Below are 288358 nucleotides of genomic sequence, written 5' to 3'. Positions count from 1 at the left end.
TTCCCTCCAAAGGAATGGAATATTGTCTGACCCTAGCCACCGTATTTGGGTTCTTCAATCTAATTCTTATGGGGGTTATATTTACTTGGCCTCTATAAGCCCAAACCTCAGGATTAATTCTATTTTCTTCCTCCTTTCTCAATAACAACATTCTTCTGATTGGTATAATCAGAGTTCCCTTTGGTATCAATTGGATAGACAATTTAATAATTAAATTTCTTCCTAACATTTACACCCCACCCTGGGACTAGCAGGAATTTCCCCAAGATTAGTTCCCCAGCATATTATAGTTCCAAAACTTCAGTAAGAGGTACAATAAAATTCTTTCCTTTTATACCCCAAATTAAGAGTTTCTTTGGACAATCTGGACCTCTGTTGCAATTGAGTTACAGAAGATCTAACGGCCCCAGTATCTATCAAGAAAACCAATTCCTCTTTGTCTGGTCCCATCCTTAAATTTATCAAGAGCTTTGGGTCTTTTTTTTTTTTTTTTTTCAATGAAGCCCTGACACCCCTTCTCCTTTTCTCTGAGAGAGTAAATCTTTTTTTTTTTTTTTTTCCCCCTCTTTCCTGTGGACAATCCTTCTTCATATGTCCTTCTAGTCCACAATTGATTTTTTTTTTTTTTTTTTTTTTTGGCTGAGGTAATTGGGGTTAAGTGACATGCCCAAGGTTATACAGCTAGGAAGTGTTAAGTGTCTGAGGCCAAATTTGAACTCAGGTCGTCCTGACTTCAGAGCTGGTGCTCTATCCACTGCGTTACTGAGCTGCCCCTAGTCCACAACTGAAATAAGTAAACAGCTAGTCTTTGTGGGCAGTGGAAAGTTTCTTGATCCTTTAATATTTGCTTAAGTTCCCTCCGAAGAGGGCCAGGAGGAGAGAAAATAGTTAATGGTTTTAAATCAATAGAGCTCCCCTCTTCAGCTCCTCCTTGGGAAGGATTCAAGGAGGGGAGTTCTGAAGCCAAAACCTTAGGAGCAGTGGCTAGCTGGGGAGTAGAGGGAGGAGGCAGTGCTGAGAAGGGGTCCCAAGGATAGGATTTCTCAGGCTCCTCTCTTTCCTCCCTCAAAACAGATTGTCCCAGTGGGCAACCACAAAGGCTTCTTAGCAGGCTTCTTTGAATTTACATGCTGATTCAATTTTTGGCACATCTAGAACTTGGAAGATCTGTACTTTGGCCAGAAGACATTTCCTCCGAGTGGGGAGTAGGCCCAAACAAAATAATTAAATCTTTTTTTTTTTTTTTGTCCCTTCCTGCACATTTTGGTACTTTATCTCAAATCTTAAGCCTATTATCTAAAGGACTATCTCATACAAAATAGATTCTCAAAGCCAGCTACTTTAATTGTTCCTTTCCCACATTCACAGTTTTCTTGTCTTTTCTATTGGAGGACTCACCTGATCTAATTAGAAAATCCTTATAGACTGAACCATCTAGGATTTTCCTGTTATCAAAGAGAAATGGGAGCCTTCAAACCACCTAAATTCCCCCAATTCCAATCCTAGTCATGAAGATGGCTCAACAGTTTTTGGCAGTCTCTCCTCCCCTCACCAGTTCTTGCCATTACCTGGGTTGCTTGACTGATTGCAAACTTTTCTTAACTGGCTTATTTCCTGGGTGAATTAATCCTCTAACTTTGCTAGCCCATCTCTGTTTTTGCTTTCTTCTAGTGTCTTTCTTCAGGAGTTTACCTGATCGGAGGGGAAGGAGTTCCTAAACTGAGTCCAAGGAACTTTCTAGAGGGTGACTTTCCAAGGATTCGGTACAGGAGAGACTCTTCATGAACAGGAAATATCCTGAAACAAGACCTCAAACTATGTGGGACAATATCATCCACAAAAACATTCAGAGATTCTCAGAATATGAAAAAGCAAAAAGGGGTTTATTACATTTTCAAGAGAAAGAGCATCTTCCCATATGACAAGGTGTTTGTCATCAAAGAAATCCAAAGCATAAATTGTAAAACACAAGATTAAATAGGTCCCTGAACATAAAAGCTTTTACCCCCCAACCTGGCCTTTTTTCCCTTTGTTTGAGGGAGTCCAGGCTTACATTCTAATTGGGGGAATCTAACTATGGAAACAAAAGAATAAAAGTCAATAATAATAAACTTTTAATTTAAATTTCCCTAGAGAACTGCTATATAAGCAGATATCCTCAAATAAGAGAATTCAAATCCATCATCACCTTTAAAAAAAAAAGGTACTTAAATTTAATTAAGAGGTTGTGGGAAACTAGAGGGGACAAACACCTGCAACATCTAATGCTCCATTTTGTTGGTTATATGATCTAGAGATTCCCTACTTGATTCTTTATCCCACTCCCCAGAGTGGTCTTTTAAAACTTTTTTTCATAAGTTTCCAAAACTATCCTTCTTACATTCTCACAGTTCAAGATTTAATCTTATACTTCATTAAGAAAAAAAAAAAAGAGACCATTGAGGTTAGTTTCCTCAAATCCTCCTTACGTTTTAAACCCACGGACATCATTTTCCATTCTCTCCTCCTTTTTTCCTAACTTCTGATGAAGAGGTGGCTCTTCTTTTTTTTGAGGGGGAGGGGGGCAATTGGTGTTAAATGACTTGTCCAGGGTCACACAGTCAAGTTTAAGTGTCAGAGGCCAGATTTGAATTCAGGTTATCCTGACTCCACAGCCAGTGCTCTTTCTATTATACTGTTTAACTGGCCCCAAATTGAGTGCTTTAAAAATTTTCTTTTTCTTCTTGATGCAGTCAGTGGCAGTGAGGTGTGAGAATCCATCCCCTTCTGGTTGGTGCAGGTTCAATGTGTAAGAATTCATGAACCCGAAAAGTTTTAATGGCAAAAGGGATTTTATTGGCACTGCAGAAGTCAGCTTTTGCTAGGAAAACTGAATACCAAGTGACAAAGTCCTGGCAGAGAGATGAAGGTCCTAACAGAGAAATCCTGGCAGAGAGATAAATAGAGGTGTTAACACTAAGAAGAAGGTGTCTCTTCCCAGCAGACAGGGGTCCTGGTAGGCAGCGGAGCCATTTCAGACCTCTGCAAATTATGAGTTTAAAATTGCCTTTTTAAAAAATGAGATCAATTGAATGAGATTACTGCCCCCAGGCCTAGATTTCTAGTAGAATGAGACCACTTAAATTCCAGCTAAGTAGGAGTGGTCCTGGACTAATTTTCAACTCAATGGAGGGTGCAGTTAGTCCCACCAAGATAACAGAATTAAACCACTTTATCTTGATTCCCTGAGGCAGGCCTCTCTCAGAGAGGAGAGTTTCTCAAGAGTTCCCTCATGGCTTCCCCCTGGCCAAAATCAGAGGACACTTTCAGAGTTCTCCCCACCATTCTTGTGGAAACTAACCTCTCTATATGTGTCCTTGATCCCATCCATCCCTTCTTATATTCTCTGGAATATTTTCTCCTCCCTAAACATTCCTTCTTTCTTTAACCTTTAATTTGTCTTTATCCCTCTCTTTTGCCTCTTTCTGTATTGCATAAACATATCAAAATTTCCCCATCCTTAAGAAAAACAACAAAACAAACCAAAAGACTCTTATTATATCCTACCATCCCTTTAAACTATTGCCTTATGTTTTTTCACCTCGTTCTCAAACTCCTAGAAAAAGTTTGCTGTATTCATTTTCTTAATTTTTCCGCTTATTTTTCAATGCTGGCTTGTGATTTCATCATTATAATGAAACTTCTCTCTCTAGAGTCACCAGTGATCTCATAATTGCCAAATATTACAGTGTTTTTTTTTTGTTTTTTTGTTTTTTTTTATCAATCCTCATCCTTCCTGACCTCCTTTCAGTGTCTGACACTGTTGCCTACTTTCCCTTTTTAGAAATTCTCTCTTCTCTTCCAGGCTCTCTTCCTTCTTATCTCTACATTCTTTTGCTCGGCAACTTCATTAACTCTCATTGATTTAATTATCATTTCTAGGTAATGAGTCCCAAATCTATGTGTCCTGACCTAGATTCTGTCTTGAGTTCCAGTCCCATATTACAAAATGCCTATCCAGATCTTTTTAAAGGGGATATTCTGTAGACAGCTTAAATTTAGTATGTGTGAAACAGAACTCATTTTCCCCTTCACTGAATGTGGCACACTTGAACTTTTATTTTTATTGAGAATTTCACCACTCCAACAGTTGTCCAGCTTCGAAGCTTTATTGTTATCCTCAGCTCTTGACTTATGCACCATGTATATGAAATCAATCATCACTTTTGTAATGTCTTTGTTATATACCCCCTTTTCTCCATTCATAAGACATTATCCTATTTTAGGTCCTCATCCCCTTGTGTTTAGACCACTGCAACAGCCTTCTCTTTAGTCTCCTGAGCTCACTTTTCTCCTCATACCAGTCCATTTTCCACGCAGCTACTGAAGTGATCTTTCTAAAGTGCAATCTAATCATTTACTCCATTACCTAATAAATACCAGTGCTTCTCTGCTGCTCTAAAATTAAATATAAATATTTGTTTGGCATTGAAACCCTTCACAAAGAGGCCCCAACCTTACTTAATAGTCTTATTATATATTAATCATCTCCATGAACACTATGGTCTTTCTGGTTCCTCTTATAAAGTATTGCACCTCTCATCTCTACACCTTTCTAGAATGTATTACCTCTCTGCCTCTTCTTAGAAATTCTGCTTTCAATTGCTTCCTTCTGCATGAAGCCTTTCCTGATTCCTCCAATTGCTAGTATTTTCCTTCCTTCCTTCCTTCCTTCCTTCCTTCCTTCCTTCCTTCCTTCCTTCCTTCCTTCCTTCCTTCCTTCCTTCCTTCCTTCCTTCCTTCCTTCCTTCCTTCCTTCCTTCCTTCCTTCCTTCCTTCCTTCCTTCCTTCCTTCCTTCCTTCCTTCCTTCCTTCCTTCCTTCCTTCCTTTAATTTATCTTCTCCATATAGATTATAAATTCCTTGAGATCATAACCTTTGTTTTTGTAACCCTATGCTTGCAAAGTGCCCTGCTCAATGAAGGCATAGTGATTGATGATTCTTCTGTTGTTTTCCTCCCCATTTGTTTATATATTCCTATTTCCTCAACTTCTTAAAGCTTATTTTTTTACCTTCAATTATCTGCATAACTTAGTGCACCATCTTTACAGCTTCATTTATCTTCTTTCTTTTCCCTCCTCTTGACTTCAGCTTCTAATTTAGTATGTATAACGTGTAATTCCCCAGCACTCCTATATATTGACTGTACTTCATCATTGTCATGCCTCCCCCATTATTACCACCTCTGAGTCACCTTTAACTCTTTTTACCTTCTGTTTTTTACTCAATACCTAAATTTTAATTCTCTTCTAACTTTTTATTTATATGGGCTTCCAATCCCACATCATTCTACCTTCTGAGGAGTAACTCTTTGTGTAAAGCAGGCTCAACAGTGTATTAGAGGAACAGAGAAGCCCTGAGTCAGAATTCCTATTTTGTTCTGGCTTACCCTATTTCTTCATGGATTTACATTAAAACAAAACAAAACAAAACAAAAAACTGGGTTATATGGAACATAATGTGGAGGAAGAGGGACTTTGTGTAGAATCCTTCTACCCCTGAGGGGTAAGAAATGAGAATGAAGCTGCAATTTTGATAAACCATTTCATTATATTATTCATTACTTAAAGACAATTCTTTCATTTCAAAAATCTGTGTGAATGCTTTGGGCTCACATCATGCTAAAGGCAAAGTGACAATTTATTTTTAATGGGGCCTATAATTTCATTTGTGTAAAGAGTTCTTTTTTTTCTTTTTTTTTAAAGTAATATTTTATTTTTAAATCATACATAAATACAGTTTTCAATGTTCACTTTTGTTAGATTTTGAGTTCTAAATTTTTTTCTTCCTCCCTTCCCTCCCTGTTCCCCAAGACAAAAAACAATCTAAGTTATATATATACAATCATTTAAAACATATTTTCATATTTGTCATGTTGTAAAAGAGAAATCAGAACAAAAGGGAAAAACCATTCTCCCCATCTCACACCTCCAGTTATTTCTTACTTTGAGAACAGTAATCAACTGAGTCCAAATGATGCGTCTCAAAGCATCATGTTTTACTTGCCCTTTGGCTTCACTCATCATAGGGAATCTTCAAGGGTTTATGACTGGTGAGGTTAGAATGAACACGGGAATAAAGCACATAATGAAAAACTAAGATGGAAAGAGATTCCTGCTCTAGTTTGACATACCTGGACCTGAGAATTGGGGAAAGAAAGGAATCTTGAATTTATTAGATTTAAAGGACCTGGATTTGAACCCCAGTTTTGTCACTCACTGTGTGATCTTAGACAAGTTATATTTGTCTCCTGATCCAAGGAGGGACTTGGACTACATTAGCCTAAAGGACCATCCTGGTTCTAAATTTAAGATGGTAGTGAAAGCAGATTCTGGAAGGCTGAGTATTTTTGTCAAACCGAATCACCAACTGAAAAGGACAGGAACTGAAGAAGGGAAATCTCTGAAGTCTCCAGAGAGGAAAGCTGTAAATCAGGGAGCTGACACACGTCCGTAGCTGCCCCCAAATTTCTCTTTACCCATTTCTCCTGTAGAATCTGAACAATATTACACTCCAAAAGCTCTCACAGCAAACCTATCCCTATACAGTTATGCAGTGTTTCCTTAAGTTCTGTTTCCTTTTATCAAATTAGCCAACCCCATGCAGTGACCTAGGCTAATATGAGTGATGTTTGTTATGAATAGTGTATCCCAATTTTACAGATGAGAAAACTGAGAATCAGGGAGTATATATGATTTACATAAAGACCTGAAGTTAGCAAGAGACAGAACCAAGATTTAAAAGTGGACCTTCTGACTTCCCAGTGTTATTTCTACTATAATTTGTTACTGAAATGGAACCAGTTTATAAGTTGAGCATCTTCATCAATAAGTTATCCTTAATTACATTAAACTGACATTTCCTAGTATTATCAATAATACACCAAATAATATGAAACTTTTGAATTGTTTCATTCATTATTTTTATTATTGTTCTTCCTTGCCACAAACATAGTCAGAAAAACCATAATTGGTAAAGACCAACATAGCTTCTACTATTAAAAAACTCTATTTTGGTGTTCTTTTGGCTTATTCTTAAATTAGGACATAAATTCCTCTGGAAGCCTCATGAAAGCCATGAACCCCTAAAAAGTATGACATATTTAAATGCATAAAATAATAGGATTATAAAGGAAACCAATTATATTGAAATACAGACATATACATATGTATACATATGCTCACTCTAAATCAGGACATAAAACTCCTCTGGAATCCTGATGAAACTCTTATAAGCATATTTTATTTTATTTTATTTATTTTATTATATTGAAATACAAATAGATACATATGTATACATACAGGCACACATACATATATGCATATACACCTATACAAATTCATGGACTTCAGATTAATAACTCTTGTGTAAAGTAGTATATGTATTTTATCTTATTATACATAAGAGTATATAAAAATAATTTTACAGATTAAGAAAAATGTCATGGATATTTCTGACTTTGACAAATGACCCTAACAGGTCTTACTAATTTTTGCATATAATAAAGATAACATTGGAGACAAACACTAATTATGGATCTAGGCCCTATTTTTTCTCCTGACCTCCAATCTGACACTATTAGATAGATGCCCATTGGACATCTGAATCAGGCATCCTGTAGTCATCTTAATTTCAATTTGTCCAAAAAGGAACTCATTATTTTATTATTATAATCTAACAGGAATACACAAAAGAAAGCTAAAAAGCCAGGATAGAGGAAGGGATGACAGAAGTCACAGGAGAACTCCAAACAAGCAGAGCTGCTGATGGAAGGTGGAGAATTATGGGTTAAGTTCAGATCTGGCTCTCTATAAGAGAAAACTTCAGCACCTTAGTGCTTCCCAGCCTTTCAGTCATAGGGCAGAAGAAGCTGAGTGAGTTGAGATGTTGAATATTCCAAATTGAGTTAATCAGCATATTTTAGGTAATCAGCTTATTCTGGGTGGGACATAGTTCCAAAGATTCCAAACCAAACAAAACTGATAAAAATTAGAGAGTTACTGGACAGTTCAGATCCTGGTATTTTATAAAAGGAAGAGTTTAGATTCCTATATCTGCCAATTAAAGCTCTTTACAACATGGCCCCTTCTTACGTTTCCACTTTTATTAAACATTATTCCCCTGCATATGTATTATGGTCCAGCAGCATCTCCTTCTCTCCCCACTCCCCAGTGCCCTTTCTCTTATCTGGGCAGGGACTTTCATTTTCATATCTGTAGAATTTAACACAGCAACTGGTTCATAAGTAGGTGCTTAATAAATGTTTTTTGATTGATTGCTAGTGTTATTCAATGACTAATGTTGGATCGAGTGAGATAAATAAATATGACTTTAGTTCTCAAATACTAAAATCTTACACTGATACCTTGTGAGATGACTATAATTAAGGGGTTGTTGAAGGCTATAAACCAGCAGAAGGTAGATTTCTGGCAGGTTCATCCCTAAACGATGAAATGAAAGGTGAGAATTATTTGAACATGGCAACTTAGAAAACTGTCTACTAAGGTAGGTCAATAGAGAGGGAATCCATACTGATGAAGTTAAAGATTTTTTCAAGTAATGAAATAAGATGTGGAATAAAATAATAGGTACAATTAGACTAATATGAAAATGCTAGAATATAAATCAGATTAGTAAGAAATTGAGGCTATGGAATTTTCTTGGGGACTCCTGGAAAATCAATTGCAAATCAATATCCTTGCTTTGGAATAAGCTTCTTAGCTTGTTCCTAACTTACGTTCAAAACCTGAAATTAATGTGAAGTGCACAAACTCGTGAATTAACAAACATTTATTAAGTTCCTGCTTTTATGCTAGGCACTGTGCTAGGTTTTGATGATACTAAGACAATGAAATAATCACTGTTCATGAGGAGTTTACATTTTAACAGGGAAAATGCTTTGTACAGAAATATATACAAAATACAAAATATATACATATATATATATGTATATATTTTATAATATATATTATATATTATTATTACATTATATATATTTAATATACATTATATTATACATATAATATATATTATAATATAAATGTATATATTTTATAATATATATATTTTATATACAAAAAAAGTTTTTTTTTTTTTTTTTTTTTTTTTTTTTTGAGGGAGAAGGAAGAAGACAGCAATTGGGGGAGGAGAGATGAGGAAATGCTTTGTCTGGAAAGCATTGTTTTAGCAGTTTCAAACAAAACCAAGGATTTTAACATTAGAAGAACTCTATTTTAAAAATTTCTCAAAGAACCAAACTGCTTCAACAGATGGAGAGCATTTTTTTTTTTTTTTTATCAATAAAGAAAATAGTGATGGGATGAAAATTTTTATTTCAAAATAAAAATTTGTTATCAATTGATTCTCCTAGAATGATGAAAATTTTTATTTCAAAGTAAAACAACTGTTCCCCTTCCCCCATCAATTGATATCTCTTGTTTGGTAAAATGGTGAGATGGGAGTGTATTCTTAGCATGGGGATGCAAACAGTGAGATAGGAGATGGATTGTTATATGTGGGAAATAGTAAGAAAGCCAGTTTGGCTGGATTATAGAATAGAGACAGAAATAACAAATAAAAATATTGGAAAGGTAACAAGACCAGAAGGTGGACAAGCCAGATGAAAGTCTTTACAAGCTAAACAGAGAAGATTATATCTTAGAATAAAGTTCCAGTGTTGTCAGTGTCTTATTGTAAAGATTTCTTGGGCAACTTTCTGATGGCTTGTAGCTTATACCTCACACCACTAGATGCTACTCTTTCTCTATCACATAGGAATCTGCAAGATAAACAATGCTGGTGTAAATGCAACTTAATTCTTCACACCCTGGCTACTATTTAGATGCAAAACATGACCCTATTTTGTGTATCTGATTATAGTCATTATTAGAACTGGACAATATTTAGAAAATATTTTGTTGGCTTGAGGCAATGAAGGGACCTCCAAGCAATCAATACTTGGTCATTTTTTGTTTGTCTTTTACATAACATCACAGGGCAACAAATTTTAAACAGTTCAAGGCTATCCAGATAATCAATTGCTGACATTTCTTTATGATATAACTAATCTGCAGTTACTAGTTACCCAATGGTATTTTTTTTTAATTGCCACAGTGATGACAACCATGTTTTCATTTTTTCCCCCCACCATTACAGTACAAGTTTAATACCTACCCAATATTACTTCTAGGGTTATTATTTAATAATTATTCTGATGGAAGAAAAATTATAGTCATGTTTTTATCATCTACATGTCAAATTTCTAAAAAATTGGGGCCGTTTAATTTGCTTGTCATCATATTGGCTGCATGTTACTGTTTAGAGAATGCTTTTTGACAAAGAGAAAATTAAATATTAAAGAAACATAAAATAAAAACAATAAACAAATACATCTAAAGAAAGTGATTGCATGTTATAGTGAAGAAAAAGAAAGATTCTGAATCGGGAGATCTTGGAGATCTGCCTTTGGCAGATACCGGCTGGGTGACTCTGGGCAACCTCTCAGAGGCTTAGACAATCCCCAAATGCCCAACAGCAGGGAGCTGCCAATATGCATGTAGAAAGAAAGTTTGCTCTGTTTCAATAAAATCAAAGATGAGTTCCAACAAAACTCTAGATAAACTAGATACTTAAAATTTTTTCTTTGCCTCAGTCTCAATTTTTTTTTCTTCTAGATATGGAAGCTAAGATAAAGAAGTAAAGGGTCCCTCTAAACATACCTTTAATAAAGTAGTAAAATAAAACAACCCAACACTTCTTCCTATACAGTGCATGTTTCAGTACATGTCTAAACCTTTTCAAGGCTACAAAGTTCTAAAAAACAATCTGGAAGTCTCAGTCTAGAAGGGAAGTACAATAGGGAATAGTAGTTTCGGTGGTGACTAATACCATGATTTTTTTAAACCACAAATATATCTTAAATCCAACCAAGTGATCTATTCTGAAGAACTACATTTAAGGAACTAAAAGAATTGGCTTATTCAGTTTTTGAGTTACAGTTGGTAATCTTCAAAGAACTGAAGAAGATAGAGAGGGGGCACCACAGATTTGAGCATGGATTAATTATTCTTTTGATTCTCAAAAAGTTCAAGATTCATTCTTCAAACTATAGATCAATTGGCTTGACATCAATTCCTGGCAAAATTCTGGAATAAATTTCTACAGAATTGGTATGTGATCACTTAAAAAGGCAGGGTCAAGCACTATGAATCAACATGGGATCAATGAAAATAAATTGACAGACTAATTCATTCAGACTAATGCCTTCATTTCTTCCTTTTTTTTTTTTTTTGTGCACAAGATTATTCAACAGATAGATTAGGGAATCTGGATTTTAATAATATGTTTAACAAAGTTAACAAATAAATTTGACAAATTAACACATGTGGATAAAATCGCGACACATAGATCAGAGGTATCAAACGTGTTTTCTGGGAGATAGTCGCACTCTGCTGTTGGAACTGCAATGAGCAACATTTAACAAAATAAAATAAATATTAATAAATACATGTTAATTTGTGTTTCTGAGTCATGATATAGGACCAGTTTGATATCTTTGATGTAAATAATAATATAATTATTGTTCAGTACAACTCTTATTTTTCAATTATGTCTGACTCTGTGACACCATTTGCGTTAAGATATAACAGTGGTTTGCCATTTATTTCTCTAGCTCCTTTTACAAATGAGGAAACTTAGGCAAACAGGTTAAGTGATTTGTCCAGGGTCACATAGCTAGTTAGTGTGGTTTGAAAGTGGGTTCTTTCTGACTCTATCCATTTCACCAATAAAGTAGGTGGATTAAAAATCTGCTTAAAAATCAAGATTCAAAGAGTGGAGATTGAGGTAGATTTGGAGGGATGTCTCTAGTGGAGTTCTGCAGAGACTTGTTCTATTACACTTTTTTTTTTTTTTTGGTTAAACAGTGAGTTGAATAAAGAAACAGATGAAATGCTTAGCAAATGCAAAGCAATGCTTAGTCAAGTCAACAAGCATTTATTATGGCATACTATTTGTCACTTTATTAAGTTCTAGGGTTGCAACAAAAAAGCCATAAATACTCCTTGATTTCAAGGAACTCCTATTCAAATGGGGGAAACAATATGTAAGCAACCATGCATATGTGCTTTGCAAGACACTAGAAGGGATGCTGGATAAAAAATAAATGGGATCTAATGTGATCTTAATAGATTGCAAAGGGAAACAAACATCTATTTAAAATCAATAGAAAAGAATAAATACATAAATGTAAGATAAAGAGATTGGGGAGAAAGGGACTAGAAAGCAATTCTCAGGGGAAAATATCTGGGAGTTTTAGCTGAATGTAGACTCAATATGAACCAACAGTGTGATGCAGCAGTTGACAAAAGTAAATGGCATCATAAGCTGCATAAATGGAAATAGAATAACTGGAATGAAGGAGGTGATATTCCCTCTGTTCTAGGCAGCCTTTTTCTGGCATATTGCTTTTAGTTCTGGGTCACCCATTTTAGTAAGATGCTAACAAATAAGAACATCACCAGAGGAGAGTGACCAAGTCAGGAAAAGATTTCAGAATAATGTCATGGTAGAAAGAAATCAGACAAAGTTAGCCTAATAGTAATAAGGCTCCCGAAGAACTGATGACTAGACTTATAGTTTTTGAAAGTTTGTCATGTCAAGAAGGGGTTAAACTTGTTTTTCTTGGTGTGAGGGATAGAAAATCCTATCCAAAAATGACTTCTCAGACACCTCTGGAAGTAAAAAGCAGAAAAGTTGTTTATTTAACAAATTCTCATGAGAATGAGCAATTCCACCGTGAGGAGGGAAAGAAAGAAAGATCACGGTAGAAGGGCTAAAGAATTAAGGGAAGATATACAGTTTTTATAGGTTTAATTGCAAAAGGATTACATCATGAGTTTGGGGAACATTAAGAGATAGGTGCCCCCCCTTCCCCACCAGTTAATTGAATGTCATCATATATCTCAAAAACTAAACAATTAGTAGCCTAAACATCGATAGCCTGGACAGACATAAATGTCATCAAAAAATCTAAGCAATTAGTAGCCTAAACATTGAACATACTTATGCAGGTCACAGAGACCTAGAGAAGATAGAATACAGAAAAGGAATTTAACATTGCTGTAAGTTCTTCACCATCTCCTTACTTCATACTTGCTCCCCACAGCTCCCCACTCCTAATATGTAAGTGATTTTTATCACATGCTCTATGAAGAACTTACACATTGCTCAAAGTCCGTTAACAAGCTCACACATTGTTTATCAAGTCCACTATCAGATTTATCCCCTTCCAACACTCTCCAGCCTCTTTTATGGAGAATCATCATTTTGACATCATCCTCTGGATGCAATAATTTTGAAAGGGATCAGTGGACTATTTTGGTTATTAGTGTAAACATAATGGTAACAATATAATACAACTGATAGCAATTAGTCCATACCATAAAAGTTGTTTTCACTAGCTACTATCAAACCAAGACCACCAGCTATTAGAACAAGGGGATTTACACACCTGTACAGGCACATGAACTATTCTGCGAATGCTTTAGTAATTTCTTTTACCACTTGTCCATTGTCATTGATTTGCATGCAACAAGTGGACAAGTTTAATTTTCCACAGACCCCTCCTTCCTCTGCTAACAGATAATCTAAAATTAATCTATGTTATAAAACAGCTTCCCTTGTTTAGGTGGCCTGATCGACTAATATAGATCAAGGGCCTGAGCAGTTTAGTTAATTATTACCTCAAGGACTGCCTGTAGCCTAATCAACCGATTTAACACATATTTCAGTGTTTGATACCTCCCCGATTACCATCCTGGGCCCATGTTGCCAGTCTGTATTCTTTTATAATTCTCTCTGGAGGCCAGGCATTTCCCCACCCATTGGCATCATTTGTTTGGGTCAAAGAAGAATCAATGCAGGTGAGGGAGCAGTCCAAACTTCGTGTTTCCCTCTCCAAATCTTTGTATAACCGTATCCCCAATTACCTGCCAATGCTTGATGAGAGAAAGAAAAATTTAGGTCTAATTATACCTATATAACAAACCCCAGTCCCATTTTTGGGTAAATGAGTATAAGCTGTTTGACCACAGATCCAATAATGCCCCTTCAGGGCAGGATTATTTTCATACTAAAATTCAAAGGGTCCACTTGAAGGTGGAAAATACCTCACATCTCAGAAACTTAAAGGTCTCCTTCCCCGGTATTAGAATTACATCTCCAAAGATGACTTTCAACTACCCACTGGCAGATGCAACCATTTTCCCCAGTTAGATCCTGCCAGCTCCAGAAACTATTAAACATTTTTCTAACAGTGCCTTCTCTATTCTCCCACTTCCATTCCATTGAAGTGCAAGTTGAACCTGTTGCTATGCTATTCAAGGTTATACATGTCCATATCTGGGGTCCCTCTCAATCAGGGATTAAACAGGCAGGTGGCATTTCCTCACACACCCCTCACTACTATTAGAACGTTGGATACAGAGAATTACTGATCGATCTTAACAAGTTATACTGGTTTGATTCCATCTATTCACATACCTACTGTAGTCTATGATAGCTCCCTTCTCTGACCTGCAAATAAATGTCCATGTACACTTACTCTCTCCCATCCATGCCCCTGTACCAGTCTGATGTAGGCAATATCTCCCTAAAACTGTACTGGTCAGGGTCCAGTGATGCTTTTACTCCACGGCTCTGGAGGTACCAGTACAAAGGGTGTACCCACATAAAATCACATATGCATATAAAAGGCACAGTCTCCAACCTTTTGGGTTTGGTTCACACCCAGTTCTCCTTACTAGTATATAATACCCCTAATTCCTAACAATACAGTTCAACAAATTGTAATATCTAGTACAAACAAGAAAAGTTCCAAGACAGTTCCCCAAATGAGACAAGTCAAAAAGATTTTACATGCACAATTCATCAGTCTTTGCTCAGCCACACTTTCAATGTTCCTTGATCAGTCTCTACTGCTCACTTCTTTGGCGCATCCATGGGACCTTTGACTCGAGTGTGATGTGTCCAACCTTTCTTTTTGGTGTGTATTGCTGTATTTGAAGTCAACAGGATCTGGAGCGGTCCTTTCCAGCTCAGGGTCAGCTTGTCCTCCTTCCATGTCCGAACCAGGACCCTGTCTCCAAGCTGGAACTTATGCACTGTGAATCCTAAGGGAAGAGTCTGAACAATAAGCCCTTTTAGGTGTAAAGTTTTTAGATGTTGCAATAAAGACATGACATATTTTCCTAAAAACAAATCCTTGGTCTCAAACATTGGATCCAAGGAGGAATTTTGAATCCCTTTTAGATAAGGGTGACCATACAATAACTCATAAGGTGATAATCCCACATCCCTTCAGGGTTTTGTTCTAATTCTTAATAAGGCAAGGGGAAGGCACTTGGTCCAGGGCAATTGTGTCTCTAACTCCAATTTAGTCAGTTACTGTTTAATTTCCTTATCCATCCTTTCCACTTTACCTGATGAGGGCAGATGCCATGGGGTAGATAAGTCCCATGATTGGGCCACAGATTGGAGGATCTTAGATGAAACGGGTGCCTTGGTCTGAATCTACCTGCTCCACCATCCTATACCCCAGAATGATATGCTCAAGGAGTACTTTCACAACTGCTGAAGCAGTTGCCCAAGCAAGGGGAAAGGCCTCCACCCATAAGGTCAGATGGTCCACTATGACCAGCAGATATCTGAGACACCCCACTGATGGCAGATCGGTAAAGTCCACCTGTATGCTTTTGGAAAGGCCTGATCCCAGGAGGTCTTCCTCCTTTTTGGACTTGTCATTGGGCCGCCCTATTCATCCTCTGACAAACAGGATACCCACTGACCAATTGCCTGCTATTATGTACAAGCCAGTGCCACAAACTTAGCACTATGTCACACAGGCATTGGACACCCCAGTGACTGCCCTGATGTAAATGTTGGTGTACATGTCTCACACCTGCTGTGGTCAGTACTTCTCTGCCTTCAGGGAGGAGCCAGTGCCCTCTTTATCCTCCTGAGCGCCAAGGCTTTGGGTTTCCTGCTTCCCTTCTGGGATAAAGGAAGGTGGAAGCATTGGAGGCAGAAATGCCAGAATTAGCACCATCATCTCCTCCGTACTTACAGATTCCTCTTCTCCAGGCCCTTTCGCCTCCTCATAAGCAGTTTCTCCTTATCTCAAATGAATCTCCTCTTTAGTGCCCCTGCACATGAATCACTGCAATATTCTTAGGCAACATAAGATTAGTTAAAAATTCAGTGACCAATGCCCTGTGTGCCAATCCCTTTCCTTTGCTATTTACCATCCCTTTCTTCCCATATTTCCCAAATATATGAACAATTCCCCAAGCATATTTTGAATCAGTCCTTCAAGCAATTTTAGGGCTTGATTTATTGCATATAATTCACAAATTTTGAGCTGACCACTCTTTTGGCAAGAATCCAGCTTGAACCAGAGTCAAATCTTCCCCATTAACAATAGCATATCCATTTTTCCTTTTCCCATTAACTATTTGTGAGGAAACATTTATGAACTATTCAGTGCCTTTCAACAAAGGGACCTCCTACAAATCTTCTCTAATCTTAGTGTGGTAATCAATCACATTTGGACAATCATGCTCCCCAGGGGAAGCAGATAATAACATGGCTGGATTAAAGTTATGGTCTCGTGAGAGTACCAAATCATCTCTTTCCAATAATATTGCTTCATATTTTAAAATCCTTGAATCAGTTAGCCACCTCCCAGCCTCTTTGATTCAGAATTGATTGAACCTGGTGCAGGACACTCACTATTAAACTACCCCCAAAGGTTAATTTCTGACTTTTCTTCTACCAGAAGTGCTGTGGCTGCCCTCACCTTAATTGTGCTAATACTCCTAAAGCCACATTGTTTACTGTACATATAAATGAAAAGCCTTTTCCAGTGATGGCAAAAGTAAAACAGGGGCTGACATTTCAAAACTTTGTTCCCCTTTTGAATCCCATTGAACTATATCAGGCTTCTCTTCCAACAAATGAGTTAATAAAGGCTTAGTTAATAATGCATATTCATCAATCCAGGTTCTACAATATCCCACCAATCCTAGAGATCTCTGGAGACTCTTTTTCGTTCTAGGCTTAGTATTTTGAAGAATCCCCTCCACCCATACAGAGTCTAGTTTCTTTTTCCCTAAGCTTATAAAATGGCCTAAATATTTTTCTTCACATTTCACAAATTGCCATTTGTCTTGGGAAACTCTTAATCCCTGTGCCCATAGATTATTTAACAGACTGATAGTAACTTGGGCAAAGTCACTCTTTTTTCCTCCCTGCCACAAGAGGATCATCTACATATTGTAAGACTTTTAATAGTAAGAAATCTATCCCAGAATGTTCACACAATTCTTACATACCCAAGTAGACGTTTCATAAGTTGAACATTATACCAATCATTTTGCCTTTAAAATACCCAATACACAGAAAAATCCCAAACTACATATTGCCATAACAAAAACATTTTCAAAAGGACAAAGGCAAAAACTATTATATTTGGAGTCCCTTTAAATAATTGGCATCAATACAATTAATTAAAACTTCTATTTTCACATAAAAGAGCCTGAAAAGTTCTTAAAAACATCACATTTCTGATCATATTCTTTAAACAAACAAACAAAAAAAACCCATTATGTTTCAAAGAAACAAATATTCAGTTCAATTAACATCTTGTGAGAGTAGCCTGTCCCCCCCCCCCAACTTCCTACAAAGAAATTCTTCTCAAGATTTAGGCAATCAGTTAATTTCCTTTCTTTTTCCAACTGATTTCTTCTTGATATCATTCAAGTTTCCAATTTACTCCTATAAATCAATCCTTCATAAATATCCTGTATTCTCCTCTCCAGTTCCCTTCAGAACTTTTAAGATTCACAATACCTAGATAACTCCATAAAACATAACAATGTTAACAAATTACCCCACATGTTTCAGAAGGTAACATACTGAATCAAACTAATACAGCTGCTTTTAAAAGTTTTCTTTCTTTTTCTTTTGTCTGAGTGTTCTTCTGACAGTATTAGCAGCTCTCTCTCAGGCAGCTTTATGACCTCTTCTGCCAGTTTTCCATCAGATAAGGCTTTATTGCTCTTTCCTCTAGCAGGCTCTGAAAACTGCTTTAAGGGAAAAACTCTCCCACCAGTTTAAAATAGCCAAGTTCCATTTACTTACAAATTAGTACATCAGGTTAAAAAGATTTAAAATCACAAGCAAATTTTCAAATAACCAATTTCCAAACTTCTTAACATTATTCTTACAAGTTAACAGGGCTTTTAAATCAGCAAAACAGACTAGGGGCTTTTCCCAGGACCCCTCCCCCTGGAGAGAATGTTTCACCTTGAACATTCTTCCCTCCCAGAATCCAAACGGAGTTTCCCTAAACTTCCAAGCCCATTTAGTGCATCTCTCTGCCTCCCCAGAGAATGCCTAGATATTGCATGATTTAAGACCAATGTATTCTGAGCCACTCTGAAAGAATTACTACTCTGACTGAATCCCAACTCCCAGCAATTCAGCCTGCTATTTCTCTAAGCCTGCAACACAGAGGCTGAACTCTTTTCTCTTACCAACTTGCTAACTTTTAACATGGGACAAAAACAATACAAAGCACAAACATACATACACAGACACAAGTAGAGCTCTTATTTTCATCTTTTACATTTCTTTTTATACCTAACTACCGTCCTGACAATTTCTTTTGACTGCTTCTATCCCATTTTTCCAACTTGGTCTCAAACCAAATTGTCAGCAAAGACCAATTGTCTTGCTGCGTGGTCACTCCAGAGAGAATCATCTTAGGAAATCCTTCCCTTGGGGTCAGAGAAGCAGTCCTAACAAAGCAATTTTTAGAAGGGCTAATCCCTTGGGTCTCCCTTGACCCAGTCAATAGACCCCCAGATTTCTAAGCTCACCTGGAGAAACACGTGTTTGCTTAGACCACCACTGGCTCGTCAGGACTCTATTTCTCCTTTTTATCTTCAATTCTGCTTTTCACTGAGTATCTCCGCCTCCGGTCTTTTGTCATAGAGGGAGGGAGGCTACACACTCAGAGCCAGAGAACACGGAAAAAAACTATCTGTGGGCGCGCCTATCCCCGTTTGGGATGTGCAGCCATCTCCCCCAAAGACTCATCCCGGACGAGCCCCCAAACTGTGAGGGATAGAAAATCCTAACCAAAAATGACTTCTCAGAGACCTCTGGAAGTAAAAAGCAGAAAAGTTGTTTATTTAACAAATTCTCATGAGAATGAGCAATTCCACCGTGAGGAGGGAAAGAAAGAAAGATCACGGTAGAAGGGCTAAAGAATTAAGGGAAGATATACAATTTTTATAGGTTTAATTGCAAAAGGATTACATCATGAGTTTGGGGAACATTAAGAGATAGGTGCCCCCCCTTCCCCACCAGTTAATTGAATGTCATCATATATCTCAAAAACTAAACAATTAGTAACCTAAACATCGATAGCCTGGACAGACATAAATGTCATCAAAAAATCTAAGCAATTAGTAGCCTAAACATTGAACATACTTATGCAGGTCACAGAGACCTAGAGAAGATAGAATACAGAAAAGGAATTTAACATTGCTGTAAGTTCTTCACCATATCCTTACTTCATACTTGCTCCACACATTGGCAAAAGAAGGTGGAATTAGAATAGGAAGATAGTATAAGGGAAAACTTCATCTATAATGAATGTTGTCTATAATTAGAAAGGTTTTTGTATGGATGAAAAGTATTTCTAGTCACTGGAGTCTTAAAGTAGAGACTACATGGACACTTATCAGACACAAACAGAATTTATGCTAGCATTGAACTAAATGATGTCTTAAGACTTTTCAGTTCTGAAGTTCTATGATTCTATGAAAGCATATACATTTTTCTTTTTTTTATGAACTTAAATCTTTTGATTTGATATGAACTTAAATTTTTTTATGAACTTAAATGGAGAAGGTGGAGAACAGGACATAGTATGACATGTCTATACTCAATGCTCAGAAAAATGCATTGGTAACCATTCTGGAGAGTAATTTGGCATTACATACAAAAGGTCATCAAACTATGCATATCCTTTGATCCAGAAGTGTGTCTACTGGAACTGTATTCCAAAGAGATCATAAAAATGGGAAAAGGACCCACATGTGCAAAAAGTTCGTAGCAGCCCTTTTTGTAGTGGTAAGGAACTGGAAACTGAGTGTATGTCCATCAGTTGGAGAATGGATGAAGAAGTTATGGTATTTTAATTTTATGGAATATTATTGTTCTATAAAAAGTGATCAGCAGGATAATTTCAGAAAGGTCTGAAGAAATGTATGTGAACTGATGCTATATGAAGTGAGTGTAATGAAGAGAACATTGTACATAGCAACAATAAGATTATGTGATAATCAATTCTGATAGACTTGGCTCTTTACAAAAAGGAAGTAATTCAGGCCAATTTTTATAGATTTGTGATGGAGAGAGCCATCTACATCCAGAAAGAGGTCTGTCAGGACTGAATGTGAAACACAACATAATATTTGTACTTTTTATTGTTGTTTGCTTGTTTTTTTCTTTTTTTTTCTCATTTTTTCCTTTTTGATTTGATTTTTCTTGTGCAGCATGATAAATGTGAAATGTATAGAATGTATACATTTATAGAAGAATCACACATGTTTAATATATATTGGATTACTTGCTGTCTAGGGGAGGTAGGTAGAAGGAAGGGAGGGAGACAAATTTGGAACACAAGGTTTTGTAAGGGTGTATGTTGAAAACTATCTGCATGAATTTTGAAAATAAAAAGCTATTATTTAAAAAAGGGAAAAAAGAAAATGTTTTGGTAGTGTATTTTGGTAAAATACAACTGGACTGTTAGCTCTTCTCCTTACATGATCTTCCACTTGTGCTATCACTATACCTAGAACATTTTTTCTATCTAAAAAGGATGGAACACCCCCTACCCTTTATTCAAAATTCAAAATGCTAACTTCTATACAAAGCCTTTCTTGATACTCTCTCCTGCCTCCCCTTCTCCAATTTCTTAGCAATCTCTCCCTTGTGAAATTAGTTTGTATTTATCTTTGCAGATGTTGTATATCCATGGTGGAATGTAAGCTCATGGAGGCATGATTCTTTCATTTTTCTTGTCTATATGCTCAGGCTTAGCACAGTGCTTTATACTAAAAGCTGACTATTGAATTGAGTTATTTTTTTTTCACAATCAGGAAATATAATCTAACAACAAGGCTTTCTACTTTATAACTATGTACTTTTATTAGAACTTCATTAAAATTATTTGTAATTTTTATTTCTCCTCAACATGTACCTATTAATTTAACAAATTTTCAATGGGAAGAAAGAAACTGGCATAGCATTCTGCAACCTTGGGTTATTTTTCAAGAGAAAAGCACAAAAATTAAATATAGAGAGGAAGGAAAATGCATTTACACTTTGTCACATAAGCAAAGGTGAAATGAATACTTTGCAAAGTCAAAATAGGAATCAAAGGAGGATGGAATGATTGATGAATTTTGTGAGCAAGAGTTCTGGAATACAAATGTATATACTACTGTAAATTTAAAATCAATGGCATTAAGTACTGCATTTAGCACAGTGCAGTAAGTACTTTACAAATGTTAGTCATCATTATTATTACTATCACTATTATTGGGATATATGGGATGTTCAGTGGAGTTATATCTTTGGTGTGAGTCCTTTTCCTGGTTGCTCATCCATCAGTCTTCCTGTCTCCCAACTCATTTGTGGTTCCAAGAAGCTGTAGCAGTCATAGTGGCTATGCCCTAGTAAACCTTAGTAGATGGACTGAACTAGATTGAGGATAAATGACAGGTCTCAAACCTGTTGGTGAATTAGGTGGATATCTACCCCACGACTAAAGACTCCCTGGTGGAATGGGTGAATGAAAACAATTTATTCCAATGGCCTGGAAGGTGGCAGAAGCAGGTGCTGTGGAATGTTTAGAGTTTGGTCAGACATTGAAGATACCAAGGTTATCCACTGCATTCTGGCCCATTGTCAGACACTCTGACTCATTCAGCCACTGAACTCTGATGTCACAGAAAGAGAAAGTGAGACTGATGACTTTGTGCAATTCTGCCTCACTTAAATCCCTTCATGCACAAGTTAAGACATCACCAGTGATGGTCCTTTTTAAAAACAGAAAGACAAACAATAATTACTATTTTATTATATGCAGGAGGAAAGTAAAATCTGAGCAGCAGTCTACTGTCATTAGTGCTCAAATTTTATTTTTGTGTCCTTTACAACTAGTAAAAATGTAGAGAATTTGAAGGTAGTCCAGATGTGATCCCTCTCCAAAAGAAGATGCAGAAATACAATTGAATAGTATCTTCAAGCACAGTTTTGGTAGAATGCAGGGATGTGCTAGAGACAGCTCAGGAGCCAATTGTTAAATTTTCAGTGGGAGGATTTACACCTCAAAAATAGACAAATGCTACAAAACAGAGATTAATCTATTTTGTTGATGGAAAATAATGTTAATAATGAAGATTGAATTTTAAAGTGTGTTTTATGTACTATATTTTTGAAGAACTATTTTAAAATATTTAACACTTCTGGGAGAAAGCCAGGTTGAATTAAGTAAAATTTGAAATTGTAAACATTTAAAATAGTTTTAGGAATTTCTAGATAAATAAGCACACACACACACATATATAACATTTGTATATGTACATATATGTATAAAATAACTATAATCAAATGACAAGCATTAATATGCCTCTATTGTGTACCATGTAAATGTAACTCTTAAATGTTTCTAAATATTTACCTTGCTTTAAAAAATTAATATTTATTTTCCCTCAGTTACATGTAAAATCAGCTTTTAACATTTATTTTTAAAACTTTGAGTTCCAGATTCTCTCTCTTCCTCTTATCTCAATCCTCTATCTCTTTAGAATACAAACAATTCAATATAGGTTACTTATGTATAGTTATGCAAAACATTTCCTTAACAGTATTGTTATGAAAGAAAACATAGGCCAAAAAAAGAAACCTTCAAGAAACATAAAGGAAGTAAATAAAAGTCTGCTTCAATTCTTTTTTTCTGGGTATGGATAGCATTTTTCGTCATGTCTTTCAGTGTTGACTTGGATTGTATTGCTAAGAATATTTGTATTATTGTCAGATGATCATCTAACAATATATATTTGTATATAGTATATTTCTCTTGGCATTAGCTCACAGAAATCTTTCCAAGTTTTTTGAAGACCATCCTGCTCATCATTTCTTATAGCACAATAGTTAGTATTCCATCATAATCACATAACACAATTATTCAGTCATGCCCCAATTGATGGGCATCTCCTTAATTTTCAATTCTTTCTCCCAGAAAAGAGTTGCTATAAATATTTTTCCTCTTCCTTTTAAAAAATGTCTTTGGAATAAAGACTTAGCAGTGATATTACTATGATATACAAAGGATATGCATAGTTTTATAGCCATTAGGGTATAGTTGCAAATTGCTCTACTGAATGGTTGAATCAATTCACAACTCCATCAACAATGCATTAATATCTCATTTTCCCCATAGTCCTTCCAACATTTTTAATTTTTCTCCTCTATCCCATTAGCCAGTCTAATAGGTATATGGTAGCACTTCATACTTTTAATTTGCATTCCTCCAATCAATAGTGATTTAGAGCCTTTTTTTTTTCATATGGTTACAGATAGCTCTGATTACTTCACCTGAACACTGTTCCTATCTTTGGATCATTTATCAATTGAAGAATTCTATCTTTCTTTAATAATAAAATATGTCCAGCTACACCCAGCAAAAGAACTCTAGGAGATGACTATGAACCACTACATAGAATTCCCAATCCCTCTATTTTTGTCCACCAGCATTTTTGATTTCCTTCACAGGCTAATTGTACACTATCTCAAAGACCTATTCTTTTTGTACAGCAAAACAACTGTTTGGACATGTATACATATATTGTATTTAATTTATACTTTAACATATTTAACATGTGTTAGTCAACCTGCCATCTGGGGAGGAGGAGGGGAAAAATTAGAACAAAAGGTTTGGCAATTGTCAATGTTGTAAAATTACCCATGCATATATCTGGTAAATAAAAACTATTAAAATAATAAAAAAGTCACAAACAACCAGCAAAAAAATAATATAATATGTCTACATATCTTTACTCTCCTTTTAAGCCAAGTTTCTTCTTATGGGGCAAATTGCCATTGTTCCTACTGTCTCAAGGAATGCTTATTTCCTCTAATGGAGTAACTCTGAAGTCTAGGTGAGAGAGTTAAATGTTTTTGACAGCTTTTTAAAAGTGCTTACTTTCAGCTGGAAAGATTCCATCTTCTATTGTTCAGACCAAGATGTATTATTAAATCTGGGGGGGAAATTGCATCTGTCCTCTTCATATTGAGTGTGTGAAACAGGAATATTAAAGTATATGCTGTAAGACTCATCTGTAATAAATACAATCATTTAACTACACATATCTGTGTTCCTAAATTAATAAAGGCAACATATTTATATAAACAGAATAAACATGCCCCAATACACTTGTTAATGGTGTTCTTTCAATTTAATGAAGACAAAGGTAAACGAGCCCTGTTCATATGGCATTATCACAAATTCTTAATCGGTAGACTCTAAATTCAAGAAAAGGGCATTAGATGGGGATTATGACCAATTTTTTTGTAGATCAAGGAAGAAAGCTTTTAAATTAACGAAGGAAAGATTTTGTTTTGACATACGAAGTAACTTCCTGACTATAAGAGTATGAGATACTGGGGCAGACATGCTTTGTAGGAGAACCACATAATTTTCTTTCCAGGAATCTTTAATAACGGGGTAGGCACTTACCTGTATGGATGGGAAAGATGAAATAGAACTCAGATTCAGGGTGACAGACTAGATGCCCTCATGGAATCTCTTTCCATTAGTTTCAGTGGCAGGGACAATTAATTCGATAGCTCATGAAATGGTTGATCAGTTCCAATTATCATCCAGCAGACACTAACAAATGAACCTGGAAAGTAATAAGATTTTTGTAGGGTGAGTGGATGTGATGCACATATAATTTTAAAATCATTTTCTATAATAAAGAGGCCCCAGCATTTGGAGCAGTACAACTCTATTACATTAATAAATTTTTATATTTATGGTAAAAGCTCATAAAAGTAGTAAATGTTTAGCCCCTAAGTTAACAGATGTTCCATTTCCAAATTAGTATTGTTAGATTTGTTTAAATGAAAAAATTAAAGTGATTGAAAAGCACTTTTGAAATGTGTAGTAATCATAGTGATAATATGACATTGATGCCAAATGTAGCTAAGGTTTTAAAAAATGAGCAAGAACCATGCACCTTGTTCAAGCATAGCAAGTACTGTTTAATAAGTAAGGTTTTTGCCATCAGAATACAGTCAGCCTAATTTTTCTTTCCTTTATAAAACAGAAAGGGCTAATAAAAAGGCAATATAAATTCTCACAGCAAGATTTGTTTAGCAAGTTATTATTCATCATCAAAGCATCTTGGAGTTCCAAGGGAATTTATACATAATTCAATTCAACCTCCCTCCCCAAGAGGGAATGTCAACAACAACAACAAAACAACAACAACAACATCTCATCACTTTCTGAATCTTTCACTAATTTTTGAGGGAGACCATTGCTCTAAGGGTTATAAAGCTCTTCTATATCCTAAGCTAAAATTTGCCAATTTTAAAGTTTTAACCTTTAGTTTCTTCTTATCGTTGAAGAAAATAGGCTAATCCTTTTCCAAATTTTTCAAGTATTTGAAGGCAGTTTTACACTTTTCCATTTAATTTCTTCTCTTGGCTAAAAATTTTCATTTTTTTTTGACAATTCTTCATATATCATTTCAGGAGATTTTAAAATGCTAGGAGGCAACAACTGTTTTACTTGTCTTTTTATTCCCAATATCTAGGAAAAATGACATAGACTGTAAAAAAAAACTTAATAAATATTTAGTAATATGACTTCCAAATCCTTTACTATCTCAGACACTCTTCCTAGTTCATCAGTGTCCTTATTTTAAAATGTAGGCGTCTACAACCAAACACAGTACACTAGATATGATTTGATTAATGATAAGTCCATTGAGATTACTGTTCCCTTTTGATCTAGACATCATACTTCTACCAACAGACCAAAGTTGATTTTAGTTTTATTTGTGGTCATATCACAGGATTGCCTAATATTGAACTTATTGTTAATTCTAGCACCAAGTTTTTAATCAATCTAGCAATAAAAGGCAGCTAGGTGGCACAGTGGATAGAGTATTGAACTTGGATTCAGGAAGACCTCAATTCAAATCTCTCTGCATATACTAGCAGTGGAACCCTGGGCAAGTCACTTAACCCTGTTTGCCTCCATTTCCTCATCTGTAAAATGAGCTGAAAAAGGAAATAGTAAACTACTGCAATATCTTTGCCAAGAAAACTTTAGATTGGGTCATGAAAAGTCAGACATGACTGAAACAACCAGACAACAAAAAAGCCAACTTTTCTGTTTTAAACATATGCAATTCATTCTTTGAACCTAAATGCAGGCTTTTTTCCCTTCCTTTTTTTGGGGGGGAGGTATGTGTGAGTGAATTGGTGTTAAGTGACTTGCTCAGGATCACACAATGTTAAGTACTTCAAGCCACATTTGAACTCAGATCCTCTTGACTCCAGGGTCCCAGGCTCTATCCATTATACCACCTAGCTGCCCCTAAATGCAGGATTTTTAATCTTTGTTAAATCTTTTCTTGTTGGTTTCTGCCTATTGTTCCAGCTTGTTGAAATCTTTTTGAACATTAATTATTTCATTCATCATATTAATTCTCCCTTCTAGGTTTTGCCATCTGTAAACTTGGTAATCAAATTTTTTATTTTACTAAAAGTTACTGATTTAAAAAAAATACTGACTAGGACAAGACATTTCACTATAGAACTTCTTTTAGTTGACATTCCATTAATCAATATTCTTTGAATAAAGTCATTTGACTAGCTTCAAAGTCTAACAATACTTCCATCCCTCCCACATTTCTCTATCTTGTCCACAAGGATCCAGTTGACACAGGATCAGTTATGAATGAAGAGGTGTATCTGAGAAATGTAAGCTAAAAAAAAAGATTGGCAATTCCGTAGTGAAAATGAGGGATAGCAGATGGATAGTTTTTATATTCTACTGATATCCAAGAAATGTTAGAAAAATGCAAGGAAGACTCTGAGTGCACTGAGTGAATTCCTTTTGATGAGTTTGTGGGAGGAAATGGTTGAGAGCCACAAAGGAGGAATAAGCATGGATTAGATTGACCTACATCTTTGGGAAGGGAGTGGGAGAGAGAATGCCTGACTTTTTTCAAATATCTTGTTCACATCTGCATTTGATATGTCTATGACAGTCTTCTAAATTATCAGCCTAGCAATCTTTTCAAAAAAAGAAAATGAAGCTATTTGGAATGACTAGCTCTTAGTGAACCCTTTGCTACTTCCATGTCATTATTATTGCCTTCTTTAAAGGGTGACAAACCCCCAATGTATAGCCCTTTTTAGAGTTCTGCTTGAAATTAATAGGAAATTTACTAATCAATAATTCCCAAGATATACATTTTTATTCTTTTTTTTTTAAACATGAATTTTGTTAGACAGGTCTCAGGCAGTTCTATGTATAACTATTCTGCCTACTTGTTTCCAATGAACTAAAAATGCTAGCCCAAAGCTCAGGGTGAGAAAGATTTATGGAATAGGTTGAGTATACAGTTATTAACAAACCCAATCAAAGTATTCCTGGTCTCTCTAATTCCTTCATTAGTCAGTCTATTGATAAATATCTATTATGTACAGATGCAAATCTCTTATTGGAAGCTGAACTAGAGTACCCCTGAACTCTCTTCCAAATCTAAAACTCAAATCCCATGATTGCAGCATTTTTGTGTACATGGAAAATGTGTATATCTTTAAAAATGCACATATACACAAACATATACATCTCCATGTTTGCTATAACACATTGCTTTTTTGCCAGCAGATATGCAACTACTGTGGCAGTTGGACTGGGAAGGGGCATTTCTAGTTTGCTTATGGATCTGAAGGGGAACAATAAGACCAAATATTAAGCATCAGTTCTTATTCCTTTTACAGCTCTTGTTGGGCATGAGTTTTGTATATGTTGTGTTTTCATCTCTAGCATCATCTGCCACAGCTTGACAAGATCCATGTTTACCTTGAGGCAAGCATAAGTTTTCTTTTCCTTATGAAACCTCTATGGAAAGCAAATTTCAAAGAAACAGAATTGCTACAGTGATTTCTTCTATGCAGGTCAGTTCCAGGCTATCTGTCAGCCTCCAACCTAATCTAAAAATCACTGGCCCCTAGCCAGGAACAGCCTGAAATATTCTTATGCATGGGACAGAAAGAGGTGTTTGGCTTCTGAGACCTTTCTAGTAGAAAGTAAGCTCCTTGAGGTCAAGAACCATTTGGTTTTTTATTTTTTTTAATCTCTAATACACAATGTCATATATAATAGATGCTTACTTAGTGTTGAATTGTTTTTTTTTAAGTCAGACATTTTAATCACAATTCAAAGTTTGAAACATTTTTCGCACACTATGTCACCTGAATTCCATAACTATTATGTGATTAGGTACTATAGATGTAAATACCATTTTACTGATTAACTGAAATGCAGTCAAGTGAGGGAGCCAGTAAGTGTGAAATTTGTCCAAGTCTTCCTGGATCAGCACCCTAACCCTTAAACCAGGCTGACCCTCACTTCTTAATTGACAAAGGGGAATAGCCCAGTTCCCCAAAAACAAAATAGTCTAAGATGAAACCAAATGACTAAATAAACTGTTTGGTGAATAGAGTAGATTGTTAACCTGCATTTTAAAATATCAATATTTGACTAAGATGCTCAGTGATCAGATGAAACAATTACTTTTTGATATGGCACATTTATTTTAATGAGCAATTGAATCTTCAAGACAAACTGAATGCTATAGCAATTGGTCTTTTAAGTTTAGGTGATGTTCCTTCAGGATATCATTCCTGAGCTGCCAGTAGAGAATCTTTAGGTACCCTATTTGACCAGTACTAATGTTTACATTTTTTAGCCTTAGAACTCCGATTATGCTTCCTCTTGTGTTTAGGAAGGTATCTACATTTGCTGTATGTTGGTTTCTGAAGATGAAAACAACTTCACAAACTATTGTTTTACTCTGTTGCTTAGAATTCCCCTTTGCCATCTTCCATTGCAGCCAGGACTAAAATTAGCTTGAATTGTTGAAGTAACACTACCCAAAACATCCTTATATAGTCTTATAAAACTCCATCTATTCTATCCTTCCTTATTCATAGAAATTGAACAGGAGTAAAATGATCAAGTTTTTGCACAAATAAATACAGTAGAGCAAGGTCAAAAGGGAAACAACTGGGAAAAAGATCTTTGAAGCAAGTTTATTTGATGAAAGTGAAATTTGCAAGTACTAATTCAAATTTATGAAAATAAGATCTACTCCCCAATTGACAAATTGTCTAAGAATGCACCCAACTTCCGTGGAGTGTTTTGAACTTCTATTGGTATGATCAGCTACCATCAGACATATGATCAGCCACTGCCTGTACGTGACCCTAATATCATTTTGGTCCTATTCAGGCACAAAGAACAAACAAGAAGAATGTGAACAAGTAGTTTTCAAGGGAAAAAACCCAGCCTATGTATAATTATATGAAAAAAATGCTTAAAATAACTGCAATTCAAGCTGCAAATTAAAACAGTTCTGAGAGTCTGCCTCACACACATCAGGGTGACAAAGATGGTAAATGGGAAAAACAGATACATTCATCCACTGTTGGGGAATCTGTGAATGGGTATAACAATTCAGAAAAGTAATTTTTTACTAAACAGGCCATACCCTTTGACTCAGCAATACTCTAAACCTATATACTTCAAAAAAAGATTTTTTTTTAAAAAAAAGGTCCATATGTACACAAATATTTATAGAAACTTTTATGTGTGTGTGTGTGTGTGTGTGTGTGTGTGTGTGTGTGTGTGATGGCAAAAAAGGACTAGATATTCACTAACTAGTTTAACAATTTGCTTTTTTAATTACAAATTCTACTTTGAAAAATAATTGAAGTTCCAATATTTCGGCCAAACTTTGCAAATTTTCTTGGGCAAATATATAATGCTAGTTAAATTTTCAATGGGGTTGAAGATCAGCCTTTTCAGAAACAACATGGTATGATGATTGGATTTCAGGATTTGGAGTCGGGAGATATGACTATTCTAGGCACATCATTTAAGCTTTTGGAGTCACAATTTCTTTGTCTATAAAATGGAGATAATAGTGTTTGCATTACTTAGCTTACAAAATCATTGTAAGGAAATTGGTTTGCAAATTATGAATTATAAATGGGAGAAGTATATGATATGAAGTATACCAAGTCTTAGTAATTTTAAACTATTAAAGCTTAAAATGTAGATGTCCCATATTTTAGGACACTGTGTCTTATTTCCTGTCCATTTCTATTCCTTTACTTTGCTTTATGGATTCAGTCACCATTCATTTATTGAACTCTTGAGAGGAATATTTGAGAATGTAATCAGTGGGAACAACCCTTCAAAGCATGCTGCTTGGATATTGGAAATGCAGGAAAGCAAGGAATCTCATTGAACAGTTGATAATTTTGAGTTTCAGCATATTTTGAGCTTTTGCTTCAAAACAGCTCATTTCTCTGTAACTAGTTAGGAAACAAAATGAGCAGATTTTCCTTTCCCCCACCCCCTATTACACTAAACAATCTTGTAATTATATGGGAAGCCGACCAGGGCAGTCTAGTCAGAGACTTGGCTTAATGTCCTAAACCTCACAGTGAAATATGCAGACATACTGGAACCACATGTTAAAATCTCATTAGTTGATTCAGCCTTTCTTCCTTCTGACTAACCTAAACTCAGGATCATTCAGCCCATTAGAGAACTCTATCATGGGAAGCTTTAAAAAAACCTATTATCTAGCCCTGAATAAAATGTCAAAAAATACTCCAAGCAGAAACTACCTTTGCCTAGAGGCTGGCCTCATTCTGAACTAATTTCACTCTTGTGGGTTTGAATTCAGGAGAGGGAGGGGAACTTTGGAATCAGTCTCAAGGTCAATCTTAGTTGAGATGATCCCAAGAAAATCAGAGCATTTTTAGTTGTAATATGGGATTTCAGACCCTTTCTAGAATGTCTAAGACTAGGACTAGTGGCCTGTCCTAAACCATATTTTTTAGATCCACTTCAGATGGGTAAATTTGGATTGGGAGGTGCTACATTACTGGATTTTTCTTTTATAGGCTCACCCAAATAATTACAACTTGTGACTATAAAGTAACAAATTCTAGTTTCCTAATATGGTTTGTAACTTCAATTTAAAGGCAATTTCCAAAGAGGGGTTTCAAAAATGCTCTGAGTGACAGTATCATTGAAAAAAATCATTTCAATTTGATAAAAATGTATTAAATGCCTTCTATGTGCCAGGTTAAGTGTTGTGGTTATAAATAAGAAAAAGAAAATTATACTTTTCCTTCTAAGAGGGCAATGCAAAGGGGAAAAAACACACAAAAGAAAGCTGGAAAGTAAGGGAAGTGTCACTGTGGAGTACACTGCAGGGGATGGGGATGAGGGTGTGGAAGATGTTCTATGGAGTCAAAACCAAGCAGAAATGTTACCTGGGAACTCTAAGTCCTCTATATAAATAAAAGGAAGGTTTTCAGAGGAGTTTATTGCTTTACCCTGCAGCACTAGAATAAGAAGGGAGAAGTAACTGAGGGAGTTGAAAAGGTATTAGGTATCAAAAACTAACATTCTGCATAGTGATGAGATTTCAGGTGATCAGCTTTTCCAGGGAATTGCTATTTTTTAACAACACTGTTTTTGATACTTTGGTTTAAAAAACCAATCCTGTTGCTATATTGGAAAGGGATGGTAGCATACAGGGAAGAACCATAGAATTTGTTGTTATTTTTTAGCTGTGCCTGATTCCTTGTGACCCTATTTGGGGTTTTCTTGGTAAAGATGCTGAAATGTTTGACATTTTCTTCTCCAACTCATTTTACCAATGAGGAAACGGAAGCAAACAAGGTGAAATGACTTGCCCAGGATCCCATACTTAGAAAAGTGTCTGAGGCTGGATTTGAACTCATGAAGTTGAATCTGCCAGACTCCAGATACAGCACAATATCCACTGCACCATCTAGAGTCAGAAGAGTTAGCTTTAAATCCCAGCTCTACTGGTTAGTAGCTATGAAACAATGGGCAAATCCATTCATCTTTCTGACATTTTTAATCTATAAAACGGGAATCAGACTATTTGTAATGTATTATTTGTAATGCTTCCTCATTTATAACATAAAGAAAATTATACCTATCTCTAGGGGTTTAATGATTAAATGAGATGGTGCATGTTCAGTGCTTTTCAAAGATAAAACCCCACATAAGTGGCAGCTATTAATATTCACAGTCAAACATTACAAGATTTTCATCAGATAATTTTAAGGCCACACCTTCAAATTCTCACATTCAGACATTTTACCATCCCTATCTGAATCCATCAAGTTTAGATATAGGTGACCTGACTGTTTATATGCTTTGCATAACAAGTAATGGCATAGTTGGAGTGACTTCTTCCAGTTAATGAAGCTCAGAAAACAAATTGTGTATTGTTCTTTTGGAATATTGGAACCTGGATCTCAGCATTTTGAAAAGGGATCATCTTGCTTTTATCTAAAGATTAGAATAAAAATGAAGAAATAAACTAAGAATGTGGCTGCTTCATAGATAGCATTGAATTTTTTTTTAAAATAACCTCCTAAAAAACAAACATGGTTGATTGTTGAACTTCATTCTCCAAGAGCATCAAAATGACTTAATTATATTGGAATCAAGATATAGTGAAGCGGAGCTCAGAAGGCTCTACCACAGGTAAGTAATAAACAGTCCAGATGAACTAATCCAGATAAATCCATTTGGAGTAGAAATGTCTCTAAATTTGTGCATCTCTCATTTCTTTTGAGCTATTGCAATTCTGCTTTGCATAAAAAGCACAGTATCTTTTTTTTTTTTTTTTTTTTTGATATCCCTTCTGTGCTAGTATCTCACTATCTCACTATCAATTCCAGAGTTCTCCAGAGAGACCTTGAAAGACATACATACTTATTGTGAGAATACAACTGAGCAGGAAATTGGCTAAGACCAGTTACTTGGTTGACAGCCTCAAGGTTTTTGGTCCTAAGGAATTCACTACAATGGTGTCAACAATGACAGAAGAAAGGAATTAGGGCCCAGGATTCATCAACATTTTGGACCTTGTTCATCCTTAGACCCACTTTGGAATTTATGTTAACTCCGTGGCTAATGTTTTTATGCTCTGTTTATAAGGACAAAAAAATAGAACATTCCAAACATGCTCCCGAAATATTTATAAAGAACTTTTGTTCCTTTGATTAGTTTCAACAGTATAGACATGTAAAAGAACAAACATGTCACTGCACATTAAGGTTTTATTTCCTAGTCACAACACTTTGGCATCACTCTGGACAGAAAGCTTTCTCCTTTTCTTTTAGATGTTGGAACATCTTTTTCTAAAAGTCTTTCAGTATCCGACTTCTTTCAGATTTATTTAATCTTCATTTTATTTAATCCCCGTGTGTCCAATTCTTATCTTCTTCCATATCCAGAGAGCCCTTTGAAGTCAATGACTTTCACAAGTGTCTGCATATAAAAGAGATTCACAGATGTAGAAAGGATGATAAATAGCTTAAATATTTGCATGGGATATTTTTTGATCCTGCCTCTTCCCACAGCCATTTATTTTATTGTCTCTCTTTCCTTCACTATATTGTTGCACTCACCTTTCCTCAGTTTCCCATTTTTGCCCTCCACTTAAGTTTTTGCTTCTTTCAAATTTTTTCTTCTCTTTCTTGTGATCCTTTATATAACATTCCACTAACATAATATTCTTATTTGTACATCACCACCTAGCTATTCCTTCCCTGGTTCTCCTCTCTGAGATGAAAACAGTTCATCTACTTGGGATCCATAGGACCAAATATCTTTGGTTCACTTTACCAATATTCTTGGAACATTTTTTTACTTCTGAATTTCACAAACCAATAGATTTGAAGTAAAATATAGAAGAATTCATAAATAAGTCATTCTCACAGCATATAGCTATATTTTAAATATATTATTGGATGTTTCCTATTCTTCTGAATGTTTACCTTCTGAAAATAGACTTTCCTGCCAATAAATTGCCATACGTATATATGTTTGTAGGAAATGGGTTGTTCCCAATGTACTCTCTATTCATTTTCTTTCCTTGGAAACAGCATTAGATTGTAGAGATAATGGTGACATGTATGTGTATCTATATCCACTCACATGTATGCACACACATATATGTATGCATGTTTGTATATATATATATATATATATATATATATATATATATATATATATATATATATATATATATTCTAGCTCTATAATTCGTTGGCCATACAAACTTGGGTAAGACACATTATCCAATTTGGCTTCAATATCCTCATCTGTCAAATGAAGGGTTTGGACTAGATAATTTATGTGATTTCTTTCATCAATAACATTCTGTGATGAGGGATTCATATAATTCTTAAGCTATGGAAAGCCCTTGTACTCTACTGGAATCTAAATGATATTAAGAAAAAGCAAGGGGGACCTTCAGTATATTAAATGGACCACATGTGGTGAGTTTATGGAAGGATATGTTTAAGGATTATCACAAATCTATTTCTGTATTTGAATGTTTGAGCATAATCTTTAATAGAGGAATTACTACTTAGAAACTATGGGTTACATAGCTTCTTCCCTCTTTATTTCCCGTTTTTTAATCTTTCTTCCCTCAGCTTGCTATTGTTTGAAACTAACTCTATCCCTTACCATCATTCAATTATTTTCTCTGCGCTCCATTTCTTACCTAGAAACTTGTTCAATTGCAGATTATAGTCATATGATTGGTAGAACCATCATCATTAACTTGGAGCTGGGGGAAATTCTGCTTCCACTGCTTAGCTGAGCAAAAAGAAAAATAAATAAAGCAGGTAAACCAAAGCCTTGTGGACTGCCATATTGGAGGAAGAGAATTCAGTTCTGCCTGCTGAAGTATTAGAGTTGTGTTCCTGGTATTCCTCCATGAAACTCTGAATGTACTGAAGATCTAATTATTATTTTCTGTATTATTTATATGGGAAAATATATTCAAACCTCCAAATCAAAAGGAAGAAGGTAAGAAAAACAATATTTATTAAGTATTTACTATGTGCCAGATACTGTGCCAGGTACTGTGCCACATACCTTACAAATACTATTTCACTGACTCTTGCAAAGATCCTGGAGGTAGGAATTATCATTATTCCTCCATTTTAAAGGTGAGAAATAAAGGCAAACATTAAGTGAATTGCCCAGGATGACATAGCTAGTAATTATCTAAGGCTAGATTTGAATTCAAGTCTTCCTGACTCCAGATCCAGCATTCTGTCCCCTTTACCATCTAGCTATCTCTAAAAGAAAACAACTTATTAGTAAATAGATACAATTCATAGAAGGGAATATCAGATAAGAAAATTCTACAGAGTTAATACCTATGACTCCCAAATCAGAGTAGTATGAACAGTAAAGAACAATTTTATTGGTTTTATGGAGCCAAAGACTGCTGCTTTTGTAGCATCTTTTCACAAGCATAGCTGCTCAACAATAAAGCTTCTCCAACTCCCAAATTTGGTACTGGTTTATTTGGAACTCAGTGTTATCTATTAGTCATAAAAACAAATAAAAAAGTGTGGGAAAAGATATTTGATCTCATCATAGAGGATTTCCTCTATCATTGCAGACAGTAATCTAGCCATGCCTTTTCATCCCACTCAATTATTGTGTCCCTGTCTGCCCTTCCAGAGATTTTCCATAAAATATCCTACCTAAAATGTAGAAATCTTCTCTGGAGCTTTTATGTGTATTCTCACAGAAGGCAACATCTGAAACTAAGGATGACATTTATTGGGAAAATTAGTTGGTAAGCTCAGCATTGAAAGATTGTTTGGGGGAATCTTCTTTAGTTTAACTATTCATTTATACTGATCAAGTTGACTACTAAAGATGTTAGAACTGGATAGAACCCTAAATAGGGAAAAATGAGAACCAGCCTGAGATCACCTGGCTAAGAAGTGATTGAGCCAGGACTTCAATTTAAGTCACAAGCAATGTGGCAAAGAGAAACATACAGATGATTTATAGATAGAGATTCAGGATTTGAGTTCTGGCTCTCTCTCTTTTTTTTTTTTTCCTGAGGCAATTGGGGTTAAGTGACCTACCCAGGGTCACACAATTAGAAAGTGTTAAGAAGCTGAGATCAGATTTGAACTCAGGTCCTTCTGACTTCAGGGCTGGTGCTCTATCCACTGTATCACCTAGCTGCCCATGGTTCTGTCTCTTAACTAGCTGTGTGATCTTGGGACCTCAGGTTCCTCATCTATAAAATGAGTTGATTGGCTGGAGTAGATAAGCACTAAGACCTCTCTAAATGTATATCTTTAAAGAATGCACTTTGACTCTAAAACTAGTGCTCATTTTCCTATACTTAATTTAATTATTCTGTCATCTTGTTGCTTTGTTACATATAACCTTTTATTCTGCACTGATTCTTTCCTTATTTATTCCTTGCAGCATCTATAGCAGTGACTTTCTTATCAACAACCTAGAGATAACGTTATTGACCTTATCTCATAGAAAAATTATCTGTAAAAGAAAACTTTCTCATTGAAGTGTGGGAGAGGCCCTGACATGGCCTACACACACAGAGCTGCCTGCTGTCACCACTGGGGGTCAGAAGAACAGCAGAGCTTTAAAACCAGCTACCAGAGATCTGAGTCCTTTCTTAACTCCCAAAGCATCGGAGGGGCCAAGGAAAGTTAATCGACCAAGCTAATGAGTAATGGAGCAGGGACTAGCTAGAACCCAGGTAGAAAGCACTCAGTTTTCTGGGCTCCAGAGTCAATGCTCTTGCCATTCTTCTCTCACGAGCTACTGCCTGCTCTTAAAAAAAAAAAAAAAAAATTCTGAAGACATAAAATAAGCTGGCAGGGCAAGCTCGTACGTAATAGAGGAATAAGGGCTAAACAATAGTATCTCTAAATGAATTCAGTTATACTAATCGCTTGGCGTTTGATCGCTTAGAAATAAAAAAATCTCTTTGGATTTAGGAGGAATTTGACAGATCTTGTGGTCTCCCAGCCAAGATTTCACTGAAATAATCAGAGCTGGATCTTAATGCTATTTCACGAAGATATCTCAATCTCTACGTAGTCTATCTCAGCGTGATACAACTTGGAATTCCTTCCTATGGGGAACCTAAATTGTTCGTTATAACCCCAGACTTGTTTCCTCTATTTTGGAGACTAAAGGAATCTTCTTAACCTTAACAACACGTTAAGGGACTCCCCCTGCGGTGTATACTAAATGGAGATGAGCTCGCTTATGAAATACTCACATTAATGTCCACCAATCACCCCACCTCTGAGTGGAGAGTGTTTTAGTCGATCTTGATTCCCTCTGGAGAACTTCCAGTAACGTAAGGATGCTGCCTAATTAGAACTGCGAGAGCTTCAACTTTCCTAGGCACAGCCCAGCAAGTTTACCTTTTTTTCCCTTAAGGTTTTCATGCGTTCTTAAAAGATGCCGAGCTCTCAGTCCAAGCCCAGGACCACGCCTCTTTCCTGCTTAAACCCTCCAGTTTCTCTCTCCCACCTCTCTCTCAATACAGAAGAGAGAGAAAGTTGAGGGATAGAGCGCGGCTCTAACTGGGCTTTGCGTGCGGAACTGGGGAGGAGAGTGGGGTGGAGAAGGGCAAAGCGAAGGGTCACCGCCGCAGCTCTGCAAGCTGCGAGCCCGGTGGGGTTGGAGAAAGGCACAACGTCAGCGTTTAACATGCAAATATATTCCCCATCTTCCCCCTCCTCCTCCTCCGCGACTGCCTCCTCCTCTTCTCGTCCCCCCTCCCCCTGCCCTGGGAGTGAGGAGGGAGCCCCAGTCTCAGCTGCCTCCAGCTCGCTCGGCAGCTCTGCATCCACCCACGCCTCCTGGGAGTCGCGGCGGCAGCGGGCAGCTCTACATAAACACGGAGCGGGCTGCCGCTACCCGGGACTCTCCCGCAGCCGCAGGAAGAGCTGGAGGCGCCCGGCGCAGCCCACGCCCGGGCGCACTAGCCGCGCGCTCCCCTCTGCCTCCGCGGCTCGCTCTCTCCTTTGCGGGGCCGGGGCAGCAGGTGCTGTCTCTGGAAGGTGACTGCCCGAGACTCTCTCCTCCTCTGCTCCTGTCTGCTGTTTCTTCTCTCTCTTCCTCCTCCTCCATCCCCATCCCACCCGCGTCTTCTCGATGGCTCTGGCGGACAGCACACGTGGATTACCCAACGGAGGCGGCGGCGGCGGGGGCGGCAGCGGCTCTTCGTCGTCTTCCTCGGAGCCGCCTCTGTTTCCCGAGATCGTGGAGCTGAACGTGGGGGGCCAGGTCTATGTGACCCGGCGCTGCACCGTGGTGTCCGTGCCGGACTCGCTGCTTTGGCGTATGTTCTCGCAGCAGCAGCCGCAGGAGCTGGCCCGGGACAGCAAAGGACGCTTCTTTCTGGACCGGGACGGCTTTCTTTTCCGCTACATCTTGGATTACTTGCGGGACTTGCAGCTTGTGCTGCCCGATTACTTCCCCGAGCGCAGCCGGTTGCAGCGGGAGGCGGAGTACTTCCAGCTGCCCGAGCTCGTGCGCCGCCTCGGGGCTCCCCAGCAGCCCGGGCCGGGTCCGCCGCCGCCCCATTCTCGGCGAGGGGTGTACAAGGAGGGCTCCATGGGGGGAGGAGGGGACGAGCTGCTGCCCCTGGGCTACTTGGATCCCGAGCAGCAAGAAGGCGCTTCGGCCGGGGCTCCCTCACCCACTCTGGACCTAGCTAGTCGCAGCCCATCCGGGGGCGCCGGGGGCCCGCTGCTCACCCCGTCCCAGTCCCTGGACGGCAGCCGGCGCTCGGGCTACATCACCATCGGCTACCGGGGCTCCTATACCATCGGGAGGGACGCGCAGGCGGATGCCAAGTTCCGGCGGGTGGCGAGGATCACGGTGTGTGGCAAGACATCTCTGGCCAAGGAGGTGTTCGGGGAGACCCTCAATGAGAGCCGAGACCCCGACCGGCCCCCAGAGCGCTACACGTCTCGCTACTACCTCAAGTTCAACTTTCTGGAGCAGGCCTTCGACAAGCTTTCCGAGTCCGGCTTCCACATGGTGGCCTGCAGCTCCACGGGCACCTGCGCCTTTGCCAGCAGCACAGACCAGAGTGAAGACAAGATCTGGACCAGCTACACCGAGTACGTCTTCTGTCGGGAATGAACCATTTGGACACCCTCTCTCCCTCCTCCCCCTTCCCTGCATCCCCGAGGGATATTATTTTATCACTTCGCCCTCCACCTCCACCACCTCCTTCGTTCCTCAGAGACACCTTCTGTTATGACTTCTGGTCTATAATAGCCCATCTTATTCTTTAACTTAGTCCCAGCCCTTGAACTTGAAGTTCAATCCTTTTCTTTGCTGATCTTTTAGTCCCGGTTCACAGCTCCTATCGAGAAGGGTTGAAAAGTCCATTTCTCTCCTTCCGCTTGGCTATCAGATTCCTCAGTCTCAGTACTACTCCGATCACCACTCCCTCCCCCATCTTCTTTCCAGCCTATCTTAAAGCCTGGATCAAGTGAGAAAGGGTTATCACAAAACGGAAAACAACAACAACAAAAACCCTTCCGAACCAAATACTTTGGACTTGACAACAACGCCTGGAACTGTTCAAACTCGTATGGGAAAGTATCCAGGTTGTTGGAGAAAGTAACATTCCTTGAAATTTTCTCAAGTGCTTGTGACTCATAGGTGGTCTAAAGGGTTCAGAATTGGCAATGTTAAAAGTCTGAGGAAAGTTGATGATTTTAAACCGTGATAGTACAGCCTCTTTTTGACTTCCTTTTAATGATAGATTTTCACTGGGTGCAAAGGCATAGACTGGGAGTAAGAGAGGCTGTACCGGAATTTGGGACACATTGGATACAATTGAATTACTCTAAATGAATAAAGTCTTTTAAAATGTTGAAGGTTAAAGTAAGAAAAGAACAAATGGCTACATTTTTAGTTCTCTCCATTTTCACGTAGAATAAATAGTCTTTGCCAGCTACTTACACTTGCAGAAAGGGAGCTAGATGACTGCTTTGCTTCCTGAAGCTGAATTCCCTGGCCCATCACCAAGAGCACTTTGCTCTACTTTAATTGACATGGCAATCATTATTGGCAACAGGGAGAAATATTGCTGCCACAGAAGACGATATGTAATCCTAAATCTGCAGCATTGCATGAAATAATTAAAAAACATTAGGATAGCCACTATTTTCAATGGAAGAGCCATGAATATGAAAAAAAGCACTAAGTGTGGATGGAGGGCTCTCTTTTTCTTCCAGCGGGAGGAGACTTGGTTCTTGCTTAGCTTTAACTAGCAAGAACATTGGAATTAGGGAGAAGAGGTACTTGGTTTGAAATCTGAACATTTTTACCATCTGTTTAAGTACATGTATGATTTTGATGCCAAACAGTGCAGGAAAGCACATGCTCAGCAACTTATAAAGATGTTAAATAACATACAGTAAAACAAGTTAGTGAAAAAGTAGCTTATTAAGTTCATTCTGATTTCTAGCTTAGAATTTACTAGTACCTGTATAACCTAACCAAAGAACTACCCAGTAGGGTTTTAGTCTTTAAAACTTTATTTCCTCATTCTGGAGAGGAATTCTAAATGAGAAATTTAAAAAATCCTCTTTTACTTGAGTAAAATATTTTAATTTTGGTTACACATAGATTTAAGGCCACTTATTATTTTCTGAAGCCAAATGCTTGTTTGCTGAGTAAATCTGAAAACAGTATTTTTGCATTCTTCTTTCATCGAATTTGTTAGAAGGTGGAATCTATCCAGGTAATTCATTTGTAGAGAAATCTAAGTACCAAATGCTGTCCAGTTGTAGAGACTTATAAAATGGAGTATTTTTAAAAGAAGGCAAATAAATGCTTAAAAGTTATTGGAGCAATAAAGTGGTATCTTGAGGCTAGTGCAACAGAATATAGAATGAGACCTGGTTGCCTTATGCCTTTACTCTAAAATGAAATAAATCCCTTTTTGCATAGCCTATCTATGTTATAAAAGAAAGGAAATTGATCCTAGCTCCTGAGTATGTAAGATGTCATTCTCTGGAGATTTCCTGGCCTCCAGGTCTTTCTAGTTTTTTGTTTGTTTCACTACTTTTCTTAGAAGTATCTTTTGAAAAGATTTTGTAAGAAGCAATTTTCAGGAAAAGTATTTAAATTTGTGCTTTTTTCTTTAATTCTTAAAAAAAATGAAGCTTGTACTGTATCTTATTATGCCCATTAATAGAATTAAGGATGGAAACAATTTTAATCTTAGATGATTTATGACCCAATGTACATATAGAGTATGTGAATATTTTACATTCATCTTTTAATTTTCAAATTCATTTACTAATGCTATGAATGTCATAAATTAGTCCAGTCCCTTATATCATGTGCTGTACATACTAAGGCATCATATTCTGGTCAGTTTCCTTATTCCCATTTCTGTGAAAAAATTGAGTATGAAACAAATATAATTGTATAACTGAGTTTGGTCCACTATTATTTGCTTGAATCTTAGTCATCTCTAAATTTCTATTGATTTGATGCCATCTTAAAATTAAATATTTGTATTTTTAATCTGCTACTATTTTTTTTTTCTTTTTGAAATGGGGATAGTGAGGGTTAGAGTTTTCTATTATAGTCTCTGCCTAGCAACAGGTTTTTTTTCTTTCACAAAGAACTGTTTTTATGATAGAATCATTGAATGACATAAAATGATAGGAATGAGTGATAATATAAGGAAAATAATTTCATTTCTTTTAGTATTTTAAATACTATCTCAGATTTGATAATTATTAAAATGTTAGTCTCATTGCAGTGTGAAGTAAGTTACTATTGTTTGTTCAATGTCTAGTGGGCCAGAGGTGAACACCACAAAAAATTAGTAAGGCCAATTATATTTATTTATTGGTTCATTAGACAAGCATATCCAGAACTTAAGTTCTAGAGATTTATATCTGAAACTGAATTCAGAGGTCACAGGGTTCAACTCCTTCACTTTGTAGATAAGAAAACAAGTCTAGAAAAGTGAAGTGATTGCATGGAGATCTTTTGACTCCAAATGTAGGGTGTTTCCATTATACTTATTCTTTCTTTTAAGGGGGACCTGAAGAGACATATTTAACAATTGAAAGAATTAGTGGTTCTTAATGATTGAAAGATTCAGTGATTCTTACTTATGTCCACATACCCATAAAATTCCATCCAAACCATCAAGCAAGCATTTTCCATAAGTACTAGGTTCTCATCTCTCAAACTCATATGCCTGTCTTTATAAATTTTGTGAATTTTTAATCTATTAAGTCTTTTGGTTGAATCTGATGTTTTGTATATCTTCTAGTTGGAGAACTAAGGATTCAATAGTTAAGAGAAATTGACTGTGCTTTTCTTAAAAAAATGAATCCCTTGCCCTTCAAGTTGGAACTAAACCAGAATATAGCCTTTAATAAAAAACTGATAATTTTCTGGTGAAATTAGACTGTGTTGATAATCTACATAATTTTGGTAAAGAAGTCTACTCTGAGATCTTAGTTATTTGCTTCCCAAACCCTCTATTCACCTTAAGACTGTTAGCTGCATCTCCCCAGATCAAAACAAATTGAGGGTTGGCAATTACCTGATAAATATTGACAATGTTGATAATTAATTTGGGTAATTCAGGCCTTGCAAGAATACTTATGCCTAAACACCTTGGGAAAAATTGGGGAACAGGAAAGAGGCAGGGACACTGATTGTCCAGGTAATTTTGGCCATTATAAGACTAGTTCAGATTAGATGAAGACTATTCATGTTGATCCATAAGTACTTTGATATTTGGAAGCTCAACTTCTTAATCATTAGTTTCATTTAAAAATGAAAAGGTGATGGTGAGGCATCTTGAGTTCACTAGTGGTTAAAAAACCAGGTACCATTATTATTAATAGTGTTTTATCTCTTTTGAAACCATATGTTTGACAGGATATCTATTTTTATACATGTAGATTATGAGCCATATTCATCCTAGTTTTTAGACTGAATGGTGTAGAAAACAGAAATCCCTTGAGGATGTTAGTGACCAAATTAAATTTTTTCAATACTTACTTTACTTTTGTGTTTTATATTGGGTTGTATTTTGATTAAAGTGTTAAAAATCTAGAACACATTGTATTTGACATTATTGTGTTTATATCTCTAGCAAGGAAAAAAAAACCTTCCCAATTCCACATTCTTGCACAACATATGTACATGGCAGCTTCTCTGAAGAAATTCATTATTAGTGAAAGAATATTCACAATTGGTTTATTTTCAGGTAAACTCACAATACAAACTGCTTATGATCCAGTTTTCTTTAATGCAGGGAATTTTTATGAAGCTTGGATAAAGTACTTTTTTTGTGTAGTAGCTATACATATCACTGAAATCATACTGAGTTCCCCTCTAAGAATAGATATTTTTCTAATCTTACAGAAAAATCAGTACATTATTAATGGAAGTTATGATAACTTTTAGGAGAATATTGTCACATAGAAAAGTCTTGATGGAGAAGTATAAACTCATGAAAAGTTTCTTTCACAGGGAAAATTATTTTATTCAGTTGATTGAAGGTTTACCTTAATAACAGGCTATAGACTATGAATCTATGTTGTGAACCAATTGAAGAATATTCTTTGTCCTGGATTTTGAATAACTAGTCATTTATGATTATTAAAAGGGCTATTTTTCTTCACTCTGAGGACATTTAGATAGTGGATGAAATTTCTTAGATGACTTGTTTAATCTTTATTTTTTCAAAATAAGTCTGTTATATACAAAGTTCTCTTTGGTTTCCAAAAGTAATACTGTTGGCAAAACAACTTCTAGTAATTATAGACTAAAAGGTAGAGATTTTAATTCTATTCTGGGGTGTCCTGAAAATTTTATTTTCAATATAGAAAAGAGTAGGTAGAATTTGGACAAGTGGATTTGTATCTTCACCTAGGTCATATTTTCTAATAAGTATAGAGGTATAAGAACAATCATAATGTAAAATAATCCTGTTGCCTTTTTGACTTTAAAAGTAGTTGAAAGTTCCTCTATTTCTGTTTCAATACAAATACCAAAAAGATGCAAGACTCCATCATAGATGGTTATTTGAAAGAAGTCAATGATCATACATTATTTACATTTTTTTCATGTAGACTAATACTTTGATAAATTGAAGAATGCTCTGCTACTAATTAGCTATGTGAATTTGAGCAAATGATTTCACTTTTCTGGACCTCAGTTTCTTTATATTTAATGAAAAGTTAGGCTGGATGGTCTCTAAAGTAGCTTCCCAGCTCCCTATCACTATGATTCTGTGAATAAAAGTTGCTGTTCTACTGTCAGCTGAACAATGTAAAATTCCCACACAGCAATTTTTTATAGCTTTCAGTAGGTTATTTCAGGTTTTGAGATCTTTTCCCTCCTCTTCTAAATTTTGTGGAAGTGGTATATGTCATTTAATATAAAATTTTAAATCATTATTGTGAGCTAATCAGGAAACCAAGGTGGGAAAATTACCACTTCATTTGATAATAAGCTGATTTAAAACCCTTCTCATTTGTATACAGTTATGGGGAAAAATTCTTAAGATGTCTTCTAAATGTTCTAGAGATTTTTATTTTCCATGTTCACAACTAGTTGTATAACATCCTCAATAGTGTTTCCCTTCTATTATTGTGGAGTAATAAATCCTTGATTATGTGACTTGTTATGTATTCTATTAAATGCTAAAAGCAAAATAATCATTCACTACTTTAATTATTCCTTCTGTTTATTGGGTATGAATTCATAGGAATCTTGTCTGATTTCAGTTAAAAAATTTCCTAAACAGTGGGAAAACTTCCCAAGTTGTTATGGGAATAATGATGTGTTTGGTATTATCAAATGAACTTCTCATTATATAATTGACCAGCTGTGCCAGGAAGTGAATAGATTCCTTCCCTTGATGAGCTTGTGCCCAAGAAGGCACAGACAACATGGTTCAGAATGGAAAGAACAATTCTGATTGGTGAATGTTTTTCTTTACCTCAATTCTCTGTAGCATATGTACCTTTTTAGGAACATGGGGAATGTAGGTGGTGATGACAGCAGAACTGTGGATTAAAGCTGGTAAAGAAAAGGAAAAATATAAAAAAATATGTCTTAATTAAAATTGATATTTACAAAGGTGAAGAGCAGAGATAGAGAAAGTGATTAACTCCATTTTTAATATTGGGGGATTTTACTGCATAAATATCATTCACTGAGGTCATTCAGTAAAATCCCCCAATATTATCTGAGAAGGAATTCTATATCATTGTTTTCCAGATTGAGGGAATCAAAGAAGCTATTGCTAGAGGACACCAAGTAGCTATTTGTGCCATAGAATTACAGCAGCAAACTTTGTTTTTTGAAGAGTATGAGTCAACTTTCCTCTACATCTCTTCCAATATTTAATGCCTCCCAGGGTGAAAAAAAGACTTTTGGGTGCTTTCTGGCATTTAAAGGGACAATGTGGTTTGTACAAGTTGTGTAAGATGGAAAAAAATCTTGAACCATTTTAGAGAAGAGGAAAGGTTATAAAGTTATGTGTAGATAATGCTTTAGGTTTTCATATTTTGAAAAGAGGGTTTTTAAAATTTCTGTAAGCTCTTTATTACTTATATAAAAATCAATTTTTAAAGACAGTTTTAAGTTCTATTCTGATGCTTTATTATGGTGTTCAATTGAGCCTGGGGTTATCCAAGACCATGCTAGCAAAGTGTAGCTGGAAAGTGATATAGAATCACTAATGTGTGATGTGTGTATGTATGTGTATGAATGCATATGAACACTTAGATGTATATGTATGTATGTGCAAGAACAGATTATTGCATTTCTTTTGTACATGTAGCACTTTTCATTCTAGTTTAATTGATTAGAAAAAATTCTCAGGGAGCTTCATGATTTATCTCTCTTTTATTCACATGAAATCTCCTATCTAAAAGTTCCTTAAATGTAGCCTTTAGTGAAAAAATAGCCATTCTCATCTTCCTCACCTTTAGTTCCTCTTGTATTCTCTTTCTGTCCAGCCTATACTTATGCATAGATAAAAGAGAGACCACATGCATGGATTCCACTATCATAGCTAATGGACAATAGTAATACTGCTCCGTTTTCTGTTTTAGGCTAGTCATGACTACTTTTTAGCTTGTTATGATGGAAACAGTCTTCATCTAGATGATATACAAATGTCTGTAGATGAGAAGGTATATAGATGAAATTCCATACGTTAAGTAGGTAAAAGGGCATTGTGTTGAATATTCTTCTGTTGCTATGACTAGGTCCTGAACATAATAGGCCTTTAATAAATTAAATACTTGTGAATGAGTAACAGATTGATCACTACTAGACTTCTACCTGAAACTCTTCTAATTTCATATGGATTTTCCAAACCTCATGCTCCACTGTCACAATCTTTGAAGACACAGGGTCATTTCCACATAATCAGGAAATATCATGGAGGACTTCAAAAATACATATAAATCATAATAAGATAATAATATCATACACTGCAGAAAATGGAATTTGTGGAAAACAATAGTTACTACATTAGGCCAGTTTTCTAAGTATTAAAATGACAGGCAAGAACTGCTATTGATTAAATGTAGTTATCCCAATATAGAGAGAGGCTTGTTGAAATAGTAGGAGGAAGGGAAGAAATAAGCATTTCTAGAGTACCTGCTATGTGCCAGGCACTGTACTAAGCACTTTCCAATTATAGTGTATAGAAAGCTAGCCAGGAAGACTTGGGTGAAACTCTAACATATGTTTTCTGTGTGAACCCTAGGCAAATCACTTAATTTCTTATGTTCTGGGCAATTTTCTAAGATATAAGTTGTAGATAAGGTACCAGCCTATACTGGTGGAGACTTTTTCCTCTTTTGAGAATTCCCTATCTCACCTCTCTGTTTATCTTGTAAAACTTACTATTTGTAGTTCTTTTAAAGTTCACTCCTCATTTAAAAAATCAATCATAAATCTTCTATTTTTCATTTCTTTATTTTTTGGAAACCAAGTCAAAGCTAATTTCTATTTTAGGATGTTCTCCTCTTAGGTCACTAGCTTTTTTCAGAATTCAAAGAACACAATGAATAGGTCATTTCAACTTGAGAAGAATGCCAAGGGCAAGAAGCTAGGAATTAGACTATACTTTACACTTTATTACTTTATTATTTATTATATATTTTTTTTGCTGAGGCAATTGGGGTTAAGTGACTTGCCTAGGGTCCCACAGCTAGGAAGTGTTAAATGTCTGAGGTCAAGTTTGAACTTAGGTCCTTTTGATTTCAGGGACTGCTCTATCCACTGTGCTACCTAATTGCACCATCTAGTTGCCCCCCTTAGATATAATTCTTTGTCAGATTTAGATAGTAATACTTTATACAGCATATAGAAACTTAATTGTTTTATGCAACAACTTATGTGTATCAACCTATTTTTTTCCTCATGCAGTGGGGAGCATTTGGTTTATTGTGTGTACTATATAAAATTTCAGAGAATTAGATATTGAATATTACCAACTTTGCTTTGTGCTAAGTAGATTTAATAAGTCAAAACTCATTCATAATTGCTTCCTCTAAATCCATATTTTGTGAAATTATAAGCATAGATTCATAAAATTATTACTCTTCCATCTGACTTGAAAATCACTTGCTTTGATAAAACAAAATGTTTGATATTTTTTTCTGAATTTTGATTAATTGATTGGCAGCTGCTACAAGGCCTCATGTGAATTTTTGTCCAAAAATATTTTCATTTTATAAAAAAATCTCAAATTCACTGACAACAATGTTATAGGCTTTCCACTGGGGTAACCATTTGATATATGGTTTTGATGATCTTAACTAAAAATTTTCAAGAAACATTGTTGAAAGCCATAGGAAAAGAATTTGACCTACCTAAAAAGTTGTAATACATAATTCCCATATCCACAGCTGAAACTTGTGGACTTGTTAAATGAAGGCTCCAAAGGCTGTTTTCTTTATTAAAAAAAAAAAAAAAAAAGTTCTTTTTGAGGAGGTTTTGACCTTATAATAGCTAATGTACTGTTTTTCTCTCTATTCAGAGGCTTACTCTTCATCACGTGATCTTTTTCCCATTTGGGTCAGTCTGTTCAAAGTGTAAGTTCTATACATGAGCCAGTATCTGAAACACAGCTGTTAGGTCAAAGTTTAGGCCCACCAGCTTTGAGAGTGTTCCTTTTAAAGCATGAATAGCAAAAATACAATGAAACTTTATTCACGCTAGTTTCCATCACAGAATGCTTAAAAATCTTCAATTCTCTAATAAAGTGCCACGAACAAGTAAGATATTATCAACATATTATCCAATTAAAAGTATTTTTTTTCTCAAGGTGCATTCATATGAAATTCGAAATTGTTGCATTGAGATTGTTATAAGGATTATCTGGGCAAAATGGGAGCTTAAAGATTTGGAAGTAGCAAGTGGAAGGGCTTTCTTTTTTTCTGGTTAATTTGAATTATTTAAACTTTTGTACCAATTGTCTACTTTACTTTGTATGCTCTAACACAGTTTATAATATAAATATACCCAAAAGAAATTTTCCCTGCTAAAAAGACAGTAGAATGTATGGATTGTTCATGAAGCTCTAGCACTTCTGGCATGAAGGCTGTTCATTTACTTTTGGTATCCATTTGTCATCTAACTTTCACCTGTGGTTTCAAGAAGTTGTGGCTTGCACAATAGCCGTGCCCCATTATAACTGTCTCAGCAGACTGTCTAAATAAGGTTGAGAATAACTGACAGGTCTCAAGCCAGTTGATGAGTTAGAGTGTTGTTTATCCCAAGCAAGTGAAGATTACCCAGCAGAATGGGTAGATGAGAACATTTTGTTCCAGTGGTCACGAAGGGGCTGAAGCAGGGGCTGTGGAGGATTTAGAGCTTGGTCAGACATTAAAGATGCCAAGCTCATCCACTGTATTCCTATTCATCTCCAGTCAGCTTGACTTTTGTCTTGCTATTGGACTTGATGACTCTAGAAGAGATATTGAGGCTGACAACTTTGTGCAAACTCTGCCTCACTTAAATCTAATTCACATACAAGTCAAGATATCACCTCTTTGAAAAATGAAGGATGGACAACAGGAATGCTCATTTTAATATCCCTGGTTAGCCTAAGGATATTTTTTCCTCCAAGACTAGTAGATGGAAATGGGAGTTAGAAAGAGGTAAAACACAGAATTAGTTTCAAAAGAAAATACCATGAAATTTATTTACTCTTTCTTCCCTCTCACTCAGACTCTGCTAGGAGTGTATCTGAAAAAAAAATCAAGGAAATAGGAACTTATTCATTCAATAAAAAAATTATTAAACTGCTTATTATATGCTTGTCACTAAGATCTAAAGATACAAAAATACGACAGTTTGTGAAAAATGGAACCTATTGACTGGTCCTTGCCAATGAATCTAGTTGTTTTGACTAAATAGACATAAAACACTTTATTTTGTTTGAAAAAAGGGGGAAAACCCTAATGTTTTTCTTATAATATTTCATTTTTTTTGTTCCTTAAAACTTAAAAAAAAATGAGTAGTTACCTTCTCTTATCTAGTAGAGCAGTGTTTATCAAACCAATTTTCAAAAACTTTAGTATGCCAGGAAGTATTTTTCCCCCCAAAGAGCATCTAAGTCATTGGAACTTTGGCTGAGTATATTTGTTAATATCAATCCCATAGCCCCCAGACCTTTTTCTAATACTGCAGAGAGGAATGAAAACAAAGAGTTTTCATTGTTTCATGAAGTTGAGCAACACTGATTTTAGGGAATTCTATGTGAGGAATTTAGAGCAGCAAGTGGTAATAGAAATTGAATGAACCACACTGGACTAAATTTTGGAGCTAGCTCAGTTCTATTTCTATTCAATTATGAGTTTAGTACAATTTCTGTCTTATGAGAGAATTATTCAAATATGAGAATTGGAAGAAAACTTTACTGCATTGTTTAAAGCTAGCCCTATATGACTAGGGAGCTGGATTTCCTCTACCTGCTGATCAGGGACCCTTAACTAAAAACCTAGCTTATGCTGCTCAGAAACTCAGACAGATCCAAAGATAGAATCAAGGAGTCTTTTCCCCCCTCACATTGCAAGCAACTTACTGAAAACTGACCCTACTGGTCAATCAGTTATTATTTATATTTTCTTTTGATTGAATATTGGCTCTCCAGTAGAACTAGATACTTTTTCCTCTCCCTGATTTTAGGTAATTATACTTACTGTCCCCCTCCCAACTTGGAAAGTCCCTAATCTTACCTATAATTAGAAATCAGATGATCTAATTTTATATACTGATTAATTGTTTTCTTTTAATTTTTATTTCATTTTCATTTATTTATTTTATGGCTATGCAATTGGATTATTAGACTTGTTTAAGGTCACAAAGCTAGGAAATGTTACGTATCTGAAGAAGTATTTGAACTCAAGTCCTCTTGACTCTAAGATCCATGCTTTATCCACTGCACCTTCTAGCTGTCCTTATTTTCTTTTAATTAATAGTTTTTATTTGATTTTTTTTTTAAAGCATGTAAAGTCTGTCTCCCTTTGTATTTGGGGTACAGTGTCAAAACTGAGGGCCCTAGGCCTGGTTTGTTGGGCAATTGGCTTGTGTTGCTTAATAAATTAATATTCCAGGAAGTTTGAACTTTGGTTTTCTTAGGAAATATGGAAATATATTTATATAATTACATATATATATATAGCCTATACCTTATTGCTTGCTGTCCTGGGATTGGGGGAGAGGAGAGAGGGAGAAAAAATTGAAACTCAAAATCTTATTTTAAATGAATGTTGAAAACTATCTTCACATGTAATTAGAAAAATAAAATACTATTTACCATTCCCAAATCAAATAAAGGCATTTATTAAGATTAACTGAGAATCGTGCCCTCAGAAGGGGCTATCCTTTTAGAAACCAACTAGGAGTTAGCAGGAGTCAGCCACACAAAAAAGCAAGATGAAGATATTTATGGAATCTAATTATATCATAAGATATTTAGATTTTGAGATTATAGGAGGAGTTTGCTAACATGGGGAGGTCCTAAAGCCTTGATGGAACTGTACATGTGGTTTACTCAGAATGCATACAGAAAAGTCACTTAGGGAGGTATTAATGTATTATAATCATATAATAATTATCCTGACTACATCATAACTTCATCCAATAGGACAGCAAAAAAGGATAAAATGCAAGCATCATGTTGGGGAAAAATTAATTAAAGTTTGTGGTTTAGTGTCCTAGTCTACAGATTATTAGTGCTATATTTTTCTTTGTTGCTTTCTATGGTATGTCTAGAATTGATGGATGATGGAGTTATAACCCATGTAGACCTGTACCTGTCCTAGCCAGCTAGTGACTGAGGTTTTTTTGTGGGGTTTGGGCTGGGGAAGCAACAAGCAGAATTCCATCCTCGCTGGCACTGGTACTCCTGTAAGTGTAGATTGTAATCCATCTATAGGTCCCCATCCTGTCCCATTCTTTTTTTTGTTTGTGCTTATCTATAAACCTTCCATAGAGGACCTATCCAATATGGTAGTAGCCTACTTCCTGGACTTTAAGAATTCTATTTTTTTTTTTGGGGGTGGTAAATAGTATTTTATTTTTCTAATTACATGTAAAGATAGTTTTCAACATTCATTTAAAATAAGATTTTGAGTTTTGATTTTTTCTCCCTCTCTCCTCCCCCCCATCCCCAAGACAGCAAGCAATAAGGTATAGGCTATACATATATGATTATATAAAGATATTTCCATATTCGTTATGTTGTGAAGGAAAGAAAACAAGGAAAAGGCACAAAAAAGTGAAAATAGCATGCCTCGATCCTCATTCAGACTCCACAGTTCCTTTTCTGAATGTGGCTAGCAATTTTCATCATGAGCTTTTTGAAATTGTCTTGGATTATTGTATTGCTTCACATAATGTTCCTGTTACTGTATATATTGTTCTCCTGGTTCTGTTTACTTCATTCAGGATCAATTCATATAAGTTTTTCCAGGTTTTTCTGGAGCACAATAGTATTCCATTACATTCATATACTATGACTTCTTCAGCCAAAGCCCAGTTGATGGCCATTCCCTCAATTTCCAATTCTTTGCCATCACAAAAAGAGCTGCTATAGTATTTTTGTACATGTGGGTCTTTTTTCCATTTTTTAATGATTTCTTTAGAATATCAACCTAGTAATGATATTATTGGAACAAAAGGTATGCATTATTGCCCTTTGGATATAGTTCCAAATTGTTCTAGAATGTTTGGATCAGTTCGCACCTTCATCATGCATTGGACTTTCAATTTTTCTACATCTCCAACATTTATCATTTTCCTGACATCTTAGCTAATATGAGAGCTATGAGGTGTTTCTTCAGAGTTGTTTTTGCATATCTCTAATCAATAGTGATTTAGAGCTTTTTTTTCATATGACTATAGATAGCTTTAATTTCTTCATCTGAAAACTGCCTGTTCATATCCTTTGACTATCAATTGGGGAATGTCTGTATTCTTATAACTTTTACTAAGTTCTCTCTATATTTTAGAAATGAGGCTTTTATCAGAAATATTTTCTCTAAAAGTTGCTTCCTAACTTTCTGCTTTCCTTCTAATCTTGGTTGCATTGGTTTTATTTAACTAATTTAGTGTAATCAAAATTATCCATTCTGCATTTCATAATGACTTCCACTTCTTGTTTGGTTGTAAATTCTTTCCTTCTACATAGATCTGACAAGTGAACTATTCCTTACTCTCTTAATTTGCTTATGGTATTATCCTTTATGTCAAAATCATGTACCCATTTTGACCTTGTATTGGTATGTGGTATAGGATATTGATTTATGCCTACTTTCTGCCATATTATTTTTCAGTTTTCCCAGTATATAATGAGTTATTATGTCAGCTATGAGGACAAATAATGAGTTACTATCTCCAAAGCTGGAGTCTTTGGATTTATTAAACAGTAGATTACTATAAGCATTAACTACTGTGTCTTGTGTATCTTAATATATTTCACTGATTCACCACTCTATTTCTTAGCTAGCAATAGTTTTGATGATTGCTGCTTTATAATATAATTTAAGATCTGGTCACCTTCCTTTGCATTTTTTCCCACTAATTCCTTTGATATTCTTGATCTCTTGTTTTTCCAGATGAATTTTGTTATTCTTTTTTTCTAGCTCTATGAAATAATTTTTGGTAGTTTAATTAGTGTGGCATTGAATAAGTAAATTAATTGAGGTAGAATTGTCATTTTTATTATAAGCCCAGCCTGCTCATGAGCAATTGATATTTTTCTGATTGTTTAGATCTGACTTTATTTGTGTGAAAAGTATTTTGTAATTATGCTTATATAGTTTTGGGGTTTGCTTTGGCAAGTAAACTGGCAAATATTTTATTTTGTTTACATTTATTTTCAATGGAATTTTATTTTTCCATTTCTTCTTGTTGAGCTTTGTTGGTAATATATAAAAATATTGATGATTTATGAGAGTTTATTTTATATCCTCCTACTTTGCTAAAGTTGTTAAATTATTTCAAGTAATTTTAAAGTTGATTCTCTAGGATTCTCTAAGTATACCATCAATCATCTGCAAAAAGTTAAAATTTTGTTTCCTCATTACCTAGTTTATTTCCTTCAATTTCTTGTTTTTGTCTTATTGTTAAAGTTAACATTTCTAGTATAATATTGAATAGTAATGGTGATAATGGGCAACCCCTGATCTTATTGGAAATGCTTTTAGCTTATCCCCATTACATATAAAGTTTGCTGATGATTTTATATAGTCACTTTTTATCATTTAAAGAAAAGCTTTCCTTATTCCTATATTTTCTAGTGTTTTTCAAAGGAATGGGTCTGTCACCCATTTTTTTAAAACTATTTTTTTAAACTATTGATATAATTATATAATTTCTGTTGGTTTTGTTACAAATATGCTTTTTTACAAATATGCTTTTTCTTCATAAAATCTCTATTGTAGTACCTCATTGTGATAGAAATGACCTTAGGTTCTCACAGGTTATGAAAGCAGAGAGAATACTCTGATAGTTTCTACCAAGCCAGATAGACTTGGGTATAGAGGCCTGAGAACAGACAATACTTACTATCCAAGCACCAGCCTCATTAATCATAGAATCCACCCCCATAGAAACCCCTAAATCAGCCAACAAAATATAAAATGGGCCTTCAGTTTCTGCATCACTGGTAGCAGAAGAATGGAAAGGAGATAGACAGAGGGGGACCAATAATTACATTTAAAAAAGATTATTTCTTGATGATCTCAATGTAAGGTCCTTGCCCAACAATAAACAAGTTCTGGTTACTTCTAGACAAAAGAAACCTCATCAATATTGACAATTATTTTCTATAAATGAGCCTAAATATGTTTATCTAGGTACAGACATATATATATATATATATATATATATATATATATATATATATATATATATATAGAGAGAGAGAGAGAGAGAGAGAGAGAGAGAGAGAGAGAGAGAGAGAGAGAGAGAGAAAGAAGTTGCAGGTAAACTTTAGGAGGATAACACAGATTTTTGTTTAAAAAATAGCATGACTAGTTTTATTTTTCAGAAAAGCAGTATTACAAAAGAATTTCTGTATTTGCATTAGATTTTTATCATCTATGATATTTGAGCCACTTCATTTGATGCAGATTAAATGTTTTCATATACGTGGTTGTTACTTCAAAGTTTTCAGGGTCAAATAATTCATCACCTAAGGGCTAATGATAACCAGATCTTCTATATGTAGCTATACTGGTGCTTAAAAGGTAGACAGTCTATTTCTAGAACCCAACTTGAAGGCTTTAGGACAGAAACTGCTGCAGCTTCGGGTTTTACATTACTTTGAGAACTCAGAGTGAACATCATACTATAATGAGGTACTTAGGCCACCATGGGATCCTGTACCTCAGTTCTACTCTGACACAAGGCCTTTCTCAAACCTTAAACACCCCTTTTTCCAGTGCTTAAAAAAAAATATATATATATATATACATATATATTGCATTTTGTAGTTTTGTTTTCTCCTATTAGGATATAAACTCCTGTAGGGCAACAATTGTTTTGATTATTATCTTAATATCAACAGTAACTAGTATAGTACTTGGCAGATAATGGATGCTTAATTAATATTTTTCAAATTGAATGAACTGGAATCAGAATTGAAAGAAAATGGTGTATTCTGAGAAACTTAATAAAGCCTCTATAGAAAAATTATTCAAAATGGTGGAGTCCTTTCTGTTGAACTTTACCATTGTGTTTCCCACTTCTGCCTCCCCAACTGTCTCTTCCCCAAAAAACCCTTCACTTATTCTGAAGCCTTGTCATAATGTAAACATGACCTTAAATTTGTCAATTGCTTACAAGCTCTGACAGGTTCATTTATCTGAACATTATTTACATAGGCCAAAATCCATTGACTTCTCATTTTCAAGAGCAGTGGATTCCAGAAATTTAATTTATAAGAATCTTGATATTGGTTTTTCCCTCTTATAAGACAGGGCTTTGGCTCTACTTAGAAAAGAAATTATTAAATAAAATAAAGGAGATCTGTTTTGTTTTTTGTTAGATTTATTTTTATACTGTGGGAGAACTGGTTTTTGTCTTTGAGTTCTTCAATTTATCCAGAAAAATACATGTTTAAATAAAATAAAACAATGTCTTCATTTTATATATACAAAGCTGATAGTTGTACAGTTAACAGTTGATTACTCATTTTGTGGCTATCTAAGGCAACTTATGATTTTTTTCTCCTGCCAATGCTATATCCCTTTGGTGTAAAGGTAGGAAAGGCTAGGCAGGTTTCAAGAATCTATATAGATGCACAAATCCGAAGTCTAGAAAGGTCAACAAAGCAGAGAGGATAAATCAACAAGAATAGTAAAAGATCTTGTTATTTATATTTCTGCCTCTGTTTACCTTTCTGTTGTGTATGAATGGTTAAGACTTCACAGGTGTGTGCTTATAGCTAATGAGAGAGTCATATACTCAAAGATATCTGTAGATTATGTTTATAATAGAAATAGGGGAGTATATCTTCGAATAGGAATGAAGCAACCAGGTAAAGACTTTAGTACAATGAAGAAGGGAGAGATGTAGATATTTTGTAGAAATGATCGTAATATAATATAGAACTGGAAGGGACCTCACAGTCCATCTAAGTTAATCCTTTAAATTCATAGCTGAGGAAATCAAGACCCAGGAATTTGAAATGATTTGCCTAAGACCACACAGGTGGCAAATGTCAGAAAGTACTTGAATGGAAAGTTTTATGGTTCTCTGGATGCTAAAAGGTAATATGAAATTGAATGTAAAAATATACATTTTGAAAAATTCCAGTATTGAAACAGTATCAATTAGATTAATATTAAAATTTTTTTAGCTTGAAAAAATTGCAAAATAAATTCAATATAAAATTTTTAAAAAGGCAGATTTAGTGAATCGAAAAGATAGATGCATTCAAATTTCTTCATGTACTTCTTGGCTTGGCCTTTTTTTTAGGTCTGATGCTTCTATTCACATTTTACAGTAGATAGAATACTATTAGACCCGGAGGAGAAAATGAATGCTATCTCCAAGGGAATAGCAAAAGCAGAATGTTAGACGTATCACAAAAATGGATATGATCAGATCAGTTCCTCAAAGGAAATTGCAGGAGATTGTGTGACTTGCTTCCATTGTAATAAGGGCATAAATTGTTGAAACACATTGTTCTTCCTAGGGTAGACTTAAATCATGGGACTATAGGATTTAGAGCTAGCAAGGATTGTAGAGATCACCAAGACCAATCCTCTTGTTTTGTAGGGGTGGAAATCGAGACCCAGAGATGTTAGTGAGCGACTTGGCTATAAGTAGCAGACAAAAGTTTCAATCTTTCCACTTTTGTGGTAAGGCTTAAACATTGAACATGGAAAATGTTCTTTTCCTCCTGTTTCTGATACATTTAAAATGGGAGTGGGTAAAGGCCAGTTATGGGAAACAGTTTCATTTTGCCTGTGCCTGCTGCAGCTGAGTCTGGTGTCAATTTAATATTCTTTATTATTATTTTACATGCAACCTCCTTCCTAGCTTATGATTCCTGTCAGGTCTGTGCATTATTACACATTAGTCATTTTTCATGGTTCGGCCTACAAGGCTTAAAAGGAAGACTGGTGTATTTCAGTAATTTTGCTTACAATTTGATTTGTGTTCACTAGAATCCCAATTTAGTTTCATCAGCACATTTCAACACACAACAGCTGGTCCCCTGGTTGTGATCATTTACATATATTAGCAAATGAAGGCTAGGCACTAGCAGCTCCAAAATGTCATCTGATACCCTCCTGGAGGTGCATCTGACTTCTCTTGTGGTGAGCTCTGCCTCCACATTTTAACAGCTTGTCTGCCTGAGCGACTGTAGTCTGTGAAACCATTTATTTTTAAGTTGTCAGGTACCCAGTGACTTTTGAGCTCTGACATTATGAGATTCCACAGTGAAGGTAATCTGATAGCTTGTTCTGTCTTTCTTCAAGGTTATGCAGAAATGATTTTTCTAAATATGTTTGTCATTAGATAAATGGAAAGCCTTCAAGCAATTGACTCTTTATTGGGTAATGGCAGTTTTCCTTAGGTGAGTAATCAATAAATCAATTAAGAACATATTCTTTGTATATGAATGGAACCGAGGTCCCATTCAACTGAAAAATTTGGTCATTCTACGAACATCACTGTTAGCTGGTAAATTAATTATTTTTTGTTTTTTTGGCATGGTGACAGTATTCATTATGACTAACGTAAGGAAACTGATTTTGGTTTGTGGTTTGGGAAACTACTTTTATTACTAAGTATCTCTCTGTGTTGTTTTTTTTTTTGACAGTTTCCTTTATATGCATATTTTATGCATTAAAAGCTAGATTAATGACTAATCCTATCTTTGGATAAAAGATGAGGAAATGTACTTCTCTCCTTTTGGTTTAAATGTGGGGGACTATAATTAAAGGATGTTGCATATATGTGGCTACTGTATTAGTTTTACTTAACTGTTTTTATGTATTACAAGGGATGGCTAGTCCACCAGGTAAGGAGTTGGACGAGGTATATAAAGAAATTAAGAACCACCAAAGGCATCAATAAAAATTAGTATTTAACAAATGAAAAGTAGTGTTTCTTGAAATATGGTCTAGAAACTATTGGTTACCATGGAGTTCTTGGGTTGCCCCTTTTTTTTTCTTTTTAATTGATATTTCTATCTATGTGATAAAGTAAGTAGAATGCTACTTGACCTAAAGACAGAAAGACCTGTTTGCATCCTACCTTTGAAACATACTAGCTATGTGAACATGAGTGAGCCCTTTCCATCATTGTGAGCTTCAGTTTCCTCCTTTATAAAAGTGAATGATTCTTGTACCTACCTCATAAAGTAGTTGTGAAAATCAAAGGAGTTGTTACACCCTAAACCCTTTGCAGGCTTCAGAGTGCTAGATCAGTTCATTAATTAATTAATTCATTCCTAACATGATGCACTTATTTATCATCCATCTATCTATCATATAACATCATTGGTGTTTTTGTTTCTGGTATGAATCAAGATATAACTTTTTATAATTCTTATTATATATTGATGTAATATGAAACCCTAAAACTTTTGGTTTTGGAGTCTGCCTCAGGAAACTCCTATACCCAATCTGTCTGATTCTGAATAGACTATTTCTCAATTCATTGCAGACTGATGATCTAGTCAGTGATTGTAGAGGGTCACAGACAGTGGGGGAACTCTCAGTGAGGTATATATAAGACCCTTCAGCCCAGAGGGAACCTGCTGACAATGTCTGATTTGGCTCTCATCTTCCCCTGGGGATGTCTCAGCCTTCCTGAGAAGTCAGGGGGAGGGACAACTTGAGTTCTACTTGAAGCAGAGACACTTGCAGTAAAAATGCATTTACATAATAATAGCAGGGTGCTTATAGTTAACACATACTCAGTGTGCAGTGGTAATGTAGTTGTACTAAGGTATTTAAGGCTGAGAGAACTTGAATTAAATGGACTCCATATTTGACCATCCATGTGGGTCCTGCTTCATCACTCCTCCTCTAAGACCAAGGACTTGGGCTGGTTCTGAGGTCCTTTAGAATCTAGTCTGGATGTTACATTTTGGTACCCCAACATGGAGTTCTAAAAATCATGGTACATTTTGGCACCCCAATGTGGGGCTCTAGAAAGCACACTACAAGGAATAATCAAACTTAAAAGACCACTCCTCAATCTGCTCCACCCTTGATCTGTAGAATTAACCTGTCCGTGATAGACTTTCTAGCCCTTGAACTATAGAATTAGCATATCTATGGTAGAAGCTGGATAATATCACTCTTCTTGGTTCTGTTTCTTTACTGGATTCCCTTAGGATCCAGTCCTCTTAGTAATGGCATATCATTACTTTCAATAAAACTTTGCCCCTTGGCTAGGAGATGGGTTCAAGCTTGCAAATTCTTTTGAGACATCTTGCAACACTGGTCTGGGACTTTTGGGGTCCCCCCTTCCCAACCTCAACAATATTTTTTCAGGGATAGCAATTCAGTAGAATATATTGGAGACACCATGGCATAGTAGAAAGAACCTTGGTTATGGAATAGAAGAGGCTTCAGATCCCACCTTTGACACTGCTTGTGAGACTTTGAGCAAATTACTAAATTCCACAGGTGTTAGTTATGTTATATGTAAAATGAAAGGTACTTGAGGTAGATTTCTTTTAATTCTGGAACAATGATTCTATGATCTGTAGAATGATTTCCTTTGCTGAAATGGTCTGTAGATGAGAATATTTTGTGAATCACTGAATTAAGAGATTCTGTATTCCAGAAGGAAAGATAAATCTCTTCTGCCCAACAGTAGGAATTTATCTTTTTTCATATTGGGTGAGACATATCATTCATAAAAACAATTAGAGACTCAGAGTAAGAAAAAGCAAAAGGGCATCTCCCATCTAACAAGGTGTTTGTCAGTGAAAAGAGTGCAAAACATATACTGCAAAACACCAAATTAAATAGCTTGACCTCAGAAGATCCTAAAGTCCCCCTGCTGGCCTTTTCTTCCATTATTTGGGGGAGTCCAGGCTTATATTCTACATCCCAGGCTTACATCCCATAAATCTAACCTAGAAACAAAAGAATCGAAGTCGATAATAATAAACTCTTAATTTAAGTTTCCTTAAAGAATTGATATACAGACAGATATTGAATTCAAAACCATCATCCCCTTTAAAAGAAGTACTTAAATGCTAATTAAGAAGTGGTGGGAAAAAAGGAGGGGACAATCACCTGCAACTTTTAGCTATAGTTCTATTTGTTATTATAAAGTTTCAAATCACAAAGTACAGTTTAAGGCTATATTCCCATGAGAGCTTCTTCACTCAGTTAATTCCTCACAATATTTTGTTTTCACTTCCCTTTTTCAGTGGTAAAGTATAGTCTAATATAAAAAAGCCATTGTGCTAAGTGCTTTCTTGCAGTGCAGATTGTTGGAGGAACATTGATATTGATGAGAGTATAGAACCATTTGAATATTGGAATCTAAGTATCTTAGACAATACTACTATTTTTACTGCACATAGGTAGGATTTTATAAACTTTTTATATAAAGTTTAAAAATATCTAAGAGTTCTTATTACAGATTTTTATCAAATATAATAATTATGTGATAATTTAACAAACATTTATTATATGGCTACTGTTTATAGAGGGGTGTGTTACAGAATGAGGGAAATACAAAGTTTAGGTAAAACTGTGCTCTTGGAACTTATAATCTAATGGGGGATATGACAGTGGTGCTGTTTCTTTTTAGCAAAGTTGAAGGTTGGAAGGGAGAAAGAACAGAAGCACAGAAATGTAAAGAGGAAAGTCTTCAGATGTAAAGGGAATATTCAGCTTTGTAGAATGGGTCTGAGAATCCAATATGTCAGTTACTTATGAAGAGGCAAGCAAAACAATAATATCGCCCAGGGCAAAGATTGCATCAATATCCTCAAAAAAACATTCATATACATTAGACCCAATGGGAGTATGGGAATGTAATTTGGCTGATTATCATAAAGAAAGATGAAGTCCCAAACTGGAGATCTGTATCAGGAAAGATTGTTAATCAAGAGAGTCTCTCCTAACTCCTTTCTGGAGATGATATACCTCAGAGTTAAAGTTTAGAGGAAGTAAAAGAAGAGAAGCTCTTGCAATTTTAGGTTAAGGGTGTAATGATGAAAGTACAGAAGATGTGCAGTACTATTTAGCAGAACCAGTAGTGGTGGAAAATTGAAGAACAAGCCTGGGAAATCCAGAAGAAGCAGCATACCCTGAGAAGAGCAAAGTTCTCTGACTAGCAGTTTGGCAGCAGTCCCTTAGTCTAGTAACTTGCCTACCTCAGCCCAATAGTAGCCATAGTGAGCAAAGAGCCAGAGTCAAAGTTAAGAGCACTTTGGTCCAATGCCTGCCTCTGACACAGCTGTGTGATGCTAGCTAAATCATCCTACTCTTCAGTTCTTTACATAATGCTGTAAAAGTTGCAGAGGAAAATGCCAGTCTACATTGAGTAAGTAAGAGGTTCCCTGGTTTCCCTATACTAGTGAGGTCTTGGAAAACATATTTGCATATTAGCCATGTTGCAAAAGAAAACACAAAATAAAACAATAAAGATAAAGAAAATTTAAAAGAGTATGTTTTAATTTGCTTTCAGAATTCATCAGTTCTCTGAAGATGGATAGCATTTTTCATCATGGATGCTTTGGAATTTCCTTGGATCATTGTCTTGATCATGCTGATTATCTTTACAATATTTCTATTATTGGATTCAATAGTCTTCTAGTTCTAGTCACTTCATCAGTTCATATGTCATTCCATGTTTTTCTGAAGTCAATCCTGCTTGGAATTTCTTAAAGCACAAAAATATTCCAACACAATTATATACCACAATTTATTCAGCCTTTCACCAATTGATAAGCATTCCCTATTGTTCCAATTCTTTGATAACACAAAAAAGAGTTGCTATAAATATTTTTGCACATATAGGTCCTTTTCCCTTTTATTTGATCTCTTTGGAATATAGAGCTAGTAATGGTATTGTTAGGTAAAAGGGTATGCACACTTTTATAGCCTTTTGGACATACTTTTAAATTGTTTTTCCAGAATGTTTGGACTGGCTCACAACTCTACTCACAATGCATGAGGGTCTTAGTTTTTCCATATTCCCTCCAGTATCTGCAATTTACTTTTTTCATCATGTTAGTCAAACTGATAGATGTGAAGTGATATCTCAGACTTGTTTTAATTTGCATTTTTCTAATCAGTAGTAATTTAGAACATTTTTTTTCCTTGTACTTATCACTAGCTTCTGAAAACTGTTTATTTGTATCCTTTGACCATTTGTCAACTGAGGAATAATTTATATGCTTGTAAATTTGACTCAGTTCTCAATGCAATTGAGAAAGGAAATCTTTATCAGAGAAACTTGCAGCAAAAATCTCTGTTCCTTTTAATTTTGGCTGTATTAGTTTTAGTGTAAAAGTTTTCAAATATCTAGTCAGAATTACTCATTTTATATAATATAGTATTCTCTATCTCTTATTTGGTCATCAAATTTTATTTAATACATAGATCTGACAGGTAAATTATTTACATCCTCCCCTAATTTGCTTATGATATCACCCTTTATGTCTAAATCATGTACATATTTGACCTTATCTACCACTCTTTTTCTTAGGCAGTGACAGATTATTTTGATGACTGCTAAGTTGTGTTATAATTTGAAATCTGGAATTGATAGGCCACCTGGAGTCACATTTTTGCCCCCATTGATTCCTTTGATTTTCTTGATTTTTTTTTCTTTCAGATGAATTTTATTATTTTTTTCTAGCTCTATAAAATAATTCTTTGGTATTTTGATTGAAATGACACAATAAACATATTAGCTCAAATGGAATGATCATTTTTATTATATTGCCTTGGCTTATACACATGCAATTGATATTTCTTCAATTGTTTAGGAATTTATGTGAATATATTTTATTATACTGAAGTTATTAATTATTTCAAGTAATTTTCTGGCTGATTCTCTATGTATACCATGATATCTGCAAAGAGTGATAGTTTTGTTTCCTTGTTGCCTATTCTAATTCTTTCCATTTCTTCTTTTTCTCTTATGCTATTGTGTAGGATGGGTGCTAGACTCCTTTACCCAGATTAACTAACCAGAAAAAGCATTTATTCAGTCCTTGTGAGGAGAGGCCCAAGCACACTTGAGCATAGAGCCTCTCAGCTTCCATCTCCCAGCATGTGCCAGGCCTAGTGCGCAGGGAATAATAAATCTGGTTAAACAGCAAAAGTCCATTTAGTCCATTTGATGGACTAAAAAGGAAGCAACTACTATTGACCAATGGTTAGCAGTGTCGTCTGCCTCCTGTATGTCACATCACTTTCTGTCACTTCCCAAACCTAGGACCTTTCTACCCTACAGAACTCTAGGCCTAGAGATCATATGACTTCCTGCAACATGGGCCCAAATTCTGATCTTCTTGCCCCAAATAACTCTGGGAATAGGGATCACATGAGAAGGCTGCAGGCTTAAGGTCTGACCCTTCATCTCAAAAATAAAAATTTTTGAGAAACCTTCATCTGGTCCCATTCACTATAAAGCTAGCATTTCTAGTACAACAGTATTAGAATACAACAGTACAACTGTAGTAGAATAGAGTAGTACAACAGTAGTAGAATAACAGTAATGATAATGGGGATTCTTCCTTCACACTGATCTTATTGGGAAGACTTCTAGTTTATCCCCATTACAGAAAATGCTTGCTGATGGTTTTAGATAGTATTATTGATCATCTTCAGGAAAGTTTCATTTTATTCCTATATTTTTTTAGATTCCCTGCCCCTCAACATACAAGCATTGTATCTTATCCAAAGCTTTTTCTGAATCTATTGAGATAACATGATTTTTCAAATGGACCTAGTCAATTATGTGGATAGTTTTCCCAATATTGAGTTGGGTCTCCATTTCTGGTATAGATTGCACCTGTCCATAGTGTCTTTGTGATGGATTTCTGTAATCTTTTTGCAAGTATTTTACTTGAAAAATTTAAAACCAGTATTCATTAAAGAAATTGCTTTATAATTGTCCTTAAATATTTGGTAGAATTCACTTGTGAATATAGTCTTGTGAATTTTTTTTTAGTGAGCTCATTAGTAGCTTGTTCAATTTCTTTTTCTAAAAGAGCATAAATTAGGTATTCTATTTCTTTTTCAGCTAATCTGGACAGTTATATTTTTGTGAATATTAATTAATTTCTCTTAGAATGTTAGATTTACTAGCATATAATTGGACAAAATAGCTTTACATTCTTCATTAGTGGTGAATTAACTCCTTTTTATTTTTGATAGTGATAATTTTTTTTTCTCAAATCAAATTAACCAAATGGTTTAGAAATTTTATTATCCTCCCCTCCATCATAAAACGAGCTCCTAGTTTTACTTATAAATTTGATAATTTTTCTTACTTCCAATCTTGTTATTGAGTTCCTTTGATTTTCAGGATTTTTAATTTGATATTTAATTGGAGATTTTTAATCTTAGTTTCATGCCCAATTCATTCATCTATTTTCTCTTTTACTGATGATTTAGAGATACAGAATTTCCCTTAAATACTGTGGGCTCTGTCATATAAATTTTGATATGTGGTGTTTTCTTGAATATAATTTCTATTGTATTATGGTCTCAATAGGAGGCATTTAACATTTCTGCTTTTCAGCATTTGGTTGTAAAACATGGAACATAGTAAAGTTTTGTGAAGGTGTAATTACATCTGAGAAAATGTGTACTCTGTTCTATTCTCATTGAATTTTCTTCAGAAGTCTATCATATCTAATTTTTCTAAAATTCTATTAACCTTCTTAACTTGTTTCTCTTTTATTTTTTTGGTTAGATTTCTCTCATTCTGAGAGGAGAAAATTAAGGTCATCCACTAGTATATATTTATGGTCTGTTTTCTCCTATAATTCATTTAACTTTTTCTTTTAGTTTGATGCTATGCTATTTGGTATTGATTTTACTTCTCATTCTCTCTCTCTCATTCTGTCCCTCATTCTGTCCCTCTTTCTCTCTTTCTTTCTCTCTCTCTTTCTTTCTTTCTTTCTTTCTTTCTTTCTTTCTTTCTTTCTTTCTTTCTTTCTTTCTTTCTTTCTTTCTTTCTTTCTTTCTTTCTTTCTTTCTTTCTTTCTTTCTTTCTTTCTTTCTTTCTTTCTTTCTTTCTTTCTTTCTTTCTTTCTTTCTTTCTTTCTTTCTTTCTTTCTTTCTTTCTTTCTTCCTTCCTTCCTTCCTTCCTTTCTTTCTTTCTTTCTCTTTCTTTCTTTCTTTCTTTCTTTCTTTCCTTTCTTTCCTTTCTTTCCTTTCTTTCCTTTCTTTCCTTTCTTTCCTTTCTTTCCTTTCTTTCCTTTCTTTCCTTTTTTCCCTTTCTTTCCTTTCTTTCTTTCCTTCTTTTCTTTTCTTTTTCATTCTGAATCAATTTATCAAGGGAAAATTGAAGGCAAGTAAGAGACTATGTGACATGGTAAAGAGAGCCACCTTGGGAACCAGAAAAACCAGGGTTTCACCTCACATTTTACCTCTGATAAATGTTGATTGTAATGAGGACTAGGGGACAAAATGGTTCACCTCTCAATGAACTTTCTTAGATTTTAGATGAAAGCAAGATGCCCATGTACATTTCTGAATGGAGTGGGCTAGGGAGTTACTTACCTTATTTTATAGGGTAAGTAACAAAATACAATATTGTGTCACAGACATATATGATATTAAATAAATAAAAATAAACAAACAAATAAATAATTAAATAATCAAATAAACATTGATATATAATTAAGTACATGTTATATTTCTTATAAAGAACATGTTGAATAGTTTCACTCATTTCTAACTCTTTTGGGGATTTTCTTGGCAAAGTTACTAGAGTGATTTGCCTTTCCCTTTTCCAGTTCATTTTGCAGATGAGGAAATTGAAGCAAACAGGTTTAAATGACTTGCCCAGGGTAATATAGCCAGTATATGAGGCTAGATTTAAATTTAGGTCTTCTTGACTGCAGGCCTATCCATGGTACTGTACACAGAGTTGGTACTAGAAAAAAATAAGTAAGCAAATATGCAAATGAATGAATAAATAAAACATGGTTTTAACCAAAAACATTCAGCAATTATTTTAGAAAAATGGAAGAATGTGTATAACTTTGGTATAGTTAGATAAACTGTCTTAATTTCATCATCTGTAAAAAGGGAATAAGGATTCTGCATCTAAATCATAGGGAACTCATGAGGAAAAATTTGATAAATATGAAATCGTCATTATTCTATTGGAAGAACAAATTTGTAAGAAGTACTCTGCCTTTCTTATCTTTGATTCCTCTCACATATGTTCATTTTACCAGAAAATATGCTGAAAATACATGGGAAAAGACCTTTCAATTCTATGTTAGCTTTACTCTTTTCTTCTAAAAGTAACTAAATTTTTTTAACAACTTTTTATATTTTTAAAAATAATTATATATATATATATAAAATTTTTTTCCTTAAATCACTCCTTTTTGATACATTGTATTCATCAGATTGTTCACCAGATTTTGGTACATATTCTTTAGTTTTTCATCATGAAACTATACTTTTATCACATTAGATATTACATGTACTTTTGGGGGGTAATCTATTTCCCCAACTTTAGCTTTAATTATAACCCAGTTTTTTTCCTTTTTAAAAAAGGGTTTATGTCTACATTTTGCTTGTTTACATCATGAAAAATTTCCCTGATATCTCTCCCTACTCCCTCTCAGAGAAGTTTTCCATTTAAACAAATAATATTTTTAAAGAAAAGGAAGAAATGCCCCCAGAAAAATATAAATATATTGAGAAAGTCTGAAAACATGTGGAAAGCATTCTACCCATGGAGGGGGTGGAGTGGGAGTGTCTATATCTCTTCTTTGAAGCCATGTTTGTTCTTTGTAATTTTGCAACATTCATTCTTTCATGGTTCTTCTTTTTATTTTCATTGTTCTAGCCATTGTAGATATTGTTTTTTTTTGGCTTTACTTACATCATTCTGACTCGCTTTATACAACTCTTTTCAAGTTTATGTGTATCCATCACATTCATTATTTCTTGTAGCACAATAATACTGTATTTATGTATCACAGTTTATTAATCATTCCCAATCAATGGACATCTCCTTTGTTTCTGGTAGATTAGTTTTTCAAAGAGCACTGGGCTTGGATTCAAGATTAGATTTGGACTCACATATTTACTAGCTATGTGACTATGGGGAATGTCCTTTAGCTTTTCTTTGCCTCAGTTTTCTCATCTGTAAAGTGCATGTTAATACCTATAAACCCTACTTCACACAGAGTTGTGAATATTAAATGAGATCATGTGAACTCAAAGATCATTGCAAACAGCAATTGCAGCCATGAAATCAAAAGATGCTTCCTCCTTCAAAGGAAAGCAGTGGGAAATCTGGCCAGTATGCTAAAAAGCAGAGATATCATTTTGCTGACAAATGTCAAAGATATGATTTTTCTAGTAGCAGTATGTGATTGTGAGAGTTGTACTTATAGTAAGCTGAGCACCACAGAATAATGCTTTCAAATTTTGGTGCAGGAAAAGACTTTCAAGAGTCCCTTGGACGACAAAGATCAAATCACTCAATACTTGAAATTAATTCAGGATATTTGAATACTGGAAGGTCAAATACTGTAGCTAAATTTAAAACTTTGGCCCCATAACGAGAAGATGGGACTCAGTGGAAAAGACCCTGATATTGGCAAAGATTGAAGGCAAAAGGGGACAGCAAACATACTATCATAAAAACAACGAACATGAATTTGGACAGATTTTGAGATATGGTGGAGTATATAGAAGGACTTGATATTCTATGATCCACGAGGTCACTATAGTCAGTCACAGCTGAATGACTGAACAAAATTAAGAGGTGTTACTATTTTCCACATATCTAGAATCACAGATTTAACTATTTGAATATCCATCCTCTCAATCTCCTTCTTCCATTCCTCAAATACTTTGAAAATAGATTACAGGGGATTTAGTAAAAACAAATGTATATTTTGGTTGAGAGTATGGATTTGCATGGTATATTGTAAAAACTTAAAAGCACAAATCATGGTTAAAGAATCCAGAGGTCTTTTTGAATTTAAATTGTAGGATTTTGTTGTTATTGTTTCCCCAGAAGGGAATAAAGAAAAAAGACCTGGACTCAAAGCCTACCTCTGACACTTACTATTTGAGGAACCATGGACTAGTCATTTAATCTAGCTCAGTTTTTTTACTTGTAAAATGGACATAGCAACACTTGTATTCTCTACCTTACTGGGATGATTATATAAGTAAAGTCATTTATTTTTTAGATTATAGGATCAGGGATTGATATAAGTATTTGAATAACCATTCCCTCAAACTCCTCTAGTTTCCTCTCTAATACTTAAAAAATTAGTATATATGGGACTAAATTAAAAAAAATTACATCTCTTTGTGGAGAGAAAGTATAGATTTGCATAGTAAACTGTGAATATTTAAAAGCACAAATCATAGTTTAAGAATTCAGACATCATTCTTTATTTAAATTGTAAATTCTTTTTTCCTCAGAAGGGAATAGCTATTGGGATCGAAGTGGGAAAATTAGAGTTAGGGACTGAGTAACAAGAACGCTCTATAATTTTGGATACAGTAGAGACATTTACTATTTAAAAGAAACATCTGGTGAATCATTTTGTAAAGAAAAGATCTCTTTTGTAAAGTGAAAAAATTATTCCCCAATTCATCAGATTTATAATTTGAGTTTTCTTAAATAGAGGAGCATATGTTGAGTGTTTACCAAGTGGACTAATGATATTAATATTAGTGCATTGGATTTACATAGGCAGAAAATGATGTTCCAGAGAGAACCTAAGGCTGTAAATTTCTTAAGCCTTTCCTGAGATTTCTGAAAATTAAGTAGGGATGGCATTTTTTATACCATTTTATAGATGAGGCAACTGAGAAGGAAAGCATTTCTACCAAGGCCATGGAAGTTCTTATATTTGCTCTGATCATTCCTGAAGGTTTTTGGCTACTGGAAGACTTTACAACTAGTGGTCAATGTGAAGTTTGTCCATGATCTTAAGGATTGAGAACCCTTCTAGCCATTTCAATATGATGTGTCATAAAATGGTAACCAGTCCTATATTCTTTTCCTAAAACATGATCCATGTGCTAAGGGAAAGAATTGTTTTCTTTTACTGACTTTTTTTTTTCTTTCTTTTTTTTTTTTTTCGGAGGCAATTGGGGTTAAGTGACTTGCCCAGGGTCACTCAGCTAGGAAGTGTTAAGTGTCTGAGGTCTGATTTGAACTCAGGTCCTCCTGATTTCAGGGCAGGTGCTCTATCCACTGAGCCACCTAGCTGCCCCCTTTCACTGACTTTTTCAGTCCTCTTTTTCTGGATTGAATTCCATGATCTCTAAGGTACCATCTAGCTTTAATGTTTGATGGTCCTATGAGTCTATGATGTCAACTAGGAAGGTTATATCTAGTCCAGCTTCTGTCAATAATCATTCATCATTATGAATTTATATAAACCCTTTTGAACTCACTTATATATTTTGCCTATTTTACTTCTTGGGAGATTATAAGCTCTATAAGTTTAATATTCACTATAAGAAGTGCTTCCTTTGTTGCACCTTAAATTTAACTTGCTAAAGTTTTAAAATGTACCCAGGAGTTGGTGAATAAGTTAATCTTTATCTTAACCATGCAGTTCATAATATTTAATGATATGGATCATGTAACACTTTTACCTTTGTTTTCCCAATATGCTATCTTAGTCTTGTCAATCTATCCTTGTATAGAAATTTCTACTTCCTCATATCTCATTATTAATAGTAATCATAGCGTTTATTTAGCACTTTGAGGTTTGCAAAGGGCTTTACAAATATCTCATTGGATCCTCATAATCCTGGAAAGTAGGGTTTTTACAGATGAGGAAACTGAGGCCAAAGGTCACACAATTAGTAAATTGTTAAGGAAGCCTTTGAACAGAGGTTTTCCTGATTCTAAGTACTGTGTTCTATCCACTGTGCCACATAGTCATTCATTTATCATTCTTTGAACCATCTTTATTTATAGTACAGATAACCTCTTTTTATTGTGCTTCACTTTATTTTGCTTCTCTGTTACTTTTTTTTTTAAACAAATAGAATATTTGTGGCAATCCTGTACTAGATAAGTCTATCAATGCCATTTTTTCCCCAACAGCATAAATTCACATTGTGTCTCTATCACATTTTGTTGCATGCAACCATAGTGCATGCATCATAGTGATTTTTCATTTCCCTGATTATTATTATTATATCATGGTGATCTGTAATCAGTGATCTTTGATATTACTATTGTAATTATTTTGGAGTACCATGAACCTGTGCTCATATAAGATGATAAATGTTGTGTGTATTCTGAGTGTTTCACAGGAGCCTATTTTATCCTCCATTCCTTCTTCCTGTCCTCCAATCTCCCTATTCCCTGAGATACAATAATATTGAAATTAAGCCAAATAAGAACCTTCAATAGCCTTTAAGTGTTTAAGTGAAAGCAAGAGTCATTAAACTTTATTGTTGTCTCATTTTAAGAAATTGTCACAGCTACCCCAACTTTCAGCAACCACTATTAGGATCAATCAGCAGATGTTGATCTTAAGGCAAGATTATTCACCATGAAAAAGATTATGACTTGCTGAAGGCTCAAATTATAAACCTGTTGAGTTGGGGAATGCTTTTTTTTATTTTTCCACATCACAAAAGAGCTCTTTTTTTCAACTAAGGTTTGTACATTTTTAAAAAAGATATAACACTTGCACACTTGATTGTCTATAGTATTGTGTAAATATAACTTTTAAACACAAAACCTTTGTGTGACTCATTTTAGTTCAATATTTACTTTATTGTGGTGGTCCAGAACCAAATCTACAATATTTCTGAGCTATTCCTACATATATTTTATTACATGCCATAACCACAATAACACACTATTCCAGGTATGGAGTCACAAGATTTTGGTTTTGTTTTTCATTTTTTTTTATGATTTTCAATAGTTTATTGACTCAGTTGAAGAAATATATTGAGAAAATGATCTTATATTATATGGAATCCTCAAATGTGAGGAAAATCCTAAAAGCCATCATGAGAAGTCTATGGCTGAAACTATTTAGATTATCAAGACAAGCAAGATTAAGATCACTTATCAGTCCTTCAGAGGCGGTTATATTGAATAAAATTGCAAGCAAACTCTATTGAATTGATCTCTAATTGCTAAGGTCCCATTTTCCTATTTGTACCTGGGAACCCCTGGCTCTTGTTTTGCTAACTCAGTTTCCCCTGTTTACCTCCTGGTTCTGGCTTCTTTGCTCTTTTGATTGACAATTGGATTCTTTTGCTCAGAATAATATCTACCACTTTTGGTATTTCCCTGTGACAAGACATTGCCACTGTGGCCTCTTCCAACCAGCCCAGTCCACCAGCAAGGTTTCAGCTTTTGGACAGTCCTGCCTTCCTCTTCCTTTCATATATTTTTGTTAAGATTGTTCCCTATCTCCTGTTATAACTAGGTGTCCTGTTCACTCCCCTATAACTCCAGCTTCTCTTTTCTGCTGTTTATAGTTTGTAAAGAAAAATAATATATTTTTATTCTTTCATTTTTCCAAAAGCCTGTGGTAGATGGCAGACAATTTTAGTGAAAAATATGTTTATATATATTCATATATTTATTATATGTTTATATAACCCAAATGTATTTGGATTAGGACAGCTAGATGGCACAGTAGATCGCATGACAGATCTAGAGTCTCGAAGGTTCATCTTAATAAGTTTAAATCTGCCCTCAGAAACTTAATAGCTGTGTGACACTAGAAAAGTCACTTAACCCTGTCTGCCTTAGTTTCACATCTATAAAATAATCTGGAGAAGAAAATGGCAAACTGGTTGAGTATCTTTGCCAAGAAAACCCCAAATGAGATTACAAAAAGTTGGACATGACTGAACAACAACAACAACAACAACACATGTTAATTGCTGATTTATCTAATTAATACCTGTAGCTTGTCTATTTCAGGAGACGATTTTCTGCTTAGCATTCATGGCCAAGGCAGAGAATTCAGCTTGTCAGCCATCTGTTTGTCATGCTAGTGCTAATTTGGAATCATGGTATAATGAAAAAAGTATTAGATTTGAAGTTAGGGAGTGACAAGTTAGACTCTTACCTCTGATAAGCATGGAGCTTCAGCTTTCTCATCTTTCAAATAAGGTAATAATGCTTGTTGTATATGAAATGAAATAATATGTGTACCATGCTAGCTTAGAGCTAGTCTAACTTTGAAAATGTGCTAAGACTTTTGCTATACCCTGTATAAATGCCAGCATTTGATTTTTTTCAAAGGAATTCAGAAAAAAACAGTCATGGGATATGGTTATTTTGCTCTTATATTTAGATGTATTGTTAATGACTTTTAAACAAAACTCTTTGGTATGAAGGACAAAAAGAATTATAGGAGTCATGTAAGTCCCCATCCTGTGTGCTGTAGAGAACACAATAGGTTCTGAAACTGGTGTTTAACTCATGTGTTTCTGAAAGGTTTTATTTCTGAGTTCATTTTTGGTTTCCATTATACTGAGATCCAACTAGACTACAAGCTCCGGATTAGAAAGACTCCTCAGATCTCTGAAATAATTGCTGATTCCAAATAGAACCTGTAGGCTTCATAGAATGGAAGAATCCTACTCTTTGTTTAGCAAAATCTAGATAATCTTACAAATTTTGTTGACTATCAAAGAACATTCAGTAACTAGAAAATTGATGCAAACAGCTGTTAGACCAAATTCTATTGTTTGTTTTGGAGCTAAGTCTGACATTTATATGAGATTTTTTGGAAGGAAGCTTTGGATATAGCTATCCACTTTGGGACTTATAGCTTTTTTTTGGGACACTAAAGGAAGATGTATAGAGTTGATTTATTATACTTTTATAAGCCTGAAAAGAGGAGTAGCCAGCTCTACTCAATTTTTATGTGCTCAGGAGAGTTTTGTATGCTATTATATTTATTTATTATTATTAAGCTATAACTTGATTTCCTTTTTATGATGAAACATAAAATTGGAATGATTAAAGATGATTTAAATATTATCCAGCTTGTTTCTAAGGGCATTGATTTCTGTACTTCTGTAAAGGTCCTTCAGATGGCTTTTTATGATCTTGACAATTCTAATTCAGCAGATTAAAGTTCAATATAATTTATTTAAAATAGTTTTAAAAGGTTAGGTATCAGGTGTTGCTTAATTTTCCAAGGGATGTTTGGGAAATGTTATCATTTTTTATCAAAGTCATTTTCACAATGAGAAACAAATTGAATCTAGGAAGAAAGAAAACAGGCACAGATGGAAGGCACATGCAATAAGTAATGTAGAGAAACAGAAGAGAAAGGTGAGAAAATGGAAAGAAAAAGATATGTCAATGTTGAGGAAAAACTGAATGCCATGAAGAAGGGCTTACTAAACAAAACTGGCACTAATGTGGAATTTGAGAATTATAGAGAACTGTTTATTTTTATAAGAAGCAAAAAAAAAAATCCAAACTGAAAGAAACTTACCTCTCAGGATTATTGTGAGGATCAAATGAGATAATGCAGATACAGAGCTTTGCAAATTTTAAAAAGTGATATATACATATGCATATATATACATATATATATACACACATATTTATGTAAAGATATATATCACATACACAGACACACACATATATCATATAGATTGTTGTTGTTCAGTCATTTTTGTTTTGTCTGACTCTTCATGAACAAATTTGGTGTTTTCTTGGCAAAGATACTGGAATGGTTTGCCATTTCTTTCTCTAGCTCATTTTACAGATGAGGAAGCTGAGGCAAAGAGGGATAAAAGACTTACCCAGGGTCACACAGATAGTGTTGAAGGTCAGATTTGAATATATGAGGATGATTCTTCCTGACTTCAGGTTAGGCACTCTATGTATTTGCCTTTATGTAGTTGCCTTTAAATATAGATATTTATTATTATTGTTGTTGCTGTTGTGATTTTATCCCTCTCACCATGAACAATCTTGTTTGGGAAATGATTGATAATAAATATCATCTTCCTAATATAAAGCAACATTCAGTGATATAGAAAGTAGTCTCATAACAATATCACATCTGTACAACTACAAAAATTTAGGGCATGGTCAGTTTGAAATCATTAGTAATATGCCCCAATACTTACATTCAATTTCTAATCTAGAAAAACATTACAGAGCAGCAGTATTTTATAATAAACTTTCTTATGGTAAATGAAAGTCATTTGCATTATTATTCTATGTTGGCCAAAAACTCCTACAAGAAGGAGTGAAAGCCATACTAAAAGTGAGAAATCTCCTTGACACCTGGGTAAAGAAGAAAGAGCCAGGTACTGGGGAACTAACGTGTAACATGCTAACTGGACCCGCAAGTAGAGAGTATGCTTGAGTTTCTAGCAGTTTACAACTAAACCTTTGCAGAGCAAGGTCCTTGCAGCTGGAAGTTGGTTGGAAGGAACACATGGTTTAGTGAAAAAAAAACACTCAATCAGTAGTCAGAGAAGCTGGATTCAATTCCACTTACTACCTAAAATGAACATAGAGAATAACATCATCCGATCATAGCAAAATAAAAATCAGAGTAAGCACAAATAGAAGAATATATACAAGATTGTATACAATAAAGGAGCTCTCTCATTGGAAGTCAGGTAACTCAGTTCAACCAAGAAGGAGGATCCTGGAAGTGATTCAAGGGAATAGTCCCTCAGGTTTCTAGAGTAGCAAGCTGAGTATAGCAATATGATGGAAACTGCCATTTTCTTATGTCTTCCCAGGGTATTTTTTTTTTTTTTTTAATCAAGCTGAAGTGGAGTTTCCCTTTTCTCTTGGCTAAATCTTGAGTTCTCTAGTTTCTTACTAATTTTGCAAGCCCCTCACACAGAGTTTTGGCCTTCATCTCCACCAATAAAGAGATTCCTATACCAATGGGTGTGTGGAGCCGGGGGAAACTCTGTGTGAGTGTGTGTGTGTGTGTGTGTGTGTGTGTGTGTGTGTGTGTAGATAATGGGATTAAATGACTTGCCCAAGTACTCTTTCTACTGTACCCCCTACTGCCCTGGAAACATTTAAGAAAATAAATAAAAATACAAAAGGCCATAATGTTGATAAGTCAATATGTGATCCAAAGGGATCTTTATGACTGAAAGACTCAAAGCTTTTCATAACTTATCCTCCCTTTTCCATTCCATCTTTGTGGTCTTCTTATACCTTATTTGCTGTCAGAAACCTTTTCAATTCAATGACAATGATTTCTTGGCTGTCCTAAAAATTAGATAGTCCCTCTCTTGCTCTGGCTATTCCTATGCCTAGAATGCTTTACCTTCTCAGGTCTGTTTATTGGCTTTTATGAAGTCCTAATGAAAATCCCATTTTATATAGGATACCTTTCCCATTTCTCTAAATTCTAATGCCTTCCTCTTTTAATCTCATATGTAGCTTTTTTCTACATAATTGTTTAGTGGTTACTCCCATTCAATTGTAAACATCTTATGGGCTGTACTGTCTTTTGCCTTTTTGTTTACCTAGTACTTAGCACAATGCTTGGCACATAATACTTACTTAATAAATGTTTATTATCTGATTTACTGAGCCAGGACAATGTAAGTTAAATTTTGCTAAAAAGAATGCCTATTGTGAATTCTTCACCTGATCAGACCCCAACATTTGGTACATATTATCATCTGGTGTCTATATCAGCCTCAGGCATACAAAGCACTTAATAAATGTCCCTTCTCTGCAAGGGGTTCCTCCAGGTTCTGAGTTCTGGTTCCAAAACAGATCATGTGTAATTTCTCTTCCATATAATATCCCTTGAGGGCAGCTGTTATGTTTTTCCCGAGTCTGCTCTAAATATGTCCAGCTCCTTCAATTGTCTTTCACAACCACAATAATACAAAGATGAAAGACTGCTTTCTTCAGATCATCTTCCAGGTTATCAATGTCCCATTTAGATTGTGGCACTCTCTGGAGAGAGGCTTTGAAAAACTATTCAAAGCCAATAACCTTTAGCCACTGGATCCTGGATCAGTTCAGTAAACAAAGCCAGGTCTGGACTCTCTTATCTCTCTTTATAATATCTTAAAACCAAGTTTTCAAAGGTTTCTTTGCATTGTTGTCCTTTTTGTGCTTATCACAAATACAGGAAATGCTAACCTTTGTATAACTTTGTAGCTCCAGGCTCATATACTGAAGCTCTCTCAAGTGTTGATATGACAATGATAATGATGCGTTTCTTTTTCAAAAATGTTGGCAATTCATCTGGCTTTGAAGAGTTTTTATTGTTTCACAGATTTGAGCAGGGTTGTTGGATGCTTAGGGGATAGGTCATAAGCAATGTGTTTTCTTTTATTTAAAATCAAATGAAACTATTTAGATGGAGGAAATATGTTCATCAAATGTTTGGATGAAAACTGACATGGAACCTAAAAGCTGATTTCCTAATAGCACTGTAATTAGAGAAGCCCTGTGGAGACTTGGGGACCAGGTGAAATATATTATCAGTAATTGTAAAACCATAGGAGGGAATGCAAAGGCAGCAGTAGCTGGAGTATTTAAGGACAAGGAAGGCTTTTACCTTGCTAGGGATAATTAAGTTGGCTATAACCTTCTTGCTCTTGATTACATCTGGTTATTTGTAAGGGCATGGTTGAAAATGAACCTTCAGAGATCAGAAAAGTACATGGTCATTCTACCCTCTGAGTTTTTGGAACAGTTTTCCCTTAAAGGCTGATGATAATCATTATTCAGATATTGCTCAGGCTGTATTTCTGGCTTGATTATTACTCTGAGACAGTACTAAATCATTCTAAGGAGAAGTTTGAGAATTCTATGAGAATCCACAGGACAAGAGTCAACCAGTTCTCTTTCCTTTGTCACTGTGGTGAGTTTGGTGCACTTGTGGTACAAGCTTGGAAGGCAAAGTATAGTAATTGTTGGACAGTTCCTTAGCGAGTACAGTGATTGTTCCTCCATCAGCTATACTTTCATCCTCAGTATTGTACTGGTAAGTTTCCTAGTATTTAATTTGGGCAATGGGGTGGGGATTTGTTATTGCAAATCTGACAAATATTTCTCTCTATAAAGAGCAGAAGTTTATTTACAAAAACATGAACATGTAAAACTCATACGTGTATGTATATATACACTTCATTTTTTTTACATCAAATTTGTGCAAACAAAAGAAAAGTAGCTAATAAATAGGGAAACTAGTTCAAAGCTGTCTTTGAACTCTTTGAACCACCTTTTATTCTGTTCTGTGTTTTTTCTTTAAATATTTAATTTCATTTTTTAAATGTTTTTTTCTTCTTTTCTTGGGGGAATAGCAGAAGACACATATAGCTAGATCTGCATCTCTACACCCTCATCCCTCTGTTAAGAGTTGGGCAGTATGCTTTAACTTCAATCTCCCCAACTCTGCACTAAGTGCATAAATTGTTCTTCTGGTTCTGCTCATTTTGTTCTGTACTGGTTCATTTAAATGTGAATCCTTTGTTTTCATCACTTAGGATTTCATTCTCAATATTCTATTAGATTCATATATCATAATTTATTCAGTTATTGGCAGTTGACTGGCACCCTTAGTTTCTAGTTGTTTGCTACAACAAATAGAACTACTATAAATATTTGTGCATATATGGGTCTTTTCCTACTTTTTTTTATTCCTTTAGGGTCTGTGCCTATGAATTTTGGGGTATAGTTTGAAATGCTACATTGGGCCTCTTCTTTTCCAACAATTGTCCAACAATTGTCTCTTTTCTTTCTTTCATCATTGAAAATCTGTTGTGCTATGTAGAAGCTAAAGTTTGCTTTAATTTTCATTTCTCCTATTAGTTATTTGGAGCTTTTCCCCCCACATAGTTGCTGTTTGCTTTTTTATTTCCTTTGGTCATTTTTTCTGTGGTAATGGCTTTTGTTCATATATACTTGCATCATTTCTATCTATATCTTGGGTATCAGACCTTGAGAAACTTTCTGCAAAGATTTTTTTCCCCCTATTTAATTTTAATTTGCTTTTGTTGGCACAAATTTGATGTAACTAAATTGCTTTATCTTGTTTGATCCTTTCTATCCCTCGAATCTGAATAACAATATATACATCTTCTATAACATTGTGGATAACTTTTCATCTACCCACATTTTGAAAGGTATTTCCTTTTCTGGTTCGTGAATTTGTACATAGTATGACCTTTTATATTTGGCTATATATTCATTTGGAGCTTATTATGGCATAAGTGCAAGATGTTTTAAATCTAATTTCTGCCATATTGCTTGCTTTTCAGTGTTTGTTGAATAATGAGTCTATACCCCTGTATTTGTGGTGTTAAATTGATCAAATACTTTGTTATTATGCTTATTTGCTATGTGTCTTTTATTCCTAATTTGTCCTATTAATAAACTTTTGATTTTTTTTTGCCAAAACCAGTTTTGATGATTACTTCTCCAAAATATAATTTGTGATGTGCACTTTAAAAAATTTTTTCTCAAAAATTCTTGTTGCTTTATTACTAAAGATGAATTTTATTTTTTTCTTCCTTACCCACCCAGTTCTCCAATGTTGCCTTTTTGTAGTTTGGATTGATCTTGAGTAAATAAATTAATTTAGGCAGTATTGTAATTTTTATTATATTGGAATGACCCAATCATGAATAATTCAGATTTCTACCATTTTTATAGGTATTTTAGTAGTGTTCTGTGATTGTATTCATATAATTTTTCTGTGTATCTTAGTTGGTGGATTACCAAATGCTTTATATGTTTGTTTTTTATTTTTATTTATTTATTTTTTACTGAGGCAATTGGGGTTAAGTGACTTGTCCAAGGTCACACATTTAGGAAGTGTGAAGTGTCTGAGACAAGACTTAAACTCTAATCTTCCTGACTTCAGGGCCAGCACTCTATCCACTTTGCCATCTAGCTGCCCCTATAGGTTTATTTTTTAATGGAATGTCTCTTTCTGTTCTTTTCTACTGTTTTATTTGTGTTGTAAGTCAAAACTCACTTTTTGATACAGGTAAAATTCAATAAACAGAAAAGTCTGAGATCAAAACCAACTTCAGACATTTGCTATCTATATGACCTTCAGCAAGTCACTTAACTTCAGTTTCCTTAATTGTAAAGTGGGGATAATAATAGGACTTACTTCCTATGGTTGCTTTTGAGGAAAAATAAGCTATTTGTCAAATGATTAGCATGGTTCTTGGCACATAATAGGCCATAAAATTACTGTTTCCTTCTTTTCTTCCAAAAGTGAAATGAATTACATCTCCTCATGGATCTAGGGGCAATCTTTAGGTATTAAGATGCTATCTATTCAAGTCCCTATTTTGGTATGTTCATCCCAATGTGACTAGGACTTAGTATCCCAGTTCTGTTTAATCAACTAACACCAGCTAGCCTTTTACAAAGGAATAATTTACTTTAAAGATATAACAAGAATGAGATGGACACACGTTTCCTCCTTCTTTAAAAACTGGAAGAGGCATTCTCTCCTTTATACTACCTTGCTCTCTGGGGGACTCAAAATTAAAGCAATTTTTACCTGGCCTTCCTCACACTGAATTCGTTTTTAGATGTAGTATAGTCAATGAATGGATTGTTTTACATTTATGGTACTGTTGGATTGGACTGGGTAAGTTGTTTAGCATTTTCTTCATCTAAGGATTGGATATCTTATTTAGCTCTTCCCTCTCCCTGCAGACTAAAATAGAAACAACACCTGGCACATAGTAAGTGCTTAATACATGTTTAATAATTGATTAATGATTTCCTTGGGGTTTGGGGTGACCAAATAAATGTCTATCCTGGGTGGCAGATGATGACACAGTCCCAGGTTGCTTTACATATAACACAAGTATGCACCCCCTCAATCTCTGAATTGCTTGAAACAAATTATATAGTATCCTAAGAGAATTTCTAGCTTAACTCTCTTAGAAAGTGATTTTTTTGGGGAACACAACTGATTCCATTTTGTTCTGTATTTGCTGTTTTGCAGTATATGACCACTGCATGAATAATAGAATCCAATTGTAACAGCTGTTTCTCTTGAGTATCTTTTTTTGCTCCCCTAATTGGTACAAAAGTACTTAATTGCTTAAAAAAAAAGAGTGTTTCAGTTTCTGGGATGTCTATTTCCCTTATCTAGTTTGTCAGTAGTTCCCTTTAATTGAATGAAACTAGCTATATCACTAAGGAAACATCCTTACAATGATACGTATTCTTCTTAACAAGTATACTTTATTTCTTTGTACAGTGAGTCACCATCTTTTTTCCCCTCTGTTTCATGAAATTATGGAAATACAAATGAATTGTGGAAATCAAATTTCCATTCAAATCCAGAGTCTGAGTATAATAAAGATGTTATCAGATTTTTTTTTCTGGCTTAATTGTCATTAGCTATTAGAACCTATGTCTACATTCATGCACAATATCTTTGTTTCATATAGTTGTTAAATCTTTGCAGATTTTCCTTTGAGAATTATTTATCCATATCCTTTGACTACTTCAGTGGGGAATGAATTTTGGTCACACAAAAGAAAAAGTATTTATTAAGATCCTATGCTAGGACTGGCTATTGATAGATAAAATTGAAAACAGTTCCTTTCCTGAAGAAGTATCCAATTTAGGGGATGCAAATTGTAAATAGTTAAGTGTCTAGATAGTAATTTGAAAGAGCTTGCTTTAACAAGCAATGTTTCCCAATCAATGTGCTGAGGCTGGGTATCTAGAATGATTTAGAATCTCCTTTAAAGCAGGGTCATGCTCTATTGCCTCTGATACCTATGATAGCTTTTGTGAGAAGGAAGATAATAAGGGTTTGGGATTGAGCAGTTTGTCTGATGAGGAGAATTATTAGGTTAAATTAGTGTTCCAGGCCATTTGGGGATATTCCCATTGTAGCTTGTACGAGGTTATGGTTAGTCTGTGACTCTGACCATGGCTATTCTCAAGGTCATCGTAGTAATAAGTTCTGTCATCAGCCAGCATGAGCTAGGAGTTGGTGAAATTCAGCAATAATTCAAAATACAGTAGTTTGAGTTTAATGAGTATTTAAAGCTGAGATGCTGAGAAACTGAAGTGAGCCAGACCTGAGTTAGGGTGATTCCTGTTTCAGATTCAGCCATGGTATAGTACTTAGATGTCTGGGCCACAGTGTTCAGCACATAGTAGGTGCTTAATAAATTTTTCTTTCTTTTCTTACTACCTCTGGTAGTTAAAAGGAGTTTAAATATAGAATGGAAAGGATATTCAGCCAGGGTATAATAGTGGCTAAACTGAGACTGGTTTACTTACCTGCCTCTGTGCTGGCCCTGCTGTTGAGAGTCAAAAGGACAGAGTTCATGTATATTCCTGCGCTGGCTTTTGTATTTGGGTCACCTGAAAGCTATTGTTTGTGGTTTGAGCCTGAATTCCTTTAGCTATATAATTTGTAGGATTTTTTCAAGTGTTTTTTTAAGGAAAAAAAAGTCACTTAGCTTATGTGGGAAAAACTATCCCATCTTATATGATACTACTACTAAAGTAGTTACTATTCCTCTCTTAGTGGCATTGATTAATAAAATAAAGAATGAGGAGCTCAAAGACTCTGTCCTATGAACAAATTAATTTCTAACAACGTTTAATTAGATAAGAGATCACACCTAGTAAACTCTTCCATTTTGCAGATTTTACTACATTAAGTTTGCAGAAGACTTCCAGTTCTTTTAGTTGCAGAATGAATGAATCTCAAGATATATTGTGAACCCCCACTCCCTTGGGTTGGCAAAGTGAAGAGAAGGCTGTAGATGACCCACTGATGGTCTGTGGAGATATTTGAACTGTATATGGGTGGGGATTACATGCAATTTCAATTAGTCAGACAAGTTGTCAAATATGGTACTCCCAGATTCTTGATTTTCTATTTCTGTTTTATAATTTCCTGTTGTGAATCTAGGCTCTTCACATTGATATCTTAGTGATTTGTATATCACTTCTTCTGGAGGCCTTCATACCAGACTGATTTGACCTTTACAGTTAAAATCAAATTCAAGAAGAATTGATTTATTTAAAATAGATTTTTTGAGAACTGTTTTTTTTAATATTGTCAAGATTTCCCTCCCCCCACTATATTCCTTCCCCTTCTCTTTCCAGAGAATCATCCCTTATTATACAGATTTTTTTTAAAAGGAAAAAGAAAGCAAAGAAAAGAAAAACCTAGCAAAATTAACTGACACATCAAAATAAAAACAAAAACTCAGTTATATGTAGCATTTCACACCCACGAACCCTGGATTTTTCAAAGGAATAAGAGGAAGAAGTTTTTCCTTATCTCTTTTTTGAGGCCAAGTTTTTCTTTCTTTTTTTTTTTTTTTGTTTATTAAATTTGGCAACATTAAATTTTTTGTGATCTTTCCCTTTACATTGTCCTCATTCTATATATTGTTTTCTTGGCTCTGCTTACTTTATTTGACATCACCTCCCTGATGTCGTGGTCCTCTTCAAAAAAGGAGGACAAATAACAACCATCTCCTTGGGATGTATTCCTAGAAGTAGGATCTCTGGGGCAAAGAGTATGGACAACTTACACAATTTAAAATTTCTTTCCCTAATATTTGCACCAGTTTACAACTCTACCAACAATGTATTGTGAACCTATCACTCCATAACTCCTCTAAAGTTACCCATTCTCATCTTTTGCTATCTTTCTAAATTTTCTAGGGGTGAAGTGAAATTTCAGTGATTTGCATTTCTCTTATTATTATTGATTTGGAGGATTATTTTGGATGTTAATAGTGTATAATTTATCTTTTGTTCACATCCTTTGACCACCTTTTTTTTTTTTTTTTTTTTTTTTTTTTTTAACATGGGGCTATAAATTTCTGTTCCTAACAAGCATACTGCGTTAAGATACTGTGTTAAGCACTGAGAATTTAAAGATAAAATGCAATACCCTCGAGAAATAGCCCAATTGGGGTGATAGAACATATAAATAACTAAGTGCTGACATGATAATATTAAAGAGTGAGTATAAACAACTCTTGGAATTGGGAAGGATTTCCAATAGGAGATTGACCTAAGCAGAACCTTGAAGGAATGGGGGAATAGGGAAGGAGTATATTCCCTGCAGCAGGAAGAACCTATACAAATTTACAGAGGCTGTAATTAAGTATCAAATTCAGGAAGAACATGTTCGTCAGTTTGGCTGCAACATATGAGTATGAGAAAAAGAATGATATGTAGTTAGCTTGCAAAGGTGGACTAGAGCCAGATTCTGAAGGACTTTAAATGTCAAGTTGAGGAGTTTGTTTTTCTTTCCAGATGTGTGCTTGTTGTCTTCCCAAATAGGACTCTGTCTCTTCCATCCCAAGTGGGAATTGCCCTTCTTTGTCAAGGGATTACACTAATCCTTGAAACACAGACCTAAGGAGGAGGGGGAGAGAGGGAACTTGACATAGGAAATTGTGATGCTATGTAAATTAGGAGAAAAATTATTTCTGTTGTTCAGTCATGTCTGACTCTTCATGACCCCATTTGGGGTTTTCTTGGGAAAGATATTGGAGTGGTTCGCCATTTCCATCTCTAACTCGTTTCACAGAAGAAGAACCAGTTAAATGGGGCTAAGTGACTTGCCCAAAATCACACAGTGAGTCTTTAAGGTTAGATTTGAATTCCAAAATATGAGTATTCCTATTCACAAGCCTAGTGCTCTATTTTCTGTACCACCCAAAAGACCTTTAATGTGGATTACTATAAACTAATACATTAGATAAGAAACAATAGATTCAATGATCTGCAATAATGAACTTTGACTCAGTAGCTAGGTGGGATGCAGGAAAAAAACATAGTTTACATTGAAAATAGTTCCTCAAAGATATGGGTGCTCTATATTTCTCAAACCAAAACTTCCCACAAAATACATCCACACCTGAAATACTGCAGGTTTTCTTGCTTAATTTATCTTTAAAGTGACAAACAATAACCACTGCCAATACTCAGGGGGTTTTGAGGAAAGCATCTTTTATAATCATGGGCATAGAAAGGATACATAGATTTAAAATTGTTATAATTTCAGTCTAGATCAATAGCAATAATAGCTGGCATTTATATAGCTCTTTAAGGTTTTCAAGACATTTCACATACTTTAATCTAATAAAACCTTCAGAATAACTTGTGAGATAGGGTGATCTCTATGCCACAAGTCTCCTAGATCAGTCCATTTTCTTCTCAGCTGTCAAAGTGATTCTCATCACCCACTGCACATTCAATAAACTCTAACATTTCTCTATCTCCCCCAGGATCAAATAAATTTTTCTAGGCATTAAAAGCTCTTAAACTTGCCTTCCAATCTTTCCAATCTTCTTAATCTTACATTCCTTACCCATATCTCCCCATGTCCTCTGCAACCCAAGAACACTGGTCACCTTGCTGTTCTTCAAACAAGACACTCTATCTTTAATTCTAGACTTTCCACTGGTCATCCCCATACCTGGAATAGGGGAAATTATCTCTGACTCCTCTTTCATTCAAGTCCCACCCCCAAATCCCATCTTCTACAGGAAGCCCTTTTGAATTCCCTGAATTCTAGATTCTAGTTCTTTTCCTCTGCTGATTATTGTGTCTGTCTCTGTCTCTTTCAAATCAGTTAGGTAGTGTCATAGTGGAGAGAGTGCTGGACCTGGAGTCAGGAAGATTCATCTTGAGTTCAAACCTGGCTTCAGACACTTAATAGCTGTGTGACCCTAGGCAAAACACTTAAACTTTGTTTCCCTCATTTCTTTATCTTAAAATGAACTTGAAAAGGAAATGGCAAACCACTCCAGTATTGTTGCCAAGAAAATCCCAATAGCATCACAAAGTTGTATACCACCGAAGAACAACATCAACATTCCAGATATAATTTGTTTATACATGTTGTTTATATATGGTCTTCCCTATTACACTATGATCTTTTTGACAGCAGGGTCTTTTGATTTCCCATGTGGTTAGCCCAGCATATAGAATGTGTTAAATATTTATTGACTGGGGCAGCTAGATGGCTCAGTGGAGGCCCTGGATTTAGGAGAACCTGAATTCAAATCCAGTCTCAGACACTTTTCTGAGTCTAGGTGTCAAGTTTGCTATATGTCAGTTATCCAACAATGGAGGCCAAAGAGTTGGGTAGGTAATGTTCAAATTAGATATTATAAAAGGAAGGAACAGCATGAGCAAGGACTTGATCTCCAAGTTTTAGGATGCTGGAATCAGGAGGCACCTTTTGAAACTTAGACGTATATTTAGGAGGCATAAATAGAAATACAATTTTATACAATGACAAGTAGATGTTATAATATCAGTACCATAATCTCTCTCTCCTTCCTCCTCAAAAAACTTCTGAATGACTACAGTTGGCAAGCTGAGGAATTTGTTTTTCCTCCTAGATAGCCCCTGTTCATAAAGAGCTTATAAGCTAATAAGGAGACATGAAAAACCAAGGAAAAAAACAGACTATATATTGAATAAATTGGAAATATCAGTGGCTTTAAGGGGATGATAGAGTAATATATAAGTTAAAATATTTAAGAAGGGTTTGAGTTAATTGACCGAAGATAGATCCACAATGGATTGTTAAAGGAAATCAGATTGAGGTGTTTTTAAATTTTATTTTAAATTTAATTTTGGGGGGTAGATATGGGATATTTATTAACCTCTTGGTATTGCTATCACTAAAGACCTTTCCCATTTCCATTTCCCTTCCCCCCAAAAAACACCATGTCTTTCATAATCCAAGTCAGAATCCTCTGACTTGCTTAAACCAAAAATTTTTTTCCTCTGAATTTCTTATTATAGCATTTATTATTTTCTCCTCAAAATGTAGTCCTTGATTGATCATATCTTGTACTTTGATATTCTTCAGTAAATTTGCTATACTTTTGTCTCCAAACACGATAAGCGTTCTGAGGGTAGAGAATATACCTTTTTTTTTTCCTCCCCAAATTGATTAACTGCCTGGAAATGAACCTAGGTGGGTGTGTGATAAACATTTAATACTTATTTACTTGTTGTCTTGACAACTGTTTCCCACAAAACTTCCTTTGTTGCTGCTGACAATGGCAAAGTAATGGCTTCAGAAAAAGTTATTCTTAGATTCTTAAAAAACGGATTTTGAAGATATTTTTCTGTTTTTAATCCCATCCAATCAATAACTGATTATAGTTGTGAACAAGGTAAATGGGAGGGGGGGGAATCTTAAGAATACATTTGTACTATACAGACTGAAGCTGTAAGCCAGTAAGTACTGTAACTATGTGGAGAGAAAAGAAATATTTAAGGATTTTCTAACAGTTAATAAAAGGAGGCTTACTTAGAGCATGAAAAAGGATAATAGTTTGGGTCAGCTAGGTGGTTTAGTGGATAGAGCACTGGTATTGGAAGCAGGAAGATTCACCTTCATGAGTTCAAATCTGGTCTCAGATACTTATTAAGTTGTGTGACCTTGGACAAATCATTTAATCCTGTTGCCTTAGCTCCTCCTCTGTGAAATGAACTGGAGAAGAAAATGGCAAACCATTCCATCACCTGGCCAAGAAAACACCAAAATGTGGTCAATAGAGAATCGGACATGACTAAAATTACTCAAAACAACAATAGTACTTTGATAGCATATGTACAACAGTTCCTGTTTCCATACAAATGGTTAGTAGAGCAAGATGTGGTGACTCATGTAGCTTTTGGACACTGATCTGAAGACAAGACTGATTCTATGGGCCATATGTGAACTAATTTCATAGGTAATAGAAATAACCCTACAACATTGGGCTAAAGAAGAAAAGTTCATTTTTGCCAAGGCCAAAACCAAAATCAGTCCCTTGAAAATCTTCCATCTTGTGTTAGATGTGGCTTATGATACCAATAATAAGTTCTGTCTGAAAAAAAAATCAAAACAACTTTTTCCATCAGACTTCATGGTTCTACAGTCATTAAAAAGCATAGTTTGTCTCCCACTGGTTTTTCTCCTGAATAGACAGGCAATTGAACATGTTGATTTGGAACATTGGAGAAAAAAGTTAAAAAAAAAAATATATCTTGTATTTTAAGGGAAAAGGAATCTAAGCCTGTTGACTTTAGATGATTAGGAAGCCAATTCAATGGGTATAGGCTTGAGCCTTAGGTCACTTGGTCTGTAAATTCTTAGCAACAACTTCTTTACCCTTTTAGGAAATGAACTATCACAATTACATAGTGATGGATCCTGCTGCTCTTGTAATGCTCCTAAGACAGATTGCTTATTTATAGGAATAATTAGAATAATATCAACATCGGGGCATCTTTTATTTTTTTGTCTGATTGTACAATTTTATTGACTTGAATGGGGAAAAATTAACTTTCTTAGATGGGATATCCAAAAAAGACATTTCTCCTTTTTATGTAGGTCATTTAGAGGTAGGTGTATCTCATAATGTCCCCAACCCTTCCTTTCCTACCTTTTTGCTTAAAAGACACTTATGTGTAAAGTCCATTCCCAGAAATATTAATTCATAAATAAAGAAGGGTTTGAAGTTAGTCTTCTGGCTCTGCTAGTTCTGCACACTAGACCACTCCATTCAGTTGGACCGCAAATTTAGTAAAAGAGATATATGTACTGGGACAATATGTGAGGTTCTTTCTCTTTTTTTATGAAGCTATTAACAAAAAAGTGACTTTCTTGGAATGATAAATTTGACCCTTAGATAAGATCAGAATTTCCAAGGAAGGCACTTTGTCTCCTCTGCTCATCCAAAATTGTGAACATATTTCTGTATATAACCAACTTCGGTATTTGTCTCTCTACCTTTTTGATTGACAAGCCTTTACTTGTGAACTATTCTTGATTCCAGAATTATTAAATCAGTTCTCTTCCCCTCCCCTACCCCCTTTCCCTGTCCTTCTATGTTCCTGGTTACTTTGGTGCTTAATCCACAATGCTTTCTATGCTCTTTGCAATGCTCAGACAAAGTGAACATTTAAAATTGTATTGAATTTTGAGTCATGTAGATGTTATAAATGTGCTGCAAAGATTAAAAGGACTCAGGATTGTATGAAATAAGTTGGTTTATTTATGGTTCTTGCAAGAAATGGGCCCAGAGACAGTCCCTGGGCAGATCCACTCCTATAGATTCATGGATGAGCCTTTTATTTCTTAACTTGAAGAAATTAACAGATTTCTTGATCTTCGCATTGCATGTTCCTCCTCCCTCATCATACAACCCATGTTCAAAAATGGTGGAAAACCTTCTAGGGGAGGAGAAGCTAATATTAATTAACTCATTAAGCATGCACACTCAGTGCTTGCAATTACCTTTAACCCACTTCTTATTTTGGGTCTATTTTTTAACAGTTTATCAGTTCAGTCATTCAATATGTTGTTTTGTAAGACTAACTTGGTTAGCTAATATGAGCTTTCTCTAATTCCTTGTCCCTATATGGAAACACAGCTCTGTAGGTTGCTCACAAATGACATACAAATTAGCTAATGTGTATTTTCATGATAAAGTTTCTTTTCTTTTTAAGTGAATTTGCCCTGTTCATTTCTGGCTTCTTAAGTAGGAATGATTTAATTTCCACTCATTTGTCCAAAATTAACTTTGTATGGATAATTAAGCACAGATTTGAAGTATATATTATTTTGGAGATGCCAATGGATTTTTCCTTTGAATTTTAGAGTATCATGCATGAGACTTGTTAGGTTTTTTTGAGGGGAGAGAGTTCCTGTATGTTTGCAATATTTTCCCACTCTTTTGACATTTCTATTTTATGGCTCTTGTAAGCCGTAGCATTTGTTCATTCTTTTGTGGCTTCTTTTTAGTTGTTTACTCACTTTCAAAAGTTTTTTTGTAAATGTTTCTCTTGTAATTAATGCTTTCCCATCTCTTATTTATTGTTTTTGTTTTCTAAAAATTTATTTGGTGAATTTCTTGTTATTTTGTGGGGATAGAAGGAAATGGGATTAGATATTCTTGCCAGAACATTCTGATGAAACTGTTTTATGGTTTTATAATGATATTTATGGTTTTATACTAGTTAAGTAAAGAGACAACATTCCAAAGTTCCATGTTGAAATTAGGACTTGGAAAATCTTTCATCTTTAAAGAAAGGACAAGGAGGACCTAGTCAAGTCTGGATCAAATTTTTTGATTTTTCTTTTGAGGTCCTAACAACATTTTTGGGATAGCAGTGTCTTGACATTATAATGGACGAGATGAGGGAAGGAAGATTTGGGCCTCTGTGAGAATGATAGCACAAAAGCTATATCAAGCCTAAGGCAAATGTCTTGAAGATTAAAAAAAAAAATCTTTCCAAGAGCTGTGAGTTTCTTTTGTTGAGTTTTCTTAAGGCTGAACCCACTTTGCCTTGGAAAACTTATGCACTTGTGGGAGAATATATCACAGATTTTGGGGGTTATTTTGTACCAAATATTCCACTGTAGTAAAAGCCTTTTCTAAAAGCTTATGAAGTCTGGCTGACTATTACTGATAATCAAGGGGAAAATACACCCACAGAGGTTTTTGAGTTACAGTTTTTGAAAGACATTCCCAAATTTCTTTGAACCCTGGGGGTGGTATTAACTATACTGTGGGTGCACAAGCTGTACTAGCATAAAGGGTTGGGGAAAGAAAATCTAGAGCATGTGTTACATAAATTAATAGAGAATAAATATAAAGAAAATAAATACAAAGAAGTTAAATCTAAGATAGGTTGACTAGGTATTAGCATAACCCCAACAATCTGATTAAATATTTGTCATCAAGAAATCATAAACAGCCACCAAGTCTTCTTAATAGGTATGTAGTCAGACTCATTAGCATAATGTGGATCAAGTACTTCCTGGATATGTAGTAAAGGCTAAAGTTAGAATTTGACAATTCTGAATGTGATACTTTAAAAAATAAATGCAAACTTTTATATTTCATTTCAATTTATGTATTTTCATTTCTATGACTCCTAAATTCTAGTTTTGGTTGAATGATTATGCTCTGAGCCTGAAGGAAAATGTTGTGAACATCCCAAAGGATATGTCAGAATGTTAATAGGAATCATTATTTAAATTATTTGAGAGGCAACTCTCTGGATTCTGACTTTTCTAAGAAGAGAAACCATCTTATTAATAAAATCAATTTCCATTTTATTGAATTGGATTCTGAGAAGGGGAATTGTCAGTGATTTTATTGATAGTTATTTAATGATCTATATTCTTTGGTCTCTAACATTAAAGCCAAGTAAATCTGTGTGCTTTCTTTCCTTCTGATTCAATCTCTAATCATCTTCTATGCTGGATTCACTTTTGAATTTCAAAACATTTTGTTGCAATAGGAGCCCTGCTATTTTGGAGTAAGCTCTAATGACTTATATTTTCCCTTTAATTTATTTTAGAAGCATTGAGAAAAGTAACTTGGATGTGTATTTAAACTTTCCAGGCATGTTTTGTACTATAACAAAGTTTCTCAGAGTATTTCTTGGAAGATTCTCTTGAAACAATAGTAAACCTCAAGGGACACAATAAAGCTATCTCAATTGTTTGGCTAGCAAGAAATGGGTTAGAGGAGGGAAGCTTATCATAAATTTCTGCTGCAGTAAAGAATAAAGGCAGATAAACATTGCCCATGTTATCACCTTGGGGAGAAATAGAACAAATGAAAACTTATTCTTTTTTTCCTCTCCTCAACATCACATCAGAAGAAAGTTTGCCCATCAAATCATGCTTTCTAAATTTATCTGCAAAAGGGTTTTCCTGTTCAGTGGAATCTTTATAAGATTTTCCCTGGTGCTTTCAATAAAAATTTAATTTTTTTTTGATCCATTCCAGGGATAAGTCAGAAAATATTTTGAACAGCAACTGTAGGAAGTTGCTTCAACAAATTTATTGAATAGTGCTATATTCAAATTATATTATAAACAGCTTGGGGAAGGAAAAGATTGTGGAGGTAATTAAAAGTTTAATGAAACAAGTTTCCTTTCCTTAGAGCAAAAGCAATTAGCAGAGGAAGTGAGAAGGATTTACTCCAGAAAACAGAAGATCTTGGGGAAAGAGAATCTAACAAATACATACAAAAAGTACAACCAGCACACTAGGAGAGCCTTGAAGAGGGAGAGATTTCTTTTGAAGGGAAGGATTAGGGAAAGTTTGCTAGGAAGGAGAATTTGAGTTGAACTTTGGAGGATAGGACTTCAATATATAGAGAGAGGGTAAAAAGGCAACCTGTCAAGGGGAAAGATAGATGGAAATGCAGGGCTAGTTCAGAAGGAAATATCACATTGTTTGATTTAAACCTATAGCTTAATAGACTGATTCAGAAAACCCTGGAAAGACTTACATGAACTGATGCTAAGTGAAGTGAGCAGAACCATGAGAACATTGTACATGGTAAAAACAGGATTATGGGATGATCAACTGTGATGGACTTGGCTCTTCTCAACAATTGTGGTGATTCAAGGTAATTCCAATAGACTTGGGATGGAAAGTGCTACCCCCATACAGAGAGAGAACTATGGAGACTGAATGTGAATCAAAGCATGGCATTTTCACTTTTTGTTTGCTTATTTTTTTTCTTTCTCATTTCCCCCCCTTGGATCTGATTTTTCTTGCACAGCATGAAGAATATGGAAATACATTTAGAAGAATTGCATATGTTTAATTTATATCTGATTATTTGCTATCTTGGGAAAGCAAGAGATGGGGAAAGAAGGAGAAAAATTTGGAGCCCAAGGTTTTACAAAAGTGAATGTTGAAAACTACCTTTGCATGCATTTGAAAAAAGATGCAATACTCTTAAAAAAATCTATAGCTCTAGCAGTCAAACATAAAGCTTCATAGCTTCTGGTCAGGGTGAAATTGAGACATACTGAATTCCTTGTCAAGGGACTGTGGAACATAGCAGAGGGAGAAAGGAAGGAAGCAAACATTTATTATGCTCCTAATGTGTCAGGCATTGTACTAAATGCTTTACAAATATCTCATTTGATCTTCACAATAACTCTGGGAGATAGGCCCTATCATACCCCCATCTTATTGATGAGGATATTGGGGGGAAGGGAGGTTAATTTCTTAAGTCATAAAGCTAGTAAATGTCAAAGATGATATTTGAACTCAAGCCCTGCTGATTTTCTCGTCCTTTGTCTGCTGTCACTTCATACCTCCAAATAGTGATGCATCTAAAGTTGGGATGAACTATATCTCAAACCTCTTTCTATACTTACTAGTGGAGTAGCTACTGACAAATTACCCAGTCTGAGTTTTGTGTTTCTTGCTAGTAAAGTGGGAGTGGTAATTTTTGTTGTTCAGTTGTTTAACCTTTGTTTGACTCTTGATGATCCTTTTTGGGGTTTTCTTGACAAAGATAATGATTTGTCATTTCCTTCTCCAGCTCATTTTACAGATGAGGAAACCGAGGCAAATTAAGAGAGTGAAGTGACTTGCCCAGGGTCACACAGCTCTAGCTTGGTCTTCCTGACTCCAGACCTAATACTCTGTCTACTGTGTCACCTAATTGTCCCATGGGGGAAGTTACATTCATAGTTTCTACCTCACAGAGTTGAGTCTAAAATGAAGTAATGTGGTTTTAAAATACTATAACAATGATGTCATTGGTAAAGATGATGATGCAAAAGAGTTTTGATTTTATTCATTAAGCAATAGGGAGCCACTGAAGATTTGAAATACAGTAAAATGGATTTATTAAGCTCGTACTGTGACTCAGACACTAAGCATTAGAACCACAAACTTTTTCTGGTCAGAAACATGTAAAATGGAATGAAAACAGGAAAGGCCAAAAGGAAATTTTTTTTTTTTAGTTCAGAGGGAATGTGGATTTGAATGTAGGGGCAATGGGAATGAAAAAGAGGGCATGACTGTGAAATTCCATGGAGGAAAATCAGTTAGATTTGATAACATAATATTATGGGATCACCCACAAGATCACAGATTTAGAACTTGCAGGGACTATTGAGATGATTAGTTTATAGTTTTAGAAATCTTAGAGTCATCAATTTACTCCATTTTGCAGATGAATAAACTGATTTCCAGAGAAAGTAAGTGTATATAAAATAAGTAAAAGAGGTGAAATATAAACTAGGGTTCTGATCCCAAATCTAGCATTTTCTCCATTGGGACACCACATTGTCTCCCTTAACAATTGACATTTGATTGGTTTTGCACTGAAAGAGTGGATGTTTGGACAAGTGACTAACAGTAGCCATTGTTTAATTAGAGCAACCCTTGCATGTTTCTGCCTATTGAAGGAACTCTGTGAAAAAGTGTATCAAAGCATATTTTCTCTAGGAGATTGCTGGAGTTAGTGAAATGCTTAAATTTTTCATTTTCACTCTGTTTTAATTCCCCTTGATAAAAGAAGGCAGTTTGCTACCAATTTTTTTTTAAATTATAATTTTAAATTTAATTTGTGACTTTGACAATACTTTCAAACTCATGTCCTGCTGGAATCATGGTGGGTATGGAATAAAAAAAAACACAAAACTTGCCATCTGTTTCAGAAACCCTGCTAAAAAGGCACAAGGCCTTTGAAGTACTAAAGGCCAAATATCTGAAGAAGGTGGCTGTAAAAAAAAGATTTTGGAAAATTACCTATGAAAAAACAAATGCCTACCATATAGAATACAGATAGATGCACAAAAGTGAGATTTAACTGACTGGAATCACATGGTAACTACTATGTATCTGCCAAACACAACTTTAACTTTTGTTATCTCCAAAATCTAAAGGTAAGAATAGCAGCTTTAATGATATCATCATATACTCATTGGTATATATGTTAAACTCACAAAGTCTTTAATTAGCAGGCTGAGGATCATAGAAACCTGTTGTCTGGGTACTTGAACCTGAAATCTTGATTTTTAAATATGAGATGATTTTTGTCTTATGATCCTTCAAATTATCTTCATGGGATGGAATGAAAGGCTATGAATAAGGCAAAGAGACTGGTAACAGGAAGACCAAATCAGTAGACTTATTTGAGGAATGAGCTTAAGGTGCTTACATGACTATTTTCATAATGATTTATTAATAAAAACATGATTAATGTGATTTCTGATTAGGATATGTCCCAACATGAATGTAAAGGTATATTTACTACATGCAAAATATTGCATTAAGTATTGGGGACACTTTAATAGGGAGAGAAAATTCTTATAGAAAAATTGAGCTGCAGGGGAGATGACTGGACCAGAAGTCCTAAGGATGGAAGGGTAGGTTAATGGCCAGACCCAGAGGTCCTAAGATCTGAAATTAAAGAATAAGGATTTAAAGTTGTAAATCTTGAGAATGGACTAGAGTAGTAGATGGATAGTTGGTGTTTAATGGATACCAGCCATTAGCCACTGCATCAGCATGTTGCTGCCAGACATTGTGTGTGTGAATTGTGCTCTACAAAAGGAGATAGTATTTTGGGTGGAGAGCACTGATCCACTACCAACAGCACAGAATACATGTATATGTTATTGAAAAGAAATATTGTCCATGTCTATTATGTACTCTGTTTGTATGGTTAATTTGTAGTAGGCAAAGGAAATTAAGAAAATTAATGAATTAATTAGAAATATTAAATAAGAATATTAGAAATTTTCCTAACTTGGAATTCTGAACTGTATTTTATAAATAAATAAATAAATAAATAACTTTTATTAATATCCTTTCTTCTTTTTAATCTTCTATTAACTTTATAGTGTGTGTGTGTGTGTGTGTGTGTGTGTGTGTATGTGTGTGTGTATGTATGTATTATAAATAGGATAGATTTCTTTAAATTGAAACTCCAGCCTCTAAGTTGAAGAAGAGAAGTTGGTGCAGATATGTCACCAAAAGGAAGGTTATTCCCTGGATTGCTCAGTAAGAGAATAGTGTAGTCTGAGAGAATTTATCTTTCTGTGTTTTTTTCTTTCTATTCCATTTACCACCATAACTTTTTCAAGCCTTTTTATCCTTCTTCAAGCCTCCCAAGGCACCTCTCCCCAACTTCTCATGGAGGAACATTTTTTGATTATTCATTGAAAAAATTGAGGACATTCACTAGGAGCTTTCACTTAGATGTCTTCTGCTATTATATTCTCCTTTAACTTTGTCTTGAGTGCAGAGGTAGCCATTCTTCTTGCCAAAGCAAACCCCTTTTCATATACCTTAAGGTTCTATCCATTCCATTTTATCTAGCAGATTCTCCCTCTTCTCTCCTTCTCTAACTCTGTCTGTCTGTCTGTCTCTCTCCCTCTTCCTCTTTCTTTCTCCCTTCCCCCCTCCCTTCCCCTCAACACTCTGTCTCTTCACACTTCTTAAAAATATGGCCATGTCTCTCACATCTTTTAAAAACTCTCGTCATTTGGCTATCTCTGACAGTTATCATCTTGGATTTTGCTCCTCATCTGCAATCAGTATCTCCTTCTCCTTTCTTTTTCTAACTCTCTTTTAAAAAATAGTCTATAGTCTATTTTCCAATTTCATCATTCAACCAAAACTTCTCTCTCCAAAGTTAATGTCTCAGTCTGACAATTGGGATTAAGTGATTTGCCCAGGATCACACAGCTAGGAAATGTCAGGTGTCTGAGGCTGGATTTGAACTTGGGTCCTTCTTACCCCTGGTCCAGTGCTCTATCACTGCACCATCTAGTTGCCTTAATCCTCATCTTTCTTGACTTAATTGCAGTCTTTGATACTGTTGATTGGTTTCTTGTTCACTCCTGGTTGTCTTAATTTTCTGACCACTGATACCTGATCTTGAATCTGTCTGACCACTTCTTCAAGGTCTTTTTTTTTCCTTTTCTTCTGAATCTTTATCTAGATCATGCTTTTTAACTTTGGGTATTTCCCAAAGCTCTATCCTAAACTCCTTTCTCTTCTACCTCTATACTATTCTCTTGATCTATGCAAATAATTTTCATGTCTATTCATGGTAAGCCTGATTAAGGCTTTCATAACTTCCTTTTCTAACTTCCCTTTTTTTTTTTTCTCCCCTTTCCTAACTTCCAGGCTTGCATTCCAAATGTCAACTGAATGCCCTGAAACAACTTGAATTTAATATGTCCAAAACAATTTATTGCCTTGATCTTCCGAACTTTTCTTCAACGGTTAATAATATTATCTTTGTGACTCATCTCTCTACTAGACTCTAAACTTTGAGGACAAACATTGCACTTTATATAAACTTTAAATCTCCTCCAGTTCCAAGTACAGTGCTACACATTCTTGATCAACTAATATTGATAAGATATAATTTCAATTCTCATCCAGCTTAAGTTTTGGGAAGGTGAAACAAGAAGATCTTTTCCTATTCCTAATTACCTACAGTTTTAAAAATTGTATTTTGGGATTTCTATGTTTATTCTTTCTGAATATCTAAAATTGACATACCTGACAAAGTTCTCAAACACTGAGTTAATTTGTTGGAGCTTGATTTTAACTTAATATGAAACATTCGGTTTAAATTAGAATATGATAAGAAACTGCTTTGGAAAATTTAGGGAGGGAAAAAAGCTGACGGGCATCTGAACCTTGATGGCTTCATATTTTACAATGTTAAAAATAAAAAGTGTTAGAAATCATATTTCTGACCTAGAGATGAAACAGAGCTTACACTGAGCTTCTCTGTCTTAAGTTAATAAACAAAAAGAAGAGCTTTGAACACAGTAGGAGAGAGAAAGTTATTAGTGACCTCTATCTTTTTCTGGTCCTAGCTTCTGTCCTCTTACTCATGTTTTCCTTTTCTTTTTGGGTAGTTGTAGTTGGCAGTTTGGGAGTTAGATGGATTTTGTTGAATGTGGATTTATTGGGATGGGAAGATGGGATGAGGATAATTTAAAAATAATGTTGATTTCATGAGATCAGCAATGTCAAGTAATTGGGCCAGACAAGTTTAACTTGTCCCTTTCCACCCTAATAGTACCAAATCTCATTCTTTCTAAATAAAAATTAAATGAGGAGTAAGGAGAGCCTAGGCAACTAGGTGGCTCAGTGGATAGATTGCCCACTCATGATGAAGTCAGGAAGACTAATCTTCCTAAATTCAAATCTGGCCTCACACATATATTAGCTATGTGACCCTGGGCAAGTAATTTAACCCTGTTTGCCTCAGTTTCCTCATCTGTAAAATGAGCTGGGGAAAGAAATGGCAAACCACTCTAGTATCTTTGACATGAAAACCTCAAATGGGATCATGAAGACATGATTCATGAAGAGTAGGACATGACTGAAAGGACTGAATAACAAAGAGAGAACTTGTATATGATTATTTGTTGAATAGAATGTGTGATTAGCATCTAAAACAATGCTTTGTTGATTTGCTTAGCATGAAGACCTGAAAATTGTTTTGTTATTTGGAAGCCTGCTTTACTAATGGTGTTTAGTATAAGAGGATTTTTTTTTTTTTTTTGCTTGTATGTGAAGTGAAAAGAATGTACATTATTTTCTTTTGTACTAATATAATGAAGGTTACTAGATTTGCATTTTAAATGTTTTTTCATTTTTGTTGTAGTACTTCAATTATATCTTTTTTGCATTTTATGGGTCAAATGTAATATTTTTGTTTAGAATGCTTTGCTGAATAGATTTTTCTTCATCTACACATACTATTTATGTTTTAAAAAATAGATTTTTATTGATGTTTTCTATTTCTTCCATAACTATAATTTCTCCTTATATCCATTCCTCCTATTTCCCCCCGAGAATTATCCTATATAAGCAATATGTTTTAAAGAAAATGAAGTAAAAGGGACAAAAAAATCAGCAAAATTGATCAATGCAATGAAAGTCTGAAACCATATGCAGTGTGGATCATGTTAACTTTGAAAAGAAGAAGTATAGGGGGAGTTTTTTCATATATCTCTCTGCTGAATAGATTTAAAAAATAAAGTTCTCAACAGACTGTTTCCCAATGCATAGGATTTTAGTAGCCAGCATGATAATAAAGAACACTCAGTAGAAAAAAGAGCGCTTTTAACTCGGCTCTCCTACTACGGAAAAGTAAAGGGGAAAATAAAATCTGTAATGATTTGAAGACAGCCTGTATATTTCAAACTATAAACTATAATGGCAAACAGGATTTTATATTTGATCCTGGAGGTGAGAAGGAGCCACAAGAATTTGAGTAGGGGGAAGTGACATAGTCATTCCTTCACTGATATTGGCTGGTGTCATCTCCTGGCTGCTTCTTGTTTTGAAAAAGGTAATTTTGTGTTCATTTTTTTCTCTGTTTTTGTTTCTTTCTTACTCACTCATCCTTTCCCCTTGCTTTCTTCTTATTTTCCTGAGAACCTATAAAGTCAGAAACTTTTTTCTTTCCTGACTAACCAGAAGTTCTACATCACTCCAGCAAGTGATCCAACCAAGAACCCTGGCTAGAATGTCTTTATCACCTTGTAATCTCTTTCCACCAATATTTCTATTGGAAGTTGGCTTCTGCCAATCAGTTCCCAATGGTGTGTGTGTGTGTGTGTGTGTGTGTGTGTGTGTGTGTGTGTGTGTGTTTGTGTCTTTTTGCTCATGGATCTTATTCTTTCAGCTACCTTCTGTCTTCTCTGCCTGACAGAGGCATGCATAATTTATTGTTAGTTTAGAAAGCTAAACTCTTAATGCAAAAGTTATGTTTGAGTTAATTCTCATATTTGATGAACAATGATTTCCAGAGTTGTCTCTGAGCCAAAATTTCTGCAATATGATTAATGCATATTTTAATTTGGTTTAGATAAGACACGTAAGCTCCTGTTTTCAAAGAAGACCTGTTGAGAAGGTGAATTGTTGAGAGCAATCTACCATGATATATCATTGCCAAAGTTAAATTAATCATGTCAATCTGTCAACGACGGTTATTAAATGCTTACAATGTGTCAAGGGGGAGGAAAGAGGGGTAGGAGCAATCATAAGTACAGAAGATTTGTAGAATTTGTATGAAAAAAAGTAAAAATAGTGTCTAGAGACAAAACTTGGTGTCATTGAAGGCTGACATTGAACTTGAATTTGAATCTTTCCTTATTCCAGTCTCTTGACACTTAATAGCCATGTGACCATAAGTAAGTTCTCAACATGAGTACTCCAGACATCTCTCTCAAACCATAAAGTGTGACTCAGTTGCTGATCTGATTGCTTTTTTTCTCTTTTCTTTTTTTTTAATTATAACTTTTTTTTTTGACAGTAATATGTCTGGGTAATTTTTTACAGCATTATCCCTTGCACTCACTTCTGTTCTGATTTTTCCCTTCCCTCCCTCCACCCCCTCCCCTAGATGGCAAGCAGTCTTATACATGTTAAGTATGTTATAGTATTACCTAGATACAATATATGTGTGCAGAACCAAACAGTTTTCTTGTTGCACAGGGAGAATTGGATTCTGAAGGTAAAAATAATCTGGGAAGAAAAACAAAAATACAAACAGTTTATACTTATTTCCCAGTGTTCCTTTTCTGGGTGTAGCTGATTCTGTCCATCATTGATCAACTGGAACTGAATTGGATCTTCTCTTTGTAGAAGATATCCACTTCCATCAGAATACATCCTCATACAGTATTGTTGTTGAAGTATATAATGCTGATCTGCATTGTTAAAGAAAGTTCCCTATTATACCTTTGAAATTACAGGTCTACACACACACACACACACACACACACACACACACACACACACACACACACTGCTGTCTAATTTCTAACTTGGTTTAGACAATTAGCTGAGAGCATTGAATGATTAAATGGCATGCCTTGGGTCTCACAGTGGGCTGAGTGTGCACTACAATTAGAACACAGTTCTTCCAGACTATGTTTTTTGACCATCATTCCACCTTCCTCTCCACACTAAGGAAATCAAAGTGTCAGACCAAAAAACATAAACCCGTGTTCCCCTCCACTTGTTTTTGACTTATACTTGTGCTTTGTAACTTTTTTAAAAAATGAGAATGAAATTTATGTCTTATAAATGCTAGAACTTTCAACAAATTCTTCTTTTAAGGAACTATATATATATATATTATATAATATATATTATATATGAGGACAGATCTTTAGTTTGACAAGAAAAATTGTTCCTCTCTCTAGGATGGTCCCCACCTTCAGGAGTATGGAGCTATCCTTTTCTATTTCTTTCTGGGAGGCATGATTTTCCCTTAGATAAGCCCTTATTCAGGATCAGATCAGACTGGCAAAGAGCCATGGGAATAATGAACAATAAAGCTCTGCTTCAGTCCCCTGCCTCTGAGAAATTCTCTTCTACCCTTTACTTGTTGTCCTGTCTACCACTTAAATCTATTTTGTCTTGACTCAGATTTTTGACAAGAGGAGCCCAAATTATCTTTTGCTCTCCTTTGGGAAATTTATAAATATAACAATCCATAAGATTTTCTTTCATTTATTTCAGGATAAATTTCTGACAACTGAGAAGTTCCAAAGTTTTTGGTTTTTATCTCTTGTAAATGATGAGCATAACTATAAAGAATAGAAAAACTTTTGGATTAAAAATATATGCATCCTCTCCATAGGAGAAATTGAAGAAAAAAAGGAAGGCAAAATATCATTGTTCATGATTTGCTTGAGGGAAGTGAGGAGTTCAACCCAAGCTGATCATGTAGTCAGCTTCAGTAGCAGATAACTTTGTCTTCTTTACCCTTTCTTCCAGTATCCTAAATTGCCATCTCCTTTAGTTTACCAAATGAAAAGCAAAACTTTCAAATCCAACCTTTCTTGCTATTTTCCTTTTTCTCACTTCAAAACCTTTTGGTACCTTGCTGACTCCCTGGCTGTTTCCCAGTCATCAGAGGGGAAACTGCTGTCTTTTTAAGACTTTTTTCCAAGCCATTCTCCAAATGATAAATGGTCAAAGGAGATACAGAAAATTTTCAGATGAAGAAATTAAAGCCATTTTTAGTCCATATGAAAAAATGCTCTAAATTACTATTGATTAGAGAAATACAAATTAAGACAACTTTGAGAAACCACTTTACATCTCTCAGATAAGATGACAGGAAAGGATAATAATGCTGGAAGGATTGTGGGAAAACTGGGATACTAATGTATTGCTGGTGGAGTTGTGAGCTGATTCAACCATTCTGGAGAGCAATTTGGAACTATGCCCAAAGGACATACCCTTTGATCCAGTAGTCTCTCTACTGGGTCCATATCCTAGAGATCAGAAAAAAGGGAAGACCATCCACTTGTGGCAAAAAATATTTGTAACAGCCTTTTTTTTTTTTTTTTTTTTTTTTTTTTTTTTTTAGGGGAAAGGAATTGAAAACTGAGTGGATGCTTTCAGTTGGGGAATGCTGAATAAGTTATATATGAATGTAATAAAATATTATTTTTCTATAAGAAACTATCAGCAGGATGATTTCAGAAAGACCTAGAGACTTACATGCTGAGTGAAATGAGTAGAACCAGAACATTGTACACATGGGCAACAAGATTGTGATGACTGATTCTGATAGACTTGGCTCTTTTCAACAATGAGATGATTCAGGCCACTTTCAGTAGACTTCTGATGGAGAGAGCCATCTGCATCTAGAGGAAGACTAGAGGACTGAATGTGGATCACAACATAGTATTTTCACCTTTATTTGTTTGCTTGCTTAATTTTTTCTCTTACTTTTTTTTCCCTTTTTGATCTGATTTTTCTTGTGCAGTATGATAAATGTAGAAATATGTTTAGAAGAATTACACACCTTTAACTTATATTGGATTACTTTCTCTCTAGGGGAGGGGAGAGGTAAGGAGGGAGGAAAAAATATGGAACACAAGGTTTTGCAAAGTTGAATGTTGAAAAATATCTTTGCATGTATTTTGAAAAATAAAAAGTTATTAAAAAAAAGATTGACCCTTTTTTTGGACGATGAGTTCACTACAAGCTAAAGAATTCCATTCAGACTAGCAAAACTTTTATTTCCAGCTGTATGTGTCCTTGGCAAAAGGGATTACAAGGGTTATATTAGAAACAGAATAAATTAGTAACATTTCAGAATTTCCTATATTATCCTGCTACTTTACCTAAGCCTCCTGCTCAGAGGAATTTCCACTATTGAGGAGATAATTCCCTCCATTGAATTCTCAGTTTGATAGCTTTGTCAGTGGATTAAATAAAAACACCAGTCACAAAGGTAATTTGAAGGTTGGTTTACTATTGGCAATGTTCTGCAGCCAACTGGGGCAAAATTGGGATGAACTGAAATTTTATTTTTCACTTTTCTCTTTTCAATCCTTTCCTTCTTCAGAATTGTCTCTTCCTTCCCCCCTCCTACTCCTCCCCCAAGCAAAATCAGGTTTTAAGAAATTTTCTGTCTGTCATTTACATTTTATGATCAATTTTAAATACAGGCACTACCTTTGCTACAGGTTTTTAATTCTTGAGTTATGTCTCTAAAACCTTACTATCGTCTCTGAATATAGAATGAGACTGGATGGAAATTCAGCCCTTTTCTGTTGAGAACAGAGAACTTTAAGGAGGGGGAGGGGGAAGATAGGTGCATCACCTGCAATCAGTAGTACTAGTTGCTGTTTGATAATTTCCTTGAGAAAATCTATTAACCTTGGAGAGATGTAAATTAGGAGAAGCTCTACTTTCTATTAACAAAAAGGAATAAGAATTTCATTTTCGAGTGAACAGGATATTGCAAATTACTGTGATTAATCACACCATCCCAAATTCAGACTGGGAGTAGGATGAGAGTGATGAAGAAAAAGACAGTCTGCAACTTTTTGCCATTTCAAGGTCACTGGTAAAATGGACCAAATTGTGGGAGAGGGTACAATTTTGTCTTACTTTTCTTTTTATCCCCAGCTTTAGGGATGTTGCTTGGTGCACAGTAGGTGCATAATACAGGCTTTTTGACTTGAATCAATTTTACTGTCAGTGCGAAGCAAAAGTGCACTGAGAGCCAAAGGATTATTGTCCTTACTTTTCAAACCATGATAAGCTGGGTTTGGCTAGTTGAAGGAAGGACAACCTAGAATGTTGTCCTATGAAGCTATCTGAGTAATTGGAGTAATCTGAATATCAAAAGGGGGATAGGAGTGAAGATCTCTAAAAAATAGACTTTTATATCCCTTTGTAGTTTTTTCTGTTTTGTGGGATATTTGGTATATTTACATTCATACTTAGTAGAGGGTGGAGACAAGTCTTACTATTTTATTGATATCTGTGTGGGACAGAAGTTCCTTATAAATGTTTATTATTATTATTACTAATACCCAGTTTTTGTTTTTTATTTTTGTGGATTGAGTGAGGCTTTGGAGTCAGAAAGATTGAGTACCAGTCTGCTTCAGACATTTAATAACTATGTAACCCTGGATACATTTCTTAATCTCTCACAACTTCAGTTTCCTTATAAGTAAGTAAACTGGGATAAGATCAGATCTGAATGAAAGCAAAAGTGAGGAAACTGGGTCTTTGCCCCATGGGGGGGGAATTTAGAGAATGCAAACAGTACCACCTGAAATATCATTACCTTTCCATATTGCTACCATGAGGATCAAAGAAATAACATTTCCTTTGCTTGCCTTCTCTCTGTAACTAAAGTGGTAGGAGCTTCATTCCTCAATAGAGGTAGCTTTGTGGAGGAACACTTTTCCCCTTCACTACTTGACACTTGTCGTAGGTACAAAAATAGCTAGTTATGGCTCTGGTTAACATACTAAAATTTTGAAGTTACACTTAGATTGCCAACTTTATATTCATATTTTATCAGAGATATAATTTGGAAATGGCAAAACCAAATACTTTTATATCTATGTGTCCCTCTATCCATATGTTTATTCACCATCTATCTTTTTATCCATTACAAAGTGTTAGTACTGGAAGGGACCTTAGGTATCATTTATTTCAATTCCCATTTTTTCCAAATGATGAAAGCTTACTGGCTATTGGAGCCAAGTCTTATGGTTCCAAGTACTCTGTTTTGTGCATTTCACTCTGCCTGTTTCTTCTTCTTAGCCTATTCCAGAATATTAATAGGAGTTCATATGCTGACTTTTTCAAAAGATTCACCATGGAGTTTTTAAATAATCAAACTTTTCTGACATTGAAACATAATTCATTTTATTAAAACTGATTTCAAAAAGATTTTAGAATCAAATGGATATATTTACTCTTTTTCACTTTAAGATAATTAGGTTCCATGGAAGAGAAGGGACAGATGTCAAATTTAGTACTTTTCCTCACTATTCTATAATGTCTCACCATAAGTTTTTAGGGATATGTTGATTATAGTTATATTAACATTCTTGCTGTAAATGAAGCCAGAAGGCATAAATAAAGTTGTAGCCAATCAGAAAGGATGGTTTATTGACTCTCCTTAGAAGTAGGCAAATAAGGAATCAATGGAGTTGGTTTCATGGTGTGACTAAAACCAGTAAGATATATCCTTCTTCTCTTCTACTCAGATATAGCCTGTTTTTTTTTAATAGTTTAAAATTCCAACTTCTATATGAAGCCTTTCCTGCTTCCCTTCTCCCCAAATTATATTGAATCTAATTTTTTTTTAAAACAGCATATGCCTATACAGAGGCAAATATTTTCCTCTGCAAGATTATAAGCACTTCAATTTTTCTCTTTGATTTTCAAATTTTTTTCTCTTATTTCAAGAATATTTATGATGATAATACATAGGAAGACTATTCTGAAGTTAATTATAGTTTAATGTGCTTACATCTCTTTTATTTTATTTTTATTTTTATTATAGCTTTTTATTTACAAGATATATGAATGGGTAATTTTTCAGCATTGACAATTGCAAAACATTTTGTTCCAACTTTTCCCCTCCTTCCCCCTACCCCTTCCCCAAGATGGCAGGCTGACCAATACATGTAAAATATGTTAAAGTATAAATTAAATACAATATATGTATACATGTCCAAACAGTTATTTTGCTATACAAAAAGAATCAAACTTTGAAATAGCATGCAATTAGCCTGTGAAGGAAATAAAAAATGCAGGTGGATAAAAATAGAGGGATTGGGATAGTGGTTCATAGTCTTCTCCCAGAGTTCTTTTGCTGGGTATATCTGGTTCAATTCATTACCGCTCTATTGGAACTGATTCAGTTCATCTCATTGTTGAAGAGGGCTTTGTCCATCAGAATTGATCATCATATAGTATTGTTGTTGAAGTATATAATGATTTCCTTGTCCTGCTCATTTCACTCAGCATCAGTTCAGCTTATAGCTCTTTTAGAAGAAAGAGAAAGAATTTACAAACTTGATGAGATCTGTTAAACTAAGTCAAAAATGCACCTTCACACTTGATAATAATAAGGTAGGCACCATGTGAAAAACCATCTGTTGGAAAATATGGTTCAAGATTAAGAAATAAAAGAGAAGAAAGATTTATGGATAACTTAGAAACCCCATGTCTCTATCTTGTGAATATTTCTTCTAAAGGACTAAGTTGGAAGGTGCCAGACGGGATAAGTTCTGAACAATATAAAATATACATATCTTCACAGAAAGTTTTTAGATTAATTTGGTTTTATAAAGACTAATTGATTATCAGTGTAAGGGATGGATAGAATCCTGTTTAAGTTCTCTTCCAAGTTACCTAAGAGAATATGGAATGCTGAACTCAAAGCTGGAAGGAGCTGAGTTTGACCTGTTTTTGAAGTATAGTAGCTGTATGACACTAGGCAAGTTATTTAATATCTCAGGTTCCCACACTCAATTCTCTATTACTATAAGTTACAGACAAGGATCTGTTTTGATTGAGGAAAGGAATCACAAGTCCGTTCCTGTCCCTCTTCTTTGTTATTTTCTAATGGGAAAATCCTACCATAAGGGAAGATGAAAAATAATAAAAATGGTGAAAAGCAGTGTGAGAGAAAAAGATGGCTGTAGTAGAAAGTACAATAGGAATCTTTAAATTACATCATCCAAAGAGTATTGCTAAAAATGGAAGAATAACAACTTATTAGAAAATAAAATAGATTTGCCAGAATTTTTATAGCAATCTATTCTTGGCATCAATAATAATATCACCACATTTGGACTCAACATCTTGTGATGATATGATGTATAAGCAAATGAAAATAATGCTCAAAATGATGAAGTTGGAAATGCTGGCTATACCAGACCAGGTTCACACTGAAGAAAACTATCATGGAGATAGCACAATTTTGAGAGCATAAAATAATTGAATTTTTATACATATTATAGAAAGGGGAAAATAGCAATGATCATAATGGGTCTTATTTCTAGAAAATGATCCAGAGGTCATCAACTACTCTTCTTTATCTTTAATATTTTTGATAATGTATTACATATGTACTTAGGACATTCTTGATGAAAGTATGACAAGGAAAGATGTAAGCTTTTATAGACTTTTGATAGTATACTACACCTTCATAGTCCATGTGAATGATGGAAGGTCCTGAGGTATTTTCTTTTAGTACCCAGCCACTACAATTTTGAAAAAATCATTTAATGTTTAAAAAAAAAACCTCTCAGCTTTAAAGGCTATTCTCCAACAACACTATATTAAAATAATAAATATTCTCTTATCTCTAATGGTTTCTGTTTCTATATCAGTTGAATATTTGCCAGGTACTTAATCAGAAGCCATAATCATAAAGTAGTTAGTATAAGGATTATTTATCTTTATTTTTATCATTATTTAATAAGTCATAATAAAGGTGAAGTGACTCATATACAGACTTAAACGGTAAACATTCAATTTTTGAATTTGATCCTAGAATTTGAACCTAGCAATCTCCTTGCTTTAAGTTCAGTGCTTTTTCCAGTATATTATGTTGCTCCTATACTAAAGAGATCAAGTTAATCAGTTCCATGGTCACCAATATCAAGGCAGTGAATAAGGAGATGTATGATTGCCAAAAGTGTTAATGCCATTAAAGGATGTCCTGTGAGGAGAAATAGAAAAAGCCTTCTCTATAGATAATGAGGTCCTCCAGATACTCTTTATTTGTGGATAATATTGTCTAGATTAAATTAACCCCCAAGATATTATATGCTTCTTTAGTGGAATCTACAACTTTCATAGAAATAAAACGTATGGATGAGAAATAACTTTTGCCTGGACATGCAATTGGATGGCTAGTCCATTGAATTAATCAATCAGAACATATATACGTACACACACACATACATCTCAGGTACTGAAGTGGTTCAATGGAATCTACTAGGCTAATTTTATAGGAAAGTTGGTTATATCCACTTTAGGAAATTATATAACTTTGTACCAATTCTAAGCTGTTCTTAGATATACGAACTCCTTTTTTTTTTTTTTTTTTTAGGTTGGTCATGAATTATGGAATGGTACAATTTACAAATAATTTCATAGATTTAGAACTGGAATGGACTTTGAGTCATGTAATATATCTTTTCAATTTACAGATAAGGAAACTGAAATTCAGAAGTGAAGGAACTTGTCCAATGTCACACAGAATGGACATTCAGAAAACTCATCTCCTATGACTCCAAATTCAGTGTTCTTTTCACTTAATTTGAAGTGTCTGTTAGTACTTTAGATTGCATCTATGATGATTTGCATGCAAGAAGTTGTGTAAAATGTATCATTCAGGAAATGAATGATTGGAAAAGGAAATAGGCCAGTCATGTAGCAAGAGTAAGGGATAACAGATGAACAGCCTCAGAGCTTCAGAGGAACTTGTAAAACATTGAAAGACCTGAAAGAGTTTCTAAAAATTTATTAGGTTATTTAGAGAGGACCTATGGGAGGGCATGGACAAGAATTGCATAGAATAAGATATGAATGGATTGTGATCTAGGGGAGCAAGATGGTATACATATCATTGAAATTAAAGATCCTTTGAAGTATAATAATTATTTTCATGATGATGGTATGAGCTATTAAATAAGGAGTGGTTCTGACTCTCAAATTCATCACCAAGTGGCCAGCCTAGGTATTAAGCTTCTTAGCATGGGCACTTCTAGGGAAGCAAACAATCTGTTGTTTTGGGCTAATTCAAAGTTATTCCATTGTGGATATTCCTGATAGAACTTATACTTTACTAATCAATATAGAAGAAGTAGATCTTGGTACCTTCAAACATACCAATAATGAATATGCTAAATAAAGATGAACATGATTGGTAAAAATTCTCTTAGTTTTCAATGGTTTAATTTCTAGATCCCTCAGTTATTTTAGCTGTTTCTGATATATTTTCCCCTTAGAGGCCCCTCAATACTTATCTGCCCTTGGAAGAGTAGGTATTCCTCACAGGTGAGAATCAATTGATTAGATAATAATGATTGAGAGAATGAATATTATAATGTAAGGTGGACCTATTCTAAAGAAGGATTAAGGGATGTAACTGATTATATCTCTCTTACTTCTCTCTACCCAGACAAAAATTGGGAATCTGGACAAAGGGATCTATTCCTCATCCAAGCCTGTCTGAGTAAAACCATAATGGTCAGAATTAGATTCTTCTTGTAAGGCTTTCTAGTTGGGTGGGGTAAGAATTCCATCTAGATAAGTTAGTCTAGATAGAGTAGTTTTTTTTTGGTCAAGGTCCAAAATCTCCATAAGAGACTGGGCCTTTTTTTTTTTTTTTTTTTTTTTAAATTTAAATAGTATTTCTGCCCCAATTATAGATCAAGGCAATTTTTAGCATTCATTTTTACAAGATTTTGAGTTCCAATTTTTCTCCTTCCTTTCTCTCCCTTCGTCCTAAAATAGTAGGCAATTTAATATAGGTTATGCATGTGTTATCATGCAAAACATATTTCCATATTAGTCACAGTTGTGAAAGAAGAATCAGATCAAAAGGAAAAATAATACAAAAAAGAATAACAAATGAAAAACGTATTTTTTGATCTGCAGAGTCCATCAGTTATCTGGATGTGGATAGCATTTTCCATCATGTAAACTGTAATTGTCTTAGATCATTATGTTGCTGAGAAGAGTTAAGTCATTTATAGTTGATCATCATACAATGTTGTTGATACTATGTATCATGTTTTCCTGGTTCTGTTAATTTCACTTTGCATCAGTTGGTACAAGTCTTCTCAGGTTTTTCTGATATCTACCAATTTATCATTTCTTTTGGTACAATTGTATTCTATTATATTCACATACTGCAATTGGTTCAGCCATTCTCCAATTGACAGGCATTCCCCTAATTTCCAACATTTTGTCACCACAAAAAGGGCTGTTATGAATATTTTTGCACAAGTAGGTAAGCCCTTTCCCCTTTTTTATGATCTCTTTGTGATAAAGATTTAGTAAAATATTTCTGGGTCAAAATATATGCAGAGTTTGATTGCCCTTTGGACATAAATCAAAATTGGAGAGACAGGACTTTAAATGAGGAAATACCCCCCCCATCCTTTCCTCCAGCTCCTCCCCATATTAATTGATTATTAATATAAGAAAGAAACAATAATTTCTTTTACCATCAATTGTATAATGATTACCACACATTTTGAAGATAGAACTATTTCTCTATTTCTTTGATACCATTTCCACTGTAGTTTCCTAAATTATACCTTAGTGGCCTTCTAAATGTCTAACTAATTATCAGGGAATAACTTCAGTCCTGGAGAATACATGGCTTATTAAATACAGAATGGTGTTTGCAGAATCTTCAATTCGAGTTCTCTTAAGAGCCATATACCCAGCAGTAACAACCACCATGGTGTTTATATTACTGATTCATGAAGCAAAAAATATGGCAGACTGGATTTTTCAAAACAATTTCCTTAAGTCTTGTTAATCTCCAAGCGATAATTTCTAAGCATAAAGAGGTCAGCACAATTTGTCTTCCTGCCAGAGAAAAGAGTGAAATTTTCTTTTTAATTTCATGCTGACACTATTTACTGACACATTTGCCTAACTAAGATGAATCGATAAATTTTGTCAAATAACATTTTCATATAATAATAAGCAGGTGAAAGAGAAGCTAAGGGAAAATATGAGCTAATTTTAGAATGAAGATCAACTACCTTATTACAAGCTGAAAATTTTATAGCAATTGAGATGATGATTTTAGAAATTAAAGTCAATTTAGCATATGTTCCTTTCACATGCAAGCATTTATTTAGCACCTACTATGTGTCAGTTATTTTGCCAGATGCTGATGATATAAAAACAAAATAGTCTCTGCTTTTAAGAGATTTATAATAGATTGGGGGAAAAAATCACACAGATAAATTCAAGTTTATTTAAATTAAGTTGAAGGGCCAAAGGACAAAAATATGAAATACTGATATTTCACACTTCTTCCTCAGTGATATAAAGGTACTTTGAGTCTGTTTTTATTTTTATTTTTAAGTATACAATGTTGCCAAATATGGTAATATTGAGAAAGAAATCAGAAAATGGGTTTCAAAAATTCTATTGCATGATTTCCAGAAGAAGCAGATCTGGTTAAAGCATATTTTAGAAAACTGGATGTTTATGGTTTATAATAGACATGTTTAAATGGCAGAGTTGAATTATTTCAGCTTGTGTATAATCTTTTTGTGTAATTCATTTTCTCATTTTCCTGGTACAAATAGAATTGCTTCCTGGTCATGTTTTTCTTTTTTATATCAACAATTCTGACCATTAAGGAGAAACTATTTAATTTTACATTTGTACAAATTTTGCTAAACATCACCACTCAAATCTTTGTACCTAACTGAATTAAATAAATTTCACTTAATAATTTAATAAAGAATGGAATGGGGAGGAAAAATGACAAATAGTGGGTTGAAAATTTAAAAAAAATTATAAAAGAACAAAAAAAATTAAAAAAAAGTGAAAATGCAAATTTAGCTGACAGAACTATATTGGATAGGTAGCTTAGTCTAAAAGAAAGAAAGCTGAGTAGGATTGAGTTGTTGTAGGGTTTTGTGCTGGATCTTTCTGAAACTGCGTACAATTTAATATACCTGCTTTCATTTTGGATTCATTTTGGGTTCATTTGGCCCTACTCTTAGGCCAAGAACCCTCTTGATTCCTTCCTGGGGGAACCAGGGTCTCCTACTTTGTTGCCCCACCAAAGTCTAATCTTTCTCTAATGCACTCAAAGATATAGAGCTCATCTTTACTTTAAATCTCTGATTAAAATTTACAAATCCATTCCCTTAGGGCCAAATGCATAAAGTCTGCTAAAGTGTTAAAGGCTGATTAAATATTAATCTTAGCCTTTCCTGACCTTCAAAGCCTTAACTGAAAACCTTAACTTGAAAAGCTTTTTGGGGAGAGGAGGGGAAGGAGGCCTTTGGACAAAATTTAATGGATGATCTATGTTCCCATTTTACATAAATTGAAGAAAATTAAAGAAATCTCATATATATATATATATATATATATATATATATATATATATATATATATATATATATATATATATATATATATATATATATAGTAATGTTGGAGAAACTGAGGCAAGATAGAGAATTTAATAATTTATTTAAAAGGGAGAGATTTACTGAAACCAAATGGATCCATGGTTTGGTCCCAGGGCTGAATGAGACTATCCTCTCCAAGAATCCAGCAAACAATATGAGTTCTCAATGACCTATATACACAGGGCTCAAACTCAGGGGGTAGAGCAAGGCAGGGACGGAACTGAGAGCAGCAATGGGACTCTGACAATCCAGTCCTAACAGAGTGGGGGGAGGTATGGGAGACATCTAATAATTGGGTTTACAGAATGGGGAGAGGCAACCAACATTCTGATGATGTCTAAGAGAGAAGGTCTTTCTCCTATCTGAATCATCATGATTAGGTGATTGAGCAGAACAATTGGCAGGACTGGGTCAGGATAATTAGGGAAACTGAGTCAAGACAATAAAAGAGAACTGTGGCATAACAATATTTTTATATACACACGTGTATATACTTATACTTGCACATGCCCCCTCTTCCCCCACTCTCTGGGTCTAAATTCCTCCAACTTTTAAGTTAGAGACTTGCATTTGATGACTTTCCAGCTCTATGATCTTGATGGGGTGAACCCTGAAAATGTGTCCCCTTTAATCTATAAAAGAAGGGAAATTCGGAGTCTCAGGCTTTCCTCTGGGAAAGCATATCTTCCCAGACTAGTTAAGTGGCTTCATTCAATTGGAGATCTTGGTCAAATCACCCTCCATTGATCTTTTTGGGGTGGCCTGGATTCCCTTCAGGAAATTCTCAGACTCTGGAAAAAAAGCCTTCAACATGATTTTACTCAATTGGAGAATTCTGAACTCTGACTGATGGTCCTTTATAGATTAGCCCAGACAGCTCCCAGGCCCAGACCAATGTTTGCCCATATAAACAGGGGTCTGTTAAACACATCTTTGCAAACTTCTAATGAGGAGTTTCACCCACTAAGAAAGCTTCTTTCTTAGTAAACAATAAAAATCCTTTTTTGCCAGAGATTTTGGGGTTTGAGAATTCTTTCACATTGGATCTATGTCTCTGAGCAGAGAGGATCTCTCCCCCTATTCCCACACCTCAACAATCTTAAGCATTTAGGAATTCATAGCCCTTAGTAACTGTTTGTGGAATTGAATTGTAAGGATGGCTCTACATATAGCTGTTAATGGTTCAATGTCAGTGTTATAGATATTCAATGGAGTAGTTTAAGAAGCTGTGCCTGGCCTGGTATTATTGAACATTTTTATCTTAGATAAATCCTGGAACATTTACCACCTAGATAAAGGCATGTTCAACTCATTTGTGTTTCTTTCTATTCATTTTCATTGTTTCGTCCAGCATAATAACATTTCATTTCGTTGTGTATCTTTAGCCATCCTCAATTTTTGACATTTACTTTGTTTATAAAATTTGCTATTATTATTTTGATATCAGTGGGATCTTTTATGTTATCTTCAATCTCTTTGCAATATATGCCTAGCAATGGCACCTCTGCATCAAAGATAATGGGAGTCACTTTTTCATATAATACATTCACTACTTCTAAAGAAAAAAATGGTAAGAAGATGAAGCTGACACTAAATTATTTAAGGCATACAACTCTACTATTATGAGTGGTACAGTATTTGTACAGTGTCATTACATTGAGAGAGATTTTATTTTGGTACCTGCATGCCTTATTAGACTAGAGATTAACTGACATTCTTAAAGGCCACTGAGCTCTAAGTAAAGAAAGAAGAAGAAAGTACAATGTAGAAAAGCATATAAAGAAATGGGTGTTCAGAAACAGAAAGGGTTACATCACCATCTATGATATAGTGAGCCCTCTCTCCATCCCTGGAAATGTCTATGCAAAGGCTGCATGGCCATTTTTTCAGAGACATAAAAGAAGTAGTTATTGTTTGAGAAGGGGGCGGGATAAGTGAACTTTAAGAATGTAACCAGTTTTAGATTCTATTATTCTCTGAAAAGGAAAAGGAACACATAAAGCAAAGTGGAACTAGAGAAAGATGTTCAAGTTTGCTGGTTTTTTTAAACTTTTTTTTTTTTTTTTTTTTTTTTTTACTTTTAAAAAAAATTTTGGTGAAATGCTTAGTGTATTATCCAGAGCCTTCACCATGTGTTGAGTGAAAGTAAACTAGAATATTTATTCATATACCATTGACAACTCAAAACTATATCTTGTAAGCTACCACCACCATGTTTACTTTTCTGGTCAAACAGCATGATTACTTTGAAGTGAAAGCATTTAATGAAAGAGCAGAAAGGAGCAACAATAGTATTATCCCCATAAATCTGGTGCATACTTTTTTTGTAAATAAGCATACTCTCTGTGAGAAGAGTGTACATATGTAGGTTTGTATATGTTAGGACAACTCAAAGCTTTGTGTTCTGTTAACGTCATTATGCTGCTCTGAGTCTGTTTCCTCTTGGTCTTGCAAGACATGGTCCCTGCCAGGTGCCAAAATCCTGTTAGACATTAGTTAGCTGATTTCATGGTGGCTGCCAAGCATGACTCTGGGTCATTATAAGTTTATGAGTTTTCCTCTGTCTTCAGGCTTAGCTGGAGTTTTCTGCTGTGGTGTTAGCCTTTTCCATAGAGGAAGAATAGATTTTTTTCTGTTACATGTCTTTTAAAAATCTTTTTATGATTTTTCCTCCTTTTCTGTTCACACCTGTTCTTATTAATGCCTCCTAAACAATTTTTGCTAAGTTAACAAGCCTTAGCTGGAATAGATGTAATCATTGGTGTATGATCATATGGTGATGATTATACAAGATATCAAATTCTTGAATCATAGAGCTCCCTGCAGCTAAACAGGACCTTTAGATTTAGTTGTTTTATTTTTAAACTGTAATTTCTTGTCATTAAGGACTGTGTCTCTAATCAAAGATCCCACCTCTGGCATAGGATCAGGAAGTCTATGTAACTGTTGCTTAATTGTTCCTAGAGATCTTTTGCTCCTAAACCCATATGTGGCTTTGCAATGAAAACCCACAAAACTGTGGATGTGACATCTTGAGTTCATTTTAAGGAGCTAAAATGCTTTGCATTTGCCTTGCAAATTAGTCTAAGCAAGCACAAAAGTGAAATCTGGAGGTCAAGATAATTTTCTATTTCCTGTCTAGCTACATTCCTAACTTTTTTGTATTTATGTGTGACTAACAGACCTTTCTAGGCTTTAAACCTATTTTATAACCATAAGATAAAATGATTAGTGAGAATGTAATGCCAGAGAAACTGAGGCAAGATAGAGATTAGAGAGTTTAATAATTTATTTGAAAGGGAAAGATTTATTGGGACCAAATGGATTCATGATTTGGTCCCAGGGCTAAATGAGAATATCATCTCCAAGAATCCAGCAAACAATGTGAGTTTTCAATTATATATATATATATATGTGTGTGTGTGTGGCTATACAGGGGTAGACTGAGGCAGGGGCGGAGTTAGAGCACTGAGAGCTGGAACAGTTCTCTGACAAGGTTGGGGGGAGGCACTGGACATTCTGGGATTGGGAGAGACATTCTGATAAGTAGGGAAGGGCTGGGGTCATGAAGTCTTATGTCTTTCTCCTTATCTGGATCATCATGATTAGGAGGGAGGGGTGGTTTGGCAGGATTGAGCAGAACAATTAGAAACTCAGGCAGAACAATTCAGGGAAACAGAAACAGAACAATTTAGGGAAACTGAGTCAGGACAATTAAGGAAACTGAGTCAGGACAATAGAAGAGAGCTGTGGCACAAGAAGTACAAACTGCTATGTGAGGTTTGAAGGAATAGGTCCATTACAAAAATAATTAGTCTTCTTTAGCAATGTTTTACATTTGATTTGAACTAAATTCATGTTGATGGACCGTAACGCCTAAAAAAAAAAAAAAAAAAAAAAAAAAAGCACATATCACATGCACACTATTCCTGGATTGCAAATTGGGACTGAGATTTATATCAATATCCAAGTCTTTCTGATAGTGTAGATCCTGTTATTTAAGCCTTCAAGACACTGCTCAGTCATTTCTGAGAAGGGTTGTTGAGAAATGAAATTGATCATCAAACATTTATTAATTTTATTTATTAAATCTATATACCGTTAGGCTCCCTATTCCCCCTCCCACCAATCCCACAGATAAGCTTATATTCTATCTGGCAGACAAGATACAGTTATATACAAAATAGACGCAAGATAATTTTGTAGGGGAGGGAATTTTTGGCTACGTGAAAATCACAAAAGTCCTCAGGTAAAAGTTAGTTCTTAAATCTTGAATGGAACAAGGGATTCTAAGAGGCAGAAATGCGAACAGAGTACATTACATGAATGAGGGGCAGCATAGGTGTGGAGATGGGAAATATATAAGGAATAACAAATATTCAATAAATAATTAAACCAGTTTAACTGGACCATAGGATATTTGGATAGAAATAAAATTAAGAATATTGGAAAGGTAGGTTGATTCAAGTTGTGAAAACATTTAAATGTCAAAAAAAAAAGTTTATATTTGACCTTACAGGTAATCAAGAGTCCTTGGAGTTGATATGGTCAGGCCAGGACTTTAGGGAAAAAATGTTAGTGTTGAGTAAAAGATTAATTAGACTAAGGAGAAATTTGAGGCTTGGAGACCAATCAAAAGCTGTTGCCACAGTGTGGTGGAGAGGTGATGAGGGCTTTTCCAAGAGTGGTGGGTAGAGTTTGTGAGTAGAAAGAAAGGGACATATTGGAATGATGTTCTGGATAGTAGAAATGGCAAGGAATTGGTAACTGATTGGATATGTGAGAAAAAGGAAGAATGAAAAGAGTTAATGTAGCTTTCTAAGAGGCTTGACTTGTACCTCTGGGTTTTGGGTAGAATCAGTCTTTCTCAGGTTTATATGGACAACTTCTTTGCATATGGTGGGATTTTTTTTTAATTTGATTTAATATTTTATTTTTTATCAGTTACATGTAAAACAAATTTTTATATTTGTTTTGAAAACTTTTGAGTTCCAGATTCTCTTCTGTTTTCCACATCTCCCCCCATTGAGAAGGCATATGCAAGAAGTTATTAAAAACATTTCCATTAGAGTCAAGTTGCAAAAGAAAACCTAGATCTAAAAAATCCCTTATGAAAATAAAGTAAAAAGAAAAAATTATGGGTTCAATCTGTATTATGATGCAATCAGTTTTCTCTGGATATGGATGGCATTTTTCATCATAAGTTCTTCAAAGTAGTCTTAGATCATTATTTTACTGAGAATAGCAAAGATATTTACATTTTTTCTTTTTTTAAATAATTATAACTTTTTATTGACAGTACATATGCATGGGTAATTTTTTAGAACATTATCCCTTTCACTCACTTCTGTTCTGATTTTTCCCTTCCCTCTCCCCACCCCCTCCCCTAGATGGAAAGCAGTTTTATACATGTTAATTAAATATGTTATAGTAAGATATTCACATTTTAATCCCATAACATTACTATTACTTTGTAGACAGTACATTTCACTTTGCATGAGTTCATGGAGCACTTTCCAGGTTTTTCTGAGAACATCCTGCTCATAATTTCTTAAAGAACAATAGTATTCCATCTAATCACATACCACAATTTATTCATCTATTCCCCAATTGATGGGCATCCTTTATGGGACTTTTCTAGTCAGATCTGTAGCTTTTCTATGGCAAAATCAATGGCAACTGCCTTTTTTTTTTGCTAAGAGGTTTATTGGATTAAAGGTTGTTAGTGAATTGTTATGAAATGTTCCTAGATGAACTGAGTATTGATACCTTGTATTAAACTACTTCCCCTTTCACTTCTGTATGAGTTTTTCTTGTCTGCTCCTAAGGGTCTGATGACTGTTGGATCCAGCTTTCTGTTCATCACACAGATGTTTGGCAAACTAAAGGTAAGTTAATATGGCAGGGAATGTTTGATGCTCTAATTGTTCACTATGATTTCATCTCAGATTTTTTAAAGGCCTTTTTTGCTCTAAAGCTTATAAAAGAAATCAAATTAGAAAGTATGAATTAAGAAATAATAGCAGTATCTTGCATACATATGGTCATTTGCACTTCCAAGAACTTAAATATGCATTGTTTCTTCAGACAATTCTCTCAATAAGTCTTCAGGTAATAAACACTATTTTCTTTCTGGGATATCTTGAGTACTTTCAGGGACACTGTGTATAAAACATTGTACAAAGTATTATGGAGGAACATAAGTTAAGTGATAAGCCAAGAATTTAGAAACAAAATAAGATACCAAAATGCAAGATAGCAAAGGGAAATATATGACTAATTCTCAAGTAAATGCCAGAGATAACATATGTTATGACTTTATCTAGCTTTATTGAGTTGGGAAGAGACCCCTTGCCTAATCTTGAATCTTTCTAACCACAAGAAGTTGAACACTTCATGAGACAGATCCAAAACCAAGAAGTTACTGTAGATTGGAATAATACAGATGGCTTCCTCGAGGAGATAGAACTTAAATTGGGCATTTGAAGAAGGGGCAAAATTTTGGTAAATAAAGAAAGAAGAGCAGGTCATTTCACATGAGATGATCCACATGAAACAAGGGAGAGATATAGGAATGTGTATGGAGTACTTAGCGAGTTCAGGATTCAGTTATTAGCCTTAGTCAAGTATTAATCTTTTTAGGAATTAAGACTGGAAAATGAGTTGGTGTCTGATGTTTGAGGGCTTTGAAAGAAGTTAAACAAGTACCAAGTAGTAGTAGCAATATCTCCCAGGAAGTAAGATCATTTATTAGCAACCAGTAGGGATTTTGGAGAGAAAGTGAATAAAACTTGGAATATTTGTCATTGATTCTAAGAACTAAGTAGCATTTTATAGGTAAAGGAATGGTGTTGTTCTAGCCTTCTGGAAAGAAATTTGGAATTATGTATCCAAAGTTATTAAACTTGGCACACATTTTGACTCGGCTGTACCACTCATTGGCCTTTCCCCCAAAGACATAATAGAACAAAAGAAAAGAGTTATATGTGCAAAAATATAAGCAGTTCTTTACATATGACCAAAAAAATTCACAGTGTATGAATAAATGTTATGGAATAGTATGCCCTAATATATGATTAAATGGATAGTTTCAGAGTTTCCTTTTCTCCTTCTTCTTCTTGGGATGACTTCTATGAACCATTGCAGAGCAAAGTTCATAGAACCGCAAAAAATTGTACAATAATAATACTAACAACAGTTATAGAGAAAAACATATTTGAAATATATACTAGCACTCTGATCAATGGAATGATAAACCATGAATCCAAAGGACTGAAGTTGAATCTTACAATCCATCTCCTGACAGAGAGATGATAGATTTAAAATGCACAATGATACATACATCTTATGATATGGCCAATGTAAGAATTTATTTTATTGGACTATGTATATTTGTTAAGAAGGGTTTTTTTTTATTTGAAATATTATTGAGAGAGCCAGCGGGGGAGGGGGAGAGGGAGAGAAAAAGAGAGAGGAAAAGAGAAATCGAGAGAGAGAGAGAGAGAGAGAGAGAGAGAGAGAGAGAGAGAGAGAGAGAGAGAGAGAGAGAGAGAGAACGAGAGGAAGAAACAGAGAGAAAGAGACAGAGAGATTTACAGACAGAAAGACAGAGATAGACAGCAAGAAATACTTATAAAAATATCCATGGAGTCATTTTGAAAAAAGAATAGTAGCTCCCAAAGGTACTTATTATGACCAGAAACCCATGGGAAGTAATAATAAAAATTTCTTAGCATTCCTTTAAAGATTCAATTGTAGGAATTCTATAATCACAGAATCTTAGAAGCAAGGGGACCATAGAAATCATTTTGTCCCCTTTCCCCATTTCCCATTTTATAGCTCAGGAAATAGTCTAGAGACCTGTTCTGTTAAGTGATTATGTGATTAAATCAAGTTAATATATCTAGTTTATAGCAGAACTAGCTATCCAATTAGAGAAAAGAAAGAAATTTTTCCCCTGTTTCCAACATTACACAAATATTTTATGCTAAATAAATTTTAAGTGTTTGAAAACTTGTGCAGCTCAAAGGGGAACAATTTTTGTAGTTGTCCAGATAAAATTTATTAAGCCAGAATCTCTTTTGCATAGTAAAGGGGATTAGAAGGATCCTCTCTTGGATATTCAGTTTGTTTAGGTACTCTGATGTCCTTCTCAGGCATTTTTCCTATCTTCAAATTCTAACGTGAATAACAACTGAAGTGAGGGCTGCCTAAGTTTTCTTGGGCAACTGGTCATAGATATGATATAAACTCCAGAGGGCACTAGGTTTTTTGGGAGAACTTTTATGGAGGCATAATGAATTTTCTAAACAAACAACAAAAAAGTACAGCTGTCCAAAAATGAAAATATCTACATAATGAAGCAGTAAGTTTCCTATTATTGGAAATATTGAACAGAGAATGGATGACCATTTATCACAGATGGTCAGAGAATGGAGCAGGGGAATTCGTGATTTCTAAAGATCATTTAAACTTCAAAATTCTATAAATCTAGACAAGAAGTTCTAGATGTGGGGGCAGGACAAATGTGTCTGTAATTGAAAGAAATTTATAATTTGGAGTAAGATCCTGGGAGGAAAGGGTCACCAAGCTATGATAGTGAACAGAATACCCTTCTAGGATTTAGTTAAGGAATTCCCTAGTGTTATCTCAGTAGGGCTAGACAGAAATCTTGGAATCAGAAGCTAGAGGATGCTTTCACATATAAAGCTAGCTTAGATGATAGTATTTTGTTCCTCATGGCAAATATATTCCTGTATAATATTCTGCATTCCATTAAATTAGCACTTATTAAATACCTGCTGTTCTCAAGGCATTCTACTGATGAATGAAGGAGATGAAGTTTTGGTAAGCTATGCCTACCAAAGTATATATTGTATAGTCTAGTGGAGTAAAGGCAAAAATTGCCATACTATATAAGTCCATAAGAATTTTGCAAGCAAAGTGATCTGGAAGATCAGTCTTGACTGGGGTAGGAAGGAGAATTACAGAAGTCTTCTTAGAGGAGATGGTATTTGAGTTTGTCTTCTGAAAAAGAGAAGACCTTTATAGGTTATGTAGTTGCCTCCGACAAATGGCCATTTTGTCTCTTCTTGAACACATCTAATAAAGGGAACTTACTTCCCTGTAAAACAGATCAAGAAATTCCATTTTTGAATGGCTATACTTTTGAGAAATTCAATGAACATTAAACATGCTGATGTGTATGGATGTGCATTTCAGGAATTTGGAAAGATATGAGCAAAGACATGGAAGAAAGCCAAGATCACATTTCCCTTTAGATGTATAGGGGAAGACTTATGTGTGTTAAATGATTTTGTAATTCTGGAACTACAAAATATTCCAAAAGTCTTAGTGTAGTTTTAAGCTATTAAGACTTAGGTTTTAATGCTTAATAATTAAATTTTAAATTCTAATAGTTTAAAAGTGCTTTAAGACTTTTGTGACATTCTTTACATTACAATCTTTAGTGATAGTAATCTGTGGAAGATATACAGAATGAAGATCATGCAGAATGAGATGATGTGAAGGGATAGGAAGCTGCCCTGATGGAAGGTTCACCCACATTGATAAGATTGTAAGTAAACAAAGTTGTATGACTTGCCTGTTAATCCAAGAAAAAATTTTTATTCTATCTTTGGAGCACCAATCAGGCTATCTGGCAAATCCTGCAAGTGTAGAACTCTAGTGTGCTCTTGGTTGGCCTGATTGTCTGTCTCTTTCTCCCCCAATCACACATATATGATGCATGAATATATATATATATATATGTGACAATGCCAAAAGTCCTCACAGTGTATGTATATGTGATATTTGTACACACAAGTATACACACACAAACATGTATATATATGTAAACATATGAATTCGTGTCATTTGCTATTCTTTTCTTATAAATGTCTATTACTTAAAAAAATACAGTCCCTACTCTGTAGGGATTTAACTATATTTGTACCAGTTATAGTTGAACTGCTTTACTAAATGTGGATTTCTGATTTCACAAGATTTCAACCCAAATAAGTTAGACACTTAGGTGTCTGAAATGGTCTTTCTCTCTTCCTTCCCGACCCCTCTCCCAATTGACATGAAATTCTCCTTTGCTATTTATTACCTATGTGATGTTGATCAAAGCAGTCAGGCTCTTTGGGTTCTCAGCTTCCTCATTTGTAAAGTGAGGGGAGGTTGTACTAGATGGCCCATAGGATCTTATGACCTAGCTTGGCTTTATGAATTTTTTTATATTAAAAAATCTTTTTGGCTAAAAAAAATCTATATTAGTTTTTCTATCATTTAGAGAAGAAAATTTTTTTTATATATTCTCAAGGAGGTGTAAACCTTATTAAGATGGGGCTATAGTCCCTATTTGTTTGATTGAATCTGTAAACCAGTAATGATTATTACCCATGCCTCCACTTTGTCTATATCTACTGAAGAGGCATACAGTAACTTGCTATAGAACATATCTGAAAGGTTGCTTTCCCTCTAGGGTCCCCCAGATAACAAATAGTCAGCAGAAAATAAAAGAAAAGTATTTTCAAGTCTGTGTAGGAGTTAGACAAACATAAATTATTATCTCCTCTCAGTGTGAAGCTGAAATAGGCACAGGGGAAACCATTCTTATTCTTGGCAAGGGCTTCAGTGTCATAAAATGTGCTCCTCTCAGAGATTCATCTGAGCCCTTCTGACTTGGGGTCTCCAGTTTGACATCTTTGTAGGGCAGTAGAAGGATCTCTCTGCTTTAGCACCAGTCTGTTGGGATTTGCGCTGACTGTACAGCATTACTAAATTTAACTGTCAGGATTTTCTTTCTACCTTGGAGCAGCAGAAGTGAAATCTTCCCTGTCTCTTGAACCATAGGAAGCCTCATGCTGGCAGCCATGGGAACTCAGTAAAAAGCCAATCTAAGGCACACCTGATTGCAGAGATCTATAGGAAATTAAAGTGATTAAGCAGAATTAATAAAGGGAGGCTTTGTGGAATGGATGTTTTCATAAGAGAAAGGAGTCATATTATAGGCATATTTGTTGGTCAAAATTTTTCTTACCATGTGTGGAAGAAGTGAGCTCTACTCTCCTTGTTTCTGTGTTTAGATAAGGCATTCCCAATTTATGTTCTGTCAAACTCTGAGCTGAGTAAAAGCTAATCATTTCGTAGTTTTTTATATTGGACTTGGGGGAAAATGAAGGTGATACAAAATTGGATCAGCAGAGAATAATGATTAAGTTTATTGAGTTTGGAACATTTTGGGAAAATTAACATGTTAATAAATGGTTACATCAGGTTGAACAGACACTTTTCATGATTTTGACTCGAGACAGCAAAGTTTCTTATTTGAAAAATCATTTCCCATATCCTTGTGGGATTAATTTGAGTCTGATTTATCTGAGGCCTATCTATGTTATACCTCTTGCTTTCTAAAGAGGCTGCTGAAGAGAAAGAAATGTGTGAACGAAAGTTAACCTTAACCCTCCATCAACAGCAATTTTAGGTCAATCCAATTTGACAAATAATTAAAAATATTTATTTATAGCATTAATAAAAATTTTTGGATTTCAATTTTCTCCCTACTTGCCCATGTGAAGGCAAGACACATGATATTAATTATACATGTGAAATCATACAAAACATTTTCATATTAACCATATTGTAAAAAACAAAAAAAGCAAGAAGAATAAAATGAAAAAAGTTATGCTTCAATCTGTATTCAGGCTCTATGAGTTCTTTCTCTGGAGGTAGATAACATTTTTCATCATGAGTTCTTTGGAATTTTGATAAACTTTAACTACTTGCTATGTGTTAGGCTTAGAGATACAAAGATAGAAATGAAATAGTCCATGTACATAAGGAAATATAGATTTTTTTCAAACCTATGATTTCACTGGTATAAGAAATACTTTCTACCAATAGAGATGAGAACTAATCTGTACTTTTCAGTCTTGCAGAGTTTGAGTGACCTAGCAGGCTACAAAGGTTATTGGTGACCAACCAAGGATTCCCCCAACCAAGATGGAGAGTTTGATTGACTTACCAAGGGTCACACTGCCAGGATGTCATAGGGCTGGCCTCCAACCCACATTTTCCTGACCCTAAGTGTCTCTTTATCTATCATGTCATACTATGGAAGCAGCTACTATAGACATTTAATATCCCCTGTAGGATTGATGCTCACTAGCATTTCAAGCAATAAGCAGTGGTGAGATTATTATGTCACCTCTTCTTACCTCTTTAGAAGACAGCCAGGGAAAGACAATATACTGTGCTCCCTAAAAATTGGCCAACTATGACTTCTAGCATTTTGTTTGGCAAAAGGAGAGTGATCTTTCAGTTGCCAGTCTCAAGCATGCGCAATTCAATTAAATTAGCAAACATTAATAAGCAAAATACTCTGTTGGGTGCTGGGAGTGGGTACGTACAAAGGAGCAGATGAGAAAAATAGTTCTTTCTTTCAAAGAACTTATATTCTACTGAAACTTATTCTTGATTTCCTGTTCCCTATTGATTGGGGGATGTCAGATGAGGAATCAGAAGTTATTCTTCACAAAAAGGTGAGGAAATTTCAGGAATTTAAGCAGGGAGACTGAGCCAGCAGTATGATATGGCAATCTATAACTAGACTAAATTAAAGCCACTGTGTCCAAAAATGAGAGTGGTGATAGTCCTCCTATATTCTAGTACAAGTACAAGCACTAGTGGCCAGTAAAATCTTTAATGAAAAAGTGAATTTTGAGTACAGTTTTGGGTACCACGTTTTAGGAAGAAAATAAAGGAGATGACTAGAGTCTGGTCTGATGTGTCAGTTGAAGTAGCTCAGAGGCCTTAATATTCCTCTCCCCACACTTATTTTGATTTCCATAGGAGTCCTGAATTTCCATCTTTGTCCATTGTGGTGGGAATAATATCCTAATCCTTGCTTTCTTGCAAGTTAGGCTAGTTTTTCCTTAAAAGGTATTGATATCCTTCTCAAGATTTGGCTCAAAAGACTACAGGTGCAGGGGATTGAGTCCGACTATCAATACCACTTTTTGGTTGCATAAGTACAAAACAATCACAAGAAGTTTCACACATAGCATGATGCTTCATTGGTGGACTACAGTGAACAGCCAAGGAAAGGGAACTTCACTGAGCTGATTAAGCTTGGGATGTTCTCAATGCTTGTTCTTGTTGACTATTGTTCTCCTGATATGTGACTAAATAAGTCTCCTTTTGTTAATTGTTGAATGATTTATGAGCATCTAATTCTGTTTCAGTATCAAATATAAAGCACTAGGGAAATGACTTAAGTAAGAATCATACTAAACTACTCATAATTCCTGAACAATTCTTAATACCCTCCCTAGTCACTGGATCTTTTTCAGGATACACCGTGTGTGTGTGTGTGTGTGTGTGTGTGTGTGTGTGTGTGTGTGTGTGTGTGTGTGTGTCTATCATCATGGATTGAAAGAGAAAGGAAGAAAGAGAAAGAAGGGCAAGGTATTTGCTTTTTATTTGGGAAATATACGTGTGGAATGTATCTCTGGACTTCTCAAGCTGTAACTCTAGATGTTTTTTTTTTTTTCCCTGAGAAACAATGCTAAACCAGGTAGATTCGTTTTATGGGAAAATGTGCTTCAAATCATAATCAGCTAACCCTTGGTTGTGCTAAAGAATGAGGTACATGTGATGGATTTTCAGAATCTTTAAAGCAGTTCAAGATAGAAGCTAAATAAACTAATGGAATCTCAGAGCTATAAAGCTAGAGATGAGAATTCTGCCATAATCTACCCTGTTCGGTCCATATCAAGAGTATTATGTTCAGCTCTTGGTCCCACTCTTCAGAAAAGAAATGGAGAACTTGGAATTTATCTGGAGGAGACCAGATAATTATGTAAAAGACATTGATATCATGTTATAATGCTTCCAACTGACCACAAGATCAATACATCAGCATTCCTGGAGGAGGGTAAAGACTTGCTGCCCCTTAAAGAATAGTAGAGAGAAATATAATGACATGAGCAGAAGTATCAATAATTATGAATTTCTTTGGCCACATAATTGGCTGCAGGTCTCTTATGTGTGTTCCTTAAATACATGTATCTTGGCCCCATTGATTTCTGAGATATAACCTTTAATTCAAGTTCCCTGATCATATTTCTTATGTGTCCCTCCCTTTCATGTGTGATCCATGTCATGCATATTCTCTGCATATATCCTTTTCATTGTAGCAATATATGGCAGGGAAGATTCTCATCCAATTATATATTAGACATATACAAAGCGCTATATAACTGAGAGATTGGGTGACTTCTGCTATATGGTCTCAAGCAACTCCCTAGGTCTTTGTTGCTTTATATATAAGAAGAGAGATTTGGATTAGGTAAAAAAAATTATTCTCCATCTCTAAAAATTCTGAGAATGCAAGAATAAGACAGGATAGGAAAATATTTGTGCAAACTCTATAGAACCACAAGTGATTTGTTATCTTCGAATTTGCTACCTGCAAGGGATGAAAGATCTCATCAAATGCAACCTCCTCATCTTATGAATAAGTAAAGTAAGATCCCATGGGAGTGACTTTTCCCTCTGACTTTGATAAATGTATGAGTAGAGTACTGTTTAAGTTATATCGTGTTAAAAGGCTTTTGTGGACTGGCCCAAAATGTAAATATCATATAAAATGTCATTTCTGTGGGATAAAATGCTCAATTTCCAAAGAGTTGACTTTCAAATTAATTTTTGAACACAACTCAGCTCATTACTTTGAATACCTTATACTTAAAAAAAAACATTCCAAACCCTACTCTGAATTTTTGCTTTTTATATTTTGGCCGATAAATCTTTAAATTCTTTCTTATATTCAGAGAATCTAAGAGTTCATGCCACTTACATTAACATTATCTCTCTCACAACACTCCTTCCCATGACTGTTACTTCTAAATCCCTAATTTTTTCTTTTCCTTACTACATATTCTAGCCATGACAGAATCTATGCAAATAATGAAAAAGGTACAGGAAACCTACATTCTACATTGACAAAGAGGGGCATTTAATTTTTTTTAAGGATATGACTATAAATACATTCCCCCTTTTTTGTGTCATGATTTCAGTGATTAGGTAGAGTGCTTTAGTTGTTATAGAGACCATTCTATGGGAGAAAAAAATGATAGAAATGACAATAATAATTCTGAGTCTCAGTTTCTTTATCTGTAAAAAAGGAGAATAGGCTAAATGATCTTTGTTCCTTCTAAATTCTAATTTTTGTATTCTTCTTATTATTAAAAATCATTTATACGTACACCTATACCTGCTACAATAGTGGTAATATCTGTTCAAAGGAAGGTAGAGTACTTAATGTATATATATATATATATATATATATATATATATGATTGTGGGTGTGTGACTGCTTATGGTCCCATTTGAGGTCTTTTTTTTTTTTGGCAAAAGTAATGCAGTGATTGGCCATTTCTTTCTCCAGCTCATTTTACAGGTGAGGAAATGATTTGCCCAGTATCACACAGCTTATAAGTATCTGAGGCTGGATTTGAATTCAGGCCTTCCTGAGTCCAAGCCAAGTGTGTGTGGGGTGTGTGTGTGTGTGTGTGTATTTACACACAGGGTATCCCCAAAGTCTTAATCATTTTTAAGCTTTTAATAACAGAAAATTGCACTAAGATTTTTGAGATACTATTCACATATTCACATTTGCTGTTTACTTATTTCAATTGTGACCCCCATTTTTTTTTTTTTGCAAAGATACTGGAGTAGTTTTTCCATTTCCTTCTCTAGCTCATTTTTACAGATAAGGGAACTGAGGCAAATAGGGTTTTATATATATATATATATATATATATATATATATATATATATATATATATATATATATACACACATACATACAAAACACACATATATGCATCACATATAAGCCTATATGTGTGTGTGTGTGTGTGTGTGTGTGTTTCTTTGAACAACGGATATGTGACTCTGGATCAGTCATTAAACCCTTCTCATTGTCCTACACAACTCTTTCTGAATTGCCGAGGGAATGTGTATTAGTAAAGGGAATAAAGGGAATTTCCAAATTGCACTTATATAATCATAGGGCTAGACCCATAGAGGAATGCTTTCCATTTTACAATACATAACAAAATTAGATATTAAAGATCAGAGAAATTAAATGACTTGGCTTTAGGTCATGCAGCTAATATGTATATAGATAGATAGAGCAGTGAAGTAAGCCATAATGTAGGCATAGTGATAACTATCTCTGATAAGAAGGCTCAAAGGCAGAGAATTAGATTGGCAGAGATCTTGTAAGGTGCTTGAAAATGACTGTAATTTCATAGAGGGCAAATATCATCTTAACAATGCTTTGCACATGGTAGGGAGTTAATAAATTTTAGCTGAATATTGAATATAATAGCTAAAAATGTGTTATCTCTAGTGACTCAGTGACTTAATAAGAAACCTTTAGCTTTCTGGCAGACAAGACTTCCTGTTATATTTAGCTGATAACATCTGCTTTCTATGTTATGGTGCGCATCTGTGTTAAATCCATGATTATTGGTACTTGTTGCAAATCTGACTCTTTAAGAATCATGATTTATTTCCCATCCTATCTTCATGTAGTCTGATGAGCTAAAAATGGAAATTAAATTAGAAAACTTGCAAAAAGTTTGTTATCTTCACAGTAGCTTCAATCTGATATTTTGCTGCCAAATGTAAAGATCTCAGGGGCAGTTTTATCACTGATCTGTGTTAAATCAATTGGCTCTTAAAACTCAATAATCGATTTGTTTTCCTTCAAATGTCCCCTTAGAATCAGTTAAATAAAGAAGAAACTTGATAGATCTTTCCTAAGTTTAACAATGAGGCCCCTGCATCAAGTCTGGTGAGACTCAGAGATGGTAGATGTCTTTCTCAGGTAGGATGAGTGAAAATCAGGATTTGCTCATGACTCTAAAGGCTATGCTCCCCTCCCCCAGTGAGATAAGACATTGATATAAAAAGGTAAGCAACACTAGAAGTCAGGTTATGATAAGTGCTCAATAAATGGTAGAAAAACATAAGAAATTGAGGAAAAAGTGAGTAGAGGAATTGATAGCAGCATGTGGGCCACTGCTTCTCTTGGGCTTCTAAGAATTTTTGAATCAGGGAAAGAGGATTTAGAGATTATCTGGTCTCCATTATATTAAGACTTACATTGAACTGAACAATGTCACACAATTAAATTTGAACTAAAATTTCTTCTGGTTGACAATACAATACTTTGTATTATACCATGCTATTTGCAAAGGTTGGATAGGATATGGATATTATAGATAATAAATAGAATATGTTATTAAAATATAGTAATAGTGGCTAATATATGATCTTTTAATGTTTGTGAAATATTTTATATAATCTTATTTGATCTTCATAACAACCTTGTGAGGTAGGTGCTATTATTATTTTTATTTATGAATGAGGAAACTGAGACTGAGAGGTAAATGATTTACTTGAGGTTACAAGCTAGTAAATAAATGTTTGAGATAGAATTTGAACTCAGTGCTTCCTGATTTCAAGTCCAGTGCTCTATTGGTGGGTCAAGACTAGAGGGGGCTTTGAATACTGCATTGAATACTTGGGATTGTTAGGTCTCAAATAGTCTGATGAATCCTTTAAAGTGGTCACATTATTGGAATGCACATTGCCTATTTATATGTTCTGGTTAAATTATCATATTTTACCTAATTATAATTTCAAATGCTGCTAATTCCAAGTATATATGAATCCCTTCAAGAGATTTATTTTTTTCTACAATTTGGGACTACCAAGCTTTAATGTAATCTTGGTTTGGTGCATGCTTCAAATATCCGTGTGGATAATGCCATCATAGGTGGTCTAGGCGTGTTCCAAACCTCCTTAGATTATGGGGATAACTAATATTTAACCTTACATATACTGTCTCATTTGGACCTTGCAACAAGTACAGGTATTATTATTCCCACTTTGCAGAAGGAGGTTTACAGAAATCACGTGCCTTACTTATGTAGTTGTGGTGATATAATTATTAAAGGTCATAAGGAGGTTTTCAACTTAGATCTTCTGATTCTAAATGCTGAACTTTAGCTATCACGTGACATTATTTGGTAGTTTTTCAGTAGGTTATGGTAAATCTCTGAGAGATTTTAAATAAAGGATCAGATTTACATTTCAAGAATATTAATATGGGCTGGAGGAGGATAGAATGGAGAGAGGAAGGAAGCCACAGCTCCAATAGTCAAACTAACTAGCATTTATTGGGTGCTTAATTTGTGCCAAGTGTTGTGCTAAGTGCTCATAATACAATTATAAGCAAAAAAAAAAAAAAAGACACCTTGCCCTGGAAGGCAGCTGAAAAGGTGATGGAGATAATTTTTATAGGCATTTAGGAAAAGTAGTAGAGTCAGGAACTGGCCATAGAAAAGTGAAGGTGTGAACAAGAGTGTAGATATTTAGCAAAAGGACCCTAAAAAAGATGTTGACAATGAGAATGGAAAGGAAGGAGGAGATTTGAGAAATATTTTAAGAATCCACAGGACTTGGAGATTAGCATGTTGTGAAGAATAGGCAGGAATCAACAATGACTCACTCCAAGATTTTGACTTGGAGGTAACAAATAAAACCATTTGATTCATATAGAAAAATGATGTCAGTCTTTTTTATATGTACCTCAGCACCTATAGATGGTGTCATCAGTGGTATATTGGAAGAAAAGGGATTCCTGCTCTGGATTTTAAAAGACCAGGTTTATTCCTAGAGAAAATTGAATTCAAAGATGGAGAGTCAGGAATTTTCCTTTAGGCTTTTGTATTTTTAGGTTCCCACTCTGGTGTTCCATGCTAAATGCTTCAAATCTTAGATATGATATAGAATTGTGGTTTCCTCTTAAGTTAACAGAGTTGTTCTAATAAAAAAGATGTTAGATATAGAAAGTAGGTTTAAGTTAAAGGACATTTATTTCCTGTACCACAAAAGAAATGTTTAAACAACAAAAGACTCACAAGTGTTTTTTTTTTTTAAACAAATATATAAACTATCAAATAATAACTGATCCTTCCTATTATACTTTCCTTGGAGGTAAAGACAATTATTTTTATACTACTAAGTGGGTATTTAATACTTGTCTTGGTTCTGTATCATATGAACACTCTCTGATCCGATTTTTGGTTATTTAGTCTTTTCTCTTTCAGAATGATTGGGTTTTTTGTTATTTTCCTCACTGAGAAATGATGTAGTTGCAACTACTGCTTCTGAGCAGCCAGCACTGGTTCAGGAACTCCAGACCTCTTTAAATTATGAGGTTAATGCCAAAGCTGGAAACATCTTTCTCTGAATCACTCTTCAATGACCTGTGCTCAGGAAAAGAAACACCAAGAAGAAGAGGTAACCTGAAGAAGAGGTGACTGAAGATCATTCAAGAAAAAAAAAATATTTTCACTTCCATGTATTCATAGCCACAATGGCCACAGCAGAAATAGGAGAGAAACATCTTTTCCTTCACTCCTGCCCCAATTGCTAGAATTCTAAAGGAGAGATGATGATGCATCTTTCTCAATTCAAAGAACATTTATCAAGGGTGCATGTAGAATCAGATACTGTGCTAAATTCTGATAATACAAGAAAAACAAAAAAAACCCAGTCCCTATTATCTAGGAAGAGGAAAAGGAAAGTGGGAAAATGGGCAAGTGGGAGGAAGAATGGGAGGGGAAAAGGGATGGAGGGGGAGAGAGAGAGTGTCATCTTATAGCTCTTCTTATAACCTACTGAGGGGGCAGCTTTTGTGACTCATTTGCCAATCATCACAACCTCCAGTCATGAGGATATATGAAGACATCAATCTTCATGGTACCAGGGTATGTGCTTCATGCATTTGATACTATTACGTAGCAGCATCATTAAAACATTTTATTTGGTTATAAAAGACAACAATAAATATTTGTAAAATGAGCCATTTATTAAAATAGATATTATTGACAACATTAGTGTTTAGTTATTATCATACAGTACAAAATAAAACTTAGGGGATTCCTGAACCTGATTGCCCTAGATCTTTTTATCATCCTCCCACCATGCAATTCATGATTTATGCAACTTTTTAAAAAGCATTGTGACATAATGCCTTCGATGTAATGTGTCATCTTTAACCTGTAATTAAAACAGAATAAGCTATAATGAGCTTCTCAAGTTCTTTTCCCTTTGAGCCACTGAATAAAATAACACAATTGATGAAGGAGAATTAAAATGTGATTCCATAGACTGATTTCCCTGTCCTAAATGGAAAGGAAGATAAAACATTTACTTTGAGGGAGATTTCCTTTTGGATAACATTCAACTTTCTCACACATACATACAAAATAATGCTAAGCTATTGACCTATAGTTGCTTCAAAGATAAAATTATTTGAAAAGTAACAATTGCTTTATATTTATGCACTTCACATGTAATACCTGATAAGTCTCATTTACTACTATGGAAAGCACTCAGCAAGCCACAAGTGCAGTAAAAAATGCATGCTCCCAAAGTACACGAGAATAAGGTCAAGAGCTATTGGACTGGGAATTTGTGATGTGCTGCAAGCTTCTTATAGAGCAAAGAGAATTGTATTCTTTACTCCCCAACCACTTAAAGCTTAATTGCTCTGAAAGTTACAGGTGTGTTTCATTTATTTATAAAATCTTTTTGAAAATAATTTTGTTTGGATGTTCTGCAGATGCTTATAGTTATACTTGGCAAATACCCATGGGAAGAATTACTCTGCTAAGAATGTATTTCTTTCCTTTCTTTTCTACTATTTTGTTTCTTCACCAAAGCTGTTTTCATTTTCTCTGTACCAATAATGCATGAGGTCCTGAACCTCTAAAATCAAGATGGTCCTTGTTCAGGGAATGCAGATCATACAAAGGAAGCAAGGAATGAAAGGAAATATAGATTACAGCTAGATTTGGATTAGATTATTGTGAATCAAGAATACTCTGAAATGGTAATATTATTCTAATTCACACTGCATATTTCCATTAGGCTGGAACCAATGACCATATTTTACATTATTATATCTTTGGATAGTGTGAATTTGAATACATATGGACTCCTCAGGGAATTCATTATTAACACTAATAGGAACTGTGATATATACTCTCTGACTACTTGCTTCAGGGAATGGTACTACCCTGCCCTCCCAACAACTGATTTATTAGCACATATTCCCTATTTCTCTCATATCTTCTACACAGTTGTCAAATGAATATTCCTAAAACAGAGATTGTACCATGTCATTCTCCTACTCAGAAAGCTTCAGTGACTCCCTTTTGTCTTTTGAATAAAATATTGCTTGGCATTTAAAGCTCTCTGCAATGTGACTCCTGCCTATTTTTCTGGATTTTTGAAAATTTCCATCCCTCATGTGCCCACCAACTGGCAGTCTAAGTGAAGGTATCCCGAGGGAATAACAAGAAGCAAAATGTTACAGGTAGGTCAAACCAATGCTGCCATCTTGATTACTACTTCCCTTTGGACCTTATTGGAGGCCGCCCAGGAACAAGAGCCTAAGAATTGTGGTGACCCTCCAGACCCTGCTTCCAGTTCTGTCCTTATAGCAATCATCAAGGAGACCAATTTTGTTATGGACAGAATATTTTAGGCCTGAACTTTTACTGTATGGATGCATTTCTTAAAGACTGTGTATCCTTTTGGTCATGTACTTATGATTTTATCTTACACTAAGATTTACTAAAGAAAGAAGAATCTGTTTAAAAACAGAACCAAAAAAACCCAAAAAACTTGATATCAAATCCTTCTATCAGAATAATATAAAACTATTTTTATTAAAGATTTTAATTTTCATTATTGTTCTATAAGAAATGATCAGGAGGATGATTTCAGAAAGGCCTGGGGAGACTTACATGAACTGATGCTAAGTGAAATGAGCAGGACCAGGAGATCATTGTACAGGACAACATCATTATTATATAACGATCAATTCTGATGGATGTGGCTCTTTCCAACAATGAGATGATTGATGACAGTTCTTGGACAAAGAGAGCTGTCTACACTGTGGGAACTAAATGTGGATCACAACATAATATTCTCACTCTTTTTGTTGTTGTTCCCTTGCATTTTGTTTACTTACTCATTTACTTTCTTTTTTTGATCTGATTTTTCCTGTGCAGCAAGAGAACTGTATAAATATGTTTATACGTATTGGATTTAACATATATTTTAACATGTTTAACATCTTGCCATCTAGGGGAGGAGGAGCAAATCTGAAACAGTGGTTCTCAAATTTTTAAAATAGGGGCCAGTTCACTGTCCCTCAGACTGTGGGAGGGCCGGACTATAGTAAAAACAAAAACTCACACTCTGTCTCCACCCCTCAGCCTATTTGTCATAACCCAATGGGCCGTATCTGGTCCGCAGGCGGTAGTTTGAGAACCCCTGCACAACACAAGGCTATGCAAGGGTCAATATTATCAAACTATGTTTGAATATGTTCTGAAAATAAAAAGCTTTAAAAATTAAAAAAATATTTTTAATTTTCAAAATATATATGTGGATAATTTTTTCAACATTAACACTAGCAAAACCTTGTGTTTTAATTTCCCCCTTATCCCATCTTTCCCCTTGACAAATCCAATATAAGTTAAACATAGTAAAATATATGTTAAATCCAATATATGTATATAATTATCTTGCTGCACTAAAAAAATCAAATCAAAAAGAAAAGAAATGAGAAAGAAAATAAAATGCAAGCAAAAAACAAAAAGAATGAAAATGCTATGTTGTGATCCACATTCAGTTCCCACAGTACTCTCTCTGGGTGTTCATCACATGATCTCTGGAACCGGCCTCAATTATCTCATTGTTGAAAAGAGCCATGCCCATCAGAATTGATCATCATATAATTTTGTTGTTGCCGTGCACAGTGATCTCTTGATTCTGCTCATTTCACTTAGCATCAGTTCATGTAAGTCTCTCCATGTTTCTCTGAAATCATCTTGTTGGCCATTTCTTACAGAACAATATTATTCCATAACATTCATATACCACAATTTATTCAGCCATTCTCCAACTGATGGGCATCCACTCAGTTTCCAGTTTCTAGCCTCTATGAAAAGGGCTGCCACAAACATTCTTACACATACAGGTCCCTTTCCCTTCTTTAAGATCTCTTTGGGATATAAACCTAGTAGTAGGGACCACTGGATCAAAGAGTATACTTAATTTGATAGTCCTTTGGGCATAATTCTAAAGTGCTCTCCAAAATGAGTGGATCATTTCACAACTCCATCAACAATCTATTCAAGTCCTAGTTTTCTCATATCCCCTCTAACATTCGTCATTGCCCTTTTCCTGTCATTTTAGCCAATCTGCGAAGTATGTAGTGGTACCTCAGATTGTCTTGATCTGCATTTCTCTGATCAATAGTGATTTGGAGCACCTTTTCATATGAATAGAAATGGTTTCATTTTCTTCATCTGAAAACTGTCTGTTCATATCCTTTGACCATTTATCAATTGGAGAATGGCTTGAGGTCTCATAAATTTGAGTCAATTCTTTATATATTTTAGAAATGAAGCCTTTATCAGAACTTTTGAATGTAAAAATGTTTCCCCAGTTTATTGCTTCCTTTCTAATCTTGTCTCCATTAGTTTGTTTGTACAAAAACACAACATATAACTTTTGTTTGTTTCTAGCAGTCTGTCACTGGCATAGAGTGATAGTTTTATTTTTCTGTTGGTGATAGATAAGAGATCAAGTAGAGCAAAGTTAAAATTAGGGGTAGGAAAAGTAGGTAGTCATCTATGTTTAGATATATAATAGAATAATGCAATGAGGGACTTTTTTTTTTCTAATTTTGTTTATTTTTTAAAATCATAAAATTATTTCCATAGCAGATAGATTATTATTATTGTCATTTTGCAACAAACCAAATTATATCTGTTACAGTGAAGGCTTAGTACTTCCTGTGGACAACTTAATATACAGGAAATCCAATTTTAAAATCTTGCCTAGAACACACAAACCTGTTTTCCTATCATGCTTTGGGACTAAAGGGCCCTTTTGGTTGATAACAGTATACATTAAATCCTTCAAGTTTTCATGGAGTTTGTTATTAAGTTGCTGATAAAGCACCATTTTCCTTCAAAATTTACACTTGATACCCCTTTTGCTCCAGGTTCAACCTTATGGTTGATAGAGATATACATTTAAATCCTCCAAATGTCTATGAAGGTCTCTATCAAGGTACTTATAAAGCACAACTTTCCCTTAAATTCTCATGTGATTCCCCATTGGGCTATTGCAGCTTTTTCAACATGGTCTACATTGTCTCCCCATCTTAAAAAAGGCCATAGTTTACCTTGTAACCATAGAGACACAGGCTTACACATACATGTACTTTACCATCCTGGTATCCTGCCATGCCCCACCTGACTACCACAGATGTTTCCTGTTCTGTGGTCTACCTTGGGTGTTGAGTTAGAGGGCTGGTGGAAGTACAGAACTCAGGAAGGAAGTGGGAGAAGTCAGAGATAGCAATGTGCATTGGACCAAAATGTGCTACTTTGAGAGGAAGGAGGAGGAGCAGGATAGAAGAAAGGGTGGGTCCACTTTATTTTGCCTGGTACTTCAAGGATGGGTGAACTGGTTGTAAAATCCAGAGACCAGAGAGCTCTGCACTTGTACTGGCACTGGGAAATAAATCTGATCAGATTCCTTCTCCGTGTGACTTACCTATGAAAATTATAATCTTGCTTTTAAACACTGAATGAAAAATAGATGTATTAGAGTTGAAAAGGCACTAGTTTTGAATTGGGAAGACTTGGGTTTAATTCCTACCTCAGACGTTGTTTATGGAATCCTAGGCAAATAATTTATCTCTCTGTGCCTCCTTTTCCTCAGAGGAAAAATGAAGAGATTGGATTCAGTGGTTTTGTGAGTCTCTCCTAGGTTTAAACTTATGATTGATCCTGTGATTTAATAAATGTTCTATTTGGAGTAGATACCCATTAAAGATTGATGGCTGAGTAGTGAGAACTGAGTGATAGTCATTATCTGTCTACCTTGTGATCATGCTGGACTGTTGCTGCTAGGAGTATGATAGCAACAGTAGTTTCCAGTAGTAAGTTACTGAGCTGGTGGATGTCTTTCAGGGCTCAATTAAAACAAACAAACAAACAAACAAACAAAAAACAACAATTATCACTTCAGTTTTACATTTTCACCCTCTACCTCTTTACTTGCTCCTTTTCCTTTAACTAAAAAGAATCATAAAATTTCCCGCACTTAAACCCCAACTTGAGCTACCCACTTGAACTACCATCCATTTTTCACTATACTTTCATCCCTAAATTTCTTGAAATAGTGAAATAGATTCACCACTTCCAGTTTGTTACCCAACAGACAGTTAGTACCTGCTGTGAGCCAAGAATTGTGGATGATCAAAGACAAAAGTAGAATGATCCCTGCCCTCAAGCACTTTATATTCTAGCCTCCCATTCACTTTTCAATCTGCAGAATTTCAGAATGGGAAGGACTTCAGAAATTCTTGCAATATGTCTTCCACTGCTCCAGAAGCATCCTCACTTTCCACTCACCAAATATACCCTTTTGAGTCTTTATTCTTTTGGATCTCTACTACACTGATACTATTAACTATTCTCTTTCCTTGATTCCCATGATGCTGTGTACTTCCTGTATTTCCATAGCTTCCATTTTCTGGTGCTTCTTATTCTTTCTGTTTTCTAAATGTTACTATTCCCTTCGGACCTGGTCTATATCCCCTCTTCTTTTTCTATACATAGATTTCCTTGGCAATTTTATTTTCTCTTTTAATTTCTATTATCTCTTTTTTAGTACCTCCCAGATCTAAATTTCTCTCTTGAGTTCTTTTATGACTTCTCTCTTGAGTTACTTATCTACCTTTATAACTGTCTGTGAGATGTTTTAGAGAAGATGATAGAGTTGGAAGAGCTAGTTCAGTATTCCCATTTTATTGAGGAGGAAATTGATCTCTGGAGAGGTAAAATGATATACAAAATCACTTAGATATACCCCATTGGCACTTCAAAAGCAATCTTTTCTTCCAACTATCTCATCCTTCTAAACTCCTTAAGTATTAATATTAATAATAGTAATGATTAACAAGTAATATTAATAATAATATTATTACATCCTCTCTGGAACTCATTATAGAAACCTCATTCCCTCTGCCAGCTTATTCTTATTGCCACTACCACAACTTGTCATTATTTCTAGCATAATAGGACCTAGCATAATGTAGGTTTTTCTATCTTCATTTTGTCATTAATCTATCTTGTATACTACTATAAAAATTAGTCTTATTAATATATAGTTGTGATTATACAGCTCTTCTGTTTCAAAATTTTCAGTAGTTTCCCTATTGTCTGACTTGTCTATGTCTATACAAGTAAGAGGAAACAGGAATAAGGCAGATAATCTAAGCCATGAAAAGTAAATATCTTTCTTTGTATCCTCAATGCCTAGCACAATGCTTGCATATGGTAGACGTATAATTGGTACTTAATAAATATTTATGGACTAAATTAAGGAAAGTGAAATTTATTGAAGTAAGGAATTGTATAGATGGCAGAAACTTGAGAGGTCATTCAGTTCAAAAAGTGTTTTTTAGAGGTCTAAATATTCCAGTTAAACCCTGTGACACAGTACAAACATTATGTCTCTAATACAGATCTCAAACAAGTAGTCATATAGTCAGCTAATTATGAGAAATAAGAGATTGACTTTTCCAAAGAACAAAGTTAGTTCTCCTTTGGAATAGCTTGAATGATTGGGAAGTTTTTCCTTATATTGAACTGTCTTGGCAGTTTCTCCCCATTGTACCTATTGTCCTCTTTGTGTATAAATAGAGCTGAAGACAATGGAACTCTAAAATCTGTAGCATACATTACCTCTCAGTTCCCCATTCCCAATGATATTTTATTGAAAAAGGAATTCTGCTCTAGGTATATTTTTATGATTTCCTAGAAATTAGTGATTTTCAAAAAGTAGTACTTTATAACATGCAGAAGAATTCTGGTGTTGATTTCTCGATACTGGCTTTTAAATATACTAGTTGCATAACCATTAAAATCTCCCATGTCTAAAATGGGATGATCACAGAATTAATAATCATAGAATCAAAGATTTGATTGGAGATGGAAAAATCCTCAGAAATCAGCTAGGCTAACCCATTTATTTTACAGATGAGAAAACTGAGGCCCAGGGAGGTGAGATTTAAATCTAGATCCTCTTATTGCAGAGGCAATACTCTCTCCACAATACTACTTCCTGCATAGTGTTTTACTACCTAACCCTTTAGGATTATTTTAAGGAAAATGTTAAGTGAATTTATATCACTATTATCAGTAAGTTTTGGAATAACATAGTGACAGTATTTTTTCTCATACAAGTAATGATTCTCTTACTTCCTATTATGCATTTCTTACTTTGAAATACCAATAAAGGTTAATAGAATTTAATTTTTGATCATCCCACAAATTACTAAATTTAGCAAGTATTTGATATTAGTTAATCTGATGAAGGAGCTCTGCTTTTGCTAGGGGAGTAAACTAGGAAAGATGTGATACTTATAAGATGGATACAAAAAGAAAAAGAAAAATGCCCTCTAGATTTTTCACAGGACATCCCAGTCTCCTCTGAGAGCTGTTGAAGCTTCCTACACAGTGATGGAGAGTGTCGATGCTGATCCATCATTTGAATTGGCTCCATGAGAAGCAATATCAGCAGATCTAAAAACCCAGCTCTAGCACAGGGAACAGATGCCATGAAATCTGAACTAAATCCACACTGAACAACCCCTTGGCTGCCAGCTCTAGTGCATGTGGTCACCATCTGGCATAGTAACATTCCTACCATGAAACTCCTATTTGTCTCTTTTGGCAATAGCCCATGTGAAAAGCACCCCTTGAGTTGGATGACTATAGCTGTTTATAACATCACAGTTTCATTGGTGAAAGTCCTTTTATCCAAAGCTGGCCTCCAGGCAAACTTGGGAAATAGGGGGCTTGAATTTAATATGTACTACCTCTTTCAGCATCCTTTCTCCTTCACGCCGTGTCCTTTTTCCAACAAGTATAACAGTTTCTTTTGATTCAGAGCCAACATTCCTGTAGCAAAGAAAAGAATCTAATTAACTTATTTACACCAAAGCGTTAGTGACAACTTGCCTTTTGAGAGAACCATGAGGAGGGGGGTCTCCTTAATTTAAAAATAAGAGTTTTAATTGGCAAAATGTCAAGTAAAACCTAGGTGAGGGATATATGTAATTATGTATTTTCTTTTTGTGGGATAGAATATCTTTTAAATGCCCCCCTCCTGTACAATCTATGATGCTATTTTACCTTCATGTGAAGGACTTAATACAATAAGCCATGTCAGTTTCTCATTTTGTTTAATATTAAAGCCAGAGAACTGTGGATTTGGACAGTCAATACCGACCACCTTTGGGTTATTTTCCCAGTCTTTATTTTCAGATGTATTTATTTGGTTACCCTAAGAGAAACTTCATTGCGTGCTTCATAATGTGCTCTTTCCTAGAGAGAAGTATATGCTTATGATGTCAATCACTCATTTTAATTTAAAAAATCTGGATGTCAACTGGGGTAAGAGAGGAAGTAAAGATTTGTTAATGAGATGATCAAGTGATGTAATATTTGCTTCAAAATCAAACAAAATCTATGCTGATGTGGGGAAACAACATGGTTATTCGAATACATCAGGGCAATGATTCATATTCAGAGTAATTGTACTTCATTTCCTCAGGCTGGCTCACAGCTTAATTTAACTGATATTTTTTTCTTCTCAGCTTGCCTCTCAACTTTCTCCTTCAATGGCCCTCCCTTTCTTTCTAAAGGCTTGTCTCTTATTACTCATTGGCAATAACTGCTGACATTTTAAATGGCATCCTCCTTTCCTGACTATTTTGTACTTAATCACTATGGATTTATTTTGTGTTTCTTCTATATATACACATATGGTATGCACTTGTTTTCCTCAACAGAAAAAGAAGCTCTTTGAGAGCAGGGATTGCTTGATTTCTTATCTTTTATCCCAAGTATTTGTAGAATGTCTGGAACATTGAAGGCATTTAAGGAATCCTTGATGATTGATAAAAAACCTTAGAGAATAAAATATTTAGAACTAAATTTGTCATCTTATCACCTAATGATTTTACTTATCTACTTTGGATTGATTAAAATAGGTCTCTTTGCACTTAAGAAGTTGAAAGGACAATGTGATAAGAAGAGATACACCCAGCATTAAGATCCTTGATAAGGTCTCTGTGGATAAGGAAGTTATAAAACCAAACAGTATAAATAAAATATTTTAATTTCTGTCCAAAAATATTATTTCAAGAATCAGCGATTTTCTTGATATGGGGTATTCCTACTGTGTCTGAAACTACTAATCTTTGCAAGCCTTACGAGATGGTTTCATGAATTGCTGTGGCTAAAAAAATTAAAATCCTAGTTCTTAGAAGAAAAGGATATTTATGGTTAGCTAGTCCAATTCTTTTTGCAAATGAGGCAAATGAGACGCAGACAGGTTAAGAAACTTGCTGAAGTTAAGTGCTAGAACTGGTACTCACATATATATTTTCTGATTCCAAATTCTAGTGAGCTTTTCACACTGCTCCATCAAATGGTAGCCAGCCATATGGCAAAGAGTCTTTCTAAACTAAGGTTTTTGGATATAAATGAGAGTCTGCCTGTGCTATAAAGATCCTCTACTCCCCTGGTTTATTCATAGTCACTTAGATGGGGAAAGAGGAAACTACCTACAAATACACATATGAACTGGATACCATTGAGAATAGCTACAGTCTAGGAATATAAACTTCATAGAGATATCACAGGATGCAAAATCTAGGGAAGCAGTCAGTAATAAAACCCTCAGATGTTTGTATACAAAGTATGAATAAGGAATAACTAGACATCCTCATGCAAGAGGGCAAATTTGGCCTCATAGGGATACTCAGTAGAATGAGACCCCTGTGTGAAACCATCGAAAAGTTTCCCCTTATTCAGAATTAATAGGAGAGATTAAAGAAGAGATGTGGTATAATGGCATCAGAAATTAAGAAGATATGTTTATGTGTAGAAATCCAGAAACCAGAGGGCAGCAGAAGAAATAGAAGTGATATTATCATCTAGTATAAACAAACCAACTGGATAGATAAAATATTGATGAGGAATTTCAATTATCCATAAATCTATTGGGATTCTTTTTCTAGAAACAGAACAGCTAGTAGTTTTTTTTTTCTTACCTAAATGATACTTTATCTTTCAAAAGGTAGAGAAACTAATGAAGGTAAATTTTGTCTTAGATCTGATTTTCAAACGCAAAGAAGAATAGATTGCTGTAGTGGAGAGCATGGGATCTATAGGGGGAAGAGATCATGACAAATTAAAGTTTGTGATAGAAAAGGACAGGAACTCTGAGCACAATCTTATATGCACCCCTATTTTTAGGAAGCTCAAAGAGTTAAGTGAAAGGAGAGAGATCTCAAAAGACTAAAATTCTTCAGGTAGAATTTGTCAGTTTTGTAGCAATGGGATGATTTCAAGAATGAAATTCATACAAAAAGCTTGTAAAAGTTGAAAGAGCAATGCTAGAAGAAACTACACAGAGAATTCATTAACTGACCTAGATTTTTTTTTTTAAAGAGCTGCATATAATATGAAGAGAAGGCAGGCAATAGAGTGGTAATTCCAAAGTGTGTGAAGATCTGGTAAGAATTGTGTTAGACTTGCTATGTGGAATGTCCTGAAGTAAGTGAAGAGAGGTGTGTGTGTGTGTGTGTGTGTGTGTGTGTGTGTGTGTGTGTGTGTGTGTGTGTGTGTGTTTTTTAAAGCAATATTGGGGAAAAAAAGAAGATTTAAAGGAAGCCCAGCATTGTTGTAGAAGAGGGTTAGAGTGATAAAGGATGAGGAGAACACAAAAAGTACTATATTTTTCTCCTTAGTTTTGCTATGGAGAATGATACTGGATAAATGATAGGACAAAAATAGCTAATAGGGATTTAATAGTCAAGCTAAACAGGGAAATTAATAAATATAAATATGAAAAATAAAACAAAATAAAAAAGAACATAATGGTCTTTAAGGTTTAAGTGAACTACTTGCATGGATCCTGAAAGAAGTGGCAAATATAATAGCTGTGCTATTGATTTAAATTGAAAAAAAAAAGGTAAACTGAAGCAAATCTCTGAGCAAGATAACATTTATTAGCAGGGGCATTCTATCAATAAGTGTGTCAATGGTATGTCTCCATTTATTCCAAAGACCCCAAGCAAAAGGACAACTTCTTTTTTTTTTGGTGGAGGTAGATTTTGGGGAATACAGAACAGAACAGGGTAGATGCTATCATGGGATTAAGGTCTAGTTTACAAGCTGATTGGTTACAGGCTGAATGCAGGAAATAACGTGATTGGTTGGAAGTTTGGTATTAGGTAATGACCCCCTTCCTTTTCTTTCATGAGCCTAAGAAGTGCATATTATTTGAATCTACATTCAAGGTAGTGGTCCAGATTTCTGGACAACAAATTAATCATCTTTGAAGAATAGCTTTGTAATGTAAAGATAAGAAAAGAGAGGGCACACAGCTGATCAATGGCATAGAGTCAAATCAAGTGTCTGACTCCCAATCCCTTGCATTGTACTATGCTGGAAGCTCAGCAATACTAGAAGTATCAAGATAGCACAATGGGTAAAACACTAAATTTGGAGTCAAGAAGACCTGAGTTCAAATCTAGCCTCATGTACTCCTAGCACTGGGCAAGTCACTTAAATGTTATCTGCCTCAATTTCCTCAACTGTAAAATGGGGCAAATAGCAGCACCAACCTCCAGGTTGTTGTGAAGATCAAATGAGATATTTGCAAAATATTTAAAACAATACATAGCACATACTAGATAACAAATGTTTCTTTTCTTTCTTTCAGTGTGATACAAACAGCCAGAAAGACATAATGTCCAGAACTAGAGAGGTGATAGTCTTGCTGTTCCTGATGTAGTAAGATCATATCTGGAGTATTTGTGCTCCCTTTTAGAATGATATTGATATGGGGAATAGTGTGCAAAGGAGGGGACCTCCCAATAATATATGAGTGTAATGTCTAGATGGAATTGTATATGAGTGTCAGTCAAAGGAACTGGAGTTATTTTTCCAGAAGAAGAAAAAAAAATTGGAGGAGAAATGATTGCTCTCTTAAAATGTTTGAAGATAATTAGGAAGAGTGATTAGACTTTTCTACTAAATGAAAGAACTAGAAGAGAATAAAGGTAGAAACTTCAGAGAAGCATATTTAATCTTGATTTAAGGGAAATATTACTAATAGAGTTACTTAATAATGGAAGTGACTGCTTTGGAAGATAGTGACTTTCCCCTGCTAGAAGTCTTCAAGCAAAAGCATATATTGTAGGAGAAATTCTAATTCATGTATGGATTAGACGGGTGACTACAATTCCCTTCTACTTCTGACATTTTATAAGATATGATTCTATGACATGATGATGTAGCAGAGTAAGGAAACATAAGTTCTACTCTTGACTACCACTGATAAGCTATGTGACCTTACCTAAAGTTTTTAAAAAAAATTCTTTGGACCTTTACCTCCATTTCTATAAAATGTGAGGTTTTAACTAGATCAGTATCTAAGGCCAATCCTTCATATTCTATATATTATGTTATCTTTTCTCTATATTTAGACTCAGTTCTCAGGTACTACTTGATGTAGGATGGGGTCCAATAATGTAGAAATTCCCTTTGGAGCTATTGTGTGGCCTGGATAAGGTGTCACTCTCAGCAGCAGTAGCTTCAGACAGTAAAATACTGGGGTGACTGGATTTCTTTCTTTTTTTTTTGTTTATTTAATTTTTATTTTATTTTATAATTATAACTTTTTTTTTGACAGTACATATGCATGGGTAATTTTTTACAACATTATCCCTTGCACTTACTTCTGTTCAGATTTTTTTCCCTTCCTCCCCCAACCCCCTCCCCCAGATGGCAGGCAGTCTTATACATGTTAAATATATTACAATATATTCTAGATACAATATATGTGTGTAGAACCAAATTTCTTGTTGCACAAGAAGAATTGGATTCAGAAGGTAAAAATAACAGTTTACACTCATTTCCCAGTGTTCCTTTTCTGGATGCAGCTGATTCTGTCCATCATTGATCAATTGGAATTGGATTAGCTCTTCTCTATGTTGAAGATATCCACTTCCATCAGAATACATCCTCGTACAGTATCATTGTTGAAGTATATAATGATCTTCTGGTTCTGCTCGTTTCACTCAGCATCAGTTGATGTATGTAAGTCTCTCCAAGTCTCTCTGTATTTCTCCTGTTGGTCATTTCTTACAGAACAATAATATTCCATAACATTTATATACCATAATTTACCCAACCATTCTCCAATTGATGGACATCCATTCATCTTCCAGCTTCTAGCCACTATGAAAAGGGCTGCCACAAACATTTTGGCACATACAGGTGAATGGATTTCTAAGAGATGGAACTTCCAGTGAGGTGTTTTAGGACAATGACTGGGAATAAAAGAGAGGTCTAAGCCTGGACTATGAGCATTATTATAAGTCAGTCTTGTTGAATTGAAATCTGGAAAAACCTTCATCAGTTCAGCAGCCTTTGAAAGTGAATGTGACATTTTGATTATAACATCAGCATATCAAGTGCATTGTGGGGACAAAGAGGTCACATGGGCTTCAAAGAGTGGGTGATTGGAGAAGAAAGATGCCGAGATCAGGTCAGGTCTTGGTAGATAAAGTAGTCTAGCCATACTAAGAACAGATAGAATTGCTATGTTCTTTTCCTTCCCTCCCTACAGTGTTGAGGTCTCTTATGCATTTTTTTCTGCTTCTGACTCAGCTGCCCAGAAGTGCATGCACTTGCATATTTTAATAGCTAAGATGCCAGGTGACAGGAAGAACTGAGGATATGAAACAGAATGTAGCAGCATGCTTTAGTAACTAGAGTGCTATAACTAGAGACAAGAAGATGCAAAAGGACCAAGGTTGAAGTCTAGTTTCTGACACTTCTCAAATTGTGTGACTATGAACCAGTCTCATAACTTCTTTCAACTTGTTTCTTCCTCAAGGTGGACTTTATAACTGTTAAGATCCCTGATAGCTTTAATGCTATAAAGTTTTGACTTTTATTATAGCTTTAATTGTGTCTTAAAAATCACAATTGGAAATTTCCATATTGGAAGATCAAAGAGAAATGATGTCATAATGGCCAGATATGTTCACTGCACTAAAAGGAGACAATAAATATATTTATGTTTTCATTTCATTAGCTCCCTTTCACCTTTCCTCCTACACAATACTCAATGTTTATTGGTTCTTATAGGAACTCTTTCAGAGAAGAGTGGGACCTTAAAGAGATCACTTAATCCTTGCTTTAGGAAAATGATATTCTCACCCTTTGGTCTGGGTCAGATGCTGTGGCTACCTGCTTTTGTTTTGTCTGGAAGGTAATGATGGTTTACTGGGTTGGATTTGGCCTGTGATTTGTCACCCTTTGAACCCAACTCCATCAATCTGCAGAGGAAAAAAAATTAGGTCCAGAGAAGTTGTGATTTGTAGGAGATTTTTCAAATAGTAACTTTCTGAGTCATATCCAAACATAACATTAGTATTTCAAATTCAGGGCTGTTTTCCCTATACTATGTCCTCAATTTGTGAATGGCTGTTGATCTCCCTGTATAGTTCTTCTGCATTTAACTCATGACCTCAATGCCAGCATGAGGTTTTTAGGTTATTGTTCTTTTATTAGTTAAGCACATGAAAATTAGAGCAATTTGTTACAATGAGTACAAATAGGTTGAGGAATGTATATTGAGAGAATAATTAAAGTGGGGCTCTAAGCTAGACAGAATTTTAATGGAGTCTGTTTTTGGTGTATGTAAGTGTACTTTTAGGATCCTTTCCCCTGCATCTGCTATTCTCTATTCTTCAGCAGAGGCTTACTTTTCTTGTTGCAGAGATGTGATAATTCTTGCTAAGTTGTGGGCTACTAAGTTTAAGATGTTACTCTTGGGCTATTTGCTTTTTAACAGAAAATTCCTGAAGATTGAAAAGAATGACACTCCAGTGACAAAATTTTGGAGACAAAGCCTTCTTTTTTGTTGCTGCTCAATTGTTTTTCATTCATGCACAACTCTTTGTGATGCCATTTGGGTTTTTTTTTTTTTTTTGGCAAAGATACTCGAGTGGTTAGCCAAGCAGTTAAGGGACTGATCCAGGTCATACAAATAATAAATGTCTGACACTAGATTTGAACTCAGGCGTTCTTGACTCCAAACCTGTCACTCTATCCACTGTGCCACATAGCCACTCCTAAGGCTTCCTTAGTAACCTTTCAAATCATATTAGGCAGGCCATGTGTCTACTCCTAAGATTATACATGGTTCTCATATATTTAATTGCAATCTTTTTGCTAATGACTCACAGTTTTATCTTTCCTTCCCTAATTTCTCTGTTGACCTTCAATCTCACATATCCAATTGCCTTTCAGACATCTTGCACTGGATGTCCAGGAGACATCTTGAACTCTTTAAAATAGAACTCATTATCTTTCCCCCAATGCCTCCTTGTAGCTTCTCTATTATGACAGAGGGCAATACCATCCTTCCTTCCTCCCTTCAGATTTCTTACACCTTGTTTCCAGATGATGTATTCTTCAGTCCAATAACATTGGTCTCCTAATTAACAAGACACTGTATTTCTTGGTTTTAGACATTCTCTCTGGCTGTCCCATATCCCTGGAACTTTCTTCCTCTTCTACTTTGATTACTTTTAAATCCCAACTGTAATCCCACCTGCTATAGGAAGCCCCCTCCAAACCCTTTTAATTCCAGAGCTTTCCTTTCATTGATTATTTCCTATTTAACTTTTTTATAGCTTTCTTTGTACACATTTGCTTGTATGTTGTCTCCTCCAGTTTTCTGCAACTCTTGAGGGCTGAGATTGTCTTTCACCTCTTTATATCTCCAACACTTAGCACAGTACCTGGCACATAATAAGTGCTTGATAAATACTTAATGAATTAAATTCATTAATAAATGCTCAACTGATTGAATTGAGAGATGCCCAGATAAAAGCATTCTGGTGACTTTTTAAATGCAAGATTCACCATTAGATCATGAACAGGACAGTTAGTTGCTTAGGGTAAAGAGAACTCTTATATCCCCAAATTTCTATCCATCTTTCCTGAAAGTCTACCAAATTCACTCCTTTGGATTTCAAAATTAAAGCCTCCTATAGAAATGCAAAAATATTATCTTGTAACCACTGAAAATTGTATTAGTCACTGAGATTTTAGTGTTAATTAGTTTGTCAGATAAACCTGATAGAGAACTTGTCCCTGAAGTCCTAGGTACAGAATTGATAAGTATGTTCACTTGAGAACATTGTATACAATAATTGCAATTTTGCTTTAAGAAAAACTTTGACTGAATAAGTAATTTTGACTATTCTAAGTGCCCAAATTAATTACAAGAGACATATGAAGGAAGATGTTATCTGCACCTAGAGAAAGATACGATATATAGAAGTATGTATAGAATGCTTTTATATACATATATACACACATAGATATATCCATCGATTTGTGTCTAATTGTAGCTATCTTTAAGGTGTGGAGGAAAAAAAAAGAAACTTATGTGATAGCTTTATTATATATCTAAAAGGAATAGCAAGTTGTACATAACAGATTTGCAGTTTTATGTACAATCATCTTTTAAAAAAAAGTATGTACTATGTTATAGAAGTGACTGTTATATTTTTTAAATTAAAAAAAAGATACATGGTACATTAGAAACAATACAGAAGATATACACACAAATACATATATGTGTATTTATATTATTTTGTGTACTAATATATGTATATAAAATTTCATTTGAACTTTACAACAACTATCACTTCATTTGTGTTCCTACAACTGTCAAGTTGGGGGTGGAATAAAGGCTATGTATATGATGGATAGTCTGAGAGGTTCCTATTGGCTGGAGCATCACTTGGGTATGGAGCTGACCTCCATTTGGAGCCATGGGAGCTGTTTTTCTGTTTTGTTTCCTAGCATCATAAAAGCTCCCTCCAGAGTAAATCTGCCAAAATCATACATCTCCTTATTTTATAAGCGTGTATGAAAGGGTCCTATATTTCCTCCTTTTTCAAATGCTAGAGTTTTTAGTGAGCTCTCTTCCCTGTCAATACTGCAATACCACAGGGCTTCAATCAAATAACACTTAGAGTTCTTTTCAAAAGGCCTAAAAGATTGAAAAGATTTTATCTTCTCAGAGGGGGAAAGAATAGGTTTCACACACCCTCCTTATTCCTCTAAATATCTTCTCTCCTACTATGAGGAAAAAGCTGTACTCAGTGGGGAGATGGTGCTTAGAGGAGACCCAGGGGTATGTGGAAGTGAATGAAAAGCAGGTACAAGAAAAGGAATACTCAGAAGTTGGCAGATTATCCTGGTTTACTGATTATCCCAGAGTAGTCTGTGGTACCCAAAGAGGTACTTTTAAAAACCACTCCTGGGGCTCCGCAGCTGCCTTTGATATCTGGAAAGGAAGAGGCAGTAGTAAGCCCTGTCCAATTAAACTCATGCTACTTTAATCAAATAAGGATTATGGGCAAGTAAGACTAAAACAGTGCCTTTAACTGATTGCTGAAAGATAATTAAATCAGGCTTATTGAATTGGGAGAGAAAATACATTAAGTTTTTCTAAACCCATCTAAAGTCGACCTTCTTTGCTGAGATGCTTAGCTAATTTTCTGCGTCAACTAAGCAAAGTAATGCCCCCACCCTCATTTCTATGTTGGATGGCTAATTGGGTTCATAAAGGCTAGATCATCAAACATTGTACCCATTTAAGTGCAATAAAATGTACGTAAATCCGGTAGTTAGGGAAAATAAACTTCAACATCACACAATGAAGCTCCTCTCTTTCCCCATATCCCCTTAACATGCAGAGGTAATGTTTGCCTTTTTAGCATGGCACTTTCTCTCAACTCTTCCCCTGTAGATTTTCAATGGCATAGTATCAAAGTTATGGGTGGAAAAATGGAACCTTTCAGGCAACTGGGGGCAGCTAGGTGGTGCAGTGGATAGTGTGCTGGACTTAGAAAGTCTCATTTTCCTGAGTTGAAGTCTGGCCTCAGATGTCACTCACTAGCTGTGTCATCTATAAAATGAATTGGAAAAGGAAGTGGCACTCCAATATCTGCCAAGAAAGCCCTAAATGAGGTCACGAAAAGTGAAGCATGATTGAACATCAATAACAAAATCAGGTATTTGTGGAATTGCTCTAGACTTATTTTTGCCTCTGCCTTTTATTGCTATAAGAAGTTTCTTGTTGAAGAAACTGCCTCTACAGATGCAGCTCAGCATCTTTTTTTTGCAACTTACAGATTTGGAGAATCATCTGGACCACGGAGAGAGTAGATGACTTGCCCCAGAGTCATATAGCCAAAGCTAGACTTGAGTTCAGGTCTTCCTGCTTCTGAAGTATACTGCCTTTCTGAAGGCTAAATCCTGTTATTTTTTTCTCCTATATTACCAAATCCCTTATTGTATTTTTTCTTGGCCTCATATCCCAGATCAACAACTATTTTTATTCATGTTTTGAACTGATTTGGGACTAATGAAATTTCTCTTTTGCTAGACTCCTTAAACATGACAACAGTGTTACTTTTCTCCAAAAGATTTTCAACTTTTCAACCAAAATTGTCTTTGTCCTTTCTCTCTCTTGACTTAGCACTTAGCTTCATTCAATCTTTCTGTTCAAAGCATCACCCTCACTAGATATCTTTATCTGTTTAGTTGCATATTTAATTTATGGTCTCATTCAATTTTTTTTTCACATAAATGTGACTCTAGTGTTGTCCATCTCAGGAGACTTAGGGGTATCTGTTTAACTTATTTTGAAAAATGCTCTGCATATAGCAGAAACTCAATAAATACTTAATTCATTTTTATTTTAAAATATATAAAGTAGTTTCACACCTTTAAGTGCTTACTGAGCTAAGTTGAGTCCTACTGCTTACTTAATAAATTTCTTTACCTCATATAGTTATATTCTGGTCCTGGTAGAGATAGTCTAGTAGCTTGAGCCTAATAATCCTGAGATCACTTTCTGACCTGGTAATCACTAAGAGGAACAACCCTTATAGAGAAGGAGCCATCCTTCTCTGCCATCTCTGCCATCCCCATCAAGTTTTGACCAACTGCTAATCCTACAGAAGTAATATTCAAGGGCCCCAAGAATGCCCATCCCATCTCTCCTTCCACCTGCTAAGAACCTGCTATCTCTAGCATCCATCTCCTTTTCCCCTCCCCCTTAGCCTGCTAACATCCTGCTGTCACCAGATACAGCCTGACAGCTACCCCTGTAGGTCCTATAAGCATGATCTCAACATCACAATTACTAAAGACTAATGTTCCCCCTCCCCTCCCACATTCTCCTCTGCAAAAAGAGGAAAGTTATTAAAACCCTTGGATTTGTCAAACGGTTCAACATGAGTCTTATCAATGGAAAAAACACTAAAGAAGATGCATTGACCTTTATTTCTGCACTCTAGAGACCTTTTCATCTGACTAGACACTGACCTCTTCCATATTCTTTGTATCCCCTACTAAAATGTGAGCTCTTTGAGGGTAATAATTGTCTCCCTTTCCTATTTTTATCCCCAATTTTTTGCACAGTTCTTTGCACACAGTAAATATTTAATATATATGTTTTCATTCATTTGTTCATTAATAATTTAGTCATTTCCCCTTCTAATCTCTAGGAAGAGAAGAGGGTGTATTGGTGACCCTTTCTAAAGGAGAGCAGACTAAGGGATTGGGCTATATCCCAAAGTCACAGTTTAATAATTGGAATTCTTTGCACTTCAATAGATAGTAATTTGAATTAGTGGTGATGAAAGGGGTTTAAGAATTTTTATTGGAGGGTATTCTTTATGGTTTTAAACTACAGACACCTAGAACTTTCCAGTGTAAACAAACTTAGTTAAATATAGAAGTATTTTTTTTTTCTTTTGGATTTCAGCTAGTGAAATATATCCTGATATTTCACAGGTAAATGAAAAGTCACCAGGAAGTCCCTGATTATTCATATGACAAAGCATCCTTGTGGTCCTGAATTCTGGGGGAAGTAACTGCTTTTCTCCCCTCCCCTTTCCTCTTTGAATTTTTAAACTAGTAAAAATGAACACCAAAGTAACCTTGATCAATGGTGGTAAGACACACATTTGAGCAATTGTAGTCTGAAGTATTGTTGAAGAAAACAGTCAATAGAGAGATGAGCTGAGATATGAAATTGTTTATTGAAGGTTTAATATGTGCCAAGTACTGCACTAAATGCTGAGAACACAAACAGAAAAATAAAACAGACCTTGATCTCGGGAAGCTCATATTCCAAAGGTGGGGGAATAACATATATGTGGGTTAGCTGTACATACATATGTGGGTTAACTGCAAGACAGATGATAAGATCCAGTGGTCCTTGTGGTATAACAGAGAGACAATGGCAAGGCATAGGTATCCTTAAAGTGTAGGATTGTTGGCAAGGGGGGAATTCTAGAAGTAAGTGATTGGATGTGGTTTTTGCTGTGGCTTTTGGTGGATGAAGGGATCTTTCATCTAGATGCTAGGCTCCACTGAGATATTTCTAGAGGGTAGGCGTAACCTGAGGGATTTGAAGAAGGGAATAGTTAGGGTGCTAATCCTAATCCCATCCCTTAAATAAGGGTATTTGAAAAGAGTAGGAAAAGGGGAAAGAGGATAAGACATTACTGGTTGATTGTTTCTAAGCAATTAAATAATTTTTAGCCCTCCTGTGATGGGACAACCTCCTTCTCCTCTTTCCTCCTTGATTTTTTTCCCCTGTCCTTCATATAAATTATGAAACCAGAGATAACCACCCCAATTTACCATACTCAGGAAAATATATGGATAGAGAGTTGAAGGCCAGGAATAGGTAGAGTTGGGGTAATAGATACAGAAGACAATTTATTAAGAAAAATATTTTTCTCAGGAAATGAAGTAGGATTCTACTGAAAAAAATTTTTTCCAAGTAAAAATATTCTTAGGAATAAAAAAAAAAAATCTAATTTTAGCTTTTAAATTAAAAAAAAAAAGAGGCATTAGTTAGCACCTGTGCTAACTGAAGGAAGAATTATTGGGTCACTGAGCTTAGGGATGTTTTATCATCTCTGCTTTTCTCCTGACAGTATTTGGAACTATGCCATAAGTATAGATTTATTACATTTCCTCACAAGGTAAAATGAAAATTCTCTTTCTTTCTTTCCCTCCCCTTTCTATCCCTATGTCTATTTCTATGTCTATCTGTCTACACATGTGTTTGTGAGCTTGTATAAAAGCATCCCTTTGTCTTTTCTCTCTTTTCTTTCCCCTTTCTCTCCTCTCTTCCTTTCCTCTCCCTTTCCCTGCCCTTGCTCTCTTTGATTTATCCCCACCGTTTTCTCTCATTTTTAAGATTATAATGTAATTTTTATAATTGTAGAGAACTCCCAAGAGAACACTCTCTCTATCAATATGATTCAGTGCACACTCTGCCATTTAGAGCTGAAGACTGTCTTTTGGAATGCTGAGAAAAGTGACTTATCTGAAGGCCTGGGAGGGTCATAGAGCTAGTATGAATCTGAATATGGAGGGGATGATTTGAAATCATTTTCTTAACTTTCTAACCAGGAAAATATACTTAGGAAGATCTCTGAAATCTAAAGCTTAAAAGCTCATTAAGATTAAGTATGATAACTTTATTATATATTTAAAAGGAATAGCAAGTTGTTCACAATATATTTATAGTTTCAGGTACAACCATCTTTTTATTATACTATGCTGTTAAAATGCTCATTTTATTACATAAATTAAAAATAAAATAAATTTAAAAAATATCAAGTGGGGCAATTAGGTGTAGAATGGATAGAGCACCAAACTTGAAGTTAGGAAGATCTGAGTTCAAATTTGACCTAAGCGACTCATTAGCAGTGTGACCTCTGAGCAAATCACTTAATCCTGATTGCCTTTAAAAAAGAAAGTATGGCCACTAATTGCATGGTCCGAGGTTTTCAGAGTTTTCTGGAGTGGGGAATTCTGGGAAAAATTTGAGCCTATTTTTTTATTCAATGGTGAGAATGATGTTAAGATGAGAAAGAAGAATCTTTGAAGGTCTTTCTCTTGTACTAGCCTTCCATATCTATTTAATGATCTTGCCTCTTTCTTGTTTCTAGTGATATATACTGTTGCATTTTACTACTCCCTCAATTCTCTTTCCAGTCCTGAGTCAGAATGTACTATTCCCCTTTTATAGTTATGATAACTGTGCACTTTCCTCTATTCTAAATTTCCTTTGTTTATAAAAGTGCAAATGGATAAAGAGATTTAGAACTAGAACGGAATTTATGTATAATCCAGTCTGAAATCTTCATTTTAGGGATGAAGAAATTGAAAGTACTTACTACTTGGTGTAAAGTTTGAACTTTGATTATTCTGTGATTTTTATTTAGCTCTTTTGACCTTAAATTTCATAATCCTATTATGATACCTTGCCAAATTGAAGGAATTCTCTAAAATTTTACTTGGTGAACCCCAAATCCTTTGCTTTTATGAACTCTAAATGAAAGACATATGTAAAATCTAAAGTATGTTATTGTTGCTTTCCTACAATATATCTCATTAAATTATTTTGATTATATAAAAGAACACAGATGATGATGTTTTATCTGGAAGATTCAACATGTCCCCTGTGCCTGCCTCCTTCTGAAAACTGTTGACAAACTCCTACAGCCCTATATCAGCCCTGTGTGGGCCAATCTGTAATTCTTGTACACAGAATCAGCTTTGTGCTAATAAAGAAACACCCACAGCTATGGAAAACAAGAGGTTGATTTGAAATCAACAACTGTGATTAGGGATGTTGTTTAAAAAAAAAACTCTAAGGTTGCTGAATTTAAAGATCACAAAGACAAAATCCCATCTTAACTTCCTTAATTTCCAACTAGGAGTTTTGAATTTTCATTTCTGACCTAAAACCCATACTAAAAACTCATCACAACTGCAAAAGCAGACCCTCAATTTATCTATCCTCAATCAACTCTCCTAGAAGGAGTCTCCTGTTATATTTTCCTCTCCTCACAGGAACCTCTCACTCCAGGAACAATAAATACATGTGTTTTTTGGCTCTTGTACCTCTTCCTGCTGTTCTCCTATTTCCGTATCAGAGGACTGTTTCTCTCCTCTTCATTGCCCAATTCTACTTGTTCTTTCAAGACCAGTGCTCAAATTCCTTATCATCTTTGAGTTTCTCCTTTGAGACATCTTCTGATGTCCCCAAATCCTTTGGATGCTATTAGAATCCATCTGCCCCACTGATTTGGTCACTGTTGACCATTGTGGAATGCCCATTAAAAACTATTATTTAAATCTTGTATTCTTATTGAAATTTGCTCATATTTATGTCTTATATATGTCTTACAGACATAAATTGTAAGGTCTTTCTGAGGAAGAAGCATAGCATGCTCCACATTGTAGGATGCTTAGCATAGTACCCACTGAAGGGTAGAAGCAGAGTTTATGCTTCTTTTCACAAATCTTATGTATTATTTGTCTTCTATACCAAGTTTTTGCTTTTCCCTCAGCTTCCATAGCTGATCTGATCTCAACTTTGAACAAGTCCACTGCCACAACTTGTCCATTCCCTTTCTTCATTATATATAACCAGCACTATGGTTCAGGCCATCTACTCTTTTTAAAACTATTAGACTCCTAGTCAGTGAAATGTAGGTGGTGACTATAAAGATAATTAGGTGGCTTAATGAGACACAGAATCTGGAGTTGGGAAGATCTGAATTCAACTCTGATTTCAAATATTTACTAGCTGTGTGACTCTGGACAAGGCTTTTAAATCTTTGCTTCATTTGTAAAGTGCAGATCATCATAGTCTTTACATCCTAGAGTGGTAGTGAAGACAAAATAAGATAACATTTGCAAAGCACCTTGTAAACTTTAAAGTCCTCTATAGGGTGGATGTTATTATTAGTCACTTTTCCTCCATTCTCAATCTTTTCCAATCCTTTCTTCATATAATTGCCAAAAAATCTTCCCATTACTTAATAATTATGCTACTCCCTGTTATCCTACCCCCTTGTCTGTTAGCCTTCAGTGGCAAACTAACCTTTCTAGGAGAAAATATAAGTATCTCAGCTTTAGGAGAAAATATAAGTATCTCAGCTTGGTTTTTAATGCCCATTGCAATCTTGTTCCAACCTTACCTTTCCAACCTTATTTTACATTGTTCTCTTGCTTTACATCTCAGTCAAGCAGTACTACTGGTTGTTGCATTTTCATCATTGCATTTCTGATCTTTACCCATTCACATAGATCTCTCATGACTGAAAACTCCTCCTTCTTTTTTATTTTTTCCAAACTCATCAAAGTATAACCTTTCCCATGAATTATTTCCTGATCCAATTTGATTATTAATATTTTCTCTCTTCTCAAATTATTTATTTAAGCTTCTTGGAAATAGAACTATTCTACATTTATTTTTGTTTAACTCTATCTTACACAGTGCTTTCATCATAATCAGTGCTTAACTAATAATTGAGTAATTGAATTGTAGTTGAAATAGAAAAGTCTATCAATTTAATTTGGGATTGCAACATGGATATTTCTTTTTTTTAGTCTACACCGATTCTTTTTTTTTTTTTTTTAATAACATTATCTCTTGTATTCATTTTTCCAAATTATCCCCTCCCTTACTCTACAACATGGATATTTCTTAACAAAGACTCTACATTTGGATTTGCTCAGTTAAAATAACTAATTAGTAATATAGAAGTGTGCTGAGTACTTTCATCTTCAGAACAGAGGGCCTGGGTCGAATAGCCATTCAGGAATAGCCATTTTTTAAAAACAATGGTACACATGCTTAAGTGATTGTAAGAAAGTAGTTAAAAACAAAATAAAAACAAAGCCTTGATCTCCTTTTTTCCTTTTGGAAGAGCATCACTTAGCTATCTAAGGTTTAGTAAGGGGAACTTTAGACGGCTTAAAAATGAGCAGGTATTAAGAGAAATAAAAGATGTGTTATCATCTGGAGCTTAATGAGCTATTTTGAGCATTTTTCCCTTGTCTTTAACATTACCATGTTCTGTGGGACAGCTTTTTCAGATGAGATAGAGATTGAAATGTCACACCAGCATGATCAATTAGATAATGTGGAGTAGAAGCCTTTACTACCTGACCTTAATCCACAGGGTAGGAATGAAATAAATGAAAGTAGGAGATTGATTAAGGAGAGATTCAAAGGTACAGTAAATAGTCTCTGTATGGAAAAAAAATACAAGCCTGCATGAAAACATACATTTTTCATGTTTTATAAATAAGTTGACTCATAAGGAAAATGTGCCCTCAGTAGGAAAACACACTGTGGACCATTTATTTGTTCAATTTGTATGCAAGCACCATAGGAAAATAAAACACTTATTTTTAAAAGAATGGCGATAGAAAAAGAACAGGTCAGAGATTTTAAAAAAAGGAGAATATTTTGTATTACTCTTCAAGAATAACTGGGATTATGGACTTTGTCTAAAAGGCATAAATGCATAATACATATATCTATATATACACATAAACATGCATATGTACTGACATACCTCTATATACTCATGTAGATTTTATAATACATATTGGAGCAGGATTTGAATACAGATACCATGATTCCCAACACACACATATAGATATACATATATAAAATATACATATAGATGTATACCATATACCATACATACCATACCCTACAGCATACCATAATAGATATATGGATATATATGCGTATGTAAACATATGCATTTTACATGATATAGTAAATAAAGTGAGGCTGAAGCCAGGAAGATAGGTTCACATTTCACCTCTGACAAATACTGACTATATGATTCTGGTCAAGTCAGTCAACCTCTTGTTGTTCTAGGCAAATCTCTAGAAGTATTAGTTGCAGAGCAGGTACCTGTCTGCATTACTAGAAGTAGTTTTCTTATCTGGGAGATCCTTATGCCAATAAAATAACAATAGTTCCTATCACATAACTCTGTGTCTATGGGCAAGTTACTTAATGTCTATCTACCCCAGTTTTCTTATCTGTAAAATGGTGTTAATAATAGCACTACAGGGAACAACATAGACATTCAGTTGGATACAGAAATCTTTTTTATCCTATAAGGAAGTTAAAAAGGAACAAGAATAATACAGAAGGAGGGGGAATTGATAAAAGGGAGAGTATGTTGGGGAAGGCTGTGATCAGAAGTAAAACATTTGTGAGGAAGGAAAGCTTGGGGAGTAAGAGAGAGAGGGAGATAAAACAAAGGAAAATTAGAATGGAGTAAAATGCACAGTTATCATAATTATAAAGGTAAAAGGGATGAATTTACCCCAAAGTAGAAGTTAATAGCAGAATGGATTTCTTACATTATGTTGTTTACAAGAAACACATTTACCCAAGGTAAAAGTAAAGATCTGGAACAGAATTCATTATACTTCAGAGAAAACAGGAGTAGTAATCATGATCTCAAGCAAAGCAAAAATAGATCTAATTAAGAGATGAGGAAGGAGACTTCTGAAAGATACCATAGATAATTAAGTCATAACAATGCTAAATATATATGTGTATTTATACACACACACACACACACACACACACACAAATATATATATATATATATGTATACATCCAATGGTTTAACATCTAAATTTTTGAAGAAGTTGAATGACTAATCAGAGACAATAGATAATAAAATTATCATGATGGGAGAACCTCAACTTTCTTCTCTCAGCACTGGATAAATCTAAGCAAAAATATACAAGAAAGAAGCTAAAGAAGTGAATAAAATTCTTAAAAAGTTAGATATGGTAGATCTCTGTAGAAAACTGAATGAGAATAGAAAGGAATATGCCTTTTTCTCAGCAGTACATTACAATTACACAAAAATTGGTCATGCATTTGGACATAAAAACCTCATAACTAAATGCAGAAAAACAGAAAAAAAATGAGTGCATCCTTTTCAGATTATAATGCAATAAAAAGTACATGAATAATAGAAAGGGAGATTACAATTTATTTGGAAATTAAATAATCTAACTCTAAAAAAAACAGGTCAGAGAACAATTTATAGAAATAATAGATAATCTTATTGAAGAAAATAACAATAATGAGAACATAACAAAATTTATGGTACTTAGTATCATAATGAGTGGTGTTTAGGAAAAAAAATATATCTCTAATTGCTTACATTAATAAAGAAAAAAAAAACAGATCAATGAATTGAGCATGCAATTTAAAAGACTAGTTAAAAAAACAAATTTTTAAAAAATTTAGCACCAAACTGGAAAAACTGAAAACTGAAGGATAGATTAATAAAATTTAAAGTATCAAAGCCATTCAACTAATAAAACTAGAATTTGGATTTTATGAACAAAACCAATAAAAAGATAAACTAATTGGTTAAATTGATTAAAAAAGGAAATATGAAAACCAAAATATTAGCATCAAAAAGAAAGGGGTAAATTAAACACCAATGAAGAGAAAATTTGGACAATTGTTATGGTCTATTTCACTATAAGCCAATTATATACCAATAAATTTGACCATCTTAACAAAATAGATGAATATCAACAAAAATATGTTGCCCACGTTTATAGAAGAATCAATAAAATACTTAAATAAATCAATTTTAGAAAAATAAATTGAACAACCCATCAATTAACTTGCTAAGAAAAAATCCCCAGGACCAGGTGAATTCACAAATGAATTCTACCAAACATTTAAAGAACAATTAATCCTAATACTATATAAACTATTTGGGAAAATAAGCAAAGGAGTCCTATCAAATTCCTTTATAACACAAATATGGTGCTGATACCCAAACTGGGAAGAGCCAAAACAAAGAAAATTATAGAACAATTTCCCTAATGAATATTGTTGCCAAAATTTTAAATAAAATATTAGCAAAGAAATTATAGCAACATATCAAAGATCATACACTATAATGGTGGTATTTATATCAAGAATGCAGGGCTGGTTCAATATTAAGAAAGTCATCAGCATAATTTACTTTATCAATAACAAAATCAACAGAAATCATATTATTATCACAATAGATGCAGAAAAAGTCATTGGGGGAAAAAACACAATACCCATTCCTATTAAAACCCATAGCATAGGAATAAATAGAGCTTACCTTAAAATAATAAATGGTATTTATCTAAAATCATCAACTAGCATTACCTGTAAAAGGCATAAGGTAGAAGCCTTCCTAATATGATTTATCCTAACTACAAATGAGAGTTAGATTATTGGTGGAAGAGAAGAATCCAGGAATGGATGCCTGTTATTACCTTTATTATTTAAAACTGTACTAGAAATCTTAATTATAGCAATAAGAAAAGAAAAAATTTGAAGGAATTAGAATAGACAATGAGGTAATAAAACCATTCTCTTTGCAAAGTATATCATGTATTGCTTAAAAAACCCTAGAGAAACAACTAAAAAACTTATTAAATTATTAACAATTTTAGCAAAGTTGCAGATTAAAAAATAAACCCAGATAAATAATCAGCATTTATATATATATATATATATATATTACTAACTACTAACTATTACTATATATTATATATGTATATATTACTAACAAAACCTAGCATCATGGAATAAAAAGAGAAATTCCCTTTAAAATAAATGTAAAAATATGAAATACCTAGGAGTCTACATGTCAAGACAAACCCAGGAATTACATGAATGCAATTACAAAATATTTTTCACACAAAGTCAGATCTGAAAAACTGGAAGAATATAAATTGCTCATGGGTAGGCCAAACCAATATTATAAAAATGACAAATATACCTAAATCAAACTATTAAAAATTATTCTATATAGTTAGAAAAAATCAATTCAGCTAGAAGAACAAAAACTCAAGGACATTAAGGGAATCAATTAAAAAAAATACAAAATGTGTTCTAGCTGTACTACATCTCAAACTGGGAGTAATTATCAAAACAAACTGGTACTGGATAAGCAATAGAGTAGTGTATCAATGGAACAGATAAGGCACAAGTTACATTATAGTAAATGATCATTATTTGACAAAAACTTCTAGAAAAACTGGGAAACAACATGGCAAAAACTAGGTATAAATCAACATATCACACTGTATGGCAAATATGGTATTTTTGGAATATGATTTACACCTAAAGGATGATACCATCAGCAAATTAAGAGAGCAAGGAAAAGTCATTGAAATTCCAATAAGAAATAATTCCAGTAGGAATGTGTCAGATTTGTGGATAAAGAAGATATAGAAATCATTAAATGATATAAAATAGATACTTTATCTTACATAAAATTTAAAAGGTTTTGAAGAAACAAAATCAATACAACCAAAATTATAAAGAAAGCAAAACACTGGGGGCGGGGGCGCGGAAATTTGCAAAAAGTAAGCCTGATAAAGGCTTTATTTCTCAAGTATGTGGAGAATTGGGTCAAATTTACAAGAAGACCAGTTCCCAATTGATAAATGGTCAAAGGGTATGAATGGGTAGTTTATAGATAAAAAAATCAAAGCTATTTGTAGTCATATGAAAAAATGCTCTAAATCACTATTGATTTGAAAAATCAGATTAAAACAATTCTGAGATACCACCTCATACCTGTTGGATTGGCTAATATGACAAAAAAGGAATGTTAGATTTTGGATAGGATGTGGGGAAAATGGGAAACTACTGCATTGTTGGTTGAATTGTGAACTGCTCCAACCATTCAGGATAGCAATTTGGAACTATGTCCAAAGGGCTACAAATCTGTGCATATATTTTGATCCAGCAATTCCACAGAAAGGTCTCTGTCCCAAAGACATCCAAAGAAGGGGAAAAGGACCTATTTGCACAAAAATATTTATAGCAACTTTTTTTTTTTTTTTTTTTTTTTTTTTGTGGTGGTTAAGAATTAGAAATCAAAGGAATATTCATCAATTGGGGAATGGCTAAACACGATGTAGTATATGATTGTGATGGAAAATTATTGTGTTTTAAGAAATGACAAACAGGATGATTTCAGAAAAAAATGGAAAGATTTACATGAACTGATGCATGAACCAGAAGAACATTGTAAATTAACAATATTGTTCAGTGAAGTGTAAATGACTTACGAATTCTCAGCAATACAGTGTCTAAAAAAAATCCCAAAGTACTAATGATGAAATGTATTTTCCATTCTCAGAGAAAAAAATGATATAGTTTGAATATAGATTGAAGCATGTTATTTTCATTTTTAAATTTTATTTGAGTTGTTTTGTACAAAATGATTAATATGGAAATATTTTATATAATTGAACATTAATAATATATCTAATTGTTTACTCTCTCAGAAAGGGGGAAGGGAAGGAGGGAAAATGGGATTTGGAATTCAAAAAGGAAATAAATAAACGAAACAAAAAATAATAGCAGTTATGGTTGTTATGGGAATCAAATGAAATAATTATAAAATGCTTAGCACAGTGATTGGCATGTAGTAAATGCAATACTATTATTAGAATTATTAATAATAATTACTATACATGCATATATAAGCATATATGAATACATATATACTTTTGGCAGAAGGTAAGTGCTCTAGAAACCTTATATGAGGAACTTGATTATATTAAGCTTTCATAAGACTGAGGAGAAACATGTTAGTTGTTTTCAAATATTTGAAGGACTGTCAAATAGAGGAAGAACAGATATTTTATGTTATCCCAGGGGACAGAACTAAGACTAGGCGGAAGTTGTAGGAATGCAGACTTTGGTTGTAAATTTAAAAAATCCTAATATTTGTATCAGTTCTTCCAGATTCCTGGGAGTGTTAAACTGATATTGAATGACTACTCATCAGGGAGGCTGTCAAAAGGATTCCTGCCTCCAGAGGGAAGTTGGAGAAGATAGCTTCTACAATCTTTTCTGACTCTAAGACTCTGATTTTTCTGGGAGTCTTCATCATTATTTATGGCAATGCAAAGCAAATTCAGTTTATTCCAAGAAACACAAAGCCCAAGTTTTGTGACTATATGAGGAAATAATCCTAAAAATGCCAATATTAGCCTAAAATATTATTTTTTTGTCTTTCCTATAAGTTCTATTTATATGTAAGGAAAAGTAATAAGGAGTAAAATATATGCTTCTAAGAAATTAGATCAATATTAGACTGTCTAGAGCTTGGGAACAGTTGTGGAGTCAAACAGTCTCTCTTGATTTTAATACCTTTGTCTTCAACTTGCCATTTTGTTAATCTCTATCAATTAACAAGCATTTTACTAAGCACTTTTTATATGTTAGGCACTCTGTGCTAGGGATATAAATACATTAAATGGTACAATATGTACTTTTAAGAAGCCTATATCTAGTGAAGGCCACATATAAGTACAATTTAATTATTGTAAAGAGAATAAATAGTTGTTCAATACAAAGAACTTTCAGAGGGAAAGCTTTAGCATTTGGGAACATTAAGATATGCTTTCTATAGAAGAGGGTGCTTAAACTGCATCTTGAAAAAGAGAGTTGGAAGTATGGAGGGAATTCAGTCTAGGCATGAGTAGCAGCCAGTACACAGAGACAGAGGTGGAATATCCAATGTAAGGAGTAAAGAGACTGGCCTGGTTGTATCTCACAGTGAGGGAAAGGGAGTCATGTAAAATGAAGTTGAAAAGATAGATAGAAACAAGGTTGTGAAGGATTTTAAATGCCAGAGACATTTATATTTGATTCTTGAGGTAATAGGAAAACACTTCAGTTTATTGAATAGGAGAGTGATATAGTCATGAATCTGCTCTAAAAGCAGATTTTTGGTGAAACAAAAAAAAAATTGGGAATGGCATGGGATTCCATGGTGACAAGTCATTTGGAGTTTTCTAAATCATTTATTTGCTATTAGGTAGATTGGGATGGGTGAAAGCATAGAAAATTAGTTGTAATAATAACAATAATAGATTATATTATGTATAATGTGAATTGTTATATATTACATATCTGACAATATATAATAATAATAATAATGATTATATTTGTATGAGTGGCTTACCCAACTATGAACTCAGATTTCTCACTGCATATCATTTGCTTTCCCCTTTATATTGCTTCTAAATAAATTCAGAAAGACTTATCTTCAGAGGTTGACTTCAAAGTCATGATAATAAGCATAGTAATTAATTATTAATTATTTTGCTTTGAGTCTTTCTATACTTCTCTAGAGACAATGTTGAAAAAGCATGAGACTTGGAAGATCTAAGTTCAAATTTTGCTCTTTTATGACATCTTGGGCAAGCCTCTTAAATTCTCCAGTCCTCAGTTTCCATACTGGTACAATACAGGGGCTGGATTAAATGGCCCCTCAGCTCAGAATCTCAGGTCAGATGGAAAATATTAATCAAATATTGAAAAATATTACTCATTAGCTAATTAATTAATATAATCAAAACCTTTCTAGTTTGTTGGGACTTGTGAGAACCTATGTTCCATTGGAATGACTTTCAAGAATTCACAATACCTGTATGAATCATTTAGTAAATCTTCAATGTAGATGCCCATAGAGAAGAGCTGTGCACTTGAGGGCATTCTGCCAATCCAATTCAGTTCAAAGGTTTATTAAAGTTTGACTACATGTGAATTTTTATTTCTAAGACATTTAAAAAATTTAGCTAGCTAATTTTCTATTTAAGATGAAGGCAGAAGGATAATCTCATATTTGAAGGATCTCAATGATGCTAAGATTTACTTGTGACTATTTTATTGTTGTTATTGTTAAGTCATTTTCCCAGTCACCTGTGACTCTTGATCTTATTTGGGGTTTTCTTGTCAAACATACTGGAGTTATTTGTCATTTTCTTCTTCAGCTCATTTTACAGAAGAGGAAACTGAGGGCAAAGGCATTAAGTGACTTGCTCAGGCTAGCAGTTTATAAGTGTTTGCAGTCAGATATATGAACTGAGAAAGATGAACCTTATTTCAAGCCCAGTGATATCCATTGTGCCACAGAGGTGGCTATTTTGCTTGTATCTAAATGTGCAAATTTAAAAATGAAATAATTCATCCATAAAATATGGTTAGATACACTATATCTTTTATTTTTGATATTATGAAACTCTGCATTTCAGGTCCTCTGTTTGCTAATCTGTTTTAAAAAAAAGTGTTAGATTAAGTGTACTTTAATCTTTCTTCTAGCTCTGTTTCTATGATTTTTATGGCCTATTTTGATAAGAACAATGTTTTGATACATAATTGCAACCTATATTCTCCTGACAAGGAGCCCTTCTAAAAGAGGCAGGAAATCTGCTATGTGGTCACTAAAAGAAATGGATGTAGAAAGATTGAAATTATCAGGAGAATTACTTTTGACGCATTAATGGTAATTGAGTTACATAGGAGTCATTGTTCTATCAAATGCTACTCTTAGAATTTCAAAATGGGGTAGGTAGAATAATTTAGCAGTGCCATGGTTCTGATTTGGGAGGCTCTGAAGGAAAGTGTGGGAGAGGAGAGATATTTGACTACCAAACTGAAGGTCCACAGAACCACTGTTCCGATTTCAAAAAATAACTATCCAGATGAACCCTATATATGATGTAGCAAAAATTGCTTATCTCCTAAGATCCTGAAAAGACAATTATACTCTATAATGAGTGGAAAACACCTGAGATAACAACTCTTCTCTCCAGTCATTTTGCAGATGGGAGAACTGAGGTCTAGAACTCTTGAGACCTACAAGTAGGAATTGCCTGATCACAATCAACTAATGGACAAAACACTTAATTAAGAATTAGCTGCATTCCAGACACTATATTAGGAACTAGAAATATGAAGATGCATATGAAATTGTCCTTGACTTTAAGGAGTTTATATTGTCATACAGATAATAGGTAATTTATTTAAAACTCCAGTATTCATAGTTTATTTTATTTATCTCTGGTTTGAAATATTTATACTGATTTGGACAGTTATTACTGTGTAACTCTGGGCAAGTTACTTAACCTCTCAGCCTGTTTCCTCATTTGTAAAATGGAGATAATAATAATACCAACCTACCAGGGTTGTTGTAAAGATCAAAAGCACAATATAATTATTATTACTGTTGTTATTTTTGTAATTATTATTATAAGCTCCCTTCATTAATTCCTTATAAGTTCACTTCATAATTTCTGAAAGACTGGAGGTGAAGGGTCACTGTTGAATTTAATAGGGAAAGTTATGTAAAAGTTTATAATAAATAGAAAGTTTGTCATTCTGTTATCTACTGTTTTCCCTAAATTCAGGATCATAATCTTATATCAGTCTCATATCTCAGTTTCTTTAACTGTAAAGGGGAAGGGTAGACTCAATGGCCTTTAAAATCCCCTTTATCTCTAAATCAATAATCCTAGTATCCCTCACAAAGCCTTGCAGAGATTGACAAACCTCCCATAGAAGTGATTTGGTCAGTTCCTGGTTGCATATTTTTATATAAGTGAAAGCTTGTTGTTTATTGGTGTTCACCCTTCATTTTCCCCCTGTTTTAAAATCAGCTTTATTTTTTTCTAATTTTGTGTTAAATTTCCCATAGCACCCCTTTTTCCACCCTTCATTCTTGAAAAGAACCAATGGTATCACAAGAGTGATGGTTGACTCACAAGTGAATTGGATTTCAATGAGGTAGAGTTGTGCCAAACCATCAGCCTTCTCCTGTGTCTCTTGTATACTTTGGGTACAGTGTGTCTGCAAAATATGGCTGATAATATCAGACTGATCATTTCTCTTTCATAAATCTGGTAGTTTCTCAACTCTACTAAAATCTTCAGTGCTTTCTAATTTTCAGATTGTGTTATAATAAATGTTGAGGATATATGTGGCTCTTTATTCACAATCCATGTTTAGAATGTTTTTCCCTTTTTACTTTTGCCTCCAGGCTTCTTTCCAGACTCAATTCAATCCTATCTTTTTCAAAAGGTTTTTCCTAGTCTCTACCCAACTCCCTCCACCTCCTCCTCTAGTTACTAGTGCCTACCCTTTGAGATTATCTTGTGTTTTTACTCCATATATCTGGTATATACACAATTTTTTGCATGTTTTCTCCCCCATTAGAATGTGATTCCCTTAACATAAAGAGCTAAAACTGAGCAAGCACTTGGATAATGAAGCACATGACACTAATTGCCAATTGGACAGTTCCCTATTAACTTGTTTGAAGGTTGACCCTCCCCAGCTGTTCTGTGCTGACTTAATTGGTGGGACAAAGAGGGAGAAGTGACTTGTGTGGGAGGAGGAGGAGGAGAAACTTGGGCCGCAGAACTCACGCTCTCTCGAACTCGTGACCAGGAGTTGGAGAGTGACTGTAAAAGATCAAGAATAAAGACATTTAGTGATCCTGACTCTGGCTGATTGCTGGGAAGACAGAGTTCCAGCACCTTAAAGACAGGGTTAATGTTTTTTATCTGTCTTCAGAGCATATAATAAGTATAATACATTTTTGAAGATTGACTAATCCAGTGGTGGGCTTTAAAACATTTAATTTCAAAGCAAGGATTTCAGAAAGATTCTTGGACTATTAGCTGTTTATGAATCACACCGACCTCTGACGAGACGATTTCTTTTCCCCTTTATTTTTTTGAGGGGAGAGAAGAGGAAGAAGGACTCCCACCCCCTCATCTTCCAAAGTTAAAATTGTTTGCTCGGTATTTTTTTCTTTAAAGAGCACTAGTAACTAGTTGGGAGATTCCTTCTGAGATAAATAGCAAGATTGCTTCCCTAGATATGAAAGCACAACTTGAAGCTTCTCACCACTTCCTGATAAGGGTGCAGCTTCTGTCTTCCAAAAGAGGTATTGCTACAATAGAACAGTCAGTGGCTTTCTAGGTCACATCTTGGCTTTGGAGATTCTCTCATAGAATATTAGACCTGGAAAAGATCATCATAGCCATTAGTTCAGCTCCTTATTTTACAGATTAAATGACTTATCTAAGGTCACCTAGTTAATTAGTGGCAGAATGAGTCCTAGAATTCAGGTCTCTGAGTCTTCTAGCTGTTACAAAAGTCACAGAGTCAATTTTCCTTATTTGCATTTTATAATTATCATTGCTCTGGGAGGATAATAGGATATGTGGAAACTATTAATGAATTAATGCTAATGAACTGGACATAAGTTATTGGAAATATAATTGTGGTAAGTGTGAATTTGTATTTGTGTGAATATACGTATGTGTGTGAGTATATGTACACAAGTCCTATACAAATAAAATAAAAAGATTATGGATCTTTCTCTAGAAGAATAAGAAGTGAAGACAGAGGAATTAAATGACAAAGGTACAGCATGTATTAAGTACATACTATGTGCCAGGTGCAATACAAAATACTGGGCTTACAAATGCAAGCAATCAAAAAACAAACAAACAAACAATAATATTGCCCATGTTCTCAAATAATTTACTTTTTAATAAAGAATAAGAGAAAAATAGGGAAAGAGGTAAGCATAAGCTAGTACCTATTATGTGCCAGTCACTATGCTAAATACTGCTCAATTATGTTTTTATTTGATCCTCATGACATCTCTGAAAAATGAGTATAATATAATCCCCATTTTAGAGATGAGGAAATGGGCACATAGCTGGCAAGTGTCTGAAACTGGATTTTTAATTTCCTGATTCCAGAGTTAGCACTTTAGTCTCCTACTCTAATAGGGGAAGACAGAACATAAAGAAAAGCTGAAATGGGGGAGGGGAAGATAGGTGAAGCAGGAAAGAGCTGGAATTAATTTTTGAATAACATGAGCAGCTTGGTTGCCCCACCTTCAGCTTACCACAGCAGTGTAAGGTGTGGCCCTAGGGAAAGTCAGAATCATAAGAAAAGATGGTTTTAGGCTCTTTGTTGTTGTTTGTCTTTCATTTTCAGAGAGGACTAATAATAATTAAACATTGAAAAAGATATCCAAAGTTTAGGATTAATGTATCCTTCATAGAATGGCAATTTCCATAGAAATGCTGGTGGTGGGAATAATGGTAGTGGTTGTTGGTCCTTTGATTTCCAAAAAGTCCAAAGACATCACAGAATGATGTTTTGATTCATGTGTGAATTGAATTTAAGTGAGCCAGAATTGCATAGCCATCAGCCTTTCTCTTCTACAGCCATCAAAATCCAGTGGCAAAAGTCAAGACAGCTAGCAATGGCCTGAGATGCAGAGGACCTTAGTATCTTGCACTCCAAGCACAGCACCTGCTTTACCTGCTTTTATTGCCAGTGGAACAAATTGTTCTCCTTTGCCAATTTTGAGGGGGGAAAGTCTTTATGTGTTTGGGGTAGACATCCTTTTCTGGTTCTTTATAAAAAGTCACTGGAATAACAGGAGGTAAGAAATAAAAGTCCATTTATGATAGTATGAAGATGTTAATAGAATAGTCAAAGTCTTTGCCTTCTCTTCCCCCAATTGTGTACCTCTTATTTGAAGTTGGGATGAATTTCAGCAAATCGGAATTCAAACCTATTTCTACTACTTATAACTTATGTAGTTTGGCTCAAGCAATTTAATTTTTTCTATTTCTAAGTGTCCTCAACTATAAATGAAGGATATGGCCTTTGTGATCCCTAAGGTTCCTTCCCAGCTCTCAAATTCTGCAGCTGCGTCCTAGAAAGGGTACTCAACTACCAACTGGGATGTTCAGCCGCCTCTCTATTATTCAGAAGCTAATAACTCAGGTCATTTGCTCCTTCCCCCTCCTGCCTACCTTTAGATAATTTCACTGCTCATTACACCCCCATCAGAATGTGGGTTGTATTCAAGGAAGAAGAGGTTCCAAGCTAGCAGATTTTCCCTTAGTTTTATCATCAGGCTCAAAGGTGTGATGAAGAATGAGGCTGAAATGGTTCACTATAATGAACATTTTAAAGTACTAGTGTTCCCTGTGGCTACAGATAAGAAGTCTGGGAAAAATAATGGGTATCCCCAAAAGGCTTTGTATAGTGCTGCTGTGGATAGAGTGCTGGCTTGGACTCAGCATGATTCATCTTCCTGAGTTTAAATGAGAACTCTCATACTTACTATCAGTATGACTCTGGGCAATTTATTTAACCCTCTTTGCCTCAGTTTCCTCATCTGTAAAATGAGTCACAGAAGGAAATTCCAGTATTTTTGCCAAGAAAATCCTGGAAAGCTACATGAAGAATCAGACATGACTGAAGTAATTGAATAATAAAAAAGCTTTTAAAGCTGCATTAAATTTTTTTGGGGGGAGACCCTCTATATAATGCTACCATAATCATTCTTATTAAAGTGAAATTTAGCATTATGGAATGTGGCTTCATTTGAAGGCTATAGAGTATTATATTGTAAATTTTATGAAGGCAGCGATGTACCAAGCATTGAATATGATGTTTTTTTGGTTGAATTGAATTTGAAATTAAAGGAGAATCTAAATCTGAAAAGAGAGAAAGTGGATCTTTGTAATTAAATAATTCAATTCAATAAACTATTCATTTTAATTATTATTAATTCAATTTAACAAACTGTTCTAAGTAAAGTACTCTGCTGGGCATTAGTGAAACGAAAAAGAGAACAATCCTTGCTGTCAAATGTCTAATGCATTTATGTCTCTTTATCATTATTTCTAAATCTAGCACCCTCTATCTTTATCTTTGTCTCTTTAACTTTATCTCTAGATATACAAATAAATACAAGTTAATTAAAAGTAGGAGAGAATACAAACTCAGAAATTTTTTGTTTTAATATAATATGTTTCGAAGACAGGTAAAAACATTAATTCTGTTTTTAAGGGACTCACAGATTTCTGAGAATAGCTGGTAGACAATTTCCAATTTACTGGAATGTAAACTATTTGAAGAGCAGATAGGTGATAAAGTAGATAGGGTGCCAGGACTGGAATCAGAAAGAACTGAAATTCACATCTGGCCTCAGATTATGTGATACTAGACAAGTCACAACTCCATTTTTCTCAGTTTCCTCATTTAGAAAATGAATGGGAGAAGGAAGTGGCAGACCATTCCAAAATCTTTGCCCAGAAAATACTAAGTCGAGTCATAAAGAGTCAGACATAGCTAATCAACTAAATAACAATAAACTGAGGGCAAAACATATGAAATGTCTAGAGAAGAAGGTTGCAACTGGATTCTATACTCTAAATGCCAAGCTGAGTAAAAAGTTTATATTTTATCCAGGAAGAAAGAGAGAGCCATTGAAGATTTTTGAGCAAGACAGTGAATTGGTCAGTGTTTCAGAAATACTAATTTTGGTTTAATGAGGAATGGACTTGGAGAAAAGAGAGAGGGAATAAATACCAATTAAGAGGTTATTATAATAGACCAAGTGTATGGTCATGAGGATCTGAACTAGTACAATCTTACTATGAATGAGGAAAAGAGGACATATGTGACATATTTTGGGGGTGTAGTTCACAAGGCCTGGAAACCAGCTATGCGGGGGTGAGGGAGAAGGAAAAGTTAGAGATGACTCAGAGGTGGCAAACTCATGTGACTCAAAGAATGGTGGTACTATCAACAAAAATAGGGAAGTTTAGAGGAAGAGAAGGTTTTGGAAGGAAGGGAAATAATTTTCATTTTGAACATGTTACGTTTGAATTGCTAATGGAAAAAGTGATTTCTAAATGTCCAGAGGACAATTGGTAATGCAGTACTACAATTTAAGAGAGAGGTTAAGACAGGATATATAGATTTGAGCATTCTTTCTATAGAGGAGACAAATGCATTCAATGGGAGCTGATGAGGTCTCTCAAAAAGTAGATCTTTGAGAGAGCAGAACAGGAAAGATTCTTGGATGAATCTCACAGAAACTGGTTCATATTCCAGCAACAGAAATTGAGGACAAGTCAGGCAAGTAGAAAGAGAATCAGGAAAGAAGAGTGTTAGGGAAACTAAAGGAGGAGAGATTGTTTAGCAAAGAGGATTTTGGAAAGAAGATGAAGTTTGAAAAGAAGCCAGGATTTTGCAGTTAAAAGTAATAGGATTGGACATCAGATTGCAAATACTTGAGAAATAAGTGGGACAATTTGGTATAGACAATATTTCTAGGAGGGTGTGCTAAGAAAAGGAGAAGAGGGCTAAGGTAAATAACTTCGGGAGAGCTCGAGAGTCATGGAGGTCAAATTAAGGATAGGCAAGATCTAAGCAAATTTGTGGGCTGTGAGGAAATAGCCAAGACATAAGGAGATATTGAAGATTAGAGAAGAAGGGCTATATTCCCAGAGGAAAGTAGGGGGAGTCTGGAAGGCACAGATAAAGGGATGAGATGGCAAGGTAAAGGGTTACTTTTCCTCTGGGGAACGTAGGACAACAGAGAGAATGGAGAGAATTTAGAAAGGGAGATTGAGGTTTCAAGTATGGTTGAAAATATTGCTCACAGAGATGGTTTAGGTATTCTCAGTAAAGTAGAATATGAGGCTATTTGTATCTTAAAGATACAATCATGGTAGACATGTTCTAAAGAACTCAGCCACATTTTGGCAAGAGCCCAATACAGAAGCAAAGACTATTAAAGCTAACTTGTATCAATGAGGAAGCAGGATCAAAAAAGGGAAGTGATTTGACCTTGTCCAAACTCTGCGTTTTTAGTGTCCCTTTACAGAAACTCTCTCTTTACTCCAAAGCACCATTTAAATATTTCTTCCTCTATGGATTCTGGCTTCCCAGCTGAAAGATCTCTCTTTGTTTCTCTTGTTTCTTTCTGTCTATCTCTCTGAGTCTATGTCTGTGTCTCTTGTCTTAAATGTCTTATAGTACTCATCATATTCTTTTATTTGTGTCTAAGTCTTATCTTTCTTGCACTTTCCCTACTGCCTAGTGGACCATAAAAAGCTCTCCCAGGGCCTCTGCACTCAGCAGGGCCTTAAAAATGGTTTTGCTGATGGAATAAGTGAGTGAACGCTATTTAACATTATATTCCAAGTACCTTTTATGTTGTAGGAACTGAAGAAATATTTTGTTGAAGTTAGCCAAGCTAATTAGTAACAATGCTAGGGCTTCTTCTCCAGTTCAGTGTACTTTTCATTGTATTACATGTAAAAATTGTAGAGAACTTTACTAAAAACCTGATAGATTTTCACTAGCAGAAAGCAGTCATACATAGCACAGTCCTATTTAGTTTCCTTGGTATTTGCCCAGTGGGTGGAGTAGTAGGTGGGGCTCTTATCAGCAGGAAATCATATTTTTATAGGGAAAAAAAGTGTTAATAACACTGAGTGGTGGATGGTCTGGTTGAAATGTAAAATTTGGTTTTTTCCTTTCTCTGTATTTTTCTGCCTGCATTTATGAAATGTTAATGAATATGACAGAGCAGTGAAGTATGTCTTTATTTTTCCTATTTTTGGCAGGTTCTTACTTTACTGTGTCAGGATCTTAATACAACAGACTGACAAGATACTGCTAACAGTCCCCTCTCCTGCTATAAGCTCACCCACCTTCCCTTGTAGCTAATGTTCTGTGAACATGTTTTCCTGTGAATACAAGTCCAGTACAAATTCCTATTACATTATCTGAAAAATTGTTTTCATGGTTGTATAGAAGTACAAACAATGTAGCTAGTAGTCTAAAAATTTCTATTTGAGACTTGGCAGAATGACTTAGTGGCAATGGTTAGAGCCAGATTCGGGCTATATCTTAGAATAATGGAACTAAACTCAACTGAAACTGAACATTGTGTAAATCTCTCTGTGCTTGTATATTGATTTAGAAAACCAAAACTAACACTATCAATGTTTTTATTGTATTTTTGTTTATTTTATTAAGTATTTTCTAATTACATTTTGCTCTGGTTCAGGTCTCACTAGAGAGTGTTCTAGATCACATAATTGTTATTTCTGGCCTATGCCACTTAAAATTTTGTTTAATCACTTTGCTACCTTTCCATTCTTTAGAATTCAACCACTTTCAGAGAATGATTGAATAGTGTCTAGTGAACAGGAAATGAAGACAAAAACAAAATCCAATACAAAGAAATAGGGGATAATAATTTACATTTGTGTAGTATTTTCAGTACATGAATACTTGGACATCAGAGGAGTAATATAGGTGTACATAGGGCCAAAAACCTATATACAGACTTTGTTTCTTCTGTTGACAATACACAGAATGCTTTTATTCAATCAAATATTGCAATGGAATAACGTTCTTTACAGTAGAATTTAAATGTGAACTTCGCTACTAGAGTGAATGGGCAGCTAGGTGGTACAGTGGATAGAGCACTGGATTTGAAATCAGAAAGACTAATCTTCCTGAGTTAAAATTTGGCCTCAGGCATTCGCTGGGTCACCCTAGACAAATCACTTAACCCTGTTTGCCTTAGTTCCCTTATCTGTAAAATTAGTTAGAGAAGGAAATGATTAAACACGTTGGTATTTTTGCCAAGAACCTTCCCTCCCCCCAAAAATTCCTACACTTGACTTAAAATAATCAACTGTATGAATATGGGATGGGCAGACATATATAGAAAATAGTTTTTGTGGAAGAGACCAAAGGTGTTTTAGTTGGACTACAAGTTTAGAGTAAATCAATGATAAGGAAGGGGTTCCAAAAAAGCTGATAAGATCTTAAACTCATTTAGAGATGCATCATTCAGAATGAGACAAGTGATAACCCTATATCATTCTGGTCAAATTATCTCTGGAACATTCTCACTTTTGGGTGCCACATTTCAGGAAGGGCATTGATAAAAGGGGCGTGTTGAGTAGAGACTAATTAGGATCATTTAGGACCTAAAACCATGTCCTTTGAGGATCATTTGAAGCAACCAAGAATGTTTAATGTGAAAAAGAGAAGATTTAGGGATTCATGATAAACTCTTCAAGCATGTGAATAGTTTCTATGTGGAAAAATGATGTGATTTGTTCTGTTTATCATGAGGCTAAAACTATGAAGCAAATAGAGAATGCCAAAGAAATTCATATTTCAGCTTAAAACATGGAAAAACCTTCTGAAGCATTGGAACTGTTGTGATAAAGTGGGCTGTCTTGTGAGGCTGAGGGGTTCACTTTTATTGGAGAGCAAGTTAGATGTCTAGTTATTAGAGATATTTTAGAGGCCTACAGGTTTTAGTTGGTGATACCTGAGATTCCATCTTACTTTGAGAGTCTATGATGCTATAACTAATTCACAGTAGGATCCAAATGCCTAATATGAGTTTATTAGTTTATTGTTTAGAAGAGTATTGTGATTTCAGTGAGAAGAATGGCATAAAATAAGGAAATGAAGTGAAACTTCAGACATGAGTGGCAACATTCTAAAAGGTTCTTTTCAAGTAAGGAACTTTTTTTTTTTTTTTTTTTTTTTTGGTGTACCAATAATGCTTCCCACTTATAAAAGTTAATAGCAGAAGACTCTAATTCTTCCAACACCTTGGTAATAGAACTGAGAGGTTTGATATCCTTCTTCTCGTAATCCTCCCCACCCCAACCCTACTTTTGAGTTTTTAATTACTGCCTTTGAATTTATGAAGCCATGGTACTAAGACATTTAAGCCAGAAGTAAAATCCATGAATGAATATTAGATCTGTGATATGCAATGCCCTTTGAAACCTTTGCTTTGCTCTAACAAGTTCCCTTTCATCTATAGTTTTTTCAAGAAACAGAGAATCTTATATCCAATTTGTTTCAAAGTCAGTGAATCACATTTACAGAATTCCCAACAAATACTCCCCGAGTTAAGACCTCTGATAATAAGGACTCACTCTCCAAGAGTTTTAGACTACCCTATGCTGAATTGAGAAATTAAAAAAAAATTTCCTTAGATTGAATTGAAACTGACCATTCATTGGATCTATTCTTGCTCTTTGAGGCCAACAAGAAGAAATGTAGTTTTCTTCATGATATTCTACAAAATATTAAAACAGTTGATACATTATCTCCTAAATTTTCTCTTCCACATGCTAATTTTAATTGATTATTGTGTGACAGAATTTTGAGGCCTCCCTTAATACACTAGGCATTTTGCATTGAATTCACTCTAGCTTATACATTTCCTTCCTATAATGTGGTATCAGACTATATGTACTATTCTAGATTTGAAATAGTATAATGCAATAGAAATATTATCATCTCCTATCAAGACATTACGCTTTTATAAATGTAGCCAATGTATAAATTAGTTTTATTTTTGATTGTTACATCAAACTATTGATTTATATTAAGCTTGCAGTACAATAGAATCCTAAGGTCTTCTCCCGCTCTGCCCTACATTTATTACTTTTGAAGTTATTCTGTAGTTTTTTACTACTATAAAAATTATTGCTATAAATATTTTGGAACTGTGGAAGTAACTCTGAGATTAATATGTTTCTTTTCTTTTTTTTTTTTTTTTTAAGGCTGGGGTTAAGTGACTTGCCCAGGGTCACACAGCTAGGAAGTGTTAAGTGTCTGAGATCAGATTTGAACTGGGGTCCTCCTGAATTCAAGGCTGATGCTCTATCCACTGCACCACCTAGCTGCCCCTGAAGTTTCTTTTATGGCTTCTATTATTTATATTATCTTGATGACTCTAGAGGAGGAGTTTTTTGAAGGGATTACTGTTTCTTCTCCCCTAATTAGTAGGCAAACATTTCACCATTGTATAATGCCCTTCAATGTATCTATTTTTTTTACATTTCTTCTAGACTTCTATTAAGCTACAGTATTATTTATCAGGAATACTTGTAATTCTCTATTTCATTTTATCTTTTTGTAAGGTTATTCTTGCTTGTAAGCCTTTATCCTTTGCCTTCTGGATGTCATATTCTTCTATCCTCTGCTAGGTAATAGTAATACTATTTTGTGTAATACTGATTAAAGATGTTTATTATTTGAATTTTTTTTTCTCTTTCAGGAATTTTTTCTTTGACCCGAATTTATGCTCTAGATTGTACCTAGGATATTTCTTGGAGTTTTCATTTTGGAATTATTGTTTTCTAAGTCCTATATCTGGAGGTTTCTCATCTGTAGGGTCAAAGACACACAGTTGCAAGCTCTGGACTTCCTTGGCTAGAGAATGATCCAAGCTCATATCTCTCTGCCCCAGCACGCTGCAGCAGGCTTCAAGCTTCACTGCTCACCCCCATTCCATTTTCTGTAAAGCTTTCTTAAAATATCTCAAGATGGTCTTATCTGGCAGGATTCCCTTCCCTGAAACCCTCAGGATTCTGACTATCTTTTTGTATAGGCCTATGCTAGTGAAATGCATTTACTGTTGTTTCCTCTTGAGTTTCTTGATCACTGTTTAGACTATTCTTCAATATCCTTTTTGGAGTAATTTTGAGAGAACTGGGTTCTTCTGCTTATTTTGTTCTGTTATTTTGAGGACAGCACCATCCCATCCTACTTAAGTAGTTATTTGTGTACATCTGTGTGTGTATGTTTACATTTGCTAATTAATTGAAAGCTACTTAAAGACAATCATTCTTTCACTTCATTTTTCTGTCCTCAGCACCGAATATAATGTTCTACATATGATACTGTAGGTGCTTAAGAAATATTTGTAGAATTTGCCAAATAAGAATTCATTTTTGAAGTTCCTATTTGAGGGTTTAAGGTAAAAATAGCACTTGCAATTAATGCTGTTTTAAGATGTTTAAACACATATTCTTTCATATATTTCTTTATATACTACTTTCTCTTTATGCATAATTTTCAAATGGCAGTTGTAACATACTTATTTTATATCATTTCATGGGTAAACATTCTAAAAATGTAATGCACTGTTATCTCTTTAGTTCAGTATATGGAGAATTAGAGTCTAATTTAACTATAAATCCTATTTGCATTTCAGAAGTTAATAGTGTTTATTGTATCATTCATAAATGTGATTCAGCATCCTCTCTTCCTTTGTGAATAGATATTTCTCTCAGCTTGGTTATAATAAGGAAGAGTTTTTTTTTTCTGAACATAATATGATTTTAACCCCCACCCCCCTTGTTTCTAGTAATCACAGATTACCTACAGCATCTAGAATTGTTTCAAGGTTCTTGTAGTAAGTCAATCAGGTTATAGATTATTTTATGGGGTCTGTTTTTATACACTGTCAAATGAAGTATTACAATACCAATTATTTTTCACTGAAAATACATTTATCAAATTATTGTGTATGAATCAATTCATTCAGGATAAGAATATTGACATATATCTCATGGTTATCTTTAGCTGTTCAAAATATAGTACCTTGTTTCTGTGGAGTGTAAGGAATTTTAAAAAATATATTAAGATGCCTATTTTGTCTCTTTATTCTGTCTGGAAGTCAAAATGAAATCTTTCTATATGTGTTATTCGTTCTGTAATTTTGACTCAAGCCATCTTGTGTAGTTAGAGTATCATAAAAACACTAAATTTACACATTTGTATCCTTAGAAGGGGTTGAAAAGGTGGTAGTCTGATGATTTTCCAGTATGATAGCAAACTTAAATTCAAATACTGCCAACTAATAATTTCTTCTTTCATTTTTAAAAATTGTAATTATTTTTTTTTTTAATTTTAGTATACACTAAACCAAGATAACTTCATTCCAGGCTTACTGACAGACACATTTCAGACCTCTTAAAGTTTGGCCTCTAAAAAATTGGCAATACTCTAGAGCAAAGAAGGACTATATGAAACAAAGATTACACATGAACTTTCTGACTACACACTGTAAACACTTAACTAAATAAATTCATGTATATATTATAGTGGTCAATTAATTTAAGAAAAGATGACTTCCAGTCTTTAGGTCATCTTAAAAATAAATAAATAGAACTTTTGTTTTTAAAATTCAGAACCTTTCTTTGGAAAGGTTCAATGTATTTTGTAGTAAAAACAGAAATTTTGAAGAAAATGGTAAAGTACAATTATTATTTTATATTATTATTTGAAAGTGTTATGGATATGAAATCAAATCTAATTTTTGAAAACTTATTATAGACCACCACTAGCCAGAGACTATGGCTAGACCCATTCAGTAATAATCATTTAAGTTTTTTTCTAAAACAAATCTAGGCAAATTCATATTCCTGAAATGCTTGAGAATTTGTGGGGAAATCTCAATATTTGAGAACTTAAGGTGTATATACTGATTGTAAGCTATAAAAATCAAGCTGAGTTTTATTAAGGAGCTCAAGGAATATCAAATCACTTTGACTAAGGCTCGAGTGAACAAATATACATAAAGTAAAACCTTATAATATAAATGAAGAATGTGATGATAATTGGTGACAATTTATTCCATAAGATTGCTATGAGAAAATATGCTTTAAATTTTTGGTTTAAAAATTTTGGTTACTTGTGGAGTCAATAAGCATTTATTGAGTACCAGGCATTGTGCTGGAGATAAAGAGGCAAATACAATATTATCTTCCCTCAAATGGCTCATGTTCTTTTTTTTTTTTTTTTTTTATTTTATTTGGAATTTTTTTCCACAGTATATATGCATGAGTAATTTTTTTAAATAATATTATCCCTTATATTCATTTTTCCAAATTATCCCCCTCTCCCTCCACTCCCTCCCCCCGATGACAGGCAATCCCATACATTTTACATGTGTTACAATATAACCCAGATACAATATATGTGTGTAAATACCATTTTCTTGTTGCACATTAAGTATTAGATTCCGAAGGTATAAGTAACCTGGGTAGATAGACAGTAGTGCTAACAATTTACATTCACTTCCCAGTGTTCCTTCTCTGGGTGTAGTTATTACTGTCCATCATTGATCAACTGGAAGTGAGTTGGATCTTCTTTATGTTGAAGATATCCATTTCCATCAGAATAATCTTCATACAACATTGAAGTGTACAGAGATCTTCTGGTTCTGTTCATTTCACTCAGCATCAGTTGATGTAAGTCTCTCCAAGCCTCTCTGTATTCCTCCTGCTGGTCATTTCTTACAGAGCAATAATATTCCATAACCTTCATATACCATAATTTACCCAACCATTCTCCAATTGATGGACATCCATTCATCTTCCAGTTTCCAGCTACTACAAAAAGAGCTGCCACAAACATTTCGGCACATACAGGTCCCTTTCCATTCTTTAGTATTTCTTTGGGATATAAGCCCAATAACAGCAATGCTGGGTCAAAGGGTATGCATAGTTTGATAACTTTTTAGCCATAGTTCCAGATTGCTCTCCAGAATGTCTGGATTCTTTCACAACTCCACCAACAATGCATCAGTGTCCTAGTTTTCCCACATCCCCTCCAACATTCATCATTATCTTTTCCTGTCATCTTAGCCAATCTGACAGGTGTGTAGTGGTATCTCAGAGTTATCTTAATTTGCATTTCTCTGATCAGTAGTGATTTGGAACACTCTTTCATATGAGTGGAAATAGTTTCAATTTCATCATCTGAGAATTGTCTGTTCATATCCTTTGACCATTTATCAATTGGAGAATGGTTTGATTTCTTATAAATTAGGGTCAGTTGTCTATATATTTTGGAAATGAGACCTTTGTTAGAACCTTTAACTTTAAAAATATTTTCCCAATTTGTTACTTCCCTTCTAATCTTGTTTGCATTAGTATTGTTTGTACGGAAACTTTTTAGTTTGATGTAATCAAAATCTTCTATTTTGTGATCAATAATGATCTCTAGTTCTCCTCTGGTCATAAATTCCTTCCTCCTCCACAGGTCTGAGAGGTAGACTATTTTCTGTTTCTCTAATCTATTATCTCATTCTTTATGAAATGGCTCATGTTCTAATGAAAGAGACAACATGTAAACCCATAAGTATAGACAAGATATATATACAGTAGATGTAAGGCAGTCAGAGAGGAAAGCAACCTTTAGTTTCTCAAAATAGAGTACCTTGTTTCTGCTGAAGGTGGAATGTGAGTAGTATCTTGAGGGAAACCAAAGAAATTAATAGAAATCAGGAGGGGGAGGACATTGCAGACATAGGAGGCAGCCAGTTTAAAGACTTGGAGACAAGATGGGGCACTGTGTTTGAAGTAGCCCAATGTAGCTGAATTGTAGAGTATGTGGATAGGAGTAAAATGTAAGAAGACTGGAAAAGTATGAAGGACTAAGTTAATATAGGCTTTCATAATTGATCATGGAGGAATAAGGAATTGCTGGAATTATTGATTGAATGGGCAGATTTGTGCTTTAGGAAGCCAAGTGGAGGATGTATTGAAGTGGAGAGAGACTTGAGTCAGAGAAACTATTAGATGCCATTGTAATAATTTAAATGAGAAGAGATGGGAGCCTGGATTAGAACAATGTTTGTATAAGCAGAAATGAGGAGATGTATGAGAGATGTGACAAATGTAGAAACAAGAAAATTTGACTATAGATATGATAGATGAAGTTAAGCACAAGTGAGAAATTGAGGACAACACTAGAGTTGCATTGGTAAAGCTTTGGAAATATGTTGGTAACCTCAAAAATAATGAGGTATTTGGGAAGAGAGGTTGGCTTTAGAGAAAAGATAATGAATTCTGATTTGTACCTATTGAGTTTGAAATGCACATGAGACATATGGTTCCAGATGTCCAAAAGCAGTTGATGCTATTTTTGTGGGACTCAAAATTTAGGAGACACTTGTGATCAATATTCTGGAAATCATCTGCATAGAGCTTAATAGGAGTTGATGAGCTCACTAAGTGAGAAGTATGGAATGAAAAGAGAAGAGGACCCTGAACAGAATATTGAGATATACTATGAGAATGGGAATGAACTGATGAAAATCCAGCAAAGGAGACTGAGAAAGAATAGTCAGGTTGATAGGAGAACCAGGAGAGATTAGTGTTATAAAAACTCCACAAGGAAGAAAATATTCAGAAGAAGTTCAACAGGATCAATCACGTTATGCAGAGAGGTAAACAAAAAATGGAATTGAGAAGATACCATTAGATTTGGTTATTAAAACAGCACTGGTAACTTTGGAGAAAAAAAATTTCAGTTTATCAAAAACTATTAGAAACAAACAACTTTAGCAAAATCGAAGGATACAAAATAAATCCACATAAATCATTAGCATTTTTATATATTACCAATAAAGTCCAACAGCAAGAGATACAAAGAGAAATTCTATTTAAAATAACTATAGATAATAAAAAATATTTGAGAGTCTACCTACCAATAGGATGTGGGAAAATTGGGACACCTATATTGTTGGTGGAGTTGTGAACTGATCCATTCATTTGGTAGAGCACTTTGGAACTATGGCCAAAAGGTGATCAAACTGTGCATATCCTTTGATCCAGCAGTGTCTTTACTGGGCCTGTATCCCAAAGAGATCATAAAAAAGGGGAAAAGGATCCATATGTGCTAAAATGTTTGTATTAATCTTTTTTGTAGTGGCAAGGAACTGGAAACTGAGTAAATGTCCATCAATTGGGGAATGGCTGAATAAGTTATGGTATGGAGTATTATTTTTCTGTAAGATCAGCAGGATGATTTCAGAAAGGTCTGGAGAGACTTATATGAACTGATGCTGAGTGAAGTGAGTAGAACCAGGCAACAGCAAGATTATACCATGTTCAAAATTGATGGACAGTGTTCTTTTCAACAGTGAGGTGATTCAAGCCATCTCCAATGGTCTTGGGATGGAGAGAGACATCTACATCCAGAGAAAGGACAGCGGTGAATGGGAGTAAGGGATCAGGCAATTAAGTGTGTGAAACAATATACTTTGGCAACTGTTGGTCCAAAATCCTTAGAATAGTGGGAGTGGAAGATGGGAATGTGCTAACCACTGAGGAAGGGGAAGGGAAGGGATTAAGCATTTATGCAGTGCTTATTTTGTGCTACACACTGTGCTAAGCAGTTGTACACATGAATCTAAATACAGTGTTAGTGATTGAGAGAGGTCTGTTGAGAGAAGGATATGATTAGATCTTCTTTGAAGTCTAACCTTGTGCAAGGTGATGGTGATAATGCATTTTAGGAGGCCCTAGGAAGCTCATTCCTCAAAAAGAAGGAACAGGAAGAGGTATAGGAATCTGATTCTGATTAGGGCCAAGCTTGAAGAGAATTATCTTGTTCTCAGGAAGCAGGTATTGAAGAGAGCTCTGGATCAGGAAAACTAGTAGGCAAGTGGTGGGGGTCTGGGCCTGAGGCATTCTGAGACTTGAAGGATATCTGGGTGACTCTTTTTTTCCTATCACTGAAAAAATTGTGGGCCAAAGCCAAAGGAAGAAGTGAGGTGGAGTTCTTTTTATTTCTTAACTGAATCACATTCTTTTTGAATTGATCTTTCCTTTTAACTTATCTGCACTGGTGAACTGGATCAGAAATACTCAATTCATATATGTTATTAAAATAGCTCTAGTTATTAACATTTGACTAGGAGTAAATTTAGTAGAAATGGGGGATTAGCTTCTTTTTTTGTAAAGGACTCTCAGTGACTTGATTTTGATTTTACTCAGGAATGAAACTGGGAAACAATTTCTTATTTAGATATAGGGATTGTTTTTATGTAAATCTTAAATCTTCTCAGGTTCATTTGTCTTGTAGATTAGTTTCTTCCATATGTTTACTGTCAGCTAACAGATTAGAATTGATGAGCTGTGTGAAAATATTTTGTCATGTTGTAATTCTTACTTTTTTTTTTTTTTTGACAACTGTTGTTTGATTTAACTTGAACTGCTCCAAACATAAGATGAGATGGCTATTTGCCATTATACTCATGTTTTATTTGTCCATGACATGTGGACAGTGGGGGGAGAGCCTTTTGAATAATATTGAAGATCGTGATATTAAATTCATGGAAAATTTGAACCCTACTCAAATTTGACATCATAGTGTGTTGAATTTTACCTTATTTACCTTATTTAATACCTTAGTTCACTAAATTTTATTTAGGTTTCTGATGTTAAAAGTTAATGGGCACATTTCTTACGATACATACATACATGCACATTTTGTTGTTATAAAGTCATTTCAATTGTGTCAGACACTTGGTTACCCCATTTGGGGTTTTCTTGGCAAAGATCCTGGAGTAGTTTGCTATTTCCTTTACCAGATCATTTTACAGATAAGGAAACTGAAGCAAAGAGGGTTAAGTAACATGCCCAGGAGTCACACTGTTTAGTAAATATCTGAGGCCAAATTTTAATTCAGGTCTTTCTGAACCCAAACCAGATACTCTATCTGATATAACACCTTGCTGCTGCCTTTCTCCCTCTCTCCCTTTCTCATTCCTTCCCTCTCTCCCTCCCCTTTCAACTCCCCCCCCTTTGTCTCTGTTTCTCTCTAACTATATTTACATACATATACTTATATATATGTATATATATATTTGTGTGTGTGTGTATCCATATCAGCTTTGTTATTTCCATATATAAAAACAGGTGACAGTAGATAGAGCATTGGATTTGGAATCAGGAAGATTAATTTTTATGAATTAAAATCCAGCTTTAAAAACTTACTAGCTGTGTAACCTTGGGCAAGTCATTTAAATCTTTCTTTGATTAATTCTAACTTAATCAAAATGTGCTTACATGATAAATATATCAGGACTTAGATCATCTTATTAGTTATAGTAATAGGAGTAAGAAGTATAAATAAAATATGTATTGAAACAAATAACATTTTAAGTCTTGGAAAGCACCTTACATATGTTATCTCTTTTGAACTTCACAACAATTCAATGGATTAGATGCTGTTATTATCCCTTTATTGATGAGGAAATAAACTGATAGAAGTTGTGACTTGTGTCGAGTCACTAAGCTAGTAAATGACTCAGGCAGGATATGAACTTAGTTATTACTGAATATAAGTTAAGCATTGTAACTGTATCCACCATCTAGTTGCCTCTCATACATATACATACATAGATATATAGATATATATACAAAGATATTCATATATATATGCATATATATATATGTATATATATATATATAAAGATATTCCATATAAAAATGTATCTTCCTGATTCTAAATCCAGTGCTCTATCTAATGTGTCACCTATTTTTTGTGTCTATAATATTTGTAATATATTTTCTTTTTCTTGCCTTCTCAATGGGTCAGGAAAGGAGGACAGGAAAGAGGAAAGTTTGGAACAGAAAATAAAGTTTAAATAAAAAAAGAAATAAGTGTGAATAAAACCTAGGTATCTTTATTGAATGAATGAATCAATACAAGGCATAAATGTGTGGGTGTGAACAAGCATATAACCAGCTTGGGATAATGAAATGTTTGGAGCCTTTGGATGAAATCAGATGACAAAATATATTGGCAATGGGTGAAGAGATATGTCATACCTTATGGAATTTGGAAGAAAAAGCAAGTCAATTTGGAATCCAGATTCTAATAGCAGATTAGCTCAAGTAATCCTATAGGTAATTGTTTGGGAGGGGAGAGAGGACAGGAAGAGAGAACCTCTCTCCTTCCTTAACTCCCAAAGATGACCTTGTGAACTTAAAAAAGTCAGAAGACTTGGATGGGTCATTGGTGTTGATAATAGTTTTATCAGAATATCATTGATTGATGCCAGTGTCTGTTTTGAGAACCACGGATAAACTAGACAAATGAAAGACAGACAGTCTTAGGATTTTATTTGGACCTCAGATACATCCATCTAAAGGGAATTTCACAAGTTCTCTATTAAGGGAGAAAGAGATTTCTAAACCAGGAGCTATGGATTATCCCTTTGCCACATATGTGCTTTAAGCTTGTGCCCACTTTCCCCTGAAACCTAATTTTACTTGTGAGATGACATGGCCCACATATTGAGTGGATGCTTTGTATTTACTATACAATCTTAAAAAATATCTTTTTCTTTTTATTTAAACTTTATTTTCTGTTCCAAATTCTCTTCTTCCCTGTCCTTCTTCCCTGATCCATTGAGAAGACAAGAAAAATAAAGCACACCACAAATATTATAAATATGAAAAACAGTTAGGTAACACAGGAGATAGAGCATTGGTTTGGAATCAGGAAGACATCCTCATGAATTCAAATCCACCTCCAAACATTTACTTGCTGTGTGACCCTGGGCAAGTCATTTAGCTTTGACTTAATTCCTTCTTCTGTAAAATGAGCTAGAGAAGAAAATGGCAAATCATTCCAGTATCTTTACTAAAACCCTAAATGGGGTCTCAGAGAATGGCACACAACTTAAAATGACAACAAAAACAAAAAACAAATTTCTGTAGTAGCAGAGTTCAAGTTAAAAAAAAAAAGGCAAAAAGAAAAAAGAAAATATATTATAAGCAAAATATATTTGCATCTATGCTTTTGAATCTATCAGTTTTCTAAATGGAAGTAGATAGCATATTTCATCATCAATATTTTGGAATCATAGTTGATTGTTGTGCTGATCAGTTACAAAATTTTTTCAGAATTGATCATTTATTTATATTTCTTTTAATGTACAAATTGTTTTCTTAGTTTTGCTTATTTCATTTTGCATCAATTCATACAACTTTTTCAGGTTTCTCTGAAATCATTCCTTTCATCATTTCTTAGAACACAATAATATTCTATCACATTCATATTCTATAACTTAGTTATTCCCCAATTAATGGGCATTCCTTCAATTCAAAGAATTTCTAATTCCGTGCTCTCACAAAAAAAGCAGCTATAAATATTTTTGTACTCATAGGGATTTTTTTTTTCTCTTTCTTTGGTTTCTTTAGAGTATACACCTGGTAGTGGTGTATACTAGCTAGCAGGTAGCTCCTATAACAGCCAGTAGCCAATAGCCACTAGCAGGAGGCTCCCATAATAATCACTGAGTCAAAGAGTATGTGTGGTTTAATAGCTTTTTGGCCATAATTCCATTTCAAATTGCTTTTCAAAATAGTTGGATTAGTTCATAGCCCTATTTATTTTTTTCTACATCCCCACCATTTGACATTTTCCTTTGTTGTCATTTTAGCCAATCTGATTAGAGTCAGTGATATCACTGGGTTGTCTTAATTTGCATTTTTCTAATTGTGATTTAAAGTTTTTTCACATGACAATTGATAGCTTTGATTTCTTCCTTGGAAAATGCCCCAAGGATATTTTTGACCATTTATCAGTTAGGAAATGACTCTGTTCTTGTACATTTGATTATGTTTTCTAGATATTTTAGAAATGAGACCTTTATCAGAGAAATTTACTGCGAAGTTCTCCCTACCTCACCAGATTTCTTTTTTTTCTTGTTTTAGATGCATCAATTTTGTTTTGCAAAATTGTTTTTTTTTTTTACATAATTACAATTATCTATTTTGCTTCCTGTGAACCTCTCTATTTCTTGTGTGGGCATAAACTTTTCCCCATACATAGATCTGACAAATAACTTCCACAAATTTGCTTATGATATCATCTTTTATATCTAAATTATACATCTATTTTGAGCTTACCTTGGTATACACTGTGAGCTGTTGGCCTGTGTCTAGTCTCTGCCACATTACTTTCCAGTTTTCCCAATAGATTTCACCAAATAGTTTTTGCCCTAATATCTGAAATATTTATTTTTATCAAACATTGGTCTTCTGTTCTCATTTGCTTCTTATATTATGCTTAGCCTGCTTCACTGATAAATCCAGTACCAAATTATTTTAATGATGACAACTCCACAACATATTTTGAGAACTGGTATTGCTAGTTCCCCTTTCTTTTTCATCAGTTCCCTCCAACTTTTTTATTTTAGATGAATTTTATTACTTTTTCCCTAGCTTTATAAAGTAATTCTTTTGTAATTTGATTAATATTATACTAAACAAATTAATTAGGTAGAAATGACATTTTTATTATTTTGACTTTGTCTTCCCATGAGCAATGAACATTTCTCCAACTATTTAGGGCTGTCTTTGCTTGAAGGGTGTTTTGTAATAGTGTTTGTATAATTCCCGTGTGTTTCTTAGAAGGTAGACTCCCAAATATACTTTCCATATTTATTTTAAAAGGAATTTCTCTATCTCTGTTGGGATTTGTTAGTAATATATAGAAATGCTGCTGATTTATGTGGGTTTATTTTAATTATTATTTTTAGTTGACTTTCTTGGGCTCTCTGAGCAATCCATCATATCATTTGCAAAAAGTGATAATCTTGTTTCCTCATTGCCTGTGCTTATTCCTTCAATATCCTTTTTGGCTTCTTCACTAAGTCTGTGTAATGTGCTGTTGTCTCCAGAGACTGCTGATCGCTCTCTGATCTAGAGGAGAGACTTATTCCTCCAGAGAGCCGCCTCAAGTCTGGTCCAAACAAGAGACTCAATCTCTCGAGTGTCACCTTCTTTTATTCTCCCAGAGAATGGGCGTGGGATAATTCAAGGGCTTCAACCAATGAACTTGCTCCTCCTAAGCATGCAAGCTCCTCCCCAGGATTTCACAAGTAAAACTCCCAGTAAAGGCCGGAACTAGAGAATTGTTAAGTACCGATTTAGCACTTAGTAAGAACCTAATATCTCATTATCTCATTAGCACTTAGTAAGAACCTAAAATGTCTGCATTTCTATTACAATGTCAAATAGTAATGGTGATAATGGACATCCTTGTATTATCTCTAATTTTATTGGAAAGGCAGAAGCTTATATCTAGTACACATAATGTTTCATCTTGTTTTAAGATAAATACTACTTATTATTTTACTAAAAGCTCTGTTTATTCCTGTGCTTTCTAGTGTCTTTATAGGAATGGATTTTGTATTATTTTTCAAATTTTTTCTTACATCTATTGAAAGAATCCTAATTTTGTTGTTTAAATGGTCAACTATGCTTATAGTCTTTCTAATATTGAATCAACCCAAATAGCTATTTAATAATTAATGATCTTTGTCTGGCTAGTTGATGTTAAATGGATAGCATACTGGTGAGACTTGTGGATAATGTTACTAGAAGCCTCTCTAACAGTTCAAGGTTACTCTAAATTCCTGAAGGTAGAGATTTTCTTCTATTTCTTGGAGATCTGCTTTACCAATGCAATCTAGAAGGGATAGAGATTAGACTTGTGATGTAATCATCTGGGAGCACCTCTTCATTTCCCTCCAGCTTCTCTGTTTGGTTTTGACTCCATGAATATCATGTCCCTTTATAACTCCCCTCTATTTCTTTTCATCTTGTTTTTTTTTTTTTTAATAAAGTTTTGTATTTGTTTTATGAGGGCAAGGACAATCTTTCTTTTTATTTGTATCCTCAACTCTTAGCATGGGATCTGGTACACAGTAGGTGCTTAATAAATGTTTATTGATTTGACTATCTCCCAGATTAGGAAACATTCTGTCAATGCAAGTTGATATATTTTTCTGTCATTTATAGTATGAGAAAGTTGCCAAGAACACTGGGAGGCTTAGTGAGTTGTTCCAAGTCTACAATGCATTAGAGATCAAAATTAAAGCTGGGACTACTATGTTTGAAAGCCAACTACTCAGAGGTCTCTTTTGTACATACATACATATATACATACATACATACATATATATACATATATACATATATATACATGTGATACATGCATACACACATTGATGTATCACACCAAAGAAATTCACATGATCTGTACTTTAGTGATAGGCATATTGAGTACTTAAATATGTCAAGATATCAAGGAACCTTTGATTTTCTTAGGGTTACATAAGATTACAGGATCATAGATTTAGAGCTGAAAGGAAAGTTATAGGTTCTTGAGTCTCACTACTTCATTTTACAGAAGAGGCAACTGAGGCATAGAGAGGTTATGACTTTCTCAGTCTTCTGTACTTAGTAGGTGTCAGAGACAGAATTTGAAATGAGGTCTTCCTAACTCCAAGTATAGTGCTCTACTATTTTATGCTACCTTTCAATAATGAAACATTTTTTTTTTCTTTCAGATTTCAACCTGCTAATAATTTTAGAGAGTTGCCTGATTTATCCAAGGTTACATAGCTGTTAAGTGTTAAAATTGGGATTTGAACTCAAGTCTTTCTTTAAGACTTGTCAGTGCCATTGGGGAGTTGTTACAATGTTTTTGGGAGTTCTGAAGATATCTAATTGATCATGAATCTTACCCATTTGAGGGGTATAGCTCATGCCAACATTGTGAAATACTTTTATTAGGGTAATTTGGTCAGTCAGCTGAATGAGCTCCTGGTTATAGTCCCAGCAGAATAGAGAAAATGCATGGATGAGATTTCCCTCAGGTCAAATTGAATACTTGAAAGTTACAAGCACAGCAATAGTAGAATGTATGGAGTGAATGCTGAGTAGGAGAAGGGTAGGCTAAATGACCTCTGAGGTCTCTTACATTTTCAAATCTATTCTGTATAGGATTTTTTAATAGTTACACACACACACACACACACACACACACACACACACACACACACACATATGTGTGTGTGTGTGTGTGTGTGTGTGTGTGTGTACTAATCACTTTATATTAAAGGCAATTACAGTTATTGCACCAGACATATTATAAAATAATTATTGAATATGTCACATATACATAGATCAAAGTTGTGAGAACCTGATAAAAACAAGAAAGAGGAGGTGATATTTCAATTAAAGTGGAACATATAATGATCACCTTTCACATTCCACTTTATTCCATGGTATGAATAAATGTTAAGTAGTTCACATGGGAAAACCTTGCATTTTATTGTTCTTCAGAGCTCATATTTATAGCCAGCCTTCCATATCATCTTCCGCATAACCCAAAGTAAAACCAGTTAATAATGCTCATGAGAAGAACTGAACCTTTCAGAACTTTTGATTTTGTAAACAATGTGCCCCATAACACCCATTCCTTTGCAGATCCTCCATAAACCTGAGTATAGTAGGGTCTTCAGGGGAGTCTAAGTGTATTTAGTAAAATTCTGATATATTACAACTGATTTCAAGGAAGGGTGGTGGGGGAGCCTGAGCCAGCTGCCAACTTGGAAGGCCTATGTAGTTTAACTACTTCTTTGAGGTTTAACTGCAAGGTGGCACACTAATAACTCTTATATTTTATTCCATAAAATGTTTTGGTATTAGGTTTATGCCACTGGAAGCTATGTACACATAACATTCTGGATGATAGTTTTGAGGAAGTCCCAGTTTCTCTATGGTTCTCAGAGAGTAAGCAATCTTCTATCCCTCAGCTCTGCCTATTTCTGTGGGGCAGCATAGACTCTATTTTAGGGATGTATAGAATTATGGATCAATTTAATCAGAAATGGACTCTAGAACTTCCACCTCTGGTCAATCCTGTTGCTTCTATGACCTGAATATACATCAGTGACTATTTGGAATAAGGGAATGCAATTCCTTTATACTGTGAGTTCATTGAGAGTAGGGACTATTGCTTCTTTTTGAATCCCCAGAGTTTTGCACATTGCCTGGTACATAGTAGGCATTTAATAATTACTGATTCTCAGTTGAAGCACAAAAGTTCTTTTATAGTGCCTGGCACAAAGTGGGTTCATACTAAATTCTTATGTACTGACTGAATCAACAGAAATATACAAGCATCTTTCACTATACACTGTGCTTTAACTTTTGATAAATAATTGCTAAGCAAATAAGTTGTCCATAATAACAAGAAAACCTTCCCAACAACTGCAAGCCTCTTATTATCCTAGATCAGAGGATCCTATCTATAGTTTCAGGATTGATCCAAACCCAGAAGTTCAGGGAAAATTCAGAGTTGGTACCATTTTGTTCCTTGAGGTTGCCCTGCTATGAATAGGCAGAAGAGTGTCTATGGGATACTCCACCATGTCTTCAGGAGGCCCTTTCTTTGACATGCATGATCTAATTCTGATGTTGAGATTCATGGTCATTTAGCCTGGGGCACAAAACTCAGGATCCAGTGTGAGGCAGAACTCATATGGCTAGGATCTGGACGTTCTGTTGTTCTCAGGGACTTCAGAAATTCTGACCTTGGCTAGTTTCTTGCAGAGATGGTATATGGATTCAGCAGTCAGCCTTAGCAAGAAACAGTATCCATTCCAAACTGAAATCTGTGTAATCTCCAACTGACACTGTTTGCTACCAGTCTTATTGTTACTTCCTCTGTTTCCTTTCTTACTATCCTGAAACTCTATTTCTCCACATAATGGAGAAAGGGCAGCTACAGAGTCAGGGGTATCATAGCAGTTTAGGTTCATGGAATTGAGTTGAGAAGTTCTGGGTTCTAAATATGACTCTGCAACTTATTATCTCCAGAACCTAGCATACTACTTGGAGTATAGTAGGTACTTAATAAACTATTGATTGATTACAACTTGTATTACTCTAAATAAATCACTTGATTTATTAGTAGAGCCAGAGTAGAGAAAATCGTTTAATCCCCTTCTGGATCTTTCATTTGACATAGTCTCTTTTTCATTTAGAGATTGCAATATTGATGATTTAGATACAGGAAATGATTATTTTCTGGAGACCTATCTTTTTATTATTATTTTTTATTAAAGCTTTTTATTTAGAAAACATACACATGGATATTTTTTTCAACATTGACCCTTGCAGAACCTTTTGTTCCAAATTTCCCCCTCCTTCCCCCCACTTTCTTCCCCTCTCCTAGCTGACAGGTAGTTTAATACATGTTAAATATATTAAAATACATGTTAAATCCAATATATGTATACATATTTATATAGTTATATTGCTGCACAAGAAAAATCAGATCAAGAAGGAAGAAAAAGAAAAACTGAGAAAGAAAATAAAGTGCAAGCAAATAACAGACAGAGTGAAGATGCTATATTGTGGTCCACACTGTTCCTACAGTTCTCTCTCTGGGTGTAGATAGCTCTCTTCATCATTGCACAAGTGGAACTGATTTGAATCTTCTCATTGTTGAAGAGAGCTATATCTGGAGACCTTTAATAGCCATTTAGGAAATTTCCAGGATGTTGTTCTGTAGGCATGTCAACTATGCGACCCGGTATGCTGCTCTCCCTTTCTCCATCCTGGCCCCAGCCTTGCTTGTAAGTGAATTTATGATGTTATAGTTACTCCTTGTAAATATAATTCTAAAATTAGTTATGCAGAGGACAATAGAAGTATCATTTGGCATAGAAGATATAGTCCTAACCTGAAGTAAAGGAGGCTAGAATGATGTAGAGAAAAAAAAAGGAATGGATTTTTAGCTGAAGGATTCAAATTCTGGTTTTATCATTTGTGTACTGTTGACTAAGACATTTAGCTTCTCTGGATTTTACTTTTCTCATCCATGAAATGAGGAGATTTGACTAAAATGAACTTTTGGGACCCTTCCAATTCTAAATTATGATGCTATAAAGAAATAGTTTTTAGTTTTGCCTCTCATCATGCTAGCTGTGTGATCATGGAGAAATCACTTAACCTTTCAATATCCCAGGCAAGTCTCTAAGATGTTAAGTAGCAGATGTGGGTGAGAAAGTTTGTTATATTGATGAAATCTTGTATTTATAGTAAAGAAGAATAGGCTGCAAGTGCAACATTGGGGAAGACAACATAATAGAGTAGCTTCACAAATATTTTTAGATTGTTAGAATTGGGAAGGGAACCCAAGAATATGTGACCAAAAATATCTATATTCCAGTTTTCAGATTATGGGTAATAACCTGAATGAACTTAAAATTCATTTTGTGTTCATATCTCAATTTATTAATTTAATTTAAGCATTTTAATTCATTATTGACTATGTTTAAAGCAGCTTTCTATGAACTGGGACAAACACATAGATGAAGAAGGAGTGGTTCTGAAATAATTGACTTAAAAGCTAGTATGAGAGAAAAGACATATATAGAAATTACTGATGCAAGAAGGAATGTGATGAATATCATTGACCTATGGATGGGATCTGTGACTGCAATATGCAAATGGAAGGATTTATCTTCCTCAAAAGAAATCATTTTAATAAGAGGCATTGTACCAACTATAATGAGAAAGTAAAAAATCCATATGGAAATTCATTAAACTGAGTGAGGGTAAACAAAATGAAGATAGAAAAAAAGAAAAACAGAAGTGTTAAGATTGCCATGTGGAAGATATGAAAATATATTTCTAATACAAAGTGCAAACTACTGCAGAGGCAAGATGTAGTTAGGATGAGAAGGTTGGATGTAGTATCATTAATCTAGATAGGAAAGGAACATAAATGCTTGTCTGGTCTCACCACACAATTTTACAAATAAAGAGATAGAGGCCCATTGAATTGGAATGACTTGGCCAAGATTACATGGGTAGTAAATAACCGGGAAAAGATTTGAAATTGGATTCCATGACTCCAAGGGGAGCACTTTTTTGATATACCATAATACTTCACATTTGAATGGAAATCCCATTCTGCTAAAAGCAGGACAATTTATGTTTTTTTAAAAATTTCCTTGTCAATAATTTTATTCTTATTAAAGGAAACAATGAAGGAAATTGAGGACTGGTTGGTAGTAGAGAAGACATAAAAATTGCAAAAAAGTGATCATGTCCTCTTAAACTTCGTGACCGTCAAGAAATGATGAAACCATATATACCCTAGCTCTTTGGAATCAGATTTTGTAAAATTCAGGAAAAGATAGATTTATTGCCACAGATAGAAGGTATAAAATAGACATTTTAAAAAAACATGAGCTTGCACAAGGAATTTTCAAATGAGTTTAGATTCAAAAGGAACATATAGAAAATGAAAGAATGAATGAATATTACCAAAAATATTAAAGGATAGTGATACGCCCAAATTTAACTGAAATTTGAGGGAAAATATGTTAAATGTAGCACAAGAGTTTCCTTTAAGCTGAATTTGAGGTAAAAAATACACAGGGAAGGAAAGAATAATCATTTAAGGAAAATATTATAACATTAACAGATATCATAGTAGAGGTAGACTAATCAACTCTTATTTTGCTTCTGATTTCTCTATTAAGGAAAAGGAAATCTAGAGAGACATCTGGAGTGAAGTAAAGAATATTTGAGAAAAGAAGGTAGTAAGAAATTATCTACATTTAGAAAGAGAATTAGGATCCTATGTCTATTTTCTTTATCATTTTAGTAGCAAAGATTTTCTTTTCTTTTCTTATTTTTTTTGGGGGGCTGGACATGTACATTCTTTTTATTTATTTATTATTACATGTTTTCTTATGAGTCATCTTGAGAGAAAACAATCAGAACATAAAGGAAAAACCGTGAGTTAAAAAAAAACCAAACAAACAAGAAAAAAAGAAAAAAAAATGAACATAGTATGTGTTGATTTACATTCAGACTCCATAGTTCTTTCTCTGGATGTAGATGTTATTTTTTTTGAGATTGCCTTGGATCCTGAACCAAAAAGAAGAACCAAGTCTATTATAGTTATCATCACATAATCTTGTTGTTACTGTGTACAATGTACTGGTTTTTTTCCTCAGCATCAGTTCACATAAAATTATTGTTTTAATAGAATAATAATATCTTATTTTCATATATACAAAATTTATTAATATGAAGTTTTGGGGCTTTGATTTTATGGAAAAGTATAGAAAACACCCTAGTTTCTTCAATTGAGAATCTCTGGCTTTCAATACATTACTAATTTCAAGCAAGATTGAAAGCTCACAAAGAAAGCAATAGTACAGAAATGGGAGATCTTGGAATTTTCATACATAGGTGAATTTTTCTGCAATTATATGCTCTTTCCCCCAGATGAGGTATGACATTTTAAAGTCTCCCTGCCTTCACAATCCTGTTTGGACTTTTCTGCATTTTAGTGGGTATGGAGACAAGGTGTTATTTATTGTATTCATTCCTAAATCTATGCTTTGAAACTCTTGAGCATTATAGTTGATTAAAGGGATAAAATAAAAATAAAAAAGATTCAAGGGGAGTCTGACTCATCCTGTGAATGACTTCACTAAAGTTTATCACATGCTGAATAGAAATGGAGATATGTTCTCATGGCCTTGGACTAGAATCTTTGAGACTACTTTATTTCTGCATGCTTAGAATTAAGAGATTCACCCTTCTGCATATACCATATATCATAGGAATGCAAAAGTAGCAAGTAGCAGAATAAAATAAACACTCCTCCTTCCAATTCAAATATGCTATTAGGTCTTTACATGACCTAAATGCTTAATTTCACATTGAATTTTCCTGAGTTAGTCTCTAAATTTGAAAGTGTGGCATTGGGTGTATTCATTTTTATTTAGGTCTTTTATGCAATACTTCATATATAAACATGTTATCTCAAAAGTCTCAGTTTAGTTTTAAACCATCAACGTTTAAAGCAGCACTAAGAGTTGGTGACATCTTGAATTTAGAGGATATTTCCATTTATTAAGTGGATGATTAGCAAGCAGGATTGGGGGCTAAAAAAAGGCTTCTATTACAACCCCTATTTGGAATAAATTCAAATCTCTAATCCCATACAAATCATACCCCAGCATCTAAGGAATCTTGCACAAAATTAAATAGGCACATATCTCAATTTTCATAAAGGGAGAAAAGATAGGTTCTGGAAACTATAAACCAGTAGACTTAATATTAATCTTTTAATAAATTCTGGAAACAATTATCAGGTAGCAGATTCATAATAAGTCTTTTAAAAACCCATTTTTTTTCTTAATAGTATTACTAGAGTAAGGTTGGGCAGTTAGATGGGGTAGTAGATAGAGCATTGGGCTGGGAATAAGGAAGACTCATCTTCTTGAGTTCAGATCTACCCTTAAACACTAGCCATGTGACCCTAGGCACAGCACTTAGCCCTGTTTGTTCAGTTCCTCATCTGTAAAAATGATCTGGAGAAAGAAATGGCACACCACTTCAGTATCTTTGCTAAGAAAACACCAAATGGGGTTTGCCAAGAAAATGCCAATAATTTTAATAGAATAAGGATAATGTCATAAGTTCAGTGTATCATAATTGCAGCAAAACATCAAACAATTCTTGAGGACAAGATAGAGAAATGTGGACTAGATGTGGACCAAAAGTTTGTTTCTAGAAGCTGCTATGATCCAAGTATAGTACCATAGATCCTTCATGGGTGATAGTCACATGAACTCAAATACCAATATGTTAAGATAGAAGTAACAAATACATGACTCTCTGAAATATGTTTCTGTAAAAGAAAAGGTTGATGTTAGTGTAGCGAACTGTCGTCTCTAGAAGCTGCTGGATTGCTCTCTGGGAAGAGATCTGCTGTGTCTACTCAAATCTCTCAGGCAGATTCTTCTTCCTGTAACGAACCGTTGTCTCCAGGCAGTTGCTGTTAACTCTTGTCCAAAGAAGTGACTTCCCTTCCTGCAGAGAGCCCCGTCAAGCCTGATGCAATTCAGAGTCTTCTTTCTTGAATCCTGGCTCTGAATCTCCTCCAGCTCTTATCCTTCTCCAGGCCGATCTGCTCTCTGCGCCCAGTGCTGTCTCTTTTTATCCTCCCAGAGAATGGGCGTGGGATAATGCAAGGGCTTCTGGGAAGAACCACCCCAGCCAATGAGCTTGCCCCCTCTATCAAGTCAACCTGAGTTCTCACCTTGTAATTGTCCAGAAAACCTGAATTCTCACCTTGTCACCATCCAGACAACCTTAGTTCTCACTTAGTAATCCTAACATCTCCCCCTTTCTTTTGATTTAGAACATAGGACAGTCATGACCTTGAAACATAAATCCATCAATATGGGAAGTATTACAGATAATTACATAAATTACATAAGCATATAGTAACATAGTAACATAACACATGCTAGAAGTATATAACATAATCAAATAATCATAAATTGAAAATTTATAAATGTCCATAAGTCCATTGTCCATTAGTCTCATCTTGTGTGAGGAAGTCCAATGATTCCTGCTGGTTTTAAAGTTCTTTAACAGTCTTTTAATTAGCCATGCTCTTTTGGTGTAAGATGTTTCTTAGATCTTCTCCTTTATTTTGAGGTCTTTCTCTTTTTCTGTCTCTCTCTGATGGACAAGGCGAATATGACTCGTTGGCACCCATCTGATTCCTTCTCCTGCTGAAGAAATACAAGCAAACCCTCTCTCCCAGGCAGTTAACCTATCTAATTACTTTCTATTTACCATTTTCTAAATCTCTTCTCATCATCTGGCAATTACATTGGAATTGTTTGCACTGGACACAGCCCTGTTGGTTTAAAAGGCCTGTATTCTCCCCAAGTGTAATCCATTTTTGCAATCTGATTGCCTTTTGACTCACTTATCAGGTAATCCCTTTCTGCCATGTGATTGCTTTTCTGCTGGTTGATTAAATCAGAGTCCTGGCCTTCTAAAGGTTCTTTGGGTGTAACATCAGCTGCCATCATGCCCCAAGTCTTTTTTGCCTGGGGCCCTGGACCTGGGCCCCTCATCCCATTTCCCTGAATTATTCTACACTCTGATGCCCAATGGAGTCCTCTGTTGCATTTTGGACATGGGGTTTTAGGTCTTCTTTCACCCTGTCTTCTCACTGTATCTCCATACCTACACTGAGCTCTTAGATGTCCAATTTTTCCACATTGAAAACATCGCCGAGTTTCTCTAGAAGTCCCTTGCCAGGAGGGACCCTGTCTTTCCACATTCATCATTGTCCGGGTGTAAAAAGCATTTGTTCCCACTGTAGCACAGCGTCTTATGATCTCCTCTAAAGGAGCATCTTTGTCTAATCCCCATATAATTCTTTTGCAAATCTCATTGGCATTTTCCTTAGCCAGATGTCTGGTCATTATTTCTGTAGCTGAATTTTCTCCAATAGTTCTTTTGACAGCAGTTTGCAAACGTCCCACAAAATCTGCAAAAGGTTCATTGGGACCTTGCTGTATTTTAGTGAAAGCCTCTCCACGATCTTTCTGTCCAGGAAGGACACCCCAAGCTTTTATTGCAGCCTTAGCAATTTGCTCATATATTGTCATGGTATAATGAATCTGTTCCGAATTCTCTCCATACTGACCTTCACCAGCTAAGTGCTCAAAAGTGAATTGTGTGTTAACTCCTATTTCCAAATTGCATCTGACTTGAATTTTACATAATTCATGAAATTCCGCAAGCCATAATAAATTTTCTCCAGGTTCCAGACATGTCCTTGCTATGGATTTCCAATCATTCGGGGTTAGGACTTCATAAGACAAACCATCTAGTAACATTTTGACATAAGCTGATGTAGCCCCATAAAGGGTACAACCTTTTTTCAAATCCTTAATTTTATTCAAATCTAAAGGTGCATATCTTCTCCTTTTTTTACCTACAGAGTCAGTATTTTCAATCACAGGATATGCATGTATAAAATCACTTATATCCTGTCCTTCTCTCTTAGCTTTAACCAATGCTTTTTCTAATCTTGTCATAGGCTTAGGCTGCTTCACAGGCAATTCTGTTTGTGTTTCTGCCTCTTCCCCTCTTTCTTCCTCCATCTCTGAAGGTGGGGTTGATGTGGGCCTGTCAATAATCTGTTCTCTAGGCAGGGTTGAAGCTTCTTCAAGAGAATCATACCATAATTCCTCATTTAAATCCTCTTGCTCTAGGGAAAGATCTTGATCTTTCCTTTTTTCCTCACACTTCCTCCTCTGTTCATTTTTAGAATTTTTCCTTCTCCTATAACTTGCTTGATAGTTTAAGGCTAATTGAACTATGTTGTAGATATAAAATACTTCTGCAGAAATTGAACGAGGCCCATTTTTTGCTTGAAATTCTTTCATTTCATATCCCACTAGCTTCCATTTATCTACATCTATCTTTTCTTCCTCTAAGAACCAAGGGGATGTGCGTCTTAATGCAGCCAAGAGTTTAGCAATCTGTACCCAGGTTACAAGTAAACTCTGCTCCTCAATTATCTTGATTATACTCTCTATAGTACCACTCCTGAATGGGGGTGGAGCTGAGGTTGCTTCTGGGGCTGGGGATGAGTCGGCTGAGGTCCAGGGATTGAATATAGCTAACATCTGCCCCATTTCAGCTATAAGAGATTCCTGGTTTAGCCCTTAACAAGTTAAGTTCCTTATTTATCTATTAGCACGCTCACTTAATTTTTAACAAAGTTTCCTCGTTACTCACGGTTCTGGGTCAGAGAGACTGAGATCTAGATCGGAAGCTTTTCCACTGGAATCAGGACCGTGTCTGTCCCTGTTCGGGCGCCAAATTGCGAAGGTCTGGTCTAGCTCTTCTTGTCAGGATAAGCAAAAGTCCTTGCCCCACGTGTGGACGCCAATTGTAACGAGTTGTCGTCTCTAGAAGCTGCCGGATCGCTCTCTGGGAAGAGATCTGCTGTGTCTACTCAAATCTTTAAGACAGATTCTTCTTCCTGTAGTGAACCGTTGTCTCCAGGCAGTTGCTGTTAACTCTTGTCCTTAGAAGTGACTTCCCTTCCTGCAGAGAGCCCCGTCAGGCCTGATGTAATGCAGAGAGTCTTCTTCTTTCTCTGAGAGTCCTCTCTTTTATTCTCCCAGAGAATGGGCGTGGGATAATGCAAGGGCTTCTGGGAAGAACCACTTCAGCCAATGGGCTTGCTCCTTCTATCAAGTCAACCTGAGTTCTCACCTTGTAATTGTCCAGAAAACCTGAATTCTCACCTTGTCACCATCCAGACAACCTTAGTTCTCACTTAGTAATCCTAACATGTTAGCTTTATAATATTAGATCTTCCACCTCTTCCACCAGATATTATAGAAAGGTAATCCTTGAAGAATCCAGAAGTGACCCAATGCAGATATTTCAAGGAAATTTTAGATATGGAATAGCAAGGTTATAAATGTCTAATACTTGTGATATTTAGGAAATTGCAATTAGGAAATTGTGGCAAGAGTTATATCCCAGAAGTATGATGTTCTTCATAAACCAAGAGACAGTAAATCCTCTATGTCAGGATGTATGACAAAGAGATGCCAAATAATTTTAAGAACTCAACAGATGACCTTTAACAGACTAAACAGTTGCCTTCAATTACCTGGACAAAACATTGATCTGTAAAAACAAAAATTAAGGACATTCCTAGTGGAGGTCGATTTATTGAATGTTCATAACCTCTAAACTATATGGAATGAAAAGTTCTCAGAAAAATAGAGACCAAGTGGAAGAATTAGAAACCATATGGGAAAAAGATGAATATAGCATTGCTATCAGCTACTAAAATTGTTCCATTTCCTATCAGTGAGTCTATAAAAGATGGGTTTAATTCTAACATTTTTCTTCAATTAAAAAAAGTATTTCTAGCATTACTTGCTCAACAGACTGCCAAACATTAAATATAAATGAAAAAAAAAATAGCAGGATAATGATTCTTCTAGGGTCATTTCTATCTAAAATTCATCAATTAATTGAGAAGGGAAAATGATGAAGATATCTCAGCCAGGCTCAAAGATTATGCAAAAAATCTATGGAGTAGTGTTTTCAGTAATAGTAAATTAATATTTCTTTTTGAACTTGATTGTAATAGAAATATGCTTAGGATTGCTATTGGCCTGATTTTAAGATGTTTTTTCCTAAATGATTTCACAAAATTTTTCTTCAGTCATTTAGGAATGTGTGAATTTCATTAGAGTACATACTCCTAGTGACATGGGTTTAAATCTTTCTATACCTTAGTATTTATTAAGGCTTCCTTCTGCGAATTTCCATAGTTTAAAATGTTGACATTCTATGGCTGGCCATCATTAGTGTCCTCCATAAACTTACTTACATTGGCCTTTAGGCAACTGACATAGAGATCACCTGTAGACTCATACTTGGATACTTCTCAGGTTATACCCTGTGAGTTTTTGTGAATAGTTTTTGCAAACCCATGTTCATTTTCATGACTTTATGAAGCCTTAGGAGATAACTTCAGAGGAAGTCCACATAAATCCTGCCTGCAAGAGGAATTGAGCCTTAGCCACCGATATCTGTCATATCAGACAGTTGAATTTTGTATGTTCCAGGTGCTTCAGTTTCTCATTAAGGTCTGTTCCATGCTTTCTATTAATATTTATATGATGATCAGTCCAACTATTATTCCTAATTAAAGTTTGTTTTAAATAAGCGAGTGAACAGAAGGACTAACATTTACCCCTGTAGCTGTTGGGGCTGCAAACATTTAAAACGATCATCCACTGGACTAGGGATATCTAACCTTTTTTGTTAATCGTGTATTTCTCTGAAGAACTAAATTATCTTAGCAAATTGGCATTTTGGGAATAGAAGCAGAGGCATACTGTACAGGATGGTAATTACACTTTGGTAGTCAGGTCATTCCTATTTGTCTTTCTCTATCACACACACACATTATTCTCCTAAAATTATAATTTACATTATTCAAATGGAAATGATTTTCCTGAAACTATGGTAGGGTGTTGTACAAATCTTCCTGGGCGAATGTTAGTGATGTTCTAGTTACATGAAGAAGAGAAAAAAAGAGAAAGAAACTGAGTGGTGCAGCTGATTCCAAGAAAATATGAATTTGAAAGTGAAGCTCATATTGGAATGGATGGCATAATTATATCAAATCCACATCTGTTTTTATTTTGATGACTAATTCTTCTCTCTTCTTTAAAGGAGATGTGACCTGGAGAATAAAATACTCATTACCTTTCACCTGCTTCACAAAGCTGAATTCTATTCACAAGTCAATGTGGTTTAGAAAAAAAAATCAGAGAAAGTTTTGAACAATACATCAAAGTGTTTATTACAGAAACATCTCTATTTGTTCAACAGTGACACTGCATTTCAGGCTTTTATTAACTCATCTCAGAAAAGATCTAATTGTCCTTAATTCAGACCAATTTGTAAGTAACTAAAAATCCCATGCCAGTTTGCTTCAACTTCATCTCTGTTGGCAGAAAAGAAAGATTTTTACATGGCTTTTAACACATTCCAGCTGTTCATTGGGAAAGAAGGTAAAGAGACTTCCAAATCAAAAATGTAAACTAGTAGTTTCATATCAGTAGGATGTGGAGAAGAAGAAAAAGAAAGGGGGAGTATGTTCAAAATTATTCAGTTTACATTCCCAGTAAGGGCCTGAGGTTGCTCCTTTTGGCCCACAGGAGAGTTTTCCCACAGAAATCCCATGTTCCTTTATTCAAGGTAGTTAATAATTATTTGGTAAGTGCTTAACATTCTTTCTTGTTACCAACTCTGCTTTTTGAAAAAAAACTAGATCATTCAGGAGGGGGATATGATAATAGACTGGATAAAAGCCTTGAATGAGAATTTAGATGACTAGATTTCATTATTGATTATCCAATCGAACCACTATGTATAATAATTGCTCATCTCTATATTATAGGAAGGTTTTATGGGCAAATTAAATAGCATACATAAAAATAGTTTGAATGTGTTGGAATGAATGTTTTAGCTAGTTAAGAGTATTAAGATAGTGGATACCAGTTCTCCACTCTGGAGATTAAATGAATAAATGAATGAATGAAATGTTAGCATTTTTTAAGTGCCTGAAGATATAAATGGGAAATGTGAGATAATCCTTGCCTTCAAGGAGTTTATATTTCAATTGGGAGAGACAACACATAAAAGAGTTCCAAAAACTTTCATTACTAAGGATTCAGTGTCATGGTATATGGCAAAGCTCAGGGGTCTTTAGGATCTATCAACAAATCTTACAACAAAACTTGATGATCTAGAGGGCATAAAGTCAGAGCAGAGATCTTAGGGTTCTGATACAGGGCAAACTACCAAATTGTCCAAGGGACTCCCAATTCATCTGATTAGTGAGATCAATCATGTTACCTTTTCCACCAAGCAGTTACCCCTAGAAATCTTGTCAGGCCTGGGATTGGGGGTCAAGGACAAAGGGAAAGCAAAGGTGGAAGGGAGCAGTAAATCTGGGAAGAAGGTTTTGGATGACTTATGAGAATAGAAAGAATAGCTAATATAATTTTCTTCCTAGTGAAAAAGGAAAGTAAGACTCTTTGACCTTGCAAAACTGAAATGTGAGAATCGAACCTATTACTAATAAGAATCTCTAGTGCACAATATTAGTTTTATGCAGAAATGTGAAGTCACCATTTTTTTTTTCAGGATTTTCCTTTCAAGAGTTCTTCTCACTTCTTGTACTGTGTCCTTGTCCCTCACCAGGCATCTACATAAGGTCTGGTACCCTTTATCCTTATTCAGTTGACTAGTTATATGGGTGAAATGCATCTGACAAACTAATTCACACAAAAGTACTACTAACTAGTAGGATTATTTCTAAGGGAAATTGACTATTAATAGAATAATTTTATACCTCAAGAAATGATAATATAAATGGTAGAATTTCAGGTTCCAGAAAGAAACCGGTGGAAGGAATTTGAGAAGTAGGGCATGAATTCTTTAGTCGTCTTCCTATTATATCAGTTGTAGTTACCTATTTCACCTGAAATATAATAATCTAGTGGCAACTACCTTTTCCACATTTTCCTTGAAACTTTACTTGAGATTTAGATCATATTCTGTGACTTGCTGAGCTCACTACTTTAAAATGTATTTCTTTCCCCAACACATTAATAGTTGAGGGTCAAACAATGATTGTCCTTTTTCAGTGGCCCATCTGATTTGGCCATTAAGATAATTGAAAAATATATTGTTGATTATTTCTGTTGTCTTAATGATTGAATCAAATTTGCTATCAAGCAAAAATACGTGAAAACCACAAAATATAAAAAAGGAATTCTTTCATTTCTCTGATATTTAAGAATGATTCTAAATGAACACTTGGCACTGAAAAGGGAAGAATAGGGAACTAAGTTTCCTCCTAAATTTGCATTTGGCTTTGTGAGTTCAGTCTCTTTGCATGCATGTTATGTTTTTCCTTCCTTGGTAGCAGTTCTTCTCTGTGAACTTTTGTTTAACAAAGAGGAACGGCACTGTGCAATGAAAACATTGGCTGTAAATCATTTTTAGCTAGAGAATGTTGCTGTTTGAGGCTATAATTGGGCCTGTAGTTCTGAGAATAAGGAACTTTGCCAGTATCTGAGTGTACTGCTTAATTAGCTTGTAGAAAGAGACCCTGGGAGTGTTCAGGGGGCCAAATTTTGATTTCTATGGCTTTAGTTCTTCTCTGAGTTCTGCAGGATCTGCTAATCTTTTGCCCCAACTAACTGTTTGTTTGTGTAGTGAAATACCTCGGTCATCACAGAAGTCACACTGTGACACATGGAGAGCTTTTCAGTGGTTTGAATGCTTGGCAGGCAAAAATATGCATGCTTTGGAGCTTCAATGCAAAAGAATTGCATAGCATTCCTTTGTATGCCCACAATTGGTTGGTACCTTGGCACTAATGTTATCTGCAAAGCCCAGGTGAATTTTGCAGGCTGCTTCTTGGATAGAGAGCAATGTAAAACAAAACAAAACAACAACAACAAAAAAAAAAGTAAGCAAACCCTTAATTTGGTGACTCAGGACAAATTATTACTTTGTGTACTTAAAAACTAATTTAGGGTTATTCTTACTTTAAAAAGGCAGAAATCTAATATTAAAGGCTGTATGTTACAGAATTGTATAATTTGAAGTACAAAGCTTAGAATAATGTTTCACTGAATCAGTCTTTGAATACTAGGTGTTAAGAAGAAATCCCATTCTCCTAAGGAAAAAAAAAGCTTATGAAAATATGAATCTTCTAAAAGGTTACATAGTTTCAAAATGAAAGAATGAATGAAAAATCATTTAAATATGTGGCAAGTATGCTATGTCAAGCATTGTTCTAAACACTGGTAATACAAACAAAAAGACAAACACAGTTTCTGCCCTAAAGGAACTTACAATTTAATAGAGAGAATCAACATAATTCCCTAAGGAGAAGCATTTTGCTCTTGGAAGTTCTTAGGTTGGTAGTGGTGATAGAGGGGTGTAGACTGATATATGACTTCCAGGAACAATGTTAGAGTTGGGCTGATCAAGGTGCCAGTCTGAGGAGTAGGGCATTAGGAGTGGTTTAGGAATAGCATAAGGGCTAAAAAAAAACCTGAAGTGAAACATTACTGGTACATCCTATAAATAGTGGGGTAGATGGGGCAGTTACCATTGTTGGTTTGTGTTGCGCATATAAGTTATATAATTCCTTAAATTTCATAGGAAAACTTTGATAGATAAATTGGCAATCTTGACCTCTCCAAGGGAGATTTTTATTTCTGAATGGAAGGAAATAGGAGTAGAGGCCACAAGGCCACTTTCCATTGACAGGGTTTGTCTATAATTATATCTTTTTGTTTCCCTAAATATTTTTTAGTCAAAGGGAAATGATTATTGTCTTAGGCTCAAGCTGGTAACTATCTCTTAAAGAGGAAGGACTTGACGTGTTCCCCCTAAACTTTAGTTACACAAAAGTCTGTCACCAATAACAAATAGAAAAAATGCACTTATCTAAGCAGACATCAACTAGACATCAGAGAAATTAAGCAATTTAGAATATTTCAGATAATTTAGTAAATTTTAGTAAATTTTTATTTTCAAGTGAGATATCTGAGACACAGAGATAGACAGACAGACACACATATACACAGAGGCTGACAATCAGGTAAATATTGAGGAGTCAGCTTCCCCCATGTATAACTTCTAAAATTGTTTTTTTTTCTTCTGGTTTCTTTCCATAGAGGTTAGGAAGGAAGAATGTCTTTGATATCTCAAGCTCTTGGCAATGCTTCCCCTTTTATAATCACTCTATGTTAGTAATCATTATTTCTACCAAAGAAGAGACTCTTATTTAGTAGGCTTGAACCCAGGTTTATACCAGTATCCTTATGGATAAGTATGTCTTATTAAAAAGAAAAACAGCTTCTGGGAGTGAAACCATGGTGGAGAGAAAAGAAAGTACTCAGCTGAACTCTCTCAACATTCCCCTTAAAGGAGCTTCAAAATAATGCCTCAAATTGAATTCTGGGATAACAGAGCCAACAAAACATCAGGATGAAACATTCTTCCAGCCCAACATGGCTTAAGAGTTTGAAAAGAGAGATTTGTGACATGGGAATGGAGAATGGCTCAGAGCCTACATGGATGAAATACCTGTGGCAGGGCTAGATGGTGGTGATAGTAATAGGAACAACAGCTTTGAGAACTTGTATGACTAATCTAGGTTCAAAATTTACATTCAGCAGGCATAGTTTTAAAGAGGGTGGTATAAATTTGTTACTGCTCAGAACCTTGATTTAAATAAGACATAAGGAAAGAGGAAACTCATAGCATAAAAGTAACACATAGTTAACAAACACAGTGGCTGCCATAACTATAAAGACACTATAGCAAATAAATAACATATAACATACATTGTCACTACCCTGAAGAAGCACCAACATCTGAATTCCTTGGCTGAGAGAATTCATGGTCACAGCTATTCAAGTTTTGAGTGGGAGCCATTGCTAGGCAAAGTGTAAAATCCTCAAAGTCCCTTTACACTAAGGGGTTTTTATAAGCTGAGAACAAAAGACATATGCTAAATATTCTCATTTTATATGTGACTCTTAAGATATAACAGGTACAGGATGCTTCATCACAAGAGGCCCACCAAAGAGAATATTTGTTCATTTTTTTAGGAGAACTATGCTTACTCCAGGAACTGGTCAGGTTTCTGGGGTAAGCATAGGCTTGTAATAAAAGATAATTAAAGCATCAGAAGGATGGCTGACTCTTCTTGTGTGCTTCCATAGTATTTCATCAGATAACTGCAAATATGTTCTTATGTTCTCATAAAAAAATTACATAAAATACAAGGCCGAGACTTACTTAAAAGTCCTTTTTCACTAGGATTTCTTATAGAACTCTAAAACCATTAGTTATAAGGGGACTTGGCAACTAGATGGAAAGAGATTACTAGGGACTCCTGTATTAGCATTAGAAGCAGGATCAGAAACTATTTTGTAACTTCATTGTTTATACCCACTTCTGATTCATAATTTAAGTGTTAAGAGGAGCACTTTCAGTCAAGAAGAAGTGAAATCCCCAAAGGGAAGTATTACTTTTGATCACAAAGGATAAGAGACTCTGAAGAACAGAATTAATTATAATCCCAAAAGATCAGGGGCAGTTCCTGATAAGGACCAGAGTGAAAGGACAGCAGAGATCACACCTCTTTCTAGATCACTACCTTAGAAGTACTAAAAATATCCTTCACTCTGAGAACTAGCTGTCAAAATAGAGTGTGGGGGAAAAACCTGAAATTTGGAATAGTGTCCCTCCCCCTCCCCATACTGGCAGCATATTGGCCCAACTTTAACATAAAATTCAAAATCAAGAAATAGAGTAGAGAATGAGTAAGAACAAAACCCAAAAACTTGACCATAGAAAGCTACTATGATGAAAAGGAATATCAAGGCACAACTCAGAAGAAGACAATGAAATCAAAGCAGCTAAAAGCAAAGTCTCAAAGAGAAATGTTATTTGAACACAAATCTAATAAGAATTCCTAGAACAGATTTAAAAAATGATTTCCAAAATCAGTTAAGAGTTAGTGATAGAGGAAAAACAAGGCAAAGAAATAAAAGCATTTATTATTATTTCTGCTTTTCTACTCTTAACAATAAAATTTCTATGCCTTGATATATGGTCAATCTTTGTAAAGGTACCATGAACCACCAAGGAAAAGGTCTATTCCATTTTATTTCCATTCTCTTCTATCCAGATAGCTATTATATCTAGCCTAATATTCTATTCACTTCCTTAACTTTTTCTTTTCTTTTCTTTTCTTTTCTTTTTTACTTTTTTTTTTTTGTTAAATGCATGTAGTTCTGAGAGGGGAAGATTAAAATCTCCACATTGTTGCAATAGTATTATCTATTTCCCCATTTAACTTAAAAAACAACTTTTGATGAAGTACAACATTCATTTCTATTAAGAATACTTGAAAGTGTAGGTGTAAATAGATTTTTCCTTAAATTGAGAAAAAAGCAACACATTAACTTAAAACCATTAATAATTATTATTTGTAATAGGGATGACTTTGTGTGCAGAGGCAGCAAAAACCCAAAGTCAAGGGTTTCCACAAGAAGACCTCAGGATGGTCAGATATGTGCAGAATTGTGAGAAGTCCATACATAGCAAGGAAACCATCTGGAACAACAGTCATCAGTGTATCACTAGAGTGCTCAGAATAGAATTCCTTAGGGACTCAGGGACTCTGAAATCCTTAGCATGCTTCTTATTAAATTAAAATTTTCCAGTTATTGAAAATTCCCCTTGTCTCCTTACTCCTCTACAGGAGGGATGCCCACTATCACTAATATTATCCAACATTGTATTGGAAACCCTAGCAATAGCAATAAGAGAAGAAAAAGAAATTGAAAGGAGTACATAAAACTATCTCTTCTTCCAGACAATACGATGATATACTTGGAAAACCCCAAAGACTCTATTTAAAAGTTAGTTGAAATAATAGTTTTAACAAAGTACCAGGCTATAAAGTAAATTTAAATAAATCATTAGCATTCCTGTATATCACTAACAAAACCCTGGAAGAAGAGCTAGTAAGAGTATCCTTTGTAGGATACTTCTGATAAGCAAGGAGTATCTGAGAGTGTGTTTGCTGGGGCAAGCTTCAGAACCATATTAACAAAATTGTAGGTAACTGTTTGTACGGATGGAGACAGTTTTAAATGACTGGAGAAGTGTTGATTGTTCATGGGTAGGTGGGGTTAATGTGATGGAAATGACAATTTTGAATATATTTGTCTATATTTTTAATGCTATTTCCTTTGGACCAAGACAGAATTTGTCATACTGAGTTATAGAATATAATGGTGGTGGAGTTCATTTGGAAAAAGGAAGGGTCAGGAGTGTTAGGGGAAGGATGTGAAGAGGGAAGAAAATTTAAAAAGATAGTTACATTATAACTTTATCATACGTTTAAAAGGAATAGCAAGTTGGACACAACAGTTTTGCAGTTTCATATACCATCATCTTTGTTTTATTTTCTATGTTATGGAAATGCTTGATTTATTTCTTAAGTTCAGGATGGAAAAAAAAATAAAAACAAAGGAAGACAATTATAAAAAGCAGCTTGATAAAAAGAGGCACAAAAACACCGAAGAAAACAATATCTTAAAAAAAACAATTGATCAAATGGAAAAAGATATTGATTAAAGAAAATAATTTCTTAAAAATCAAAATTGTGAGTGGAAGCTAATGGCTCAATGATACATCAAGAAACAATAAAAATAAGTCAAAAGAATGAAAAAATAGTAGAAAATGTGAAAACAATTGACATAGATAGTAGATTGAGGATTTAATTTGACTACCTTGACAGCAATGGAAAAATAAAGAATATAGACATCTATTTCTTTTTTAAAATTGTTATAGCTTTTTATTTATTTACAAGATATATACATGGGTAATTTTCAGCATTGACAATTGCAAAACCTTTTGTTCCAACTTTTCCCCTCTGATTCCCATCCTTTCCCCTCCCCACTCTTTCTCCAAGATGGCAGGTTGACCAATACATGTTAAATATGTTAAAGTATAAGTTAAATACAATATATGTACAGGTCCCTTTCCCTTCTTTAGTATTTCCTTGGGATATAAGGCCAGTAGTAGCACTGCTGGGTCAAAGGGTATGCACATTTTGATAATTTTTTGGGCATAATTCCAGATTGCTCTCCAGAATGGTTGGATTCTTTCACAACTCCACCAGCAATGCATCAGTGTCCCAGTCTTCCCACATCCCCTCCAACATTCATCGTTATTTGTTCCTGTCATCTTAGCCAATCTGACAGGTGTGTAATGCTATCTCAGAGTTGTCTTAATTTGCATTTCTCTGATCAGTAGTGATTTGGAAGACTCTTTCATATGAGTGGAAATAGTTTTAATTTCGTCATCTGAAAATTGTCTGTTCATATCCTTTGACCATTTATCAATTGGACAGTGGCTTGATTTCTTATAAATTAGAGTCAATTCTCTGTATATTTTGGAAATGAGGCCTTTATCAGAACCTTTGACTGTAAAAATGTTTTCCCAGTTTATTGCTTCCCTCCTAATCTTGTCCGCATTAGTTTTGTTTGTACAAAAACTTTTCAATTTGATATAATCAAAAATTTCTACTTTGTGATCAATAATGATCTCTAGCTCTTCTTTGTTCATAAATTCCTTCCTCTTCCACAGGTCTGACAGGTAAGCTATCCTATGTTCCTCCAAATTATTTATAATCTCTTTCTTTATGCCTAGGTTATGATCCCATTTTGACCTTATCTTGCTATACAGTGTTACGTATGGGTCAATGCCTAGTTTCTGCCATACTAATTTCCAATTTTCCCAGCAATTTTTGTCAAACAGTGAGTTCTTATCCCAAAAGCTGGGGTCTTCGGGTTTGTCAAACACTAGATTATTAAAGTTATTGGCTATTTTGTCCTTTGAACTTAACCTATTCCACTGATCAACTAGTCTATTTCTTAGCCAATACCAAATGGTTTTGGTAACCGCTGCTTTATAATATATTTTTAGATCTGGTACAACTAGGCCATCTTTATTTGATTTTTTTTCCATTAATTCCCTTAAAATTCTTGACCTTTGTTTTTCCATATGAACTTTGTTGTTATTTTTCTAGGTCACTAAAATAATTTTTTGGGAGTCTGGTTGATATAGCGCTAAATAAATAGATTAGTTTAGGTAGTATTGTCATCTTTATTATGCTCACCCTATCCAAGAGCATTTAATATTTTTCCAATTGGTTATTTCTTGACTTTATTTGTGTGGAAAGTGTTTTGTTGTTTTGCTCATATAGTTTCTGATTTTCTCTTGGCAGATAGATTCCTAAATATTTTATACTATCAATAGTACTTTAAATGGAATTTCTCTTTGTAACTCTAACTGTTGGATTTTGTTAGTGATTTATAAGAATGCTGATGACTTATGTGGGTTTATTTTGTATCCTTCAACTTTGCTAAAAGTGTAGATTACTTCTAATACCTTTTTAGTAGAATCTATGGGGTTAGACATCTTATTTCTACATATTATTAAGGAAAACTGTTGTCATATCCTAGGCCACAGGGTAAAATAGAAATTGAAAGAATCTACCAATCACCATCTGAAACAGATCCCAAAATCAAAACTCTCAGGAATATTATAGTTAAATTTTAGAGCTTTGATGTCAAAGATAAAATAATTTCAAGCAGCCAGAAAGAAATCATTCAAATATTGTGGAGCTACACTTAGGATCACAGATTTAGTAGCTATAATGTTAAAGGAGAATATCGCTTAGACTGGGATATTCCAAAAGTCAAAAGAGCTGCAATTACAACCAAGCACAGCCTACTTAGTAAAAATGAGTACATTCTTCAAGGGAAAAAATGATATTCAATAAATAAAGGACTTTTGAGCATTCCTAATGAGAGACCAGAACTGAATAGAAAATTTGACTTTCAAATACAAAAATCAAGAAAAGCATAAATGGTAAATATGGAAGAGAAGTCATGAAATCATGAGGGATTCAATAAGGTCAATTTTTTATTTTTCTATACATATTTTTTCTAAGAACTTTATGATTATTAGGATAGTTAGAAGGAGTCTCCAATAAAAACAGACTGTTGGAGTGAATCAATTTTGTTGGAATTATTTAAAAAATTAGCCAAGAAAGAAGGATGTCTTGGAAGAAGGGGGAAGGGAGAGGAAGAATGGAGAAAATTCTCTCATATAAAACAAGGTAGAGTGAAGGGGAAAATGTGGGAGGGCAATGTTTGAACCTCATTCATATGTAAATTTATTCAAAGAGGGAAAAATATACACATATATGTGTATGTGTGAATATATAAATATATAAATAATATACTTGAATTGATAATAAAAATCTATCTCATCAAAGGAGGAGTGATAAAAGAAAGGATAGATTAAAAAAAAGACAGCTGGAAGTAAAATAGACTTTAGAAGAGGGATAAAAGAGGGGGGAGGGGAGAGACAGAATAAAAAGGGTAGAAGAAAATGAACAGTTAGTAATTATAAATGTGAATGTAAATGAGATCAGTTTGCTCACAAATACAGAATTAAATAAGAAGCTATAACAAAATCTATTATGTTTCAGCTAGCGTAAAAAAGATAGTGGTAACAATCACGATCTCAGACAAGGCAAAAGCAAAAATATACCTAATCAAAATGAATAAACAGGGAAACTAAACCTTGCTAAAGACAACCATAAATGATGAAGTAATATCAATTCAAAACATATGTACCAAATAGCATGGCTATTCTTGAAGGAAAAGTTAAATGAATTAATTACATGAGGAAATAATAAAATTTTACTATTGGGGGCCCTCCACTTTTTCTTTTCAGTGCTAGATAAATTTAACCATAAAATAAATTACAAAGAGATAAACATGAATAGAATTTTAGAAAAGATTCCTGAATAATCAGACACAACTAAATTAGTGAACAACATTCCATCATAATCACATATCACAATCTGATCAGCCAATTTGATAGGTGTGAAATGATGCCTCAGAATTGTTTTAATTTGCACTTCTCTAATCAGTAGTAATTTAGAATATTTTCCCACATGACTATTGATATTTTTTACTTCTTCTTCTGAACAGGAATAGAAAGGAGTATAATTTTTTCTCAGCTCTGCTTGGTACCTTTATCAAAACTGACTCTGTAAAACCTCACTACCAAATATAGAAAAGCAGCTATATTAAAGACACCCTTTTCAGACCATAATGCAATAAAAATTATATTAAATAAAGGACTATAAAAGCTTATATTAAATATCAATTGGAAACTAAATGATCTAATCCTAAAGAATGAGTTTTGGTCAAAGGGATAAATCATAGAAACACCCAATAATTTCATTTAAGAGAATGACAGCAATGAGAACATACTAAAATGTATGGGTCAAAAATATCAAAGGAATCAACGAAAGGTGGCCTTAGAAGTTCCAGATTTCTAATTATACCACAAAATAAAACCCATCAAAACAATCTGTCACTGGCAAAGATATAGAGTGATTGATGAGTGGAATAGATTAGGTACATAATCTACAGTAGAAAAATAGCATAATAATCTAGAATTTGACAAACCCAAAGATTCAAGCTTTTGGAATAAGAACTCAACTATCTGACAAAAATGCTAAGAAAACTGGAAAGCCTTTGAAAGAAACTAGGCCTAGACTAACATCTTACATTATATATGAATATAAGGTTAAAATGGATAAATGGCTTAGAAATAAAAGGCAATATTATAAGTAAATTAGGGCAATATGAAATAAAGGTAGATCTATAGATAATGGGAGAGTTCATGATCAAACAAGGAATAGACAGGTTCACAGAAAGCAAAATAGATAATTTTGATAACATGAAATTTAAAAAAATCTTTGGCACAAAAAATTAATGTAGCCTAAATTAGAAGGAAAACAGTTGGGAAAAAAAAAAAAAACTTTTACAGATAAATGTATCATTTCTCAAATATATAAATAATGGAGTAGATCAATGGTCAAAAGCTAGTTTTCAGGAGAAGAAATTAAAAATATTAATAGTCACATGAAAAGATGCTCTAAATCAGTACTGATTAGTGAAATGCAAATTAAAACAACTTTGAGGCACTAGTTTCTATCTATCAGATTAATCAGGTTGTGGTATATGATTATGGTGGAAGGTTATTCATTAATTTAGCTGTGTCTGACTTTTCTTGATCCCATGGAATAAAGCACACCAACCCCTTCTATCCTCCACTATTTCCTGAAGTCCATCCAGGCTCATATTCTTTGCTTCTATGACATCTATCCATCTCCATCTCTGCTGTCCCCTTCTCCTTTTACTTTCAATCTTTCCCAACATCAGGGGATTTTGAAAAGAGTCCTGTCTTTCCACTATATGATAAAGTATTTAAACGTCAGCTTCTGTATTTGTCCAACTGAATAGTCTGAATTTTTTTCTTTACGTATTGACCATTGTATCTTTTTTCTGACCATTTCTACTCCCTTTCCCACCCCTTCAGACTCCGATGTAAACAAATAAGCATACTTTGGTGAAACAAACATATTGACCATGCCTGAAAATATGAATCATTCTCTATCTCTAGTCTATCACCTCTCTGAAAAGAGATGGGAAACATGATACCTCCATCAGTTTTTGACAGTTTTTGAACTGATCAGAATTAAATCTTTCAAAGTTGTCTTCCTTTACAACATTATAATCATAATTCAATTGTTTTCATAGTTCTCACTTTTACTATGTATCAATCCATGTAAGTCTTCCCAGGTTTCTTTGAGTCAATCCCTTTTGTTGTTTCTTTTGGCACAAAAAGATATTTCTACTTCTTAGTAATGACAAAAATACTATTATGAATATTTTTGTACATATTGGTCCTTTCCCTCATTTTTTGAATTCTTTAGGGATATTTGTCTATCATTGGTATTGCTGGGTCAAAGGGTAATAACAATTTAGTGACTTTTGGTGTGCAGTTTCAAATTGTTTTTCAGAATAGTTGGATCAATTTTTAGTTCTGTTATATTCCTGTTTCCCTATAGTCTCTTCAATTATCTTCATTTTCCTTTTTAGTTATAGTTATCAAGTATCAACTTGGAGCTTATCATGAAATATAACATAAAATGCTATAAACCCAACTGATGCTAGACTGTTTTGCAGCTTCACTAGTAGTTTTCTCAAACCATTGAGTTATTAGAATGATTCTGACCCTTTTTTGGTTGTTTTTAATCATGTTTTAATCAAAGACAATCTGAATGCATTAACTGGTCCCAATACACAAGCAGATTGTATTCTAAAAGTTAAGATGTAACTTAGTCTTTTGGAACTCAGAACACATGCTCTTTAGAAACACATGTTATATATGGTAGATTTTTGGACCAATCCCTAAAAGCTCTTTTAAATCATATTTATTTAATAGTATAAAAATAGATCCTGAACTTGTGATTTTTGTTCATATGAGATACTCCTAGGTGAGAAAAATCTCTAACATTGTAGTTCAGCAAGTTCCCTGTATCATATTATTTTAAAGAGTGGACCAGAGCATTGAGGGTTCAATAACTTAAGTTTATTTATTTACTTTGTGTCAGATTTGGGACCAGGACCTAAATCTGACTGGCTTTCAGGTTGGCTATCCCTCTCTATCCACTATGTAGTGCTTTCTTTTCTTTTTCTTTTTTTTTTATTACCCTTCTCTACTTAATAATATTTTATTTTTTCCAATTACATGTAAAGATAGTTAACATTCAGTTTTGTAAGATTTTTTTCTCTCTCCTGCTCTTTTTTCTCCCCTGACCCTCCTCCAATACTGCAAACAATCTGATGTACTTTGTACAACCAGCTTAAATGCATTTCCACATTAGTCATATTAAAGTCAGAACAAAAAGGAAAAACCTCTTCTTTGAGGAAGAAAAAACAACACAAAAGTGAAAAACCTTTTCTTCAAGGAAGAAAAAATAACCAAAAAGTGAAAATAGTATTCCTTGATCTGCATTCACATTTCATATTTCTTTCTTGAATGTGGATAACATTTTCCATCATGACTCTTTTGTATTTGTCTTGGATCATTGTATTACTGAGAAAAGCTACGTTTATCATAGTTGATCACTTCAAAATGTTAGTTATTGTTACTGTATACAATGTTCTTCTGGTTCTGCTTGCTTTACTGAGCATCAGTTCATGCCAGTCTTTCTAGGTTTTTCTGAATTTTACCTAATCATCATTTCTTAAAGAATTCCTTTACATTCACATGTCACAATTCCCTAACTGATAGGCATCTCCTTGGTTTCCAGTTCTTTGTTACTTTTAAAAGCTGCTATAAATATTTTTGCACATGTGGGTCCTTTTCCCTTTTTAATGATCTCTTCAGGATACAGACCCAGTAGTGGTATTGGTGGGTTGAAGGATATACACTGTTTTATAACACTTTGAACACAGTTCCAAATTTTTTTGCAGAATAGTTGGATTAGTTCACAACTCCATTACCAATGCATTGTCCTACATCTTCTCCAACATTTATCATTTCCTTTTTTATTCTAATAACCAATATGATAGATATGAGAAGGTACCTCAGAGCTATTTTAATTTTCATTTCTCTAATAATACTTCCTTTCTAATATGAATCTTTAATATGGACATGGAATCAGAATATTATATCAGAGAGGGAATCATCCAGTTCAGTCCAATCCTTTCATTTTATAGAAGAAGGAACTAAGGCTGGGAGAAGAAAAGTTATCTAAGATCATGAAAATCCTAAATGGCAGGACTGGGATTGGAATTTTTGTCCCCTGACTCTAAACCTAGGGCAGTGTCTTTCTATAACATTGTACTGCCTCTTAGGGAAGATGAGAAAATATTCTACATAGGAACATAGAAGGAAGCTAGAACAAGTGATGGTGGGCGGTGCCAAAAATGGTAGACAGGGTGGGATTGTTGTTCAATCATCAAACACATCCAACTCTTTGTGACTGATTTTGGAGCTTTCTTGGCAAAGATGCTGAAGTGGTTTGCCATTTTCTTCTGCAGCTCATTTTACAGAAAAAGAAACTAAGGCAAAGAGGATAAAGTATTTGAGATTAGATTAGCATTTATGAAGATTAGTCTTCCTGACTCCAGGTCAGGTGCTCTATCTACTTTGCAACCTAGCAATGCCAAAAAGGGGAAGTGGGATATAATTGTTAAGATGTTCTTTTAAAGCACCTGTTACTTTTCTGTCTATATCACTAGGATAATAGGTGAAGAAAACAGATTTTTGGGGTCCTTCAAGTCCTGGAATAGAAAAATACATATAGAAATTACCATGGTAGGATATGTGACTGGACTTGGTCCTTAATCATGAGAAAAGTGTCATGCCTTCCTATCTAAAAAATTCCTTACTGTTTACTCCCCCCTTCAAATCTTTTTCCTTTCCTCTTATGTGGACACGCCACATTCTTTTGTTTCGCTATGTTCTAATTATTCCATAATTTTGTTGAAAACAATGGCATATATACATGCGAATACACATTTATGTTCACCTGTGTGCATGCATGTACCCATACTTAAAAACCTAATATTAATCACTTAATTATGTGTTAACAAATTTAGATATACACATGTGATTGTATTCCCTTAAATTAAACCAAATATAGGTAGATAGTAATCCCTAATTTAGCGTAAAATGAAACTCTGATATGGTCACTTAGTCATACCATTATTCTATTTCCTGGTGGCTACATTTGTGCAGAGTTTATGTGGTTCCTAGTCTCCTTTTGCTAGCATAAACCTAGGATTTCACATTTTAATGAATATCTTCTGTTTTTATATTACTTACATTTCCCCTTTCCTAGACAGCCATCTTTTATAACAAAGAAGTGTTTTAAAGATGAAGTAAAATAATCAATACATCAAGATAATCTGACAGCACATATTTTCCCTTAATGGGCAAAAACCAATATAAGAGCTCAGATTTTTAAATTTTGGTTTGAATCACTATTGTGACTCAATCATGAATCTTCAAAAATATAGTCACACAGTTGAGTTTATTGTGTCATTTTGGGGCTCTTAGTGTTTATCTATTTGTCATTTTCTAATCATTTATTCCTTTAGTTGGCCTTTTAGTTCATTTTTTCCTGGAATCATCTATCTGTAGTAGTAACCTAAATTCATTTCCAAAACTGGCCTTGACATTTAAGTTCCTTATGTCTTTTTCTTAGGTCTCTATATTTTTTTCTTTTTAATCTTCTTTCCTTGATTTGACCAACACTGGCTCAGAAAGAATTCTATAGGAATAAGAAGACCTGGATTAAAATCATAGCTTTGCTACTTTATAACTTAGTTGACACAGGGATAAGTTGCTTTATTTCTCTGAACTTCTGACTCCTTATTCATAAATGGAGTATTTAATCTTCCAGTAGTTATCTTATAGGTTTATTGTGAGAGTAATAAGGGCATGATAGTTTATTTGGTGTAGTAGAGAATCTCTTGGGCACAAAGTAAGAAACAATGAATTTGAATCCTGGCTCCAATTATTATCTTTTCCCTCCTTGAATTCAGTTTCCTAATCTTTAAAATGGTGAGAATAATATTTGAACTCTTTACCTCATGGATTGCTAGTGGGAATGTACTTGACAACCCTGAAAGCATTATATAAATAGAAGTGATTTTATTTTCTCCAGTTGCTTCGCTTTTTCTTTTTTTATACTGCCCTTATAGTTATTAGGAAAAAAAATGTTTATATGCTAGAGCTGGGGTAAACCTGCACTCATAGATAGAAAAAAGAAAACACAGTCAAAATAAATCCAACATTATTTATTCAAGTTCCCAAGTATGTATTTGTCATGCTGTGTCCTTAATGGGTGTAGATATCACTAAAGCAATAAAAAGAACCCATTAGGCAGAGATATTGATGCCAGGGACAGTTGCCTAGGAGATTAGGAATAAATCAAATATTCCAATACAGATGAACACTACCTGGGTTTCCATCTTTCCAAAGATAATCAGAATACATTATGGCAACCACGGATTGCTAGTTTACTGTTTCTTGCCATCTATTTAATCCTCTATATTAAATATTTGTTATGTACCTACTATGTGTATAGTATTAGAAGTTAGAGATACTAAGACTGTAATAAAGATCATGATGTCAAAGAATAATTTGCTTCCCATCCTTTTTAAAGGGGTATGTGGGAAGACATGTACATAAATAATTATGCAAGGGAAAGTGAAGCAAATGTAAAAGGTAAGGTCTAGATTGGATCATTAATAACAAAATATCAGTTAAGCCATTCATCTCTAGGGGTAGTAGATACTATTGGGTCCAGTGAGGAAGACTTAACTTCCTGAGTTCAATTCTGACCCTAGACATTTACTAGCTATGTGAGGGCAAGTCACTTATCTGTTTGCCTCAATTTCCTCATCTGCAAAATGAGCTGGAGAAGGAGGTAACAAACATACTACTACAGTATTTTTGCCAAGAAAATCCAAAATGCAGTCATGAAAAGTTGGACATGACTGAAAAATGAACAACAAACAATTCTGGGCCATAGGCTTAGAAAAAGGGAATATCAATGTAAGTTAAATAACGAATTTACTTAATCCTTGCTGTGAGGATGCATCTGATTTATAATTAGAAAGCTATTAAGCCATTAGGTTGATTTAATATTTAGGTTGGGCTTCTTGACTCAGTAAGGGAATGACAGGCCAATGGAGTCCCATTCATCTCAGTGACCCAGGTACTAACCTGTGTTTTCTCAGAATCTTGAGGAAAATTCAGTGATATTTCAGCTTTCTTCCAGTGCTAGATCTGTCTGTTAGTCACTAAAATTTAATGAAATAATGCAGAAAGTTCATGTGTTTAAGAAACCCAGATCCTCTAAGTCTTGCTTTATAAACATAGAAAAAAGTGCACTAGAAGGGATTTTAGATGGCCATTTAGGATAATCTATAAACACATATGTGTCTCTATTTAGGTATGTATCTGAGGTAGTGGTGGAATGTGGTGGATTAGGAGACTACTGATCATTTAAGTGTTCTAACCCACTTGATGAAATTATAAAAGGGGCAAACTCATAGCTCACTGTTAATGTCTCTTAAATCCTGTAATTTCTTTTTTTCCCTTTTTTAAAAAATATCCTGTAATTTCGTTAAATGGTTTGGGACATTCAATCAGGGGTCTCGTAATCGACCCCACCTCCTGTTTGACTATACACAAGTTCTGGTTCACAGTGCTAAGCAATTTGCTTTCCCTTTGCTCACCAATCCTCCTTTTAGTAATAATACCTGTTAGAATTTTGCCATGTATTGAATTTAAAGGTCATAAGTATATAGTGTAAAGATCATAAGAATATACTAAAAATTAGGGCATCTATCCTTCTAGGATCCTTTGGCACTTTATCCTTTCTTCCCATGATTTTTTCTATGATAGTGGCCAGCAATCACATGTATAAATACCTAGGAATGTCATCATTCTGGGCCTGGTAATCTGAATTCATTAGGGCAGTGTAATGCTCACATACTTTTTCACTCTTCTTGGAATCTAGCTTCCTGTTAACCAGTTTTTGTTTTATCATGCTCTGTCTGCAGATAACTCACACTGAAAGAGAAAACAGGAAAATGAATCAATATATAAATAGCTGCTTTTATTCTTTTATTTATTGTTATTGTCCTATCCACACTAAACAGCACTCTATTCTTTTTTTTTTGATTGTTCTCTTCTCCACAACATAACATAGAAAAACCATTTTTTTTCTTTAATAGTTTTTACAATCCCTACCTCATTTTGCTCCTTAAATTTCCCATATTATTAAAAAGGCCATGTCATTCTTTTATATTCATATATAGTTGCTTATTCTTGATTCTGATATTTTTTGCATATTTATACTCAATTTGTGATTTCATCAATATAGGGAGTTCCCTGTGAAGAAAGTTCACCTATCAAAACAGATGAGAACTGATACTGAAAATTATAGTCTTAGCAGTTATCTAGAAGGTCCCAGCTGTTTCAACTATGATTTATGACCCCATATGGGATCTTATATCAATATGGGGGGTCATGAAGTGATGATTTATCAGTAAATGTTTAATTTGTATATTTATTGTATATACTTACATATCCAGGGTCATGCAAAATTTTCTCAAATGAGAAGGGGTTAGAAGTGGAAAAAGTTTAAGTTTGGTTTAGGTCATTGAGAAGTGAAATGACCAGGCCAGTTAGTTTGTGTTAGAAATAGGTCTTGAATTCAGGTCTTACTGATTCTGAAGACACCCTCTCCCTTTTCTCTTCATGTACCTTTTAAAAATCTAAGTTAGCTGATAAGTTTCCTGGGTATCTGAAGTCTTTTTATGCTCTTCTCCCTTGATTTCTTTGTTATAGTCTTATATGTATTACAAGAATTTAATTCTTGAGAGTACCAAATACCTTTTAAGTCAACTTCCCTATAGAACTGGAGGTCTTGGGAGCTTAATATAAACTGTTCTCCATACTGTCTGAAGTCTGCTCTTTCTAGATCTCTGACTAACATCACCTGAGTGCTGGGACATATAGTCCTCGCCTTTCATACCTTTCAAAACTAAGCCCATCAGTTCTCTCTTGCTTTTGTTGTTTTCCTTGGATGCTTGCTGTTTTGACAGAAGTTGTGATCACCAAGTCTGTTCACTTGACATGTTAGGTTCTGTTGTTGGGGCAATAGCTCCGTTGAATTAACTTTTACTCCTTTCATAAGCTTTCTGAGATTATAAGTAAGCTTCTTGAGGGCAAGAATTGAGTGGGGATTTCTCTGGTTTTATGTCTGAGGTGGCTATGTCCTGACATTGTGTAGCAGGTGGCTTAAAAATGTTGAATTAAGAGACTGCTTTTTCTTGCTTTCAGGCACTATTGCTCAGCTGTGTTTGAGATGCAATGAGGAGGTTCCTGCCTCTCCCTTAATACAAATAGAACTGTTCTCAGTTGTTACCTGTGAGAGCTTTTGAAGAAATACAGTTTCCAGCTGCTGCTTCCTTTATCTCCTCTCCTTTTACCACTGATTAGATTATCTACTTGTATCTGCCTAGTTTTAATGCCATCCTTTTCAATATTTATACACACACACACTCATTCATATATGTGCATATATTATATATATTCAATACATGCATGCCTCTATCTATCTATCTATCTATCTATCTATCTATCTATCTATCTATCTATCTATCTAACATTAATGCCTGAGATGGGGGTAGGATGAGTTTAATGTGGAGTCTGCTGACCAATTAAATGCCCCAACTCACTATGATATAAAGAGCAAACTTTTAGTTCTCATTTTTTCATTGCTTCTTGTGTCCTATACTTTAAAAAATTGGCTTGGGGCTCTAATCAAAACCACCCTCTACATGATTATATGGAAAAATGATATCCAAAAATATGTTTTTTCTGTAACTCATTGAGGATTCCCTGAGATCCTCCTTCCTTTCATTAAGAGAGTAGACAAGTACTTTAGAACATTTCGAAGCTATCTTTTACATTTTCTATGAACTGAGATGTCAGGCTCATTATTGGTAGCATCTCTTGTAAACCCTACCATGACTGTACCTTCCTATTATTTACAGAATCATAAGATGAAAGATTCAGGAATGCAATGGACTTTGGAGGACATCTAGACTAGCTCTTTTAATTGACAGATGAAAAAACTGAGATCCAAAGGGTGTAAAGTGACTTTGCCTGTAGTGAAATTGTAAGTGGGCAGGAAGGTGAAGGAAATAAGGATCTACATAGCACTTATTATGTGTCAACATTTTTTAAAAACAAATATTATCTCATTTAATCTTTATAACTCTGGAAAGCAAGCACTACTATTATCCTCATTTTACAGTTGAGGAAACAAAAGTATTTAAACAACTTGCCCAGGGTCACACACCTAGTAAGTATCTGAAGTCAAATTGAACTAGATATTCCTGATTCCAAGATCAGCCAACTTTATCTATGGTGTTAGTAGCTGTCTCTAGGAAAACCAAGCATTAAATTCATGCTCTCTGACTCCAAGTTCAATTTCTTTTTCCACTATACCACATTACCTCTCCTTAACGGGAGTAATTGGTGATTGTTGGACTGCTATATATAGGAATTTTTTTTTTTAATGAGATCACTTGAGATCCCTGTGTTTCCTAAAATCATTGGTTTGTCAAGACATTTAAATAAAATTTCCATGATTGACATTTTATGCACCAATCTTGCTTGAAAATAATAAGACTACTTCCTTAACTCAGAAAGGTTTTTGAGTTGTTTTCCCTGTAGTAATGTAATAGTTTGTGCTGCTCTGTCCACATTCTCCCAGCCTCCTATCCTCAGTAACAAATACTCACTTCTCTAGCAACTGGTATAGTGTGTGTTTATGAAGGCACGTTTGAGAATTAAGTCCATGTCTGTGGTTCTATCTGCTAAACCTTAACAAGCACTGGCTTCAGAGAGTGTTATAGTAAGGCAGAATGTTTCCATTCCAATTCAGTATAATTCAGTAAACATGTATTAAGCAACTATTATGTGCTAAACACGTCCTACATCTTGGGGTATGATTAATGAAAAGATAGTTCCTGTTCTCAAAGAATTCCCAGTCTAATGGAAGGAGACAAAAGGAGGCAGGAAAGTGGGTTGGGATACAACAAGGGGTATCCAATGTGGAGTGAGGGTGAGATGAAACCAAAGAGAGCAGCAGATGAAAAGCAGAATGAATCAAAAAGTCAATTTTCTGTCTTTTACAAAGTCCACTCTCCAGCTCTTGAGAGGAGAGGAGGCTAAGGAAATTGGAATCACACAAGGCTTGAGTTAGCATCATGGTGATGCATTAGAGATGATGAGTCTCATCCGGGAGGTGCTCTTGTTCAGTGAAGTTAAAACCACATATAACAGAAGTTGCCTAATGAAGTTTAAATTGTGAATAATCTTAGAAATTGTGACTTTCTTACTTAGGGTCAGATAATTGAAAAGAAAGAGACATGCTCAAAAATTATTATTTATTAAATTACATTGGAAACATAAGAAATTAATTCAGTATCAACTAATATTCAGTAAATGTTTATTGTGTGCACATTCCAGGAGGTATATAGGTGAACCTGGACCTTTGACTGCAGTGGTATAAGAAACTCCTGGATGAGCCACCTTCTCTTCAATTTAGAATCTTTCAGTTTCCTGGAGCATGGAGATATCCAGTGACTTGCCCAGTGTTAATGCAGGTCATAGGTATTATGACTTGAAGAGTCTTTTTGATGTAGAAGTCATTTTTCTCTATGCTAAGCTACTCTGTATCTCCCTGGAAGAAATAAAGAGATTAAGTAAAACACACAGGGAGCTTACATTAGAGGATGTAAACATAGATAACTGGAATAATATAAAATGACTTATGATAAGTGGAAAAGGAAATATGAAGGTCCACATTCTGAGAAGTGCAGTTGGGAATGGGAGATGGTGATGATTATTATTGACTGGTGGGTATCACGGAAGATTTCATAGAGAAGCCATCATATGAGCTGGGCTTTAAAAATCTTAAAAGATGTCCAAGTGGAATTGGACAGGGGAGGGAGGCATAGTGAACTGCAAAGGCAGGGAAAAAATGGAGAGCAGTTTGGAGGATAGCAATCAATCTAGTATGATTAGACAGTGTAGGGAAGGGAAACATTTGTGATAAGATTGGAAAAGTGAGGGGCATTCAATTTTGGAGAGCCTTGAAAACCAGATTAAGGATTATGTGTTTTATTCATTAAGCAATGGGGAGCTATTGAAAAGTTCTGAGAAGTAAAGTAATCTGATCTTTAAAGGAGAAATTAATACTTAGAGGTAGTATTGGGTGCTGGATATGTTGGGCTTATAGCCACCCTCCCTTTCTTGCTATTAGGACTGGAAATTGAATTTTACATACTTTTGGGTTATAAACTCCAGATGCTTTCTTTCTTTCTTCTTTTGAGTATTGTTCCTCCCCTCGCTGTCTCCTGTCTGTAATCTTTTTATCTTGACTCCTATCCTGTCAGGAGTAATTTATGATCCTTTCCTGGAATTATGGCTTGTCCATCTTCCCAGTGACTTTGCCCCCGTATCTGCTTTTGTTTCACCTATCAAATCCTAGTTAGCTAAAACCCTATATAAGTTCCCTGCCTTGGTTTATCTGGGTCAAATTCTTTGGACAAGAGTCCCATTCAGTTGGCTATCCTAAACTCTCCACCTTAAAATTTAAAAACTAATCTCTGTCTGCCTCAGTTTCTCTGGTATTACAGTAGGAGAGTTAGAATAGAGGAATGAGAGAATGGAAGAAACAACAAAGATTTAGGAAGTAATTGAAATATTAATTAACAACTCAAGGTGCCAGATTCATTTCTCTTATCTTAGGTTGCCCCTTTTCATATTTTCAGAAAAGGGGAACAGTATCTGATATACAGGCTTATCCTATCTTGACGGAGACCTAATCATTTCTGACTATGTATATGATTAATATCTAAGCATTTTTTCTGATTTCTCTTGCAATTTTCTGGGTAATTATGCTTTTGGTTGAAATCTCAAAACTTGTCATGTAATGAGCAGTGAACTACCAAGGAAAATTAGAAAAAAATACATCCAGCTATTTTTAAATTTGTAGAGGAGGAAAATATGTTTCCTTTCCATAAATAAGTTTAAGACCTTTCTCCCCCAGAAGAGCTAACAAAAAAAAAAAAAAATCAAAAATGAATAGTTAAAGATATTTTAAAATTCTTATTTGGCTGGCAATTTTAAAGACTAGGCTTATTTTTTCATTATTAATAAAGAGTTGTGAGTTAAAAAGTCAGAATGGAGAAAGATGTTTCTTTGAATTTCATTCAAATAAGATGGGAAAAAGACAAAAAAAAAGACAAGTGCTTTGAGATATGGTGCTACTATGAAGTTTAGCAGCATTTTTTTTTTTTTTTTTTACAGCTCTATCTTTAAGAGGTTGGCAACTAATTTATTCTAGAACAAGTTGTTCAGGGAGCTCTGTTTCTTTATCTCTCTGTGTTTCCCCCTCTTCATTTTTCTTTAATAAGGAATAGGAGCTCACATTTCTAAAATAGTACAACTTGAAGGTTGCAAACTTATACTCAAATGTTCACAATTGCAAGAGCTTTTATTTACATTTAAACAAAATGTGTTCTTTGGACTGAAGTTGCCTAGGGTGGTTTGTGTAATCTCTCACTTGCTTTAAACTGATTATTCTGATGACTTATTTGCAATTTCTTCAGATTTTTTCATTTGAAATTCAATAGTTTCTTTATGTATAGTGTTAGGAATTTTGGTGGCAGACTGACCATTTTAAGGAGAATGAAGCTACACAAATCAAAATTATTATTGAATTCTCCATTCTAATCAGGCAGAGAACAAACAGGAAATGAGGGAAAGATAGGGGAGTGCATACAGGTTTATAAGTATGAATAACTCCCTTCTCATCCACAGAAAGGGTGTGGTGCCCAGTGCCTTTAATTGTAGATAAAGTCTGAAATTACTTCTATAGAGAGAATTAAGTATCTAATTATAAAATTAGGGGCAGCTAGATAGCAAAAGTAGTAATAGAGCTAGAGTAATCTTCTTCAGAATAAACCTGATTTTAGTTGCTCACTATTTGTGTGTCCTGCAAATCACTTAACCCTATTTACCTCAGTTTCTTCATCTATAAAATGAATTAGAGAAAGAAATGGCACCCACTCCCAAATTTTTGCCAAGAAATCCTCAGAGGCTCTGTGTAAAAATGACAACAAATGTAAAAGCAGAGAAGATAATACTCAATAAAATATATTAAGAGCCTACTATGTTTCAAGCACTATGCTAAGTACTGGGAATACCTCCCCCAAAAAAGAAAAAGAAAGAAAAAAGACATTTTAAATCTGAATCAGTTCAGTTTTTGAAGCTCTTTCAAAATCGAAATGAACTTTGCATGGCATCTTGGTACCAAGAGACCTGTGATTGGGACTGCATAAAGCATGAAAATATCCCATCCTCAGCAAAGCCTTAATGGGGTATCTTCTCTCAAGAGATATTTAATTAAGTTAGTTATTTTTTTGATGAGAAATTACTATGAATTGCCCTCATGCTTATAAATGTGAGATGAGGTGAGAGAGAAATTTAAGAGTTTTGTCTAATTCAGTCATATGGTACAGTACCATATCTGGTACCATCATTTATCATCATAGTGGCCTAATTCCACAATGTCATTGATAATTTCTTTCCAGGAAGAGATCTCGAAATAGGAAAAGAACCACAGAGGCCTTAGTTTCCAATCTGTATCATTTAACAATGTTAATTTCTTAGCCAACAGCTGCAAAGCCTTCTGGTTTGAGATAAATTGTATATTTATAAAAATGTAAATAGAATATGAATACTATTCAATAAATAATAAAACAAATATATAGCCTATAAATATAAATAGTCATGAATTCTGTTTAAAAGAATCATCTTTGATAATGAGATAGAAGTATATCCATTGGCACCCTCTGGTAAGATAGTATTGGTATTAGGGTTTTTGTATTAAGATTGACATCAAAAGTTAAAGCACGCATGGGAATACACAGACACACAAGTATAATTGATCAAATTTTTGATGTTTCTATTCTATTTCCCTCTTAGTGGTATACAAAATTCTGATTTAATGCTTCTCAAATGAGTAGGTTTTCTTCACAATGATACTGAAATATTAGTACTCCAATTTGGATGGTACCACTCATAGGTTAGATGATATTCACATTTACATTTAACCTAGCTTTCTCTGGAGACCTATTTTAATCACTTGGCTGATCTCTATTTTAGTGCATTACAAAAGTCCTGCATGAACAAATGAGAGGCTTTTAGACCGTGGGTAATAATTTTTTTCAGTTCCTATTGCATCCCTCCCTTCATAGCCAAGTTTTGTTCCTTTATAATTAAAACTTTTTTTTTTTAAATGTAAAGGCATCTGAAAGATCTTGTTTTCTTAGATGTCATTTATTCTGTTGCCAAATATTTTGTTTTAAGCTATATTGAATTCAGTTCAATCTTGGATTTAAACTTGTGCCTCTGTAAGAATCCCTGAATATATTGTGACTCCTGCAAGGTCCATATCATTCATTACTCAAAAAATTTAGTTTGTTATATTCTAACCTAAAACTGAGACTGTGAGTTGAAGAAGGGGAAATAGGAAAGGGAAGGGGACATACTGTGGGGAAGTCAGAAGAAAATAGAAGCATTTATTTTCCACTCTTGCAGGAATTAAGAGCTGGAAATTTAGTTGCTTATATACAAATATAGACAGTTTTGCTAATTACTTTGTTTTAAATATCTTTTTAATTTACTAGACTGAGGAAAAGTTGGGAGAAAGCAAAATGAGGGAGTAAGGTGGAAAAATATTAATAGAGGAAATAGGAAAAGGTAGGGTTATAGCAAAAGTGCTGGATGAGGTGAGGAAATTGGAGAGAAAAGGAGAAAAAACTAGCCAGACGTTTTCCCTAGGTCTGATTCTAGGAATCCCTTGAGTTTATTGAATGAAGTCTTGTTGTTGCTGCTACTACAGTTGATGAGTTCATTCTGGTTCTAAACAGAATTATTGTAATGGTGATGATGATGATGATGATGATGATGATGATGATGATGATGATGATGATGATGATGATGATTTCCTTCCTAGTGAGGGGGAAGAACAGGAAGAATAGATCAAATGAAGGGAGGGTAAATTGGCTAGTCATTTAAAAGGGAGAATGATTATTAAGATAGCATGTTAAAGACATCAGCCATCTTTTGTATCTCTATTTTCCTCTACCCCAACTTGAATATATGACTGAAAAAAAAACCTGGCAATGTGGCAAAGTGAGAAGAAAGAATTCTTTAATAGGAATCAGTGGGTATGAATAATAATTCTTTCTCCCATTAACTTGATGGCGACCTTGCCTAATTATCTTCTCTGGGCCAAAAGTATAAAATGAGAGTAATGCCATAGATGATGTTGAAGGAACATTCCTTTAAGTTCTAAAATTCTGGGTTCTGTGTCAACTCTTAACTATTGAAGTAATGCATAATTTTTCTGTATTATTTTTCTTCTCCTTTCTCTCCACCACCATGTAAAATTTGCTTATTGAAATTCTATTTAGTCAATCAAGCATTATTTGTTAAGCACTTAGTATGTACTTGGCACTGTGCTAAGTGACTGGGAAATAAAGAAAGGCCCAAATAGCCTCAGCCCTCTAGTACCTTACATTCTAATGAGGGGCTCTCTCCTCTACCCCCCATCTTCCCCCACTCCCATCTCATTTTGCTCCTGAGAACTCTTTTAAATCATATTTCTGTGCAGCAAATCCATCCTCAGGCATCCTTTTATTTTCTGCTCATTTAATGTCACTGATTTAAGAGTATAGTTGAATACAAGGGTATATGTCCTTAGGGGAGGAAGATATACTTATGGAATATATTTCTCCTGTTTTAAATTCAGATATATCAGGTCTGTGGATTGGTATATTGACTTATATAGGAGAGTAGATGAAGGACAGGAAGTGAAGGGGTCAAAAGGAACTAGCTGGAGACTATGTTCATAGACTTACCAGAGAGTTCTTTTAAAAATTTTCCTTTTTTGCCTTATCATTTTAGTTTCTCCTTTGCCCCCAGTCATTGAACAATCAAGAGCTGGGCTAATGGGACAAGGGGCCATAAGCTTCTTCTTCCAAAGTGGTAGGGTAAGCTTTGCTTTTTCTCTCTTCTTCCTTTGTAACTCAGAAAAGTATTTTTGTGTGTGCTCTAGAGAGAGTACCTTAAACTCATTCAGCCTTATGGCATGGGTCAACTTTGCTTTGTATTAAACTAAAAGGGAACTTTCTCTGGTCATGCTTACAACCCCATTGCACAGTCACTGATGCTGTGAGTTACAATAGAAAGCATGAATGAGGATTCCTTTTTTTTTTTTGCTACTGAGATGACCTTGATTTATAAAGTTCAAGACAGTCGGCTTGTGGCAAGGAGAAAAAAAAGGCTTTTTTTTTTTTTTTAATTCTAGTTTATTTTACTGGACTTCTTTATCTAATACTGGAACACAAATACTGAAAATTCCCTTTCTTGTTTATGAATAGCTGAAAAATTTTATTTATTCATGGGGAATTCTTCAAAAGAGTCTATGTATGGTTCCCTCCTCACTGTCCCACCCCAGCCATCACTTGTCTTGAACTAGGAACATACTTCCACTTTGTCTCGTTGTTCTATTAAAAGATGCATAAAAATCTCCAACGGTTAGGGGTAGAGGAGCTTAAGGGAACAAATGAGATTTCAAAAAAATTCTACTTTCCTGTTTCAGAGCTCTTTTTTTGAACACTTCTTTTTCCTGTTGTGCAATCAGGCTGCTATTGCAATCCTGCTGCTTGGTCTGAGGCAGTACTGGCCAGACAATGTATTTGTGGGGATCTGGGGTAAACTTGAAGTGAGAACCTACTGGGCAAAGCACAAGCTGCTGTGCTGGTTTCTTGTTCAGGATATCACTTAGTTATGCCATTGATGGGATAGATAATGTGAATTCTCAGGGATGATAATGATACTGAAAAAATCAGCTTATTCATGCTGCTGAGCTTCCTTTTAATGGATAGCAATAGACCAGCATGAAACAGAAATGGTGGCCACTTCCCTATTTAATTCAAGGCCCCTTCTGAGCTGTCTGGAGCTGTCCATTCCTATCTGAATAATCTATTCAGCTAAGAATAGAGGAACTAATTTAATTTCTACAATGCTGCTGGGATCTGCAGTAAATCATTTTAAGGAAGATACAGTTGTCTGCAGTTGTCTTGCTTGAGCATGAATAAGTATTTGGAAAATGTAATCCCTTGTGTTAGGTCAGCTATACATGTATTAGGTTTTCAGCTCAGCTGAATGACATTGTTCATCCTAATAGCACACCCAGTCCCCCAAAATGTTTGCAATGTCATGTTATGTAAAAACATGGCCAGCTCTGGGAAAGTGAGCCTTCACTATTTATCTTCTTGCTTTTGTTTTGGGTGTGTTTTGCCTCCTGGCTCAGATGGTAGGTAGATTTGGTCATTCACTTTTCTGTATATTTGAGCCTGGAATGCATCATCTTATATCTTTATTTCCTGACTGCTGTTATTTCTGTGAGCAAAAACAGTAGGGAGAAAGGCTTTATTTCTGATTCTAACACTACCCATACACGTAGATGAAATAAACATAATTCCTGGAATGCATGAAATTTGAAATGCTAAAAATGCCATATCAAAGCACATTGATGTTCAGCTGGAAAGAAGACAAATCTAGCATCTTTTCCACTCAGGGGTCCTAAGTGATCTGTAATGGAATAGTTAGACATTTCTTATATGGTAAAGGGAACCATAATCTAAAAATTATACTTATTGCTACCTCAGGGATGATTTGACCTCGTTGTGGCTCATACAGACCCATTCTTTTGTCTAAGGCAATATATGTGTGGTGATGGGGAATAGGTTATTGTAATCCTTCAGGGTTCCTGGAAGGGAAGTTAATATTTCCCCATTGTTTCCATGCAGACAAGAATGATTTCCAGATTGTTTATCATTGGCCCTAAAAGGGGTTCCCCCCTTTGAGTACTTAGGAATGTTTTGGAGCCTTTAGGAGCTATTAGGATTCTTTTGGAGTCATAGTAGGCTCATTTAATAAAAAAAAAATCTCTTATTTGGAAGGAACCTCAAAGGCAGTGACATAACTAGAAATTATGACCTTAGAGAAAAGTTGGGTAATGTTCATGCAGAGGATAGATGTCTAAGGAACATGGGGTAGAGAGGAAAGTACATTGAGAGAGAGAGAGAGAGAGAGAGAGAGAGAGAGAGAGAGAGAGAGAGAGAGAGAGAGAAGAGAGAGAGAGAGAGAGAGAGAGAGAGAGAGAGAGAGAGAGGGAGGGAGGGAGGGAGAGGGGAGGGGGGAGAGAGGAAAAGAAGGAGAAAGGGAAGGAAGGAGAGAGGGAGGGAGGGAGCAAGCATGGTTCATGGCAATAAGTTGAGAAGGGAACAGATCTTATGGTACAAATGCAATGCAATCATACCTGAAAATACCCTTAGACACTGAAGGAAGAAATTGGAAGAAAGATGTCCAAGAAGATAGTTTACCCTTTTGGTTACAGTCTTGCAGATAATACCTGGGAGAAAGTGGAGGGGTAGGAGATAAAGAGGCTCAGATGAGGAAAGAGTGAGAGAAAGGACATTTACAATGCAATTATATTGGGAAACACTAGGGTAAAGTTAAAGCAGAGGGGCATTCTTCTGGGTGAAAGTCTTCAGGCAGGAAGTAAGAAGCAGATGTTATTTGGGTACAGTTATTCTGGGTATTACAAAAAGGAATCAGGGGCTAAGGCAATGAGCATAAGGCAGAGAGACAGGATCCTGCTAGTAGAATTCAGTCTCTAAGACAGGGGTGGGACTTTTGTGATATCTCTTGGTATAGGGCTAGAAGAGGTCCTGGAACTGCCAGGACAGAAAGTAGGAAAGCCCTCCTCCAGATCCCTTGTCCCTTTGGTAATAGGGATAAAGTCCCAGTCAAAATATAATTTTATTCAGAGGTTTTTCATGTAATTTGTTTCTGAAAAGGCACTTTCTCTACAACATTCTTAACTAGGGATTATCCAGCATGTTTGAAGATATTAGTATTAGGAATTCATTTACTCTTAAGGTAACTTATTCTGTTTTTGCATAACTCCTATTAAGTTTTTCCTTTTATCAAGTATAAACTTGCTTCTTAACTTTTACCCATTGTTCTCTAGAACTATTTGAACACCCTTCAACTATTTTAAGTTAACTATCATGGTTCTCCTAAGTCTTCTTGTCTAGATTAAACACCTCCACATCTTCCTAATGATCTTTATGTATGTGTATTATTTTGGTCACTTTCCTTTTAAAACATGGCACCTAGAACTGAGCAAATGCTTTGTGGGAATGTCATCTCCCTTACTCTGGACTCTGCACTTTTATTAATGTAGCTAAAGAATCCCTTATATTTATTTCTAAACTTTTATATTAAATATTGAGTTGGCAGTTGATATCAATGAACATTTATTAAGTAGGTATATTTACTGATTAAGTACTTAGTACCCAGGCACTGTGCTAAGCACTGGGGATACAAATAGATGTAAAAGATAGTCCTTGTCTTCAGGAAGCTCACAATCTAATAATGGACCATGCAAAGTTCTTTTCACACCAATTTTTGTCTAATCTTCTTGTATTGATATAGTTGACTTGTTTTTTTAAACTCAAGTAGGATTTTAGAATTAACCTTATTAAATTTCATCTGATCATATATGGCTTGATTTATCTAACTGAGACCTTTTGAATTCCTGGCTAATTAATGTATTATTTTTAGTTTTGTGTCATATGAATATTTTATTTGATAATAAATAATAAGTAAAGAAAATGATTTTTATAATAAATGTTTGTTAATCTGATCAGCACAATTTCTCTGCCTTCCTTTCAGCAATGGATCTTTTTGAATCTGTGAGAGCTCTTAGTGTTTGGGAATCTTCCATTAGGATTCTAGTTATCTCTGAGATACTAAACAATAATTCTGTTTCCTAGAATTTTCAGAATTATGGAGGATCTTTCTAGATTTATTTGGAACTCTTTGGGAAAAGATTAAGCTGATAATAGTAACAATAGCAAAAATAATAACCAAAATTTATATAGTAAAAAAAAAGGTTCATCTCATCTTAGTTCATTTAATTCTCACAGCATCTTTGTGAGATAAAAGCTAAATTGAGAAATTAAATTACTTGTTTGAGGTCATGTAGTTGTTCAGTCATTCTTTTCAGTTATATCCAGCTCTCTGTGACCCTAGTTGATTTTTTAAAAATAAAGATATGAGAGAAGTTAGTCATTTATTTCCCCAGCTCATTTTACAGATGAGGAAATTGAGGCCTATAAGGTTAAATGACTTGTCCAATGTCACACAGCTAGTAAATGTTTGAGGCTAGAGTTGAACTCTGAAAGAAGAATCTTCCTAACTTTAGGCCTAGAACTTTATCTCTTCACCATGTAGCAGCCCCCCAAATCTAAGTGTCTAAGAAAGTATTTGAATCCTTCCTCACATCATGTCCTGGAGGTTTTAATCCTTACATTTCCAAAACTTTCACTTTGGGTTTCTGATGTCCTATTTAGTAAGAGTTTTATCTGTCCCAATAATTCAGATAGGGTCTAGTAAAACTTTATTTTATTCCCTACTGTGCTTCTCCCTCTACTCCCTTCCATAAGATTTTGAGCTCTTTAAGAGCAGAGTCTGGTTTTTTATTGTTGTTGTTGTTGCTTTTTTTTTTTTTTTTTTTTTTTTTTTTTGTATTTCCAGTGTTCTTTTGCCCATTGCCTCTACTTCTTCCCTCTAACAGAACTTGTCCATTCTCCCTTCTACAAAGCAACCTATCAAATACTTAAAGCTCTAGGTTCTCCTATGTTTTATCTTGTCTAGGCTAAACACAGTGCTTGGTACATAACTGATATTTAATAAATATTTAGGGACTTGACTTGAATTTCCAGCTCTGGAACCATGAATAAATCAACTTTGCCAGGGGACAAAAAAGAATAGTTTAGTCTGTCCTCCATGAGTCTACTTGCATTGGTATAACTTTTGCCTTCCCTGGCTTCTACTTTGCTATATATGTGGCCTTGTTTCAAGATGTAAGTGTCTCAAGGACAGGAATTGTCTTTGCTTTTATTGTATTTCCAAAACTTATCAGTGATTGACACACACTAATGTGCTCAATAAATGGTTTTCATTCATTCATTCCACAGATAGTATATTTTCTTGTATAGTACTTTAATGTTCTTCAGATCATACTTGGATCTGAAACTATGAACCTTAATAGAACTGGCTTACAAGCTTAATTATATCTTCAGAGTGATAATGAAAGTACAAACAAATTCAAAGGGAAACTTGAGTAGTATAAATGTACTCCCATTAGTCATCATTAGACTGAGTTCCTTTACTGCAGAGATTATTATTATTATTATTTTTTGCATCTCCAGTACTTTGCATAGTGTCTGGCATATAACAAGCACCTAACAAACCCTCATTGAATTGATTTGTTGACTAACATATTTCAGAGTGTCTTGAGGATGGTCTCTAATATAGTAAAGTTTATTTCATATACTCTGGGTGCTCAATTTTGTCTCTCTTGAATCTTTATTATTACTTAAATTCTAAATTACCTTGAATCGTATTTATTATAAATTTTTCATGTCAGGAAATTTTTTTCTTCAGCTTCTAAAGATTTTCATTTAATCAATTTATTTGATTTTTGTAATTATTGTGGTGTTATGATATAATTTTAGCATCAAAGGAGAGATGCTACTTATTCAGGGATTTTGCATAATTACAATTTTTCAAAAGTAAGCACAAAAGATACAGAAATGATAGATATATATTTCAGAAAATAGAGCTGCTGTAGATCTAATGGTGATCCTAGAATATACTGATACACAGACAATCAGAAGCTGGTTAATTCTGTCCAGAATTTACTGGAGTGGTGACTGACTGCTTTTTTGGCAATATGCTCTTTTATACTAGAAAATAAACAAGTTAGTCATAGTTTATAAGTGTAATAAGTTATATATATATCTAGCTATTATAAGTTTAGAAGTATAAGTATAAACTTATAAGTTTATGTCATAAGTTTATAAGTCCAACAAAATAGATTCTTTGAGTGCAAGTTATATTTCCCAAGATGTTTCTGATTCCCACAAGACTGCATGCTTTTGACACTGGGTGATTATATTACAAAGATGACACTTAGGGAAGGAAAAATTGTGGTGACAGAAATTTGTGATTTGAGGATAAAAGGGCCAAAGCAGCATGGAGATGACTGACTAGGACCACAGGCAATGCTTACTGAAAACTACATGGACAAAAAGCCAGAGAGAATGGATAAAGATAGCTGTGTATAATGACTTTCAATTAAAATTGGAAAAGCTAACTCTACTGAAAATTTTTCTCTCTTCCTATACATATTCAGAGTATGAGTCATGGAGGAATTTGTTTTTCACTTCTCAAAGGTGAAAAAAGGCAATTGCATTCTCTTGGATGTGTCTGAGGTTATTTTCTTGTCATCATACTGGAGTGCTTTGTTTATGTTTGGATTAAATATTATTCTGATTTGCCCTGCCTTTTATTTCAGTCCCTGCTAGTATTGTTACAGCTGAATATCTAGGGTATCCAGTTTTAAACTTTATGGGACAAACAAGTCAGAGGAGCTAAAACTGAAAATTCTCCTAAAGGGAATGGCTAAAGAAATTGTGGCATGTGAATGTAATGAACTATTACTTTGTTCAAACAAAAGTAGAATTTGAAAAATGCAGAAAAGCACAGAAAGATTTATAAGAACTGATGCAAATCAAAGAAAGAAGATCCAAGAAAAATTACACATAAGGATGACAAAAGAAAAATAAAAACCAACCAATACAAATACTAAGAAATAAATACTGCAAAATTATAAAGAACAAGTCTGTCCCTAAAGAAAGGATATGAAGAATGCCTCCTTATTCCCTTAAGAGTTATTCCTAAGAGTGTGTAGTATTACATTGACAGATTTATTATTTAATTTTTGTTTTTCCTGATTTCTTTTTTTTTCTTCTTTTTCTTCAAAAAAATTATCATAAGGGATGGCTCTGGGAAGAGGGGAGGATGAATTGTGAGGGAAACAAAAGATATCAATAACATTTATCTTAACAAGAAAATAATGTCCCCAAGAACTGAATCTTAATCTACATCAATTCTAGAGATGAGTGGAAAATTAAATCCATAAATAAACCAGTTAGGAATGTATACTCAGGTGGGTGGACAACTTGAGGCCCAATAATTATAACTTAAGATTTACTAATTTCTGTGGACATGGACCACTTAGCCCTCTGCCCTGAGAATTGGGATGTGTTTGTATGTATTTCAGCTTGCATTATGTCACTCCAAATAGTAATTTACCTTAAGCAGATTTTAGCCAACAATGTAGTAACTGAAAATGAGAATTTGTCCAGATAATTTTTAAAGCTTTGGGGAGTACCTGGCACACAGCCTCCTAACCAAGTTATATGTGAGAATGTTAAAACTTAGCAACTACAGGACTGAAAAATGAATTGCCCAGAGACATTGAAGATTTCCAATGAAGCACCACAGGACATTTATAACTTATTAAAACTCAGTTGAATACAATTACCACCTTACTCTAAACAGACATTGCTATATAATTTCAAAGCTTGGTTCAAGTGGTTTCCTTTGTGTTTTTTTGTTCTTTCACTTATCTAATAGGAAGTAAATAAGCAAGTCCATAACCTTCTTTACATATGGGCTTTTGTCTGACTTCCTTTGAAAGAACCAAGTCACATGTGGTAAATCAAAGATTAATTTATGGAACATAAAGAAAGGAAAAGGCAAGAAGGGGAGCAGTCTGGGGCTTCTATGTATGAACTAGAATGGAATTCTTGACATATGAGATTGACATCCTCATCTACTAAAGTCAAAGAAAAAAGTTGGGAAAAATGGGGGTACATTGATGATGTAACTTCAATATCTACCCTCCCTCTGCCCCGAAATGGAGCAAGAATAGTATTGTATATGATCCTTTTTTTAGTTCTTCATTGCTCAGTGTTCTGACTCCTCCATTCTTACTAAATAAGTTACCAAATGAGCCAAACTTTTCCTCTAATATCGACAACAGAATATCTCAAGAAAAATTTAAGATTTTTGAAAGCAATGTAGTGTTTCCTGTTGATGACAAGTTCCAGTCAATATATTTTTCTGGTAGAGTTAGAACAACTAAAAAGTAATTTTTACAACAGATAAATTCTTGAAGTAGAGTTATCCTTTTGTGATGAAATCCCATACAGGAGGAAAATGCCCATTTATATTCAAGGAAAGTCTTACTGTAGAAAGATAATAGAATCATTCCTCTGGAAAGTGCTAAGTATAATTGACTTTGCAATAACTATAGGAAGAATTCTTTCAAGTGATTTATTTTTATCCTAAGGCATATTGTAATTCAGAGTAAGGAATGTCTATTTCAGCATGATGGAATGGAAAGAGTACTGAACTTTGAGTCACAGTACCTGAATTCAAAATCTGCCTTCTGCTGCTTATTAGCTGTTTGTTCTTGGGTAAGTCACTTCAACTTTCTGAGGTCTCAGTTTGTAAAACTTAGGCTTTATTTGTAAAATGAAACCATTGGATTAGGTTACCTCTAAGGTCTCTTTTAGATCCTTATGAATAAATGGCATCAGTTAAATTGAATGATGTCGAAAGATAACAAATATTAAATAAAATTTAGAGAAAATTAGCCAAAATGAAATGTGGCATAACTAGTTTATCTCTGAGGCTTTTAGGCTTGGAATACTTTCATGAATCACAGAGTTTAATATGAAGTGAAATGTAAAAATCCCAAAGTCACTTGTATATTTATTTAGAAGAGGCGTTTAAAAGAATAAGAATGCATTTGACCATTTTATTTTATTTATTTCACATCCCTATGATGGAGAGCTTGATATAGCCTTATTTACATGTTTGTTTTACTGAAAATTTTCCGTTTATGTCTGAATTGATACATTTCTAAAAGATCTATTGCTGATATCAGTGGTCTAAGCAATGATAATATTCCAGCTATATAGTTTTATCCTAAAGTTAAGCATGGTACTATGATGAAATGGGAACAGTTGCTGATTTCAACATTCTATTAGGTTAAAGGTTTATTGAGTTAGGGCAGAGAATATGTTATAATTTTTTTATATCTCACCCAGTGCTTAGTAGGGTACATTTTATAATAGGTGCTTAATTAATGCTTCTTGAATGAAAAGATTAAAGAGGAGAATGTAGAGTGTAACTACCATATGTGATGGGTAAGGCACACAGACATCTCTTGGTCATTGCATATTTTGTGACAAACTTTCTTTTTAGTTTACTTTTTAGATATTTTTTGGTTTCTATTCTCTCCTTTATATATAATCATATATACACACATACACAAATATGTGTATAAACACATATTTTAGACTATATTTAGGAACTTAAAGCATTAACATTATGACCTAAGAAGCATTCATCATGAAGAAATGCTTAAAATAGCATTCACTTTTTTGCCATTCAAAATCAGTCGCTTCTGTTCAAATCAGGTAGGTCTGAAAATGTTATACTTATTTTCTTTTCTCTTTGACCTTGCATTTCAGTATTTTTTATATTTACTTTGTATTTATTCACTACTTACATATTTTGCTCTCTCTTCAATTAGAAAGCTAGCTCTTTGAGAACATAGATTATCTCATTCATAGCATCTGCTACATGCGTACTTAATAACTGGGCTCAGCTTAATGCACTTTCTCCATCAAGATTTTACAGATCATTTTAGGTCACTTAATCTCTTCTCTCTCTCTCTGGGCTTAGAGTTAACACCACAAAGTCTAGCAATTCATTGCTTGTTTAATTTTTCTTGGATGTACTTTCATTTTGTTTTGCTGGTTAGATTTCAAACTTCTAAGGGTAGGGTATTCGTACACCCCCCCCCCTTTTTTAATAGCAGTTAGATGGAACAGTAGATGGATTTTTGGACCCTGAAGTTGGGAAGATGAGTCCAAATTCAGTCTCTGACACTAACTGTGTGACCATGGGCAAGTATTTAACTGCTGTTTACCTCAGTTTCTTCATCTGTAAAATGGGAATAATAATAATAATATCTACTTCCTAAGGTTGTTGTGAGGATCAAATGGGATAATAATTGCAAAGCACTTAGCACAGTATCTGGCATAAAGTAAGTGATATAGAAATGTTAGTTATTCTTATTACTACAGCTGTATCCCCCATAGAACTGAGTATAATGCTAGGCAAATAATAGGTGTTCAATAAATATTTGTGGATGAAGTGAATAATTCATTTTTTAAAATCAGAAGCCAGAATAATATAGTCTTCTGTTCTTCTTCACTTGTTAATAATGTGTATTTGAGAAGGATTATTCTTGAATATTCTTATAATTTCTTTCCATGTTTTACTTTTGTGTTAATGCTAGGAAGGTAGCATAAATTGGGCACACTTAGACAAATGGTAAGAAATGTTGGCAGCAGTAATGAAAGCTTATCTGAAAGTCGAAAGTACAGCAGGAACAGAAAATTAGAAAGGAAATTCATTAAGTCAGTCATGATTTTAAGGACTGGAATGAAAAACAGCATCATAAAACATAAGCTAATCTATCCACCCATTGGCAAGGCCAGTAATCATCATTAAGCTATGAAGGTTGGTCCAAAAACTAGTTTAAAAAAACACTATAAAAACAAACAGAAAACCCTTTTGGTTTTTATACTTTTTTTCAAGGCAAGGGAAACAAACAACCTGTACATTGATTGGGTTGTTCTGGCAGAGGAGAAAGAGGAACACGCAGAATAGAATGCTAGTACTGAAATGACCTTTTGATTCTCTCTTCCTTTTTATCTGTTTTTTTGTGATTCAGGAAAGAACTTTTCAGAGTAGTATTTTTTTGTTCAGTGTTTTCCTTTCCATTTTTGAATATCTGTGTTAGACAGATGTTATTCTGTGGCAAACACAATATAATACAACACAACAAGGCCAAAAATATCTAGGGATAGAATCTTCCTCCTAAAGAGAGGATTCTTATGGGATGATAATATTCCATAAGGAAAGAGAAGAATTTTCATTTTGTCCCTTGGTAAACTCTCTATAAAGGATAATTTACATGCATACAAACACATACACACACCTAGCTCATTTTCTCCCTTTGGGTTGGGGTCTAGCTATTCAGCATAGCCAGTATATTATATTTGGGAAGATATATATTGTTGTACAGCTAGTTTAAAATTTTTTTCTCTATCCTATTAGGTAGACTATAGATCTTGGATTCAGGCTTGGATCCAGGAAGACCTGTACTCAGATATCATTTCTGAAAACACAAGTAATTCTGTGACCCTGGGAAAAATCTCATAACCTGTTATGGAATAGGCAACTCTGTAACACTATATAAAAGCATAGAAAGTGCTGAACTGCAGTAACAGAATTTCCTTCTCTGAGAACTTCCTATGGTGATGGAATCACAGGCCCACTTTCTGTATCCATTTGTATTTTTGCATATTTTCAGCTACATTGAGCACATCTTCCCATTAAATAGCATATTACTTATTGCTAGAGATAGCACTCATGATATCCAGTGCAACTCACTATAATAGCTACTCATAAAATATTGTTGATGAATAACAGTTTAAAAGATAAAGTGAGTGTTTTTTTCCCAAATTTTTAGGTGATAAAGATATTGTTGTTTGTTCTTCATTCTTGAAAAGGACCATGTCATCAGGAAGGAGATGTCATGACTTACAATTGAATGGGTTTAAGTGAGGCAGGGTCACCAGCCACATTCTCTCCTCCAGAGCCATCTGGGTCCAGTAGCAAAAAATAGATCAGGATGATTAAAGATGGCTTTGGATTCAGTGAGAAATCTTGACTTCTTTAGACTAAGGACTTTTGCAAGTCTCAGTTTGTTACTGGGTATGGCCATTCAGTGATTAAGGATAAAAATGAGGCAGAGAATGGTCTCTTTTATCTTAAAGAAATCAATCTGGGAGGGAAAGGTCCTCAGAGTTTTTGGCCAAAACAGAAACAATTGCTATTTACATTCACTCTGAATCATCAACATCCAAATAAATGACCAAGTAAAACTTGGATTGGAACTTATTATTGGCCAATCAATGAGAGCCACAGTGATTTATGGTATGAATTAAAAAATGAAATGATATACACTTGAGGCAATTGTTGATGGAAGTTTACCGCATCATTCACTTATTCACTTTTTTTGGGGAGAGTACTTACTCTTTGAATAGTCTTCCCTGCTACAGGGATATTCAAAGGAGGGAGATTCATGTCATGGCTATCATACACTGACAGGGGAACAGGGTTCAAACCTGGCTTTATTTTTCACTTCAAAACTGATTATGTTCATAGATTTCAATTCTAATTTCTGTCATATAACTTTGAAAGTTATTTTTCAAAATCTTGGCTCTGACTATTTAAACACATTCACCGGGGTGACACACTCTGGTGTCTCAGACACTGAATTCCATGGGTTCTTTCTTTCCCTTTGAAAGCTACTTCCTTATATCTATGTTGCCTTTTGCCAACTTTCCATTTCCAGGGCTCTTTTGTCCTTGCTGACTCAAACCAATCCTTTCCAGGAATGGTGAAGCATATTAATTGCAAAACAATGTTAGAAAATAGTGTGACATGCACAAGAAGATTTTTGTTTTGCATGAAAATGAATAAATCCTTTCTCCATATTTCTTTTTTCCTCATTAAAAAAGGCTGGGGGAAGGGAGATGAAAGGTTAAAATCTTAGATATATAGATATACACACATATATATGTATGTATAGGCATATATTCCTACATACATGCAATATAATATATAGGGATATATGCCAATTATATAGGTATATACATATATTTACATATTTGAATATACACACAATCATGCATGTATATATACACATACAGGTTAGTATATATATATATCTATATCTATATATAGATATAGATATATACATATATATGTGTGTGTATATATATATCTCTGTTGTGGATGATCAGTGGATCATTTTTCCGCGTTGAAATCTAGCCTCAGACATTCACTGTGTCATCCTGGGCAAGTCATTAGTTTGCTTTAATTTCTTCATCTTAAAATGAGGTTAAGAAGGAAATGCAAACCTTTCCAGTATCTTTGCCAAGAAACCCCCAAAAAGGATCATAATGAGTCAGAAATGACTGAACACACACACACACTTTTTTTTTTTGTATGAAGTAAGGATTACATATCATTCATTAGCCAATGTTCTCATACTGGTAGTCATAAAGAACTGCTTTAGAGTAACTGGAACACTGAGAATTTAAGATCAGCAGGGAATGCCCTAAACTCAGCTTTTCCTTGCCTTAAAACTAGCTTTCTACCCTCTTGCCATAAACTTAAATTATATTTTAATGTCCCTAATATTGGATAAATTTCTCTGAAAACTTCAAGTTTAACATCTTATTTCAATTGATCATGGCAGAATGGATAGAAAGCCGGTTGCCAGGCTAAGGATACCTGAGCTCAAATGTCAGCTTTGACCAACCCTAGCTGTGTGACTCTGAGCAGGTCACTAAACAGATAGTTGTGTTAAGCAATTTATAACCTCTAAGTTACAGAGGAAGTGCCCTCTCTATGATCCAATTCCTATTCCTTTAACACTAGAAAGTGTTAAGAGGAGAGTTAGCAGGAAAATAAGAATTTCAGAGATGTCATAGGAGGAATATTTGAAGGATCAAGTTCACTTCAAAGTTAACTTGAGGAAGAAAAGCTTCAGGGAAGGATGGTTTCAGTTTTTAAATATCTGAGTATTATCATGTAGAAGAGGAATATAGTTTTTCAGGGTTGCTCTAAAATATATAATTTTAGTGAATGTGAGGAAATTATAGGGACATTTTATTTCAGTATAAGGGAAAATTTTCTAATGATTAGAGTTATACAAAAATTTGAATATTATCTTGTGAAGTAGTGAGTTCACTATCACTGAAAGAACTAAGTTGAGGTTAAACTTACCAGAAATACTGTAAAATGAATGTATACACTGGTAGAAGGCTGAGATTCGATGACTTCTGTTAGCATAGTGTCAAAGGCAATGAGAGAGCTGCAGGGACAGGAAGGCAGAAACTTTGATCTATAGCCAAAGGGATATACCAAGTTTCTCTTACATTAAAGATGACAATATACAAAAAGAGAAACTGGTAAGTGGAACCAGCTGAATTTTAGGGAAACCTAACATGAAGCCTATTATGGGGGTAGGGATGGGGCAAGAAGGCACTAACAATATTACTGGTCAACAAATGTGAGAATCTATGAATTGGTACCATTTTTGAAATTTTATATCATTTATATGGAAAGGCTTTGCTAAAGTTAAATGGAGAGGAGTAAGAATTGGTGCTGGATATGTGTGGGGACCATAAAAAAGTCAAGTCCCTTTGGACAGTCTTGAAGTGACTGTTAAAATACAGGGGGGGGAAATCCACTACCTTTATGTAAGATATTAGTGTTAGATAAATTATTCTTGCTGATTTTTTCAGGGAAATATGTAAACTGCCAGTTTTTGCAACAGTTCTAATGTAGTCAGCAAACAGGATAAATGAAAAGTTGGAGGGCTGTGGATAGGGCAAAGGAACAAACAAGGGTGGGGGGAAATGAAAAAAATAGTATGAGAATACATATTGTGTTGAACTGAGCAGAAAGAAAAATTAGGGAGAGCATAAAAGGGGAAAAAAAGAGATATTATGGATACAAACAAATAACATAATGGAAGACAGAATTAGAGAAACACAATCATCTTCAAGAGATAAAGAGGAAGAGAAAAAATGGAAACAGGCATAATCTTGTTTAGTCTAAAATATAGCTAAGAACCAGCTGCTCATCTCTCTGTTCCTCAATTTTTCCCTCTGTAAAATGAGATTCAAACTATAATAAAAAACTGTGCCATATGATATCTTAATCAATGTGAAGGCTCAAGATGCTGGAATTTCTGCTTGTTGCCCCCTCTGCAAGAGTCAAATAAACCTCTCATCAAGGAACCTTGATCAACAGTAATGTCAATAATCTTTGAAAGAGATCTGATTTTTTTTAAAAGAAAAGTTAGTTTCTGAGCTGCTTTGAGGACAATAAACTTGTTATCTTCTCCCTCCTGACTCCCTAAACTTCACATAGATAGAAAGTAAAAACTTTAGATGCTTATGAAAAATATTAAAAATTTAATAAAAGATAATGCTTGATTTCAAAATATGTGGTTCTAAAAAAAGGAGGCATTTGTAAAGAGTTTTTCTTTATCTTTTTTTTTTTCTTTTTGATCATTCTGGTAATTTTACAGGGGTCCCCAATCTCCAAGTGAGACTCTTTCTTTCTCAATAGTATTTGGTTCTGAATATGCAACCTGGGGAGTTATCTCTCTCACTGGGGCTTGCCTGGGTTCATGTAGAGTCAGTTCATGTAAGAGATTGGGACTGGCATCTATCACCTTTTATATTGAAAGTCATTTAGTTTGATCGAAGTAGCTAGACAGTATCTATCTGTACATGAAGGAGACTTTATAACCTGCCCTAAGGTAGAAAGCACTGCTAGACACAATTTGATTTTGAGTGTCTCTTCTCCTGGGAACACTAAAAAACTATGGGAAGATAAAGGAAAAGTTGACATGAATTTTGCTTTTGAATAAGACTTAAAGTGATAGTATTTTTACCAAGCCAATATGAAACAGGCAGAGGCCCTGGTAAAATAAAGCAAGCAACCACTTCCCCATTATTTTTCCAGGCCATCTGGGCTGGCGGTGGCAGGAGGGGTTGGGCTGGTGGGGAGCCACCTGAACTCAGGTCCTCTTGACTTCAGGGCTGGTGCTCTATCCACTGCGCCACCTAGCTGCTCTTGAGATTTTCCTAATCATTTGGAATACAGGATCATAGGCTCATATATTTAGAATTTGAAAAGGAACATGAAAGGCATGAAATATAATGTTTTCATTTTAGAGATGAAGATACTGTGGCTGAGAGTCTGCTTTTCTTAACCACAGAAGGAATATACTATGCTGATGTGTAAATGAGAGAAAAAACACATTAGAACATGAATGTGTTTTTTCACCTGTTATTTTGTCCACATTAAGCTGGTGTAGCTTTTTGTGTCCCTTTAAATTGAAGGTTTGAAGGGGCTTAAATAATTTTAAAGTTTTGAGACTACAAAGAAGAGAAGCACTAGAATGCATTTTCAAAGTGGACTGTGGAAAATCCTTTTAAGACTTTTTAAAGAAATGGTTGATCAGCTAATTTTTAAAATGGGCATGGATTTAAAAAAAATCTTTCCTGAAATTGAACTACTAGAAATTTCCTCTTGTTCTATGTTTCTATGAGAACTTCCTCTCAGCTTTAAACATACCAGAATTTCTATGACTTCTGGAAAATGAAAAAGCAAAAGGGCAAATGATTATAAGGATAATGTTAATAATCTTTGATTTAATTTATAGAAACTAGTCTTTTTAAGAATTACTGGCTGGGTTGGAGCCAATATCTCAGAGTAGAGAAAGAAGCTGAGCTATCCAAATATTCTTCTCCAAGGAATTTTAACATAATGTCTCAAATCAAATTTAGGAGTGGCAGAGCCAACAAAAGATTGAGGTGAGAGATTTTTCCAGCCTAAGACAACTTGGGAGGTTGGAAGATGTCTCTGATACTGAAGGGAGGCTAGCCTTGAACACATCTGATGGCAACACCAGCTGTGTGCTCTGATATACTAACAGCAGCTTCTAAAGTTCTTAAACTAGAGATGGTAAGGAAAGCGAGTAAGTATTCAGAAAGAGACTACAGGGAACCTTTGTATTAAGACTGAGTGCAGGAAAGGATGCTGTTTGGCAACTCCATGCCTAGATATCTACTGCCAAGTCATAGTTCTAGGGAGAAGAGGAGAACTTGCTGTCCCAAGAAAACAAGCCCTGGTTGCAAGGAAACAGTAAATACACCTCTCCTTAGATGACACTATCTTGGAAGCACTCAATGGGAAAGTGAATGAAATTTCCTATTAAGGCAGTACTGTTTATTCCAAAATTGAAGTTTTGATTGACAGAGCTGCTGTGCACAAAGTCTTTTAAAATAGTGAATCAGCTTATTAACTCTATTATTAAGGGGAAGGATATATAAATCATGAGCTAATTATACATTACACACAAACATGGCAGAAGGAAATGAAGTTAAAGACCAGTTGTATTTATTCTATTGAATCTTCTTTACTAAACTCACCTTAGCAAGTAAGAATGTTAGAAAAAAACAAGAAAAGTACATTTTTTTAAAAGGAGAGCTAATATGGTTTTAGTACAAAATGCTACAAAGCAGATTGTAATCTTGGAATAACTCTAAAAATATAAATTTGGGGTCTAGTCTGATTTCTTGGAGTTTCAAAATTTTTCCTCAAGTTTTTATAAAGATGTTACTTGGTGGTCTCACAATAATAAAGAAAATCAAAGAGATAACTCCTCCCTATAGGCACAGTCCTGACTATGGCAATCAATTCACTATGGCAGAATCCTATTTATCTCTATTTTAAATGCATAAACTGAAACCAAAAGAAGCTGATTTAGTAACATGACATTTTGGAAATCGTACGGCTGCTAAAATTTATTTTATATAATCACATTACATTACATCTCATTTATGGAATGAACCATTATGAGGCAGTGTAATGTTTGGGCTAGTTTTATGGAGGTCCTCTGGACAGGCCTTACTCTCAGTAGGATAGTCACCACAAGGATGGTCAGGAAGAAAGTCTAAAGTCTTTATTGTCTCCTTCACAGACTGTCTCCTCAGTCTGTTCACTCTTTGTCCTTAGGTCTCTCAGTCCTTAAATACCCTATTACAATTACATCATTACAGCATACTGAGTATCTGGCCAACTAGAGTGATTATATCATTATATCAAATTAGAGTGATTATATCATTATATCATACTAGATATATGAGAACTAGAGAATCATTATCTCATCAATCACACTAAGTAAACACCTTGTTGTAAGTATCCTTGTTTCAAGTATACTTCTACAGAGTTCTGGACCTCTACATTTCCCACTTTCTTTTGTTTTAGAACACAGGTTATCATACCCTCCCTAACTTTTCAGGGAGGTGAGAACACCAAACCAGATATTGTTAGCAGGTTTTCTCTCTGAAACAGATATACATAAATCCTTCAACATGGGAGGTATTACACAAGCACATAATAATATAAGAGAGGCTAGTAGTGATGTGACAAACAACATGAATCAACATGAGGAGTTATACATGTCCATAAGTATGAGAGGGAGGGTATATAAATAATAATCATATATATATACATACATATATATATATGTATATATATATATATATATACATACACCTCCTTCAGCAGTCAAGAGGTAATCCCAAATCTATCTATTGTCCATTACTTCATGTGTCAGGGAATCCTACGATTTCTGCAAGTCTGGAAGCTCTACAAGAGTCTTATTATGTATTAGGGAATCCAATGATTCCTGTTGGTTTTAAAGTCCTGCATCAGTCTAATTAACAATTTTTAATGTTTGTAAGTCAATTACTATATTCATAGAGTTAACAGTCACACTTTTTCAGTGGCACATGTAGTCAGAGATGGAGCCATCTGATGTTTCTTGGTCTTTTCCTTTGTTTCAAGGGTCTCCTTTTCTCTCCAATGGACAAGGCAAATCTGGCTTCTTGGCACCCATCTGATTACTTCTCTATCTATAGAGATATAAGCAAATCATCTTCCCCAAGCAGTTAACCTATCTGGTCCCTTCCATTAACCACTTTCTGGATCTCTCCACATCACCTGGTGATTATCTAAAGATAGTGGCACTGCTCGCACTGGACACTGCCCTTCTGGTGGGTTATAAAACCTGTTTGCTGGAGCCAGTGCATCTTTATAAAAAAAAATAGTGTAAAGAGCTAAATTTAGTTCTCTAGGGTTACCTATGGTTCCCCCTCTTTTTTGTTTTTGGAGGAGCATCTTGATGTCTCTTTCTCTTTTCTACTATTGCCTATCCTTGAAGATTAAAAGGTATGCCAGTGGTGTGTAAAATCTGATACTGGGCACAAAAGTGTGCAAAATGTTTAGCAGTATATGCAAGACCATTATCTGTTTTTATTGCTTGTGGCACACCCATAATTGCAAATGCTTGTATAAGGAATTCAGTATCTACTTGAGCAGTCTCTTTTAGTGCTGGTATTGCAAAAGTAAGTCCTGAAAAGGTGTCTACTACAACATGGATAAAAGACAGATGACCAAAAGATTTATATTGGGTCATATCCATTTGCCAAATTTCAGTGGGTCTCAAACCATGAGGTTCTTCCCTGGAGGGAATGTAAGAGTGTGGAAAGGAAGACAAGCTGTACGGCTTTTACTATGCTCCTAACTTCCTCTCTTGCTATTCCAAATTGTAAATGTAAAGCTCGAGCAACCTGATGATATTTAGAATGAGATTCTTGGGGTTCCTGAAATAAAGGAGTATTGGCCAACATAGTTAAAAGGCTATCTGCCTTTGAATTACCATCAAAAATAGGAGTTGGAAGTCCACTATGAGAGTGGACATGCAAGATATAAATCTTACCTCGATGCATTCTCACTTTCTCTTGAAGTTCCTTAAAGAGTTGATATATATTAGAAGGTACAAATTTTATTTGGGCTGTGGTAATTCTTTGTACTATACCTACTGAATAAGCTGAATCAGATATTATATTTACATCTCCTGGATAATAAGTCAAAGCTAACATGATTTCATACAATTCATTCTGCTGAGTGGACTGAAAAGGAGTTCTGAGTTCTGACTACTTTCTTTATAATTAAGTCATGAGAGTATACAGCACAAATGTTATGTTTGGATGCGTCTGTAAAGATAATTGGTTGAAACCTTTTTCTTCAAAAATCCATTGCCAATTATGTAATAGCTGAATTATCTTTGATGTAGACCCATGTGTAAGATTTGGAGCTGTGGCCAATAAAATTTGCCACTCTGGGGTGATTTCACAGCATACTTTAATTTTTGCGTTGGTATAAAAGGTGTATATCTTGTCAGGTCTTATCCTAGATAATTGTACTACTCACTTAATGGCCTTTAATAAACTTATAGCCACAAGCACTGGGTAAGGAGTAAGGCTTTGTTCTGGTTGTGCTGAGAGGTTCACCAACTTCATCACATTGTCTCCTTGATGAAGGATTTCTGTGAGTGCCTCTTTTGTAGAAAAAACTGATATTTCCAAGGATTTTGGAGTGACTCTTTTAACCGCATTGGATAAAGCCAGTTCAAATTCTCTCAAAGCCTCTTGAGCTTCTTTTGTAAGCTGGCATGGTAAGTTTAAAGCACAGTCTCCCCTTAAAATGTCATATAATGATTGCAACTGATAGGTAGTCAAGCCTAACACTGGATGCATCCATTGGATATTTCCTATCAATTTCTGGAAGTCATTTAAGGTGTTTAGCTTCTCTGTTCTTAAAGAAAGCTTTTATACTGTAAGCACCTTAGGATATACTTCATTTCCTAAATATTGAAAAGGAGCGTATCTTTGAATTTTTTCTGAAGCTATGTGCAATTTGTAGTTCCTTAGTGTTTCTATGGTCTTTTGTAGATTTGCTTCTAACATTTTCTCTTCAGGTGCACACTCCAAGAACATAACTTTTGGAAATGCCTTTTTTTTTTTTTTTTTTTTTTACTGAAGTAAGAGCAGTAGCCACATACATTTGACACATAGTAGGGCTATTTTTTCATTCCCTGTGGCAAAACTGTTCATTCATATCTTTTATAAGGCTTAGCTAAATTAATGCTGGGCACTGAAATGTCTATAACATAGGATTTGGAAGTCCAGGCTGAAGAGTTCCCATAGGTTCCATATGTTCTTTTACTTTTCTTAAATCAGCCAACATCCTCCATTTTCCAGATTTCTTTTTTTACAATAAATACAGGGGAATCATAAGGACTTAGAGAAGGTTGTAAGTGTCTTTGGTCAAGTTGCTCCTGTACTATATCTAATAAGGCCTAAATTTTTTCACTCGCTAAGGGCCACTGTTCTATCTATACTATTGTATCAGTTTCCTGTTGAATGGGAACAGGTGAGAGTGTTGGAAGGCCTTCAATAGCAAGCTTACCTAAAAAGCTAAAGTACTCATTTGTAATCTTAACTATTGTAAGCTGTCTCTTCCTCATAATTGATGGGGATTTTTTCAACTACAAAAGGAGTAAAAACTCCTGTTTCACTTTCAAATGTCCATCTCATAGGGATAACATTAATTTCAGTAGCTATTGATCCTCCTATGCCAGAAACATAAATGTCTGCCTTAATCTTTGGCCAATGACTGGGCCAACTGGCATCTCTAATGAGTGCATGATCTGCCCCTGTGTCTATCAACCCTTCTAATGGTATGCCATTTATATAGATAGTGAGCATAGGATGATCAGCTGTAACAGCTGCAGTCCATAATCCTGGATTCTATTGCTGGGAGTCAAAATCTGGGCAACTTTCACCAGATTGCTTATTAGGAGTATGTATCAATAAACCCCATGCTACTACTTCCCTTGGTTGATCAGTCACACATTGTCTACCTGTGTTAGTGCCTAGGATATAAGCTACAAATTTCCCAGTTTCCCACATCAGTATAAGGATGGACACTGTTTTATAAGCATTCTTAGGAGGTGAAATGATCAAACCAACTGTGCCTGGAGGCAAAAGTTCAGACGAGTAGATTTCACCTCTTCAGGGGATATCTCAGTAATTCCAGCTACATGCAACTCTATTCTCCCCAGTTGTAATCCCTTTCTCCCATTAGGTTGCTTCTTGGCTGATTGGTCATGTTGGAGTACTGAACTTCTGGAGACTTTCTGGGTGTAACATTGGCTGCCATCATGTCCCAAAAGTTTTTTGCCTGGGACCCTGGAACTGAGGCCTGCTTTCTGTTTTCCTAAGTCATTCTACATTCTGATGCCCAATGGAAGCCTTTGTTGAGTTTTAGATATGGGGTTTTGGGTCTTGTTCTCCCACTGTCCTCTCACTCTACCTCTATGCCAACATTGAACTTTCATATGCCCTACTTTACCACATTGAAAGCATTGAGGAGTTTCTCTGGAAGTCCCTTGCCAAAAGAGACTATGTCTTCCCATGTTTGGATCTTGGCAAATCTGCATCATAGCCTGGGTATAAAAGGCATTTGTGCTCACTGTGGCATAGTGTCTTATGATCTCCTCTAAAGGAGCATCCTTGTGTAGTCCTAGTATAATTCTTCTACAAACCTCTTTAGCATTTTCTTTAGCAAATTGTCTTGTAATTTCTATTGCTGTATTTTCACCAATAGTTTGTATGACAGCATCTGCAAACATCCCATGAAATCAGCAAAGAATTAATTTGGACTTTGTGTTATTTTTGTGAAGGCTTCCTCTCTATCTTGTCTTCCTGGGAGCATGCCCCATCCTTTGATAGCAGCAGAAGCAATTTTTTCATAAGGGTAATTATCTGCATAAGGTCCTAAACCTGCTAGTTGATCAAAGGTGACGGATATGTTAACTCCAGGTTGCCTATTTCAATGGGATTGTATTCTACAGAGTTCACTATACTCAGAAAGCCACAACAAGTTTTGTCCAGGTTCTAAACGTGTCCTTGCTATAGATTTCCAATCATTAAGGCTTAAAACTTCAAAAGCCAAATTCTCTGATAAAATCTTAACATAAGATGATGTAGACCCATAAAGAGTGCAAGCCTTTTTCAGATCTTTGATAATTTCCAGATTAAAAGGAGTGTATCTTCTTTTTTCTTAACTTGAAGAGTCAAACTCTTCAATCACAGGGTATACTTCTATTTTCAAATTAGATGTATCCTTTCCTTCATCTTTAGCTTTAATTAATGCCTTTTGTAATTGTGTCATAGGGGGTGGACAAAAAATTGCTGCAGGAGTGGTGCTGATTGTGTCACTGCCCCTCTGACTCCTCCTCCGTTCCCCCACAAAGGCAAAATTGAGGGGGGGAAGATCAGGAGAGGGGTTGGGGAATGCTCTAAAGCTGTTGCTGAGTAGCACCACACTCCTTAATTTCATCAGCACTATACTTAACTCCTTTCTTTGTCCAATTCTTCATGCTTTTCAGCTGCTTTGTCAATACCATCCCCCTTCTGCTCTTTCTCCTTTTTCCTTATTTTAAAACTTGTAAGATTCCTTAAAACCAATTGTATTATGTTGTATATATAGAATGTTTCCTCAGGAATTGAATCAGGACCATTATCTTGATAATATTCAAATAGTTGCTCTCCCACTAGTTTCCACGCATCTAGCTCTAATTTTTCTTCCTTAGAGAATCAAGGAGATGTGTACTCTAATATTTCTAAGAGTCCAGTGATCTGCTCCCAAGTTATCAAAAAACCTTGCTTTTTAAAAATTAACCTAACTATGCTTGCTACAAACTTCCCTTGGGGTGGGAAAGGCTCTTTTCTTAGTATTTGCCCCATTTCAGCTGAAAATGAAAGTTACTAGCTTACTCACCCTGTTTCTGGTCATAGGGACTTCTCCATTGAACTTACAATCATTGAGCTACTGAGTTCTTATGTCCAGAGCTTCAAAATGTAGTGTGCTTCTTTCAGTGCCCCATGTTTGGATGTCAAAATGTAAGGATAGTCAGGAATAGAGTCTAAAGTCTTCTTCAAAGTCTGTCTTTTTCACAGTCTGTTTACTTTGACTGTGTCCTTAGTTCTCTCAGCCCTTAAATATCCTATTACAATTACATCATTACAGCATACTGAGTATATGGCCAATTAGAGTGATTACATCATTATATCAAACTAGAGTGATTATATCATTATATTATATTAGATATATGTGAAGTAGAGAACCATTATCTCAGCAGTCACACTGAGTAAACACCTTATTGTAAGTATCTGTTTTAAGTATACTTCTCCAGAATTGAGGCCCTCTAAAAAGCAGTTAGTACAAAGAAAATATTACTGTATTCAGGATCAAAGGATTTGAATTCAAATCCTGTTATTCCTGCCTTTGTGATCTTGAGCAAATCACTCAACTTTCTAGGCACTTCGTTTTCTACTTTTAAATATAAGCATATGATCCTAAACCCTAGGGTATGGGTCAGGTTGAGGAAGCTCTTGGCTACTGTCCAGGGTGCTAACTGAATTTATGATCTTGTGCCTCAATGATACATGTTTCAAATCTCATATTTTTGAGACCATCTAAATGGAAATACACATGCAGAGATATATCATTTTCACATGTCAAAGAATGGGTGAGATATTTGAAATCAGGCACCATGTTTTATATGCTTTCTTTTTTGCAGTGCCTAGAATGGTAGTAGTGTTAACTAAAGCTATTTGATGACTTGAGTTAAAGTATGTCTGCATACACACAGGCATATATTTACTCACATTACCAGCTGTCACCTAAACAAATCCTAAGTTTTCCCACTTTTGTCATGCTATTTCCTGTTCCTGGAAACTTTGACTCTCATAAATCTTCTGTTGAAATTTCATCTACTAGATTTGAATTAAACGCCATGTAGGAGAAAAAAGGTATGTATGAACAGACACAAAAAAGAAAGGAAGCATTAAATGTATTAGGAAAATAGTGAGAGTATTGTAGTTCAATAGAATCTGTTATTACTTTTTTTAAAAAAAGAAAAAAACAAATTAAAATGTAATTGGAAAGTATTTAACAAAATCAATTATCATTGAAACAGTTTTTTAAAACTAATTTTTAACAAAATAAATTATCATTGAAATTTTCTTTTTTTTAAACTAATATTTATGAGCATTCCAGACTCCAATGAGTCTGGAAGAGTGAGGCTGATGACTGCAACTCTACCTCATTTAAATTCAATTCATACATGAATCAGTGCTACATATTATCTATCATTATTGCTCCTATTAAATATTTCATTGATAAAGTGCACTCAAATCACCATTTACCTATAATCTTCCTTCTTCTTTTCCTTGCTCCCAATACTTTTGGTTCTTATAACACATTCATTTCCTAGTTTATCCTTTTCCTTCCCTTGTAACAAAGATTAAAAAAAAAGTTCAGGGAAATCAAACAACACATCAATTCTGTTTGACCTTATATGTAGTATTCTATAACTGTAAATCTCCAATTCTGTATTGGAGAGAGGGAAATATGTTTTATCAACTCTTCTGTGAGGTCAAGTTTGGTCAATATAATTACATGATTTCAATTAATAAGGCCACATGTGCCTACTATGTGCAAGAAATTACTGTAAACATTGAAATTTTTAGTTTTTTTTAATGTTCATTAAATTTATACCATGGGAATTATTTAAATTGCTTTCTTGGCTGTTTGCTTGACTGTATCAGTTCATATAAGTCTTCCCATCTGCTTTTGAATTCTTTGTATTCATCATTTCCTATGGTGCAAAAACATTCCATTCACGTAACCACAATTTATTTAGCCATTCTCTAAGCATAGAACACTTGCTTTGTTTCCAGTTTTTAAAACCTAATTTATAGCTTTTAAAGGAGTTTTCTTTAATTTCAAAGAGATAAAGTGATCTGTCTACATCACTCATAACTAAGAAATTTGTTAGAGGCAGAATTTGAACTCAGTTTTTATTGATTTGAAGCTCTAACCTATGCACTAAACCACACCACTTCTCTAAATAGAAGTCTAAATAACAAAGGTAAATAAAACTGTTGGGTTTTATAAAAGCCTATCAATCAGTGGCATTTCTTAAAATCATTTGGATTTTTCTGAACCCTTTCCCTCAAAGTCACTCCTTCAATAAACTGCTCAATAAAAGAGCAGTTTGAAATGATTGATGCAGGGAATATATTAGAAAAGGCACTGATAGAGCAGGGAGTGATTCAAGTTATGGTATGACAGTTTTCAAGTCTGATTCTGAATGGAATTAAAGGTCACAATAAATGTCCATAATAAACAGTGGAGTGATGGATTTGAAGTCAGAGTACGCGAGTTTGAGTTTTGAGCTCAGCTACTATGCAGTTCAAAGATTTTTTTTTAAACTAGCCTAGTGTTCCAGGGTGTCATTTCTTTGAAAAGATGTGACTTCTCCCCTTCTTCTTCATTTACTTGACTTGGTACTTCCCTGAAACCTCTTATATTGAAAGTCTTTCTTGTTGGAAAATTCTAGCTTCCTAGTTAATTGACATTCAAACATTGAAGATAGAAAACTACTTAGACCCATTCCAGAGAGTTCCTGGCCTTCTTTATAAAATACCTAGCCCTCTTATCCATGGCTAAACTGTTATGCTATATGAAATGGGACTCATTTATGTTGATACCAAAGTTGGAGGAGTTGTGGGAACTTGGCTGTTGGGTATAGATGGAATCTCTGTCTGGGTCATTGATTCCCTTCTTTCCCTTGCCATTGCTTTGATATCAACTCACTCAAGGCTTTGCTTGCACATTGACTAGATCATAGTTGTAGTCTGCTCTTCCAGAGATCTGTATCCTATAATTTTTTTTGATTCCTGTTAAATTAATCCATAAGCAGTTATTAGGCAGCTACTTTATGCTAGGTGATTGTGCCAACTAATGGAGCTTTCAAGACAGAAATGCCAGTCTATACCCTCAAGAAGGTTATATTTTAATCATTCTATATGATCTTGATGTAGCTATTCTCTCTTTTACACACAGATCCTGCCATTAATATATTTCATATTTTCTTCCTGATATAAGTTAAAATATGTCAAATTAAGGCTATTACTTTTAGCATCACCATTGGCCAGTTTCTTTTATTTATTTATTTTTTTCATGGAAATCTCCAAGTTCCCAAAGAGTAAACATAATTGTCATATGTATTTACTAGCTGGGTGAAACTGGGCAAAATATTAACCTTAGTTTACTTATTTGTAAAATTATGAGAATAAGACTGCCTGTTTCATGGCATTACTGTGAAGAAAGTCATTTGGGAAATATTCAGCAAGCCAGTAAGTAAGCTCTGGAAGCTGACTAAATACTAGCTGGGTGAAACTGGGCAAAATATTAACCTTAGTTTACTCATTTGTAAAATTATGAGAATAAGACTGCCTGTTTCATGGCATTACTGTGAAGAAAGTCATTTGGGAAATACTCAGTAAGCCAGTAAGTCAGCTCTGGAAGCTGACTAAATAATAGGTGATTTTTGTGAAGAGAAGATTGGGCATTTTAATGATTAGCCAACAAGTATTTTGTGACCACCCCAGTGGGCTTGATATTCTATGTCCTTATTTACAGAACCAAAAAATCTCCTCATTTTTGGGACCAAGGATACTAAAGGAAGCATGAAGCTGAGTTACATGTTGCTTCTGCTATCAACAATCCTTAATGTTCACAGAGAGAAGAAAAAATGGGATGAAATTTTCTCTCATCTTGATCCACTTCAAGCACTGTTTTTCTAAAAAATGGAAACTTCACTGCTTTCTGTAAGTAGACAAAACTACTCTTCTTAGAAACTAGTAATTCCTTTAAATTAGATGTACTGATAATCTTTCCAAGACTCAAAATCAGGTTGTAATTCCAATCAGGTGGGGCACCTTCCTTGTTCTAGGAAAGAATACAAAATCTTTATCCTCTTTTAATAATGATACGCTTCAATCAAAATTAGGAATATGAGTATGCAAGAAAGGTAAGCAGAGTGCTAGCTGTGAGATGGTAGGGGGTATACCTGGCTATAAGTAATGACTGCTGTAGTTGAAACACGATAATAAGAACTTTCACAACCGAATTCTGGAGATGAACCAAATGCTAACACTGTGCAGACTAATATGAGATTGGGGTGGATGGCTAGATATTAAGAATATAGTACATGACATCTCTTTTAACTTCTGAAATCAGCAGAAAAAGCATTGGCTCTAGTGGTAGAGAACCTGGGTTCACAGCTTGCCTATAATACTACCTATGTCACCATGGGCAAATTAATTAACTTCCCTGGGTCTCAGTGTCCTCACTTGTAAAATGAGTTTAAATTAGATGGGCTCTGAATTCTCAACTTTATTTCTGTAATTTTAGGTAGAACTGATTGGTAGAATTTTCAGCTACCTATAAAATTGTATGAATGAAATGACTTCTCTAACAGGGGTTTTTAGCCTGAGGTTCATGAATAGATTTCAGGGGATCTGTTAACTTGTATGGGGCAACTATATATATAATTTCAACATAATTGACTTTTTTGTGAGCTATATCTTTTATACATTTCAAAACATTATTCTGAGAAGAGGTCCATTATTCTAAGAAGAGGTCCATACACATAGATAAGACTAGACCAGGGATTCTCAAACTATGGCCCGTGGGCCATATGCAGCCTGATGAGGACGTTTATGTGGCCTGCCTGGTTATGTCAAATGGGTTGAGGGGCAGAGGCAGAATGTGAGTTTTTGTTTTTACTACAGTCCCTCCAACAGTTTGAGGGACAGTGAACTGGCCCCCTAGGACCACTGGACTAGACTATCAAATTGGTCTACAACAACAATCATCACCATCACCAACACAACAAAATGTTAAGAATCTCTGGACTAGAAGATAAATGAATGAAAACAATTATGAAAGATTATTTTAGGAATATTTCAGATGGATGAGAGATGCCAGTGATGAGTTTAAAATTTTTCAAAGATAATCTATAGAGTAGGACATAGGATTCCTAGTAGTCATTTAATCTTTATATATACACATAAACACATGTTATATATGTATATATATTTATATGTATATTCATATATATATACATGCACACATATATGTCAGAATTACATTACAAAATATTTTTAAAATTCTCCTTTTAAATTCATTATTTTCTTTTTCTCCTCTCCTCCACTCTATTTCCTTCCCCCCATCTCCTCGACCCTTTCCCCACCTCTTTTCTTCTTTCTCTCCTCCTGTCTCTTTCATTTCATTCCTTTTTTTCATCTCTACTCAGCTTTCTTACCTCCTCCTCTCCTGTCTTCTCCTCATCTTATTACCAAGAAAGTCCTTTTTCTGAAAGAAACCTGGATTTTATGTTTATCCCTGCCTAGGTATGGATTTAAGAGTTAGTAAAGTTATGTCACCTTTCATGGGCTTTCTGAGACTTAAGTCTTTTTAAATTTAAGCATTTGGTGTCTTAAAGCTAGACTGTGAGCAGCTAGTTGGCACGGTGGATGAAGCATTGTGCTTGGAATTAAGAAGACTCTTCTTCCTGAGTTCAAGTTTAGTCTTAGATATTTATTACTTTTGTGACCCTGGTTAAGCCACTTAATCCTGTTTGCCTCAATTTTTTATTTGAAAAAATGAGTTGGAAAAGGAAATGAGAAATCATGCTAGCATCTTTGCCAAGAAAACCCCAGACAGAGTTAAGAAGAGTTAGACATGATTGCAATGGTTAAATAACAACAAAAGAGTTAGGTTGCAATGTCAGATTACCAGCCTTCATTAGTAGATGTCACTATTTGACACATGACTTATTCTAATTAGCTAATTTAACAAATTCAAGGATCTAGATCATACAAAATGAATATAAATATAAATGTATCAAATATTTATATTAGGTTCCTACAGTTTATAGAACACTGTGCTAGGTGCTAGAGAATATATAAAGATCAGAGAAGACATGATATCTTCTGGTATAGAATTTACTATTTAATAAGAAAATTTGCTAATACAGAATCACAAAATCTCAGGCTTGGAAGGGAATTAAGAGGCATTTTTGGCCAAACTGAACAAGGGATGCTTTTTTTACAAAAAAGCTGGTGGTCTAGTTGGCTGGTGGTCTTCTACTTTTTTTTTTTTTAATTTTAATTTTTTTATTTTATTTTATAATTATAACATTTTTTTGACAGTACATATGCATGGGTAATTTTTTACAACATTATCCCTTGCACTTACTTCTATTCAGATTTTTTCCCTTCCTCCCCCAACCCCCTCCCCCAGATGGCAAGCAGTCTTATATATATTAAATATATTACAGTATAATTTAGATACAATATGTGTGTGTAGAACCGAATTTTTTTTTGTTGCACAGGAAGAATTGGATTCAGAATGTAAAAATAACAGTTTACATTCATTTCCCAGTGTTCCTTTTCTGGATGTAGCTGGTTCTGTCCATCATTAATCAATTGGAATTGGATTAGTTCTTCTCTATGTTGAAGAAATCCACTTCCATCAGCATACATCCTCGTACAGTATCATTGTTGAAGTGTATAATGATCTTCTGGTTCTGCTCGTTTCACTCAGCATCAGTTGATGTAAGTCTCTCCAAGCCTCTCTGTATTTCTCCTGTTGGTCATTTCTTATAGAACAATAATATTCCATAACATTCATATACCATAGTTTACCCAACCATTCTCCAATTGATGGACATCCATTCATCTTCCAGCTTCTAGCCACTATGAAAAGGGCTGCCACAAACATTTTGGCACATACAGGACCCTTTCCCTTCTCTAGTAGTTCCTTGGGGTATAAGCCCAGTAGTAGTATGGCTGGGTCAAAGGGTATGCACATTTTGATAACTTTTTGGGCATAATTCCAGATTGCTCTCCAGAATGGTTGGATTCTTTCACAACTCCACCAACAATGCATCAGTGTCCCAGTTTTCCCACAGCCCCTCTAACATTCATCGTTATTTGTTCCTGTCATCTTAGCCAATCTGACAGGTGTGTAATGATACCTCAGAGTTGTCTTAATTTGCATTTCTCTGATCAATAGTGATTTGGAACACTCTTTCATATGAGTGGAAATAGTTTTAATTTCATCATCTGAAAATTGTCTGTTCATATCCTTTGACCATTTATCAATTGGAGAATGGCTTGATTTCTTATAAATTAGAGTCAATTCTCTGTATATTTTGGAGATGAGGCCTTTATCAGAACTTTTAACTGTAAAAATTTTTTCCCAATTTGTTACTTCCCTTCTAATCTTGTTTGCATTAGTTTTGTTTGTGCTGAAACTTTTTAATTTGGTGTAATCAAAATGTTCTATTTTGTGATCAATAATGGTCTCTAGTTCTCCCTTGGACACAAACTCCTTCCTCCTCCACAAGTCTGAGAGGTAAACCATCCCATGTCCCTCCAATTTATTTATGATTTCGTTCTTTATGCCTAAATCTTGGACCCATTTTGATCTAATCTTAGTATGTGGTGTTAAATGTGGGTCCATGCCTAGTTTCTGCCATACTAATTTCCAGTTTTCCCAGCAGTTTTTGTCAAATAATGAATTCTTATCCCAAAATTTGGGATCTTTGGGTTTGTCAAAGATTAGATTGCTATTTTTATTCACTATCTTGTCCTGTGAACCTAACCTATGCCACTGATCAACTAGTCTATTTCTTAGCCAATACCAAATGGTTTTGGTGACTGTTGCTTTATAATATAGCTTTAAATCAGGTACACTTAGACCACCTTCCTCTGACTTTTTTTTCATTAGTTCCCTTGCAATTCTCGACCTTTTATTCTTCCATATGAATTTTGTTGTTATTTTTTCTAGGTCATTAAAATAGTTTCTTGGGAGTCTGATGGGTATAGCACTAAATAAATAGATTAGTTTGGGGAGTATTGTCATCTTTATTATATTCGCTCGGCCTATCCAAGAACATTGAATGTCTTTCCAATTATTTAAATCTGACTTTATTTTTGTGGCAAGTGTTTTGTAATTTTGCTCATATAATTCCTGACTCTCCTTTGGTAGATATATTCCCAAATATTTGATACTATCGACTGTTATTTTGAATGGAATTTCTCTTTGTATCTCTTGCTGTTGGATTGTGTTGGTAATGTATAAAAATCCTGAGGATTTATGTGGATTTATTTTGTATCCTGCGACTTTGCTAAAATTCTGAATTATTTCTAATAGCTTTTTAGCAGAGTCTTTGGGGTTCTCTAAGTATACCATCATGTCATCTGCGAAAAGTGACAATTTGATTTCTTCATTTCCTACTCTAATTCCTTGGATCTCTTTCTCGGCTCTTATTGCCAAGGCTAGAGTTTCTAGTACTATATTGAATAGTAATGGTGATAGTGGGCAACCTTGTTTCACTCCTGATCTTACAGGAAAAGGTTCTAGTTTATCACCATTACATATGATGTTTACTGAAGGTTTTAAATATATGCTCCTTATTATTTTAAGGAATAGTCCATTTATTCCTATACTCTCAAGTGTTTTTAGTAGGAATGGATGTTGGATTTTATCAGATGCCTTTTCTGCATCTATTGAGATGATCATATGGTTTTTATTAATTTGATTATTAATATGGTCAATTATACTAATAGTTTTCCTAATATTAAACCAGCCCTGCATTCCTGGTATAAATCCCACTTGGTCATAGTGTATTATCCTGGGGATGATTTTCTGAAGTCTATTTGCTAATATCTTATTTAAGATTTTAGCATCAATATTCATTAAGGAAATTGGTCTATAGTTTTCTTTCTCAGTTTTCGATCTACCTGGTTTAGGTATCAGTACCATGTCTGTGTCATAGAAGGAATTTGGTAGGACTCCTTCAATCCCTATTTTTTCAAATAGTTTACATAGCATTGGAGTTAGTTGTTCTTTAAATGTTTGGTAGAATTCACCTGTAAATCCATCTGGTCCTGGGGACTTTTTCTTAGGAAGTTGGTTAATAGCTTGGTCTATTTCTTTTTCTGAGATGGGACTATTTAAACTACTTACTTCTTCCTCTGTTAATCTGGGCAAGCTATATTTTTGAAGGTATTCTTCCATTTCATTTAAGTTATCGAATTTATCGGCATAAAGTTGAGCAAAGTAGCTCCTAACTATTGTTCTAATTTCCTCTTCATTAGTGGTGAGTTCACCCTTTTCATTTTCAAGACTATCAATTTGCTTTTTCTCTTTCCTTTTTTTAATCAGGTTTATTAAGGGTTTGTCTATTTTGTTGGTTTTTTCATAAAACCAACTCTTAGTTTTATTAATTAATTCAATAGTTTTTTTACTTTCAATTTTATTAATCTCACCTTTTATTTTTTGAATTTCAAGTTTTGTGTTTGTCTGGGGGTTTTTAATTTGTTCCTTTTCTAGCAATTTTAGTTGTAAACCCAATTCGTTGGCCCTCTCTTTCTCTATTTTATGCAGGTAGGCCTGTAGAGATATAAAACTTCCCCTAATTACTGCTTTGGCTGTATCCCACACATTTTGGTATGATGTCTCATTATTGTCATTTTCTTGGGTGAAGTTATTAATTATGTCTATGATTTGCTGTTTTACCCAATCATTCTTTAGTATAAGATTATTTAGTTTCCAATTATTATTTGGTCTATTTTCCCCTGGCTTTTTATTAAATGTTATTTTGATTGCATTATGGTCTGAAAAGGATGCATTTACTATTTCTGCCTTACTGCATTTGATTTTGAGGTTTTTATGCCCTAGTATATGATCAATTTTTGTATAGGTTCCATGAACTGCTGAGAAGAAAGTATATTCCTTTCTGTCTCCATTTAGCTTTCGCCAAAGATCTATCATATCAAACTTTTCTAGTATTCTATTTACCTCTTTGACTTCTTTCTTATTTATTTTGTGGTTTGATTTATCTAATTCTGAGAGTGCAAGGTTGAGATCTCCCGCTATTATAGTTTTGCTATCTATTTCCTCTTGCAGGTCTCTTAATTTCTCTTTTAAGAATTTAGATGCTGCACCACTTGGTGCATACATGTTTAATATTGATACTGCTTCACTATTGATGCTTCCCTTTAGCAGGATATAATGCCCTTCCTTATCTCTTTTAATTAGATCAATTTTTGTTTTTGCTTGATCTGAGATGAGGATGGCTACTCCTGCTTTTTTGGTTTTGCCTGAAGCATAATAGATTCTGCTCCACCCTTTTACTTTTAGTTTGAATGTCTCATCCTGTTTCAGGTGTGTTTCCTGTAAACAACATATAGTAGGATTCTGACTTTTAATCCAGTCTGCTAACTGCTTCCTCTTTATGAGGCAGTTTGCCCCATTCACATTTATGGTTAGAAGGACTAATTCTATATTGCTTGCCATCCTATTAACCCCTGCTTATGCTTTTCCCCTTTCCTTCCCTTTTACCCTCCTATCCAGTATTAAACTGGTAAACACCACTTGCTTTTCACAGCCCTCCCTTTTTAGGATCCCTCCCCCACCTTAAAGATCCTCCCCTTATTTTACCCCTTTTCCTCAAAATTACTGTATTCCCTTCCCCTTAGCTTACTCCTTCCCTTTCACTTTTCAATGAAGTGGAAGAAGTTTCACCATAAATCGAATATGTCTATTGATACACGCTATGTTCATCTCCCTCCTTTCTTTCTCTCAGATATAATAGGTTACCTTTGCCTCTTCATGAGATGTAGTACCACCACTTTATACTTTTTTATGATATAATCTCCTTTCCACCTCTAGTTTCTAAGACAAATTGTACATATGTTCTTTACATATTTTTTTGACAGAAGTATAGTTCTCAAGATTTCTTTTTACCTTTTTTAGAAGTCTCTTGAGTTCTGTATTTGAAGATCAAACCTCTTATGTAGGTCTGGTTTTTTCATCAAAAATAGATGGAATTCATTTATTTCGTTAAATGTCCATCTTCTTCCCTGGAAAACGATGCTCATTCTTGCTGGGTAAGTTATTCTTGGCTGCATACCAAGTTCCTTAGCCTTTCGGAATATCATGTTCCAGGCCCTGCGTTCTTTTAATGTGGACGCTGCTAGATCCTGTGTTATCCTTATTGTGGATCCTCCATATCTGAATTGTTTTTTTCTAGCAGCTTCCAATATCTTTTCCTTTGTCTGATGGTTCTTGAACTTGGCCACTATATTTCTTGGCGTTTTGATTTTAGGGTCCCTTTCAGTAGGTGATCGATGAATTTTCTCAATGTCTATTTTACCCTCTGTTTCCAAAACGTCTGGGCAGTTCTCTTTGATAATTTCCTCGAAAATGGTGTCCAAGCTCTTTTTTTCCTCCCATTTTTCAGGGAGTCCGATTATTCTCAAATTGTCTCTCCTGGATCTGTTTTCCAGGTCTGTTGTCTTTCTGGTAAGGTACTTGACAGTCTTTTCAATTGTTTCATTTCTCTGGTTTTGCTTGACTCCCTCTTGGTTTCTCCTTGAGTCATTCATTTCTACTTGTTCCAGTCTAATTTTCAATGATGTATTTTCTTCACTCACTTTTTTTATATCTCTTTGTAATTGTCCAATTGAGTTTTTATCTTCTATGGAATTTTTTTCCATTTTATCCATTTTATTTTTTAGAGAGCTGATTTCTTTTTCCAGCTCTCTAATCCTGTTTTCCTTGGAGTTGTTTATCTTTTCCAGCTCACTAATCCTGTTTTCCTTGGAGTTGTTTACCTTTTCCAGCTCACTAATCTTGTTTCTCAATGATTTGATTTCTTTATCCATTCTGTCCTTGAATGCATGGGATGACTTCTCCAGGCTCTCTTGCCAAGCTTCCCTTTCCTTTTCCCATTTCTCTTCCAGCTCTCTTGTGAGAGCCTTTTTGATTTCCTCTATGAGGTTCTTTTGTATTGAGGAGCAGCTTATATCCCTCCCAGGGGATACATCTGGGGACATTCTGTTCCTAGTCTCCTCAGCATTTGAAGTCTGCTCCCTCTCCACACAGAAGCTGTCAATGGTTAGAGCCCTTTTGAATTTTTTGTTCATTTTGTCAGAGTAGGAATCAAAGAAAACAAACTGACAAGAGAAACAATTGGTCTGTTTTGCGGGGGATGGGGTTGGATGGTATTAATGGGCTTCCTCTACAGACTGGGGGTAGGGCAGCAGAGAGCCACTAACAGAACAGCAATGACTGTACTGAGTCTGAGCTCTGAGGCTCTGAGAACACACCAAGTCAGTCCAGGTGGGGGTTGGGGGTGGCCGGGCTCTGAGAGACGCTGGCTTTCTGGGGTTTTAATCTTCACCTCCAGTGTTTACACCCTCTCTGCTGCTCCTGGCTTGCTGCCAAGACGGAGCTTCCACACTGGGGCAAAAGCCCTTTCGCAGAAACTGCAGAGATCACACCCCTCCCCCTCCGGTCTGAGCTGTGTGAGCTGCCTGTCTTGCTCTGGCTGTCTGCCCTCAGTCTGCGCCCAGTCTGATTGACCCTCCCCCGAACAAACACAGACCTTTTCTGGCGACTTTCAAGGATGTCTTCTCTTGGTGATAATTTGTGGATTTCTTTCTGGGTCAAGCATTAAGTCAGAGGCCTGTCATGGAGTAAGTTCTGAGAGAAAACGAGGAGCTCAAGCAGCTGTCTGCCTCCACGCCGCCATCTTGGCCGGACGGTCTTCTACTTTTTGCTTGCTAGAAGAAAACCAGGGAAACATATCATCTCTTGAAGGAATTGATTTCTTTTTGGACACCTCAAATTATGAGGAAATTTACAAAAAGAAACAATATCACATTATATTATATAGGGTAGTCAGGTAATGTAAGAAATAAGCACCTTAACAGGAACTCTGTAGACTCACTTATGAAACCAGGAAAGATCTTTATTCATGATCTTGCAAGAATAGGTATCTACCCATAGAAACACACTTAAAGTACCAAAATGCAACTTTTTTGTATCCTGTCCTGAAATGCAAGTCTCTCCCCTGATTCTCCATTTGCTAGGTAATACAGAAATTACCCCTTTCTGGAGTATCTAATTCCCCACCTCTATTTACATCTCCTGTTGAAGTTCTTTTTATTTGGTTATGGTTCTCTGTAAGTAACTATATTGGCAAAAACCAGTTCCATGTTCTCTGCATGTAGGCTTTTACAGATGGTTTATCATATATCATATCCCCTCCCTGATCTAGATGCAATATTTCCGATCATATTTTCTACAGTTTAGTAGATGGAGTCACAAGGAACTGAGTTCAATTGCAGCCTCAGACACTTACTAGCTATGTGACTTTGGGCAAATCAGTTAATACTATTGCCAGAGACATAGAGTTAGGACTAAAATTCATGTGTTCTTCACTTAAAAGTTGTCCATTTACCTGAAAGTAGGCAGTAGGCAGAGAAGGAGAGAGAGAGAGAGAGAGAGAGAGAGAGAGAGAGAGAGAGAGAGAGAGAGAGAGAGAGAGAGAGAGAGAGAGAGAGAGAGAGAGAGAGAGAGAGAGAGAGAGAGAGAGAGAGAGAGAGAGAGAGAGAGAGAGAGAGAGAGAGAGAGAGAGAGAGAGAGAGAGAGAGAGAGAGAGAGAGAGAGAGAGAGAGAGTTCTTGCATCTATAAGAGCCTTTATTAAACACTTACCAGGCACGTGCAAATACAAACGATATTGAAAGGATTATGTCATCTTCTAGAAACAAAGAACCCCATACATTCTACTACCTTCAGTATTAGTATCAGTATTAATACTGATACTAATACTATAGAAAAACTCCAAATAGTAGAGCCTCCCCCTCCTAAGACTCTACTCTTTATACCTTCATCTTCATATACATTTCAGTGCAAGTTTTAAAAGAACATTTGTATAATATTTTCCTTGGGCATTTCCATTAGGCAAAAGGGAATTTAGATAGAATGTAATTATCCTCACTTTATAACCTAAAGCCTTGTTCATAGACCTGTAGGCTATTAAGCCCCTGCTGAGATTCATCCCAGAGGGTCTGAATTTCAGAAGCTGCCCAAAGCATTCTTTTGTGTGTACTTTGTCAAAATCTCATAATAGCATTTATAAAGTCTAATGAAAAAATTTCAGGAAAAGTGTTTTGTAAGTGAAAGATAAACTGGCAACCTGAAATCTTTTCTTCTGTATCTGCAGAGTTCCAGGTGGCTGCTTTCTTCTCTGATTGCCCACCCCCCAAACTGAAACTCAATCAGGACATCTTCTATCCATCTGAAGCTTAAAAAGCCTAGACCTTGTCTTTCTTTGAATGTGAAATGAAAAGAATCTTTGAGCTTGAAAGAAGAAAGGAACTGAATAAATCCAAGATATGATTACTATATTATTATTTGGCATTGGTACTTTAGGCTCATTACAGAGTTTAGTAAGATGGTTGGAACACTCTAAGAAGAGTTTTTGTCCAGGTCCTTAAGAGAAACATGTTGCCCTGTCATGTGGGAGTGAACCTGTAAGACCTCCTCAGAAGGAAGAAGAAAAATAGCTGAATTCAGTCTGATTGTTAAGGCCCCCGGTAACATTCTTCCAAGGGCATGTTTTAGGTGGGGAGTGTGCAAAAGATCCTTCTCTGGGCCTTAACTGATATGGCTAACTTTCCAAGTTCCAAGTTTGTAAGACCATCAGGTCTTTCTTAGATATAGTGAACTTGTCTTTGGCCTAAATTTCATTAGTTTCTAAATCTTTACTGATCTCTCATCTCCAGCTCAAATTTGTTTTTTCATTCTTGGTTCCTGAGTCCGCTTGGTTTTCTGAATTCAAATATTTGCTAAATCAAAACCTTAAAATTATCTTTCCTCTTTCCCTTATCTCTCCATCCCTTCTGCTATTTTTGCTATCACTATATACTGTTCTGTGGTCTGGGTTCTCACTTTCTCCCTTCTTATGCTTGTGGCTAGACATTCTAGACAGAATATTTATTTTAATGCTTATTTCTAAGGAAAAAGTATATAATATAGTACATACTAATTATGTTATGTTTTATATATATATATAAAATATAAGGATATATATTTTTTAAAAGCTTATAGTTAATTATAGTTTATTTTACCTAAAAGGATAACTTTTAGATTGTTAGTTGATCTATCTGCCTAATATTTGGGTGCCAGACTTCCCAGATGGCATGATTTCTGTCAGGACCTTCTACTCCTGACTATTAGGGTCTTCTAAACTCAATTCAATTAAGAAAACATTTATTAATCATCCAGTAGGTTCCAGACTGGTTAGACAATGCTGGGTGTACAAAGGCAAATGTTAAAACAGTTCTTGCCTTCAAAGGAACCTAGAGTTTTCTGGGATAAGTCCTAGAAGAGGAGGCTCAAGGGTTGTCCAGGATATAATTGCAGAACTTGAGATGAAGAATTATCAATATGTAGCTGCTTGGTCAAGACAGTGGCTCTTTGCCTCTTTATAAGCAAAACACAGAAGAATAGAAACACAAGCTGCCCAGGTGATCAAATTCTCTATTTAAGAATGAGGTCTCATCTGGTTCTCTTGTCTTCCCTCTTAAACATCCACAGCTCTATATTCACAGCATGAGACCCAATTTAGAGATCAGAAATCCCAAACTAGACATTGTCTGCTTTTGTGAACTGCCTACAAGAATGGAAGAAAGACAGATGCTCTTATATTGATAATCAGCAGCATGTATTACTTTCCTGCTCTCACAGCCCAGCAGTCCTGCATTCATCATTGTTATAGCAATTCCATTCTTAGCCTGTTTTATTTTAGTCATTTTCAGTCATGTCTGACTCTCCATGATCCCATTTGGGGTTTTGTTATCAGAGACACTGCCATTTTCTTTTTCCAGCTCATTTTATAGATGGGGAAACTGAAGCAAGAACATTTAAGTGACTTGCCCAGGATCATACCTCCAGTAATGTTTGAATCTGAATTTGAACTCAGGAAGATGAGCCTTACTCCAAGCTTGGAACTTTTTCTACTTTGGTCACCTAGATGCCCATTCTCAGCCTAAGAGCCATATATTGGTATAGGGTATCTTCAAAAAAGAAATTATTCTCTTTTTCAAAGAGAATGGCATTCAAAAAGAAAATGGCTTCTTTTATTCTAAGACTAAGCCCTCTGTCAATTTAGAATTTACCAATTGGGTACCTTGGACTGAGTTTATTCAGCAGTTTATATTCTAGTACTCACATTTGATTGGATTCAATATGCTATCAATGCTTATCCTAATTAATTTGCAACTGTTCATTCTGTGTAGCCTTTATCTCTATCTACTTATATATTAATCATAAAAGTCTGCCCAAACACTGAAGGTTTACTCTAAATTCTGATATAGTCTGAGTAACATTGGAACGCATCAAATATCCCTCACTTCTTGACTTGTGATCAGCTTATATATTTTTCTGGCTATAAGTTTCTTTGATAATAGTTATAATCCACAGGTGTCAAATTTGTGGCCTATAAAAGTCAGCAGTGGTGCTGAACCAGTTCAAAATGTAACTGGGAAGTGTTTAACAAAATAAATAAAAATATATTGCAACATAGTTAATGTTAATTTGTAGCTTTCTAAGTCAATATGTGAACCACTGAAATCTTTCTTTTTTGAGTTTGACATCACTGCTTTATTCCACTCTTCCTGTGTAATTCTACATTTGTAATGTAATATAGGTGCTCCTGTAATCTTGTTAGGATGATCCATTTTGGGGGAGTCTGTGTGATATGAAGACCTGTGACAGTGCCAGAAGAATATGCTAAGAAGATGATCTTTTATGTCAGGGAGAATTTTGGAATCATTAAAATAACTGCAATTTCTAGTCCATTGTCTTTTATTTAATTTTGGGGCCTGGTAATTGTTCATGAACATTAACTGTGCAAGATTTATATCTACCCAGTATTTCTACTGGGCTTATATCCTGAAGAGACCTTAAAGGAGGGAACGGAACCACATGTGCAAAAATGTTTGTGGCAGCCCTCTTTGTAATGGCTAGAAACTGGAAATTGAGTGGATGCCCATCAGTTGGAGAATGGCTGAATAAATTGTGGTATATGAATTTTATAGAATACTATTGTTCTATAAGAAACGATCAGCAGGATAATTTCAGAGAGTCCTGGAGAGACTTACATGAACTGATACTAAATGAATGAGCAGAACCAGGAGATCATCATATACAGCAACAATAAGATTTTACAATGATCAATTTTGATGGATGTGGCTCTTTCCAACAATGAGATGATTGAGGCCAGTTATAATGATCTTGTGAAGAAGGGAGCCATCTGCACCCAGAGAGAGGACTCTGGGGACTGAGTGGGGATCACAACATAGCATTTTCACTCTTTCTGTTGTTGTTTGCTTGCCTTTTGTTTTCTTACTCATTTTTCCCCCTTTTGATCTGATTTTTTCTTGCATATAATTGTATAAATATGTATACATATATTGAATCTAACATTTTAACATGTTTAATATATATTGTATTAAAAAGATTTATGTCTACTCACTAATGGACAAAACCTATAGATTATTAATATAACCACATGACATTATCTGAAGAGTATGAATTCATTCACCAGCATATAATTTGAAAATTGCTCCTTTAAACATTCTTTTGGCTATTAATGCTTTTGTATTTTTGCATAATCACTTAGCTAGCTGTCTCCCTTTTTTCTTCTCAAATGTGTGGGTATTCTGGAATAAAAAGAACTATCACATATCACTGAAGTTTTCTACCTAGAAAATAAAGTAATGCAATCTAACATCTAGTTCCTGCACAAAGTTCACAAAAAAGAATCCTTTCGATTACATTGTCAGAACTGTCATGCATTCTTGATCTCTCTTGACTTTGACTTGGCTTTGTAAGTAGATTGGTTTTCTTGTTCCCACATAGAGGAAGGAAGGAAAGACAGACAAATGGACAACTGGAGGGCTGTGAGAGTATCCCTATCAAAGGTCAGTTTGTATAAGGGAAAATTGTCCAAAGGACAAAGTAAATGACTACTTTGGAATGGTACCCTCTCTGCTAATTGGCTTTGACAACTTTTCAAGATCAGACATCGGTTTTGAAGACATTGAGATAAATGAGTAAAGCATTAGTGATAGTTGAACCAAGTTAAAACATTCCAAATATTTGGGAAATTTTAATTTATCTACCTATTTAAGAGAGAAGTGGGCAAAGGGAAGCTAATAATACAGCACTGAAATCTACAGAAAAGTCAGGTAGAAGAGGGGGTATCTCTGAAAGATTTTATGCTCCTTTAGAAAAGGAGCTATTTTATTTTTGGCTTTGTGGGTCCGAGGAAATGTAATAGGTGCTTTATAAGTGGTTACTGATTGATCAAGAGGATAATTAAAGAGTGGTAAAAGTTTTTCTTCATCAATTTATTCATGAGGAAACTAGAATTTCTGGATGAATTTGATTATTTCATTTTATTTTTTGCTACTCCCCAGCTGAAGGTTTTTGGCTAGACTTATGCATAAAGGAGGAGAATATAAAATGTTAACTCTTAAATATCCATTTTAATGGAAGGTGTAAATGTCAAAGCTAAGATCCGAATCCAAGTCCACTGATTCTAAATCCTGTACATTTTTGTGTGTACAGACCTCCTGCAAAAAGAATGGCCTTTTGCAACTGTACCTTGGTGACTGCTCTGTGCAAAGAAAAAAAAAAGAGACCTTCACTTGAGAATACAGAACAAAGAAAGCTTAACCAATTTTTTTTTTTTTGCATAGGATTTGTTGAAATGAGGATTAGCTGTAAGCATGAAGAATTTTTATCACCAGCATCTCAGATTTAGATTTCCCTAGCTTGCTTATTGAATGCACAACTGTCTATAAGTCTTATGCTTTGGAATTGAATTAAGGGCTAAATTAAAAATAGCACCACTCCATGACATTCTGTCTTATAGACATATAAGGTAAATGGGAAACACACATATATGTATATACACACACACACACACACACACACACACACACACACACGAACTACTCCTACCCCTTCAATCCTACCTCAAAATACATCATACTTCTGAGCAGGGCAATTTGGTCAAACACAAAAGCCCAGCTACAACTGTGGATACATGAGATTTGATTTATCCTCATTTTTTTTTTCTTGCACTGAGTTTTGGTAATGTCTAGATAGGAGAGAGGACAGCCAGAAGATAGTTCTTTTGAGCAAAAAGTTCAAAATCAAGAGGATATTGGTATGGGAAGGAGAATAGACTGACACTTTATTAGGCTTAAGACCATTGATTTTCCTGTCCATTGCTGTTAGTGACCTAATCTTATTGGTCATATGGATAATATGATAGTCTTTAAACCATTATAACCAGACTTTGGCATAAGGATGTGGGATGAATTTGTGATTTCTTTATTATGAGCTTATAATTGGAAAGATTCCTTCTGAGTTTGTTAAGCTTTATTCCTATCCTAGAGGAAGCAACTAGGATGGTGCCTTTTATATGTGTGTATGTATATATGTATGTATAAATGCACATATATATGTATAGATATATATTACATATAAAATACATATCTATACATACATATACCCACTATATATGTATTTTTATATGTATTATTGTTTAGTCATTTCATTCTCTGGATTTTTTTTTGGCAGAGATAGTGGAATGGCCTGTCATTTCCTCCTTCAACTCATTTTATAGATGAGGAACTGAAGTAAACATGGTTAAGTGAAATGCCCAGGGTTACACAGCTATCTGTGATATCTGAGTATCTGAAGTTGGATTTAAATTGAGAAAGATGAGTCTTTTTCATTCCACACACACTACAGAACAGAAAAAGGAATAAGCTAGTTGGGTTCACTCCTCTTCTGGCAGATTGTATATTTCTAAAGATGTTACTACATATAAAATAGACTAATAATGGGATGGAGTTTCTGCAGACCAAGTACTATAATTCACATTGCCATTTTAATGAATCCCAGTTGTTAATCAGCCTTGATTTTTATTTCTAAAGGGCAAGGAGAAAATGGATATTAGCAAGACTTATCACTTGCTTTTTTGCAATGATTGTACACACTATTCCTTAATCTTATCATCGAGAAATATTGCCTGGAGACTGTCACATTTTGCAAAAGCATATGTGTGTGCTTTTGGCTCAAAGTACAGGAAACAATTTCAAAAGATCAGGTAAACTACTGTATGGCATTGTTGTCAGTTTTAAATGTCAGTTCTATACCTACTCAGATCAAAATGTGTAAGACAGAAAGCAAAGGATTTTGATATTTCTATTAGAAATAAATTTCCCATTTCTATGAAAACTTTATATTGAAAACTCTTCAGATATACTTAACCTCAAGCAGAGGAATGTAGTAGAAGATGATTGCCTAATTTCAGCAGGACCCAACACCAAGAAAATAAATGGAGGACTTTTTTAATGGCAACAAAGAAATCTTCCTTTCCACTTTATTCATAAGCAAGCAGCAAGGTAGCTCAGTGTATAGAATACTGAGGCTGGAGTCAGGCTGAGTTCAAACCTGGACTCAGACATTGATAAAGTATATGATCCTGGGCAAGTCATTTAACCTCTTTTTGCCTTAATCCATGGAGAAGGAAATGGCAAACCATTCCATTATCTTTGTCAAGAAAATCCCATGGATAGTAGGGCCCAAAGGGTCATAAAGGGACATGATTGACCAACAACATATTCAAACTTTTTGGACAGTCTAAAAAAAGGGAAATATTGAATTGGGAAGTTTCCATTATTTTTATTTTATTGTTAAGAAGATAAAAGTAATTTGGCTGCCAAGAGAGAGAGCTATGAACTTGTTGAAAATGTATTTATATTAAATTACACTCAACTAAAGATTCTCTCAGGAATAAATTTAATCTGATGACTCATATTTCAATTAAAAAACATTTAAAAAGGAGCTTAAAAGAAAATCTTGTATCAACTGAGATTACAAAGTGAACATTTTTGACTCAATAGTAAATGTGTCCTCAGAATGAAATTCTTAATAAGGAGGGTCTCATTGAGTTCATGGAACTCACATATGAAAGCATAAAAATCTTTATGAATATCTCATATTATGAAACATATTTTATATTTTTGGGAATTAAAATGTGGGATTCAGGGAATTATGGAAGAGGAAAGATATATTTGTAATTTGTAATTTTACTTTTTTATATAATGTTGAGACACTTTTATAGTTTTGAATTCTTAAAGCTACAATGACTTGCTAAGAAACTAACATATAATTTTGTTATTTGATTTGTTAAATATGTATATTGTGTATTTTTTTTGGTATACATAATTCACACTCTAAGTGTAGGGTTTTGCTTTTGTTTTTTTTAGTTATGGAAAATAATTAGTGACATTTTTACAAAATAAATTTTAAAGATATTTATTTTTTATATCACTAGAATTTTTCCAGTATTTCTCCTCCTTTATTTCCTTGAGAGACAGCCCATGTAATAAAAAATTTTTTAAAGAAAGAGGAAGAAGAGGAAAAAATCAGCAAAGCCAATAAATAACACCTGTAGATGTCCCACTTCTGCAAAGGAGGTATGTAGACAACTAACATATACATAATCTATGTGTATAGATGACTCACAGACATGTGCATTTGTGTGTGTGTGTGTGTGTGATATATATCTTTTAGTTGTCTCTATATATCTTGGATAACAAATCCTAATCTGAGAAATTTGATACAATTCTCCCCCTACCCCATTTAATCTCTTCACTTCTTTTTCTAATTGCATTAATTTTGTTTGTATATAAGCTTTACAATTTCATGCAGCTTTTTATTTTTTGCAATTGTTTCTAACTTTTGTTTGATTAAAAATAATCTCCTACCCATGTCTACAAAAGTTATATGATCTATTTCCAGTATTTTTAATGGTATGATCTATCTTTCTTAGGTAAACTGATTTTTTTTCTATCAAGATTGTTGAAATCTGTTTCTGAGTCTTTCTTCCTTAGTCTGTTTTGCTGATCTGTATCTCTTTTTAAAAACCAGTATCAGATGACTTATGGTATGATCTTTAATATTAAGGTCACATACCCATTCAGAATTTATTATGGAATATGGTATAAAGTGTTAGTCTAAGCCTAATTTCTGCCAGAATGCTATTCAATTTTTCCAGAAGTTAGCTTTGGTTTGCTATTTTCATTTTTATCAACTATGACTTCTAGTCAATGTAAGCAATGGAAAAAGTACTGGCTCATTTAATATTCCATATCAGCTCATCTCAAATTTTTGTCTTAAGCAATTCACTTAACCTTCTTGGGCCTTAGTTCCCTTATCTGTAATATTAAGACTTTTTGATTCAATAGGCTCTTAGTCTGCTTGCTACTCCAACTCTGTAAACTTTGGGGGCTTGTATATGATGACAACTCTAAGATAAAACTGAAGAAAATATAAAACCAGATGAGGAAACATGGCAATCACCTTCTCATCTGTTCATCACCCATTTCCAATTGATGGCATAGGTAGACTCTACATTAGTGGTATTTTATTTTATTTAGTTGTTGATCCTCTTACCTACTTCTGATGTAACATAAAATGATTCAGGCATAGGCAGGCAGGCGATTAACAAGATGAAAAATCTATTTATTTGACTTGTTCTGGCACAAGAAAATTCTTGTAGGCTTTGTGTGGGTGCTGTTATTTGTCCTTCATTCTAAAAGAGCACCATGACATCAGGAAGGAGATATTATGACTTGCTCTGTGAATTGGATTTAAGTGAGGAAAAGTTCTGCAAAGTCACCTGCTTCTCACTCTCTCCTCTGGAGCCATTTGGATCCAGTGGCAAGAAATAGATCAGGAAGACTGGAGATGGTCCCCACATTTTGTTTTGTTTTGTTGGTGTGTGTGTGTGTGTGTGTGTGTGTGTGTGTGTGTGTGTGTGTGAAAGAGGGGGGGCAGAGAAGGAAGGGAAGAAACAAGTAAGCAAAGAACACATGGATAAAACATGACATTTGAATGACAGCTGAGGAATTGGCTTAGTATGCATGGGCACACTACATATACACACATACACACACACATACACTTGGATGAATTTAAAAACTCAATAAACTTAAAAATTTTTTTTTCCATAATCATGATAATATATATTCTACAATTTATCCAGGTTTCTGGCAAACCTTAATAACCTTAATAAGAGGAACCGGAAATCAGTGCAATCAACATACTAAATATATTCTCTGTGCTACTTGGGAATTACCATCCATTTAAATGTAATGACACAAACTACTCCAATCTTATTATAGAAACATAATGAGATATGATTTTCATGTCAGACATGAGTATAATTTAAAAATATTGTCAATGATGGGCATGTGGAGAAATAGGATATGGAGAAAACTATCTTCATACAAAGTTTTTGCTTTTAGATATTTTTGTCTGCATTGTTCTATCTGAAGTTCTGAAGTTTTGATCTAGGATGAAGTGCCACTTTATCCTCTTTTTCGCAAATGATGCTTTGTAGGAAATTATATATACATTAAAGATTCATTTATACCTAATTTTCTTTAAGATGTCCAAACAATTCTAGAAGAAATGAAAACCCCTTAATTCTACCATATTTAAAATATAAGAGTTGCTTCTCTCTACAATCTCCTCTCATACCATTACATTGCTTATATGATCCCCAAAAGATTAGTCAGTGGCACTTAAGAAAACCTTAGGATAATAAAATCGAGTTCCTGCTACTACTGAATTTAGATTCAGAAGTCCTGTCTTTGAAGACTATTTCTAATACTTAGTTGCTTTATAAATTGGAGCTAGTCAGTTAACCTTTGTGAAATTCTCAGTTTCCCCACCTGTAAAATGTAAAAAGAAAAGATGAGGAAAACAATATAAAGAATGATATAAATGTGAATTACTATAATTATAATACTGTATTTCCCTTCTATATTTGTCACTAGAATATTCTTCTCTAACTTTCTTCCTCTTTCATCTCTTGTTATTTACAACTAGGTAGTTTAAAACACTGTTACTTCTTTGATGTGTGCTGGGCACACGTCAAAACAGATAGTACAGCTCCCATCACCTAAGGAATTCTACTATCCTCGCTATTCATTCTTATCTAGCCTACTCATGATGTTGTTGTCATTGTTTAGTCATTTTCAGTTATGTCTGATTCATCCCCTTTTGGGATTTTCTTGGCAAAGATGCTGGACTGGTTTGTCATTTCTTTCTCAATTGTCCCCATTTTACAGATGACGAACTGAGGCAAATAGAGATTAAGTGATTTGCCCAAGATCACAGAGCTAGTAAATATTTGAGAGTAGAATTGAATTCAGATCTTCCTGACTATAGACCTAGTGCTCTATTCATTTAACCACCTAGCTGCCCCAGGTTATACTGACCACACACTAAATATTGATTGATTAAATGAACAAATGAATGAATTAATGATGTACCAATCACTCTGGGTAGTCATATAATACTTCTGTAAATTTATCCCTTTTTGTCATATTATCTTTAGGTTGCTATATATTAAAATGAAATAAAGAAACCAAGTATTATTCAGGCAAATGTTTTATTTAGCAGTGCATGAAGTTGCAAAACAAACTGGGTTAGAGGCTCTTGGTAGTCAAGAATCTCAATCTTTGGTCTTTATCTAGTTAATATTCAATAAGGAATATAAAGCAGAATGAAAGACCTGGTTTGTTATTGGAAGAGGGAACAGGAGACAAGGAGGAGAGACTGGGGGTTGGCTGGAAGGGATTAGAAGACAATTAGGAGATGCTGAAGAAAAGGAACTATAGGTTATTTTATGACATTCTGTAAGATGAGTGACTAGGGGAACTGTTATTTTGTGACTTCTGTAAACTCAGGTGACTGAAACAATCTGATAAAATAATGGAAAAAGGCAAAATGGATTCATTAATTTATTTCAACATTATAAAGGACTATACTTTTGTTTAGGTTAAATGTGATAATCTAAGATGGCTCTAGGAAATAGGAAAGAGTTAGAGGGAGAGTGTGGCTTGGGAATAATTTTTCCCTTTGTTGAATGGACTGAAGAATAAAATTAACTTGGAATCTTGATAGAAAAATAGAGGAGTCTATCACAATGTTAAGTCTTTAATTAAGGTTGCAGAACTTGGGCTAAATCTACTACTCTTGATTTACTTACAATTTCAAGGAATTCAAGCACCTTAAAATTTGTGGCCTTTTTTACTTGTAGGAAAGAGATGTTTTAGCAGTTATTTCATTAATTCATAGTGTCAAGCCTGACAATGGTTTGATCTAACTTGTGCATTTTCTAGTCTAGTACACTTTTATGAATATCATTAGACATTAAATTTTATGTAGACATTACAACTGATTAGAAAGATTTGTCTTTTTTGTAAAACCCAGTGGTGCTATTTAGTTCGTGGGAAGATGTAACTAAAATATGGGTACCCCTGTACACTAAAAACTTGTCTATTCTCTTCTCTTTAATATAAAAATTCCCTCAAAAAGTAGTTCATTCACCTTATTTTATGTTTAGGATCAGATCAAATGTGTGAATATTGAAGCCTAAAATAATTTCTGTGACAGATTGAAAAGAGCATAATAGTAGTAATTAGAAGATTTGGTTAGCTTGGGCCAATATGTTCTTTGTTTTTATACATGGCCTTAGGCTTCTGAAAGCATATATTTTCTTTTAGAAGATAAAAGACAAATGAAATAAATGTAAGGAGGATATCCCACAGCCCTATTTTTTATGATGTTACTCTTAAAAAATGAGAGTAGCCTCCAATCTATCTCAGAGCCTTCTGATGTTATAGTAGTGGTGTCATTGATTTCCAATTTTCAGGCAATCTATTTCTTGCTGCTAGAAGCTCAGGTCTATTCATTTATTATTATGTATACTCAGGGGGGGATATAGTCCAGTGATCCAGCAGTATGCCAGATGGTAAATATTTAATGTTTATTCCCATCATTGAAATTATTTTAGGTTTGGATATTGACAATCATAACACACATACAGATTGGTGTGACTTACAGAATATGACATCCTTTCCAGCAGGCTAGAGTTTATTTTTTTTTCTTTTAAGCTTTGCTTATTTTTTGTTCAGGTTTTTTTCTCCCTGTGCTATGTTCCAGATGGCTATTTTTTAGTTCAAATATAAAATTCAATTAATCTTGTAGGGTTTTTTTGGGCGGAGAGGAAGAAGGTAAGGTTATATAACAGAACACTTGACCCTTCTACTATCTCCTTAATGGAACAAAACTGTTGTCTTTTATTGTCCTTTCTTGTTGTGGAGTGTTGTGCTGTAAAGGCTAAGCTGGCTAAGGAATGGGATGAGAAGGGATGGGACCAGTTCACGTCCAAGAATATAACAAAGGATAACGAACCTGATGGCTACTGCTCCATTCCTTCTCAAAGCCTTCCTTGGTAGGAGATATGGCTAGGCTTTGAAGGTTGGTGTGAGAGTATTTGGGAAATGGGATAAAATAGAGAAGGGAAGATGGAAAAACAATAATCAAGATAAATTATAAAATATTGCCAAAAGGTCCAGGTAGAAACATAACTACAAAAATGTACTGTTGAAGGATTCTAATCTTCCCTCCCCTGTTGGTGATGGAAAGAGACTCCCAGCTTATGGTGTGTGTGTGTGTGTGTGTGTGTGTAGTAACAGTAGTAGTAGTTTGTTGAAGGTTTCTAATCTCCCCTCCCCTATTGGTGATGGAGAGAGACTCCTAGCTTATAGGTGTGTGTAGAAGTAGTAGTAGTAGTAGTAGTAGTAGTAGTAGTTGGCAATGGAGAGATTTTAGAGTCCCCAGCCTTGGACATACAGAAACCAAGCTAATTCTGGGAAAAGGGACTTGAAACTCTCTACAGAAAAAGGCAGATGGCAGTAAGATCATTACAGAGATATTACAGAGATGTCTCTTTTTAAGACTGTGATAGAGGAGCTTCCTGTAGATAAAAAAAATCAATTTTCCTATGGTTTGAATTTTATTAAATATTTCTTTTCTCACATATCTGTTTTTAGGCTTCTTTCCTGTCTAACTAAATTGTAAGTTCATTGAGGGCAGGGACTTGTTATAAAACTCCTTGAATCGCTTTCTTCCAAATAAGTATTTTGCTTATAGATGCCCAGGAAATGCTTGATGATGAAGTATGTCCAGTAAGCTAAGAATTTTGAGTATCTTGACAAGGATGCAATTCTAGATAGAATTCTGGGTAAATATCCCTCATTGGGCAGTTTTCCTTTTAAGCTAATAATTCACATGCAGGTTAGTCTGCTGCTATAAATGAGCTGTTTTGCTATATTGGTACTTAACACACTCATCTTTAGTTCTTATTGCAATTTATCTAATTGACTTTAGCAAAGTAGAATATATTTTAAGCAATATTAGCACACCTGAAAAAACAGATATTAATAAACATTGGAGACAAGCCAAAGTTAGTTGCAAAGAAGAAATTCAAAAGACTTTCAAAAGTAAATAAAAACTAAATGTAAGGACCTTTAGATGGGAAGCCATTCAGAAGAAACATGGCATAGGCTTGTGCACAGGAAAATATGAGTTTGATTCTTGCCTCTGATTCTTACTGGTTGTGGGAGCCTGGATAAAGCTACTTAATTTTTGATTGCCTCAGTTTCCTCACCTGTAAATGGGTTTGAACTTGACGATCTCCAAGATTTCTTCTACTCTAAATCTATCATAAACATGATGAATCTGATCTATCCAGTTCAAGATAACAGCAAGAAGAAAATATAAAATAGTATATATAAAGCCACATATTGTTGATATAAAGAAAGCTTCCTCACATAATTTAAAGCTAATGCTGTCTATAAAATTTAAGAATATTTCAAAAATCTTTCATTTTCTTGCATAGTACATAATAAATCAGTAGCTAGGTCACAAAGTTTCCTGGAGTTCATAGAGATTAAGATATTTACTCATTGTCCATCTGTGGTAAATATTCAAATTCAACCTCAAGTATCTAAAAGCTCTATAATGATAGATGAGTGACTAAAATTCTGTCTACCTCAGTTTCCTTTCCTGCTTATAGGGCTAAAAAATAGCCCCTATTTCACAAAGATGTAGGAAAGATAAAACAAAAATATTTGTAAAGTCCTTTACAAATCTATATAACACTATGCAAGCATAAGCACTATATAAATAAACTTTTATTGATTATAATTATTATTATTTACAAGAGAGGAATTATACACAATTCTTCCTAATCAAAAGTCCAACATCATGGTCACTGTGAGGCAAATGCTTCTCATCTAACAATGGTGTTCTTCAATGAACAAATATGCTTGTGGCCAGTCCTTTTGACAGATGTTCCATTTATTTCTTCAGAAACACTCATATGGGTCATCTTTAATATCTTTACTTAATGGGAAAATTGCCTGATGGTTCAGGGCACAAATCCAAAGACTGGCATCTAATTTTCAGATGTCTGAAGATGTGGCCCTGTACCAATGTTTATCAGTCAGGAAAAAGAAACTTTTGAAAAGATGACTAATCAATTTATTCCCATTTCTTTGTTCACAAACTCTTTCTGATCCTTAAATTGACTCTATTTTTATCTGTAGTTTGCTGACAATTGAAATCACTGAAGTTTAGTAAGAAAGATAGTGAGTGGTTCCAAATGTCTTTACAGACAAAAAGTGTTTTTTTATGCTTTGGGCTATAGTCTAAAACTCAGAACAGATTCTGTATTCTGAGAATGCAGAATTCTATATTCTTAGCAACATGTTGGACAGAACTGAAGTAGAAAGAGGCTGAGTCCAACAGGTTTGCTTATTACCAATTTCATTTAAATTTCTATCAATATTAATATTAATCAGACTCTGTAAAGTTTATAGGTACTTTTGGGGGAATGTTCCTGGGATCGGGCTTTGAACATAGTAGGTTCTTTATAGAATCTCATTGAATGAATGAATGTGGATGGATTTAGTTAGTTGCTTCAAACAAAAGCCCCCCCATTTCCCCATTTATCCCTCAAAATGAGGAAGTGCTTTAAGTTAATGATTTTTTTGATGACTGTTTATTTTGAAAAACCAAACTCTTTGGATTCTTAGGAAATCTTTAGTAAAAGGAAGGGGCAGTTTGGGTTCCAAGGAAAATGTACTCTTACTAATGCTGCAAAAATTTTTTTAAGGAGGGCATTTTTATAGTGCTTTATGAAACAAGACAATTTTTATCGACAACCAACATAGGAAATATTTCTGTGAGAGTCAGCTTCTAATTATTTGAGCAACTTAGATGCAGATCATGGATTCTCTAGTCCCTTAGCTTCTCCCCTTTGTTCTTTTGTTTACATTTTGGTCATTCTGGGGCATAGGCTGGATAATGGAAAGTAAAAAGAAGTGATAATTCCTACTTTGATTGATTAGAATGACTTCAAGTGTGGTCAACCTTATACCTTCAAGGTTGACAGGGAAAAAGTGAAATGTTAGTATTTACTTCTGGCTTAGAAATTTTCAAGGGTTTAATCCAATTCTGCAAAAAAGTACATTCCAATGCTGCAAGTATTTTGCATAGAATTTTTTACAACTGGCTTTTGGATCAAGATATTTTCCCCCACGCATTTCTTTACTGCAGAAGAAATCAAAGCCTGATTCATCCTTGACTTAAAAGGAAAGGATGTTTGAAGGTCTTGTGGCATTATTACCATCACGTTGATGTTTTATTGACCAGTTCATTCCCCTGTCAGATCATTTATAGTTATATGAACCACAATTGGCTGTACATTTGGTAATGTTTTCCACTTGATCTATGTATATTGACTTTGAGCAGCTAGGTACTTAAAATATATATTTTTTTTTTAGAAAAAAAAGGACTCAGTTTTTACAATTTTGTAAATTGTATGAAGGGCATGAAGCACACCACCTACTGAAGTTAATTTTTACAGAGCCCCCAAAATATTGGGGTTGACCTTCAGTCTGTTCAGCTTGCCCATGAAATATGAGAACTTGGGGAGTAATAGATAGGCAGTTTGTGGTATTTGTTCATTTGAATATTTACAAAAATTTTTGTCTCTGATTAGGGATCTTGCCTACAGTCAGGGCTGAAGACAAAATGACCCCCGAGGTCTTTTTTATGCAAAAAAAAAAAAAAAAAAAAAAAAACAACAAAAAACTGTATAACTTTGTATGACCTTCAAACCTTTTATTAGTCTTTTCAGTAAGAACTATCCCCATTTTAGTGAGACTCAGACCACCAAGTAGCTCCATCCCTTATTTTTAGAAATACAGTTCTATAGTGAGTAGAATTTTTTTTAAAGGTGGGAGTCAAGAAAAGCAGATTATATTTATTTTCCTTAAGCTACTTTTTCCAGTATATATTTGCAATCTTTGTCTAAAGGCCCCAATTGTCGGTAGAATGTGTAGCCATTTATTTAACTCAGAATGGATCACAAAGAAAAGCTGGTTTCCTTTGGGTAACAATTCATTAAATACACTTCCTTACATGCCATCTATAAAAAGGATTTGTAGTCTCTCTCTCTCTCTCTGTCTCTCTGTCTCTGTCTCTCTGTCTCTCTGTCTCTCTGTCTCTGTCTCTCTGTCTCTGTCTCTCTCTCTCTCTCTCTCTCTCTCTCTCTCTCTCTCTCTCTTTCTCTCTCTCTCTTTCTCTCTCTCTGTCTCCCTCTGTCTCTGTCTCTTTCCCCTCCTGTGTTTTTTCAGTTCTCTATCTGTGTCTCTTTCTATCTCTGTGTGTGTCTATATCAGTTCTTTGTTTGTGTGTGTCTCTCTGTGTCTCTATCTGTCTCCCTCTCTCTGTGTGTCTCTTTCAGTTCTCTATCTCTCTGTGTGAATCTCTGTCTGTCCTCTCTCCCCATCATACCCAGTACATTAGGGGGTGGTATTACAAAGTGAATTAAGAAGTAAAAATCTCTACAGTCCTTCACTCATGTTCTTTGTTTACAGATTGAAATGGCTAGGATGAAATCCAAACCTTTAGGTACATGACTTTGCCAGGGAAGATATTATATTAAGTCAAGATCTATACTAGGCTTTGTGCTATTTTAACATTTTTATCCATGAGCTGTATAAAGGAGCAGGTGCTAATTATCAGATTGTTAGATGATATTGGAAGGTTTGTGAGTTGCCCATGAAGATTCCATTAAAATGTCTACATGTCTACATGGATTTTCTAAAGTGTTTTACAAGAGGGCACGAATAGATAGATATCTCTAGAATCTCACTCACCTCTCTCGAAGTGACATTTTGATTCTTGTCTGGAAAGGAGTAGGTGAGGAACCACAATGCTGGCCCTGTTATTCTTTTCAGAGAAGAGGAACCTGTCTATGTACTCCCCCTTCCTCAATATTGCTAGTCTAGGGGAAATAATTTCATTCTTCAGTCCAGGATGCTTTCCTGGCCACTTTCCCTTAAAGGGGAAGGTATTGCCAGTTTATAACTAAAGATTTGATTACTTCCACCAAATGCTAGTTACACAAAGTACCGTAGCAAATAGTGGATAAATCCATTTGTTCAAGCAGACAGCAAATAGAAATCAGAGAAGTTATTCAGATTAGAATATATTAGACAATACACAGAGTAAATGAGTTCCTCTACTGAGAATGGAATATTAGGTATATGAGAAATATGAGAAAGGCAGAAATGTGTCTGAGAAAAAGAATGAGAGAAACACAGAGTCAGAGATCATCCATACCTTCCAAAATCTGTTCTTTTTTTCTCTGGTTTCTCCCCAAAAAGGATTTGAAACTTTATGTAACCTTTCTCAGAGCAGAAAGTAAAAAAAATATCCCTCTTCCCCCAAGCCTTTTGCCAATTCCACAAGGCACAGAGAACTGAGTCATCATGTTCTTTACCAATGAGAATTTTATGCAAATGTATTAGATTTGAACTCCAGATTACAAAACAAAGTTGGAAGGCATAACTAATGCCCTTGATGATAGAGTTAGAATTCCAAAGGGTCTTTAAAGCCTTGATGGCTATACATGGGCTGATGAGTAATTTTAATAGGGAGAAATTTAAAATCTTTCACAAGGATTTAAAAAAAAATCAACTTTACAAGTAAAAGATGAAAGAAGCAGTTCATCAAAATATCTCTTTTTTAGGGGACATCAAGCTCTGTTCTCATAAAATAATCTTTCCCCAAGTCTGTGCCTTTGTATTTGATGACTGCATGTCAGGAAAATGATCCTTCCTTACCTCTAGCTCATAGAATCCCATCTTTTAATCTACCTTGAATTTTACCACTTTGTTAAAATTTGTATTCACTTGTATTTGTTGTATACATTGTCTCCACCACTAGAATGTAAACTCCTAAAATGGGATTGCTTCATTCTTTATGCTTATCTTCCTAGTATCTAGCATAATTCTTGGCACATCATCAGTACAAAAAATGTTTGTTGAATTGAATTGAGTATGAGTTATCATTTAGGTGTGGCAAAATGATATGATTTGAGAGTCATAGCATGTGGAATGAGGGAACTGAAAATCCCTCTCTCCTCTCTTTGGATCTTGTCTATAGTACTATTTTCAGTTTAGTGTCTTAGGAAAATGAATGACAATGATGGAAAATGTCCAAGTGAGGGTGACCAAGTATGGTGAGGGGGATGAGTGGTGTTGTTGGTATATTAAGATCATGTCATATAAAAATGAGTTTAAGAATTGTAGAAGAAAAAATATTTCAGGGAACAGAATAACAATTTTCAAAACTTTTAGAGGCTTTCTTGGAAGCAGCATTATAGTTACAAATGGAAATTGAAATTAGACAAATTAAACTTGTTGTAAGGAAAAAACTTCCTAATAGTTACAGCTGCCTCAAAATAGATTGCGCTGTCTTGCAAGATAATGAGCTTCCCTTTAAAGGAGGTCTTCTTGTAAAAGTTGTATGACCATTCTTGAAAATATTATAGAGAGGAATTTTGTTGAGGTGTTCATTGGACTAGATTGACTTCTAAGATTCCTTGTAATTATGAAACTATTTGATTAATTTATATCAAGAAACAGTAGATATAAAGTTAAATTTTTTCATATAAATTCATACTTACAGTCAGACTCTAGTTAGATCTATAGGATCACCAAGTATTCCTGTATTAGACAATGCATGAATTAAGGTGGTAAATGTTTAAAAAAAGTACAAATAAATGATTTCTAAAGTTTTCCTTTATTCCTCAAAGGGAAACTAGGATAAGATTTAATTTTTATTAGATCTAAGTCTAAATTAGAATAACTGGTAGTTGAAGATTTTGGTATCCCTTATAAAATACTATTGAGTTTTTATTATTATTATTATTCCTTTAGTTTTCTCAATCATGACATCTTCTTCAATAAGATATTTGAAAATTCAGTTACATTAGCAGCTGTAAAGAGGGAATATGAAGCCAATAAGTGTTTAATTTTAGAGAGTGAGATATTGATATTTCTTTGGTCATACCTTTTACCATGTGTTTGAATGATAAATAATTTTTTAGGTTTATATTTACATGCAAATTTGGTGTTTTTTCCACTTCTATTACTGATTTATTTGTTCATTCATCAAACAGCATTTACAACAAATCCTAAATGTGTAGTCTACTGTATTAGTTTCTGAAAAAAAAGGTGGTATAGTGGAAATGTTATTTGACTTGGGCTTTAAGAAGGCATTCAAACATGGGGAAAAATTTAAATCAAATTATTTAAGGATTGAAGTGCAGGAACTTTTCAGAGGAAGATAATAGTTTAGTTTCATTGATTATAATGTTCATGGAAGGGGAAGAATATAGGTGAAGGGCTGAATGCTAGAGTCAAATTTTGTAGAAGCTTGAATACTGGTCAAAGAAACTTGAATTTTATTGTTGGGCATGGGAAGTGCCCACTGGGCATAACTGAAGATTATTAGGCCAAACAATGGCAAGGCTATGTCTATTAAAAATGATATTATTCACTCAACAGATACTTACTAAGTCCCTATCATGTGCAGTTCATAATTATAGGTACTGGGGAACAGATGCAAATAAGACACAATCAGTTCAAGACTTTCTAATTCAATTAGATATAAGATTTAAAACACATAACTATAATAGTAATTATAAGTACATGAGGATTTTAAAGTACCAAAAAAAAAATCAAAGGAGAAATTAAGACATAGGGAGCAATTATAAGGGAGTGGTATTTGAACCAGACTTTGAAAACTAGATAGGATAACAAGAAGAAGAAATGGGGAAGGAGGTATTCTAGGCATTATAGGATCTGTGGGATCTGAGAGGATACTGTGAACAAAGTTCTAGAGGGAAAATGATGTGGGCTTGTGGATGAGGCATGCAAATTATCTTTCCCCCCTTCTATTTTGCTCCTCTTTTACTCTTCTTCTTAAAGAATGACTAGATTAACTCATGTTAAAAAGAAAAAAAAAATTTAGCCTTAATATTTCTTTTTATTAAAATTACAGGATTGACTTTATTATCTTTTTTCCTAGGGAAAAGCCCCTTTAAACCTGTTCTAAGAGATATAACACTGCCTTAATGTTCTAAATCTTAACATCAATGAGCAGAATATAAATGGAGCGAACACAATCCCCCATTCTGGGGCTAGCCAGATGCCAGGGCCAGCACTCTCTTTTCCTTCTGGGCTTTTCACATATAATTTATATTGTTCACTTAGACGTTTATGTAAAAAAAATAGCTTTAATACATTTCCATATTATTTGGTTCTTTTCTATGTTGAGTTGAATTGTGGATTAGACATTCTAAGTAAGCATTTCTTTTTGCCCAGAGCATTGATATTGGATTTATTCCAGGAAAAGATGTGATGGCTGTTCTAGGGAAAAGCTGGGCATTTTCTTTGTTTGGGATTTGAAGGGATTAACAATGAATTATCTAATCCTTGGGCATTCAGTCAAGGGATAAGAGATTCTCTGAGCAGGGACAGACTTTAGAGATTTCCTAGTCGAATCTACTAATTTTTCCGGGGGAGGGAGGAGGGGAAGTTGAACAACAACATTGGATTTAGTTCAAATTGTGGTGCTGTTTTTTTGATCCTATTGTAATTTTAGTCATGTCACAATCTCTCTGGGCCTCATTTTTCTTATTTATAAAATGAATGGGTTGGTTTAGATGACTTCTAAGATTTTACCAGTTTACATTATGTGGTTCTATTGTTGGGGTTTGAGCATGTAATCTGCAATGTCTTTTTTGAAAGAATTCAGGACTGAGGCTATCTCCAAATCAAGCAAAAGCATTTATTAAGATTTATTGAGAATTAAGCACTTGGAGCAGGCTGTGCTCCTTTAAGTAGTTAGCAGCTCTGCAAAGCAAGATAAAGATATTTATGGAATTTAATTACATCACAAATATACAAATTTTGAGGTTACAGGAGGAGTCTGCTAACAGGACAGATCCTAAACTCTTAATGAAACTTAATGAATATTTACCCAGAATTC

General features: G+C 34.7%; 1 protein-coding gene and 1 long non-coding RNA gene across 2 annotated transcripts; both read left to right on the top strand.

The window, feature by feature from the left end:
* Nucleotides 1-35752: 35752 nt before the first annotated feature.
* On the top strand, nt 35753-43465 carry KCTD12 (potassium channel tetramerization domain containing 12). Its single transcript, XM_074299287.1, has one exon. The coding sequence runs from the start codon at nt 38507-38509 to the stop codon at nt 39500-39502; it is 996 nt and encodes a 331-aa protein (XP_074155388.1). The 5' UTR covers nt 35753-38506; the 3' UTR covers nt 39503-43465.
* Nucleotides 43466-76829: 33364 nt separating this feature from the next.
* Nucleotides 76830-267971, top strand: LOC141564907 (uncharacterized). The gene is made up of 3 exons (XR_012488794.1): nt 76830-77549; nt 256780-256967; nt 267228-267971. It is a non-coding gene; the product is annotated as an uncharacterized LOC141564907 (long non-coding RNA).
* The last annotated feature ends 20387 nt before the right edge of the window (nt 267972-288358 follow it).

This window comes from Sminthopsis crassicaudata, chromosome 3, assembly GCF_048593235.1.
Source record: "Sminthopsis crassicaudata isolate SCR6 chromosome 3, ASM4859323v1, whole genome shotgun sequence".
Lineage (NCBI taxonomy): Eukaryota > Metazoa > Chordata > Mammalia > Dasyuromorphia > Dasyuridae > Sminthopsis > Sminthopsis crassicaudata.
The sequence above is the reverse complement of the archived record's forward strand: the minus strand, read 5'-3'. Positions and strand labels throughout refer to the sequence as shown.

Bases quoted from the DNA above. Each gene is read 5' to 3' on its own strand.
- KCTD12 (XM_074299287.1), top strand. From the start codon at position 38,507: ATGGCTCTGGCGGACAGCACACGTGGATTACCCAACGGAGGCGGCGGC.